The sequence below is a fragment of the Lutra lutra genome, chromosome 2, assembly GCF_902655055.1.
Source record: "Lutra lutra chromosome 2, mLutLut1.2, whole genome shotgun sequence".
NCBI lineage: Eukaryota > Metazoa > Chordata > Mammalia > Carnivora > Mustelidae > Lutra > Lutra lutra.
This window is the reverse complement of record NC_062279.1, coordinates 96,166,066-96,409,858: the sequence shown is the minus strand read 5'-3', so window position 1 is coordinate 96,409,858 and position 243,793 is coordinate 96,166,066. Positions and strand designations below refer to the sequence as shown.

Sequence of the window (243,793 nt, the reverse complement as noted above, 5' to 3'; positions counted from 1 at the left end):
CATGGAATAAAGAATAAAAGTTCAGCAACATCATGCCACAGACAAATGGTTTGTTCTAAACTCTCCTCATAAAATGAACAGTTGAGTGAATCAGACACTTGCCACATTAAAAATACCTTTGCCTATCTCCTTGGTATAATACATATACAAGCTACTTTTAACTTTCACAAACTTTTGGGCTCGGTGCTTCCCGAGTTAAATGCTCTCATTCATGAGTACAACACAAAACTGTACCAGTCTGAGATTTCTGTTGGGTAGCCATGCGTCCTACCCCCTTTCCTCTTTTAAATTTTAAATACTGCAAAGGAACCATTTTCCCTTTGCGGCTCCCACACTCGGGATGAAACCTTCTCTGCGGAATTTTGGCACCCTATTAATTAGTGGTTATGAGTGGGAGCTGCTCTCTCTCAGCAACTCCTATTCTGCCATCAGTCAAGTGTGATTCTGTAATAAATTCCCACGAAGCAAACTATTTCTGGTAATTCTCCCTAATTAACACCAGGCCCGCTAATAATACATCAGTACCTATGTGTTTCTGATATAACCAAGATCTTGTCTGAGAGTACTCAAAAAGGGAAACCGCCAACCTAAATTAAGCTTTTGCTGGCAAAAAGGATTTTATATGTAGTTCTGTAAGAAAACCTTTGATAATCTTATATTGGGGGCATTTTGACCAGAAAACACTGAACGACAGGGAGGCTCATTTCTGGTTTGAGCACTGAATGGGGATTTATTGTGAACACACACTGTTGAGTCTTAAGCCTATAAATCTTGCACTGGATTACTGTTTCTTAACGAAGGAATGACAGATCTCTTATTTTGTTGGTGCATTTTAATGTGCAATGACGTGATTGATAGAAACCAAACAGCAGCTATTAAAATGTCAAATGCAGACTTGATGCCCTTGTAAGTTTGGCTTCTGGAGTTTAATATACTATGAGCAAATAGACTTGAATTTGTCTTTTATTTCCAATATATAGCCTGCGACAGAAACATTGCTCTTAACTTTATACAGTAGGAAAAAAAGAATCTTATTCAAACCAATAAACAAATGAGGAATAGATGAGCTTTCCGAGTTATAGAAAAGTTAACTAATGAGATCGGGATGAGTTAACCATGAAGTATTGTACCCTGGTGGGTTAAAGCGTGAAAATGGACTTGAGGACTTACGCTGTTTCAGTAAGATATATGATACAATACAGTGCTTGGTATGACAGGTTATTCCAATAAACAGTTTCAGCAATAAATATTTTCTACAACAATGAGGCTTGTTTATGTATTAACTTACAAATACGTATTGTCTACATGCTACATGCAGAGCATAAAAATGGATTAAAATAGAACAAATGTGACAATCTGTTCAAATGTTTGGTTTCTGGGACATTTTGATAGGCGAAAATCATAAAAGAGAGATTCTCCTGAGAATCATTACTTCTTTTCCTCTCCTGTGAACACTATTTTATTCCCATGATGGAATTCCAATGGAAACCACTTGCTACCCAAAAAAGAAAGACCAGGAGAGCTTGTTTATATCACTGCAGCCGTTTATTTATTCAGCATGTGCACATCAAGGTATTACTACACTGATTATATTTCTCATGTGGTTTTTAATTAGAAAATGTATCCAAAAGCAAAACAGTACAGATGTATACAAATGTAAAAATGTAAAGAGACAGAAAATAGAGATTAACAGATAAGGCAAACGATACTTTGAGAATCCAAACCCAATACCTTAAAATATCTGGAGAAGAAAGATGACAAACTGAAACTGCACTAGATTTGGGTCGTTTTTCATTGTTTTCCCTTCCCTGATGTCTGAAAAGCCTCTCCTTTCAATAGAGATGATGAAAAAAGCTCTAAACCTCACAAAACTGTGACTATAACACTAGATTCATACTTGAACAAGGGAGAGGAAGGAATTATGTAAATAATATACGACCCCTTAAAAATGGCACCACGAAAACAATTTTGTTGTAGATAATTTTAACGATGGGCTACGCTAAATTTTGAAGATTTAAACTCTTATTTCTGTTTGTCTTCCTACTGTGACCAAATCACTAGGCTTTAGTTTTAGACTCTAACTGTAGCCTCAATCAACAAGAAATATGTACGCTACTATAAGCACAAGCGGCAGGGATCCTCTCTAGGCTGCCACTCTAGCGGGCAAAATGCAGCCCTTGTAAGTCTAGAAAAAAGTTTTAAACTGGAATCTATTGCTAGTATTTTCAATCTGGGAAATACAAGTAAAGATGTTTAAGAGTCATGTACTGTAATTTAAATCTGTATTATACTAAGTACAGCATTCCAAAATATACATCAAGAAATACTAAAAGTAAATGCTCTACAGTAAAGAGGTAATAATTAAAAAAATGCTACTGACATGGAATATTTATAATCAGAAAAATAAATATTCAGGGAGCTCACCAGAAGAATAAAGTGCTCTGCCAGTTATTAAAAGATTAACGCTGGTGTATTAAATATAGCATTCATTCCCCACTGGAAAATACAGAGATTCTTCTGGGTTATAGTCAATACTTCTTTCACAGGATTAACTGATTTAGAATAGATACAAAGCTTTGTCACAAAGGAGAAGAACAAAGCACAAAGACAAAATGATAAATTAAGAAGCAATGTTATCTTTTTAGGGATAAAATTTAGAGGAATGCAACATTAAGCTCCATGAAATAATGTGCACAATGAGAAGTCTAATAAAAATGACATCCTTAATGTCAGATAACTTAATAAGAAATCCAGGTCAAATAAAATTCTGGAAAGGAAATACCCAAATGTCACTGACTTTTCAAATACTATCTTGGCATAGAATCTATAAAGGCAAAACTAAACAACACCAAAAAAAAAAAAAAATCATCTCTACTAACATACAAACAGAACCACCAATTTCTTTTATGTTGTGTGAAGCAAGAGACTGACACGAAGTTACGTGATTACGCACATCAGCCAGCATGGACTCTACAGGTGGTTTCAGCAGCAATGAGAAATAATGCACAATTCAGTTCCAGCACTTTATTTACAAAGTAAAACTTCCTGCCTCCCTACAGATGCAGTGTGAGAAGGCAGTTCAGGGTTGCTACTGGTGAAACCACTTCATGTCACCCTTCTCGTGCTCTGATTCTCAGTTAATTATTATCTTCATATAATATAAATCTGCTAGACCATAAATGAACAACTTTCAGGACAGATGCCTTGAAAAGTTCTTAGGGAGGTTAAACAAATATCAGAGCCTAAAACCTCCCTCTGTAACAAATATGCATACAATGGAAATGAAGTCCTTTGTGAGTTATGGGGCAGGGAGGACTTGGGCTCTGTCTCAACTTTAAAAGCACTTTGCCCCAGACACATTAGTATTTTTTAGCGGGATGATGGGCTTTCATCCATTCTGGAAACAAAGAGAAAAACTATCAAATGTCATAATTTGTTTTCCCACTGGGCAAATACCAATAGGATTCACAATTTCACAACTGTTGTTCTGTCTTCATGGGCTACATAATTTTTTTCCCCAAATAAAGAAAACAAATAATGAGCCAGTATGAGTAACTGATCATGTTCCCCTCCTATACTACCAGTCTCTTGGAATAAAAGCTTTCCAAACATTGTGATCACACTTGGAAGTGATTTATATATTACTGAGAGAGAACTACTAAAAGAAAAGAAAGAAAGAAAGAAAGAAATAAAGAAAGAAAGAAAGAAAGAAAGAAAGAAAGACAGACCTTAGATTTTTATCACATCCTCAAGCCAATACTTTACTTTTCTAATGTAGAACTAAGAAAAAATTATTCTTCAAAGACAGTTCTCAAACCTTTATCAGTCAGTAGTACAAACCTGAAACTGATGTAATGGATTCACTGTCTGAAAAGGGGAGAATTTTAAAAAGAATTTTTGAATGCAGTCCTCTGACTTCCTGTAATTCCTAACCTCACTCTATTCTACTCACACTCTCGACCTCAGCATGAGGGAAGGAGAAAAAATGGGAGTTTCACTAATATAGGTGATAAAACATACACAATGAATAGAAATGGTCATATTTTAATAATAGGCAAAAATTTGAAATTTATAAGCAATGTGGTGGCTTTTGGGGGGCTGGATGAGAGAAACAGATAACATCTCTTATTGGCATGGCACATTTTGATGAAAATCTTACTAGTTTTCCCACTGGAATGATCAGTAAGATTAAAAAAAGTACATAGCAGTTTTTTTTTTAAAAACTGATACCTACTACTGATAAAATTCTGTTTAAACTCCTATTTCCTCTTTTAAAGATAAGCACTATTTTTTAAAAAAATACATTTAATGATAGAGTGTAAGGCAATTTTCATTGCCTTTTACAGATTTACTCAGAACTACCTAACAAGGCAAGAAAGTATCATTAATTCAGCATAGATGTTAGAGGTTTTATTCTAAAACTTAATTATCCACTAATTTATTCTATGATGAATTTAATAGTCAACCAGGAAATTGGGTTTTTATAAAAATTTTATGGACAGAAAATACAGGAAAAAAGTAACCATAATGCCAAACTGTCCCTTTACTTTATGAAGCCAAATATTTCCTCATAGACTTGGTTTTTAAAGCTGGAATTTATCCCTCCAGGGCCACTATTATTTTTCAAAATTCCCATAAATATTAAATCTAAAAATTAATTGGTAATTCCAATTCTCCTCTTTCTCTTCAAATTTCTTCTCTATCCCTGAACTGTTGACTTTCAAAAATTCACAGAATGAGCATGTTTCTTGCAAAGCGGCTTGTCCTTCTTGGAGAAAAAGGTCTGACCTTCCAAACTTTCACAACATACCTGAAAAAGAAGCATTATTTAAAAGAATATCATTATTTTATCAAATATGCCTAAAAGGGAAAAACGGCTTTTCACTTGGTGGGTAAGACAAAGCACTTTCATTGGCTATACTAGATGCTCTGACATTTATTTATTTTTTATTTTTTAATTTTTTTAAAGATTTTATTTATTTATTTGAGAGAGAGAGAGAGAATGAGAAAGGGGAGGGTCAGAGGGAGAAGCAGACTCCCTGCCAAGCAGGGAGCCCGATGTGGGACTTGATCCCAGGACTCCAGGATCATGACCTGAGCTGAAGGCAGAGGCTTTAACCCACTGAGCCACCCAGGCGCCCGACACTCTGACATTTAATGATTACTATGGTATTTCATATAATTTTTCAAAAGCAATAAAGAATGACCTTTTCCTAGAATGCATTCTAATTTATTTAAATCACTGATCATTATTTTTCTTTACTAGGCCCTAATAAGAAAACACATAAAGAGATCACATTAATTGTAATTTCTCTTCCCAAATGCTCATCAATGCTTTAAACTTGCTTCCTGTTGCAGGGAACCACAGCACTCAAAATGAAAACACAATACAATTGCTTAGCCAAATATTCCCAAGACCCCAAACACACAGGCACATAATACCTGAGAATTCTTTTTAATTCATTTTCTTGGTTTCTTATAGTAAAAACATCTGGTTTTTACTGGTCAACATCTGGCTACTGGATGATTATACAGTTCACTTACTATCTGCATTTATGTGATCCTGTCTTTCCTATTGCCTTTCTTAAATATGATAGTATAATAGAGCAGCTCTACCAGAGAACAGGGGAAGAAGGCAAGTCTTCTAAGTTGTTGCATTTTAAAGATCTCATGAAGTCTAAGAGAAGGAAGAAGTACACAAGATGAATTTAATAGTCAACCAGGTAATACTTGGGGACATCATTTGACTTCAATTAATATTACTTTTTCCCCTTCATACAATGGGTATTGAAAACTATTAGATATATTAAATCTAATTTTTAAAAAATCAAACATCTGAACAGAGTATCTTTATTGGATATTTACTTTCTAAATTAAAAAGAGTCTTAAGGGGGCACCTAGATGCCTGGGTGGCTCAGTCAGTTAAGCGTCTGCCTTCAGCTCAGGTCATGATCTCAGAGTCCTGGGATCAAGCCGTGTGTTGGGCTCCCTGATCAGCAGGAAGTCTGCTTCTCCCTCTACCCCTTTCCCCTGCTCATGCATGTTCTTGTTCTCTCTCTCTCTCTCTCTCAAATAAATAAATAAATAAAACTTTTTTTTTTTTTAAGTCTTAGGGTAAATGTCTCTACAGCTATTCTCATCATTAAAAATAAAACCAAAAATATTAGAATATCAAAACAAAATAGGTAAATATATCACTAAATGTTTATTACAGTCCTAAAAGGAAAAAAAATATTCATGGACTATTGCTATGGAAGGAAGTAAATCAACATACAGTTTGCTTCCACTTTTAATTCAACAACAGATCTTTAGAATTGTTTGTTTCTATTTCAGGTACCCATGTTTCCAAAAATTACTAAAAACACTTCAATAAAACAGAATTTAAAAAAAAAAAGTAAAGGCCTCTTACTGTTTTAAGATAAATATGTGGTTTCTCCTTATAAACACAAACTTATTAAAAATAAGATTTTCTCTAAAGGAGTAAACACCTTGTTCTGTGCCAAATAATTCAAAAAATGCCAAAACTTTCAATGAACAACTTTTAAAATCACTGTAAAAATACTTTCATGTGTGAAGGATTGAATGATACAAGAACTGTTATTTCCATTTAGTGCTTAGGCTAAAACTGGCCATACTGTGCTCCTCTAATTTGGAAATAAGATGTTTACTTACTGAGCATACAAAGCAAGTGTCATGCCAGGTATAGCCCAGGGCTTCCAGGAACATGTCGCCAGCTTCTATGGGAAATTCACAGCCATGGCATATGGTACCAAAAAGGGCGTAATAATCTGTACAGGGGCAGGGTGGGGGTGGAGAGACATAATTGAAACATGACAAAGCTTTAGAATAATAGTTTCTAGAAAGCAGCAACAAAACTGGAATTAAATGAGAAGATGAAGATAGAGTTACTAGTAACTGGAAAATGTTCAGAAGACATGTTTGGCTTGAGAAATAAAGTGTAGCATGTTTCAGGGTAACTTTGGGGTGTTTAATTCAGGGTAATTACCTTTGGGGTAAATGTTATTTACATAATTAACGTTTTTTATTCCATTTTCCCACATAATACTTCTCACATATCTCCAGTTACTTAAGTGTCCAAATACATATGAAGAACAACTCTGATCCCTGGTAAGTTATCAACAGACAGGACTGTTTTAACAAAAGACAAGGGAACCTCCAAAAACTAGCAACAATAAGACTACAGAACATAAAATCAGAAGAAATATCTGATATCAGCACATTTCGTAGAGTATCTGACTTGGTAGGAAGAAAAAAAAAGTCACAAGAAACTTCCATGAATTAAGTGCTGTGACTGAGTTTCTAGCTGGACTGTATCATAACTGTATTAGCCCCTAGTCTTTTGCTGTGATTTCCTTTCAAATTTATGACTTAATGCTGAAAATCCTTAGCCAGAGAATACCATTTACTTGACAGAGATTATAGTTATAAAATGCTAATAGGATTTCCTTCTGAAGAGAGCAGTATTGATGAGATGTTTCTTTATTATTACTAAATTAGAACTTACTGGCAATTTTCTTTTAAATGCAGCTGGAGTAGAAAGTAGACTTTCATTTCTAACTTGATTTACCTCTCTTAACAATTTTCAATATTTCTTAGCAGCATTTGCTCATCACATATTCAGAGTCCTACTATGTGCCTAGCATTGATGAGGGTTATAGTGGTGAAGACAGAAGTAGCTGTTCTCTTTATGTTGCTTATAATCTCACTAGGAATAGGATGTCATCATTTATTATATTTTTAAAATAAGTGATAATAAATTCAGACTGTGACAAGAACCATGAAAAAAAAAAACAGTCACGTGATACAGAATAGTTGGGGGGAGTACGTAACACTCATTAACTAGGTGGGCTTGGAAAAAGCTTCTCTGCGGAGGTAACAGTTGTGCCAAGACTTGACCAAAAAAGGAAAAATCACCACAGAAAATCTGAGGAAGAACAGGTAAGTTAGAAGAAATAGCAAGTACAAAAGCCCTGATGCAGGAAGAATCTTAGCATGATCAGGAAAGCAAAGGGGATAGGTTTGCGTAGAACTCAAGTGACAGAAAATAACATGGTAGAAGATAAGGTTGGCCTAATAAGGAGTGCAGTGATTCCTCAAGGGGAAGCCAAAAGGTATCAAGTATAATCTAATTCACACTGAAACAAAATATTATCATAGCTGCTATTTGAGGGTCGGGGGGAAGAAGATACACCATTTTAGTTGGTAATTAGAGTGTCCACGCAAAGAGAATGGGCTGGATTCAGTTCTGACTGTTGAGGTAGAGAGACATGAATGAATCAATATACACTGGGGGTAGAACTGCCAGATTTTACTAATTAGATTAGACATGGCAAGAGCAGAATCTTATGGTTTGGGATACTAGACAGTGGACCATTTACTGAGATGAGAAAATCTCGATAGTAACAAATGCGGGAGGTTAAAGAAATACAACAAAATAGATCAAGCTGATTAGAAGTGACATTAAAACAAATCTTCAATAATGCTGTTTGCTTTCTGTAAGCAATTTTTGGGTTTCAAAAATCGAACTTCTTAGACTACATTAAATATGATACTAAGGCTAGTTTTGTATGTGTTTGGCTAGACAGGGACTATCTGCCAGTTAGTCCAATGTCTCACAAAGCTTAATTAAAAAAAAATAATAATAAAGCTCTTTTTTCAGAAGAACTAGGTGAAATTACAAAATATATTGAAATATTCTGATTGAATCAGGGTAGGCAGCTCGTAGCCATCCTGTCCCAAAATAGACCATAGATGGGCTAGATCACTGGAATTCCCAGAGAGCTTCCTGGTGGACAGTATGGCATAGATCTAGACTGGTCCCAACTAGGAACTAAAAGGAACTGAATGAGCAAAAAAGGGTCCAAGTGATGTCCAATTTGACTAGTCTCAAATCAGAAGCTGACTGCTCCTTTAACTTAACTAGTGTGCAATATTCCCTTCCTCCAGCACCACACTTTGAGTTTCAAGGCAGATCAACAATAAAACTCAATAGTGGAAATGCAGTGGTAGTGAATATAGACATGATAAAGGGAAAATAGTTTATTTTTGGAAACATATGTATAGTACTAATACCTAGGAAAGAGTAATATTAATAAATAAGTGTTATGAAAGTTTACTTCCAGTCTCTGGAAAAGAAAAGACGTGTTCAGAGCTCAGGTAATAAGAAATGTAGTAGATAGGTCCTTGGAGCCTATTTATTAAAAATAATTTTACTAAGGGAACCATCCAAGCCAAGATTACCTTTCCATTCAGGAAGAGTAAAAAAAGACTTCCAATTTATTGTCAAGACCATTGCCTTGAAGAGCAAATCAGTATCATGTTCAGAAGGTGATCATTTCTCATGTTTAAAACCACTCAAAATTCACTATTAGCGTGTAAGAGGTGGCTTTAAGCTACACAAGTTGGTAGAATTCATATCCATAAACTATTAGGGATTCAAGCAAAATATTTTCCTACTAGGTAATGCTTATATGCTCATTTCTCTTAATGAAAAATTGGGAATATCTGTTTAACAAAGTCATAAAAATTTTACATAGTTTTTTGCTATGTATTTAGCGTAGCTTTAAATGCCCTGAAAACAGGAAATCTACTTTGCCCAATATTTCTTTCCAACTTTATAGTAATATAAGGGTTAATGTTTTATCCTTATTCAAAACTCAAGAAACAAACGGCTTTAGGATCTTACCAGTCTCACAGTAGGGTTCACCATCCTCCAAATGAAAAACATTATTACGAATGGGTTTTCCACAGGCCACACACACAAAACAGGAAACGTGCCAAGTTTGTTTCAGAGCATTGATGACTTCCTGTTATAGAAAGGTAATTGGTTGTAAAGAAAGATGACAATACACAAATGCTTATTTTACTAGTTGTACCAACATAGCCCTTTTAAACTGACTCAAAGTAGACACACGCTTTGTCTTTACCATGAGCTTTTCCTCTAAGTAACAGATGATACTTTAGGACCGACTCACAAATCATCTAAACTGATACACTATATAATAAGTGTGTTTCCCATAAATACACATCAATAAACTTATTTAAAGAATGATTGTTTTTTAAACAGTATACATGTGGTGAATAAAGTAAGCGCTTCGTAAGTGCTTGCTACAAAACCTTCTGCTTTCTCTCAAAAGGGTGTCAGGGAACATTCACTTACGAAGGTTTCACAGTATTATCTTGAAAATGTCATGCAGGAGAAACAAGAAAATGTCACGGAGGAAGGGCAAAACATTTGAAAACTGAAACAAACCTGTGCTTTGGTGCATTATGGAAGCAATAACATAATCAGTGTAATCCAATCAGTTTAACACATGTTTAGGATTCTGGAAATCAGCTGTGACCACACTAAGCACACACTCAAACGAGTGTCTAAAGTTTGAACCATCAAGTATGGATTCTAATCAACAATGGCCCTGTGGTTAAAAACAGCAGTATCAAAGACTTGGGCCAGATTTTAATTAGTAAAAGAAGTCTTGAGAAGCTAGTTTTGTAAGGAATCATTTCTTTAGATTGAGAGAGATGGAGCCATTAAACATTATCTTTGAAGAATAGTTAATAATATGGGGATTCACTCTTTCCATAATATTTATCACAAAAAAAGAGGATGCTACACCTAGAGTATGGTCATAATTTTGTAAATGAATTACTTATAAAGAGAAAACTGGAAGAAGATACATCCTAAGGTTAATAGGAATTATCTAGGGTTGGTAAAATATATAGTTCACTTTAATTTTCTTCTTAACATTTTTGGGTATTTTTAAATTGCTGTAGAGTGAAATTTTTTTTGGAAATATTTTTAATAATAAAAATTGCTGAAATAAAATAAAATGACAGAGTAAATTATTAGCCTTAGAAAATGTCACAGTTCACTACTGAAGGATACTGAGGAGAAATGGCAGTTGTTTAGATCCAAAAAGATTACTATGAACATGTACAACAAATGTATATTGAACCAAGTTGTTTTTCAAGGCTCTTGGCATTTACTTCCCTTTCAATCCTTGAGACAGATTACTATTCCTTCTTTAACAGGAAATCAAACAACTAAAACACATACCAGAGAATCTGTCTCTGTAGTGAAGTTATGGTCCATCTCTAAGGCAACGAGGGTAAGATTTCCATTTCCTAGAACCTCATTTGGTTCTAAGATTATCACCTGACTCTGTATTATTAATTATTCTAGAATTTATAGAATATATTTATATATTGAAAGGGTCTTATTATTTATCCTTTAGGAAGTTATAGCCTATATAATTCTACTCATTTGTTCCCAACATATTGTACAAATTAATAATATAGAAATATTTTATGTGGCATAGTTACAATTTAAGTGTCCTCAAAGTTTTAGAACCATTTAAAGACATAATCTGAAATTCAAAGTACTCAATAATTCATATTAGCTTTTCTCTCAACTGATATGAATTAAAGTTTCATTTTTATATTTTTATAAAGAGAATATTAGAATTCAGCAATGCCATTCCCCTCTTCTGTATTAGTTGTATGAGTTTCGTGTGAGACCAGGCACCTTGGATGCTTCTAAAATAAAATTCCAACTCCTAGTCACCCATAAGAAATGACTGACCCTTTCTTTGTAAACTGCAACCTGGATATCCCGGAGGAGAAATTCATTCATTCATCATTATTTATTATATATCTGACTCCTAAATTACTCCCTTTTTGAAAACAAAAAAAAAAAAGGTGCCTCGATTATTTTTCTATCACATGTATATGCTCATAAAATAAGTTATATTTTTAAACACTCCATGTGTTTAAGAAAAATATATCATTTATAAGTCTCATGTTTTATATATTTCATGAGATCTGTGCCCTGTGCTTGAACCCTGACAAATGGGGAAATGCTGCTCTTATAAAAGCTATGGAATTTAATTTAAAACAGTGAAGGTGTCAGTTCTGAGAACTCTGATGTGTGTGGTCCTGTGCGACCTCTTCATTCCTGAGCAAACAAGGTCCTGTTGAGGTAGCACACCCACAGTAAATTATTTTTCCCCCACAGTGGCTAGACTTTCACCAGACAAGCAAGCACTCAGTAAGACAAAACCAAAGACAACTTAACCCCACGAGTCCGATATACTTCTACAGAGGTCTATTTAGTTTTGCTTTACAATAATAAACAGTGATGAAAACAGAGAGGGGATCAAGTAAGAAGAAAATAAAAAGGAAAACTGCTGGAAGGGTTTCATAACAACAACAACAAAAAATCATTGTGCTTTAAAGCTCAATCAGAATAAACAGGTTTTCTGACACTTACTCCGAGGATCTTCCTTTGGCATCGCCCACATTCAGGAGCAAAGAATTTCTCATAGCACAGCTCACAATATAGGGCTCCCTTCTCCTCTACAAACCCAATGTAGGCCATTGTATTTTTGCAGTGAGCACAGTTAAATTCTTCTGGATGCCAAGATTTCCCCAGTGCCACTAGGAATGGTCCCCTGCCAGAAGAAAAGAGATCAAATTGGCTGGGGAATAAAAGTTTCTGAATTTAGCTTGGACAGAACCTCTTTTGTGCAATGTCAAAACAATTAAATTCTTGCTCGATTATCCTTCTCAAGGGCTGAAAACAAGGGTGCTGTAGATTCACATAGGAACTCTGAGCATTTACGTGAAGAGAGAAAAAGGGAAGAGTAAAGAGCGGGATTCTTTCAAGGAGGGGATTCTTTCGAGGAAGGCTATTTCCCCCATTTTTTTTCCATCTTCAAGAGACCTGGTTATGTTTTTCGAGCTTCAACGAGCGACTCTGTATCATGATTATGACCGAAAATGAGGATGTTAACTCCAGTGGAAAATGAAGTAACCAGAAAATATTACATGGCTTAGGCAGAGATGAGAATTTGACATTTCTATAAATAAAATAAACAAGAGAAATCTTAATTTGGTAATGTCAGACTCTTAAAATTCATAGCAATTACGACCCGAGGAAATACTGCGGTCCACTTCTGTTCCCCACACATTGTTTCATTCCTTATTTCTCAACTTTATTAAGCATATCAGATGTTTATGACCCCTCCAAATAGACGATGGAAACTGTCAACTGGCTATCAGAGACTGTTTTGAAGCTACTTAGGAAGGTTTTATTTAATTGAAACATGAGTGATTTTTAATGCACATTTGTATCAAGGTAACAAATGCTTGTAAAGAGATTTTTTCCCATTAAATACTATACAGTCATGAACTGATAAGATGGGTTTGGTTTGCTTGACAGGAATCCATTATGAAGCTTTATCTAGTCATGAAGCCTGCAGAAATGAACCATTCTAGCCTCTGCAACACACTTCTCAGTAGCTCCATCATACTAATCTTTATTCGCAGAGTGGCTTTACCTCCAAGGCACTTTTACACTTATCCAATTTGTCCAGGCAACATTCCTGTGAGACAGACCAGGGCAGTTACTTCAAACTCAGTTTAACTGATGGAGAAGCTGAGATACAAAATGTTCAAAAGATATGACAAATATCATAAAATCACTGACTGAGTGAAGGCCAGAAGCTGAATTTCCTCATTTCTAGCACACTGTGTAGTCAGCTGATACTCTGCTTTTCATCTCATTACCAGCAATTATCATCACTGAGTGACCACAGGGTAATTGTCAGTAAGCATGGATACCTGACTTCTAGGCAGATTATTAACAGGAAAAGTCACAGTAATGAGCATCACATAATTGGAGCTTTTTTTTTTTTTTTTTTTTTTTTTGCCTTTGACAATAACATAAACCTTAGTATTCAGTAACTGTTTCCCATTGGGAAATTCTTTGCAAATACATTGATGTTTACTCAGAACTCAGAACTAGCACCTAACTCTGCTGGAGTCAAAAAAGTAAAAAGGCTCTTGATGAATGATAAAAATGTGTTCTGTGAGGTATAAGAGGGTATTTTCTCATTTTTTTTTGTTAACTTCTTTTAAAATTAATAACACAATGCCAACTTTTGTCAGCTACAGCATGCAGTTCTCTTAGCATTTGAGACAAGTAGTTTATTATGATTTTTAAGCTTTAGGGTGCCATAAATTTTGCTATCACTAATAAGGAACATCTTTGTCAACTAACACCTGACAGGAAAAAAAGGGCTATAGATCATTTATTTTGTAACCAAATGTTCCTTTGGGTAAGTTGTCCCTGAATTTTTAACTAGAGTGTAAATAATAGTCCTACTCAACAAGTTCCTTCCTCTCATTTTCTCAATATGTATTTGACAAGTAGTTTACCTTCAAAGATAAACCAAGGAGTCACTATGCTCAAAGCCAGAAAAAATCTTATGAGTGTGCAGAGCTTTTATACCAAGTGGGTATCTGGTTTGAAAAATCTGTCGGGTTAAATTTACTGTGACCACAACACAGGGATGGTAGAACTTTGTTACCATTTGTTTGGGTGCCAAGGCAGATTCCAAGAATTGTTAGGCTGAAAAAATTTTTTTTCTTTTTTCTTAGGGCACATCTTTAGCAGCTCCATAGGCTGGATTGCCCCTAGAGGCCAGCATCCTTCTTTAGCCATCCAGATTGCAAAAGCCAATCCAACCTCAAACTCGCATTCTATCAAAGTGTCGTATACACTCGGAGAAGAAAGAACTTTACTCCTGGAACACAGCTATCAGTGACACCAAATAGTTAACAAAATTCATCTGAGGAAAAAAAAAAACAAGATATTTAAGAACAGATTCAGGAACACATGACCCATTTTCTAGGTTTAATAAAAGATGTGTTGAAATCAAGTCAGGGGGCTCCTGGGTGGCTCAGTGGGTTGAAGCCTCTGCCATCGCCTCAGGTCATGATCTCTGGGTCCTGGGATCGAGTCCCACATTGGGCTCTCTGCTCAGCGGGGAGCCTGCTTCTCCCCTCTCTCTCTGCCTACTTGTGATCTCTGTCAAATAAGTAAATAAAATCTTAAAAAAAAAAAAGAAAGAAAGAAATCAAGTCAGACCAGCAGATAAGGAGGTTCTGCAGCTCAGAGCATACTGGTCCTGACCCACTCCACAGAATTATTCCCTTAATGACTGGTGCTCAGCATGATACCATCAGTCTGTACTGACACTTGTCATAGGACATAGCTCTGTAACAGTCACCCTTGCTTTTCCTCTAAATTACTGTTGGGAGTGTTATTTGTTAGATCACACAGGGGCACTTTCACGTAGACTCCTTGGAGAAAGTCCTTTCAGGTTTCTGTAACAAGAACAGTTTGCTTCTTCTGAGCAATAGGTTTGTTTTTGTACTCATTGTATAGTAAATTTAAAAATTAACTTTTTTCTTTTGTTGACCACGAGGAGGCTTAAAGCCAAATCCATTCTAACCTAGGCAAGTATGTAGGTCATCATTATAGGTTCTGTCCAATCTCAATGGCAAATTTTTGTCCGATCATTATTTTTAATGGTCCCATTCATGATTTTCATTCTTTTGCTCCTTTCTATAATTTAGAAGACTTTCTTATATTTCATGTATTCTTTTTTTTTAAATTTTTTTATTTTTTCAGCATAACAGTATTCATTATTTTTGCACCACACCCAGTGCTCCATGCAATCCGTGCCCTCTACAATACCCACCACCTGGTGCCCCCAACCTCCCACCCCCCACCCCTTCAAAATTCTCAGATCGTTTTTCAGAGTCCATAGTCTCTCATGGTTCACCTCCCCTTCCAACTTCCCTCAACTCCCTTCTCCTCTCCATCTCCCCTTGTCCTCCATGCTATTTGTTATGCTCCACAAATAAGTGAAACCATATGATAATTGACTCTCTCTGCTTGACTTATTTCACTCAGCATCATCTCTTCCAGTCCCGTCCATGTTGCTACAAAACTTGGGTATTCATCCTTTCTTTTTTCTTTTCTTTTCTTTTTTTTTTTTACAGCTTTATAAACATATATTTTTATCCCCAGGGGTACAGGTCTGCGAATCGCCAGGTTTACACACTTCACAGCACTCACCATAGCACATACCCTCCCCAATATCCATAACCCCACCCCCCTCCCCCCATCAACCCTGTTTGTTTTGTGAGATTAAGAGTCACCTATAGTTTGTCTCCCTCCCAATCCCATCTTGTTTCATTTACTCTTCTCCTACCCCCTCAACCCCCCATGTTGCATCTCCTCTCCCTCATATCAGGGAGATCATATGATAGTTGTCTTTCTCCGATTGACTTATTTCGCTAAGCATGATACCCTCTAGTTCCATCCACGTCGTCGCAAATGGCAAGATTTCATTTCTTTTGATGGCTGCATAGTATTCCATTGTGTATATATACCACATCTTCTTTATTCATTCGTCTGTAGATGCTCAGTGCAGGCCATTACCTGCACTGAGCATGTTTAAGAAAGGAGAACTGGCAGGAGCAAGGGTCATTTTCATTTCATTTTTTAAAGGTGCAGAGGGAGTTTCTTTATTGTTGTTAAGACATTTCACTATTCAGATTTGGTAAGGAACTAAGGAAATATCTTAAAGTTATTATTTTAATGGATGATTTAATTAAATTAAATTTATTTGTAGTAGAAACTATTCTAGAAATCTTTTTAAAACACTTTTAAGAATACATGAAATATTTAGCTGATATTTCAAATTTGTTCTTTGTTGTTCTATTGTTTTTTGGTTTCTATTTCATTGATTTCTGCTCTGATCTTTTTGATTTCTCTTCTCCTGCTGGGTTTAGGGTTTCTTTCTTGTTCTTTCTCCAGTTCCTTTAGGTGTAGGATTAGGTTGTGTACCTGAGACCTTTCTTGTTTCTTGAGAAAGGCTTGTACCACTATATATTTTCCTCTCAGGACTGCCTTTGTTGTGTCCCACAGATTCTGAACCATTGTGTTTTCATTATCATTTGTTTCCATGAATTTTTTCAATTCTTCTTTAATTTCCTGGTTGACGCATTCATTCTTTAGAAGGATGCTGTTTAGTCTCCATGTATTTGGGTTCTTTCCAAATTTCCTCTTGTGATTGAGTTCTAGCTTCAGAGCATTGTGGTCTGAAAATATGCAGGGAATGATCCCAATCTTTTGATACCGGTTGAGACCTGATTTAGGACCCAGGATGTGATCTATTCTGGAGAATGTTCCATGTGCACTAGAGAAGAATGTGTATTCTGTTGCTTTGGGATGAAATGTTCTGAATATATCTGTGATGTCCATCTGGTCCAGTGTGTCATTTAAGGCCTTTATTTCCTTGTTGATCTATTGCTTGGATGATCTGTCCATTTCAGTGAGGGGAGTGTTAAAGTCCCCTACTATTATTGTATTATTGTTGATGTGTTTCTTTGATTTTGTTATTAATTGGTTTATATAGTTGGCTGCTCCCACGTTAGGGGCATAGCTATTTAAAATTGTTAGATCTTCTTGTTGGACAGTTCCTTTGAGTATGATATAGTGTCCTTCCTCATCTCTTATTATAGTCTTTGGCTTAAAATCTAATTGATCTGATATAAAGATTGCCACTCCTGCTTTCTTCTGATGTCCATTAGCATAGTAAATTCTTTTCCACCCCCTCACTTTAAATCTGGAGGTGTCTTCAGGTCTAAAATGAGTTTCTTGTAGGCAACATATATATGGATTTTGCTTTTTATCCATTCTGATACCCCGTGTCTTTTGATTGGAGCATTTAGCCCATTAACATTCAGGGTAACTATTGAGAGATATGAATTTAGTGCCATTGTATTGCCTGTAAGGTGACTGTTATTGTATATTGTCTCTATTCCTTTCTGATCTACTACTTTTAGGGTCTCTCTTTGCTTAGAGGACCCCTTTCAATATTTCCTGTAGAGCTGGTTTGGTGTTTGCAAATTCTTTTAGTTTTTGTTTGTCCTGGAAGCTTTTAATCTCTCCTTCTATTTTCAATGATAGCCTAGCTGGATATAGTATTCTTGGCTGCATGTTTTTCTCGTTTAGTGCTCTGAATATATCATGTCAGCTCTTTCTGGCCTGCCAGGTCTCTGTGGATAAGTCTGCTGCCAATCTAATATTTTTACCATTGTATGTTACAGACTTCTTTTCCCGGGCTGCTTTCAGGTTTTTCTCTTTGTCACTAAGACTCGTAAATTTTACTATTAGGTGAAGGGGTGTAGACCTATTCTTATTGATTTTGAGGGGGGTTCTCTGAAACTCCTGGATTTTGATGCTTGTTCCCTTTGCCATATTGGGGAAATTCTCTCCAATAATTCTCTCCAATATGCCTTCTGCTCCCCTCTCTCTTTCTTCTTCTTCTGGAATCCCAATTATTCTAATGTTGTTTCATCATATGGTGTCATTTATCTCTCGAATTCTCCCCTCATGGTCCAGTAGCTGTTTGTCCCTCTTTTGCTCAGCTTCTTTATTCTCTGTCATTTGGTCTTCTATATCACTAATTCTTTCTTCTGCCTCATTTATCCTAGAAGTGAGAGCCTCCATTTTTGATTGCACCTCATTAATAGCTTTTTAAATTTCAACTTGGTTAGTTTTTACTTCTTTTATTTCTCCAGAAAGGGCTTTTATATCTCCCGAGATGGTTTCTCTAATATCTTCCACGCCTTTTTCAAGCCCGGCTAGAACCTTGAGAATCGTCATTCTGAACTCTAGATATGACATATTACCAATGTCTGTATTGATTAGGTCCCTAGCCTTTGGTACTGCCTCTTGTTCTTTTTTTTTGTGGTGAATTTTTCCGCCTTGTCATTTTGTCCAGATAAGAGTATATGAAGGAGCAAGTAAAATACTAAAAGGGTGGCAACAACCCCAGGAAAATATGCTTTAGCCAAATCAGAAGAGGTCCCAAATCGTGAGGGGGTAGAAAGGGGATAAAAATAGGTTCAGGAAAAAAAAAAAAAAAGAAACAATTAAAAAAAGAAAACGAATAAAGAAAACATATAAAAAAATATATATATATTAGATAAACTAGTTAAAAAACGTTAAAAAAGAAAAGGGTAAAATTTTTTAAAAATTTGACAGAAGAAGAGAAAAAAAATTGAAAAAGAACAAAAAATTAAATTAACTGCAAGGCTAAAGAATCATTGGGAGAAAGCCATGAGTTCCGTGCTTTGCTTTCTCCTCCTCTGGAATTCCGCTGCTCTCCTTGGTATTGAAACTGCACTCCTTGGTAGGTGAACTTGGTCCTGGCTGGGTTTCTTGTTGATCTTCTTGGGGAGGGGCCTGCTGTAGTGATTCTCAAGTGTCTTTGCCCCAGGCGGAATTGCACCGCCCTTACCAGGGGCCGGGCTGAGTAATCCATTTGGGTTTGCTTTCAGGAGCTTTTGTTCCCTGAGCGCTTTCTGTAGAGTTCTGGAGGACAGGAATGAAGATGATGGCCTCCCAATCTCTGGCCGGGAGGAGCCGAAGGCCCGGGGTCCCACTCCTCAGTGCGCCCTCAGAGAATAGCACCCAATTACTCCCGTCACCCTGGCCTCCGGCCACACTCCGAGCTGACCGAGCCTGCGACTGGTTCAAGGTAACCCTGAGCTTAGAGCTCACTCCTCGGCTCTGTCTCTGTAGCCGGCTTCCCCGTTCTAATACCTGTGAGCTCTGCGACACTCAGACACCCCCGATCCTTCTGTGACCCTGCGGGACCTGAGGGCCACTGACCCCGCGTGGGCTTCACCCCAGTTAAGCCTCTGGAGCGATGTCCCTCAGCAGAACAGCCTTTTAAAAGTCCTGATTTTGTGTTCCGTTGCTCCGCCGCTTGCCGGGAGCCGGCCCCTCCCGCCGCGGTCTATCTTCACGTCGCTTTGGATTCACTTCTCCGCCAGTCCTACCTTTCAGAAAGTGGTTGATTTTCTGTTTCTAGAATTGCTGCTCTTCTTCTCTTCGATCTCCCGTTGGATTTGTAGGTGTTTGCAATCTTTAGATAAGCTATCTAGCTGATCTCCCGCTACCTGAAGTAGTCTCAGTCGGCTACTTCTCCGTCATCTTGACTCCTCCTCCTATTTCTGTACAATTTTATTTTCAATCTACTTGTGTCATTTAACCTGAAGTGTCTGTTTAGGCAGCATATAGCCAAATCATGATTTTATCTACTCTACAATTCTTTTAATTTGAGTGTTTAATCTATTTACATTTAATGTAATTGCTGATAAGTTAGGAATTATGAGTACCATTTTGTTACTTTTTCTTTCTCTATGTCCTACATTTCTGTTGTCTTTCCTACATAAAAGAATGAAAAAAAATCAAGGTCACCAGCTGACAGTGAAAATGGGAAACAAGTTATCAGAGGCTTAAGGAGAAAAAAGAAGATATAAAGTGGTTTTCTGGGAGAGTGGAAAAGTAAACATACTAGAGAAATACAGCAGATTTTTGTCACTATTAAGAACACACCTGAGATTAACAGTCATGAATTTGAAGTGACACTGGTTAATATGGCTGTGGTTTTCCTTCCAGTCATATCCACTTTCAGGTGTGGGCACAAATAAACCAAGAGTAGATTTTATCCAGTCTAGTGGTTTCAGTTAAGTGAATATGATGAAATGAGAGATGGGCAACCGAATTAAGGAGATAAAATGGATACTGACTACTGACTGACTATGGAACTCAGACTAGATAAGAATGGAAGTGAGGATACAGGGACCAAAGAGATAGTGAAGAGGTATTTGGATCAATGAATTTGAGGTTCTGGGAGGCAGGGAGTGGTCAAAGGATTGCTGGAGTTCAGATAATAGGAAGAGAGTGGAGATATAAACAGTGGTTCTTGAAGTGGAGTGATGTGCTTAGAAATGAGATTATGAAGGAAATGGAGTTAATGGTAAAGACAAGATCTGGGATTCAGATGAAAATTGGTAGCTGAAGTTAACTGGAGCGATCACTAAAGTAGAAGATGTCAGAGAATTGAGAGACCTGGATATTAGAAGGATCATATAATGAAAGCACCAACATGGATTTCCATTATTAATATATTTTCCTGAGATACGATTAATTTTTCAAATTTACAACTGTGACAAATTTAGAACCCTATAGGTATCTCATGATTTTTCTAAGCACCATGATTACGAACTCCTTATTACGGATATAAGGGCATTACATATAGGTTTCTTATTATACTGTGAGGGTACAATGAACCTCTCACAATGTTTAAATTATTACATCATGGTTATCTGTGCCAGGACTTTGGCTTTTCTATCAGATGACAAAATATATGAAAACAGGAATTGTCTCTTAATTTTTATATACTGTAGTACCAGTATGGTAACTTGCACATGAGTTTTTCCTTTTTTTAAATTTTTTAAAAATTGAGATATAAATGACATATAACATTGTGTAAGCTTAAGATGTACAATGTGGTGGCTTGGTATTTATATATTCTAATACAATTACCACCCTAACACTTCATAAGTTTCAATGGGTATTTGTTGTATAAAACTATTGATTTTATAAGTAGACTATTCAACTTACTGCTTGTCATTCCTTTCAAATAAAAGAAAGTCATTTGTTGAAGCTAATTAATCCTCACCTCTCCTCTGTACCAGGATTCCAGATGTATTCCTGTTAGACTTATTACTACACTAATATTATTGCTGATTTGCTTGTTTGTATTATTTACTAAAGTATAACTGTGCTATTTTGCTAGGGCTGCCTTAACAAAGTTCTACAAGTTGGGTGATTTAAACAACAGGAATTTATTTTTTCACAATTTGGGAGGCTAGAAGTCACACAGATAATAAATGGTGGAACCTAAATTTGAGCCCAGTTTAACTAGTGTTAGACAGAAAAACAATGAAGGTGTTGACAGGGTTCCTCTGTTCTAAGGTTTTTCTCCTTGGCTTATAAATGCCCATCTTATCCATGTGTCTTCACATGGTCTTCCCCCCCATATATCTCTGTGTCCAAATCTTTTCTTATAGGAACACCACATTCTGAGGTACTGGGGGTCATGACTTCAACATACGGCCGGGACACAATCCAGTCTGCAATAGTAACTTCCTTAAGGGAAGGAAATATGTCTTTGATTTCTGTCTCACTCGTGCTTAAAGTTGGTGGTATACAAAATACTTAATGAGTGTTACTTATAGAATGACTACATTTCTACATTAGATGAGAAAATGGAAAAGGGAACCCTGGGTCATCTATGAGTCTAAGAATGCATGTATGTGGTACAAAGTCATTTTGGTGGGGAGGTAACAATTTTTAATTATTCAATCTATTATTTACTCCCTTCTCTCTCACTTTTATACTCAAATATTATGAAGAAAAGTACATTGCTGCACTCAAGTTATGGCAGGTATACTTAAGCTGTTTTTCTCCTGACTTAATACAGTAATATAAATGACCATGTGTATGTGTATTCATAACAGTTCTGTATTCACATATATGAATATATCTTGATGTATATTTTCTTTACACAAAATTAGAATCATACTTAAAATAAAAAATATTTCTTTTTTCATATTAATAAAATATTATAAATATTTTCCTAAGTAGCAGTTAGAATATGAATAAAATTTAAAGTTAAATCTGGGCTCAAATTCAGATTCTACCATTTATCAACTATATGACTTCGGGCAAACGTGTAACTTCTCTGTGCCTCAGTTTTCTCATCTCACAAGCTTATGAAGAATTTAATGGGAATTCAGGTAAAATTCTTAGCGTAACATTTGACATATGCTAAGAACACATTAAACAACTATTATTATTATCCAAAACCAGGATCTTAATGGTACCATAATATTAGTTGAACATCTGTGTTCTTTCCAATTTTTCACTACAGTAAATCTGAATTCTTGGTCTATATGTCTTGCTCATAAAACTTGGTCTAGGTCTTTGATTGTTTCCTTGAATTCCGGTGCTAACGCAATTCACTAAGAAACTTTTTATTTTCAAGTGAAATTTTGACCAAAAGGGAGAATAAATAAAACCTATTAATAAGGGAATGTTCAGAGACTGAAATGCACGGTGAAACTGGCAAAAACCCCTGGTGGCCTCAACCTGGAGAAACGGAGATGGCCCAGCATGAGGAAAGTTTGAAAATCACTGACCAAGAAAAAGACCAGTAATGTTAAAAATCTCTCTTTCACTGGAGTAAACAATGGGTAGCCTCAATGTGATTGTTTTGGTGCTACATACTGCAGGCAGATACAGAACAATAGCACTATGGCTATTTCTTTCAAACATTCCATAGCTAATAAGAAATTCAAACACTATAAATCCTGTACTTCTTTCACAGAGATGCTAAGCTAAAAGTGAATTATTGTTTATGCACCACACCCAGTGCTCCATGCAATACATGCCCTCCATAATAAAATGAATTTTGGAACACTGAAAAGAAATAAAATAAAATAAAATAAAATGGAAAAGAAATAAAATAAAAAAAAAATAAAAGTGAATGATTTAGTCAGCTCCAGGTAATGTAAGTGTTGAATCGATTTTAATGCCACTAGATATGACAGTCAAGAAAAACTAGAATTTTCATAAACTCACTCTATCAGGGAGACTAAAATGTGGTTTTGGCTACATTAACCTGATTTTCTATTTCCCTATTATACCAGCACCCATCTGTCAATCAATTCTTGAGTATAAGAGTCAAAAAAATCAAAAAAATCAATCATAAATGGATTAAGAAATGTTCCAGAGCAAACTTAACCAAACCCTCAGGAGAATTTCTTACGTATCCATAAAAGGCCACTAACTATTCAAAATGATGTCTATTTAGGCACAACATTCATAACTCTTTTCTAGGTTCAAACAGGCCAAAAAATGTTAAGCATTAATAAATAAATAAAATAAATAAAATGTCCTATGGAGTTTTAGGTTAGTTATAAGCAAAAACTAGTTCAGTACTAACATTCAGTGATGAAGTTTTCTGAGATTTTCCAAAAACAATTAACTTTGCTAAAAAAAAAAATTTAAAACAAAATTTGCTTTAGTTTGCTTTTACTTAAAATTTTTTGAAAATTTGAGATGCTTAATAATATAAATTAAATAATACAAATTATAAATAAATAATATAAATTATACTGGAGAAAATAAGAAATATAAAATTATAAAATGATAATAAACTTCCCAGAGTTTGGCAGGTTACAATATTCTGTATTCAAAGTATCAAGTCTGCAACTGCAGAGTGTTTTTGAAACAGGTGTCCAAGAGAATGTCACTTGATCTAACGTGTCCTTGCTTTGGTAAGTGATACTGACACTGAGGCCAAGAACAAGAATTATGCTTTGACTAGGTCTCTAAACTGACTACAGTCTATTCAAGCTAATTTAGCATTTGAGCACCAAGCAAATGTGCTGCGTTAATTACTGTTATATGATCTTGACATGAACTAATCCCTGTTCCTATTAACTTCCTTAATAAATGAAGCTTTAATGCTTAACTGATAACAGTGATCCAGAGCAATATAAAATTTAACAGATGAAGGAACAGTAAGTGATGGCCATTCATCTTATTAACATAATATATATTTATTTCAGATGGCAGAAAGACTGTGGATTAAAATTACATCCTGGCCTACCATTATAACTGAAACCAAGGCAGGTAGGAAGGAGTGGGAATGCAGTTCCTATTTAGATCTTTGTATTTTCTCCATACTAAGTTTTTCACATACATTGGTATTGATAATTATAGGATGTCACAGAAGTTGATAATCAGACAATATGAATCAACAAGTGATGGGATCTGTTGGCCTATCCAGTAACTGCTTACAACAGCATACAAATAGCAGTGACTCCCATCCCCATAAAGACTGCTTTTATCTACAATACTGCATCCCTAACTACCAATCTACATAACCAAAACAGCATAACTTATAGAAATAGTAAGTCAGAACTTGTTTTTATTTTATTAACATTAATCCTAAAAATACAGTAACTAAATACAGTTAGTAATTAGAAACATACTTTTATTTATTGGAAAAAAGCAGTACCACTTTAGAGTCTATTAGTGTACAGATTCTGTAAAGTAGTAACCCTACAGTCCCACTGTTAGGAAAGTGACTCTACAAATAGGTATTATGGCTTGAGCAAGTGACTCGAGTCATGCATGACCTGCTCAGTTAAAATATTCACAAATCCTTCTGCGTATTGGTTACTGTCTAGACTTGGGAAACCTCTACTGATTTTCTCCTTTTCCCCATAGCCATTATTACTACTAACACTGCTACTGGCTAATTCTTATTAAGTGGATACTTAATGTGGAAAACATATTTAAGTGAAAAATAACAGCTTACAAAATACTGTTATTATAATTCCATTTCTGTAAAATAACACCTGTCCTTATTATATGTGTATGTTTTAAAAGTGCAAACTCAAATATTCTTGGTACTTATCTTGGAAGGTAGAATTATGTATGAATTTTTATTTTTGCTTTCTGTTTCACTGTATTTTTGAAATGTTATAAATGAACGTTTAAAATTTAAAAAGTTTTTATTTTTTATTTATTTTTTTTTAAAGATTTTATTTATTTATTTGACAGAGAGAGATCACAAGTAGGCAGAGAGGCAGGCAGAGAGAGAGGAAGGGAAGCAGGCTCCCCGCTGAGCAGCGAGCCCGATGCGGGACTCGATCCCAGGACCCTGGGATCATGACCTGAGCCGAAGGCAGCGGCCCAACCCACTGAGCCACCCAGGCGCCCAAAAAGTTTTTATTTTTAATCATGTACTGCATGTTGTGTCCTTGACACATTTATTATTTAATAGTGGATTAAGAAAAAGAGTATTTATATTTGGTTTTTAAATAAAGTATTGAGGTTTCTTGGGCTCCATTTTAAGTTTTAACCAGAAACATTATCCTAAGCAATAACTATGTAACAGAGTAGAGGAAATACAGGTAAATCCTAACCTTATTCAACTTTAGAGAAGCCATTGTTTCAACTATTTTAGAACAGGATAAATTAAAAACAAGGGAGAGAGCCTGAGCAGTCATTTCAACCAAACACTTGTTACTGCCAACAAAAGGAACTCACAGAGGCAACAAGGTCCTGCTGGTGGGATCCCTGCAATCAACATTCTTATCTATACTTCCAAACATTTTAAAAACCACTTGTTAAGAAATGCTCAGAGGTTGGGGCGCCTGGGTGGCTCAGTGGGTTAAAGTCTCTGCCTTCGGCTCAGGTCATGATCCCAGGGTCCTGGAATGGAGCCCCGCATCTGGATCTCTGCGCAGCGGGGAGCCTGCTTCTCCCCTCCCCTCTCTCTGCCTGCCTCTCTGCCTACTTGTAATCTCTGTCTGTCAAGTAAATAAATAAATAAAATCTTAAAAAAAAAAAAAAAGAAATGCTCAGAGGTTTTAATAAGTGTCAATATAGAGCATTCACTTAAGATCTCTGGGCCTTTTATTCCTCTTGGAATTTAAGAAACAATAAAACAGATTTGGATAAAAAATATTTTTAAAAAGGAGGTTATGACCTAATCTAAAATTGAAAGCATTTATGAATAGATCTGAGGTAATTATATCTTCCAGGGCTTGGGTATTCAAAAATCCAATCTTCTTTTCTCTAGGGCTCAAAGTTCTTTATTTTATGTCACTAGTTATTTTTCATCTAAATGAAGAATGAAGTTCAGATAAATGATCTTCAGGGTCCCTTTGAGTCTTAAAATTTTATTAATCTCTGGAAGGCCACATTAATTGTTATTTTTTCTTAGTTCTGATAGGAATTAGTAACAGAGAAAACTGGTATTTTTAGTTTTATTTTCAGAGAGTCCAGAAATACTTTTCATTATAATAGGTTCTAACAAATATATGTATTCAAATTTATCTACTTCAATAACTATTACATAGAATGTAATATAAAATAGAATATTTTTCACTAATAAAATGTCAAATCTTCAGAATATATATAAAAAAATCAACTCTGATATTAAGTACTTTAAGGAACATTTCAAAAATGAATAACCCACCTGATGACCTGGTTACAGTGGGCACACATTGGAGTTCGTTTCCCTGCTGGAATGTGCTCAGCTCTTTGCACTAAAGTGTCCTGGTCACCTGGCTGGGGCTGTCCCCCCGCTGAGTTGGCTGGTGCCACTGCTCCAGACGAAGTTGCACTGTTCGAGATTCTTCCAGTGGAAAGTGCTAGGAGTTAAGACACAGAAGGATTAGCTTGAGAATATGCAAATATAAACTTTTTCTAGTAATTAAATAATAATATTACTTTTTAAAATAATCTGTTGATTTGTTTATTCACTCACACTTATGGAGAGGTTATGTAGCAAACATTGGACAGTGACTACAGAAATGAACAGGAAAGAAAATCAAGGATTACAGCACAGTGTAAGAGTTAAATGACAAGATGAATGCATTCAAACAGTTATGAATGCATAAGGTATGGACGGAAAAGAAGAATCACCTCTGCTTCCAAGAGGAGATACAGTTAAGGTGAATATTGACAGCTAGATAGTTCTAGTCATCTCTGCTAACCATAAAACAGATTTAACTCCCAATACATCAGAGGTGCATTAAAAATCTCAATGTGCTGAGGATAACAATGAACTCCCTGTATTATCTCTCTTCCTCTATTCTCTAAGTAGACTGTGAAATCGGTCACCCAGTCATATGAGGTAGCTATGTAAGAACCACCATAGGACTTTCCCTTCCTCCTCTGTGGTTATAATGGGTCCTGCTGATTTTATAGCACAACTACTTCTTGATTTTGCCCACTCATCTCGTTCCTACAATATTGTCCTAGTTTGGGTCCTAACTATCTCCCACCTTGCTAGTCACCAAAAGTCTTGTCTTTTTGTTTGTTTGCTTGTTTTTTATGTCTTGTCCTTTTCAAATGCACCCTCCCAACTGCTACCTACAACTAAAATCCTATCAGATCACAACTCTGCGGAAGCCACTTCAAGGATCTCCCTCTTCTCTGACCAGCAAATGTTTTCCATGCTTTTCTGAGCACTGCATCCAGGTCCCTCCAGGGCTCTCTGCCTGCCCACAGCCTCACCTCTCATCACTCTCTCTGCTTCTGTCTTCATGCTGCAGCAATACCAAATGTCTCACATTTTCCTGTGAATTTATGCATAGGTTGTCTTCACTGTGTTCTCCCCCCTTTTTTCTGTGTACCTAGTAACCACCATGTATCATTTAAGACTCAGCCCAGAAGTCAAGTGTTCCAAAAATCTTCCCTGAAGTACCTCTCCCCACTGTCCATGCTGCATAATCAGATTGAATGTTTCTCTTCCACGTTCCCATAATTTTCTGTGAATGACTTTATTACTGTTTCTACTTCATATATCTGTGTCTTTTCTCCCCCAACTGAATAGTTAAGCTCCTTGAGGGCAGGAACTGTGCCTCAGTCTTCATCTTAGCAACTAATACAGTGTCTGGAATGAATGAACAAAAGAATAATTTAATGAACTAGAATCAATACATAAATGAGTGAATGCAAAATCTGTAAGGGACTGAAACCAACATGAGGCCTGCTCCTTACCCACCAGCAATGACAATGTAGTAGAAAAGAAAAGGCATATATTAAAAAGAGATTTAAAAGGAACAACTTTGGGGCGCCTGGGTGGCTCAGTGGGTTAAGCCGCTGCCTTCGGCTCAGGTCATGATCTCGGAGTCCTGGGATCGAGCCCCGCATCGGGCTCTCTGCTCAGCGGGGAGCCTGCTTCCTTCTCTCTCTCTGCCTGCCTCTCTGCCTGCTTGTGATCTCTCTGTCAAATAAATAAATAAAATCTTTAAAAAAAAAAAAAGGAACAACTTTTGTTTATAATAAATCATAATAACACAAATAAACTACATGTGTGTGTATTGACAGGATTCATACTTTAGGTGTGGTTAGAATTGGATAAGATTAATTAGGATAATTGAAAGGATGATTCTTGTTACCAGAATAAAGCCTGTTTGCAATGATGTGCAACTGCAGATCCAGAAACCCAGCATTTACTAACCTTCAGCACATCTACAGTGCTTGCTCTGGCACTTGAGCTGTGAAATGGCACTTTATTGGCCAGCGAGCTTTACTACTGCCCTTGTTTCAAGTGACTCGGCTGGGCTAGGAACATGTTTTCATCCCCTTATAGTCACACTTTATCTTACAGAAATGGGAGAGAAAATCACTGTATACGTTCTCTTCCCTGTCACCTTATTTATAGTATAACTTGCTCCTCTGTGGGTCTTCCATTTCTATATCCAAACCTGACTTCCCTTAGAGCAAACGATATGCGTTTTCAAAGCCAAATTCTGGTCTTGACTTTCAACTCAAGACATGCAAAATGGACTTCATCTTCTTGCACACATTCCCAGCTCTTCCTAAGAAGTCCTCCCTGTATGTTTGAATTCTCCCACTTACCCAGGCACAACCCTCTGTCTCCTAGTGCCTGACAGTCCCCAGACCTTAACAACTGTTCTGCTGTAAACATCCCCAAGGCCTTCTTTTTAATCCAAACCCATGGGTTATCATGTGAGTCCCAGTCTTAAACCTCTCAGGTGTAGACAATTACAAGTCTCCTAACCAGTCTCTGTGCCCCCCAAATACACTACTTTCATCATGGTTTCCTGTTTATCCAGTCTTGAGAGTCCGTCCCTCAAGGAGCTCACTCCGGTCTTCACAACCTCGTCTTTTATGCTCACTCACACCCTGGTCATCATCATCCTCTATTATACTTAATATTTAACTTGAGCTATCACTATTTGAAGGCACTCTTGTCAAAGCCTTGTCAAAGCTCTATGATTCAGGCAAGATTAGCAACATTTTTTAATTCTATCTGTGGCAAAGAATGGTTAAGAAACTGGCCCAAGGCCACGAGGCAAATAAAGGACAATCCAGAACCCAGGCAGTCCGGCTCCAGAGCCTAGTCTCTTGAGCACTACACTATCGTTTACTCACTGTCCCTTCAAATTGCCAGGCCAGGGGTGCCTGGGTGGCTCAGTGGGTTAAAGCCTCTGCCTTCAGCTCGGGTCATGATCCCGGGGTCCTGGGATCGAGCCCCGCATCGGGCTCTCTGCTCAGGAGGGAGCCTGCTTCCCTTCCTCTCTCTGCCTGCTTCTCTGTCTACTTGTGATCTCTGTCAAATAAATAAATAAATAAAATCTTTAAAAAAAAAAAACAAACAAAAAACAAAACAACAAATTGCCAGGCCAGACACTGCTTCTATGGCCATCAGCCAGTGAAATGTCGCCTTTCCAGGGCTACTCATAGTTTTCTCCTTCTATAAGGCTCATGCAAGTTCCATTTCCTGAGCCCCCCACCAACCCCGCCGCCCCATATTCCGACAGTCCGAGCTAGAAATGTTCTCTTGTTCCTCTTAACATTCGCAACACCGCTGCCTATCTAATTTATCAATATCTTATAACATCTTTTCCTTCCCAAGCCAATTGATAAACTCTTAAACAAAGAGGAAAAACTGTATAATTCTTTCTATTCACTATCATAAAACTGCCTCATAAATAGAAGGCAATAAAGCAAATGAATAAATAATAAAGCAAAATAAAAATGGGAAGGTTCCAATTCATTCTCATTTTGCCTTTCTAGAGTACAATATTGAGATAGATATTTTTAAAATGTGGATTAGGTTTGGGATTTCAAACAGTGGGAAAGTTACCAATTGAAAAATCTGAAAATCAGACCTCAAAGAGAGTGAAACCCTTTCATCTACCATATGCCTTTATTTTATCACATTATCTATGCATAAGCCCTAAAGTACTGAGTCACTGAGACATTTTTAGCAATAAAAGAGTGTAGTAATTCTCCATCAGTCATTGTAAAATGGGACATAATCCATCTGGTCCATGCCTCGAGGAGAAGGTACATGGGGAACTAACTTATTTAACATGAGAAGTCATTCTTAAACATGAAACATGTGGCTGTGTCTTTAACACATATAGTAAAGCTCTAAGCTTTCTGCTATTCCTTGGTTGCAAAGAGAAGCCTTGTTTTCTGTTACTGCCCCATTTTAACCACTTTGGATAAGACAGAAATTCTCACACCTCTGTTTTGTTGCTGTGCTACTAGTACATTGGCCCACACACAAAGCTACACAAACCCTGTTATAATTACCAAGCTCTGAACATTTCCAAGGCATAGTTATTTCCCATATGAATAAAGTGATGTTTCATTTCTTCAGACTGAATTTCTCACTACTTTAGCCTAGGAATGGGCAACTTTTGAGCCATCAAGTGCCAAGCCCCTGGCCTCTGCTCACTTGGCTGAATGGGGAGAGGGAGGTGTAAGAAGGTGAGGTCTTGCGACAGGGAAGGCACCACAAAATGAGCCCCTTTTCCTTAATAATTCTGTAGAGAACTGCACGACCATGCAGAGAAAAACAATCTTCCACGGGTGGTGCAGAGAATGAAACACTTCACATTTATCGAACCTGTCATAAAAACCATTTTTATGTAGAAAAAAATGTATACATCTCTTTAGAAATAGTAGTTTAAAGATGACAATCTACTTATTCGTAATAAAAATAACTATTTCTTTTAAGTTCTAATAGAGCTATTAAATAGGACCATTAAATTAGCCTCATTTCATAATCTATGAATCTAAGTCACAAAAAATTTAAGTGACTTACTCAAACTGAATAATGAATGAGTCAGTAGTGCTACAATGAGAACATTGGGAAGAAGTTAGTTCTTGACTCAAGTTTTCCTTTTACACTTTAATCTTGAGCAACTTCCATTAAATCTGGCGTCTTTTGTGGCTTACCTCTACGCCACGGGGACCATGTTGGAAAATCAATTTTTATTCTTTTGTACAAAACACAGCACCACAAAATGCATCTAGAAATTTAAAGCCACTAGCTACTCTCTAAACCAATAGTGTTGGTGAGAATATCTTATTAACTTAAGAATGGTTATTTGTGAGTCATCTAGAGGTTTAGAATGATATACATTCATACCTTTTTCATGTTTTTGTTTTTCAGCATTATGATAGTCAAACTGAAGATTACAAAGACTATTATTAAATAAACATAAATTAGTATAAAAACCTAGCAACATACTTTCTTCCTCAGTATATAATATGGAAAGTTGTCAAATTAATGAAGCCACAATATTCTGAGTTGCTAGTTTTTCAAATAGTTGTCATAGTGATATACCGGCGAATCCTAAGAAGTAATACAATTTTAAAAAGCAAACAGAGCCCTGACTTACTAAACATGAAATTTAACTTACAACAAAGGAATAATGTCATTTCTTTTGGATTACAGACTATAAATTGGAAAAAGGATTTTAAAAAATTATTTTTATGCTTATAGTTTTTAAAAAACTATGTGCATTAATTTAAGGAGGACACCTACCTCCTGCTGTTAGGAAAATCTTTGTGATATATTGTTTAGAAAGATAAGGTGAAAATTCTTCACTCTAGAAAGATCTTAACTGCATTATTTCCCAAGCAGGTGATTCAGGTTTGCACTATTCCATAAAATAGTTAACACAGGTTTTAGACAATTTTATATAATTATAATAATATATGTAATATATATTATATATAATATTATAGTAACTATATATTATGTAATATTATAAATTACTATAAGGAATTCAAAATTATCTAATTATTTACTGTGTGCTTCAAAAATAGCTCAGCTCACTAAAGGGCACTTGTTTATATAAATAGTTTTAAGAGAGAAAACAGAGATTAAGACCAATAGAATCCCTGGTAGTACAATGTGTGAATTCTCTGAAATCAGATATTTTCTAACTATATTAAGAATAAAGTGAGTTAGGGGTGCCTGGGTGGCTCAGTCAGTTAAGCATCTGCTTTCAGCTCAGGTCATAATCCCAGGGTCCTGGGATCCAGCCCTGCATCAGGCTCTTTGCTCAGTGAAAAACAGTCTGCTTCTCTCTCTCCCTCTGGTACTGCTCCCCTTGCTTGTGCTCTCTCTCTCTCTGTCTCTTGCTCTGTCAAATAAAATCTTAATAAATAAATAAATAAATAAAGTGGGTTATTTATTGCTTCTATCCCTGCTCCAAAAAGGCTATTAACTCTAACCCAATACATTAAAAAACAAAACAAAACAAAACAATAAAAAACCCAGCAGTGAAGATTATAATGTATACATTAAACACCTGGCCAGACTGTACTTGAATAGGCATGAAACTCATCAGTTAATTTTTTAGGTTCAAGTCAAATTATTCAACTACCAATAAACTATTCTTATTATTGATATGTAATAGATTTTAAAAAAATACTACATTAGGTCAAACCTTTCTTGAAAACTTAACGTAAGTCAATTGGGAATGGGAGGGATGATATCCGAAAAGACAAACTAAAGTGACAATAGATGTAACGAGCTAATATCTTCTAAGGTAGGTTAAGATGTAGTGCTTTTGAATTGCTGAACAAATCATTCAGTAAAAGAGCAAGTCTGGTGTTATAAGATGAACTGCTCACAACAACATGAGGAATACATAACGTGATCATTTCTTACCACCTCCATAGTACATCCATCCTTGGTCCAAGCCACCAACATCTCTTACTTGACTTACAGTGACTGCCTAGAGATTTTGCTTCCACCCTTCCCAACAATATAGAGGCCAGAAAAACCTAAGTCAGACCTAGGCTCAAAACCCGCCAATAGCTCCCTGGTAACCAATGGTCCTACAGAATCTGATTCCTGCTACGTCTCTGACCTGATCTGCCACTCTCCCTTCCTTTGCTCATTACATGCAAGGCACACTGGCTTCCTTACTGTTTCTCTAAATGGCCAGTACGCTTCTTATCCAGCACCTCTGTACTGTCTCTTCCCTCCTCCTGGAAATGTTTTCCCTGGCTGTTTGCATGGCTTGCTCCCTCGTTTCCTTCAGGTTCTCTGCTCAACTTAAAAATAACCAATTTTATTAATGTGGCTTTCTCTCACCATCCTATATGAAATAGCAAATCCCTACTACAAACCAGCACTCCCTATCCTCCTTAACTGGTTTATCTTTCTCCACAGTACTATCCCCATCTAACAAATTTTATATTCTTTTTATTTTATTTTTTTTTTTAAATTCTCTATCTTCCCACACCTTGAGGCCAAGGACACTGACTGTCTGTTTTGTTCACTGAAATATCTCCAGCACCTAGAACAGTCCCTGGCATATGCTTAATAAATCTTTATTTAGAGAATGAATGACTCCAGTACCAAAATTATCATCTTCCCATTAAAAGGAACCAGACTCCTTAAAGAAACTGCTAATTCGAGGATTGGGACAGAAAAAATAAACAGGGGAAGTCTAGAATATCTTGACATATTAGAACAGGAAGGAAGCTATCAAAGACTACTGGAGTTGTATCAAATGGACTTCGAAGAAGCAGATGAGACAGTCTGAGCATTAATAAGGATGATAACCATGGACTAAAATACTTCAAATATGTTTAACCCTACAAGCTTACTATGAGTCTGAAATTTAAAAACAAAAAGTCATTAGCATTAATCATCTTTAGAGGATGCTACGGAAACAATTATTTTAAAAAACAGTAAAACTCAATAAAGAAAAAGAACCAAGCTTTAATAATTTATCAGTTTATAACTGATCTGTTCATTTATATCCCTTTCACTCCCCTGCCATTTCTGAACTATTCTGAAGCAAATTCAAGATCTATTACTTAGTATTTCAATATAACCTGCAAAAGAACATTCTTTTTAAAAACCTACCCAGAATTCCATTATCACACCTAAAATAAAACAAAATTTTCCTTAATACCATCAAGTAACCAATTTTCAATTAGTATTCTATTGTTGCTTATTGGCTTAAAAACAACACAAGTGTATTGCTTTACGGTTCTCCTACACAGATATTACTGAGCCTAAATCAAGGTGTTGGCAGGGCTGTTTCTTTCTGGAGGCTCTAGGGAAGATTCATTTCCTTGCCTTTTCCAGCTTCTAGAGGCTACCCAAATTCCGTGGTTCATGGCCTTTTTCTGCCGCCTCAAAGCCAGCAACAAGCTCTCATACTGCATTACTTATCCCCCATCTTCTTCCCTCTTTCAGTTCTAAGGTCCTTGTGATTATGCTGGACTCCCCAGGATAGTATCCCCATTTTTAAAGTCAGCTGACGGCATTCGTAGTTCCATCTTCATCCCTAGCTCACACCTGTGACATGTAATATAACATATTCATTGGTTCTGGGTATAAGGACATGACCATCTTTGGTGGTGGGGCATTATTCTGCCTACTACACACACCCCAATCCAGTACTAATCAGGATCCACAGAAGGTCCACTTGTTAGGTTTAGTTATATGCCTCTGAAATCGCTGTAGTTTATAATCCCTTTCATCTCCCCACCCTTTTCAATATACATGTAGAAGAAACCAAGTCTCTAGTTACACATGTGTGTATATTGGAACTTTTTCTATAGTAAAAACTTAGAAATTTTACACATGCTAACCTGAACCGTTCAATCTTTACATTATAAGGCATTAATATTACTATTTAATAGATCAAGAATATAAGGCTCAGAAAGGATAAATGACCAAGGACATGCAGAGCTATAAAATGAGGCAAATGTTTTTTGAACAACTACTATGTACCAAATAATTTGGTAGGCTTTACCACCCTGAATCGGAGAGACATAATTTCTGCCCTCATGAAGATTAAAGAAAGTTATAGACCAGCAAACAGTCAATTATATCATAGTGGGATTAAGTGGCGGAATGATGGAAAGATAATGAGTATAATTGTAGATCTTCATTCGGTCAAGTATATACTGAGCCTAACAATGTGACAGGCACTATCTTATGTATGGGTACACAAAACATGAATAATCCTTGTCCTCAGAGCTCCCAGCTTTTCTTGACTTTTTTTTTTTTTTTTTTGAGTTGGAGGTGCTTGTAGTTCATCTAAGTACAGGTAGTCTATTGAATATATGAACTCAGGAAAAAGATCTGAGCTAGAAGAATTGATTCAAGAGTCATTAGCATATTGATGATATTTGAGGCTATTGGGAGTTAATGAGATTGTTCAGAGAAAGTGAGAATGAAAACAGAAGAGCTCCTAAGGGTGAGGCAAGTAATATAAATACTTTGGGAACAGAGAGAGGGGTAGGAAAAAAAACCCAGGGAGTGCATGATGTAAGCCAAAGGAGGAGAGTGGAGAATTTGGGATTCAAAACCATTTCTGTCTGACTCTAAAGCCTATGTCCCTAAGCATTCATTCATCAAATACTTATCATTTGCGTAGGGTGTAAAAAACTGCCAGTCACTGCAATAACCTATGAAAATATAAAGGCAGATCTCAAATGTAGTCTAAACCTGGAAGTTCTAATCTCTGGATCAGTTTAGAAGGAGGTGATAGTGATAACTGAGGTATTAATTTCTGCTGCTTTAATTTCCTTAATGAGCCTGCCAGGATAAATTCAGGAATAATTATGAAAGCGCTGTTTTTTATTTGCCCTGGTATGACTAACAGCTTAGATTATCACTTTTAAGCCCTTTATGTATTCTATAAAAGATGAGTTTCCTACAGAGATCTAACTTTCTTTCCCTAAATCTAGCTGCCCATACTTTTAATGGCTGCAAAGTTCCTGAAATAAAACATATGAATAAAAGGTCAGATTCTGGGGCGCCTGGGTGGCTCAGTGGGTTAAGTCTCTGCCTTCGGCTCAGGTCATGATCCCAGAGTCTTGGGATCGAGCCCCGCATCGGGCTCTCTGCTCCGCAGGGAACCTGCTTCTTCCTCTCTCTCTGCCTGCCTCTCTGCCTACTTGTGATCTCTGTCTGTCAAATAAATAAATAAAATCTTAAAAAAAAAAAAAAAGGTCAGATTCTTCATGTTTTGAGAAAGAGACAGACATTTAGGAAGATGTACATAACTGTTTCAGAAAGGAAAATAAAATTATAGATGTAGCTTTTGCTAATGACAAAGAGTCTTGAGCATCTGAACGTTAAATTCATTTTTTGTTGTACAAACTCTACATCGGTGTGGAATATTTCAACTAGTAAATTTGAATTAAGATAAAGCAACGAGAAAGTTATGCCAATAAATCTAGGAATAACCATAAAATATTCCTCTAAATCCTGTAGTATTTTTTTCTTACTAGGTCAGAAATAAGGCTGATATCAAGAATACTAATGCTCCCTCCCTGAAAGGAAAAAGACAAATGTTTACAGCCTCAACAAGACAGAAGTCATATGTGAGGGTTTATGGTGTGAAAAACAACTGGCTCAAATGCAAAGGGTATTCCAGTTATAAACACTGAAGCTAATGTTGTACTCATATAAATAACTAGGCTACATCAAAGTGACATTCTGGCACTCCTAGGGAGATAAAGGACTGTAATTCAACATCTCAGAGAATTTGTTCACAAAGGTATGGTAGAAATTTTACACATACTAAATCGGGTAGCAATGATGGCAACACACTTGCATATTATCCCTGTGCAGCAAGTGCTTTCTTCTCTGCCCCTTCACCAACCGTCTCAAACAGATGGTGGCCAAGAGAAGCACAGAATCCGTGCATTTTGTCTGTCAGGCTCCTTATGTTGAAAGCACAAGCAAGTCTACTCCTCATTATCCAGGCATGAAATCATATCCAGTACAAATTAGGAAAGGTTTAAAGTTAAGCCAAGATCTAGGATCAGAGGAAAGTACATTCTAGAGAGGTTTGTGCAAGTTTTATTAAATGGAATCAAGGATCTTTTTTTATTCAATGATTAAAAGCAACACTGACAGATTAAACTATGATCAGTTCTCTAAGCAGCAGAGAATGCTGGTATGTATGCCATAAAGAATTGGAACAGGTGTGCCTAAGGCTAAGTATCAAATATTTCCGCAACTTCAGGAGGTTTGTCTCTTCCATTAGCAACCAGCCTTTCAACTCTAAGAACCCAGATTAAACTGGATCTAGAGTGTCTTAATTAAAGTGAGCATGGGGACTTGGGTTAGGTTCAGTTCTCTTCTTAATTTGTTGCATCACGTGTCGGTAAATTTGGGATATATGCACTTGCCTTTTTCTCCCAACAGGCTGACCTTACACAGAAAACTTCTTATTTGATCAGAGTTACAAGCAAAAGAAACCCAGTATGTACCCTGCAGATAAAGATATGAGATCTTAAAATATCTGGTTTTGCCCTCATTCAATTAGAAATCAACACATTATTTATCAGTTATATAGAGAATTTTCTAAATAATCTCAATATCACTGTTACAATTTCTAATTTTACAGTGTGAAGACAAATTCTGCTCTAACTGTGGGTGCTCAATGTGTTTCATGTTAAAGAAAAGGCAGGGGGGTGGGGAGGGAGAGAGGAGAAGTAATAATAAGGAAAAAGAAACAAAAAATAATAGTGCAGATAAATTATTAGGAAAAACAAAAAAACAAATCTGAGGCATCATTTACAACCTTGAGAATACTAAAAAAAGATCACTGGTGATCTCATACAGAATCTAAGCTAAGAATTTATTTAAAATACTAAATTTGTAAAATTTTGCTCATATTTGGATGGGAAAACTGTGAAGGACATATATTAAAATTAGTTATACTCACAATATAACATATCTTATTTCCAAAGTAACATGAAACCCAAATGGGCTTGGCTTTTACCATTTTCCCACACACTTTTATCTATTTATGTAAGTGAGAAAGCAGACTAGTCTCAGAAATAAAGGAGAAAGATAACTCAGGTTTGAGTCACTCATATAAATACATTTCTTTTAATGTAGGAGAAAAAAAAAACAACAACCCTGAAGCAGAAAGGGGAATAAAATTTAAGGAGCATTCCCTGTGTCAAACAGTATCAACAATGTCTTTCAAGATGATACATGTTACCGGAAAATTGAAAATCTGGGATACTCCTTATGTTTCTCTTACTACTACCCCTAATTCTCTAAGATACTTCTCTCAATTAAAGCCATTAGATCTCTGAAAAAATGACACTTTATTATCATTATCCAAAGTTATGTTTGAATTTCACATGTTTTAAAAGCAGAGAACACTGCTCAGCTATTTTATGCCAGAGAAGCAATAGAGCTACCATAATGATAACGTTAAGATAACATTCGGGCTCCTCGTTCTGCTAATTTCTAGCTCCACGAGTGCAGGAATGTATTACATTTCCTCACGTGTAAAACAGCAACTACCTCAAAATGTGGGAGCCTAAGTGAGGTGGTATAAGTAAAATGTTTATGTACGTTTTCTTGAATGTGTAAGAAATGCTTCATAAATGTCAATTATTATCATACAATGACATATGATTTTGTGTGGTTAAAAAAATAAAGTATCAACTCATTCAATAACTACTTAGAAAATACATACAATGTTTTAGATCTAGGAACTCTTGGTATGAAAGATACACCCAAGAATAAGATTTCTACCCCAAAGAATTTATCTTCTTACATACAGGTGTTGTTCACAAAGAGACAACAGAGTGCCTTCAGATTAGTGTTGTCAAGGGTGCTCGTGACTCCAAGAAAAGTTTGCATATACTATACAGAATTATCAAGCATAATTTTTCTTATTCCTATGGTTTATACCTAGGTTTGGCAATTTTTTTCTGTAAATGTTCAGAGAATAAATATTTTTGGTTTTGTGGGACATATAGTTTATATTGCAACTATTCAACTCTTGCCCTAGGAATGGAGCCACAGACATCATGTAACAAGTATAAATAAATGAGCATGTCAGTGCTCCAATAAAACTTTATTTATAAAAACAGGTGGTGGGCCATATGTGACCAAAGACCATAGTTTGCCAACCCGTGGTTTAAACCATAGGCATCAATTAATAAGAAAGCATCATTCTTTATGAAAATCACATACGAATAAATCCTGGTATCTTCCCTTAAGATTTAATATCTTAATTTTAGGATGAAAGAAAAATGGGGAGAAAGAAGAGTTCTCACAACTGTGCTCTTGCATCAGCACTGGAAAGCTTCCAACACAGAAATAAATTCCAGTTTAGGGGAAAAAGAAGAAGAAGACAATCAATGGTTGTTAGGTTTATTTTTTCCTGAGAATCATGATTCTAAACCAAAATCTACTTATTATACAAAAAGACAAAGCATATTTACGTGCTTCACACCACAGTTTTAAGAGTGGAGAGCTCCAGTCCAGCCTTTATGGCAAGTGGACTGTTTAGTTTAATGATGTCAAAATGCAGGGGAGCAGATGGCAGTAAAACATTATTAGAAGAGATGAAACATACGCAACTGGTAGCAGTTTACTTATTCATATAAAAATTTTAAAATGGAACCAATAAATCTATCCATCTTAGCTAAGCAAATCTAGTTATCTCGATTTATTACTGTAACGTAAGGCCTACAATGAAATTTGGGATGGTTGTAGAAACTATAATTTCCTTTCTCACCCCTATCTTCTTTAGACTTCAAATAAAAGATAGAATTTATATCCACTTAAAACTGAGATGCACATCATTCAATCTTTGATCTAATCAGATCTTAAATACATCTGAGTCTTCCTTGGGAAAAAAAAAAAAAAGAATACATCAGATCTCTCTAAAGCTCTGTCCATAATGAATAAATAACTTTTCTTTATTGCTAAAATGCAGAACACAGCAGAGGCAGGGTATAGTAAGGGTCATGTTGACTAGAATCTTAGCTAAATTTTAAAAATGGAGTTTAGATGCAAAGAAAATGTTACTTAAAGCAGACCTTAATAGCTGCAGTCACCTGGTTTATGCAAAGCAAGGCTCCTTTCTGCAGAGAGGATTTAGTCCTCTTTAAATGTAGTCATTGATATTATCTTTTGACACAAGAAAATGCACTATTTCGTCAAAATAACAGAATTCAACTTAGTTGGTTTTTTTTTTTTTAAGATTTTATTTATTTATTTGTGTGTGTGAGAGAGACAAAGAGACAGAGAATGCACAAGCAGGGGGAGCAGCAGGCAGAGGGAAGAGCAGAGTCCCTGCTGAGTAAGGAGCCCAATGCGGGACTTGATCCCAGGACCCTGGGATCATGACTTGAGCTGAAGGCAGATGCCTAACTGACTGAGCCACCCAGGTGCCCCAAGTTCAACTTAGTTCTCAACAACTCTGACTTCTCTCAGACTCTGCTGCCTCACTAGTAAAATGATGCCCACTTGAAATTTTAATGACATTGTCTTATTGCACACTGAATAAAAATATATTGAAAAACTTAAAATATTATAAAAAATAATTACCATTAATCAATGATACCCACAATTTTACTGTTAAGTAAGAATTTTTTGCTTCCTACAAGACTACCCATTATACTCCCAAGTTCTAGATGCCCAAATGGGGATGGTGAGTATTCCCTAAGACTGGAAGCAATAGAAGCTAAAATTAACTAAATATTAATTTTGAAAAGGTTGTGACTTTTTCCCTTTCTCAGTTGACCAAAAGAAATCTACTGTCCCTAAAAGACTTTCAAATGATCCTAACTTTTCTATTTACAGCTTACTTGCACTGTGTTCTTCAAAGCATAATTCATGTTTTTAAGAAAAATCAGCAATTCGGGCGCCTGGGTGGCTCAGTGGGTTAAGCCGCTGCCTTAGGCTCAGGTCATGATCCCAGGTCCTGGGTTCGAGCCCCACATTGGGCTCTCTGCTCAGCAGGGAGCCTGCTTCCTCCTCTCTCTCTGCCTGCCTCTCTGCCTACTTGTGATTTCTCTCTGTCAAATAAATAAATAAAATCTTTAAAAAAAAAGAAAAATCAGCAATTCTTATAAATCTTATCATAAATTAAGAGTCCTTGCGTTTACTACATATAATGAAAACTGTTTCAAAAAGAAAAAAATAAAAGAATCTATGTATATATACATATAATCTGTTACATTTGTTCCTAGGAGTATTAAAGATTACAGATGGTGAATATTAAATAAGATAGTGCTAGTGTGCTGAGTATGTCACCATCAATTAAATGCCTTTTCTTTCATCAACAGAGTATCTCCCTCCATGGATATATTTAACAATAAAAGTAAAAAAAGAAATCTATTAATTTTTTGCCAACATCAGAGACATAAGAATAAACAAGGCATTGTGTATACATCCAATAAACGATAGCACCAAGGTGTTATTATTCTAACAAGCTATAAAAGATGCTAATGAAAACAGCAAAAGGACAAATTTTAGCACACCTAGACAATACTAACTACTGTAAAAGAACACACAACAGAGCCTTTTATTTTCAGTGGATTTATGAAATAGCTTTCTACAGAAAATAGTGATTACAATATTAGCCAATATTATGTAGCTTAATGATTTTGAGTAAGAAATTATAAGTTATTTATTAAATACTTAATATAATGTTATTACAATTTAAGTATCATCATAAATGCTCTTGAAAGCATTTCTGGGATGCTTTCCCATCTAAAGTGGGAAAGAAGAAAAAATCCTATAATTAATGAAAAAAAATTTTAAGCATATCTATTTACTTAAAGCTTTCTGAATTATACATGCATATGTGTATATATATATACATTTGTACATACATATATATACATATATACATACATATACAACATGATTAATTTAATTTTTAATTTTTGACTGGTAAGGTTCTACAGAATTTTTCTTCTTTTGTCTTGTAAGAAACCCCTTTTCCATCTCCTAATGTTTATTTCCATGTCGACATGTAACACAAGTCCTTCCTGCAAAGGCAAAGAATGCAATGCCAGAGCTACTTACCTCATAATTCTAACTATAAAGAATTGGAAAAGAATAAACATTTAGAAAATGATGATTTAGGGGTAATTAATGTACTTGCCTATGGAAATGCTGCACAAATAGACTATAAAAGTATGTTATAAAAGTAAACTTTAACTTATTTCTCAAGTATAATACAAGATGCAACCTACTCATACTTATATTTTCTAACTAGACATATTACATCAAAAAAACTTAGACATATTCAACCAATTTTCTGTTCCATAATCTGACCTACTCAAAACCAAGTATAGTTTCTCCAAGTCAAATACAATCCCCACCAGTGTTTTAGTGGAGGTTAAATAAATGCTCTCTACAGAACAAAGCTCCTTGGAAGAGCAATGTTAGAACTTGCCTCCCAGTCAGGTTAAAATGTGAAGCTGCATTCTCTTGCCCTTAGAATTCTCTCCATTTCCATGGCCATTGCCTAGGGTAACATTATCATTGTCACTGTCCTGGATTTCCTCAACCACCTCTTAATTTAATGTCCAGGACTCCAATCTTAATGCCTACACTGAGGTCATAATGAGGTTTTAAATACATAAACACTATAATGATCTAATAATGCAAACCTGATTGTCACTTTCCAGTTTATAGATCTGTTAAGGGCATCAATCGATTGACTTTCTTACTGACTTTCAAAGCCCTTTTCTGACCAGGTCCCCATTAATCCATCCAACTTTCTTTCTGGCCACTATATAGTCCTGAACATACTGAACAACTTGCTCTTCCTCCAAGAAGCCAAGTTCTCTGAGAGCTTTTGCGTATGTTGTTCCCTTTCCAACTTGGCCTCTTTCTAAAAATATTCAAGGGGCATCGGCTACATATGATTTTACTATAGACATAAATATTCACACTTTATTCCTGCATAAAATAGGACTCCATTATAAACTCTAATATAAACAAATATTCTTCTCAAGATTGTATCATTGGAACTTTACTGGTCTCTTTCCATCGATCTAGACTTCCCTGCCTTCTGACCTGGCCCCTGTAATCTAACTTAACTCTGTACCTTTTTTTGCTGATTTCTGTTATTTACTGTTGCTTTAATTTGCTTCCATGTTAATTTTGCCACATTGACAAAATGAGTGGCTATCCCTAATATTTCTTCTGCATTCCACTGTTTGGTTCCTTACAAGCCATATATTCCCATATTTTTTAAGAAAAAAATTCCTACCTTAAGGCTTCAGATCTGTTACTACTTTTTTAATTGATAGAAATAAATAATACAGTACTAGTTAGAATACTGTTGATGTTCACAACTTGTAAGTCTTATGGCAGTTTAATGCTTCAAGGACAGTGGAGTCCTCTGCTCCCTAAGCAGTATGTGTAGTTTTTAATGGCAGCCTTTGGCAGACAGCACGTCCATGTTTGTTCAGTGACTGTTGTGGGAATTTCAAGTCCGGTAGGAGGAAAGTACAATGTGTTTTGAGTCCCTCAAATCATATGAAGAATATGTCCAAAATATAACAAACTGACCTATCCATCCACTCATTTACTTAGCCACTGTCATTGACTGAAGGCCTCTAAACCGGGCCAGGTATTGTTCAGGTAGTGCAAAACAAAGATTAGTAAGACTTGGTCCCTGTCCTTAAGAGGATCTAAAAACAGTGACAAAGGACACATATGTAAATTACAATGAATATGATGAATGCTATAATAAAGCAATTGTCAACATTTTGTAGGAACACAGAGAAAGAACAGCCAATTATTCAGAGGACTCAAGAAAGGTTCACAAAGGAGATAACATCTGATCTTGAAGAATGAATGGAAATTTTTCAGGGGTAGAAGGGTGGAAAAGTATTTCAAATAAGAGCAGCAGCTTACAAAGCACAGAGGTGTGTGCGCAAGTTATGGTGTGAACTCCTGAACTTTAGTGCGACGGGAGTGCAGAGAACATGAAGAACTATATTACAAAACAGGCTACAGAAGGAGGTTGGCACAAGGTAATAAAGGGCACATAAGCTCTATTAAGAAGCCGAACATTTCATGTGTGGGAAGCAGAAAGCTCAAAACATTTTCAAGATGAGAAGTACATGAGAACTGTTCTGCCGGATGTTAACAGTGTGAGCTACTAATGCCATCACTAAAAGGCAGAGAGGTAAAAACTTAACCTTTCCTGAGTACCATCTATGTATCATCTACACAGCACTTCAACATATGTTACATCATTTGTGTGTATGCATACACGCTTATTCACATACATACGAAACAACAATGTTATAGGGAACTTTTTTTAGACTCTTATTAACAGATAAAGAAACTGAAGGCTCAAATGCTCCCTGTAGGGAACAGCTCTGGCCTTCTGAAATTCACGCCTATTCTTCAGAGCCGCCACCTGTCAGCAAAGATGGTTAGATAAACAATACGCCTGGTCCAGCAAAGCACTGATTATATACTAATGAATTGGTCACTCTCATTTTGTGTGAAATTAAACTCAAGTTAGAAAACTGATGTTCTTCCAACATCTAATGGCTCTTCATGACTTTTTTTTTTTAATTTATTTATTTGACAGACAGAGATCACAAGTAGAGAGAGGCAGGCAGAGAGAGAGGAAGGGAAGCAGGCTCCCCCCTGAGCAGAGAGCCCAATGCGGGGCTCGACCCCAGGACCCTGGGATCAGGACCTGAGCCAGAGGCAGAGGCTTTAACCCACTGAGCCACCCAGGTGCCCCTCTTCATGACTTTTAAGACTGAATTTGTGAGGAACATCTGACTATATTTGGTAAAACAGAAATATTTTATATTTGCATCAAATGAACTGAACTTATACAATCTGGAATCTGTAACCTAAAGAGAATCTAAGGAAAACATTACACAGCAAATTAGATCACCTACATAAACACAGGAACATATTTAACTTATACCATAAAATTTATGAATGTTTTGGTAACATCCCTCTAACTACTCATTAGTTGTATACAATATGAAGACTTTAATCATTAATATATCTACTAGACATACAAATACAGTGAATGAAAATATAAGTTTAAAAAAGTACAAATCCCCAATTCTGAAAACTAACAAGAAGAATGTCACCTTTTACCTATCTTTCTAGATCAAGTTAACATTTCTGAAGGGACTACTACATCTGAATTATTAAAGTTTTAAAGGCGCAGGGCAAGTAGAAAGTAGTATTACTAAATTACATAAAACTCAAGCTTGGATTCTTAATTCTATTGTATCTTAATACTTTCATGCAGACTATGAACTTTTCAACATCTTACATCATAAAATAGGTCTTTGCCAGTCACTGACAAGCTTGTGCATGCATGTGTGGTGGTGTATGTTAAACTCCATGCATGAGAAAAATATGATCCAACTTAAACTTTAATGCTGTTAACATATACCCCTTCTTCTTCTTTATTGACTTCTATAGCATTACTATATTTTTGAAAGACTTTGGGTAACACAAGCTATGTAACACCACAAATGAAATGATCTAAGATTCAAAGTCAGAACTTTAGTGGTGATAATGGAAACCCTAACAGATTCTGAACACACTAGAAGGTCTTAAAATTTCAGTCTTTTCAATGCAGTATTTTTTTGGGGGGGGGGGAGCGCCTATCATTCCAAAACCATATTAGTCATCCCAATAGACAAAAGTATGTCTAAAATACTTAAATAAACAATTTCCAAATTTTTCCTTAACTACTAAGACATAGTAAGAAATACTGTGATCCAAAATATACATGTTTACTTGCTGACCCCAAATATATGTGTTTGTACTTACATACACATACAAACTAAAACCACATTTTCATAACATGATACCTCCCTACTCTTACTATGTTAAAATATTTAACATATTAAAATATTCTTATATATTTCATTTTTTTAAATGAAAATACTGGCTACGATCCATTAAACTGATTTCAGGATCAACCAAGTGGGTTACAGACTGCAACTCAGTAATTTTTATCTCATCCTCCTCACTCAACTCTAGAACTTATTTTAAAATGACATCACTGGTAACAGTCACTCTTTAATGATGATGGTGGGGAGGGGTTCTTTTTTCACCTACATTAGAACACAGCTGTGAAGTATCAAAAGAAAGAAGCCTGAAGTTTTCTGTGTGAGAGAACTCCATACTTTATCAGGGAGCAACTGGCCTTTCTAACTTTTGCCTCCCCTTTGCCAGCACTATAGTTTTCACAGGTGAACTGTGAAGAACCTAAGAACCCATAATGAGACAGCTATCCCCTTCTAAATCAAAAGAACCTTTTCATTTGCATTAGGAAGCTCTTAAAACTAGTTACCAAATAGTAAGAGTAGATTCTGAGATGGTTTTGTTTTGTTTTGTTTTTAAATATGGCGGGGATTTTGTATTTATTTTACAATTTTTATAAAATAGTGTAAAATAAGTAAATTTTACATCATATAATATGCATTAAATGCCAATTTGTAGCACCTAGAGCAAAATAGACAGCAGGAGTTCTGCAAATATTTTCTAATTTGAGCTAAGCATCATGATGTAATTTAACTTATGATCACAAGGTACATACATTTTATGATACTAATGCTTTATAATGTCATATAATGTTTATACTCTTATAATTTTGCTGAAATTATGTTTTCTGTAAAAAGTATAATCTTTTAAATACTGACCATATGAATCATGTTTATAGTTGTGTTATTTGACTGCTTTGATAATTATAACAAATTACACTCAAAGAAGACAGGATTCTGTTGCCCTCTTGTGGTAATTTTGTTGTAGTATCTTCTCCAGGAATTTCACCTCAATTTTTTTCTTTTCCCTTAATGGTCAGTCCCTTTAACAGACCCATAAACAGCCAGACCATAGTTTCTGAATTTATAAAAGCAGTATATATATTCTTTGCCCTCTCCAGTGCACATACTTAATGCCCTCCCTTCAGTTTCTACATCAGATAGTGGTTCCCTCACTTTCTTAAGAAATGTTCCCTTCCAATTCTAAACCAAGGAGATTTTTCTTAAAGTTATTTTCTATAGTCTAATGCACATACAAAATAATTAGACAAATCTCCACCTCGTAGATAAGCTTCAAGTAAATGGAAAATAACTAAAAATGTAGGAGGTTGAGCTGTTGGCATTTTCTCCCATGAGAATGGGTCTTGCTAAATCAATTAACAGTCCAGAAATTTCAGAAGCTGAGGATATTGGTCTAAATATTTTAAGTTTTTGAAAGTGATAAAACGGTCTTTAAAATAGCCTAGCTCATATGCAATGGCTTATCTCTTGGCCCCCCAACAAAAAAATTTTAGCTTCTTCGCAAAATGAGTAACACATAACAGTAATTCAAAACTATTCAAAATGATACTATGAAATAATTTTAACTATAAATAATTAGTACTTTCCTAAAAAATAATTTATTAATCATAAAATTATTTAGTGTCTAATATAATTTAAACACTATGGAAAATGCAAAGCAAAAGATGGATTCTTAAATTAACTAAAAATCTACTCTTACAACTGTAAAAATTATTCTTAAATATTGATAAATGATAAATCCTTAAAGCAATTCTTAAAAGATATATATCTCATATATATTTAAAAGCAGTCCCTCGTGTATTCAATCAATTCTTTTCCCAACACTAATGAGGAAAGACTAGAAGAACATTCTATGAAGAAGGACCAGAACATTCTAAAGCAAGGTAACACGGTATGTCTCAGTAACTTAAGATGCTTTAGTAAGGCTATGGCACAGATTATAATTTGGAAGCAGTGGGAGATGACATTGAGAAGTTAGTGGTAGCCAGATTGAAAACGGACTTCAATGCTAAGTTAAGGAATGGGGAAATACAGTAAAGTATCTGCAACAGGAGAGCAGAGTGGGAAAATCAGAGTTTTAGAAAGATTCTTGCTGCAGTATGAAGGACAGATTGATGAGTGGGTCAGAAGAAGACAAGGAAACTACTTAGAAGTTGTTTGCAATGACAAAGGCCTGAACCAAGGCAATGGCTCTGACCATAGAGAGGAGAAAAGAAACTTGAGAAATACTCAGAAGTGAAATCATTAGGTGTTAGTTGCTATGAAAACGTGGGAATAGAGGTGGGAGGTTCTCAAGCTCAAGCTGGACCTCTCGTGACAGGGTGAATGTACCATTCCCAGAGCCAGGTAGTAATACTTTTGGACATGCTGCATTTGAGATGCCACCTGGGAACAGCAAGTAGATCAACAATTTTAAAGATACGGAATTCAGGACACAGAGAACTCTAAACTATCAGTGGCTAGGTTGTAAAAGGAATCTGGATGACAGATCATTTAGAGAGTATAAAGAATACAAAGAGATTAAGGTTGAGGATGGGACTGGAAGCCCTTAAGTACATAGTTCTGTCTTCTTGTTAAGAGAAGTCCTTTAATCCGATAGCCATTATCTTTATTCATGTTGGGAGAAACAGGAGATTATTTAGTCTTTATTCTGCAAATCAGAAAACGGAGGGTCAAAGAGTTTAAGTGACTTTACTTAAAGCTATTTATCTGTGGACATGAATGAAAACTCAGATTTCCAGATTGAGACCAAGTTGTTTTACCTTACTATTCAAATGTTCTCTTTCTATAACAAAATGAGGGATAAAAACTATAGGATCATCTCATTAGATGCAGAAAAAGCATTTGACAAAATGCAACATCTATTCATGATAAAAACTCTCAACAAAGTAGGTTTATACGGAACATATAACATAAAAAAGGCTATGTATGAGAAATCCACAGCTAACGTCATATTCAGTGATGAAAAGCTGACAGCTCTTTTCCTAAGATCAAGAACAACACAAGAATGTCCACACTCGCCACTTTGATTCAACCTAGTACACAGTCCTAGTAGCAGCAATTAGACAAGAAAAAGAGATAAAAAGGAATCCAAATTGGTAAGGAAAAAGTAAAACTGTCACTATTTGAAGATGACATGATAATATATTTAGAAACCCCTATAGAATCTACCAAAAAGCTCTTAGAAATAACAAAAAAATTAGTTAAGCTGCAGGGTACAAAATCAATGCACAAAAATCTGTTGCATTTTTATATACTAATGAACTACCAGAAAGAGAAATAAAGAAAGTAATCCCATTTGTAATTGCACCAAAAATAATAAAATACCTAAGAATAAACTTAACCAAGGTGGTAAAAGACCTGCTACTCTGAAAACTTATAAACCACTGAGGAAAAAAATGGAAGAGAACACAAACAAATGGAAAGGCATTCCATGCTCCTGGATCAGAATAATTAATACTATTAAAATATCCATACAATCCGAAGCAATTAACAGATTCAATGCAATCCCTAAAATACCAACAGCATTTTTCACAAAACGAAAACAAACAATCCTAAAATATGTATGGAACCACAAAAGACCCTGAATAGACAGAACAATCTTGAGAAAAAAGAACAAAGCTGGAGATATCACAGTCCCAGATTTCAAACTATACTACAAAGCTATAGTAACCAAAACAGTATGGTATTGGCACAAACACAGAAAAACCGAACAACAGACCAGGATACAGAGCCCAGAAATAAACCCATGCTTATATTGTCAATTTCTCTGTGACAGAGGAGGCAAGAACATCACAACAGGGGGAAAGACAGTCTCTTCAATACATGTTCCTGGGAAAACTGGACAATTAAATGCAAAAGAATGAAATGGGGCCACTTTCTTATACCATACACAAAAATAAACTAAAAATGAATTAAAGGCCTAAATTTGAGAGCTAAAACCATAATAAAACTCCTTAAAAAACATAGGCAGTAATCACTTTGACATTGACCTTAGCACCATTTTTCTAAATATGTCTTCCCAGGCAAGGAAAACAAAGCAAAAATAAACTATTGGGATGACAGCAAAATCAAGGAAGGAAATCATTAACAAAATGAAAAGGCAACCTACTGAATTGAATGTGAGAAGATACTTGGAAATGATATACCCAATAAGGGGTTAATGTCCAAAATATAAAGGACTTATAAAGGGCAACACCAAAAAACCTAAAATAATCTAATTAAAAATGGGCAAAGGACCTGAATAAACATTTCTTCAAGGAAGACATACAGATGCCAAAACACACATGAAAAGATGCTCAACATCATGAATCATCAGGCAAATGCAAATGAAAACCACAATTCTTCTACCTGTCAGAACGGCTAAAATAAAAAAGACAAGAAATAACAAGGGCTGTCAAGGATGTGGAGAAAAGAGAACTCTTGCACACTATTTGTAGGAATAGAATTTGCTGCAACTGTTCTGGAACAGTATGGAAATTGCTCAAAAACTTAAAAACAGAAATATCATAGGATCTAGTAATTACACTATTGGGTATTTACCCAAAGAAAACAGACATGTTAAGTCAACAAAATGTATGCAATTCCTATATTTATTATAGCATTATTTACAACAGCCAAGATAGGGAATCAATCCAAGTGTCCACTGACAGATGAATGGATAAAGATGTGGTATAAATATATAATGGACTATTACTCATCTATAACAAAGGATGAGATCATGCCTTTGGTGACAATATGGATGGACCTAGAGGGTATTATGCTATGTAAAATAAATCAGAGAAAGACAAATACCATATGATTTTATTTATATGTGGAATCTAAAAACCAAACAAATAAATAAACAAACCAACAAAACAGAGTCATAAATATAGAGAACTAAGTGGTGGCTGGCAGAAGGTAAGGGGCTGGCAGGACGGGTAAAATAGTTCAAAGGGATTAAGAGGTACAAACTTCCACCTACAAATTAAATAGGTCACAGGGATGAAAACTACAGCATAGGGAATATATAGTCAATAATATTATAATAATGTTGTATGGTGACAAATGGTAACTACATTCATTACGGTGAGCATAGCAGAATGTACAGAATTGTCAAGACAGTATTTTGTACCTCTGGAACTAATATTATGTCAACTAATCTCAAATAAAATAGAACAATTAAAATAAAATGAAGTATGTTTTCTTTCTGGCACTGTAAACTTCTTCCACTTCCGTCTCATAAATCTTCAGAGGACAACAAGTAAAAGATTCTTTTTTCAGTAACTGATGACAATAAATGCTTCTGTTGTTGTTATTTTGTATATATCATCAAAACAAAAATGTCGTCTTTCCAAGGTTAACCTTCCAATGATACAGTTCATTAAAAAGACCCCAAGTTTATAATTCATACATGCTTTTTGAGTAATTTGGGAAACAAAGAAATTCCCAATTCTATAATTATGAAAAGCAAAGGGCAACTATATCAAATGCACACAGTATGTTTATGAAATACTTCAGAGGAAAATAGCTATGGCTATTCCTTGCAGATCTTTTTAAAGCTTAGATGGTTGAGAATGAGTTTCACCAGTGAATTCTATCAAATATCCTGGAAGACATTTTCATAATTACACTTTAGAAAAACAAAAAGCAAGAGATTTCTTTGGCATACCTGCTTGGTTGGGGTGTGGCCAGCTTGGTGACTTGACAATGTTAGCAGGTCCTGGAGGCTTGAAGGCAGCAGCAGTTGTGAGACCGGCCACCCCTGGTCTGGTGGAGGCTGGGCTCTCCCGCCTCTCAGGCATGCTCCGTGCTGAAGCTACTGATGGAGACAACTGCTGAGAAGTCTCCTGGGTGTTGCTAGAAAGAAAATAAGGAAACATTTTTGGTGAAGTCATACCAAATTAACTTAGCAATGATCCTTTCTTTTCTCAATCTGTCAAATCTGTAAGGAAAACAAAAATATTAACTAACCAATATTTTAAAAAAGAAAAACTCGAAAACTATGACTGAGGGACTGTCTCTCTTTGAAATGAACAATCAACAAAAACAAAAGAAAGGGAAGAAGTCAGACTACATTTGTTCAGTACTTTGGAAATTTTCTTTCTTTCTTTCTTCTTTAGATTTTATTTATTCATTTGAAAGAGAGAGAATGAGAGAAAACACGAGATGTGGAAGGGTCAGAGGGAGAAACAGACTCCCTGCTGAGCAGGGAGCCTGATGCGGGACTTGATCCTGGTACTCCAGGACCATGACCTGAGTCGAAGGCAGTTGCTTAACCAACCAAGCCACCCAGGCACTCTGGAAAAATTTCCTTTAAAAGGTCTATTGTGAGAAATTAGGCAACTGAAACACTGTTACAGCCAATCCTTTCAAATAATATGGTAACTTTACCTTCCTATTCTTCTCTATCTCAATCTTTTAGAAAATCACCTACATTAAAACAACTAATGATTAGAGAATTCCTTGTGATCTCTCTGAAATGGCAGATGTTTTTTCCCTTCTTTCTCACATTCTTCTGGTATTTTATGAACTAAGTTACCCTGACATCTTACCACTCTTTTTACTCAATACTTAGTCACTCACTCACTGAACAAGTATTTAAGCACCTACGACATGCCAGACAGTGTGCTATGCACTGGCCACAGAATGGTAAACAAGAGACAACATCCCCAGCTTAACAGAACATCCAGTGTTCTGTATTCACAATACAGGAAAACAGGAGACAAGACGGCCATTGTCCTCACTCAGTCAGAGTTACTCTACTTGCTTAACAGGAGGCCTTATCTGTGCTGGTTCCAGTCTGATTTAGAAGATCTTTTTATTACCCAGTCACTTGTTACTTATAATTATACATTGTCACTTCAAAAAAATAATCTTAGGTAGCTCAAATTATAAATGTGTACTTTGAAATGATATAATATTATAGAAGTTTCTCTCAGGTGAAGTATAACAGTAATTATTATAACAACAATAAGAAGAATACATCCTACTAACTTCTGAACAGAAATCAAGGTACTGCTTGCTTAAATACCTCCATGCACAGAAACTCAAGTCCTTCAATAACTGAAAATAACAGCTGGAAGAGTAGATCAATAAAGACAGAATACTAATTAATGACCAGTAAAATAAATGTCCCTTAATCGTACTATTTAAGTTGAGATTATTTCAACGAAAAGAGATTTCAAATTCAGTCATGTCCTAAGAATACCGAATTTCTCCAATGCTCTTGAATCTGGGATAAATACCTAACAAAGGAGGCCTGAGGTTGCCTAGTCTTAGGAAGGCCTGCTTGCAAGGTTGGCCTCTAACTGGCATTTGAGAACTTGGCTGGTGAACAGTTCCCTACAGTCATATAAAACTTTCTCTAAAATGTAAGAGTAGCTCACTGTACCTAAGCTAAATAAACAATGTGGTTTATGCTAAATACCTACTTTCCTTCTGTGAGTTGGGACATACGGTATGAACTAAGCACCGCATGACAATATAAGGAGCCCCAATAAAAACCTTAAGTACTTTGTATCTAATGAGTTTCTCTGGTAGACAACACTTGGCATGTTTTATCATAACTCACTGTTGTAGGAATCAACATATCCTATGTTGAGAAAGGACTTTTGGAAACTTGAGCCTCTATTCCTCTGGACTTGATCCATGTACCCTCTCCCTTGCTGATTTTGCTTTGTATTCTCACACTATAATAAATCTTAGTCATGAGTACAACTATATGCCCAGTTCTATAAGTCTTCTACTGAGTGGGTGGTCCTAGAGCACTTCTGAAACTAAACAGTTTTGAAAAATCATACTAGAGCTTTTTTAACTTTCTTGAAATACTGCTTTTTATTATTGTTCTCTCAAATTCAAATGTAAAAAGCTATAACCTTCTTTTATCATTTCTAATCAGTTTCATGAAAAACTAAAGTCCACTTGAGATGTTAGAACATACCATACAATGAAAAATTTAAGCACTTTAGTAACTGTTATAAATAAAAAGTAAAAGACTACTTACTTCATGGCAATGCTAAACACAATTATCAATAAAGATGACAGAATAAATAAAATTAATGGAAACAGAGTTTAAGCTTTATAGTAGAATGGTTATAACTTTGAAAAGCTTTGTGATGAACTAATTATTTTACCTCTCTTAAGTCTCATTTACCTAAACTTTAAATGGGGATAATACTTTGCTCATAAGAGTTCCATGAGACTTAAGTAAGATAATTGTGTACAAAATACTTAGCATACTCTAAGGCACAGAATATGAGCCTAATCAGATGAAAAGGATAATTAATATATTCCAAAAATAAAACTTATTTTCAATATTCTTGTATACTACAAATACATGATTTTTTAAAAATAATACAGAAGTACAGGTCATTTTAATTCTAAGGTTAATTCTAGGGCTCAGTGGATTAGAAAAAAATAACTAATAACCCATATATTCAGAGTTCTGAGAAGAAAATTTATGACCAAGGAACACTAGAAGTTACAAATGAAACAAAAATATAACCTGGAAATAACAAAGCCCTAATCAACATTTAATGTTTAACAACCTGAATAAGTTAAAATTTATCTCCAGGAGAGCTGGCAGATAGACTTACTTAAAAGAAAATGACTAGAATGATAGAAAATTAATGCCAAGTCCAGTCAAGTTTGGTTGAAGGAACTGGTAACATTGACCTAAGGTATGAAAAAAACTCAGGAGAAGCATTGGAGCAATCCTCAAATACGTGACATGTGGATTCACTCTATATGGCTACATTCTGTTTGCCTAATGTAGTGTCAAATCTATGGTGAGACAGATTTGGTTCAATAAAAGGAGGTACTTCCTAATATGAAAAATTGTACAAAGGAAATATTCTGTTTCCTAACAATACCTTTGGTGACAGGCCTGATTCCAGAAGGTATTCAAGCAAATGAAGGAAAGGCTACAGACTGGATTTAACCATTCGAGGGTAGAGGGCTAAGATATAAGTCACACTTCAGCATGACATTCAAAGCCTTCTAAGATGCAGCTACAATCTACCTGTCCAATCATTATCTCCTGCCACTTTGTGATACAAATTATGTGCTGGCCACACCTCTTCTCTGTCCACAATTCTCCATTTTTTCCAGGCTCTAAATAGAAGACACCTCCCCCACTCTCCCTCTGAACACATCCAAATATCATCTACAGTTAACAGTAGTAGTAAAAAATAATATCTATCATGCACTGTGTACCATACTAAACAATTAATATATTTTACTTAATCAATCATCTACCAGTAGAAACACTACTTCCTTCAGTTCATGACACAAATTAACTACATCACATACAGTTACATTTCAATTTGTAATAGCCAGGGTTTAAAAAAAAAAAAACAATAACTTCCTTATGTATCTTGTCTCCTGCACTACATTAATAAACTGAGACTGGGGACTCTACTGTGACTTTGGGTAGGTTACTTGAAGTTGATAACATTTCTTCATCTGTAAAATCAGATGAAAATACTACTTTTATTCCAAAGTTATTGTTAGGATTAAATGAAACACAATGAGATAATACATGCAATATAAGTAAAGTACTTGGCTCTATGCTAAGCCAGAGAGAAAAAAAAAAAAGAAAAATCTGTCCACAGAACTTTGAAAGGTTTCGTATTCTCCCAAACAATGGAGTCTCTTCTTACACTTCAATTTTTACCTATACATATGAACATTTTATTTTATCCTTTGTATAGTCTTTATATTATAAATTCTCTCCCAAAAGGCCTAAGATGTTTAAATCTTAAACAGTACTCTTTAGATACAAAGTGTGCGCAGTAGGTTACAACGACCTTATAAAATTCTAAATTATTAGCAAGAAAGTTGTTCCATTTATATTTAAATTCAGGACTGATGAGCAGAGTTCAACATTCTCAGAAGTAAATCTCTATTTACTTAAAACATTTAATGTAGGAATGGAAGAATATTTGGTTTTACGGAGACAACCATATATCTAAATATGTAATGCCTAGGTCTCTAAAAGAGCTAACGTCTTTTTGCCTAATTTCTAGCATTAGCTACTATTTAAAGAAAATACATAAGCAACAGATATCATGTACTGAAGATTTAAGAATTAATGACATCATTGGCTATATTATTTTATATTTGGGAATAAAATATTCTAATAACCATTAACAGCAAAAATATTTTGAATTAATGACAAATTTACTAATATAGCATGGCATGATTACTTAAATTGGTATCTTATTTCTGAAATCATGCTTCATATATTTTTTCTATATTTAAAATTTAAAAGGTTTCCTCAGGAAACCCAGCGTTCCTGCTTTCCGGAATGCCAACTCGCTTACTACCTTGTCGAAAATCATTTCCACTTCCCAAATACTGAAATATATTTAGTTTGTGCCTACTGCTCTTAATAAAAAGTGATGATAATGGCTACTAATACCTGTTCTATAACCGGGTCCATGGAGAGCATCAATCAGGCCGTAACTACATGTACACTTTTTTTTTTACACAAGAAGTTTATTTAAACAACAAAATGTTTGATTGGAAGGGAAAACTCAACTCATTTCTTTTTTCTTTTTTTAAAGATTTTGTTTATTTATTTGACAGACAGAGATCACAAGTAGGCAGAGAGGCAGAGAGAGAGGAGGAAGCAGGCTCCCTGCTGAGCAGAAAGTCTGATGCGGGGTTCGATCCCAGCACCCTGAGATCATGACCTGAGCCAAAGGCAAAGGCTTAACCCACTGAGTCACCCAGGCGCCCCAAAACTCGACTCTTTCAGAGGAATTTATCTCTACTTAAAGACAGATTGCTCCGCGTCTAAGAGTTATGTACAAAAATGTTATAAAATTGTCCTTGGTTTCCCAATAATAAATGAAAAACTTTAAGATTCTCCACTCAAGCAAGGTTTGCAAGAATTTTAATGTTACTCTTTTTTTATTAAACAGTGAGTGAAAAGTAACTTACTAGAATATAAAGGTAAGAGTTTAATGAGCATGCCACTAATGGAGATGGGGTATTCTCACACAACTGGTATTTTTCTCCATCCTATCTCCATTTTTCCCTATCCCATCTCCATTTGATATCCATCAAAACATACCACTGGCCATTTAGTTTTTTAAAAAATGCAATAGGTACTTTTCTGGAGAGATGTGAGCATTCCATTAGGTCCTCAAAATTAGATCTTTTATTCCAAGTGTGGTCAGTAACCTGTCTCTGTACAGACTTAGCCTGGACGCTGAAAGATTTCTGCTCAATTAACACAATTCCACAAATGTAAAATAATGTCGAGTATCTTTTTTTCTTAGAGAAAAATGTACAATGATCTCTCTCTCCCTGTTTAAACATCTGCCTTATAAGTTACTCAGAATTTTAATTAAGTATATTGAAAACCTCCATGACAGTGAATGAATACAAACACATAATCAGTAGACAGTCTATGTTATATCAGGCTTTTACCAATTATAGCCATAGTTGTACACTCCACCATTAATTTTATGTTCCATCAGAGATGATTTTAAACAGTTATTTCATTAAGATTATACCTTCCATGAACACTTGGGATATTTTTATTTTTTATATATACCTAATAATTTTTGGCATAATTGTTAAGTTTAGGAGAAAAATTAATTTTGTGTTTCAGAATTTCCCAGATACAGTAAAAATTAAGTTATCTGTCCAAGTAAAACCCTCATCTATAAGAACAATAAGTAGTAGCCAATCAAAATGAATTATTTTATTATTCTTTTTCATTTTTTCAAAAGATACAAAGGTATGTCTTACTAAACATTTCCCTATTCTAGTATAGCTACCATCCATGCAATGAAATGGTTATACTGTAATTTAAATACTTGCGCAATTACTCATAATTTCATACTAAACATCAAGTATGGTAATAAAACATGTCACAAGGGGTTAAGAGGGGAGTCAATGATCATTTAAAATAACATGCTTGTCCATTAGTATTGTACTGAATTTATAGCTAGTTTAAAAACGGAACACAAATCCACTCTAGGACTTTCACATCTGGCTGGTTAATATAGTGGTTAGGTGTTACAGAAAGCAGTGTCTTTTAGAGCAAACCACCACTGAGATACCTGCTCCACAGTACCTTGTTTTCTTAACATGGATAGAGCCCGTTGACTTCCTCGAGGACTGGAGGTACGAAAAAGCTAAAGGCTTAGAAACAGGGCTGATGCAAAGTGCATCCAGGAGTGAGTGATATTTATCAGGACTGGAGAGCCTGGTGAACATTTAGAAAGATTCTTAAGTTGAAAAAAATCACCCAATCAACAGCAGAAAGTAGTCTTGACAGTCTATGATTTGAAACATTTCCAGAAAAAGCTAGAGAGAGATATTTTACAGACAGGCAGAAAGAACAAAGCATAGAAAAAGGAGGAAAAGAAGGTCCAAGTACTCTATTACTTTACTCATTAATATAGAATTGACTAAATTTTCGCTAAAACTAGCCAAGACAATCTTTTAGAAAGCATAAAACTTTATAAAGACTACTGGAAATTATATTTTAAAAATCTCATAAAAATAAAAAATTATTATTCTTTTTTTCGGGCGGAGGGATGTAGTTAGACTTGAGAACACCCTTAAATACAATCAGTTTGTGAGAGAAGAGAATATCAATAAGAACTTAAAATATCTACTGATAGTTGATTCTGTTCCAGATATAAAAACTAAAAATTATAAAGGCCCCAATTCAATAAGCACATAACATGCAATAATCCATGCAACTGAAAAGCATCAAAGATAAATGGTAGTCATGGCAACAGATGAAAGGAAGATTTAAAGAAAAACTAGTAATAAACACTGAGAGATATGTCTACAACCCAGGTAAAATGTCCACAACACAACCAAGATCTCATATTGGGCTGTGACTGTTTCAAATGGTTATGTATGCTTTAAGGGGACTTTTAAGACCGTGGAAAGTGTTGGAATCACACAAGACACACGTTGTACAGACAGCTCTACCTGGTTTTTGTGGCAAGAGCAGCAGACACAGTAGCAGCCGCACTGCTAAGAACTGCAGCACTATATCTAGCAGGAGAAGAGAAGGTGGAAAAGTTTCGAAAACCTTCCGAAGACCTTGTCACCACATTTCTTGTGGCGCTTCTTACACTGATACATAGGGAAAGGAAAAAAAAAAAAGAGGAGAGGAACAAAAAAGAAAAGTGAGAAAACGGAGCATAATAAAGATAAGATAGTAACTATCTTATATTCATATTTAGACATTAAAAGGTATGATACAGAAGCGTAATAAGAGGGCAGGTCATTTATTTACTGTTGCTATGATTTCTCTCAGAAATTAAAATCTGATATATAATGCTCCATAAAACTGATTTTTGAGATATAAATGCTTTTGGATGTATTTAACTTCAGTCTCTAATCCCATTTAAAGTTAAATCAATATTATATAACACACATGTGAAGATTGATTTGTCAGCATCTAAGTAGAAAATAAATCTAAACATGAAGTCTGAATTTCCGTATTCAGAGAAAGGAGGGTTATGTCGATTTTTCTAAAAAGACTCTACATAAAGAGCTTTACCTTAGGGATGATATACACCCAGAGCCTGACATTTTAACGAGACTTGTGCTTTCAGGAGAAGCAGGTACAACCGACTGCCTATTCAGAAGCAGCAATACATACTAAAAGGAACAAGAGGTAACTTAAAAATACTGAGAATAAACCTACTTGGGGAAGGAAAGCACCTTTGTAAAATAAACAGTAGTTAAAGTGAATAAGACTAAAACATCACCCTCTCTGTTGATGTTCTACACCTCCACTTTCAGTTAGCTCTGTAAAGACTCAATGCTGGTATGAAATTTCATTCTCAGAACCCTTATGACTTAAAATAATAAATATTTTATCTTTTAGAAAAGGTCAAACACCTGCACAGAAATGAACATTCCATCATTAGTTATCAGCTTGAAATTGAGAAATTTTTTTATTAAGTTGAAAGTCTAAAATGCAGAGCATGAAACCTATATAGTCTTTCCTCCTCATTTCTGCATGCAAGTCATTAATGAACATCCTCATCCTTCTATGACCACTTTTTTCACAATTTGTGACAGTGACCACCTCCAGCACAAAGTAATTATGTGCCAAACTCAAGCCAGGTTAATGAGAGCTCAGACGTCTGAAACTGTGCGTAGGGACATAAGTCTTTTCTCCCCTTCTCAGAAGAATATAATTCATTATTCCTAGTTCCACTGGCTATAGCTTTATAAACCATTAGAAAGTATATTAAAGAAACAGTGGTAAGCCATTTTTTAAAATTATACAGAATTAAGTATAGTTTTTCTGCAAACCTATAATTGAATTGAACTGTATGGCTATGTTTTAGCAACTGTTGTGAATGGGTAGAAAAGAAAGAATGGGTCTGGAAAGAGAAAAGAAAGATGCTATCAGTGGCAGAGCAGGGTAATATGAGTGGCAAGCAATGTGGAAGAAAAAGTTACCAAGTGATTCAACTTTGAATTCTTCAATTACTCTGCATCTTTCAAGCAATGGCTACTATTTGGGGGAAGTGATGGCAAGTAACAACTAGAAACAATTTTATAAAAAATGTCAGCTCAAAGAAATGCAACTAAAAAATAAATCAGTTAAATTGTCTTTCTCTCTTTAAAAGGAAATTGTAATGAACGTCCTTCCTTGTATTGGATCACAAATAACAACATTGTATAGTATCAGCAGAGATCTGTAAAATCTTCTAAGTAACCTGAATACCTTTAGAATATGTGTAGGCACTTGGAACATATGATCTCTATCACTCTTTTTTTAGAGGAAAATACTCTAACTCAGTAAAGCAGACTTAAAACAAACTCAAGAAAGTTGACTTTCCCATTCACAGTGAATAAATAGAAGGCATAGATTTCCTGACTCTACATTAGAATTTTGAATCTGAACAAAAAAAGAGAGAGAGACAGATATAAAAGCAGTGTAAAGCAGTGTTTCCCAGATGAGTGCCAAAGTTTCTTGTCTATATATTAATGATGTCAGTTCTGTAATCTATGATCACTTGTTTCTTTTTAGTCAAAGAGTTTAAGTATTTAATTTCACCACCATCATTAAAATTTCAACATTCCACAAGGGAAAAAACTCTACCTAGAACACGCAGTTACTTTAGAAAGTGTGGCTACTTGGCTACCAATGTGTAAAACCTGAGGAGTTGCAGGTGGGTGAGGTCCACTCTGAGGTAGGTCTTCCAGAGAACTGTCAAACCTAAGTTTTCAGAAGCAAAATAAACAAGGCAAAGGAAATATTAATGAAAAATACATTTATCATCTATACCACCTTTTAAGTGCATACTGGTTCCTTTTGGGCAATACTCTAGTTCTGTGTTGTTGTTTTTTTAACTTCATATCTGCAGTAAGGTTAAAACCCAAACCAACACCTTCACCACCACCAAATATAAGCTCTTCCCTCCACCAATTTTTTTTTAACATGGCTACCTTCATGTGAAGGAAGAAAGGTGGATGGGAATTCTCACACACAGAGTCCCAATACAAAAGACTATGTATTTTGCATGCTTTGGGGAAGTTAAGCTCCAAGAAATTAATTCAGTTGTTCAATATTATATACCTTGTAAGAGTCAGATGGAATTTGAACCAGGCCTGTCTGTACTATTTCCACTACATAATGCTTTCCAGCATCTTGTGGGGTAGCTAGCTGCCTGAAATGTGCACTGCAAGAAAGCACTAAAAACCTCCTTCCAAGTCAGAATGCTGTGTTTGTAGATCTGAAATAATATGGATGTTGTTTATCTCCATGTAACAAAGTAGTTTATCCAGTCCCACGACAAATGTTTGCATACAACTGTGTTGCTCTACTTTTTACTTTGTTTTTCCGATGTCTGTACCATTTTTTCTTCTGAATGACAGAATTAAATTTTAGAGCCATCACCAAGTTAGAAAAAAAAAAAAAAGGATGAAAAATTCAGTGTGAAGTTTGAAAAAAGAAAGCACCAAGTATAATATTTAGAAATACAAAATTGCCCATTGTTTAAAAAGAAAGCTGTGGGGGCGCCTGGGTGGCTCAGTGGGTTAAGCCACTGCCTTCGGCTCAGGTCATGATCTCAGGGTCCTGGGATCGAGTCCCGCATCGGGCTCTCTGCTCAGCAGGGAGCCTGCTTCCCTCTCTCTCTCTGCCTGCTTCTCTGTCTACTTGTGATCTCTCTCTGTCAAATAAATAAATAAAATCTTTAAAAAAAAAAAAAAGAAAGCTGTGGATTAAAAAAAAATAGAATATATTAGTCACGTTATACTGATTTTCAGAAAAGAAAATGTAACACTAAGATGAAAAAACAGAAAAGGAAAGGTTATATTCCCATTTTTTATTTAGCACTGGTCACATCTTTACCACAGAGTGTTGGGAAAATAAAAAAAAAAAGGACAGACAACTTAAGAAAAATGTCATGTTAGAATTAAAGTATTATTCAAGAGATAGAGTTGAAAATGTTAAAAGAATAAGAACTGTAAGTCCTATAGCAGGGGTCAGCAAACCATGACTATCAGGCCAATTTTGCACACCACTTGGTTTTGTACGGCTGATGAACTAAGAGTGGTTTTAAATGTTTTTTTTTTTTTTTAATGAAAAGAATAGTATTTCTTAATACACGAAGATTCTATGAAATTCAAATTTCAGTCACAAAGTTTTAATAAACTTTAAATAAAGTTTAATGGAACCCAGCCAGGTTTCTTCATTTACATATGTCCATGGCTATTTTCACACACTACACACAGAGGTCAGTAGCTGTGACAGGCCATATGGCTCACAAAACCTAACATATTTACTATCATAAACATATTTACGATCTTTACAAAAAAAGTTTACTGACCCCTGTCTAGAGGAAAACCTCTCTACAGAGCTACCAGAGTTCACTTTTGACAATACAAATCTGATCCTGTCTGCTGGATTTGCAGCACTGCTTTAGAGGTAACTGTGGTCCTGGGATCCCTATTCTCCAGCTTTATCTTATAGAGCTTTTCCTTTTTTCCCTGTGGCTTGCTGCAGTCCAACTGATTTTCCATCTCTTTCTGAAACAGGCTAAGCTTCTTCCCATCTCAAGACCTCTGCATAGTCTCACTTTTTATGCCTACCTCTCTACCATACTTTCACTGGGCTAATTCCTAAGTGTTCTTCTGCCCTCAGTTTAAATGTCACTTCCTCAGGGAGGACCACCCAATTCCCCACATCACCCTAGGCTGCCCATGTCACATGCTTTCAAAGTACCCTGTACCTTTTCGTCACAGAACTTACTTGTTATTAATGTAATCGTATAGTTTGTGTGGTGATTTGTTTAATTCCAGACTCCCTCACTAAATGAGAAGCTCTGCGAGGTCAGAGACCATATGTTTAATGGTACAAATGAAGTGTAATAAAGTACTTAACCACAAAATAAACAGTAAATATTTGTTGAATGAATGCATGAAAGAAACTTATTGTTTTCAAATACAGAAATCACTCACAATATACATATATTTCTTAGAAAATATCTGTACATTCTAGAGACTGGAGACTGTCTAGCAATTCAGGTTAAACAGGTACTATCTTACTACCTAAGCAAGAAGGGGCATATGATCAACCTCTAAGAAATTACTGACTTCCAAAAATACCTCTAAAAATGTCCTTCACAACATAAAGAATTATCAATATTCTAGAAAAAAGAAAATATAGTTATAAAGAATTATCAATGTCTACATACTACTATATAATGAGGAGAGGTAAGAAAAGGGAGTAAGCTGGAGTTCAGTCTTCCAAAACCTCCATGTACTATGTTGATTGGAAAAATGAGTGCCACTTGAGAATAAAGTTCACACAACTCATGAAATACCTTCTAAAGCCAGATTTCCAAGTTTCCAAACAAACGCACTTGGCAGGTTTCCCATGTCTCACACACACTCATTACCTATCCCTTTGCTTAACCAACCTCTAAAAATACCAGACCTAAGAAAATCTTAAACTACCTCATTTAATATGGAACAGAGATCAATATCTGCTCTAATTCTGTCATTCTCTAATATTTATTCCTTTTAGGATTGGAAGAAGCTCTAATTAATAGCACCTCTACAGCAGCTAAACTCTGCTTTGTCTGTTACTTAAGTGAGTTTTCATTTCTTACCAGAGAGAGGTATGAAGACTTTATCCTTCCCAGATATGTCTGGAGAGCTGAGCTTGCAGCCTTTTGGCCTGTTTTTCTCAGAAAAATGAACAAAGAACTATTGTGCATTATCTTTCTCGGCAATTGTGTCTTTCCGTGCTTTCCAAAGGGGACCCATGCTAGCAATCTGTCCAGGCAAACAGGCATGATGCTGTTCATCTTACATTCACCATCCTACAGAACAGGGAATGGAACTCTTTTTCTATGCCCCAGGAATGACAACTGTCAAAAAGCAAGATCCTTATGCTGTGGACTCTATCTCCTCCCTTTTTCTCAGGTGCCTCAACTAACCTATCTCCTTTGCATTTTCTATTCTCCTTCTCCACTGCATGCTTTGAGTCCCCATTCAAAAATACTGTAGGATAGGTTCTCTTAAAAAAAAATTACAAAAAAAAATTACAAAACAAAACAAAAAACCATACTACCACCAACAAAACTGTCTTCCCCTTCTATTTTCCTATCCCCATTAACAGCCAAAGGGAATAATAGTTTTACTCTAGAAACACTATCAGTCTTCAACCAACTCAAGTGGGCTTCATCCTCCAGCCCTGATAAAACTGTATTCTTGCAAAGGTCACTAATGATCTCTTTGTGGCTAAATTCAATTGACAATTTGCATTCCTCATTTTCTTTTTATTGTGGTAAAAAAGACAATATAACAATGATGTGGATGGAACTAGAGGGTATTGTGCTTAGCGAAATAAGTCAATCGGAGAAACACAATTATCATATGATCTCCCTGTTGTGAGGAAGTTAAGAGGCAACGTGGGGGGTTCCGGGGGTAGGAAAAGAAAAAATGAAACAAGATGGGATTGGGAGGGAGACAAACCATAAGACACTCTTAACCTCACAAAACAAACTGAGGGTTGCCGGGGTGAGGGGGGTATGGATAACGTGGTTGGGTTATAGACATTGGGGAGGGTATGTGCTATGGTGAGTGCCCTGAAGTGTGTAAACGTGGCTATTCACAGACCTGTACCCTGGGGCTAATAATACATTATATGTTAATAAAAAAAATTTTAAATTAAAAAAATAATAATGAAATGAGAGGAAAAGTTAAAAAAAAAGACAACATAAAACTTACCATCTTAACCATTTTTAAGTATACAGTTCAGTAGTATTAAGTATACTCATTGTGGTGAAACAGACCTCCAGAATTTTTTTACCTTGCAAATCTTAAACTACACCCATTCAGCAACAACTCTCTTTCCCCACTGCCTACCCTCTGGTGACCACTACTTTCTGTCCCATGAATTTAACTTCTTTAATACCACATACAGGTGGAATCATACAGTTTATCTTTTTGAGTGCAATCCTCATTTTAATCTTGGTGTAAGACCCAGCTGACCACTCCTCTCCTCCTGTCTTCAGTGCCTGTTTTTAGCACTATTTTACTGGCTATTCCTGATTGCAGGATAGGAAAGTTAAAGTTCTCCATCAGTAAGACAATTTCAAAATGCTAATCTGGCTCATCTATTTTGGAGTTATATGTAAACTATGTAAGAATAAACTTGTCACAAAGGCTAACCTTTAAAATATGTGAAAAAGAATGCAGAAACTTTCTTTTGCAGCATAAAAACTTCAAATTTCCAACTAAAAACTTCAAAGCCTCCTCACTCTCTTTATAAATATCACAAAATAACCAAATAGAGTGACTGATTTATTACATTCCCATATGGCAATGAGAGGAGAAATCCAATACCTTAAAATGTGTCTTTTATACCAGGTAAAGGAGGAAAATGACAACTGTCCTTTGTATTTTCACTCTTCCACAAGCAAACATTCATACAATAACACTGCTCAACAGAAAATGGAATATACAAGGATCACACCTGATTTCCGTACTTTCAGGGTTCACTGGCACAGCAAAGCTATTTATTTTACCCAAGGAAATGGCTAGTTGTCTGGAAAATGGAGTCTCTTCCACTGGCTTACTGACAATAAAAACTGTCAGTGTTTTCACTTGTAACTAGGATTTCCCTTCTGCAAAATTAAATCAACTGAACTTCAGCTGGAAATTTCTGTCACTCTTAATCACAGGCCAAATGAATTAATTGATTTCAATAGCCTTTGTTTCTGTAGCAGCCTAAAAACATTATTTAAGCCTGCTAATTCTACATTACAGATGGCACCTTACAGAGAACTTAAAAATCAGCAAGTAGGGGCCTCCTTGCTTTTTACACATGGGGAAGCAAAAAGGACTGAATGTTAGATGTAAAAAGAAGATTATGAAATAAATGATCAAACATGAAAATAACACTCAAAATGAAATTTACTTTTTTTGTGAGAACAAAGATAAAGGACTGACTTGGAGGTTTCCACTTTACTGAAGCAAGGAAAAGTGGGAAAGAATAAGGGAGATCTCTGAAGCAAATAGAACTTACTATTTGTGTTGGGGAGAGAGTTTGCTCTTTATTGATATACATATATTCCATTTTATTCACAACTTTCAAATTCTGCTTTAACTCTTACATATTTCTCTACTGTTGCTTTCCCTGATGGGTTATTATTGAATAATGCCCTGTCTTAACATTATGTGAACTCTTTAGGTCAGTTAACTCTATGGTATTCCTTGATCTTTTCAGAAAATTTTTATTTTTTTTTTTATTTATTTGAGACAGGGAGAGAGAGCATGAGCCGGGTATAAGGGCAGAGAGAGAAGCAGACTCCCCACTGAGCAGGGAGCCCAACTCGGGGCTCAATCCCAGGACCTATAGATCATAACCTCAGCCAAGGCAGACAGGTAACCAACTCAGCCACCCGCGCACCCCTAGAGAAATTTTCCTATAGGATCTCAAGATAAGATAGGTAAATATTAAGCATATATTATACTACATTCTAAAACCCCAATATAATGTAAAGATCTTAAGGGATAACACCAACTTTAAAATTACTTGGAACAGGGGCACCTGGGTGGCTCAGTGGGTTGAGCCCCTGCCTTCGGCTCAGGTCATGATCCCAGGTCCTGGGTTCGAGCCCCACATCGGGCTTTCTGCTCAGCGGGGAGCCTGCTTCCTCCTCTCTCTCTGCCTGCCTCTCTGCCTACTTGTGATTTCTCTCTGTCAAATAAATAAATAAAATCTTTAAAAATAAATAAATAAATAAATAAATAATTACTTGGAACAATCCCCCGATAAAAGCCTATATTCCTCAGTAGCAGTAAGGTACTAACCACTAACCATAGCCTCTCTCACTCTGCATCATCAATTTCTTCTTGATTGCTCCTTTTATTGATTTCAACTAGCTAGAAACAGCTTCCCCAATGGGGCAGAAACCTGCCATTCTGTAGTATTAACGTAATCCTAATACTATAAAAAGAATTTATAAATGATAAAGGTATTATTTCAGATTCAGAATAAAAAGATATATTATTTAATAAGTACCACTGCATCAGTCGGTTACCTGTTTGAAAATATATGTGAATCTGTCCAAATGCCTATGCAACAGCCACAAACCATGAGTCCTTGGAGAAGCCAGGTATCTTGAGAATGCCACCAAAGCACCTCATGCTTCAATGAGTATCCCACTAGCATTACATAACAAAAGCTAGGGGTCATACACTCTCTAGCTAAATCTTCTGGATCACACATCCTGAGCTCTCCCATTAATCACTGTATCTAACTCGTTCATTCGACGATGACATCTGGATTCCACTTCATGCCAGGCATCCTCACATATTCTACTGCCCACTTTAGTTTCCTGCTCTCATGGAGCTTACATTCTCCTGCCCACTTTCTCTCCTCTAACAGACCATGAGGATCAATCCCATCACACTCTCCCTCCATCCATTTACTTGCCACAATCAGAAGTGCAAACCCCTCGGGTCATCCATCATCTCCTGGATTCTTGCGACTTTACTGTTTTATGTATCTTCTAATCTGATCAAATTCCCATCCCTCTCAACCCTCCCAAATCCTGTGTTACTCCACTGAACTCTATTGTTCTGTGCAGTCCCTTCAAAAAGAGGATCCTCTTCTCTCACACCTTGTATGTTTATAAACTTGGAGATAATGCCTTCCTCAATATTGTTTCGAACATCAGTCATCTTAGATCCTCCAAATTCCCAAGTCCTCCAAGGCTCATGTCATCAATTATACCACTCACTTGCTACTCATCTCATTTTCTTGCTTCTACCTCATCCACTATTTGCCTCAGGCCCTGACTCACTGTCTTCCTCTTTACCCATTTCAACAATCATTCTTGATGACTTCAGTGTTGTCATGTTGAATCACTGAATAAGCTGACTGCTAAGTTCTTTGACTTTTTCACTTCAGTGATAATTCCTCCAAGGCAGTAAGTCTTAGGCCTGGAACATCTGAGCCATGCACTCCAAAATTCTTAACTTTTACTTTTCATATGTAAGAAAAATACCTCTAAAATCTGAATGTTAAGTACCTCCTTTTTTTGTAATTCACTCACCCCTCTACATCATGACTCTATTAGTTTTACTGAACTGAACTGACCGTTCCCAATTTCACTGACTCTTACCAACTCAATTAATTCTTACCAAATTCACTGGTTCTTATATTTCATTATTCATCAACCCCTGCCCCCTCCATTGTCAGTACTTCCTCTAAAATGCAAACCCATTGTCCGCACTTCTTCTAAATACAAACTAAATACAAATTCTAAAATACAAACCTATCCAATTTCCTTCTCCTTGGCCTAACTTCATAACATCTCTTGCCTGAACTAAGGGAATACACATAATTAGTCCCCTGTGTTCATTTCTTCTCCCTCACAATCAATTTTACATAGTATTCAGAGGATTGGATCTTTTAAAAATACACATCAGATATTACTCCCATGATTAAAATCCTATACTGGGCTCTCCAATTAATTGGGTTAAAAATCTAAATCCCTTAACACAACTTACAAGGCAAAAAATGATCTGGCTCCTGACTACTTCAATCTCTTATCACTCTCTCCTTTATTTACTATGCTCCAGTAATAGTGGACTTCTTTCAGATCCTTAAACACACCAGGCTGAATCCTATCTCAGGGCCTTTGCACTTGCTGTTCCCTCTGCCTAGAAAGCCTATCTTCTGTATATGTGCATGGTTAACTCCTTCAGATCATTCAGCTCACATGTTTTCTTTTCCCTAACCAGTGTCTAATGACTTCATTCCTCCCCTCCCCTTATTATACTCATATTGTCCTATATTATTTCTTTATAAAACATCACAACATAAAACTGTATTATTTGCTTTTTTATTGCATGTCTGCTCCACTAGATGATAAATCCATGACAGAGCCTTGCCTCTGTTATAAACCAACCATCTACAATATTGAGTAGCAGATGATAAGTGTTTCACAAGCACTTGCTGGATTTATTATATCCATATATAATAAACATGAGCAGGGATCACTAAAGGAGAATGTTTGAGGAAGAAGAAGACATAGCCGTAGATTTAGGTCAAGGAACTAGCCCCTATTATCAATGAAATCAATTATTCATATAAATACTTCTGACCCAAACAGCTTAACTATCCCATGATTTTTCGGTTGATTTTCTTGGGATTACCTACATAATTATCAGACATTAATACCAAGAATTAATCATAATTTGCCAGGTGAGATTTTGTAAGTGTAAAATCAAACTATTGCTTGCCTCATAATTTTGAGAGTCATAGGACATGACTAACTTACACTGGGTTTACTTTTTTCTAAAATTCCTAAAATTTTTTACATTTATTTTTGTTAATTTTATCCATCCCTACCACCAACTATGTCCCAGAAGAGAAAAATTATTTGACCCAAACTACAAATAACTATATTAATTTTTTTTTCTTTTTCCTACAACATTGGGTCTTAGACTCCTAAGACATGTTCAAAGGATGATCTGGTTATGGAATTTGTGTGCCATCCCTCCCCACTTCGGGATAGCCACAAATTTAGGAAGTAAGCTATAGAAGCCCTCATCCAAGTCATGAATTGATCCTTTAAAACAATATCCTTTGTTCAACGCCTTCAACTTATCATGAATCTAAAAATTTGATAATCATTAACCTCATTTTCATTATTAAATTCAATGGGATCTTAAGAGCCTTTCTTTGATGACTTGTTAAAACTAACATTTCCCCCAATCTACCAAAAATGTGTTGAATTTGGTGTGATGTGTTTCTTGAGAACTTAATTCTGGGTCTTGGCAATTCTGTCCTTTTCTCGGTGCTCACTGGCAAGGCTTTAAAAATGTCTTCTAGATTTTTTTCCAGGTGACCTCAAGTTCAAACTAGTTTACAGTTTAGAAGTTTTTTTCTTCTTTGAAACTTAATACTACATTTACCTGTTCCAAGTCTTCTACTTTCTTTCCCATCCTCCAGGATTTTTTTTTTTTTAATGCATATAGTGTTACTTACCAAATCCCTTCTGTAAGTTCTTTAAATGTTGGGTTATAAACCATTGAGAAAAAAAGACCACTGGGAGCTCATCTAGAATCCCTTTCTATTTGGGACTTTAATTCCCTCCAGAATGTAAACTAACTAACCAGAACTTTTTCAGTATTTATCTCTGGGTTTGGGTGACTTTTGTTTGCTTGTTTATATCCTTCAACAATGAGCATTTGTTAATTTACAGTAACCCCTGACAACACCACTTTTTTACTCTCTTAAATTAATGTTGTCTGGTCATTTCATTTTTCATATTTAAATATTCTTGTGTGTGTGAATGTACATTTTCTTCTTTTTTTTTTTAAGATTATTTATTTATTTATTTGACACAGAGAGAGAGAGATCACAGGTATGCAGAGAGGCAGGCAGAGAGAGGAGGAAGCAGGCTCCCCGCCGAGCAGAGAGCCCGATGTGGGGCTTGATCCCAGGACCCTGGGATCATGACCTGAGCTGAAGGCAGAGGCTTTAACCCACTGAGCCACCCAGGCACCCTGAATGTACATTTTCTTAACATGCATGTGGTACTGTTTCAGTATCTTTGATAAGAGATTTGCTCATTTAATAACAGACACTTGATGCCATTATAGTAAGCAAAGGATAAATTTGAGTCCACCAAGTTTGTTTAAAACTGTTATTTCTTATTAATTAAAATCTTTCAGAAACTTATTCTCAAATTTTTTTCTCATGAATTACTAGGATATTGGGACAAAGAATAAAGTATGTGAAAGGACAATATAAATATGTACCTCTAACCCAAAAATTGCATAGATTTCATCCTAGCTTTAACAAACTCTATTCAATTCAAAGAAATAAATGCAGACTCTTCAGGAATAATCAATTAGGTACAACTTGGAGGTGAACACCTCTCACAAAACTGGACAAAGAAGCAGCATTCAACATATACTGTCATAAAAATAAAGAAAAACAAAAGGAGAGACATAAACAGTTGAGCCTGCTTTTAAGATTAATTTAATTTGAAAGGACTTCTTCAATTTGACTAAGAAATGGAAAACTGAAATGCCTAAATATCCATATCTGTCATATGTTTTATACATTATGTAATATATTTCTTCAATTTTCTTTTATAAAATCATACTATCATAATCAATACACCTTTACATAACATAAAGGTAGAAAAACCTGGTCTCCTGAAACTTTCAATGTGACTAAAATATGTAAAATTGAATAGTGACAAAGGATAGAAAATTAAGCCTTCCATCATGGATGAAGACTGCCTATTACCAATGTTCTTTAAGTTGTGACATCTTTTGAAATTAAAAAGTTCATTACATGGGCACCTGGGCGGCTCAGTGGGTTAAAGCCTCTGCCTTCGGCTCAGGTCATGATCCCAGGGTCCTGGGATCAGGCCTTGCATCGGGCTCTCTGCTCAGTGGGGAGCCTGCTTCCCCCTCTCTCTCTGCCTGCCTCTCTGCCTACCTGTGACCTCTGTCAAATAAGTAAATAAAAAACCTTAAAAAAAAAAAAAGTTCATTACAGGAGGAGCCTTCAACAGTAGTGACTTTTTTTTTTTTTAAAGATTTTTTTTATTTATTTGTCAGAGAGAGAGAGAGCACAGGCAGACAGAGTGTCAGAGGGAAAGCAGGATCCCCGCAGAGCAAGGAGCCCGATGCGGGACTCAATCCCAAGACGCTGGGATCATGACCTGAGCCGAAGGCAGCCGCCCAACCAACTGAGCCACCCAGGCGTCCCAACAGTAGTGACTTTTAATCAAGAAGGTAAGTTCCTTTTACTTTCTGGTTTAATTCAATAAAATAATTTCAATGTAATTTACCTCCATACAGGTGAAGCAGAAAGAATTTATCCGAATAGTATTGGTGGTCTGATCAAACTTCTAAGGAACTTAGTGTATTCAAGTATCTCCAGAATGTAAATAAACCAAAATTTTTTCCATATTTACCTCTGGATTTGGATGATTTTTGTTTATTTATATCTTTCAACAATGAGCATTGGGACCATGAAAGTCAATTTCTGCTATCACAAATAATGATTTTTATTTTTAAAAAATACTTATAAGTGGTAGTCTTCCCAGATTAATTTAGGAAAGTAAACAAGTATTTCCAGAGTTAAACAGAGTAATGAAAAATTTTTGTGTGAAAATACAGAGTGGATAGAAACCATGTTATTCCTTCAATGATTCTAAAGTACTTCTCCTAAGTAACTGAAGTGTAGTAACCACTTATATTCAATAGATGGCGATCTTTACATTATACAGGGGTCACCGAACCAGCATTTGCATAGGGCAGTATAACCCACCAGTAGAAAATGAAATGAGATAAATTCAAATACTCTACATTTTGCAATAGACAAAAATTAGTGCTTGGTAACATACCCATTTTTTGGACCTATGGACTTTTTTCTAGGTTGACGAATGTACTCTGCACTAAGAGATTCTATCTGTCTCTTACTATTTTTATTTTTTAAAATTAGGAGACTCAATCTTATGAAACAAACTGAGGGTTGCTGGGGGTGGGGATACGATGGTTGGCTTATGGACACTGGGGAGGGTATGTGCTATGGTGAGTGCTGTGAAATGTGCAGGCCTGATGATTCACAGACCTGTACCCCTGGAGCAAATAATACATTATATGTTAATAAAAATAAGTAAAAAAAAAAAAATAGACTCTGTTATGGATGCCTTTGTGTTATATATTTTTGAGCAAATCCACTTGTTCCTACACTTTGTAAAAATATATGGGAGGGGCGCCTGGGTGGCTCAGTGGGTTAAAGCCTCTGCCTTCGGCTCAGGTCACGATCCCAGGTTTCTGGGATGGACCCCACATGGGGCTCTCTGCTCAGCAGGGAGACTGCTTCCCCCTCTCTCTCTGCCTGCTCTCTGCCTACTTGTGATCTCTGTCAAATAAATAAATAAAATCTTTTAAAAAATATATAAATATGGGAATATGAGACTAGGGAGTGATCCCTGATTTCTTTGCATGGCTTATGAAGAATAAGTTTCAGGTAATTTACTCAAGTGACATGTGTCTTAAAAAGGATAAACAACGGGAGCCCAGTATATTTGTGAAACAGCAACTGAAGGAAGACCTGGCTCAGGTCAGCCAACTGTTTCTTCACGAAACTATTTTATGTGGGGTACCAGAACATCTGTGAACAAACTAAAATTATTTTAAAATCCTGCTATAAAAAGAGTATGTTTGGAAATCTTTATGAAATTTCTGCATTCTAAAGTTTTGATGAATGTACAAAAATGATAGGTTTCTATTCAGGAAGTAACTTAAAATCTGTTTTGACAGCCTTCAGCTAGAAAGCATGTAGACATTAACTTAGTGCTACAGGACGGCCCATACACAGAGGATTTTTCCCCCTAGTACTATTTCATTGCTTTGTGTAATATAACTAGTGACTAGAGTTTGAACTATTTTCCTACCAAAGAGAGAGGCAGTTACTACTCCCTTGAAGGATATTTTAAGTCTTTGAAAATTAAAAACTCCTATCATACATTATTCTTACCATAATATATGAAAAATCAGAACCTACCATTACTTGAGCAAGAGAAGTAAAAGACTGATAAAATATGTTTTGATCATAATTTTATACATCTTTTTTGCTAATCAAAATGCTATTTTTTACTTATTCATATAAGCCTCTATAAGTATAAAAATTTAAAAACTGCTTATTAAATAAATATTTTACTTTATAATAGAAACTGAAAAGATGGTGAGATCAAGAAAATCACCCTTTAACTTAAGATAAATTGTATGGTGTTGACACAATGATGTATTTTAGGTATAAATATAAATTTTTTTAAAGTTATCTTTCAATGAAATTTCCTTTTTTAAAAAATTTATTTGAGAGAGAGAATGAGAACAAGTGGGGGGGGGGGGGTGAGAAGCCAGCTCCCCACTGAGCAGGCAGCCCAAAACCTGGGGATCATGACCTGAGCTGAAGGCATACTCTTAACTGACTGAGCCACCCAGGTGCCCCTCAGTGAAATCTCCTATAGCCCCCCTTAATTCTCTACTGTGGTAAATCACATATTATTATTAGCTTTCCACAATTAATATGCTGTTTATAATATAGCTGTTGCTTCTTTTCAGTCAATGTTGCAGATTAAACTCTTTAACCTCAAACTTCATTTCCTTAGGAATGAAAAAACTCTGGGTTTTTCAGAGTACTAGGCATTTCATACACCCATTTCTAAAATTAATCAGGTATTGTCATATCACACGAGTCACTAAGCTAGTCATGCTGAAAAAGATAAAAAACACAAAGGAAGATGGATTAAGAAACAAATTTTTCATTTAATTTTAGAAAGTATCTCCCATAACCATTTAACCAAGTGATAACAGCAGAGAGAAAGCATCAACACTTTTGCCAATCAGGTTGCCAATGCACAACAATTCTCCTTTGAAGCAACTAAGGTATGGTTCCACTTTACCTAGAATGCAAATATTAATGCCTTGATTTTTATAAAAACTTGACTTACACTGAATTTATATTCAATTAAAAGTTATGTTTACCATGCTGCTAAAAATTTCCCTAATATTTAACAACTAAGAAATTGGAGAAATATGCATTTATATGCAATTAGAAACCATTAGTTAATTAATGCTAACTAGTGTCACGTATGGTAAGGATACACAAACACTTGTGTTCAAAGAGCTTATACTCTAGTTAGACATATAGGGCAGGGAGACAAATACCTGTAATCCAAAACAGAAAAAGAGGCACCACAACAGAGATAACAACAATCCTTCTGAGTCCAAGTCAGTGAGTCTACTTAAGAATAACTTTTTTTAGATACTAACCTGCCAAATTGATATTAGTACCAAAAGGACACTGGTATATATTATGGACTGAATGCTTTCCCCCCAAAATTTCTATGTTAGAGCCCCAACCCTCCAGTGTGACAGTATTTTGATATAAGGCCTACAAGATGGTAATTCAAGTTAAATGAGGTCATAAGAGTGAGTCCCTGATATGAGAAGATTAGTATTCTTATAGAAAGAGGAGACACCAGAGCTCTCTGTGTGTCCACAGAGGAAATGTCATGTGAGGACACATGAAGAAGGTGGTAATCTGCAAGCCAGACAGAATAGACTTCCCAGAAATCCACCCGCATAGCACCTTGGTCTTGGACTTCTAACTTCTAGAACTGTTAGAAAATACATTTCTGTCATTTAAGTTACCTAGTCTGTGGTATCTAGGTGGCAGCCTGAGCTGACTAATACAGTATATTTCTAATTTAAGAATTAGTTCACCAGAGATGAATCTTACAGTCCTAACATCTTCTTTCAAATTATATTTTTGTATTTTTTATATTTGTACTACTTATGTATTTATTGTATTTTTATATATTTATATTAAATGTCCATTTATATATTGAATGTATAAAGCTTTACTTAGACAGTTACAGTTCTATTTAGAAAGAAATACTATGCCTGTTAGGATGCCTTTTCCTGGGGTGCCTGGGTGGCTCAATGGGTTAAGCCCCTGCCTTCAGCTCAGGTCATGATCTCAGGGTCCTGGGATCAAGCCCTGCATTAGGCTCTTTGCTCAGCAGGGAACCTGCTTCCCCCCTCTCTCTCTGCCTGCCTTTCTGTCTACTTGTGATCTCTATCCATCAAATTAAATAAAATCTTTAAAAAAAAAGAATGCCTTTTCCTTCCAATTTATATTATTATACTAACACTCTTAGCTTCAAAGAGCTCATACTCTAGTTGAAGATTTATGACATATAGACTAAGATCTACAATACAAATTAGGAAAGAAGTGGTAGAAATTACACAGTATATTACTTCAGAAAATTATTGCCACTATGGAGGATGGAGATGGCACACTGTGGGTGAGTCTGTGTGGCTGGAACTGTAGGAAGGAATAAGAATATCTTGGAAGAGGGAGGATTTGCCCTCAGCCCAGTCATTCTCACTAGCACACCACGGGCATTTGGGGCAGGATCACGCTTCATTCTGTGAAATTATTCAGAGCATTACAAGACGTTTAGCATCCTTAGCCCCCACTATCATCCTCCTGGCCCTGTAAGATTTGTATTATCCCCCTACACATTTCCTACTATGCTGCTACTCAGCAGCATCTCCCCCAAGAGAAAACAGAAAGTGAACTTTTATGGATGTGAAGAAAACAGCAGATGTGTTCAAATAAAATGTATTAAGTGACTGAGTAAATGGCTAATACAGTTTATTCTAAAATACTGCATATGGAAAATTTGTAACATACAAAATCATAATAATATTTTGTTAAGTGCTGCTTAGTTTGTTACATTTACTCAGAGTTCATCCCAATTTTCCACTTTGAAGCTTTTCATTGATTCATTCATATAGCCTTGACTACATCTGATTTCTAAAATGCTTTACCAACTCATTACTCCCAGAATGCTTCTGATGCAATTACCTAAAAAACATCCTTTACTCAAGGCAAAGAAAAGTAATGTGACCTCTTTTTGGCTTCCATATACCTTGCAGGCTGCACGAACCTGATCTTTCATTTCAAGGGTTTCCCTAAATGCTGTTTGTGATCTGGGCTGAAAATTCAAGAAGGGATCAGAAGTGACAAAGACGGAGAAAATGATGGGGAGATGAAGAAATGAGAAGAATCCACACAACTGAGGACCAAGCTGGGATCTACAAGAGCCAGGTTATCTCTACCGAGGCTGAAATGGTCAGGGGCTTTTCACTTCAGCCTCATACCCCTCCAGTCAGCTCACGAGCTGTGGCTTTGGAGGAAGGGCATCTGCTGCTGAGGTGACATGTGAAGGGGCTGACCCCTGAAGGCTATCTGCCCCCTACACACACACACACACACACACACACACACACACACACACACACACCCCAACAGTGGTATCAAGTCCTCCACTGAGGTGATATCTGGAAGGGCTTCACAGTGTCCATCACTGAAAAACTTTCTTATTTTAAAGAAGTGGGAAACTCGGGGGCAGAAACTTATGAGTTGCGAATCTGAGTCTCAAACTCAGAATTTATCATTCCTTGATTATTATTCTGTAGTAATGACATCTATTTTGGAAAGAATGAACAAGGAAATATTTACTTGGTTTAAGTAATTTTCTTGAATAGGACAAACAAGGAATGAGTTCAAACAATTCTTGATATATTTTTATAGACAGAACTGAACTTTCAAAGTCATCCCTAAATTATGAATTAAGGTACTTTATGTATAATTTCTACACATTAGAGGTGTTGTTTTTTAATGTCTTTATGTGTGTTTTACAGGGCATTTTGATCTCTACTAATGCATTACCAACATATACTATAATAATGCCTCCTTTTCATAAGTCTTCATTGGGTATAATGGGAAAAGCATAAAAATGATAACTATGCCCAGAGCAACACTAAGTAAATGAATGTACTTTATTTAGCTTTGATAAAATTTTAATAAACCTCCTTAGTTCTTCATTTTTAAATTTTTCTTGGAAGTGGTTAGATATAAGACAACTTCCCATTCAAAATGCTGTGGATAATATGGGAAATTTAAGATACAAATATACATATTACATCTTTAAATCATGCTTCCTATCACATACTGTATTTTGGCTATACTGGCCCTTCTGTTCTGTTCTGTATACTTGCCATGCTCCTTTTCACCTCAAGGTTTCCACACTCACTTCATCTGCCTTGAACAGAGACCCAAAGTCATCGCATGGCTGACTCTTTTTCCTCTCTCAGGTGATGGCATTAAGGTTATCTCCTCAGAGGTCCACACAACCTAGGGAATCCCTTCATGTGTAGGCCACATTTCCTTTATACTAATTATTTACCTCAGATCACCTTGTTTATGTATTTATCTGCTACTCATTATTTAACCCCTAGTACATATCTGTGCCTGGCATTTAAGTAATTATTTCACATGGAAGAATAACTCAGACAACAAATGGATATTTGTGACTTACAGGATTTTAAATATGAATCAGAGATGCAAAAAATTATGAGATTTTTAATCTGGGGAAATCAATTCAGTCAAATTTCTGAATAAATCTGAATAAAACATGGGACAGTTACTCTCTATCTTAATATCATAATTTTTATTAAGTTCTATACAATATTTTTATCTGAGTCTTCCTAACAGGCATCTTAAACAGCATAAGATTGTATAAAATGAGTGTTTCTGTTTCCATAAATAATAAATTTTTCAAGGTAACAAAAATATTCACTTTGCAGGAGACATTCCATTTTCTAATTGGTAAAACCTTGCAAAAACGTTGAAAATTCTTAACTTTCAAATTCTACATTAAAAACAAGCCTATAATAAAGAAAGTCTGTATAAGAGAGACAAACAAAAACAAACTATAAATCAGGTCACTAGATTTAGAATAATATTTTTGCAAGGAGCTTTTACAATATTTGGCTAGCTTTTAAACTAGGAATATAAGATGTCCCAGAAGATTAATTGAACACAGGAATTCAACCTCTGACGGGGTCAAATGGAATGTCTTTTGTGATCCAGGCTGAACATTTATACTCATATGCAGATATAGATCACTCTACTTACCTAAGTAAATGCTTTCAATGAGATATTAGGTACTTTATTTTTAATCAGGGCGGTACTAAATTCTTATTTTCTTTTTTTTTTTATTTTTTTTAAAGGTTTTTGTTTTTTTTTAAAAGATTTTATTTATTTATTTGAGAGAGAGACAGTGAGAGAGAGCATAAGCGAGAAGGTCAGAGGGAGAAGCAGACTCCCCATGGAGCTGGGAGCCCGATGCGGGACTCGATCCCGGGACTCCAGGATCATGACCTGAGCCGAAGGCAGTCGTCCAACCAACTGAGCCACCCAGGCGTCCCTAAATTCTTATTTTCAACTGTACTTATTTCATGTTATGAAGTTCTATACATGTTCACTTGTCTTTACTAGGGAGAAAGTCTTTTATTTACCTAAAATCCTCAGTCTAGTAGCTTTCTCTCTCAACTACATAGTTACTCTAGAAATTTGGTGCTTGGTGGGAAATACCTTGTTTACTCTACCCTACCACTTATTTTCATGAGAATTTGATTCCATCTACTTTCAAATATCATCTTTTGAGATGAATGAAAATTATTAGGTATAGGAAAGCCTGGTATAAGAAAGAATATTTTCTTATAGAGGCCATAAACACAATAATAATGGATTGATGTCAGGATCATAAAGCCACAAGCAGTATCTGATACAGTAGAAGAGGGACACCTTACTAAATTATGAAGTACAGTGGAAATCAGCATAGATAAATCCTAGATCTTTAAATACATTTTATGTACAAAATTTTAGATAATAATCAAACATTAACTGAAATTAATGTTAGTTTCTCCAAATTACCAGGTAGTTGTTCTAGTCTATAGTGACATCAAAGTGAAAAAAAAAATTGCAGAAAAATAAAAATGTCTTGAACGGGAGCACCTGGCTGGCCCAGTCAGTAGAGTATGCAACACTTGATCTCAGGGTTGTGAGTTTGAACCCCACACTGGGTGTAGTAGACCTCATTTATAAAAAATAATAGTAATAATAATATAAGTTAATTTTTAAATGCCTTGCATGCAGGCAAAATCCCCCAGTAATCATTTTCCACAAAGACTAATGCTATGTTGTGCCACCATCTAATTTTCTATGATACTCACATACGGTATTATGTCAAATAACATGACAACTCAGAAAAAAAAAATATGGGCCTTTGTCACACTCCACACTCATTCTAGCAGCCTCCAAAATTAAAAATGTTTTGCAAATGAAATGTCGAGAGAATTATTTATTTTATCCAAGTGATAGTGTAACAAGTCCTGGATGGCACTGTTACTGGTTCCAGAGAAACAGAAAACAATTACAAAGCTAAGTTAAAGGCAACTTTATTACAGTACTTTTCCAAACTTCAAAATGCATTTATTATTGAATTTAGAACTAAGGTATAATACATTATATTACAAAACAGAAAGCATATCTGGTCGGATATTAGCTTGCATGTATTGCCCAAAATATAGTTTCCTAAGAACAGCAGCAACACACAATAGTTTATATCACTAGTAAAATATTTCTGATGTCACATAAAGAATCATTTATAATTTATTTTATGTTCATTTAAAAACAAAACAAAGTTATCTTTTATATTTCTTACTAGTAAATGCCTTGAAGTTGTTTATACCCTAAGAACATCCACCAGTTTGGAAATATTTCCTTTGGTAGAAAATGGGATTTTTGAAGCTAACCAGACTAAAAGAACACTCAATTTCCCCACTGCAAATAGGGGCAGAATTCTCTTCTTTCCTTTTTTAGGAGCCAAATCTGGGCCTCCTTCTCTTAATAGCCATCCTGAAATCATATTTGCTTTAAAAAATACCCAAAAATACAATAAACTCTTCTAATAAAGTCTTCTCTGTTTTATCTTGCCTCCTCCTATTTGCTTATTTAGGATAATTTACAACCCACTTTGAACATTATGTAATAATGAATTTAAAAGTAATCTTGGGAAAGGTAATAATATTAAGGGTGTATTTTCAAAATTAGATGAGAATATTATTTGCTCATCTGCCTCTGCTTTACACAACCAACCAAATTCAACTTACAAATAGAGTTCCTCTTCCAACATTTCTACCCTAACAACAATGGAAACAGATATAAGACCACTGAACAGATCAGAGTCCCTTACTTTGCTCTCTTGGTTTAATATTTGTGAGCTACCAACTAGCACAAAACAAGTTAATCTTCCTCTTTTTTACAACTGCAGGAAATGGTTAGAAAACTATAGAAAAGACTCATTTTTTTTGTAAGGCAAATTTAATACAGATTTTGCTGTGAGGTTGGAAAAAAAAGAAAAAGTGAATGAAAAGGTATGTGCTGGTTGCTTGGGGGGGCAAGACTCAAAATCACTGTACGTTAAGAGCACGTGCTGAAACTTCATGGTGCCAGTCACGTAATTTTGTGTATTTAGGACTAAAGACGTGAAGGGGTATCTTTTCCCTGTGGAAAAAAAAAGAAAAGAAAAGAAAAGAAAAGAAAAGAAAAGAAAAGAAAAGTGATAGAAGAGTCATAAGAAAGAGAAAGAAAAAGTTTCTACACTTAGTTCATCATGCAGAAAACATGCTTTATAAAAGTTTAATTTTACATAACTATTTTATTTAATAGCAAAGATTTTAAGGGTAGAGCATTTTTATAAACACAGAAATTAATACATAGAGCCCTCTTGGAAACCCATTTTTATGCCCAAAACAAAATTTCTACAAGACAACACCAACTCATTCATGAAGATCCATAGCGTTAGCAAAGCAAGCCCAAATATACTCTTCTGCCCACTTTTTTCAATACGAAAGGAAATTAACCTTGCATGAAATGCAGACAGCATCTACTAATTCAAAAATCTCTAAGTTTTTTAATCCCACAGTTAAGTCCCACCAAAGATACCAAAGTTAAATGCTTAGCTTCTAGTTACAAAGACAAAAAGCCATACCACTATGCTTGAAAATGTGAAAAAATAAAGCGAGGTCATTCATGAAAAGGAAAGCATTCCAATCGACCAAAAAAATGGACAACTTACTTTGCTTTCTTCGTATTTTCAGTGTCCGATTCTTTCACTGAAATATAGTAAGTAATATCCAACATTAGTTGACTTTTTTTAACTTGAAAAATCATTTGAGCAATTACGTGTACCAGTCAATATCAAATGGTCAAGCTGTGCAGAGACACTAAAAAACATCCCGCATCATGCTGTCATTGGCTGTATACTACGGTCAGCATTACTACTGCTGCTACTACTGCTCCACTTTTCAATGCAACTCTCCTGGGCTAGCTTCTTATGTACGTGAACCATATTATGCACGGCATAATTTAAAAGCAAACTGCCTCAGGAAAATTACTGTTTTCCAATAATTACCCATCTGTCTAAATGCTTTTCTCTATGCCAAAGAACATTTGTATATTACAATCCCTAGGTATTCACTTACGATGCTCAGTTCCAGTGATCTGGGCAAGGATTCGGAAAGAACGAGACTGAGTCGTTCCAGTCCGTGGACGCCAATCTTCAGTGTCCTCAATCAGTCTCTTCTTGCTGGCATCACTATGAGTTGGTATGTGATAAAACTCCGTATTGCGCTCAACAATGTGTTTTCTTGGTGGGCTAGGAAGGAAAGAATTACAAATTTTTAAATCATGTTAAGGATAAAATATCCTCTACCAAATTAATTATAATTTACACATTTAATATCAATGCTTTTTTTTATATATATCTTTTGCTTTTCCTAGTGAACTCAGCCTCAATTTTCTTAAAAAGATTCCCGGCTATAATAGACTTTTTCTGAAACTAGTTAAAAAAAAAAAAAGATATTTATATGCTAATATAAAATAATATAAGTATCCAAAAGAAAGTTTACCGTTTAGGTGGGGTTTTCCTTTTAATGGACAGAAGAAGGCAGCAGAAGAGAGAGTCCAGCATAAAGAAAAGGAAAAGAATAAGAAAAGAAGGAAAATAATGAGAACTGCAAAGTCCACAGTTTAAAAATTTTTTTTTGTAATTACGTGTATTGTTCTTCTACCTACCTTATGCTTCACTAAACACAGCTATGGACTATATTTGCAACCACCATTAAATATCAACATATTCCCAAAATGTATTGGCTTTCACAAAATTAAAGGAACATATCTTCACTACTCCCGGGAACTGGTTTAGTACAGGCTGTCAGTTAATTCCCGGGAATGGTTTAGTACAGGCGAAGTCAGTAATTCCAAACATAATTTTGAAAAGGGTCAGAACTGTTACTTTCTATGGCTTTCTCATTCATGTGTAGATATCCATCATCCTAAATAAAGTTATGTGCAGGGTCAGTGTAGGGAATAAGAGCTGTGGTATATGGGAAACCAATAAATTTATCAAAACACCAAGATGTAAATCTTGGCTCTATGACTTTACAGATGTGTGACTTTTGGACAAGCCAACCTCACTGAGCCTTTTTCTTTTCATTTATAGATGAGTATATCAAATACAAAGTGGCACTGTTCTAAGCATTAAATGAAATAATATGTGTGAAAGGGATTGTAAACTATAGAATTCAAGAACTTTGAGTTTGCTAAGAACATTCATTTTTCTATTAACAAAGCATAAACATTAAGGAATTTATTAAATACATTAATACTTTGGTCTAAGATCTACTAACATAATAAATACTCCATTCTCTTCCCCCTCCCCATCAAAACAGGACAGACTCAAACTTTTGGAAGCTATAAGTCTAATTCCAGGAGAGATAAAGGAGCCTAAGTCTGGACTAGCAGACTATTGCCATAAAATCCAAGCAGTGAAAGTGCTCAAAGAATATCAGATGTGAGTGTCAACACCTCCTGGGTGTAACTCCTTGCTACAAAATCACAGTACTATCAGAATGCCACTGGACTGCCGTCATTTTAAGTGAATTTTTTTTTTAAGTGAATTTTTTTTTAAAGATTTTTATTTATTTATTTGACAGAGAGAGATCACAAGTAGACGGAGAGGAAGGCAGAGAGAGAGAGAAGGAAGCAGGCTTCCCGCTGAGCAGAGAGCCCGATGTGGGACTCGATCCCAGGACCCTGAGATCATGACCCGAGCCGAAGGCAGCAGCTTAACCCACTGAGCCACCCAGGCGCCCCGGACTGCCATCATTTTAATAGTTACACTACTAAAACTGTTTTGGTATACTAGAAGTGTTCTTGCCCAATGAACAATATGATAGGATTAACATTAACACTGGCTTTAAAAACAGACAAGTAATAGTTTCAAGCGTAACATCCTTCACTTAGTGCTTGTTCTGTGCAAGTCATTTAACTTCTCCAAATCTCAGTTCTACCCATCTGAGTAAAGGGGATTGCATCTACCTTAAAGAGTTGTTTTGAGTAATAAGTAAGATCAATAATATATGTAAAGTGTTCTCTAAAGTACCTAATGCACAGTAATGATTATATAATGGCTTCTTTTATGATCACTATAAACATTATTTGAAATGCATGTTTTAAGGCTATGGGTCATCAGGGGTGCCTGGGTGGCTCAGTGGGGTAAGCCTCTGCCTTCGGCTCAGGTCATGGTCTCAGGGTCTCAGGGTCCTGGAATCGAGTCTGGCATCAGGCACTCTGCTTGGCAGGGAGCCTGCTTCCTCCTCTCTCTCTCTGCCTGCCTCTCTACCTACTTGTGATCTCTGTCTGTCAAATAAATAAATAAAATATTTTTTAAAAAGACTATGGATCATCAGAATATATATACAGAACAGAAGAGGGGTGCCTCAGTTGGCTCAGCGGTTAAGTGTCCCACCCTTGGTTTCCACTTGGGTTCAGGTCACAATATCATGGGTCATGAGAATGAGCCATGTTGGGGCTCTGTGCTCAGTGGGAATCTGCTTGAGATTCTCTCCCTCTGCCCCATCCCTATGAGCTCTCTTTTCCTCAAATAAATAAATCTTGAAAAATAAATAACAGAATAAATAATATTTACACACAAAATATTTATAGCTTATGGTAAAATTTTAAAATTCCAAAAGTGAAATATCTGATATTAATTACTTCACTAAAAACCCAATCTTTTTTAAAAGAGGATTTTAGGGGGCGCCTAGATGGCTCAGTGGGTTAAGCCTCTGCCTTAAGCTCAGGTCATGATCCCGGGATCCCGGGATTGAGGCGGGTATCAGGCTCTCTGCTCAGTGGGGAGCCTGCTTCCCCACTCTCTCTGCCTGCCTCTCTGTCTACTTGAGATCTCTGTCAAATAAATAAATGAAACCTTAAAAAAAGAGAGAGAGAATTTTTTAAAAATCAGAATACACAGAGTACTTCATAAACACACTACATTTAGAAGATATAATTTCCTAAACTGACAACAAACAGACATAAGGTAAAGACCTTATGCAATTACTTGAAAAACTTATTTAGCTACTAAACTTAAAGTTTAAATTTCTCTATAATTACTGAATGCAGTTTACTCTTAAATGGTGCCAATTTCAACTAAAGACTATTTTATTTTCTACAAAAAGTTTGGTCTGTAAAAATACAAAACAGTGGTGTCAAGCTAAGAATAAGTACACTGAGAATAATAAAATGACACTCCATTTAGGAATACGTTTTAGCCACAACATACTTGGAAAAAGCATGGTACACCTCTGAATCTCTGATATTCACCACAGCTTAAGGCCCTGTGTTAAGTGATATGAAGTTTCTAAACATTTACTTAGCTTTTCTGGCTCTGACATTCTAAACTCTGATGGCTGTGATTAAAGAAGAGAGTCATCTCAATGATTTTATTTTTCAAAAATATATTTGAGATAGAACATAAATTTAACTATCAAAAGCAAATAATTTATTTCAAAATACAGATATTCACAATTAGCAACTTTATTCATATTTTAAAAAAATACTAAGCAAGAGAGACCCAAACTATGTCTCTAACTCCAGTATACACGGTCTACAATACTTATCTCTTTGAAGGTGCAGCTTACTGATTTTTTCCACCGCCAAAGTGGAAAACACACCCACTGATTTAAATGAAGTTCTTTAGTATGAAAAACATGTTTCCTAGGTTCCTTAACAAATTTGAAAATTCTTGCATGGAGAAGACATTAACCAAGTTTGCTGGTGGTATTAAATTGAAAGTAAGATGGAAAGTTAAAGAGAGACAATGATGAAAATTACAAAAGGAACCACTGATTAGGTACTTACACAGTGCCAGGGTTACTGAAGGAAGAATAATACACACAAGAAATACGTAATAGAGTAGAGAAGACATTGATGTTCCCAGGATAATGGAAAATGGACAAATATGAGGCAAAAAAAAGGGGGGGAGAGAAAAAAGAAAAGAGAAAGAAAAAAGAAAATAAAAAATGAAATAATGAAATTCAAAACAATGAATTTACATGAAGATGTTACACATAAACATCATGCTTCAAAATAAACATGTAAACACAAACAAAAATGAACAAATATTAGTCAAAATTCTGTTATATGTTAACAGAGAAAGATTCACTATTTAAAAAGATCTCTAGGTTTATTTATTTCATTTTAGCATGAATCCAAATTTCTATTATGTTCCTAACAAAAGGGAGAGAATAAAATAATTACTGGATGTAAGATGTAGAAACAGAACATTTTAGAAACACTTAAAATCAGAGAAAGTCTTTCACTCACATAACATGTGAAGTATGTTTAATAGCAAATGCAATCTCACAAAAATTATCCTGAATCATTAAAATAAAAACTTAACCCCCTACCAAATCACTATATTGTACACCTGAAACTGTATGTTAACTGGGAGTAAGATAAAAACATAAAAAGCCAAAAAAATTATCCTGAAACAGATACTACAAAGAAATAACATGCTATTTGATTTTTCTCTTATTTTTAAAAAATGTGATTATGACGGAAAATATAGGAAGCATACTGGATCAAAAATAATGGGCTACCACTTAATTTTCATACTCTCCTCTGTCTGTCATTACCACACTTATTCACAAGCAAATCCCAGTAAGTCTGATATTGATTCAGAGGAACTCATGCTTTCATTTTCTATTATTTTTTATTATTACTCAAAAAGGCATGCCTGATATGATATAGTAAAGGGACTACACTAATAACATTTGAAGAAGGAAGATCTCAAAACATAATTCATTCACACACAGCCTATTAATTGTAAATCATTAAAGACAAATATATTTATACACCATTATGGACAGAGAAGACTGAAGTATAAACTCTACATAGTTTGTCAATACACTGCTGAATCAATCCTGAAATGAAGTTTAGTCAGAGTAACTAGCAATTCATTATGAACCTAGTGACAGTTTTAATATTAACAATGCTCAGTGTAGCTGTATTTCCTGGATATATATCAAAGTCAGTTTCATAAACTCTACAGAGGGCTGAGTTTCACTGAAGGGGGATGGGATGCAGGAGTATGTTGATCTCAGCATTTATTGATATGAACTCTGCTGTAGCCACGACGCAAAGCATACTCTCCTCTGCCTTATGATTTTAAATAGCAGGGAAATAGTTTTTCAAAATAACCTCCCCTGAACAGAATTTTAGATACATATTTAAACATTTTTAAGTTTAGGGGGGAAAGTTTTATATCAACATGAAGTTGGGAGGGAACCGTTCAATTGTGTAGTAAGTGGCAACAAATGGAAACTAGATTGGTTTCAACCTAAAGATGCTAACTTGTATATATCGAACAAATATTTCCAAGCATTTCAGAAAATGTGCCCAGGTGGAATGGAGCATCATACACTGCAATGGCATTTGTGCTAACGCATCAATGAGAAGACCTGTCTCCACACCCTGACTATGCTGCCACGTGCCCTCTGCCCTGGACAAGGTGAAATCTACAGAAGCTCTTTCTTACTGAACAGTGAAATGGTTATAATTTCTTTTTCTTTCAGCATTCTTGTAAGGGCATAAGTTTAATTTATGTAAAGACACTCTGAAAACCACACAAACGCAGATTCGTTGTTAGGGTAGATCCCCTAACTGATATTAAAAACAAAAAAAGTACTATCAAACCCAACTGTGGTTTATGCACATTATTCAACCCATTTAAAAACAAATACTAGTTCAAAGTAACAGAAATAAGCCAGGATCACAGTCAGGTAATGCAGAGGAAGGCATGTCAAACTGGCTTCAAAAAAACCTAAGCTTGAATCTAATCACTTACAAGATGCATGACTTGAGAAAATTAAGTAACCTCTCAGTGTTCAAAGTCTGAAAAAGAATTAAATCACATAATCCACTCATAAACACCTAGCACAATGGACAGTAATACCTAATAAATTAATGAATCTGAATCCTGAATTTAAAAATACATATATTTAACCTACATGCTTATATTTATTTTTCCAAGGCACAATTTTTCCCCTTTATAAGTGAAATTGTTTATTATGGACTCTAGAAACTAGTCAAAATCTTTGTGTATAAGAATTTAAATAATAAATTAGGGCTTGGAGATCTTTCACTAGTACAATGGTGTACTATATTCCTATGGGTATGGAACATGGAACTATTCAATTAGTGAGACCACAGCCACACTGGAATAAAGTTGTTCTAATAATTTGATCATTAATTCTCTGGTATGCCTAAAATAGTTAAATATTATATATTTTCAATTCTAATCTACATTGTAATGATACATTTCAGCACATGCTCAGACTAATCATAATACAAAATTAATTTATTATCTAATGTGATTTTTATCTATTTTTAAGGCTATTAATCACCAGCCAGTGTACCATCAAGACAAACAGACACAAAAGTTTTAAGGGTATTCCACAGTGATTCCCAATGTCTATGCCAACTACCTATGTCATTTAATAAGCCAGTAACTATCTCTCTTAGCTAATGTCAAAAGGTATGCATAAACTTTGTATCTAGAGTCACACAACTGTACATGTAGAGGTCTAAAACTTCCAGCAACATTGCTGAAAAAATCAAAAACGTTCTTAAGGAAGTTTACCTGGGAACGCTGGTTTGTTATGTGAATTTGGAAAACAATTCAGTTTTGTACATGTTATTTGCTAGCGGTTCGTATGTTTATGCTTTCTCTTGTATCTTTCTCTTTGTCTTTTAACAGTCTTGACTGACACAAATTACATTCCCCCAAGCATTATGTCTTATAAACCACTACACAGCAAACCCCACATATATTTTATGGCAAAAGTTAAATACTATATTATTTATTACCAAAAAGCAATTCACTACAACATAGCAATGCAAACCAAACTTATTGAAAACACTAAATGTGTTTTTTTTAATGACAGCGGTTTTGCAAAATGTTACTTTTGCAAAAATCAGACACATTCATGCTCTTTACTCATATATAAATCACCATATTTCCTCTCCAGTAATGTGGATACTAACTTTGTCACTTGTGTTTTCTGTAAAAAGAAAAGCATTTTAAAATATTACTATGATATCATACTTTGTATCTTCCAAGGCCACCAGTTTCTTCAAAATAACATATTGGAACTGTTAGAAGAAATTGCAGTCCAACAAAATTGAAATTAATAAAGGATACATGACGCACTTACCTCTTGAAAGCAGTGGCACATTATAATGCAAGGGCATATGGAAAGGGAAAAGGTAAATTACTTAAACTACTTGATGCAAAATAGCTTCCCTTTCAGTTTGGAATACAAAGTCCCATTTTGGTCTAAGTAGAGTAAAGAGGGAGAGGAGTAAGGAAAATAGCAAGTCAAGACCAATAATTTGTATATGTAGAAGAAAGATTAAAAATTTCACAAAGTGCCTTGTTCAGTATTATTTATAAGAAGGAACAAAATGGTTAGCACTCTGGACTCTGAAGAAGGAACAAGAGCACTTACATAGCATTATTAAGAAACCTTCCAAAACTATCAATATAATTATAGATTTTATACTTTATGATGAGTAACAATTTCTCAGTAGTAATGCATAACAAATAAACACTTATTTGTGTCTTATGTTAATTAATCCCACATTAATTTGGGTGAGACACCTATCAATTTGGCAAACTGGCCAATGACTTTAAATCACTTAAATACTAATAATCTTTCTGCTTTGAGGAAAAAGACAACTTAAGAACTTAGCTTTATGCCCTTCTGAACTCTTAAATTTTTGGTTACTGGCATGTATTATTTTTAAAATAAAAAGTAATTTAATAAAAAGTCACAACTCTCAATGTTGCAAATCTTTTGTAACATTACAAAAATATGAAAAATGTACTAATCACATAATTAGTAAATACTCTGACAATTATTTCAGACAAAGTTTGCTACCTGATGAGGGAAACATATTCATCAATACCACAAAACACCTATCCTTCAAAATGACAGATCATTGACTAGTAAAAAGCATGATTTATCTTTGATTTCTCTAATCTGAATGCAGTAAGAGGAATGTCAACTGCAAATCTTAGAATTTCACAGACACCACACTTTGTTTTCAGACTAATCAAGTTTTCATTGTCCATCACCTGGACAACACCTGAAATCAACCTATTTTTAAATATACCCAGTTTGCCAGTGTGAAGCAATACCTTGCTTGTTCATGATGCAAAATATGTAATAACCCCCCTTTCCTTGAATTCTTGCACAGTGCTAGACAAAGGCACATGCTCAGTAATCACATGTCCACTGATTAAAAAGCCATCATCAAGGCCTTATTACTATACCACTGCCTACGGTTTCAGTTTGAAAATAATAAGCTTTAAATCATTTTATGTTTAAGGGTCAAAGTTGTTTTTATAAAGCAAATACTTAAGCTTCTTATTCATATTTTCACGTTGTAAATATAGTACTTTTCCATACCTCAATTTACTTTTACCTGTACAAGTTTCCACTAAGAAGACTATCTTATATGAATCAGTAAAGTTGGATTTTTTCCTTAAAAAAAAAAAAAGAAAAAGAAAAAGAAGACCATTTTATAACATTTCAAGAAATGTAAGGAGAAATATTTTTGTTCAGACACTTCTTCCAGTGGACTTTTTTACACTGAAATGGTAATTTAATTAACATAGTAAATTTCTGCTTTTAGTTTTCTATGGGGCCAATAATTTGACAGGCAGCATCTTTCTTCTAAGAATATCCACTTTGATCACTCTAAATTCTATTGTCTTGAAATGGACATACAAAAAAACACAACCAAACACACAACACTACATATTATTTCTCTTTCTCAAATAAAAGAAGAAATAACGTTCTTTGAAGGACACTAATTTTCCCCAATATATGCGTCAAAACTTTAAAAAGCCACCCACAACCACAAAAACTGTATGTTCGAAGCAGTAGCTGTTCTTCCAGACCTCCTGCTCTTTCTCTCAGCAGCAGCCTGGAACCCTGCCACCTTCTTTTCAAAGCTCCACGTTGCCATGGCAGCAGTGCTACAGAAAGCACAGCCCCTTCATTACGTGAATTAACATTCGGAAGGGATTATCTCAGAAAGGACCTATGCACGCAATTATTTTAATTATATTTTCCTGGGAACTGGCATTGGTTTAAAAAAAAATCATGCATGCAGATGATTTTCCTTTGTTTTTCTTTTAAAGCACATTTTTGTCAAAATCAATGTGATCAAAATGATTTTACAAAAATGACTTTGGCTTCAAGTATAGTCACAGAATTCCAAAAAGAGTAAGATGACCATCTATAAAGGAAGCTGCTGAAAATGCCATGTCAATCAATGTTTTTAAATGCCTCAAAAAGGAAAAAAATAATAAGGAACAGATTTTCAAAACTTCCACTGACATTAAACATCTAGTGTCCACTTCCATAAACCTATTCACATTTTAGAAAAACCTTTACAATGAAAACATCCTCTAATTTGTTTCTGATGTTTGTGAAGTATCCTTCGATGCTATTGTTCTGTCATTACTGTTTGCTTTTACAGACTAAATTCTAGCTTAAGCTTATCTGAAAAGAATGTTGCTGGCTATCTGACCTAAGCTAATGCATCATACATAGACATGAGTCAAAACTAAATTTGTTTTCTGTCTTAAGACTACTTCCTAGAAAAAAAGCTTCTTACAAGCTCCTCACTTCCTCTCTCCTTAGGATGAGATACATAAGCTGACACAACTGTAACCACTCTGTTTAAACTTTCAGTGACTAATTAAAGGATGGAAAAAATGAGAAAGAAAGACTCAAAATCTGTCTTGCATTATAAGTGCCAGCTGCTCCATGTTATACCAGGACTTGGAGAAAGAGTTAGAGTAGTATGTTACATGGTTCATAACATGTCAAAATGCAGTACTTAGGTTTTGATTAACCTATAATTGCCTTGCAGAAAGTGCTACATGTATATAATATAAAGCTACATGTTAATGAAGCAAATAAAATTTCATTTTCTTTCCTTCAAAGAACTGCTGATGGGGGATGGGGGGGTGGGGGGTGGGGGTAAATTATCTCCGGGAAATTGCCTGAAAGAAGAGTTTTGATAAGAGCAGAAAGCACCCTTAGCCACCTACCCATTTTGCTGTTTAATGTCACCCTGGGATCCTCTTCTCTGCCCCTCTGCTAGCTCCTGAGCAGTCTCGGAACACACGGTGGTGACTGTGGGCTGCCGTGGGACATTAACTGCAGGTTTACCAGCGCTCAGTGCAGATGAATGCTGGTCAGCACTAAGACTGGCATTAGCATGCAGTCCAGATGCAACAAATGAGGGAGGAGTGACAGCAGCCACGGGTGGAGGGGAAGCATGTGATGAAGTGGTCGCATGGGCTGGGGTGAAGGCAGACGATGGTGATGGGATGGATGTGACTTTTGGTGAAGACACAGAACCAAAGGGTCGTGGTGCCTTATTGTAGGCCATGTTGGTTGTGGAAGTGACTTTGGACACAGCAGGAGATGTAATGGGCACAGGTTTAACTACTTCTTTAGGTTCTCCCTATGTAAAATAAAAATAAACATACACAAAAACACACCAAATACATGCAAAATAGATTCACTGAAAAGAACACACAGCTAGTTTTTAAAAAGACAAACACAATCATGTTAGCAGCCCCGACTTTACTTGTTTCTACATAAAAACAATGAGCATTACATGCATGCCAACTGATCCCAACATGCACAACACAGATGCACACGATGAGTTTTTTTTTTTATAAAAATGAAAGAAGTTTCAAAATATCTAGGAACTAGAGTAGGAAAACTACCAAAAAGCCTAAATGTCATCATGTCAACAGACACTTTAATTTCCCAAAAGGAAAAAAATTTTAAATACCCCAACAATAAACAAAATATTGCTAACCAAAACATTTATTTTAGAATATCCAGAGTTGGCTTATAATTTCGTCTTTCAAACATGTTTAATTACTCCCCAGAGTACAATTATTTGATTCACGCAGAAAAAAACAGCATATTTCTAAGTCTTCTAATAAAAAAATATTTTTAAAACAGAAGGAAAAGATCATTTTCTCATCTAAATCAAAAATGTGCACATTCTAATGATTATTTTGAATAAAGATATTGCTTAAAAGAAAAATCTCAAAAATCCACCTGTTTTTCCTCTCTGGAATGTTTTGAGATATTCTTTGGAGGTGGAATAAAAATTCTTTCCCTCTTCCAAAATAGTTAATAGTTACATTTTAAAAAATGATCTTAGATGTTTCTTTATTGCTGTTTATCAAAGAAAAATTAATTACTAAGAAGAAAGATCAATTCCTCCTAAAATTAACATAGTTTGTGTTTGCAAATCCTTATCCCAAAGAAAGTGTGAAGTTTAAAACAAAACAAAACAAAAGGTTAAGCTTCTGTCACATTCAAGAATAAATTCCTACTCACCCTACCATCCCAAAAGAAAAACAATCAAATTCTTTTAAAAACCTACAAAGGTGGCCCTATTATGTTTCATTTTAAGAAAAAAATAAGTAATCTAAATTAATCTTGTAGAAATAATAAAGCTAACTGGGGGGACGGAAGTAACTTATGTCTCAGCAAATCAATATAAGTAATTCAGTGGAAAGGCACAAATAAAATTAAGGAGAAAACCCCCCAAAATATAAGCCAGTTGTGTATGAAAAATGGTTTGGGACAATTTGAAGATATATATGAGAGAAAAAAGGTACTTGCCAATAACCTAATCTAGAATACTCTGAAAATGTAATTAAAAACCTATTAATATTACTATTAAAATGTTATCAAAGACTTGTGATATTCATTTTCTGGAACCACTTTTTTACTCTCTTTAAAACATGTGAATAAACATAGACAAATTAAAAGTGAATGTGAATGTAAGAAATATGGATATAAGTTAGATAATATATGGCGAAAGAAAGCATGTTTTAATAATACGGGTATAATTACAGATGTCAATTAGGAATGTGTTGATTTCCATCCCTCACCCCCCACAATCCTTAAAGGGAAAGAACCGTAAGGAAAACTGTATTGAAACTATAAATTGTCAGTATGGCCTAAGACAAAGAATGGAAATGACAGTGATTCAGGAGGGACAATCAAAAGGTACCTAGTGATACCAGATGAGAAACACACCTTCTGCACCGCAACTGGCTCAGGCTTGGGTGTAGCAGATGCCCTGAAGGGGAAAAAAAAAAAAAAAGAAAGAAAGAAAGAAAGAAAAAAGGGGAAAAAACCATAAGTTTTTGCAAATAACTTATTAATATAATTTTATTAGTATATACCTTAGTATGTTAAATAATTATAGTTTCATAATTCATAGTCTTGACTATTCGTCTCCACTAATTAACTCCTGTAACTCAAATGCTGCAAGTACCGATACCCTTACACACTGGGTATTCATTAGTTTTCTACACACTCAAATTAAGAAAGACAAACACCAATTGTGCTTCCCATGCACCCGTGTTTAAGCTTTCAGTTACGGTTATTCTCCACCCAAAACTGAAAAGTATAATAAACATGACTTTCTCATCCTTTAGTGGTTCCTGAAATCTAATCTGAACCTCTATCTCCACTGGTATCTCTGCCTTTTCTTCTAACGTCCAGGAATATGACCACAGGATACTGGGTCTCTGTGAAGATAGTAAGTTCTGGTTGAACAGAGTCACCGAATGAGTATTTATTTTGTGTTTATATTCTTAAGTGCTTGTACAAGGTAGTATATTTGTTATGCTAAAACTAAACTTTAAGTTCTTCTATTAGGCTATAATTTCAGTGAAGGAAATGACCATATCCCATTTGTGTCTCTATACCAACACTGTGCCTGGCATGTAATATGTCATCAGTAATAAGAGTGGAAAGGAGAGACCAAGGAAAGAAGGGCAAAACTCCATGCATAGAACGTATTTCCAATTCAAATTAGGTATATTCGATATATGCTTTTTTGTATTATTACTCTCTCTTTAGTTAGCATGGACTAACAGTAACAATAATTGATTTGGAGCAACTATTGCATATAATCATGACAAATAACCGAAGTAGCAACTACCCTTATCCCCATTTTTCAAATGAGGTATCTCAAAGTTTAGAGTAAGTAAATTACATAGGATATACAGCTGGCTGACAATTCTTACATATTACAATATACTACCTGCAGTCAAAGATAGTAACTAAATGATTGGGAAAGCTTCTAATAACTTACCCAGTATTAAGGTACATATTATGTTTAATAATGCAAGAAGCAATGTGACTTCTCTTATAATACAGACTGCGATATCAAGTGCAAGATTCAAGAAATGTGACTATAGTAAGTAAATAAGTGATAACAATTTTAAGCTACAAACCATGAGATTATTTTACTTACAGAGAGAACAGATCGCCAACAAAAGAAACTACCATAGGATATTTGATCTCTATAATAATGAACTCTGATCATTTTTAATAGCAACTGAATTTTCCAATAACAATTAAATTGGTTAGTTAGGGCAAGCACCAACTGAATAATTGGCTGACCTAATGAGAGGCTACAATGGATGCTAACATTCGGTTACCACAATATAGAATTATACTCTGAAGTTGCATAACTTTCCATGTGTACTCTCAAATAGACAATTTCTCTTTTAGCTTATAGGGTTATTATAATAAGCAAAGGAAACAAGTTCAAGTACAGAACAGTGGAATCTTCCTTTCATTGAAATTTCACAATGAGATGTAATCACAAAGGATCTACTTATTAAAATCTCCCAAGACATTATTGGAAGTTTGCCATAATAGGGTGGTTTTCTTTTTCATCTGGACACACTTAAAGGTACATGGAACTCTTCTAGCAACATAAAAATAATTTATAAAAAAGAACTTGATATTTAAGTCACCAAGTTTCCAAACAGAATAAAATGCATATATCCCTATGTCCATGAAAACAAACCCCTTAGCTTTTCCTAGGTGTTAGTTCTTAACCAATGTTAGCAACAATAACAACAAGAAGCTCAGAATGGTTACTTTACTTAATTTTGGAATCCAACCTCTTACTTTGTTGAGAAAGCACAGAATAATAGTCCTAAAATACTTTATGCATTGGAAGCTCAACAAAAATACTGTACTGCTTGAAATCTTGAATTAACAGAAGAACTTAAAATCTGAAATTTGAATCTATTTGCCCTGCTTACCTTCTGATACAGTCTCAAAAGTGCAACTACCTGAACTAAGAGAAGCAGTCAGAAAAAAAAAAAAAAAATGGGGCGCCTGGGTGGCTCAGTGGGTTAAAGCCTCTGCCTTCGGCTCAGGTCATGATCCCAGGGTCCTCGGATTGAGGACAGCATCCACTCTCTGCTCAGCAGGGAGCCTGCTTCCCTTCCTCTCTCTCTGCCTGCCTCTCTGCCTACTTGTGATCTCTGTCTGTCAAATAAATAAATAAATAATCTTTTTAAAAAATGGATAACCCACCCTCAAAATCCCAGAATTAAGTCCATTAAACTTTAAAAACAAAACATCATTTTGTAGGGGAAAAACAGACTTACTTAAAAAGAAATGTCAAAGTAGTTGGCACTCAGTGCAATAAAAATTAGTTCCTTGGGTTTAAATATTTAAATAACCACCAAATGAGTCATAAAATCATTGAAACTTAGATTTCCTTAAAGTTACTTTGTTACGACATGCAAGTATTCATCTGACCTCTGAAAATTTATAGGCGTTCATAATTTAAGCCATATAATTTTTTTAAAAAAGATTTTTTTTATTCATTTGACAGAGATCACAAGTAAGCAGAGAGGCAGGCAGAGGGAGAGGGGGAAGCAGGCTCCCTGCCGAGCAGAGAGCCTATTGTGGGGCTCGATCCCAGGATCCTGGGATCATGACCTGAGTTGAAGGCAGAGGCTTTAACCCATTGAGCCACCGAGGTGCCCCAAAGCCACATAATTTTTTTAACTCTTCTATTTAAAATGGCCCTCATTTTATTTTTAATTTAAATTTTTTTTTAATTTGACTTTTTAAAAATTTTTTATTTATTTGTTTATTTGACAGAGACAGAGAGAGTACAAGCAGAGGGAGCGGAAAAGGGAGAAGCAAGCTCCCCACTGAGCAAGGAGCCCTATGCGGGGCTCAAGTCTAGGACCCCAGGATCATGACCCAAGCTGAAGGCAGACCTTCAACCAACTTCGCCACCCAGGCTCACCTAAAATGGCCCCCATTTTAGAGTGTGGTTTTGCTTTTTCTAGTAGAGAAGTCAAACTGTCCACATTAAAAATATTTGGAAAAATTTTCCAAATTTTTTTTAACACACAGTATGTGTACCTATAACATGCATTAATTACATTTTTATAAGATCAGTATTTAAGTGTATTTATCTTATATTTAAGTGTATTTTAACTTACATGTATATTTAAGTAAAATTACATGCTCTTATGACACAAACTACTGTGCTTTGAGAAATTAAAATACATGACCAATGAAATTTGCAAAATTAATGAACAGCATTGGTACTAGGTTTTTAAAAAGTCAAACTTCATTAATTATTATAAAATAACAAAATAAGATATACCACCTTTTGCTCTCAAGTGTGTAGAGTTTTTTTAAATGTTAATACATGTTTGTGACAACTGCATGTTGCTGGAAAAACTATGTATTAATATAGCTCTCTTGAAAAATAATTTGGCATTTATTTATACAAAGCCTTGAAGAGGGGCAGCTGGGTGGCTCAATGGGTTAAGCTCTGCCTTTGGCTCAGGTCATGGTCTCAGGGTCCTGGAATGGAGCCCCAGCATCAGGCCCTCTGCTCAGCAGGGGGCCTGCTTCCCCCTTTCTCTGCCTGCCTCTCTGCCTACTTGTGCTCTCTCTGTCAAATAAATAAATTAAGTAAATAAATAAATAAGTAAGCCTTGAAGAAAGCTCCTACCCTTTGACATAATAATCAGCTGCTGGGAATCTATCATAAGGAAACAACCTGGAATAAGGAAAGGGTTTTATGTATAAAGATATTCATTCCCTACAATGTAACTTATATAGTGAAAAACTGGAAACGACAGTTTAAATAAACAACAATGAGGAAATGGTTAATTGCAATAAAACCACAATAGGAAAATGCAATGATTAAAACCATTCTTTGAAAGAATCCTAAATTGCATGAGAACATGCCTACTTTATGATATTAAGTGAAAAAAGGAAGATATAAAATAGCATATCCAGTATGGTCAGTGCATGGAAAAAGTAGATGGAAACAGACTAACATTTTAGTAAAGGCTCTCTATGAATATTTGTTTTTTCTCTTTTGTGTTTTCTCTTTTATAAAACATACATGTGTTCTTTTTACGGCAAGTAAAACTATTTCTCAAAGTATGTTTCACGGAAAGCGACTTTCAAAACACAAAACAAATAAAGAGATTCTGTTACCAAAGATAGCTGTAATACTTAATTTACATAAATATGCTAGGCACAGAAATTCTCAGAGCCTTTAATGCCTAAAGAAAAAAATATTACAGACTGTTGTCCATATCCCTTTGAAGTATGGCATACTAATGTATTTAGAATGCTTATTTATTTAGGATACCTTTCTCAAGACTGGAGTTAGAGAAGGAAAAAACCCTCTGGGAAATGCTATTTTAAAGAAACAGTAAAGAAAGTAAATCTTTGTAAATCTGAAATGTTTACTTAAGCCTCCTGCAAGTGGCTAAAATAAAGGAAAAGAAATATTATAATCCATATAATCCTCAAAACCTTTTGTCATACCGAATATATTCTTTATCAAACTAGTTATTCTTCAACTGTGTTTAAATAAGCTACCCAAAGGTTATTAGAATAATTTAATCACTGTTTAAGGGAGGAAAATCCTATTTTCTTCACCAAATTGAAAAATGTATTTCCTATATTCCGAGGAGAAAACCCTAATATGTGAATAAGAAAAACTATTTCTCAAAAAATTGAGATTTTTACAGTTGTCTTTCTTTAAAAAAAAAAAACATTATACTGATCATCTGCTCCTTTAATTTAGAAATATCAGAGATTACTTCAAAGTGAATCATTTTTAAAAGACGTTTAAATAGATAAGCAGTTTTAAAAACTGAGGTATAATTATTAAAAATTATTCCCACATTTTTCTCTCCAAATCCTGGGAAATACACAACAGGGTAATATATCTCCATTTCAACCACAGTGATCATCACAAGTCACTTTTGTGTAGTGTGTGTTTCAAACCAGCAGAGATCCTGGAAATGGCTTAGTGCCATGGACTCAACAATTTGCTTATTGTTCTCTCTTCTCATAGTGTGAAGCCACTGTACAGGACTAAGCCATGATGGTGAGAGACTAGTGCCCTGGCCCAGTACTCTCCTCAGCTCATGGAATTCAAAGAACAAAGCCATCAGTGTGGCTAGAACAATTTTCTTTGAAAGTTGATTGATTTTTGGGAGAGCAGCATCCAAAATAACAATCCCTGGTGCACTGTAACCAGTTTGAGAACTTCTGGCTACACAGCTGAACTATTTCTATGTTATAATGGATTTTATTAGAAACTAGAATTATGATGCCCTGGTTAGAATAATGTATAGGAAAAATAATGCCATAAATAAGCAATAGCTCTATCAGGGATTAGGTTCAAAGGAATCAAATAAAACTGCATCTTATGGACACCCTATGAATGGTGTTATATTTAAGTTATAAACTGAATTAATGCATTTTTCTAATATGCTTTATAAAATAATGTGCTCTTTAGTTTAAAAAAAAAAGTAGCCAATAAATATTCACACTGGTGTTTAAGAATGAGGAACTAAGCAACAGAACTAGACTGATAAAGATTATTCACATTACTCATTATGTCTTGGTGATTCCTTCGACCATATCTAATATGCTTAACTCATAAACAATCATACAGAAAACAGGAGGATTTTTAAGTTCCTCTTCTGTGAGATGAGCTCTATCTAAGTTTCCCACAGCATGGCCATCTTTGGGCTCACTGACCTCAAGACCCATAAACACTAGGGTACATCATTAATCACTTTAATTGCAAAGTTGTCAATTTGCAATAACAAAGCAACTCCAGAGGGAAAAAGCGAGCGCTCAAGTGTGTAGAGGGATGTCTCCTTAAACAATTTCCCCATATTTTATTGTACTTCCAGTCGGTCTACTCTACTGCAAACTCAAACTTTAAACATTTCAATCACTTATGGCAATGTATTCGTGCTTTTTTCTAAACAATTCGAGAATATCTGTAAGGATTAAATATTCTCTAAATAAAGTACAAAAAACTTATAATACCTTTTAGCTATTAAAAGACAGTGCTCACCACATACACATAGTCTCACTTTTGATTTCTCTCTCACTCTTTTCTATCTTACCTTTGGGGACTGTTAATACAGTACTTTTTCTTCCTTCCAAAAGGGAGAAAGAACCCAAAGCTGGACAGATTCTGAACAGTGAGAGAAAGAAGGGAAGAACACAGAAGCAAGGGAACTGCTCTAGCCCATCTGAGTACCTGAGACTCCTTCTGCATGGGCTTGGCTTGAAACAGGGTGGGGGGGGGGGGTCTGGTAAATCCAGAAAAAAGAGATGCCACTTGATAATTACTTCCATACATAAGGATGAGGGCCTTTTGTTTTAAGATCCTTCTTAGATGGTCATAGCAGTTGATGGGGTTTGAGAAGAAACTGTCATCAACCAATTCTAAATCAAGCCAGAGACGGACAGAAGAGGGAGGGTGGGAGGAAAAGTGGAAGGAAAGAAGGAAAGGACTTCTACTGAGCTTGCCTGACCTGCATGGGACACTTGTAGGGGCAGAGTGGAGGTTTGGAGGTGGGGGGAGAATAGAGAACATTGGGCAAATTTAGAATGATCAAGTATCTCCCATTATATAAAAAATGACAGTATGAGCATCAGCATCATGCTACATTACCATTTACTGGGGCCTTACCAGGAACTCGACACTGAATTAAAGGCCTTATATACAATACATTGCTTAATTTCAAAAATAAAGTCCAGAAATATTAAATAATTTGGACTGCTAATGCCAAGTTTAATGCCAGTGTCCACATTTTCCTCCCTCTAATATAGCCAACTCACCCAGAAGGAGCCAAGAGATTAACAAATATTTCTTCTCATGGTATGTGGCTTTCTATCTTATGGTTGAAGTTCACAAATTCAATGCTTATTAAGATCTTCAGAAATGCAGGGGCGCCTGGGTGGCTCAGTGGGTTAGGCCGCTGCCTTCAGCTCAGGTCATGATCCCAGGGTCCTGGGATCGAGCCCCGCATCGGGCTCTCTGCTCTGCAGGGAGCCTGCCTCCACCTCTCTCTCTCTGCCTGCCTCTCTGCCTACTTGTGATCTCTGTCTGTCAAATAAATAAATAAAATCTTAAAAAAAAAAAAAGATCTTCAGAAATGCAAACTGTATACTGATCAATTTGAATAACTAGTTTTAGTGACAGGTTTATATGTTACTTGACATCTTTCACTTGAGATCACCCTTTCCTCTGTCCAGTCATCAGTATTTATTGAACCGCAGGCACTGTTCCAGCTAGAGGGAATACAGTAATAAACAAGGCAAAGTTCCCTGCATGGAATCTACATTCTAATGAAGGAGGCTGATAATAAGTCAATAAATAAGATAGTTTCATACAGTGATGAATGCAAAATTTCACATTTTTCTACTTGATTCTAGATGAAAGAAGTTTTGTTGTTGTTGTTTTACTCAACGTTTATTTCCACAACAACATTTTTAACAGGGAATATTAGGTCTGTCCATTCTGCCTCATGTCCACACTCAAAATAACCTCAGAACCACTGAAGGAAAAAAGAAATGCATTTTTCTAACTAGTATTTATAAAAGAACTTCTACCAAGAAGAATGTTAAAGAAATTGTGTAATATTTTAGATATGCTCAAGTTTAAATAAAAGGAACTTCAAAGTTCAGGATAATGCATTCTTATTATTGGTAAAATTCTTTTTCAGTAGACGTTTTAAATACGGAATCTATTTTATAAACCCCATTGTTAAGGAATGGCAAAATTTACTATAAGGGCTAGTCACTACTTTAGGTTTTGTGGGTCATGGGATCTCAATTTAACTATTTAAAGGTCTGTCATTAGAACAAGAAGGATGATACAAATGTAAGCGAGTGAGCCTGCCTATGTTCCAATAAAACTTTATTCATATAAACAGGTAGGGGGCTAAATGTGGCCAACATCTGGTGTCGATCATTTTACGGTTTTGATTATAACAAACCTTCTAGGAAATAATCCTATATGAGCATGGCTCTTTTGGACTCTAAGCCTCACAATTATTCTGCATAATAAAAAAATCCTAATTACAATTTGTTAGACACCGGCAGGTATAAGAAATCAGAGTTTAGCTTCTCATCATTCTTTCTGTGGTTGCTGGGCACGATTTGTCAATTCCTTTTAATCCCTCTACTGGTAACTGAGTGACCCATCTAAACTTCCATATTACCCATTCAAATAAAATTCACACCACATGAAACTGATCCTGAAGCTTGGTGAAGAGACAGAGATAATGTTATTGGATTAAAAATGACATTTTTTTAAATGATTTTATTTATTTATTTGAGAGAGAGAGAGAGAGCATGAGAGGAGAGAGAGATCAGCAGGAGAAGCAGACTCCCCGCCGAGCAGGGAGTCCGATGTGGGACTTGATCCCAGGACTCCAGGATCATGACCTGAGCCGAAGGCAGTCGCCTAAAAATGACATTTTAAGCACTATTTTTAACTCCACTACTCAACACCTCAGATCATTTGCTAATACACAATAAAGGCTACTAAAAACCTCTCTCATCTTCTTCTACATATTGTAAATGGAACTATTAGTAATACAACTAAAGAAAAAATTCTAAAGGAGCAACTAAAAAGGATGCACCACACATTTCTGTAAGGGAAGCTGAAAAGTATAATTTCCTTCTTTCCCACTCTTCTCCACAAAACTCTATATTTTATTTCACATCAGGCATGGATGGTAATACTTTCAGGACCTATATAAACAAACAACTGATAACAGAGTTGCATTGTCTGAAAACCTACCAGGTCTGTATCTTTCTTTGGGCACAGTGCACATCACTTCTATTTAATATAGCTTCTTGGGGTGCCTGAGTGGCTCAGTTGGTTAAGTGTCTGCCTTTGGCTCAGGTCACAATCTCATGGTCCTGGGGCCCAGCCCTTTGTGGAATCCCCTGCTTGGCGGGGAATCTGCTTCTCCCTCTGCCTCTCCCCCTTCTCCTGCTCTCTCTTGCTCACTCTCTCAAATAAAATTTTTTTTTAAAAAATACTATCTATCTATCTATATATCTATCTCTATATCTATATCTATCTATCTATATATATATATGGCTTCTCTCCCAGCTCCAATGAGGTAGAAAAAAAAATTTCTTTTTATCAACATAATCCTTCACTGCTAATACAAAAATGACAGGATTTGCAAAGTAAATAATCTACCTGTGAAAATTCAGGAGTTCCATTTATACATCTACATTTTTCTGGCTCTTTCAGTGATACTATTAAAATACCCTTAGGGGTGCCTGGGTGGCTCAGTGGGTTAAAGCTTCTGCCTTCAGCTCAGGTCATGATCCCAGGGTCCTGGGATCGAGCCCCGCATCGGGCTCTCTGCTCCGCAGGGAGCCCGCTTCTTCCCCCCTCTCTCTCTGCCTGCCTCTCTGCCTACTTGTGATCTCTCTCTCTGTCAAATAAATAAAATCTTTAAAATAAATAAATAAATAAAATACCCTTAAATAACAAATGTGGATAACATTCGTATTAGGAAAGTAGGCATCAATAACAAACTATATGCATAACTAAATTTTTACAAGACTCCTAGCAATGCATATAAAAATCACTGCTTCAGGAAAACCCTGATAAGCATCAGATGCTAGAGAGTAGGATTAAAAGTAGTACAAAAGCAAGCACAATTCATAAGCTTAATCTTTACTTACTTTTTTTTTTCTTCCTTTTAAGAAAAGCTTAAAGCCCAAAAAAGACAGAGTGAGAGCCTCCCTTTCATATTCAGGCTTTCTCTTATCAAAATCTTCATTGATAGAGGAATTCTTTGAGAAATAGGAGAAATAGCTAAATGAAGGTTGCAAGTCTAGGTTACCAAAAAATAAATCAGCTACTCTGTAGTTTCTTTGTTGATACAACAAGGATGATAGTCCTTCCCTTGAGGAATTGTTTCCAGGATAAAATGGGGTCACAAATACACAGCTTTGCAATTGACACAAAGTCAGCAGTAATAGATACTACTTTCCTACTCCTTATACTGAAGGTTTGACCCTTGAGTTCTAGAAATTATTTTGTCTTTTATTATATACTGTTATAATCAAACTGAATTATCTACCAGGATACGTTTCAAGAGAAAACAACAAAAAATTAGAAATGGATGAAAAAATACCACTTGCTGAGTATCAACAAATGCCAAAAATTTCAATTGGCCCATTACATAAATTAGCTCACCTATTCTTCCTAAGAGAGTAATACTATTTTCATTTTAAATACAGGAAACAGAAGATTAAATGAGTTAAAGAATTTGGCCACAATTTAGAATTTGGAAATGGGAGAACCAAGATTTGAGCATAAGAACACAAGTTCTCCACAGGCTTTATAAACAGCTCTAACTCTCTGCCTTTTTAGATTATAGAGCCTCCAATCTATTCTTCCATATTTTTCCAGAGAAGAAGCATATTTTTCCCCATAGTAATAAGAATTCTCTAATTACTTTATTTTCCAGCAAGATGGAGCTAGAAGCTCCTTAATGAACATCATCTATGATGACAAACTGAGTATTGTACTCAAAATTGCAACCAGCTTTTGAAGTTATTGGCAGTGTGGATTCCAAAATACCACATCACAAGATCTTCCTGTGCATATGTCAAGAACTACATGTTTCTATTTTGTCTTCTTCACAATATTGGGAAAATATAGGAACATGCATCATAGTCTTCCCATTACAACTATCATGATATGCTACCAATAATCCAGAACGAATCAGACTACAGGTCTGACCTATCCCTGTGATAGAGTGGTGTATTCTGAGCATCTAAGATTACAGAAATAACCATGATGGTATCTTTTCAATGAGGTTTTGGCTACATATTCATATATACACCAGGGCACTGAATATATATACCTACGTACATGAATATACCCACATACATACTTAGTCATTGACTAATACATTTTTGATAGTATTCAATTCTTTTTGAGTCAGCTCTTAGTTTTTTAATAAACAAGCAAATACACACATACATACACACATACCATTATGTTATGGTCAGAGTCTAGTTCCTGTTAACCACCAGATTTGTTATTAGTATGGCTTTCTATATTACCACAGGTTATTTTAACCAAATACCTTCTCATTCCTGACCAATATGTCCTATACCCAATGTCACTTCAAGTTCATGGACAATACCTGTGTTACAACTTCCTTAATTTATTTCATTAATTTATTAATTAATTCCACAAATATTCATTGGAGCCCCTAACACACCAAGCTGTTGCAGGCAGCAGGGCAACAGTAATAAATGAAAACACACTATCTACTTTGAGAGAGCTTACATTCTATTTGGGAGAGGCAAATTAAAAACAAGTATATCATATGGTAACAAGTGAAACAGAGTCTAGCAAAGCAAGACAGGGACAGGTATATATTATTCTATGTAAAGGAGTCAGAGAAGGCCTCCCTAACTGAGATGAAATCTGAGCAGGGACTTGAAGTAGGGAACTCCACACCAACAAAATGACAAGTGTCAAGTGTCTGAGGCATGAATGTGCCAGTGGGGCTAGACTGAGGCTAGGACAATGAGGGTACAGCCAGAGAAAGCACTGGGAGCCAGAGTACATGAACTACTTTTTGCCAATAAAAGAACCTGGTCTTCTACTCCTCTAAGTGAGCAGGACACAGCACTTCATTTTGTAAGAAAGTTAAATCCACATCGGAAATGAAAGAAGATTAAATCTAAACACAGTGTTGAGCAATAAATTAGCCTGTATATATGCTTGAACAGTATAAGCCTACTTATTAACCATAAAAGAAGGGGAAGAAAGGGAGACTGAAACTTGCCCCAAATCTTAAATATATCGAGACAAACAAAATAAAAATGGAAGATAGCAAAATACCTAATGTGTTCTTCATACATCCCAACTGTAAGATAATGCTCTTTGAAGTTCACACTTATACGTTCTCTGTCCTATACTAATACTGGAGGCATAATTTTGTCACTAACTTTTTCCAGATATAGCTCTTTTTTCTATTTCTGTCTAGGCTAAACACATGAAACTACAAACTTTTTTTTTTTATAATGTGGGTATTTTTAGGTATTTCAATAAAATTCAAGAGGACAAGCATTCCAGTATTTAGCACAGCCTTATTAGGAAAACAAAGTCAGTCTGCTGTCTTGTGGAGAGCACAGGAATGAAAACTTTTCATTCTTTATAATCTCAACTTAGGTTTTTCCATTTATTTAACCCTCAAAAAATAATCTGGAGTGTGGTTAGGTCTTTTAAAAATCTGGAAGTAGTTACTCAGAGTCCAGGAACTTAAAAATTAATGATCAAAAGTGGTTATTTTAGTCATAGGTAGGTCAGGATTATTCTTAATTAATTACTTTAAGATGAGACCCCGATTCCATATTTATCAGTTCACTGTAGAATCTTGTCCAATATCCTCATCACTGAATCTCATTAAATTAGTTCCAAATATTTAATATGATAATAATATCCAAATCTAAAAAGGGAAAATTTTAAGCCAGCAAACATTTAAACATTTGTTGATTTGGGGGCACTTAGGTGGCTCAGTCAGTTAAATGTCTGTCTCTTGATCTCAGCTCAGGTCTTGATCTCAAAGTCATGAGTTTAAGCCCACACTGGGCTCCGTGCTAGGCATGTAGCCTACTTTAAAATAAAATGAAATCAAAATTAATAAATAAATGTGTTCATTAAGTTATTTTATTATTTGTAATTAACACATAATTATCACAATGTACCATCACATAGAAAGGACCAAAATGCATTCAATTTTTCCTTTATTAAGAAACTTTATTTATAGACACTAAATTTTCTTTGTAAAGTAAAACAGTATTGCTTATATTTCTGATTAATAATTTAATAGATTTTGTGAAATTTAGGACACATTAGAATTCCAAAGCTTCCCAATGTTAACAAAGTGTTACTTTTTTTTAAACAAAGAGATGACATAAAACCTTATAAATTATATTCTCCACCCTAAGACCTCTGGTATGAAAGGAAGAAAATCTGAAACTGTAGCAAATTAGCAACACAGTCTACCTATTTTACCAAAAGGTAAGCTTATTGTCCTGAGAGAATTAATTCCCTCCACAACTGGTCAAATCTAATACATCAGGAAATGATCCTTGAATACTGCTTCAAAACAGCACACAACTCACAACATACATTGACTCATCGTGTCAGTTCAGTAACACCCAAACTGGTCTATACCTTTCCATGGGACAAATCCACTGATCAAATGTTAAACTGCTTCAAAAATTTCTAAATGCTTATTCTCAATTTCAGTACTTATTTCGTTGTAGACCAGGAACAAACAGTTAAAACTGGCACCAGTGTCCGGGCACTGCCAAGAGTGTATAAAGTAGTGTAGACCATCAGTGTAAAACATTTTATCACAATATAGAGTCAGAAATATATTTTATATCATGACCTACCTGGTCCAAATATGAACCAATAAAACACATACTTTTATGTGTGATTCATTAAAATATATTCTGTTCTTAGAGCATTTCATTTACAAAACAAAGAAGGGAGGGCAAGGAGATGCTGGTCCTGACTCAAAAAACTAAATGCATTAAATAAGCCTTTGTTTGAGAAACACTAATCTTTCCTCAAAGGCAGAGAACAAAGGTCTGCAAGTTTGACAGGTTATATAATAAACACAATAGTTAGTTAATAGTGGTCACGCAAATAGTGGCTCACTGAATTGAAGCAACTCATTCATAAAACAATATTAAACTAGTTTTAACTTCTGAAAAACACTGCATTCGATAATATGCTCAAAGGAGCAAAATAAACAAACAAAATAATAACAATAATTAACATGGGGCTTTAGCCAGGGCATATCTGTAAAGTTCAATCTCACTAAATTCACATTTGACAGAATTATAATCACTGAGAAGAACAGAAATGCTGACCCTAGGTTACTATATGTATTGTTCCAACAATGACATTCTCTAGCAAGTACTAACTCTTAACACAAATAATCTGAACTATATTAGGCTCCTTAATGAGAGAAAAACACATTCTCGAATCTGCTATCTCCCTCTCCTTGGTGCTAAGCACTCCCTAAAAGATCTCTAGAGAACAGGAATCGATGATTCCTATCATATTTACTTTCTCTTTTTATTAGATTCACAGAGACCTCTGAGAATCTCTGAGACCTCTGAGATCTCACAAAGGATCAGAATCAGTCCACAGAAAAACACACAATGTGCTCTATACTGTGATCTTAAGAAAAATACAAAACAAAACTATTTACCATAAGTGTAAAAGTACTTGTATAGCTTTGGCATCAAAGTTCCTGATTCCGTTTAAATTAACAATGATTCTCTTCTTCCATAATTATTCTGATATTTAACTCTTTTGGCCGCTTTTCTAAAAATGTTCTTGCTGAATACCAACAGAAAGATTTTAATTAAAAGGACTTTCACTTAATTAGAGTTGTCTAACTGGAATGGGCTGTCTGGTGGTGATGTTCATACAAGAGCTTTATCATTCATTGTTACAGGGTTCTTTCCTAGAAGAAGCCTAGACTAACTGGTCCACAAGGTCCCTTCAAGCTCAGGCGAACACAAAAAGCTCTCTAACACAGTCTGTATAATACAGTGACCTTCTTCATAGATATTATGAATATCTATCTATATTAGCTAATTATTTTATCCCTCTAGGAATGTATAATTACCTATGACAAGGTAGAAGAGACTGAGAACAGACTAAATCCAACACTAACATTGACCTTAAAGACAAGTAAACCATTGGTAAATCTTTAAAATTCATCTGAATTAGTCTACGCACTTTGGTAAGTAGTAGAGTACCTAGAATGGCCACTACTTCACAGAGTTAAAAGCAGATTGCCCAGATTCTAATCCTAGCTCCTAATTTAATAGCTGTCTAACAAAGTGCGTATGTTACTTAAGCTCTCCACTTCCTCACTTCTAAGATTTAGTAAAAATATTTATCTATCTTATAGGGGGTTACTGTGAAAAATAAATGACAAGATAAATGTCTGTAAGGTGCTCAGAATAGTACTTGCCAAATAAACAGACACTATTATAGTGTCAGCTATGATATTTATTACCCCCCATGACAGGAAACAGAACATAAATGACAACTATAATCTTCTTCCAGGATCCAGGCTTTTAGGAGAGAACAATCTAACATTAAACACAACATAGTTTTGTGAAAGACAACTCATCAGTCGAATTTCAGAAAATGTCAGTTCTTGGCTACCATAAAGAAAGAGGGAGTACTGGGGATAATGGGAAATGGGAAAGATAACTGTGTTCCAAATCACTCACAATATATGGAATCATCCCTAAATCCCCGGAGTGAAAATGAAGACAAGTCTACTTGTCTTCTGAACAGTTCTTTCACCTAGCAACAATCCCAGGCGAGGGGAAGGCTACCTTTGTTTCTGAAAAGCTAGATGAAGGAGAAAGTATTGAATTACTGAGTTAAAGTCAATGACTCTCCTTTTCTAAATTCCCCTTCAGGCACTTTACAGAACCCAAGGTACAAGGACAACATCTAGGCTCACCACAGCATGCAATTATGTGTACCTGCCCTCAGAGGTAACGTTTGGGGGATAGTGTGTGCTTCAGATGCCTCTGAAACCGTCACAGTCACTGGCAAGGGAGCCTACATAGATAAGAAACTATTGCAGACTGTCCAGAGAACACACTCTGTTTCCAATCCCCAAGAAGAAATCCAGCACAATAAAACTTTCTCCAAAAGTACTGCCAAGTACTAAAGTTCTGTAAGCAGCAACAACAAAAAAGTTATGATGCAAATAGCCAAAGCCAAAAACAGGTAAGTTATGGTATGGCCAATGTGTTTCCTTCTCTCTCATTTACATCAGTGGTTACAACCCAAAAACCCAGTCATACATGGCAATAAAATATAAAAATTATAGATCAGAGTTAGCAGCTATGTTCATGGGCCACACCCAAGGCTGTGGGTGAGCTGCATACCTCAATTAATGTTGAGATCCACATTTAAGGAAATTAAACTTGCACTGTAATTTTTGTTCCCGTTTTGACGTGCACAACATCTAAGAGTTTGGCTGCTTTCACACATGGCCTTGTTTTCAGCTGTCTGTCACATAAAATTGCAATGTAGCATCTCACTGATCTCCTGTTTTCTAGGGAAACCTACCCCAAAGCAAACACTGACATATGCTTATGCTTTGGTGTTCCTATGAAAACAAGATGTGGCATGACTCACTACTCTACTTGTTGAATTATGTGTCTTCTGAAGAAAGAGACCAGCAGTTAAATGTGCTGGAATACTGATGAGTATGGCTATAAGAAACCAGTTATTTAGAAGGAACATTTGTAGAGGTAGAGCAGCCTTGTAAAAATAGCACTAATAGAAGGTCCGGTTCAGATAATTACAATTTTCCATTTCAGAGTCACCAAAAATGTTTGCTGCAACCTAAATATCTGCTGTAGTCTATGCCTGATAAAATCGGATACTAAGAAAACTAGGCCAGTGTCTGAAATTTGACATCCTTAGTAAAGTCTTGAGAAATCAAAGAATTCCACAGATCTTAATAGGTCATCTAAACTGGCTTTATATCATATCAAAATTAAAATCATTAGTAAAGTCTTTCATTTTTCAGGTTTCCTGATAGACAAATAATAACTTGGTCTATGTCAAACTACCAAAATTTCCTACTAGTCTAAAAACAATCCCTCATTGTATAATATAAATTTATTTTCTTTAGTTTACCAAAAATGCCAAGCATGAGTATCTACACATAGAATCAAATACTGTTACAGCTGAAATGCTTTAGACAAAAAATTTCATCATAACCACTTACAGAAACCAAACACATGGTTTTATTAAGAACACTCTTCAAGATCAATATATACTTACATAACTTAATTCTCATTACATTATTATTACCAGAAAAAAGGGACCCTGACACTCCATTTTGCAGAAAAATATAATAGAGCAGTGATTTATGATCTCACCTAGAATAAAAGTAAAGCAAAATCCCAAATTCTTATTCCCCAAAGTAGGTCAGTATTATAACTCTTGGCTATACTTGAATGCATTTCATTCAAAGCAGAACTTCTCCAGTTGAAGTCCAAGTACAGGCAGAAAATTCAGAATGCACTCCACTGGCCATGTTATACTACCACCGTAGGACATTTCAGGATAGAATTTGATACAGATGAATCTTTTTTATACATAGACAAGAAAAATGAAGTTCAGAAAGAAAAGGTTAACAACTCCTTCATTTTCCTTTCTACTGCACTTGAAATCTTAGCCTTTTCTACACCTCCATTTTCTCATTTAAGAAATGGGTATATTTCCCACTCCTACCTCCCACTCATACCTCCTATACAAAGACAGAGCATAATACCAGGAAAATTAAAAGCATGAATTTTATTTGGAACCAAGCCTTACATCTCAATACTATCTTCACAACAGTAACTCAATACAAGTTAATTAAGTTCTCTGAATTAATTTCTTCATCTGTAAATTATCGGGCACTATACCTACAACTTGTGTTAATAATTAAAACAGCCTAGAATATGAAAAGTATTTCCATGCATTTGTAAAATAAATCTACTTAACATTGTAATCATCATATGGTACTGTCAGGGGCAAATTCATTATAAGCAGTTTATGTCACTAATTTAGCACTTCAGTAGTAGCTGAAGTGAAAGATTCAGATGAAAACATTCAGATGAAAACATATACATACTAAAGTTAAAAGCAGAAGAATTCTTCACATTAGTAGTCAATTCTACTAAACCACAATTCTGTATCACCTAAGGAGAAATAGCATTTGACAAACTTACACACGTTGGAGACTAGGTTTTGGTATAGACATAGCATATTACAGAGGCATTTTATTATACACTATGTCAGTATTTTTTTTTAAAGTGATGAAATCTGCTCACAAATTTGACAATGCTACTCCCTTCCTTAAAACTGTGCTCTTATACCATAAGCATTTGTCAAAATTATAATTAAATAATTATTTAATTATATTATTATGCTGACTATCTTCTTGGTTAACTAGTGTAACAGTTTCATGATGGCAGGTACCATGTCCACCTAGTTCAACTCTGTATTCCTGTAGTGTATGTTGGAAGGAGGCATAATCTGTGCACATATACACAGTCAGACCAGAAGAATATATATGAGAATGTCTGTTTTCCCTAGACATCATGAGTTTCTTATTTTCTGTATCTTCCAAATGGTCTTCATTATATGTGTAATTGTTTTACAAAGAGACAGTAGTCACTAAATATTTTCTTATGGAGAAAAGTGCCCGAAATAAAGGCAAACAGACAAAAAGGAAAACAACAGTGTTAATTTGAAAGCCACTTAAATTCAAATGAGTTTGTAATCTCTTGATGGAAGATGGCCTCTAAAAGGGATTACAGCATGTATTCAGTAAAAGGGACACAAAGAAAAACAATTAACCGGTCTTCAATAATAAAATGATGAAAACTGTATAAAGATGATAGAAAGATAATAAGGCCAATAACAAAGGGATGCTGAGTGTCTCATTCCTAGCAAAGACTTTTATAGCAAAGTGATTACAAAGACATTATCTGTACAGATTATCTGTACTGTGGCACAGTATAAACAAATATCTGAAGAATGTGAAAGAAGAGATTTTTACAAACTGTATTTTCAGAAAATATTTTCACATTTCCCACAAGCTTACTTAGGCCATTCATCCTCCAATGCTATGTCTATGTATATTTTGAAATGCTAAACTTCTTTCTACATAGAAGAACTGGATTTCAAACACACAGATAAAAACACAACACACAGAGAGCTGTGTAATGTGGTGAGGAGAGAAGTGCTCCAGGGTCCCTGACTCAGTGCGCTAAGGGAATCCATGCAGAGACAGGGCCCTTCAGGGCCCGTGTTACCAGTAAGTGCTCTCGATGGGACACTCTCTTACTGACTCCCAATACACAGAATTCTTCCAAACTTTGACTCAGCACATAATATTTATATTGCTCTAAGAATAAAAAGACTGAAAATGGATTTTAAAAATTTTTTGTTAAGTAATCTTCCCCAAGTGATGATACTGACAAGCGGGCAAGGGCAGTAGAGCTATAAAGTAAATTTCTCACCTACCATAACAGGAAGTCAGTAAATAAACTAAGACTGAAGTTTCAAGAGTTAGCAGATGATTATTATTTAGAAATACAAAGGTAAATACAATGAGAAATAAGCCTTGCCTCTGATGAAAGACACGAGGTAAGGGGAGGGGCAAAAAAGGAACTGCTCAGTTTTCTGTATAAGCCTTTAAATTTCCTTTGTTATTTGCATAAAATATTTTGATAAAGTTATATGTAAGAAGTACATTTGGTGATTCAAAATAAGGTAGTAACATTAGTGATACATACATATTAAAAGAATGCATGACTAATAATTTCAAATATCACATAAGAAACTGATTTACTGAAAAACAAACCAAGGGCACCTGGCTGGCTCAGTGGTTGGCGCATACAACCCTTGATCTTGGGGCTGTGAGTTCCAGCCCCAAGGTGGGTGTGGAGATTACTTAAAAAAACTCTTTCCAAAAAACAAAACTAAGGAAGCCCACCAAAGTGTACCTATCTACCAACATACATACACTCACTACATTTCTTTCCACCTACTCCAAATATACTAATCAAAGTAGGAGACCTAAAGTCACCCAATCTTGCACTGCTCTTTCCAAGCCCTTAAGACCACGTCATAGATGTGGTCTGATGTTCCACTGATGTGCCTTCTTCCCCATTTCTGTAGTATGATACCAGATCAATCGTTTCTTAGCCAAATCTCACTATTTTATAAAGCAAAATTTAAGGGAAAAATATCTTTTCTTTCCCTATGATTCTAGTCTTTCTTTTGTTTTTCCTTATGGAAAATTTCATATTCTGACTTTTATATATTTATATAATTTATATAGTATTATACATTAAAATGAGATTTTTACCTAGAGTGAACTTTCCTATATTTAAGAGTTTTTTAAAATATTTTATTTTATTTTTTAAGGATTTTATTTATTTATTTGAAAGAGATAGAGGGATCACAAGCAGGCAGAGAGAGAGGGGTAAGCAGGCTCCCCACTGAGCAGAGAGCCTGATGCGAGGCTCAATCCCAGGACCCTAAGATCATGACCTGAGCTGAAGGCAGAGGCTTAACCCACTGAGACACCCAGGCACCCCTATTTAAGAGAAATCTATTTTCATTCAATTAGTCTACAAATGCTCTATTGAGGTCACAGAATGCATAATCATAAGTCAATTTTAATATTGTCTCTTGTGACTCCTACAGAGACAATATTTAGTTAGAATTTAGTCTGTTCTTATTCTGATTTAAAAAGAAAAAAAAAAAGACTCCAAGTCTCAGATATAATCCATTTCATAATACAAGCTTTTAAAACATCTTTCACACAATATTTTCTTTTTCTCCCTATTTTGTCCAACCACAAGAATGTTGCCCACATTCTTTAAGCAAATCTCTCAGGTACTCAACCTGACAACTTGTGGGTGTTTTAAAATTATACTAGAGTACGTATTACACTGTCAAGAAATGGTTGTCACTAAATGAAATATATGACTTATAAAGGAGATTAGACTCCTCAATTCTGAAAATAGGTAACTGTGATGATACAAAAAATAATAGTAATAATAATAATCACCTAAGTGTCTGTTTTACAACTGCAATAAAACACATGTCCATATCCACAGGTCATCCCTGCTAGAGAAGCACACTTACTGGGCATTAGGTAGCTCCTCAGAACAGTGATTAGACTGGCTTTACAATCATTAGGCAGAGTCAAAATCTGACCCCAACTATGCAAATTCTATTACGCAATATCTTTGCCTATTTAACGCATAAGAGATAATCAGTTCATATTATGGGGGAAAAGTCAACCAGTCCTTCTGTAGGAATGAATGACATATTTCCTAAAGCAAAAATAAAGGAAACTTTTCCTACTCCTTTAATTTCCTCTGAGAAAACAATTTATATGAAGCAACACAGGAGCTTTTCTTTCCATGCTGACATCAGTTGTTATCACTTATTTCTTTATGGGCTGTATACAGGACAGAATGGCTAGTTCAGTAACTATTCATGTTGCCTGGATTTAACTCCTCATGTTCATGCATATTTTAGCATCCCTTGTGTGGTAAGACTCTGTAGGAGATACCGCATAGCCGAATAAGATTTCTTATCATTTACCTGGAGTGATGAAATAAACAAGCACTTAGGGCCAGTGATTAGACTGTACTGGGGATGGAACTGTACAGTGAAACTCTCTGGGGATGAAACCTGTAATCTGCTTCAAGCTTCTTAAATTCAATGCAGTTTCAGGGCCTTGATTTTAGAGAACCTAAGGGATGTCGCCCTCTGAGTGACTATACATTCATAAATTCATTAGGATCTGCCTTTAGAACAAGTCACTTACAAAGCTCCTTGCAAACAGTAATTTCAGCAGTCTTCATTCAGATTACTAATTTTTTGATCCTTGGCATTTGGCAGAAGAGTTGGTATAAAACAGGGACATAGTAAGCTTACTAAATAAACATGAATAAATTAAATAGCTTCACTGGAAAACAAAAAAATACTGCGTTAAGCTGAGCAAGAGACAGATTAGATAGAAAACTCTGAGATGAGAATGATCTTTTCTACCAGAAAAACTAAAATGATTTTTCATTTTAGTCTCAAACCACCCATTCTGCCCTGTCCTTAACTATACACTGTGAATATGATAAGGTGATCTACTTGCTTTATTCTTCAAAATTTTCTAAACTCTTTTGGAGTGTTCACTCTTTCATTTGAATTTCTAAATTGGCACATTAGGTTCAAGTTTTTACTTTTTTTCTTTGTTTTTTGGCATTTCTCATTCAGTTCTTTCTGTATCTATTTAATTTTACTTCAATAAGAACATTAACCTCATAGGTAGGTAGAGTGTATTTCCAAGAAAAGTTACACACTACTTTTCTAGATTTCTTTCTAACAATGTCTGTGCAAATAAGAAGCCAAAATATTATGAATAATTTTTAATAAAAGAAATAAATATTATTAATTACAAGTATCAGAACTATTCTCATTTACCCCTCAAGAATAGAGAACTGCTATTGAATACTGGTAGAATTTAAAATTAGAGTTTTTAGAATTCCAAACTTTCAGAGTTCCAAAATTAGACAATTATGGAACTGCAAGTCATCAAAGTTTAAGTCAATCTGTGGTATCTCTGTGATGGATATTTTGAAGTGGGCCAACTAGCCTAAAATGTCACTAAAGATAATATACCAAAGTTATTCTGAGAAGTGATAAGCTCTAGCCAAAGCCACATTGTTTCCTTGCATCTTTCAGTGTGTGACAGCAGACAGAGCTTAAAATAATTTTGCAAGGACAATAGCACATGTTAAAGGCTTGTTAACAAGTCTTTTAAATTTCTCTTCCGTGATTCAGAGTTTTCACATATTAGAAAATAATTGAAATATTTCTACTAAGTAAATAATGCATACGTCCTTCTGAAATGTCTTAACATTGAATCCAAAAAATGAAAATATAATGTATTTTATACAGAAAAATAATTCATATCCAATCATAGCTTAGGATAAGAATGATATTTAAGATCACAAAGATGTCTTGAATCAAATCTTCTGAAATAAACTAAGAAACTGCATTCAGGTAACAATTCTACTGAATTTTTATACAATTATGTAATATTACATTGTATAATTTTCATATAATTAGTATGTGTATATTGTGTGTATGGTGGATATTTTACCATTGACTTCAGCAAGGAAGCATATGAAAGGAAACTTTATACTCTGCAAACCCTTATACAAGTATGATGTGTTTGTATCATTACACTTCACTGAAGACATATGTACCTGAAGATTTACTGAAGAGTTTTAGATTCATGATATGTATAAGACTTCCACAGACTCCAAACCTTCTGATCATGCTACAATTTACTAATCTCAGTTTTCCTAGGAGTTGTATAGAACTTGGCCCAGGGATGCTTAATAAATGTTTAAGAATATATGAGTAAAGTAGCTTGCAAAAACCTCTTCTTCAGTAATAAAGAAGCCACCTCTAACAACCAGAACAAATAAACACGGTTGAGAAAAGTGACTCTCAATTCATTGTGCCAAAAGAGAAGCATGCTCTAATAGCTTTACAGCCCCTATGCAATGCTGATAAGTAACAGGTGACAAGGAGGAGAAAGATTCCAAGATGAAGTAGAACAATACTAGAGGGTAACAAGCTCTCTTGGCAGTGACAAAAGAGACAGGGCAAGGTGGCAAAAAACAGGCACTGACTTCAGAGAAAAGAACCAGAAGACAGAAAAGCGAGTCAAAGCACAATCTAAATTTAGTAACTACAACAACGTTTGACCATGGGGCATTTATGCAGGGTGTGTGTGGATGTGTTGGTATGGTGTGAAGGAAGGAGCAGGCAGAAATAGGCAGTAGAAGGGAACTAAGCTGACAGTCATTTAGATTTCAATAGTCCCTAAGAGCAGCAAAATATCACACTACAGACTTCATGTGTCAAATAAGGGGACTGTATACCATAGAGAGTACGGACTCTAGAGCCAGGCCAGGTCCATAGCACAGAGCTGTTACTAAAGGAGTGACTTCGGGCAATATCCTCCTGTGTTTTACTTTGCTGTATAAATGATTAACATTATCATTTACCTTACAGGGAAGATGCTATGAGTAGTATATGAGTTGATACATATAAATCATAACAATGATTTACCTATTACTTTTTTTAAAGATTTGAGAGTGAGCAGGGGGTAGGGCAGAGGGAAAGAATCTCAAGCAGATGCCTCACTAGGCACAGAGCCCAAAGTGGGGCTTTGAACTTGGGACCCCGAGATCGTGACCTGAGACGAAAACAAGAGCTGGAGGTTTAACCGACTGAACCGCCCAGGGGCCCGATTTAGCTGTTATTAATTATGTGACAGGTGTTGTAGTACATGGCTCTCGCCCTTATGCATCTTCCCCATGCACCCTGTAGCAAAGTTCACCTCAGATAATGAATGTTATTATTCAAGAACTAATCTACCATAGAGGTAAAATACAAAACTCTCAAAATTAGTATAAATGTCAATGTGCCTAAATACTCAAAATTCAGTTCAAACTAAAAAAAAATTTTAAATAAAAACTCTCATGGTTTTTCAGATATGGTCATATGTCAAAAATAAAAGAAGGTCAATCTTCTGAAGCCCAAGGAAAACTTATAAACACTGGAATAAATAATGGTCTGCTTAAATTCTTATGCTCAACAAGGACTCTCTCTCACAGCCCATGAAAACTCACACTGTTAAGTGAGACAGAAGAGTAGAGTGACAAGAAAGTGCCTGCTCTCCACTGTGCTAGTGATTAAAAAAAAAAATGAAAGATAGCGTTTTCAATCTTGGCATAACATATGTCAAAGACATAAAGTAATTGTGAGGAATTAGACTTTTAAAAAAAATAATTATTTATTTATTTGTCAGAGAGAGACAGAGAAAGAGCATGAGGAGGGGGAGGGGCAGAGGGAGAAGCAGGCTCCCTGAGCAGGGAGCCCAATGCGGGACTCCATCCCAGGACCCTGGGATCATGACTTGAGCCGAAGGCAGACACATAACCAACTGAGTCACCCAGGCGTCCCAAGAATTAGACTTTCTGAAGAAAAGAAAAGCTATTTTGGAAAAATTTGCTTCTGTTTCTAAAACACAAACTACCTCTGGAGAAGGGTAGACACGTAACAATGTCCAAAGGGCTCATTCTATCTTTATGGGCACAGACAAATTCAAAGCAACAAAAACAATGCTGACATTCATGACATCTCAAAAGCTAGAGTCGAGTTGCATTCCACTGACCCATGCCCTCCAATATCCATATGTGCTACAGGTGGAACAAAAGAGAAGCAATGTTAATTGAGAACATAGAACACTTTCTCCAAACAGCCCTCTGACATCTTTTTTCTTTTTTTTAATCTAATTTATTTGTTAGAGAGAGAGAGCACAGAGGGAGAATAAAGGGGAGAAGCAGGGTCCCGACCAAGGAGAGAGCCCACCATAGGACTCCACCCCAGGACCCTAGGATCATGACCCAAGTAGTCAGTGAGTCAGGCTCACCAACCGAGCCAGCCAGGCACCCCAGCCCTCTGACATCTTTAAGGTCTGCTCCCTTCGGAAGATGAAGAACAGACAGACCCTCTGACCTACCAATTCCATTTTTAGATATTTATCCCACAGACCTACTCACACATGTATAAAATGACTATATTTAAAGTAAACCGTTACGGCATTGTTAAGAATGCACTAAATGACCATCCGTAGGAAATGAGTTCAATGTATTTTGACATATTCATATAATGGAACATTATGTACCTATTTTTAAAATCAGCAAGTTTTTATTACTGATATAGAAAGATCCCCAACATAAGCTGAAGTTTGAAATACTAAGTTTAAAAAGAAAGATGTAAGACAATATGCATTATAATCTACCATTTATAGGAAAAAGAGACAAAAGTACATATATCTTGCTCTTACATGCATAAAAATACCTCTGTAAACATACAGCTGCATAATATTTCAATATATGGGAGAGAATTAGGTGACTGAGAAACAGCAGGAAGGAGAAAGAATTTTCACTGCAAAAACTTTAGATTTTGAACAATATGAATATATGACTCATTCAAAAAAGATAATTAACAAAATTTTATTTTAAAAAAAGGAAGAAAAAAATTTTCCAAAGGTCCTCCCCAGGGCTGGTAAGTAGAACAGATAACCTAAATCTTGGACTAACACCCAAATCAAAAATTTTTTCACTATACCATGCTGCCAATTACAACTGTATTTTTGGTACTTTATAATAAATGTTACTTAGCCCCCCAAAAAAGATTCTGAATTCTCAGAAATGTTAAATCATGGACATTCTAATACAGAAATAAAGTAAATGTTACCAGGATAGAAGGTCAGTTCCATCTGACACTGAAGCTAAAGAGAAGAATTCATGTATCCAGGAGATTCAGACACTAATCATTTGCTAGAGCGAAGAATTTTCTCAGGTGTTTTTTTTTTTAAACATTTTATTTATTTATTTGACAGAGAGAGATCACAAGTAAGCAGAACAGCAGGCAGAGAGAGAGAGGAAAGCAGGCTCCCTGTTGAGCAGAGAGCCCGATGCGGGGCTCGATCCCAGGACCCTGAGATCACGACCTGAGCCGAAGGCAGAGGCTTAACCCACTGAGCCACCCAGGCGCCCCGAATTTTCTCAGGTTTTAACTGCAGTTCTCAGCTCCAAATATTATACACACAGACACACACTCTCTCTCTCTCTCTCTCTCTCTCATATAAATGTGTGTGTGTGTGTGTGTGTGTGTGTGTGTGTGTGTGTGTGTGTGTGTGTATCCATTTGGAAAGCGCTTTTCCTTCATTTAAATATTTTAGACTATTTAGATATGCTAAACCTCTTTAAGTAACTCTAATCTTCTTTATGATTTAAGTAATGAGGTATAAAAGATTTCTAAATCTTTATGAAAACTTTGACAACAGAGACGAAGAGTGTGAATCCTTGTTTCTAGAAGAGTCTCCAAATATGAATCCTGATTTCTAGAGAATATTTTTTATGCATTCTTCTCCACGAAAAGAAAAATTCAAAACTAAAGAAATGGAAGTACATTAAGATGTAAGTTCCTATTGTCAGAGCTCATGTCTATCCATGGACTTTCATGGAAATGCTTACAGACATTCTAACTAGAAAATGAGAACGCATATATTAAAAAAGACTTAAAAGAAACAAAAGTCATTTAGTAACTGATGATACACTCTGTATAAAATCTCCTCATTGTACAGAAGAATATAAAGCTTGCAGGTATTATACTGTCCCAAAGTACCACCATGCAAATGAAGGTCAATTGTATACATCGCATATAATGTCCTAAACTTTAGGTTGGGGAGCAAATATGCATAAAATGGATCTTTTCTACAAATAATCATTTGTGGAAACCAAGAATGGAGCGAACTAAGAACACAGAATTAAAGCAAAACCATGAACTAAAAAGTGACCATCATTATGTACTTAGCGCCTTAGAGGTCTTTTTCAAGTCACGAAATATTATCGAGGAAAGAAAAAGTTTAGGATTAGGTAAGATATTTGTTAGTCAGGTACTCATTTATATAAGGAAGAAAGTGAGATAGAATAAGAAGAGTCTAGCCAGCTACAGAACATCAAATCACCCCTGGCAAGGGGACTGCACAGCTAAAGTGGTGAGCTGAGAAACACCAATTTATCTGTGAACTATACCAGGCTTAGAGGGAAGTGGGTGTGCCCTGAGGAAGATTAGATGAATTCCTAACATGTTTTTAAAACAGAATAATGTGACTCACAGAGAGTAAACAGCCACTTTATATCTGATGTCTTTCAGTTCACCCCTTTCTTTCCTCTCTTATCTTCCCTTAAAAGAATGTCACAAAAACAGCCCAGTTCCTTACTCCTCCTAAATTAAAAAGTGGGTGTATACAAACCTTTCCTACCCACTCCACTAAAACATAGCATTATCCTTCAGATTCCCTGTTTTTGCCTTCCAAAAGGTAAGGCAGAGTGAAAGTATCATTCCATCTTACTCCTATCTTCCCAGTACTAAATAAATTTATGTTCAATGTAAGGTTCTCCTTTATTGTTGCAAAGACCTCTTTATTAAATTTCGTGACAAATGGATTTTGAAAGAAAAGTTTCAGGGTTTAGATGAATGTTTGATAGCAATTCAGTCAAATGGTAAACATGGCTCATGGCTCTCCTGATATATATAACCTGGGTTCAAACAGTGAATCAGCCATTGATGCTCAGGCTTGTCCAAGTTACTCAACTTCGGAAGGAAGGAAAGAAGGGAGGAAGGATGGGAGACAGAAAGACAAGTAAGACAGAAAGACAGAAAGAAAGAGAAAGGAAGAAAGAGAGAGAAAGGGAGACAAAAACAGAAAGAAAGAGAAAGGAAGAAAGAGAAAGGGAGGAAGGGGGGAAGGAAGGAAGGAAGGAAGGAAAGAAAAGAAGGAAGGAAGGAAGAAAAACTCTTGTACACACATACATTGCAAAAGAACAAATGGAACAGCAGATAGCAAAAAGACCAGGGCACAACTAGAATCTGACAAAAATCAGACATCTTAAAAAAATGGCACTCTAAAGGGCCAGAAGTTAGACATACATGTGTGGCAATGGTGAGAAACAGAATGATAAGGATGGGAATAGACCTTTTTTGGTAATGAAGAGAGTGAACAACTAAAAAATTATTGAATAGCAATGTACTTCCCAGGAGTCAGAAGGGGTGTAAAACACTGATTTAAATCCTCCCAACAGTGGTCCTCAATGACTCTGGTACAGAAATTTTTCCTGTCTGTAGAAGTACAGTCACCTACAAAAAGTACTAGTGAACCACAAAGAAGACCTACCAACCAAACTGAAGTAAAGCCTGAAAGAGAGGCTAAAGTCACTCCTGGGCAATTGATGATGATAAAATAAATCATTCAGGCTTCCTAGTTCATGCAATCCTCACAGTTAGAGTCAATTAGATATACATAATTTAACAGTTTAGGAAGGCAAAATGGTAGGCAGAATAATGGCTTCCCAAAAATGTCCCTGTCCTAATCTTGAGAACCTGTAAATAATGTTACAGTGGAGAATTAAAGTTTCTGTAAAATGGATTAAAACTGCTAGTCAGAAGACTTTAAAATAGGAAGATTATCCTAGATTACTAAGTAGGCCCAATGTAACAACAAGGGTCCTTAAATGTGGAAGAGGGAAGTCAAAGAGTCAGTGTTAAAATGATGTGATGTGAGACACTCCGTAACGTTGCCGCCTTTGAAGATGGAAAGAATGGAAGCCAAAGAAAGCAGACAGCCTCTAGAAGCTGGGAAAGGCAAAAGAACAGATTCTCTCCTAGTGCTTCCAGAAAAGAAAACAGCCTGCCAACACCTTAATTTTAGCACAGTGAGACCCATTTTGGACTTCTGACATAAAAATTGTAAGATAATAAATCTGTGGGGTTTCTTCCTGCCACTGAGTTTGTGGTAATTTGTTACATAGCAAGGGGAAACTGATACACAAAGAAATACATTTTCTAAGATGTTTATGAAAATATTATGGTGTTTATTTTAAAGAATTGAGATATTTAATGTCAATTTATCTAGAAAATCCAGTAATTCAGGATTATCTATCAGAGGTTTCGGGGATAGCTGAAGTTTTACCACTAACTTCAGATAAATGCTTTTTTCTCCCTTAAGTCTAAAATCACTGACAGTTAACTATAAACCTAGATGTTACGATGCTAATTGAAATAGAACCACAACATAAACCAGATGCAATTTCTAATACTTTAAATTCATTAAATATTTAGATCTGAAAAAGGAATGGCCAGTTGCCAAAAGGAATGTTAGCACTGAATATATTAAGTAAAAATTGTAAGCATAATATATACTAAAACATTAAAGTTTAAATTTCTGACATCCCTGTTTTCAATGCCTATTGAAGACTAAATTTACCTTTATATTTTAAAAGCTACTTCAAAGTTTGGGTGGGGTGTTATAAAAATCAGCAAAACCTACATGTTTCAAAACATCTTCTGATAACAGAAAATTTTATTTATAATATCAGATTAATAATTAAACACCTTAATGCAGTTCCTTAAAAAGAGCATCAGCAAACTGCACATGTCTAGAACCTCCTCAGAGTAAATTTCAAAGACTTTCAAATGCTTTTGTATAGTATGAATTAAAAAAATAAACGCAAGGATGAAAAACCCTATTTACATATATTTCTCCCAGTGAAGTATAACTTCTTTTTCTATATGGTTACTGCCGATATGAAATGATTCTGCTTTGAATAGAAAAGTGGGGGTGTGCACATGGATATGTATAAAGGTGGGTGTTTAGATGGGTATGGTAGAAACCAACCATTTTCTACTTCATCAATAGCAAGGGCAGTATTAGTAATATGGTATCATTTGGGTCAAGATATTTTTAAAAATCCATCACTAGATTCAGTTCTACAACAATACACTCCTCCTGAAGCAAGAATAATAAATGCTAATGGTCAAAATAAATTTGGCCTCCATCATCCATATTGTCTACACAGAAATGGAAAACAAATATTTATGACTCAGTTGGGCTCACAACTTCCCAGGTTTTGGCATTACATAATCAACAGTTCCATTTAAGAGATTACATTCAGACTACAGTCTAAGAGTTTTTACAAAATTCCAAGAAATAAGACATATTTCAAAAAATACTGTTATCTAAAACACACACTTCTGAAAATTTCTCACTTGTCAGTAATTTAATAGGATAAGAGAAGACAATATTGAAAACAAATTCTATCCTTTCATCAGAAAATAGATGAAAAATACATCTATTTGACCACTAAGACCTTATCAAATAGGATTGCACAACTGTGGAAAAATAAACAATAATAAGAAAGAACGACTGGGGCAATTTGTCTTATCCAGCACCTAGTATTCTCAACAAACATCTACTAAAAAGGACAATGAAATGAAAGATGGTCATGTTTCCTGTCTAGAAAATATTATTCAGAATTGGAACACAGTGCTCTTAAAAAGAAACAGTGACCTCCAACCTTAACAAGAATGTCCCCTTAGGAAGGAGCCATCACATTTCAAAATGCTGAAAGTGTAATAATTGGATGATGTGATCTGACCAGCATTCTTTCTTACAATTTTTCCCTTTTTGGTATGTGTGTCAGACACTGGGTAAGAAGAATGATTCTTTAAAAAAAATACACAAACAACAAAACCAAACTGTGCTGCAGAAGATACCACAAACAGGCAAAGCAACTATTATTTGAGTTTTTTAAAAGACACCATATATGTACACGGATAACAAAAGATACTGACATATTAAAATTTTTTTAATTTAAAGGAGGAAGCCCCATTATTTGTGATATAAACAACTTTAAAAAGAGAAAAATGATTTTCTCTTTAATGATTTTTCACACTCAGTTCACTATTTTAGGCTAAAGCTAAATTTACAAAAGAGGCCTAAGTAAGCCTGAAGAATTTCATAGATACTGGAATTATATATTCTAAAATACTTACATGCTTAATTTGGGCAAACTGCTTATTAAATGCTCAGGTTTAACTTTTTCAACTAAGCTAACTACTCTACAAAACAGGGATTCCTAATTTATGGATAAATAAACTGAAGTTCTAAGAACTAAAGTAACTTGCTAGTAGCCTAGAGCTAGTAAGTGATGAAGTCAGGATGAGAACTCTGATGTTTCTGACTGGTCTCACTAAACCAGAAAAACAAGTCTATGCTGCTGTCAAGTACTGAGCTGCCTCTTCTCCTGCTGGAGTTAACCATGACAAGTTAACTCCAGTCTTTGCATCGAGAAAATACTTCAGTGAGTCTCACGCATGCATTTCCAAAACCAGACACTAAGAAACAAGTAGAAAAAACTTGCCAGATATGAATTCATTCCTAATTAAATAAAGGACAAGATATCATACAGGCAATGCTTCAAAACAGATCATCTACAAATAGAGCAGAATAGATCAGCATGGCGCCACAGTGTGATGACGGGGAGGACAGCTCAGAGTCAAAACAAATTGACCACTCACAAACTATCTCCCTGAGAAATGGTGATACGAAAAGTACGTACCTGCAGTCGTTTGAGTGGTAGTCCCCAAAAGATATGTCCAGGACCTAATACCAAGACCCTGTGAATGTTACCTATTTGGAAAGGGGGTCTTTAAAATATAATTAAGTTAAAGATCTTGAGAGGAAATCATCTTAAATTACCTTAACAAACTCTAAATCCAGTGAAATCTCCTTATAAGAGGCAAAAGAGGAAAAGACACAGACACACAACAAGGAGGCGGAAAAGTGATCATGAAGGCAGAGACTGGAGTGAGGCAGCCACTTGAAGATAAAAGAGACAAGGAAGAATTCTCCCTGAGAGCTTCCAAACAGTGTAGCCCGTCCACCACCTCAATTTCAGACTTCTAGCCTCCAAAACCGGGAGAGAATAAATACCTGTTGTTTTAAGCTACCCAGTTTGTGTTAATTTGTCATATCAACCATAAGAAACTAATACAGTACCAGAAAAGAGTGCTGAAAGGACACCTGAGTGACAGTCGGTTAAGCATCTGCCTTCAGCTCAGGTCATGATCCCAGGGTCCTGGGATGGAGTCTCGAGCAGGGAGCCTGCTTCTCCCTCTGCCTGCTGCTCCCCTTGGTTGTGCACGCTCTCTCTCTCTCTAGCAAATAATAAGTAAATAAAATCTCTTTTAAAAAGTGCTTAAAAGATTTGATGAGATGGTGTATTCAAAGCACCCCTGATCTCTAAGTATACAATAAACATTAACAATTATTATTAATGAATTAATATATATGAGGAGCAGCCATTCCACATGCAAATATCGGCTTCTGCATTTTGCCAGGGTTGAAAATGTCACACGGTTCTTGCCTCACTGTGAAATTAATTACTAAAATATATTTGGTACCCTACTAAATGTATCTTAAAAATTAGCAACTATAACCATTAAACTCTGTTTCTAGGAAAGACAAATGATTTTCTCTTTAATGATTTTTCTCACTTCACTATTTTAGGCTAAAGCTAAATTTACTAGTAGCCTTGGGAAAAGTATCATTCACTCCTAACCTATTAAATAGGTTAAATAAAAGGTATCTGAGATCACTGGAAGTAGTTCGAATTATAAAAAGAGGGTGAATGGTTTAACAAAAAAAAAAAAAAAAAAGGAAAAAGATTCATTAATCAGCACTGCTTTGGTCAGGGTGTAGCTACGAAGCACGAAGAATTCTTCTAATGCAAAGAATTAGCCACTTAAACAGTTCATGAAGTATACTGACCAGTTGGGGCCCCCAAACCTCCTCTCACCCAGAAGGTTAGATGTACTTCCGAAACCTCCTTCCTCCTTTTCTGCAGGACTACTGCCTATCAAATACTGGTAGGAAAATGAGAAGTAAATGTAAACCCTTTCTAAATACAAGCCCTCTTTAAGGCCCAGAAGGCAAAGCTTCTGATTTGTGTTCAAGCAAAGAGGAGACTCTCATTTTAAATTCCATCTCTGACTCTATCCACTTACCAAAACAGTAGATAAAAAAGGAACAGGAAGTAAGAGAACAGCAGTCCTCTCCCCTGACCAGGGCACCTGCCACATGTGAGGAGAGAAGGTGAAGAAGTGGAACTTGGAGACCATGACACTGTTACGGCACAATTTATTAGTAACATGGCTGAATGAGTATCAAATTAGAGCAACCAGGCACCAACTCTACCTCCCAGGAGAGGAATTGAGCCAAATGGACAGAAGTATCTTCCAACAGCCCCCATTCCAGGTGGGCAGAAAAGATGTGTATGTAAGTTCTATTCTCACCATGGGCAGAGGCCGTAGAAAGGAGAATGAATTAAATCTATCCCTAGTTGGTAGTGGACTAAAGAAGGGGCTGGGTTTATAATCAAGATCTAAAAGTGTAAACATTAAAGTTATAGCTCCCCAGAAAGGGATATACCATGTGGGGCTGCCACATAAAACCGTTCTTGCCATTTTGTGGCTACAGTTTAGTGTAGTTTCATTTAGCATCACAAACTTGTACTCATTCGTCTCACTCATTTCTGCCCTATTGTTTGCTTTCATTCCCTAATTCTCAGTAAAAATATTTTTAGGAAATTTTCACCCTCAGTTGCAGTATTCAACAAATATTCTAGCATAAACCATGAGCAAGTCTGTGAGAAAGATCAGAACGTACTACTGTAAACAAGACAGGCATGGCCTTTACCCTTGGGAATTTACAGTCCAGTAGCGGATGTGAATGAGGTTTTACATTCACTAATGAGACTTTTTTCCTCTTAAAACCAAAATGTTGGAAAATCTGGAAGGGCAACATGTGTGTATGTGTTAGAGGACACTAGGTTTTCTATACCTCTATATCTAGAATATGCATTGGCTCTATGAGGGGCCCAGCTTTGCTAGTTAAACCAGGGAGCTGTAGACCTTACCAGCTCAAATAAATGTATCTCAAATGGCTTTCGAACTACAAATGGGGGGACGCCTGGATGGCTCAGTCGGTTAAGCTGTTGCTTCCAACTCAGGTCATGATTCCAGGGTCCTGGGATCCAGTCCCGCATCAGGCTTCTTGCTCAGCCAGGAGCCTGCTTCTCTCTCTGCCTCTGCCTGCCACTCTGCCTGCTTGTGTGCCCGCTCGCGCTCTCTCTCTCTCTCTGACAAATAAATAAAATCTTTTCTAAAAAGAACTACAAATGGAAGATGAAGTATACAGTCAAATGAACATGGCTCTCCCAGAAGTCTGTATCATTCTTGATCTGTTGATCAACTTGAATTACAGGTTCTGTACTTATCTTACCTGTCACACAATATCAAACACCCCTTTTATAGAAGGAACTATGTCTTTTTTTTTCTTCTGTAACTATACAGGAATTAATGAAGACTTACTCCAACTAAAGACCTAACACATAGTCATTAAAAGAGTGAATAAATCAGTGTCAATGACTGAAGAGGCGAAGAGAGAAAAACTAAGCAAAAGGAACAAAGTTTCAAATGGGAGATAAACAATAGAAAGGAGACAGTGAGACAGCTGTTCCTCAGAAATTTCCTCAACGAGTTCCTCAACCAGAGGAACTTCCAGGCCTCACCATCAGGGAGGACTCTCTCTCTTCCCCCCAAATCTGTCCTCACCAAGGCCTCCATTTGTTCCCACCCACACTTGTGAAATCGTCTCCCAACTGGTCTCTCTCCTTCCCCACCCTACACAATTACACATAGCCAGAATAGTTGGATTTAAAATCCTGGAAGGTGAGCCTAGGTATTGTTTTCCTCCATTTCCTTATCTTTAACAGGAGAACAATGATAGCATCCATACCTCACAAAGTTCTCCATAGGAATAAATGAGTTATAGGTGAAGCATTTAAAAGAATGCCTAACATAGAGTACCAGCTCAATAATAGTATTATTATTATTAAATTTCTTTATTATTGTATTTCAAAATAATTCTTCAATAATTTCCCATTAACAAAGAACCAAAATTTAAAATTTTACATATGGCAGCTGAGATCTCTTAAAATAATCTGAACGCTTTAATCTTCTAATCCTCTCCTATTCTTCCTGTTCTCTCAAAAACTACATTTTAGCCACAGTGAACTACTGACAAGTTCTCAGAAAGGAGCATAGCTTTCCTCAAGCTGTTTTCTCTGCCCTGAATGCCTTCTTTCTTCCTACTATTGACCAATGGCAAGTTCCTATTCTATACTCAAGCTTCAGCTCATGCATTATCTGGTAGGACATTTTCTTTGCCACCTTCAGACTCTTCCTCTGTGCTCTAGATGCTCCCTGTACATATCCACATTCTGACAATCATCAACCTGTGTATAAAAATTTCTTTCCCTTAGGGGTTTCTTGAACTGAGAGATACATTAGTTTCTCTACCTATTCCCTGATCCTAGTATTGTTACTAGTATACCATACTGGTATAACTGCTTGCAGAAGAGAGGGAGGAGAACAGGGTGTTTGTTTTCTCTTTTGTACATTGGCCCGAGTGGCCCCAAACTTACCTATATTTCTCCATTGTTCATGTAAGTCCTCTTAAGCCAACAAATTCAGTCAGCAGCCTAAAGCACATACACAGTTTTCTAACTTCGAAGGAAGTAGGGGGTGTGAATTATATATTATACGTAGACAGACATGCCTAAGTCTAAGTCACAGAAATCTCAGTTCAACTTGTCACTCATTCACATATTTGCTAAGTTTTTACAATCCTTTCAAGCTTCTTAATTCATGCTTGATCCCAACCTCTACCATAGCTCATCGCATCTAATTCCTGGTAAAATGGAGTACTTTTTGGCCCTAACCTATAACTTGCCCTGTATGTTAATCATGGAATTACTCTCAACTAAGATCTCTCTTCTCTAGGATCCCAGCAAACTTTCTCACTGCCCTTCGTCTAAAAATTTCTTTTTTTTTCAGAACTTTAAACTTCAGGTGACTGAACAATGCTACTCTGTTCCTTCCTGCCATCATCATTCATGTGTGTGTGTGCGTGTGCATGTGTGTGTGTGTGTGTGTGTGTGTGTGTGTGTGTGTGTGTGTGTTGGGGATGAAGGGGACTGTACTTCAGTATTTTTAAGATCTCTATGTCCACTGAAACTAACAAAGTTTCTTCCTATTTCTGTAATTGAATTACATACATTTCATACAACCTCCAGACATGTAGTTAGTGAAGGACATTTTGACACCTTAGAGACAAGTGGAGGGATTTTAAGGCTTTAAAGAAAGAAAGAAATGCAGGAAAATGAACAACTTAAAGAAAGTAGGAGAAAAGGTTAGAGAAAACAGGAAACATGTTGGCTACTAGAGCAGTGACGGTATTTGGTAAAACCAATTTACTAAATGCAGCATATTTCCCACGCTCAGCATAAGATACTGATCAGACACCATCAAGAACACTGTAAACAAAGCACCAAATAGACGAAGAACAGAGTAGAGCAGGGTAAACAGGCACAGGGGTTGATCAAGTTGAGCTCATGGGCTAGCACCTATTGGTCCCTCTGTTCTTCGTCTGCTACACAATTCCAATCCCAGTGTCACCACTGTCACAGAGTTGTCACTGCAGGTATTTTGTAAAACAGATCAAAAAGAAACTCTGAAGCATTCATAGAGATAAATGGTGAGGGTGGACTAAGAGTTCTACTGGTTGACAGCTGGAGCTGCGTCACTCTAAAACGCTACAAATCTAGGAAGTCTGTTCTCTATACTTGAACTTAGCAGTGCATTTTATTTCAACCGAAAAACTATTTTACAGATGAAGATATTACTAAAGCTTTTTTTAATAAATCCAGAGAATACATATGTTGGAGCCGTTAAAGGAATGAATGAGGTAATATTACAGCCAGAATATTTTGTGAGCTTCTAAAAACGCCAATTTTTCAAAGATCACTGGCTTCTTGCTAATATTTTCCATGGAATCTGAAATTACTGGAATATTAAGCAAAAGTCTCCATAAACCCCTCTTTCTCCGCCTTCTATGGAACAAATTTAATGGCAAAAATTCATATTGAGTGTATTTGGAAGTGTAAAATGCACATTTAGACAATAGGCATTATGATGACTATACAATAAGAAAATTTTCTTAATTCCTTTTTTTAAAGGGACTGTGTGATGTTGTAGAACAATCATTCTATTAGGAGGGAAACAGACCTGAGCTTTAATTCTGGCTTATTTACATACAAGTTGTGTGAATTTGCAGTATGGTACTTACCTTCTCTATAAAGTACGGTGATAATATCTATCACAATAATTGCTATGAAGATTAAATGACTTAAGTATATTAAGATCCTAGGTCAGTAATTTGTTAAAAGTAAAAATTTAAAGTTCTAGCTTCTTTAGGGGTGCCAGGGTGGCTCAGTCAGTTAAATGTCTGACTTCAGCTCAGGTCATAATCTTAGGGTCCTGGACTGAGAAACTCACATCAGGCTCCCTGCTAGGTGGGGCATCCACTTCTCCCTCTTCCTCTGCCCCTTCCCCTCCTCCTCCCCTTGCTCTTACTCTCCCTCTCCCTCTCCCTCAAATAAATAAAAATCTTTAAAAATAAATAAACAAAGTAAAATGTTAGCTTCTTTTTCTTTAATATGCTTTACTTACCAAATCCCTACTGTGCACTAAGAAACAAGACTAAAGCTGCTTCCCTAGTAACCTTAACTTTTTATATCAGATATCTCAGAACAAAATTATTTAAAGTTCTTGGAAACACAAATATTGTTATAACCTATTAAGCTTCTTTAAAGGCACAAATAAAAAAGAAACTTTTTTCTGCATAATACTAAAATAATTTCAACTGTAAATATTATACAGCAATAGAAATTACATGCAAACAAATAAAAAAACAGCACAACCAAGTTTCAATAAAGGAGCAATTTGCTTTGATCCCCTGGAGATAATTCTTTGGCTCACTAAGAGCAAACAGGCTTCTTATAAGAAAATGAAATCTACACGAATATTATAGAATCTATAAAATCTGGGGAAGAGATATTTATTTCAGTGTGTCAAAGAGATTAAAATTCTACTTTGAAAGAGGCAGTTAGCTAGCTTATCTTTCAAATACAAAAATACTTTTATTAGTTTTAAGAATAATTTGGTAACCAGACATATTCTCAGGATAACAAAAACATTCTAGAATAATAAATAATCCACTATTTCAAAGCAGAGTCTATAAAATGTAATTCCAGTAAAACAAAAGAATCTGGAAAGTCCCTCATATTCATTGTTAACAGGATGAATTACACAGGAAAACAGTGCTATTAAACTGCAGCCAAAACAGTCAAATAAAGGCAGACTCAATTGTAAAAGAGGTCACTGAATTCAGGATTATCATCTATGGATTTTTATTGTAATACAGAAATAAACTCTTGCTGTATTACTTGAGAAATCAAAATTCATACACACACAAAAATAGATGAATGAAAGATTCTTCTTCTTATGCATTTAAACTGCAGAGAAAGACTGTTAATAAGGGATCCTGCCTGGTTAAAAAAATTTACTAAAACTAGTAACATTTAGAAACCTGTAGACAGGGGCACCTGGGTGGCTCAGTCAGTTAAGTGTCTGACTCTTGATTTCAGCCCAGGACATGATCTCAGGGTTGTGAGATCAAGCTCCGAGGTAGGCTCTGCTGGAGCCTGCTTAAGATTCTCTCCTACTCTCTGGGGCGCCTGGGTGGCTCAGTGGGTTAAGCCGCTGCCTTCGGCTCAGGTCATGATCCCAGGTCCTGGGTTCAAGACCCACATCGGGCTTTCTGCTCAGCAGGGAGTCTGCTTCCTCTTCTCTCTCTGCCTGCCTCTCTGCCTACCTGTGATTTCTCTCTGTCAAATAAATAAATAAAATCTTTAAAAAAAAAAAAAAAAAGATTCTCTCCTACTCTCAAAAAAAAAAAACCAAAAAAAAAAAACCTGTGTATAAAGCTGATTTACTGTGAAAACGCAGGCTTTAAGACACATTAAAGAAAAAGTACGCTGTGAAGTTTGACAGTATAAATAATCTGCCACATCAGTGTTTTGCACAGCCAATCACTCCAGTTTACTTTTCAACTCACATACAGCCTAAACTATTCCAATCTTTTAAGATGTTAATAGCAACAGGGGCGCCTGGGTGGCTCAGTGGATTAAGCCGCTGCCTTCGGCTCAGGTCATGATCTCAGGGTCCTGGGATCGAGCCCCACATCGGGCTCTCTGCTCAGCAGGGAGTCTGCTTCCTCCTCTCTCTCTCTGCCTGCATCTCTGCCTACTTGTGATCTCTCTCTCAGTCAAATAAATAAATAAAATCTTTAAAAAAAAAAAAGAGTTAAAAAAAAAAAGATGTTAATAGCAACAATAGCCACTGCAAATAGTAGGGAATGACTTGAATTTCAACCCTTTCAAAACCTCTTCATCTATGGACAAAAATGTTTATTAACCCCAAGGAGAATACTGTCATTAAATACAAAAGAATGACCAGACTGTCATGCTAGCTCACTAATAACTTAAGAATTATTTCTAAATTCATCAGGTAAAAGTAGCAAAAATTACTATAACTTTAAAGGCAGCATTCTCTACAATGAAAGGCAATAAATATTTTTTGAGAATCTTCCAAGTCCAAGTCACAGTGGTAGGCACTGGAGTATGTAATAAACAGAATATTACTTCTGTTCTTCAAGAGTTGGGTGTGATCTTCTTGCCACTTAATCAGTGTGCACATTACATCTTACCCGGGGACTGCTTTTCACACAAAGAAATACTGTGCGTTTCTCATTTAAAAACTCTGAAATTAAGCTTAATTTTCTTTCTTAAAATGATAATGAAGCTTAATCTGGTTAATCTGAAGCTTAAGCCAAATCATCATCTTTCTTATCTAGTAATAAGTCCATGTGACCAGGAGAATCTTCTCCAACGACAGTGCTCCATCAACTGTCCTACCTTGTCTGTCTTTCTGTCTCTGTTTCCCTCCCCATCCTCATGCTATCTCTCCTTAGACTCACCTTCTCTGGATGTCTCTGCTTAGGACTCTGTCTCTCTACTTTCAGATAGCTTAAAATTTCTTTGGCCAGTGTTTCCCAGTCTATGAACCAACTTGAAGCAGCTAGGGGCGACTGGCACAAGATTTAAGTTCTCACATGTAAGCCATGGATTCATATGTGTACTAAGCACGAAAAGCTTAAAGTCTGCTTAAATCATGTATATATTTTGATTCTTTTGGAGGGGAAAGGGGTGGGGGGTTGGGTGAGCCTGGTGGTGGGTATTATGGAGGGCATGTACTGCATGGAGCACTGGGTGTGGTGCACAAACAATGAATTTTGGAACACAGAAAAGAAATAAAATAAAATGAAAAAAATTAAATAAATACATGTGGATTCTTGTACATAAATGTAAAAAATCTTCCTCTTCATTTAAAACTGCAATACAGGGCGCCTGGGTGGCTCAGTGGGTTAAAGCCTCTGCCTTCTGCTCAGGTCATGATCTCAGGGTCCTGGGATTGAGTCCCCCATCAGGCTCTCTGCTCAGCAGGGAGCCTGCTTCCTCTTCTCTCTCTGCCTGCCTCTCTCCCCACTTGTGATCTTTCTCTGTCAAATAACTAAATAAAATCTTTAAAAAAAAATTAAAACTGCAATACAATATAAAATCTGCAATTACTAAAAATACAACTATTAACTTAATGTGACAGGGGAAAGGTTGCCCGTAAAGTATTTGACATTAAAAAAAAAAAAAAAAGTCCTGGGGCGCCTGGGTGGCTCAGTGGGTTAAAGCCTCTGCCTTCGGCTCAGGTCGTGATCCCAGGGTCCTGGGATCGAGCCCCACATCGGGCTCTCTGCTCAGCGGAGAGTCTGCTTCCTCCTATCTCTCTCTGCCTGCTTCTCTGCCTACTTGTGATCTCTGTCAAATAAATAAATAAAATCTTTTAAAAAAAATATGCTTTTAAAAAAAAAAAGTCCTTATTTAAGGTCAGAAACCAGCTTGAAGGCAGGTGTGAGGACTTCCTTTTTATCCTCAGTGATCAGCACAGCAAGTGTTCCATTAGTACATGCTAAACAAATGGCTCTAAAAACATTTCCTTTTAAGTCCCAGGCCTTCTGACTAGGTGCTGTGCCTCAGCCACCACCATGCCTTAAGGCTATGCTAATTTATTCTACTCTATTCATAGTCTGACTGGAGATGTATGCAAATGTGACTCAACAGGTGGTTAGGAACGAATGTGGGAGGTTCAGGCAAGGAATGAGTCTTTCTGATCTGGGTAACAGGGTGGGTGGTGGGCCATCCACCAAGATCAGTGCAGCAGGCAACACAAATGAGTGAGATAAGGCGCACCCTCAGTCCTGACCTTGTTAACATGATTGAAGTACCCAGGTGTGCAGCACTTTCAGTGAATGACAGGACAGGAGCACATCCAGTAAGCAGACAGAGCAGGGGGAAGGTAAAAGGAGAACAAAGCATGGCTCCAGCAGGCTAACTATCTCTTCCCTCTTTCCTCGTATCACCCCACTACTGTGACTTTTAGAACTATTCTTCAAGCTCTGATTTCTCTCATTTATCCTGTTTTACATTTCAAGCCCTCCTGTAGCCAAGTTACTGCAATACTTGCCTAACTAGTCTCCCTGTCTCTATGTCTCTCCAACTTCTTCCAAGCAGTCTCACTAAGTATTATTCTGAATTGTCACTTTTCGGGTCAAAACTTTTAATAATACCTCAGTGTCTAGGACCTGCAAAGCACTATTCTCATCTACCTTTCCTTTTATTCTTATCTCTAGTTCCAACTGGTCAACACACCCATCCCCACCTATACCTGGGGAGTGGCTGCCTTCAAACTGCCTCAGAGGGTATTCCTCCAGCTGACACACCCTCCTCACTCTGAAAGCCTAGCCCAAGTTTCAGCTTTCAGTGGGATCCCTGCAGCCCGGAAGCACTGCCTGTCTCTTCTTAGCCCAATGAATAGATACAAATTCCTTAACAGCAGAAATCATAAATCACTCTCTTTTTATCTATCTGCCCCTATGACTACTAGTCATAATGTAAACTGGAGGAAAAGTCCAGTTTTTAAAAATTTGGAACATGGTGAGATTTTTCGACTGACCTTAAGTAATTAATGTTTGTGTTGACAAAAGGTTATAAAAAATATTTCTAAAAGTATCATAAAAACACGATCCAAAAGTTAGCGATTTAAATTGATTTTAACGTTACTCAGGAAATTACAGGGAGTATGCATGAATGTGCATGGGCAAGAGAGATTTAAAAAAAACTCATTTTTTTTGTTTATCTTTCTCACTGAAGCCACAGTGAAAAGGAATTGTATCTACATTGTTCCTCTAAGGACAACAGGAGGAATGAGCAGAATAAAGAAGACTAGGTGTGTACTGGTTTCTCTCTGCTGCCATAAATTACCGGTGAAGGCAATAATTTTGAACCAAAGCAGGTGTCAGCTGGCAGTAAGCATGGTTGTATTCACTCCACTGTTTTTAAAAAGCTTTAATTACAAATGTATGATCAAAATTCACTCACCTGACTAAAAAAATGTTTTCTTCTAACTTACAAGATTATCTTTCTGACTTTCTCACATAACTACCTACCATATTATAATCCCTCTCATTTTCTCCGTTTCCTTCCAGTCACACCCATTCGGTTGCTAAGAAACAAAATAAATATGATCTCTAAGAAGTATCTTTAAAATAGATACTATATTAATACTTACCTTGAGGAAAGAAGGAAGAAGAGAGAAAATAACTTACGTCTACTGTGCCTGTGGTTCTTTACATAGGCTAATTTGTCTAACCTTTATAAGAGCCCTAGAAGGCAGTTCTTACTATGCCCAACAACAAATGGCTAACTGAAATTCAGTCACATAACTTGCCTAAGGTTACACAACCAGAAAGTGGTAGAACCAAGGTTTGCCCCAAGTTTGCCTAATTTTAAAGCCAGTGTTATTACCATTCCCATTTCATGGCCTTTTAAAAAAATTCTGCATACACAATTCTTCGTATTAAAACTTTTCAATAAAGCTTTATAATTAAACAAGTCTTTAAATATATTATTTCAGGGCGCCTGGGTGGCTCAGTGGGTTAGGCCGCTGCCTTCGGCTCGGGTCATGATCTCAGGGTCCTGGGATCGAGGCCCGCATCGGGCTCTCTGCTCAGCAGGGAGCCTGCTTCCCTCTCTCTCTCTCTGCCTGCCTCTCCGTCTACTTGTGATCTCTCTCTGTCAAATAAATAAATAAAATCTTTTAAAAATATATATATATATATATTATTTCAGGGCACCTGGGTGGCTCAGTGGGTTAAACCTCTGCCTTCGGCTCAGGTCATGATCTCAGGGTCCTGGGATCGAGTCCCACATCGGGCTCTCTGCTCAGCAGGGAGCCTATTTCCCCCTCTCTCTCTGCCTGCCTCTCTGCCTACTTGTGATCTCTCTCTCTCTCTGTGTCAAATAAATAAATAAAATCTTAAAAAATAAATAAATAAATAATTTCTTAGGATTATTTTCCCAAAGGATTACAGACTAAAATAATTTTTCCTTCACAGGAATAAAGAATATTTTTATTGTTAAGAAAAACCACACATTTTTAAGATACAAAGTTCAAAGGAAGGAATTTCAAAATGCAAAATACACTCTGATTAACCTATATTTACCAAATCTGTTCTCAAATTGCTACAGAATATAAAAAAAAAAAATGAATCAACGCTCTTGAGCCTTCAAGTTCAGTTTCAACTATCTTTATCTCTATTGAGCTGAAGAAAACGGGATATAATAAATGCTTCTCTTCCATGCCTGCTGATTTGCTGACTGACAGTTTTTCCAGTGAGTATCATAATGAGCCCTAAAAAGCTCTAAAAATATTTTTTTAAGTCCTAAATCCTTAGTTACTCATCGAATACAAAGGTAGAAGAACTGTCTTCAAACTTTAATAAAGAAATAAATAAGCAAATACAGTCAACAGGGTTATAAATTTAGGAGGGAAAATCGAAAGATCACATTCTGAATTAGGACCAACAACCATATACACAAGTCAGTATCCAAATGAATGCTTCCATCTAATGGTACACCGATCTACTTAGCCTTCTTTTTTTTTCTTTCTTTTCATTCTAATATATAGGGTCTATGAAACACATAGAAAATAATTTAGGTATAATATTACTTATAGAACATGACAGGTGAGAGTGCAAATGAAAAGTACATCTTGGACAGAGAGTTGTGATTGCTTACAAGCGAAAGAGTCAAAAAGTTATGCCTCCTGCATTACTATCCGGTCTTACCTAATTTTATTAGGATACTGGAGTCATTAAGTCAATGCTACAAGAAAGAAGGTGGGGAGGGGCTTAGGCTTTGAACTGACCTGGGTTTATTATGCATATCACATAAACTCTTGAAGCCATAATGTACTCATCTGAAAAATGGGTATGTTAACTCCTTCTTAAATTTGTGAAAAGCACTGCACAATTGAGATGTCCCTGCATGCTTGTCTTCTTCCCCTTTCCTAAGCAGCACTGCTACTTTTTTTTTTTTTTTTTAAGATTTTATTTATTTATTTGACAGAGAGAAATCACAAGTAGGCAGAGAGGCAGGCAGAGAGAGAGGAGGAAGCAAGCTCCCTGCTGAGCAGAAAGCCTGATGTGGGGCTCGAACCCAGGACCTGGGATCATGACCTGAGCCAAAGGCAGCGGCTTAACCCACTGAGCCACCCAGGCGCCCCAGCACTGCTACTTTTAATGATGGGGGCAGGGATGATGTGATCAGACCCAGTCCTTCTGAAAAAGAGTCATCCTCCCATTTAAGAATTAAAAACTAAACTAAAACTAACACAAACAAGCAAACAAAAAAACAGTAAAAGCTAAACTGCGGAAAAGAAATTAGAAAAGCACGTGAATATCGGTGTGCAACTCCAATTAAAAGATAATCAACCTAAATGTCTTCTAAATTCACACAAATTCAAAATTCCAAACAGAGAACTGAAAATTTTGATTAAAAAAAGAATACTTTCTAAAATCCTGCCTCTATGCTATTAGTGAAAGAGCAGAGTGGAATCCATAAAGCTAACAGTAATAAAATAGTAAGCAATCTGTTAAAATGAAACAAAAGACAGCTAATAGCTTCTGTCTGGTAAAACAGCTACTTTTTTTCTTTTTTCTCATAATTAAGTGAGCCTATTAAATTAGTCCAATCTGTCATTCATTAGTAGTAGTTACTGAACATCTGACAATTTTTTTTGTTGCTGTTGTTTGAAGGATGAGGAAGAAGGGGGAGGCAGAAAGAGAGTATATCAATATTTTTCAAAACTCAATCCTTCTAGAACTTTCACTTCCAATCATAATACATTATACACTAAATGAAGCCTATGGAACAAAAAACAAATCACAGACTTGTTACTATCAGTAATGTAAAAAAAAAAAAAAAGGAAGATTAGAAAAGTGATACGTATATATTTTTTCTCTGTGATTCTGAGAGGATTAATTAAAAAATATAAAATGACAAATATGTAAAATACTTTTTATGATTAAATGCTGTTTGACTATCCATCTGACCTACATTTCACCTTAAAGTCAGCAGAATAGTACAAGTCACTTTGCTAACCTGGCACAGTTTAAGATAACTCCAATGAAGAAAGTCCAATTTCCTGATTCTCTCAGCCAAAATAAGCAAACCTAAGTTAGTTTGATCTAACAGCAAGCTCTAGGGAACTTAGCCATTTACAGCTGAAAAATCAGAACAAGAACCAGAATTTAAGGGAACTTAGAAAATCACCCATGACCTCATTTTATAGTCAAGAAAATTAAATACCACAAGTTCAGTGACTTGCCTCAATTTATACAGTAAGTTAGCAGCAAGTTTATCTGTGTTACGCAGAAAACTACTGAAATGAAACAGTTAAAATCTTAGAATCTAATTCTAATATAATTAGTTAATAGTTATTCAACATCAAAGCTTTAGAAAGTAATTTTCTTCTTTTGTTAACTGAAATATAACTTTAAAAATGATCCATTTTGACTTGGGTAAAATTATAGGCAAAATGCAGTTGATATTTAAAAATAAGGATGCTGCTATTTGCCTAATTTCACCAAGAGGAAAAATAATTTCAAATAGAATTTTTCATTGTCCAGTTGTACTCAGAATCAGTTGCAGTTGCAGGAGGAAAAAAAGAAGAAGAAGAAGAGGAGGAAGAAAAAGAAGAAGGAGAAAAAACAACTTCCAATCCTATTCCAAGGATAAAAGACATATTAAAAAGAAATCTTCCACACCTCCATATTCATTAGATACCCAGAACATAGTGAATCAAGTCTTATCTTTTCAGGATATCATAGAGAGATAATATGTTTGCTTTATTAAATACCCTCATACTAGACTAGATAGGAAAAAAACAGTTACAAAACAACCTTTAACCCACCGAGCCACCCAGGCGCCCCCAAAACAACCTTAATCATAAGCAAGTATCTGGGGGCTCCTGGGTGGCTCAGTGGGTTAAAGCCTCTGCCTTCGGCTCAGGTCTTGATCCCAGGGTCCTGGGATCAAGCCCCCCATCAGTCTCTCTGCTCAGCAGGGAGCCTGCTCCCCACCCCCTGCCCCGGCCTCTCTGTCTACTTGTGATCTCTGTCAAATAAATAAATAAAATCTTTTTTAAAAAAAATCATAAGCAAGTATCTTTATCTTACTTTTCTTATCTAAATCCTATTTTCAGATATTGAGGTTAGGCCTAAAGAAGAAATCAATTAAGTGTATATACTATATATTTAATGAATTGATACATATCAATAATACTTTGGGCAAAAAATATTCACAAAATAAAATTTCTGGTAACTTTCATTTCAAAAACAAAAATGGCTTTTCTCTTATCTTCTCCCTCTGGGGATTCTTGGGTGGAGGTAAACAGAACTCCACAAGAGTGGCAACCATCCCTTGTTTCTGACAGCCTTAGGAGGAAAAGGCAGTGAGTGCCACCACTCTGAAGACTTGAGGAGAAACTTGGTCTGCTCCTCCTTCTAGCCCCTCCTTCCAATAATGACATCATTTCTCTCCCAGACCTTGCTGTAGATAGAACTGGCCAGGCAGCTGTAACTTTTCAAGGCTTTCTCACAACTTTTTTTTTAGGTCCAGGAAAACTTAAATTTGATTACAATATCACAGTGACCCACAAGACTACATGCTCTATACCATCCCATGCCACCTCTCTGACCTCACCTCTTACCTGCGCTCACTCAGGCTTCACTCTCTCTGTTCCAAGCATACTGGACTCCCTGACAGGGCCACTGTACCACTTCTTCCCTCTGCCTAGGACACGCATGACCCACATAGCCAATAACCTTCTCACTGAAGCTTTCCTGACCACTCTATTTTAACTTGCAATTCCCTACCCCTGCACCCCCTAGCTCTCTTACATGCTCTATTTTTCCCCAGAACACTTACCTATTTCTGCTTACTAAAAGGTAAGCACTGTGAAGCAGAGATTTTTGTCTCTTCTGCTCACTGCATGTCCCCAGCATCTATAACAATGTTTGGCATATACTAAAAGCTTAAAAACTACTTGTGGAACAAATAAATGATGCCAAGTTTGGGAATTAGTGCTGGTATTCATCAAATATTAATTAGACATTAAGAACATAAAACTATACAAGATGTTGTTAAACAGATTGTATAAAAAACATGGTCTTTGCTTTCAAGGAGTCCAGCTGGAGAAGCAGAACTAATATACATGGAGTAATTATTTAAATATGTTGTCAGTATTAGGTATGACTATTAACTACGTTTATTTGTATGCCTCATGGAATCTGCCTTGTTATTCCTGGTTATACCTAGCACATAATTAAATTCTGAATCAAATGGTAAAAGCTTGTCATAGGAGATCAGACAGGGAAAAAATGAACTGAGTTGCAAAAGTAAGAGAAGACAACAGGTGGCTGATGAGGTTCAACATGGGCTTTGTCGATGTAGAAGCTTGTGTTGGCAGTGAAGAGGTGAGTAGGCATCTTAGATGAGGTGAATTTCATGAAAGGACAGACAGGCAGGTGAGGGCCAGTAAGAAACACCTGAAATAAAATGATAGAACTCACTGATCAGTAGGGATGATCTGGGGAGGACAATTTCAGTCTAGATCACAGAGAACCTAATCCTCTGAGCAAGTAGACTCAAGTCCAGATGGAATCTCAGCACATGCTGTACCCAGCCTGGGGTCCCTGGAACCCTTCTACCAGTTTGGTACAGCCACTCATGAAAAACTAATGGTGCTCACCAGCAACTTTCTGTGTAAGCAACAGAAGATACCTCCTTACCTCCACCCTGCATGCGCGCGTGCGTACACACACACACACACACACACACACACACACACACATCCACACACATATATTTCCAGGAAAACTGGTGGCCAGTGACTAACAAATCCAAGAGAGGGGGGACAAAAGCCCTGTTCCCTCGCCTCAAGGCAAGACAGCCTCTATGGTACGATTTTATCCCGAAGTTACCTCCTGGATCAAGCTGAGGCTACATATCCCCTGAAACCACATCCTTGTTCATCTCAGTTTCTTCCTCTTCCCAATCCTGCTTCACTCACTTTGCTATAACATTTCAAAGACCTCTACTGATATATTACTTTTACATGAATTCTATCTCTGGTTCTGCTTCCAGGGAAACTGGAGTACTACGACAAGTCTGTAAAGGGAAGTACTACATGTTCACAAAGAAAAGAACATGTTTAAGAAGAAAAGAGTTACACGGCACAAGCACTGTTGTAGGTCATTTTGGAAGAAGACTACAAAACAGTCTGGTTGGTAATAGATGGAATAAAGAGGGTAAGGTGACAGGAGGCAAATTACGGATGCTGTTGTCAAATTCAGAAATAAGTGGAAGAGAAAACATTTGCTTCAGTATGAGACAGAACTTAGGAAGGGACACAACTTACTATAGGGAAAGATTGAAACTAACTCTTCAAAGTTTTATTTTTTCCTTGAAAGGCAAAAATATTTCTTCACTAGTACTGTTAATGTTTTGCTTTTTTTTTTTTTTTTGAGACAGAGCGCGCGTGTGCGCACGCGCACATTCAGGCAAGTATGGGGAGGGATGGGGCAGAGGAAGTAGGGCAGAGAGAGAGAGAGAATCTCAGGCAGGTTCCATACACAGCGTGCAGCACAATGCAGGGCTCAATCTCATGACCCTGAGATTATGACCTGAGTTGACCTGAGCTAAAATCAAGAATCAAATGCTTAACCGATGAAGCCACCCAGGTGGCCCCAGTAGTATTGACAATGTTATATCATAAATTCTTTCAAATGCAAATCTCTTTTCAGGTTGACACTACTTAACACAAGAAGTGTTAAAAAACTTGAGAATTACAATAAGTAACAACAGGACTCTCAAATTCTCTCTCATGTTTTGGGCCCTGAATGTCTATATTCAGAAATATGAAGACAAAATTAAGCAGTATCTCCAAATGTTTAGAATAACTTGGCTTGTTAAATTTCATATTTAAGTGGCTTAAAAGAATCTTTGTTAACGGTCAGTAACAGATTACTTAAATTGGAAATGCATACAAACAAAGTAACATCTGGTTTTCATCTATTCTTATGGGACCCTGAAGTATTTTCAAAAGAAAGTAACATATAGCTAAGCTTCTAATCTAATATCTAAGTTTACTGACTTCGTGGTACCCTTTCAAAATTCGTATTTAGTAAAATGAGTATAAATAAAAATGACTACTTTTCGGGGCACCTGGGTGGCTCAGTCATTAAGCATCTACCTTCTGCTCAGGTCATGATCCCAGGGTCCTGGGATCAAGCCCTGCATCCGGCTCCCTGCTCAGAGGGAAGCCTGCTTCTCTCTCTCCCATTGCCCCTGCTTGTGTTCCCTCTCTCATCCTGTCTCGCTCTCAAATAAATAAATAAAATCTTTTTTAAAAAATTACTACTTTTCATTTATTTTTTTATTTTTATTTTTTTTAAAGATTTTATTTATTTATTTGACAGAGAGAGCTCACAAGTAGGCAGAGAGGCAGGCAGAGAGAGAGAGGAGGAAGCAGGCTCCCCGCCGAGCAGAGAGCCCGATGTGGGGCTCGATCCCAGGACCCTGGGATCATGACCCGAGCCGAAGGCAGAGGCTTTAATCCACTGAGCCACCCAGGCGCCCCTGCTTTTCATTTAATTAGTAACAATAATTGTGTGTTACAGATCTCAGTACATAGAACAGAAAAAAAAAACACTACAAAAATAGAAATTTTTAGCAGGTTATTTTTTTCTCATTGACTCCTTTATATGCATTAAAACATATACCTAACAGCTATCAAAATTTAAATACAAATAACCTTTGACCTAACAGTCCCACTGACAGGAATTTCTCACACACACACAAAAGAGGAGGGTTGGGGGGGCTGGTTATATCAAAGTAAATCCCTAAGTCTAAGTTCATAAAAATTTCTCCTATTCAGTTTTAAGACCAAATTGATACACTTCCAGAAAAGTACATACCTTACCTTGTATATATCCTTTAAATAGTCCCAGGAGAGCCTCCAAGAAAAAAAGGTTCCATAGGCAAATATGTTTGGTACCACATGTTTTTTCCCTCTTAAAAATTAACAATATACACAATAATTTATAGAAGGCTCTGAGATGTTCTGGGGGGAAAATGGTGTCTTCCAAATTTTATAGAAATAGAGAACACTTTTTGTACTCATCAAAAACAAGACTTATTTAAAACTTTCCATACTCAGCTGATAAATGATAGCTATTTTCCCTATAAACCTTAAAGGCTGAAAGCTATCATTCAGTCACCTTCTCCCCACTCCCTTTTACCTCCCTTCCTCTGGGCCCAAGATACTGCAGTGCTTTTAACTTTATAATTCATAATAATTATAGGGATCTTACTAAAATATACTTCTTGGCCCTTTCAGATAATTCTGATTCCTATCAGTATTTTTAGCAAGCAATCCACATGATTCAAAGTAGGTCAAATGCTCAAAATGCCTGATACATTATAATCAATGAGATGACTAGCTATGCTATGCTAGTCATCTGAGGCCAGAGTATCTTTAAAAAACAAAATAGTAAGTTCTGAAAAATCTGCATTTCTTTTTTTTTTTTTTTTTTTTTTTTTTTTTTGAAAAATCTGCATTTCAAATGTAAAAATATTTTCTTCCACTCAGGAAAAAAGGGCAAAAAAGACATACTAGGAAAAGCCTATTTATTTTAAAAGAATACCTTCTAATACACTACCCAGAATATTAAAGCCAAGAGTTTTACCCGATAATAAGAATTTTACCCTAGATATAATAAGAATAAGAATTTACCCTATAATAGGGCGCCTGGGTGGCCCAGTGGGTTAAGCCTCTGCCTTCGGCTCAGATCATGATCTCGGGGTCCTGAGATTGAGTCCTGCATTGGGCTCCCTGCTCAGCGGGGAGCCTGCTTCCCTCCCTCTCTCTCTCTCTGCCTGCCTCTCTACCTACTTGTGATCTCTCTCTGTCGAATAAATAAATAAAATCTTTAAAAAAAAAATTTACCCAATAACAAGAATTTTTAGCCTACACTCTATTGAGAAATTTCAGGAATTCTTAGATTTTCTAAAACCATACACAAATTTTATCAGTACATGATGCATGTCTTTTTATGGGGAAATAATCCAAAGCTTTCACCAATTTTTCACACTGCTCAATTACTCAATTTAAAAGCCATTATATTTTGAAATTTATCTACCTGAAAAATGGTAGGAGAAACTTCTTAGTTAACACCTCAAATGAGATACACAAAAACACACTCCTCAGTATTGTTTTCTCCCTCAGAGGCAAACAAAATGCAAATTACCTTTGCAGAGTCATGTTCAAAGAGCCTGTACAACCCTTAATCTTGTTCTGGGCTTCAAGATGAGTCATTCCATGTGCACTTATTCCATCAATGCTGAGAACCACATCGCCTATTCTTACATTTGCCTGGGATGCTTTGCCGCCATCTTTGAGCTGTAATAAATATATTTCATTAGGAGTGTCACTCTTTACAACACAGAATAATCAACACAGATGAAAATTATACTTTCGCTTGCATCAAAAGTATACTAATATACTTTTAGACAATGTAATAAAAAGTTATCTTTATTAACAGGTAAAGTTAAAATTCAAATGACTTTTGTGTTTATCTTCTTAAATTCTTATTTGCTTTCTAAAAACTGAAAGCGTTTTCTGAAAAAGGTTCCTGATAAGTTCTCTATTTCTTTATTGTGTAACAAGAGCAGTGTGTGCTTGTCATGAATGAAGAAGAGAAACAGCCAAGAAAACTACATTTAACATCTGTAATATGAATAGGCTATTTCAACTCTTAGAAATAATGCTTAAATCTCTAAACAGCTGTATTTTTGTTTGAGCACAAAGAGTAACACAGACAGAGGATCTACTGAACAATGCTTCCTGTTGAGTCCAATTCCTACCCAGTGTTTGGGGTACTGAATTCTTTTAGCTCATAGGCCCAAAGATCTTTTACACTAGATGTGCTTCCTACTCTGGGCATTTAGTAGGAGGGGAAGGAAACCAGTTGTGTCTGAGACTGTCAGACGTTTTTGTGTACCACAGTCTTCAATCCCCAAATCTTTCTTCCCTTCTCTAAACAATTTTCTCTGTGTTCACATAACTTAGTTTGACCTCCTTCAAAGTTCATATATATCTATTTCACTGCTCCAAAAGAAGAAAATATAAAATTGCAGTAAAATGAAACACGATGCAATTTTAATACATACCTAGAAACATGGAACAAGTACAAATCAAAAGAAACCATTCTAATTTAAATGGCAAGCTTAGAATTCAGTAAGTACAAGTAGATCATACTGAATATTGGGTTGTTGGAAGATAAGACTTTACCAACCCCCCCCCCCCGCCAAAAAAGAAAGAAACTAACCAATCTGCCTCAAATATTTAAAACTAAAGTATTTTATAAGTTTCTCTTTGGACTATACAATACTGTAACTTTAATAATGCAAGTGAATTGAATTGTACACTTAAAAATAGTTAAAATGGTTAACTTTTTTTTTAAAGATTTTATTTATTTGACAGACAGAGATCACAAGTAGGCAGAGAGGTAGGCAGGGGGTGGGGGAAGCAGGCTCCCTGCTGAGCAGAGAGCCCGATGTGGGGCTCGATCCCCGGACCCTGGGATCATGACCTGAGCCAAAGGCAGAGGCTTTAACCCATTGAGGCACCCAGGCACCTCTAAAATGGTTAACTTTTATGATTACTGCAATTTTTTAAAAAAATGAAAAAAAAAACCACTAAATATTTTACAGAACATTTTACTAAAATTACATCTTGATTAAAAAATATATCCCAGGAACACCTGGGTGGCTTAGTCAGTTGTCTGCCTTTGGCTCAGGTTGATGATCCCAGGGTCCTAGGATCAAGTCCGGCATTGGGCTCCTTCCTTAGTGGGGAGCCTACTTCTCCTTCAACCTGCCGCCCCCCGAACCCCCAGCTTGTGCTAGCTCTCTCTTTGATGACTAAAAATAAAAAAACACACACCTCCCTTCAAAAAAAATAATTGATCGATTAATTTTAATATAAACAAATATATAAATATATAAACAAATATATAAAAAATAATTCAGGGTCGTGAGTTCAAGCCCCATGCTGTATGCGAAACCTACTTAATTTAAAAAATAAAATAAAATAGTGAAATTAAGAAAAACTAAAGTTTTATATAATCAGAAAATTTTTTTAAAATAAAAGATTTTATTTATTTATTTGACAGAGAGACAGATCACAAGTAGGCAGACGGCAGGCAGAGAGAGAGGGGGAAGCAAGCTCCCTGTTGAGCAGAGAGCCCGATGCAGGCCTCGATCCCAGGATCCTGAGATCATGACCTGAGCCGAAAGCAGAGACTTAACCCACTGAGCCACCCAGGCGCACCCATAATTAGAAATTTGTTTCATTTTAAAATATGACATCAAGTGACCAAAATAATTCTTGAAATTAGTAAAAACAAAACAAAACAAAAAAAAAACCCTATTTGATCAAAGGTATATAAAATCTCACAAAGTATAAAAAAAGATTTCAAAACTTTGAAACTGAAATATTCTCTATCACATACATAGTATAGCACATAAACAGTATATCATGATTTTGTTTTCACAATTTATCACATACATAGTATATCATGATTTTGTTTTCATCTTTACACTAATAGAAACGATCCTCTCAGCTGCCAAGATATTTAAGGGAAAGAAAAATTGGTAGTATGTTGACACTAAAGAAAAAAACTTCCAGAGTAACAAAGCAGATCAAAATTTAACTCACAGCACATTTATCAACATAACTATATTACATTTATGTATGCACACATATACACAGCTTTTATTATACATGACTGACAAAGTAGTTCCAAAATTCAATAAAAATTAAATGGACCAGTTTTCAGAATCACAGAATCAAGAAAAAAATAATTAAGATTGAACTTTCTTAAGTATATTTTAAAATACTATAAAGGCAGGCATATTTATTAAAATATGATAGCTTTGTAGGGTAGGGAAAAATCTTTAAAAACAGCAGTAATTGCATTAAAAGATACAGTTTTACAACATTAAATAACAGGCATAACTATCTTTTAATAATTACTATTTCTTTTTATGAATTTAAATATAAAGAAATCACTTAATTTAATAACAATTTATGAACTATTCCCAAATGCACAGAACTAAATTGTTTAAATTGTGAGGGGCACTGACAAAGGAAACAAAAAGCCAGCAATGCCACTGCTTTCTATGGGACTTATTTATAGAGTTGTTCTAATGAATTGATGAAGTAAGAGCTCAATAGATGTTAGCTATTAATACTATTTCCTTGACTTCAGATTACTAACCTCAGAAATGTAGGGGTTGTATTAAATGATCTCAAAGAGCCCTTCCAGTTTTAAAAGTTTATCTATCTGAGGTATCTGGGTGGCTCAGTCGGTTGAGCATCTGACTCTTAATTCTGGCTCAGGTCATGATCTCAGGGTCCTGAAACAGAGCCCCGCATCAGGCTCCATGCTCAGTGGGGAGTCTGCTTGAGATTCTCCCTCTCCCTCTGTCCCTCCACCTGTGCTCGCTCGCTCTCTCAAATAAATAAATGAACTTTTAAAAAATAAATAAAATAAAAGTATATTTGTGAGCTGTCTGCACAAAGGTATAGATCTAATCCTTAAAAAAGAGTTAAATCTGAAAGACTTCATTGGTAGAGCAAAGGAAAATCTATTCCCTTCCAAGCTGAGCAAATGAATTGAAATTTGAATTCTGATAATGTGACAAGTATCAAATAATTTACCCCAGATTTTATTTCAGCCAATGCTTGACCTTCCTTTTAGGTCAAGCATTAAAATAGATTAGATAGGTAAGGAGATAGATAAATAGAAGACATAACCAGAAACAGAACACATCTATACTATTTGACCATTTCTCATATTAATGTAGCCTTAAAATAGAAACTGAAATCTATGGACATTTTCTCTAAATGTACCCAACTTGAAGAATTTAAATACTCTCATCCAGTAGTAACATAAAGGTAATGAACAATGTAGAAAGAAAATAATCTAACCAAACCCAATGTCATAACTAGTAAAACTTTTCTTGCTCCTTTGTTCCAGCTGCCTACTAGATTCTAAGATCCCATGATCTCAGGATGTTCAAATCCAACTACTTAAAATATCTATCCTTTGAGGATTGCTTTTACTCTGCCACTCTTATTTTTAGGCGGTAGAGCACAGAAATCCTATAGCCCCTGTGAGTTCTGCCTCTTCCACAGATACCAACATCTAGGGAAATTACTAAATTGTGTCTATCCTTCCATTACTCCTCCATGCTAGTCCATACTCTGAACATGTCACCCTGACCTTGCCTACTAACTACTATAAGAATTTTCTAAAGACCTCATACCATCAAACTCTCCATATTACCCCCACTTCCCTCCATCTTCACATTTCCATAATGGTGGCCCTATTACCACTTCATACTGGATAGTTCCAGTCATGTCAACTATTTAGAAAAAGAGGGTGAAAAAACTTCAAATATCTGCTTGCTTCCTACAATTTAGAATAACACTAAAGCCTGAATTATGAGCCATCTATAATTTGTCACCAACCTGTTTCCAACTTTAAACAAGCTCTATAAAGTCAGAGATCATGTTTTAGAATTTGCTCTTCTCTAAGAACTTTGAATATTGTAGGTATTAGAAAAACATCTAATTAAACCATAGTAAAGAGGAAATCAACAAATTGGAACATCAGTTTTATATGCTAAATTCTGGTAGAAATATACTTAGTTCACCAAAGAGAGAAGATTGGGATCTAATCTGAAAATGAGAATCTTTGATTAATCATTAGGCCTAACTGGTCTAAGTAAGGTCAACACTCAAACCACATTTCTAATAAAACAAAGTAAATTCATTTGGGATAGTTAATGATATATTTTCCCTAGGACCTTCCAAGAGGTATCACAACTCCTCTTGTTAATCTTTATCTAACAAGCATTAGGAAGACCTTAATTATGGGGCACCTGAGTGGCTTAGTTAAGCATCAGACTCTTGATTTCAGCTCAGATTATGATTCAGGGCTCCCTGTCAGGCTCAGCGTTGAGCATGGAGTGTGTTTAAGATTGTCTCTCTCTCCCTCTTCCCCTCTCTGCCCCCAGTTCTTGCTGTCTCTTCTCTCTCTTTCTCATAGATAGATAGATAATAGATAGACACACAGATAGGACCAGCTTCACTATTTAACCACAACCTTTTCTCAATCAATGATCAGAAATGGAAACAAATGCCCATCACCATCTATCCAATCTTTCATATTATTTAAACTGTCAAACAAATTCCTTTTTGTCTATAGTGTTCTGAAGCCAGTAATATTAATCATTTTGGGTTTTGATATTAACATCTTTTCTAAATCACCAGCCATCTTTAGTATTAGATATTCAGGTTTTCTATTCACACAATTTAAATTAAAAATCATGAAGAACTTGAACTAATGCTGTATATATAGTGGGAAAGGCCCAATGCATAGAAACAAATTTAAGACTTGTTACAGATGGCATCTCACTGACTACTCCTATGAGCTTCATTTAGTCCCACTTCCTCAAGCCATTCACCCACTAGAAAGACATTGTTTTTTTCCCCTTAAATTGGGTAGGATGTAGCACTATTATGAATTGTTAGAAACTAAGGAAAAACTACAAGGTCACTCATTATTTTCATAGTTCATTTTTTCTTTGTTTTTCAAAGTCCAAATAACTTGCATTCATCTAAAACAGTAATAACCTTCTGTCATCAGTAAATCTTGTACATATTATATGACAGCCTTAAGTGTATGCATATTTCATAAATGTACAGTGTGTAGTAAAGAAACAATAGTAGTGGGAGGCTCCTGGGTCAAGCTCAGCATAAATCAAACTAATCACAAGCAAATGCTTCTCCTTTGATCTTGAGAAGCATTTTTATTACTGTTGTCCAATTTTCCATAAACTTAATTGTAGCTCTATGTTTCTCTAAAAAACACTGCTTTGTGATCTCACTTAAGTCGCAAGCACACGTGGCTGCACATACTGGAACTACCTCTGAGCTTCTGTTTACTGATGCAGAAATGAAGGTACACCAAAACAACCATATGCTCATGAAGAGAATGGTATCTCTACTGAGCCTCCCCATTAACCTAGATGAGAAAGGCTCTAATATCAATCACCTGCACTTGGACTAAAACCTCTAGGGATTCATTTTAACCCTTTTATCCTGCAATTATGTATGACAAGAAGTTTTCTCTTGAAAAGGAAATCCAGTCTTCAATAAGCAGATGGGCAGACTCTGTGTGTGTGTGTCTGTGTGTATGAAAGGATGAAAGGTACCACAGACATGAGCTTCCCCCATCTGACTTTGACCAGGAAATACCCAAAGGCAAATTTTCTTAGTTATTTTAAAGGAGTAGTTCTTCTCACATAATATTTTTTTATTCTGAGTAAGAAATGATCCAGAAAAGGTAATGGACTATTTACTGAGCAACAACAGTAAGTAAGCAACTTTGAGAGACCCTTTATCTTTCTTTGGCATTTATCATAGTTTTACTCTGTGTTGCAGATGGAAAAAGAGAGCTTCAAAGGGATTGCTGATATCCATATAGCAAATAAGAACATAGTTCAGAGCATAAGCTTTGAAATCAGGCGAACATGAGTTCATATTCATGTTCTGCCATTTCTTGATTACATGACATTAATTTACTAGACCTAAGTTTCATCCAGCCCCCCTTAAAATGTGGACTACAATTCCACCTGTTTCACAGAGCCCTCCAGCAGATAAATAAAACACCAACATAGCATATATCACACAATGCAAAAATAAATGTTCACTATTATTATTATGCCATGCCACCAATTCACATAGGCAGGATGCCTGTTTCAAGGACATACAGGGCAGAGAAAACAGCTTTTCAAACTGACCAGTCAGACCTTCTGGCTTCCCCTTCCCTCCATAAATAAAAACAAAATATCCCTTCTTTATTCACTCCATTCCTTTGTCTTCTCTAAGCCTTATGTTTTCCTTTATTTAGCAACAGAGCTCCATATGCCACAGGATCAGAACCAGCTCTCCATGTCCTCTTTCTCTGCTTACTACTCTCCAATTCTGAATTTCCCAAACTCCATTCTCATAGGATAGTGACCTCATATTACCACTTCTCAGGTCAGTTAGGTGTTGCCACTGTACCAAAAGGCCAAAGAATAAAAATCAATAAGATAATATTGGTGAAGAAGGCTTGAAATGGGACAGAAAGTGAAGAAAACAAGAAAGGAGGGTATTGGTACAGAGGCTAAAATAGGGAAGCAAGACTATGAGAAAAGAAAGGGTCATGAGGTATTTCCAGATCTAGATTCAAGGTTTGGTAAACTAGATCCTTGTCTCTGGGTCTGTTGTACCTCCATGTGCACATGCATAAAATATTTAAACTGAACAAAACATCAAAGTAATAATTAATTATAGGAGATTTTCTACTTTCATTTGAATAACTAAAAGAACCTAAATGACTCTTCTTAATAACAATGATTTAAAGCCAATCAACTCACAGTAATACCAATGTGTGTCATTAAGCATGTCATTAACTTTATTATACTCAAATAAAATTTATAACTAAACTTTCCCCAAATGCTTAGCCTCCATGCAAATGTGTGGCTCCAGCAGCATTTCTTCTTAAAACTTAAAAAAAAAAGATACACATACACACACATATATAAAGATTTTATTCCTTTATTTGAGAGAGGGAGAGCGCGCGCTCACGGGCGCATGAGCAGGGGGAGGGGCAGAGGGACAAGCAGAGGTAGCCAAGTAGGAAGCCTGACCCAGGACCCTGAGATCATGACCTGAGTTAACGTCAGATGCTTAATCAACTAAGCCATCCAGGAGCCTCTCTTCCTAAAACTTTTCAATGAGAGAGAAAAATAGCACTACATCTTTATAAAATTGCATTAAAAATACCAGCATCTCAAGAGAGCATGCCACTTAAATAAAAATCTCAAAAATGCACCAAATAGAACATTAATCTTATCCACGAGAAGTATGCTATTTGGGATTCATAAGGAGTTAGAGATATACCTGTTAGACTAACCCTTCCCCATAGCTATTACCTCTTGAAAGCAAACACATCACAGAAACAAAACAATTAGAGAACTCATAGCAAAAAACAAAATCAGTGAAAACATTATAGAGCTCTCACTTTTAAAAGTTAGACCCCAATATGGCAGATATTATTTATTTAAACAAATTTAACTGCCTGAGATCGCTCCTTAAAATGATCATTTAGGGGCACCTGGGTGGCTCAGTTAGTTATGCCGTCTGCCTTCAGCTCAGGTCATGTTTCCAGAGTCCTGAGATGGAGCCCCACATCAGGTTCTCTGCTCAGCAGGGAGCCTGCTTCTCCCTCTACCTGTTCCTTCCCCTGCTTGTGCTCGCTCTCTCTCAGTTAAATAAATAAAATATTTAAAGTAAAATAAGCATTTAAGATACCTAGGTCGCTTAGTCGGTTAACCATGTGACTCTTGATTTCAGTTAGGTCATGATCTCAAGGTTGTGAGACTGAACCCCCACTTTCTGCCTCGCACTGGGCATGGAGCCTGCTTGGAATTCTCTCTCTCCCTCTCTTAAAAAAAAAAAAAATGAGCTATTTAATATAGCTGCTATATTGCCCTAAGCTTTTTCAAAAAGAAGCACAATGTTTAGCTACAACAGTGACTGCAACACTTAGAATTCTCTAATGAAATGTATCCTTCCAAATCATAGGGAATCTCAGTATGCACACAAAACCTCTTATGCCTTCCTTCGGAAATAAGCCAGCAGTTACAAACCTCACGAAATAGATGTCAGCAATAGAAATTATTTACCGATGACATATATACCCAAATATATTACAGAGATTTTATAATATAAATAACACCATTTTAATAGATGTTTACTAAGAACAATTTCTGCTGGTTCACAAAATTACTTTGGTAATTATCCTATTGTATTCTATGGGTAACAAGCAGAAGACAGGTACCTATATAAAGAGCCACAACCAACATGCAAGTTTTCAACCTCTGCATATTTTCAACAAATATGGAATGCTCGGAAATGTATGACCCTAACACCATGGGTATGACAAGAATGCCCTCAGACTTAATAAATGTAAAAAAGGAATATATAAATATGACAGCTATAGAAAGAAACACTACCAGAAATTTCCCATGTCCGAAAACCATGGGAACTAAACCATGGGAAAATAAAGATGCCATTTTTCTAACAGTGCTGTTACCAAAATTTGGATAAATACACCGATAAAATTATATCAGTCTAACCAACAGGATTTTCTTGAGGTAGAGAAAAGCACTTAGGAACGTCTTATTTTGAAAAACTCCTAAGTAATGGGCAATCTTTAATTTTGTTTTAAAATGTACTTTCTAGTACCTTCTATAGGAGAAAACATTTGAATCCAGACTTAGGAGGCTCTGGTTGAAAATCTCTAGGTGTTTATCTCCCACATACATCCCAGTATACCATGGTTGTGACTTTCACACTGCTACCCCTCAAAAAACACACAAGAAGGTATGAGCACTACCCCAAAATAGGGAACTCACAGAACTTGTTTTCTTGATGAACAGTGAGTATTACTCAGTCATCAACCAATGTCACAAATAAACAAAAGTGGTAGAGTTTTTAAGCACTAAAGTAAGAAGTAAAGAACATTTGAGAAGTACTGCATTTTTTTAAACATATCCCTTAAGCTTTTTTTCAAATCCCAATGTGTTCACTGTCACTCCAGTACTTATTAATCTGCCCTACAATATTACACTTAGCACTTAAAATTGTTCTGTCGTGCATTGTCTACTGCCATATAGTATTGACATCCCAGCCAGCCTGTAAATGCAACTCAACAACACATAAAAAGCTAATCTCTCCCTTGGATGTCTAACGTAAACATGCCCCTTTAAAATTTGAGGCTATTCTGGATTCATTTTAATACTCTTTTCTGTAAAATAAAATCATTTGGCTTTCTGTATGTTAGAATGGCGAGAAAAAACAATCACTGATGTCTCTCTGTGAGTAACTTTGTAAACTCCTGACCCATGTGAGCAGTGGTTACTTTAACTACACGCCTTCTCTTTTGGCTTATGAGTCAAACTATAATCAGTTTTACCCAAAAGTCTGAGAATACACCTTATATGGTAGCAGTGAGGAGAATACCTCAAAGTACATGTCATTATGCCTCACAAAACCAAGGGAAATAAGAGGGTGATTATGCCTTTTCTTTCCTTATGTAGCCACTGAACTACCTAGTTCAAACACTGGGCTGCTGTTAATACTGTTTGTTCTAGTACTCTAAATCTCTTTTCCATGATGAGTCCTCCTTTACTGAAGTAGTATCTTTATTCTTCTCTACTAGCATCCCAATGAAATAGAAATGTGCCTTTTTAAACCATAATTCACTATTAGGACACCACACGACACTTTCATTCTATAGCTAATCCATGTGTTTAAGCCCAGAGATTTAATGTGCTTTGTAGTTAACGTGTGAATATAATTCTGGCAGAAATGTGAAAAGTATGATGGTTTATTAAAAGAAAAAAAAAGGAGGGGCACCTGGGTGGCTCAGTGGATTAAGCCTCTGCCTTCGGTTCAGGTCATGATCTCAGGGTTCTGGGATCGAGCCCCGCATCAGGCTCTCTGCTCAGCAGGGAGCCTGCTTCCTCCTCTCTCTCTGCCTGCCTGTCTGCCTACTTGTGATCTCTGTCAAATAAATGAATAAAATCTTAAAAAAAAAAAAAAGAAAAGAAAAAAAAAGAACACATTTACAAATATCTCTAAGTCAAACAAGTTTGTTAATTATACAGAAATTTGTGTTTCCATGTAGTCCACTTTATAATAATAAAGAAAATGGTAACAAATGCCATAGATAAATATAAAGGTTAGAAATGAGTAAGTCAACTCTAGTTTACCTGAGAACAGTTTAACACTGAAATTTACACATTTCAACCCTCCCTCCTCACTAGGTTCCGTTCAAGGATGAGATGAAACCTCTAAAATTGTATGCAAATTGTGTACAACTTTGCACGCATTTTTCCACTGAGTCAGTCCATAGCTTTCCCCAAATTCTCAAAGGCATCTATGACCCCAAAAAATGTTAAGAACGAATGATTTAATGAAACCTTAGAACAGTGTTTCTCAAAGTGTGGTTCCTAAACTACCAGCAGCAGCATACTTTCATGATGTGGGAAAAAAATCACAAGCCCTTCAAAACCCACAAGCTAAAAATGTTTCAAAACAAAACAAAACAAAACAAAAAAATCCATTAGCATCAAGAAAATTTAAGCATTCAAAGCAGAGTTTATATTTATTTAATGTGTTACAAAATCATGACTTCATAAGTTAATGGCAGGTAAGTATTTAAAAAAAAACCAAAACAGGGATTTACTTTTTAAAAAAATCCTAAAATCTTCACAGTGTATATTACTAATATTTAATAAGGGTCTAGTCCATTTGATACCAAATTCAGAGAAAGGGTGTAAGAACTGGCATAGCCCTCTCCCTCATCTACTTACTATTTAACTTTTCAAATGTGTATGTAACTCTCTATCAAGCAATGCTCCTCAAGCTATCTGTGGTGAACACTATATCTGCCTTATACCAATTCTTCTGTAATCTATAATAAAGACAAGTTACTGAAAAATAAAATTTAAAGAAACCATACAAAATATAAGACCAAATTTCTTATCATCAGATTCAACAGACATAAAATTATTCTGTCAAACTACAGAAGTTTCTAGATACTGACTCTTCATTTCTGTCCTTACTTCATCTCAAACTATAACCAACATTCTGCTGGTCTGCAGACCAGAAGGATTTTCTTTTATGCAATGACTATATCCTTTATGTCTCTTTAGGTCTATTATACACAGACTTAAAAATAACACACAATAAATGTTTAATGAATTCCCATACTAGAAATCAATGGTATTTAGTCCACCAGGCTATTGTTTAGTAATTTATTTCCAATTTTCTTTGCTCTTATGTTAAACATAAAGTGATAAATAATAATATCCATTTACTTTGGTATACTGATCTGACTTTCTCTTTAGGAATTGTTCCTAAAAATGTATACATATTTAAATTTTTGATCCATGATACTAGAATGCCAGCAAGAATATTTGCAACCATTTTTAATTCTGCAAACGGTACACAAAAGTGTTTGTTATCCACACTCTTACAACTCTTAATATTACAAAAGAAACCTGATGGCAATTTTAATTCTACCACTAACAAATCCTGTGACCTTGGGCAAATCATTCGCATCTCCCATCTCATTCTGCTCAGCTGTACGAGACAGTTGAACCAAATGTTCTAAGGTCTCTTTCAACGCTAAACCATAATAAATATTTATAGACTACTATATCTCATTATTCCAAACAGGCATTACAATTAGTATCCATTACTCACTTTGGCATTAAAATAACTTTTATACTATTCTCTAATTACTTCATATGTACATATATATACATAAATCTTATTTCTCTATTATAATACATTAAAATGGCAAACATGACTACTTTTCAAAAACCTAAAACTATATCAACATTAGAAATCCAAAAGGTGGGACGCCTGGGTGGCTCAGTGGATTAAGCCTCTGCCTTCAGCTCAGGTCATGATCTCAGGGTCCTGGGATCGAGTCCCGCATCAGGCTCTCTGCTTGGCAGGGAGCCTACTTCCTCCTCTCTGTCTCTCTGCCTGCCTCTCTGCCTGCTTGTGATCTCTGTCAAATAAATAAATAAAATCTTAAAAAAAAAAAAATCCCAAAGGCTAGGTTTCAGAGCTAACTAGATGAGAATCTAGCTTATCTTCATTTTCAGATCCCAAGTGATTTTTTTCTTTTAGAATGAATATTAATTCTATTATATATTTAATTCTAGAATATTTTATTTTAAAAGACAAGAATCTTTTTTTCTACTGGTAGTAGCTAAGCCCTCTGGCATTTAATGCTGAATTATGCATTCATCTGTTCATCATACATTTACTGAGTGATTACATACGAACTAAATGCCAACGACTATAAGAATGAATTAGAAGGCAAATGGGGAAAGCAAATATTCATTTATTCCATCACTTAACAAATACCTGCCAAGTGTCTAGTTTGTGTTGGGTTGTTCAAGGCCTGATGATACAACAATGAACAAAATGAAGTCCTTGCCCTCACAGAGCTCCATTCAGTCAGGGGGAAAGGGACAATCATCAAATAAACATGCAAGTAAATAAAATGTCAAAAATAAGTATTACATTAGAAAAATAAGACAGAGAAAGGGGACAGAAAGTGGAGATCTCTTTTACAATAAGGTAGTCAGAGAAGACTTCTGGTGGTGGGGGTGGTGACATATGAACAGAAACAAGAATGGATTAAGAGAAAGCGCCATGCACATATCCAGAGGGAATGCATTCTAGTCAGAGGTACAATTAAAAGTAAGGGATACTTTGGGACACTACCGACTAATAAAGAAATGTATAAAAGCTATCAACATAGAGGCGCCTGGGTGGCTCAGTTAAATGTCTGACTCTTGACTCTTGATTTCAGCTCAGGTCATGATCTCAGGGTTGTGAGATCAAGCCCTGTGTTGGGTTCTGTGCTGGACATGATTAATATTCTCTTTCTCTATCTGCCCCTACTCCTCCCTCTCTCTCTCTTTCTTTAAAAAAAAAAAAAAAAAGTTTATCAACATAAATACTGGAATGACTAATATATTGAGGAGCATGCAACTCTTGATCTCTCAGAAATAATCACAATTATCCTGGATGTTAAAATAGGAGTTGGAATTTGCAGTCACAAAATGGGAGAGATGTACTCTCAGCAAAAACAAAAAGCACACGAAGGACTTGATTATATGAAAGTACTACCATTTCCAGGGAGGGACAGGTAGTTAGGGCATCTACATTCTAAGCGGAAAGTGACAGGGAAACTAAGAGCCCAAGCTGGCTAGGTTGCCAAAAGCCATAAAATAACAGGCACAATATGTGACAATAAATAACTGGTAAGGAATCTAATTTACAAGTTACTTCCACATCAACTAGTGTGGTCTCCTTAAAAATGTCATTGCTCAGAACAGATTGCTCATGCAACTGTCACTCCTGGATGCCATACTGTTTCCAGGAAATCCAGGCTTGTTAACTCCTGGTTCCTTTCAGTGCGCCTCTACTGTGCACTTTCTCTCATCCTGTAAAGAAGCTGGGAAAGTCTTCATTCCATTCCTGTGTCAGGAAGTGTGACCTCAGCTTCTTTTGTACCATGCAGCCTTCCAGAACCAAGACCCATCAACATTTAGACAAAAGGAGTTAATGTTTCCATATATGGGATTATTTTATTCATTCTGCTTGAAATTTGTTGAGGGGGGAAAAAAATTCCTAAGGATCCTTTTCCTTCCAGCCCTCTTTAAGTCAGAACTACCACTAATACCCCTACTAGGTCTCCCATGCCTTCCTTAGTCCCAGGTTTATTTTTCTAGCCCAGTAAGCTGGCCTGTCCAGTTGATTTTTTAATCAAGATAGCACCAAATATTGGTAGATCACATCTAGCACTCTGGTCTCTAGTCATAAAACACTGATTTACTCTAGATGTTTTGCCTCCTCCACAGAAAGCAAACACACAATCACAAAGACCAGCTAGAAATGGAAAGGAAATGTCCTTACGTCAATGCCACTATTTTTTTTTTCCTTTTTTAAACTAAGAGTAGAACAGACCGGAGCAACACTGAATGATTATCATTCTGGTACAGTATGGCACAACCATATGGTTCTGAGCTTTGGGTAACACAGGATTTGGCAGAGGACAGGCTGCTGACAGCACTTAGGGAAAGTTTATTGAGCAATGTCACGGCTCCCAGTTGTGTAGTCTGCAGAGGTGGGAGTGAGGGAATGGAGGGGCCAAGCAAGATGTTGGTTTGCCTGGTAGCATATGCCTGAAGCATATTTGTCTGCTGTTTCATGTTCATCTTGTTTCCCACTCTGATAAATCAAACCACCTCTTGCATTCAGAGTAAGGGCCCAGAATCACTCAAATACAGGGATAAGGCTAAAGCCATTATTGTTCGAGAACAAATTCCTTAGCAGACATTACAGGTAAATCTAGGCTCTACACAGAGCTTTCCTTGTATAAATCAAACATTATCACTACCAAATGTTGGTCATTATTGAATCAGAGACTAATGTATTTAAACATTTTTTGGTTATGTTAGAGTAGTTGACACGGGTTCAATTCTTTCAGCAAATGGTTAATGAGTACACGATATACACCAGTGGGTGGGGGCAGAGAATGTGTGTGTTTGTGTGTGTTTGTGTGTGTATGTGGTATGGCAGGAAGGGTGAGGTAACAGAGTTCTATTTCTTAATTGTTGAAAGTATATGTAATTAGCAGATAACATTTATAACACTACTGTCTTTGTACAAAACCTTCCATTTTTACATGTAAAATAACACAGATCAGATAACAAATAACAAAGGTTAACATTTTGCCTTAACATTACTTCAAAATATGCAAATGTCTATTCAAAAAGTTAAACATTAAGAACACATTTCCAAGTAAATCTATCTGGCAACCACCTGGCTAGCTTAGTTATCATTACTATTATTAACTATGTTAGCTTAGTTATTATTCTCTGCTGGCAATTATTATAAGCCATTTCCTCAACTTCCAAGCAGTATTAGAATATTATATCAGTTAGAAAACTTTTATTCAAGGAACAAAGCCTCTAACTAGCTCATGAATTCTCCAGTTGTTCAACACAAACATAAACCAGACACCAGTGTGCTCACATGTAATATCTAGTAGGTCAGAAACACTGAGGTAAGAAACAGTCCTTGCAACAGATTCTTTAAACACAGGAACACGCCATGAACTAAAAATTGTTCTGGCACAAAACCAATAGAATAGAAACAATTTTTTACTGAGATTTCTCAGAAGAGTTAAAGCAAGCTTCAGGAACAAAGGTTTTTTCAGGGGTGCCTGGTGGCTCAGTCAGTTAATCCTCTGACTCTTGGTCTCGCCTCAGGTCACGATCTTCTGGTGGTGAGATGGAGCTCAACGTTGGACTCTGCACTCAGTGCAATCAGCTCAGAAGCAGTTTCTTCCTCCCGTTCCCTCTGCCCTTCCCTGCTCACCCTCTCTCTCTAATACATAAATAAAATCTTGAAAAGAAACAAGACAGGAAAGAAGGACAGTAGGCATATTGCTCTACCAAAGTGATTTGCAAACCAAAAACTTTTCTCCTTAAAGCAATGTAAAAGACAAAAAAACAAAAAATCAGCAGACATTATGCAGCCCTAATTAGGATGGATTTTTCAGTATATTTATTTTCTTCACTTCCAAATCTAAAACTGTATTTAGGCATTTCAGGAAATGTATGAAATCTCTTAATTTTCACTTGATAATTACTCCACAATTACAAAAAAATCATTAACACAAGCTCCATTTCTTTTTTCTTTCTTTTTTTTTTAAGATTTTATTTATTTATTTGACAGACAGAGATCACAAGTAGGCAGAGAGGCAGGCAGAGAGAGAGGAGGAAGCAGGCTCCCTGCAGAGCAGAGAGCCCGACGCGGGGGCTCGATCCCAGGACCCTAGGACCACGACCTGAGCCTAAGGCAGAGGCTTTAACCCACTGAGCCACCCAGGAGCCCCATAAGCTCCATTTCTTGAAGCCGATTCAATATTTGTTTTCAGCAACTTTTTACAGACTTAGGAGGTATGTATATCAAAAAAACAGTGTGTAAAGAGAGTAGTATGTTGGGCAGTGGGAAAAGGATTTAAAAGTTCTTTATTGATTTGAAGATACACAAAATATACAGGGATAAATCTACAAGCCAGTGTTTAGATTCAAAAGCAAAAAATTCAAAGAGAAATTCAAATTCAATAGAATTTAGAAGACTTGACAAGGAGTCCACAAAAATAAAATCAGGGTAGAACACCTGGCTGGTTTAGTCAAAGGAGCATGCAACTCTTGATCTCAGGGTTATGATTTCCAGCCCCACACTGGATGTAGAAATTACTAAATAAAACTTTAAAAATTGGGACGCCTGGGTGGCTCAGTTGGTTGAGCAGCTGCCTTCGGCCCAGGTCATGATCCCAGCATCCTGGGATCGAGTCCCACATCACATCAGACTCCTTGCTTGGCAGGGAGCCTGCTTCTCCCTTTTGCCTCTGCCTGCCATTCTGTCTGCCTGTGCTCGCTCTCTCTCCCTCTCTCGCTCTGACAAATAAATAAATAAAATCTTTAAAAAAAATAATAAATAAAAACTTTAAAAATTTTTTTAAATTAAATTAAATTTTTAAAATAAAATCATGGAGATTTTAGAAGGAGATGTCATCCTTATAAGTCAATAGTGTGACAGTCTATTCAGTTTTTAAATTATTTTTAAGTAGTAATACGGTCGTGGGCTGCATTAAAAAAAAATAATAAAAACCATCATCCATATTAGGGGAAGTGTTAGTTCCACTGTATTCTGTATGTTTAGACTATATCAGGAATACTATGTGTAATTCAGTACCAGGAAAACAACCATAGTTAGAATAGTAAAAGACCCAGAAGTTATATCATGCAAGGAATCACCAATTAAAAATGGACACTGCTGAAAAGTTGAATATATAATATAATAATGGACTAGAATTACTGTTTTTCACTAGCACTGATTCCCACACTTGCCTGATCAAAAAGGGCACTCTTTGTAAGTACAGACTATGGACACTCATTACAAGAGAATCTGATTTAGAAAGTCTTAGTGAGGACCCAGGAATCTAATAATCCTCTGGTCAGGAACTAGGGTCCATGGGTACAAGTTCCAGAAAGAAAAATTTCTTTTCTCAGCAAAGTTAAGGACTTGAAAACATTCAGAACATTCCAGAAACAAAATGGTTTCCTTGCAAAGTAATGAGATTCCTATTTCTGGGTATATGTTAAGCATAAGGCAGCCAGCCAGCCACATGCCATGGATACTATACAGAATATATGAAATGAACACTATACAGAATATCTGAAAATAAAAAAGAGTATTTAATGAAAATAAAAAAGAGTATTTACTGGTGAGTAAACAACCAGACACAAGAATACCATTATGCTATTTTAGCCACATATAGTAAATGCTCTTTCTCAGTGAAAATAACACGACCATGAAGTTCTGATTCCCATTACATATCACAGTCATCTCAACCAGACCGTAAACATTTTTGCTTTACTGAGGCAAATGCCACAAAATGAAATATAAGTTTCAATCTAGCCAGAGTTCAGAGAGTCTAGATTTTTATTGTTAAATAAATAATAAATACAGCTTTTTTTTTTTTTAAAGATTTTATTTATTTATTTGACAGAGAGAGATCACAAGTAGGCAGACAGGCAGGCAGAGAGAGAGGAAGGGAAGCAGGCTCCCCGCTGAGCAGAGAGACCGATGTGGGACTCAATCCCAGGACCCTGAGATCATGACCTGAGCCGAAGGCAGCGGCTTAACCCACTGAGCCACCCAGGCACCCATAAATATAGCTTTAAAAACAGCACTAAACTTTCTGTTAAACTGTGATGACACTGGTAAATGGAAGAGACAGAAGGAGGACTCTTAGGCCGGACAGAATTCTGATCATTCATGGTACTGTAAATCACCTCTCCATAGGATATTCAAATTGTCCCATAAAGCTGTAATAATAATTACTCCAAACAGGAGTAACAAGATACCGTGTGAACTAAATAAACACAGTCAATTTCCCCATCATTCTGCATTTGTTATATAAAACTTTCATGTTAAGTAACATGATATATCAAGTTATCACAACCAGCTATTTAAGAGTAACAGAAACAAGCAAAACAGAGTGAGAATATAAATGGTGTAGAACTCCATTTGGTCTAGAGTTGGAGTGGATGCTCAAATGACTTTTCTTATGAGTTTGATAGATAAAAAGCTAGTCTCAGATATCCAAGTTGGTACAGGTAATCAGGTATTTGGGCCTTTTAAAACAGGACTATCATCAAAGATTGGTGATTTAATTGGTAATAAAAGAATTCCTTCTGGTGGCCAAAAGACGGGTACAAAACCTATGAGAAAACACCTGGATATCTCTAAAATAAATTCACATATGACCTGGACAATGCTACTGCTATTCTTATACCAATGTAAAGGTACACAATCAAAAACATCTTCGTGGGGCGCCTGGGTGGATCAGTGGGTTAAAGCCTCTGCCTTCCACTCAGGTCATGATCCCAGGGTCCTGGGATGGAGCCCCACATTGTGCACATCCATCTCTCTGCTCAGTGGGGAGCCTGCTTCCTCCTCTCTCTCTGCCTGCCTCTCTGCCTACTTGTGATCTGTCAAATAAATAAATAAATAAAATCTTAAAAAACAAAACAAAACACACATCTTCTTCCTATATAATCTACATAATGAAAGGCTAATCTAGAACTATTATTTTGGGAGAGGTCAGTGAAAAATACCCATATTACCCAACTTAAACTTCTACTGGCCTAAGAGAGGTTAAGGACTCCAGTTAAGGAATTTTCATGCTAATAATTTAAATACTGAATTAACATTAAAGAATGTTATTTGCCGGTGCCTGGGTGGCTCAGTGGATTAAGCCACTGCCTTCAGCTCAGGTCATGATCTCGGGGTCCTAGGATCGAGTCCCGCATTGGGCTCTCTGCTCAGCGGGGAGCCTGCTTCCCTCTCTCTCTCTCTGCCTACTTGTGATCTCTATCTGTCAAATAAATAAATAAAAAATCTTAAAAAAAAAAAAAAGACTTAAAAAAAAAAAAAAAGAATGTTATTTGCAAAACTAAGTATACCCATCACCGAACTCATCTGTTTTGAGCTCCTATAAGCTGTTTAAGAAAAAAAGTGGTGCGGGCAGGAAGTAGTTTGGACTATATAATCTAAGATGTCCTGCCACTCCAACATTTACCTTTTCATGCCTGTTTTATGACTACTGTTCCACGGAGATATGGGACATCATTTAAGAAATATCCAACATCTACAATTTCCAATCTTAAAAACAAAAGGATAGTCACTGTTACAAACTTTTGTTTACTTTCAAAATAGCAAACTAGAAAGGAAGAAACCTCACCATGTGTCTAGCCAACAAATTATCTGGTCAGTACCTACACCAATGGCAACATCCACAGATTTCAACCTGCTACCAGTATAGATTTGATGCTAAAAACAGAAAAGAGGCACAAGAAGCAAAAAACATTGGAATTAGATGTTTTATCTATATTAACTCATTTAACCTCACGGAAATGCCAGAGTTAAGCACTGGCATTCCCAACTTATCAGTGAAAAAACTAAGGCACAGACAGCTTCAGTTACTAGTCTAAGGTCACAGTTAGGAGGTCATAACACTGAGATGAAAACATAGGTAGTATGATTCCAAAATCCACCTTATGACCCCACACTGGGCTGTCCTCCCACCAACACATCATCTACCACTCTCCCTCCTGAGATAATACACAGCACTCTGCAGCCAAATGCACATGTTTTATTCCTGAAAAGTTTATTCCCTAAATCCCATCTATCTGTTTCTGCTACTTAGACAAACAAGACTGGATAAAGCACGAGGGAAATCACTCTCCTCTAAAACTTGACTCTACATGGCTACCCTAATTAACTCTCTAAGCCTCACCCACCTTCCAGGAGAAAAAGATATCCAAGTATCATATTAATTTTTAAAAATTCCTCAAATTTTCTAACCATCCAGACTAAAAAGAAAGAGACAGAGGAAACAGAAAGAGAAGAGGGAGGAGAAAAAGGGAAAAGGAAGGAGGAGAGGCAAGGTGGCAGAGAAGAAAAGAACCCCCAAATCTCCCTTCTTCATTTTAAAATCCCTGAATTAGTCTTGTTTTTGTTGTTATTAAAGATTTTATTTGTTTATTTAACAGAGAGAGCACAAGCAGGTGGGAGCAGCAGGCCAAGGAGGGAGCTTGATGCAAGGCTCAATCTCAGGACCCTGGGATCATAACCTGAGCCGAAGGCAGATGCTTAACCAACCAAACCACTCAGTCGCCCCTTGTACTGAATTAGTCTTATTACAAAATCCAACTCTGAGGCTCATCTGGGTAGGAAAGAAGGTCACCCTCCCCAGTTTCTACTTTCTAAGATGGGGTATTAACCTCTTTCCTCCCAACATTTTTACTTTGGTAGGAGAATCTTCTCTGGTACAAACTTTTTTTTTTTTTTTTAGCTTTTATTTATTTATTTGACAGACAGAGATCACAAGCAGGCAGAGAGGAAGGCAGAGAAAGAGGAGGAAGCAGGCTCCCTGCTGAGCAGAGAGCCCGATGCAGGGCTCGATTCCAGGACCCTGAGATCATGACCTGAGCCAAAGGCAGGGGCCTTAACCCACTGAGCCACCCAGGCGCCCCTCTCTGGTACATCCTTGATTGAGGATGGAAACCCCTGCTCTGGGGAGACTGGTGACAGAAGAATAAGAGCAGCTCAAATAGGACCAATCAATGAAACAACAAAGAGCACAGCTTCTCAAAGGATCTGTGAAGAATTAGTCTTTTTAAATCTCCAATCTGTTTCAGAATAATGCTTTTAACAAAAATACAACAAAATATTATCAGAAAAATTAATTTTAAAACTATATAAAATGCAAGCACCCAATTTTTTTTATTAATGTCAACAGACTTGAAATTATCGGCTCAAACTTATTTAAGAATTTCTAAAAACTTACTCTCAATTTCTACCTTACAGTATCACAAACTCACAACCCCATGGATAATACTTTGCATAACACTATATTAGAAGATCAAAGACCAGTTTCTGTGTCCTAAATATCGTGTTTAAAAGAGCTAAAAAAATCTTGTAGAAATTTAGATAAATAGGTGTGCCTGGGTGGCTCAGTCAGTTAAGCCTCCGATCCATGATTTTGGCTCAGGTCATGATCTCATGGGTTCTGGGAGTGAGGCCCACATTTGGCTTCCCCCTCAGCAGGGAGTCAGCTTGGGATCCTCCTTCTCCCTCCAAATATATATATATATATATATTTGTGTGTGTGTGTGTGTGTGTGTGTGTGTGTGTGTATATATATATATATATATATACGTATATGTATATTTATTTTACAATATACTAAAGACACCATCAAAAAAGTCTTAGAATACAAGAATTCTGTAAAGTTGTAGGATACAAAGTTAATGCACAAATATCTGATGCACTTCTATACACAAATAATTAACCAGGAAGAGATATAAAGAAAATAATCCCATTTACAACTATATGAAAAAGAATAAAATATCTAGGAAGAAATTTAACCAAGTATTGGTGAAAGACCTGTATATTGACACTGATGAAGGAAACTGAAAAAAGAAGACAAATAGAAGGAAGGATACTCTGGTATCTACAGGTATCAATTCAATGCAATCCCTACCAAAATTCTGAAGACCCTTTTCAAAGAAATAACCCTATTAAAAAACTAATCCTAAAATTTGTACAGAACCACAAAAATGAATAACCAAAATCTTAAGAAAGAAGAATAAAGTTAGAGGCATCACACTTCCTGATTTCAAACAATATTACAAAGCTACAGTAATTAAAACAGTATGGTTACTGGCATTAAAAACAGACATATAGGGGCGCCTGGGTGGCTCAGTGGATTAAAGCCTCTGCCTTCGGCTCAGGTCATGGTCTCAGGGTCCTGGGATCGAGCCCCACATCAGGCTCTCTGCTCGGCAGGGGGCCTGCTTCCTCCTCCCTCTCTCTCTGCCTGCCTCTCTGACCACTTGTGATCTCTGCCTATCAAATAAATAAATAAAATCTTTCAAAAAAAAAAAACCAGACATATAAATTAATGGAACATAAGAAAGCCCAGAAATAAACCCACACATATATGGTCAATTAAGTTATGATAAAGGAGCCAAGAATATACAATGGGGAGAGGACAGTCTCTTTATGGTATTGAAAAAACTGGACAACCACATACAAAAGAATAAAACACAGAGCATACACAAAAATTAACTCAAAATAGATCAAAGACTTGAATATAGGACTTAAAACCATAAAACTCCTAGAGGAAAACACAGACAATTAGCTCCTTGACTTAGGCCTTGGTGATAATTTTGTTTACAATACTATACAATAAAAAAGCCACATATAAATGGACCTGTGCACTTCAAGCCTTTCTTGTTCAAGGATCAATTGTATAATGTAATATTATTCAGCCATAATAAAGAATGAAATCTTGCCATTTGCAAGAACAAGATGGACCTCAAGGGCATTATATTAAGTGAAATAAAAATAAGCCAGACAGCGAAAAATAAATACCATATGAGAGCTCTCTTGTATGTGGAATCTAAAAAAACAAAACAAAAAAGCAAACAAGCTCATATATACAGAGGATAGTTTGGTGATTGCCAGAGTGGGAGTAGGGTTGGAGAAATGGATGAACTATTTTCTTTTCTTTTTTTTTTTTTTTTTTGGTTCGATAAATTGTTAAAAAAAAAACCTATGGGAAAGTTTCTTCTCCCCATATTTATACCATTAATGGCTTATACCTATCATTTGAGCTGTCTCCTAAATGAGAATAAAATATCAGACAGTTATAATTATGAAGTCACATAATGAAGTGAAAACAGCTTTAATAAAAAAAATAATTACTTCGTGAAGAGGCACATATTGGAATTGAAAAATTTATTTCCAAACATAGCTGAAAGAAGGAAAAAAAAAAAAACACTCAAAATGTTACATATTACTCAGGTATCCTCCCACCTACTTCAATTTCCCCTTCCTCTTATAGTGGATGCATGCATATACTCATTCATCCTGTACCACTCTATTAAATGCCAAGAAAGCAATGAGAAATAGGCAAAAAACAGTAAATAAGAAAAATGAAGATTGGGCTTTTGTTAAGTTAGTATAGAAAGTGAACTAAATAATTAGCAAAATTACAGTACTTAAATACAATTCTTATAAATGTACTAGCTTTTTTTAAAGCAAGGTATAATGTGTAAAAAAAAAAAAAGAAAAAAAAAATTGGTTATCTCACCCAGTCTAGGAGTCAAGCAGGTGACTCAGAAACTCCAAGTGTTAATATGTCAAGCAAATATATGAAAACACAAAAGCACCTGTTACATATATTAAATTTTCATTTTTAGCCATGAGCAAAAGACTTCTGGGGGTACCCAAATTTTAAATTTAGCCACTGAATTTGAGTAAGAAATAAATCTGATTTGAGTAAGAAATAACACTAATGTCTTTCTGCAGGTACAATCCAATGAGTCTGCTTTTTAAAGCACACACATTTGGTTTTTCAGTGTTTAGCCCTGACTTCAAAGCCCAGAGCACTCCTCATTTGGATTACTGGCTGAACATCAAGGTTTAGCTATGTAATAGCAAAATAACTCTTAGAAACCCAAGAAGGATCCTCTAATAACAGATATAACAATGTAACTTTTCCTCTCGGGCTAACTAACCAAGTTATATCTCCTCATAGCATGAAGCTAAACTTCAAACTGACTGGTAATCTCAAAGTGAAAAGTGTTGGTAGCTAACAGTGGTCCAAAATCTTGTGATATGAAACTAGAGAATGGTACATTAGATATACATTCTTTTAATGTTGCAACAGTTAATACAAAACAGATTCCCATTTTATTAAATTAAGCTTTCATGATCTCTACATAAATCTTCGTTATAGTATACAGACGGGCCATACTACAAATAAGATTTAAGCCTCAACTTCAGAATAATTCATTGAGATATTTCCGAATAGGAACGTTAGAGTAAGCACAATTTACCTTTCCAAAATGAATTTTGCTTCATACAACTGATAACCATATTTCTATCATTATCATATCATGTTGTACACAGCTCACTGGGTATAAGAGGTTCCTCTACTTTTTTTTTTTTTTTTTTTTTTTTACTTCTTAAAATACAGATATTAACTGTCTGGGTTGTTATTTTCACATCTTTAAATAAAAGGCAGTCATTACTACTAGGATAAAAAAATAAATTATCTTCTCAATTTAAAAATACTAATGAAAAAGATTTTATTGATAGTAAATAAATCATTTTTAATACATGCCCCCATAATCCTCAGCAATATCACTAGAAACACAAAAACATCACAAGAAAGTGCTGATTCATTTAATTCATTGACAATGCCTTCCTTTGAGAGAAATAATACATATGATAAAGAATCATATATAAAATAGTCTTAAAAAAAAAAAGAAACCAAAACCAGAGTACAATCTCAAGCAAATCTTAAATCACAATTCACTCACTTGGTGTGAGCTTGAAAGTCACACCTGCTGGACATAAATCTTCTGAAATCAGAAACTAAAACTCAATGTCTTTTTATTTACTATCATCAATGAAAATTTACTGAGGAACTACATTGTAATGAGACATATAATTTTAGCTAAATCTGATTTTTCTGGAGTTGGATTTGTAGGCTGATACCTATTTTTGCTCTTGTTTTAGGACTAAATCAAATGGAACCTGAAATTGGCAATGAGGGGCCAGTTGGTTTCTCCTTCATAAGGTCAAGTGTGCATCTGGCAAGCTATCAGTTCAGACATGTTCTTGTTATCAGTGTGCTGGCCAAAGCAGTCCCTAAATAATTCAACTTGCTGCATTAGCACTGTTCAAGTTGCAAAAAATAAAACGTTCCCCCAGACTTTACTTGGAAAACAGCTTGTACTGATCTTCATAGAAATGCCTTCTTACATATTCACCAATTCAATAACACTTCCATAAGAATTCAATTACTGGCAATAGAATAGTCATTCCCATTTTTACCTATAAAGCACATAGTATATTTACTTAATAATTTCAATTTAACATTCAAAAGATTCTAATTTTTTAAACTTCCTAGACAGTCAGTTATATGGAAATTATGCTTTCACTGTTTGATGAACAAATCTGTAAAATTAGAAAAAAATGGATAAATAAATACAATACTAAATCTTTTCTTAAAAAATAACCAAGCTCCATTTTAATTTTTGCACACTGCCTAACAGAAGATGTTGCTGAGTCAATTTATAACACAACCTTACTTAAATCATATTTACAGCTCACTATAACTTAATAGAAAATCTTAAGAAAAATCTTCAGCTAAAGCTTAACTGATTATTTTACCCTGTAATCCTATACAATAAAACAAGACCGTGCTTATACAGTTATGTCATTGGAAATAACTAAATTCTGAAACAAACAAATTATCTTAATATGTGTTATTTCAAACACAAGTAGGATCTTTAATGTAATCCTAGTAGTTAGGGATATATCACATCAATAAGCTTTTCTAGCTGAATATACGATCAGACAAGAAACCTGGTTTGATCCAAGCATAATTTAGCTAGTCAATATTGAGGAAAACCACCTATATATGCCAGGCACAGTGGTAGGTCCTGGAATTCAAAGGTGAATATATAAAATGAAGTATATACTTAGAATAAACTTATATTCCCGGGTTGAAGTTGAGAAAGATTTCACGGAAGAGGGCCACACTGGTTTCAGACTTAGAAGATCTATGGGAATTTCCAGGTATACAGAACAGAAAAGCACAAAGAAACGTAGCTATAAAAGCCTTAACAATATATAATAAGGAACATATATCAAAGGGAGAAAAAAGCTACAAAGACCTGGAGACGTGAAAGTTAGTCAAGAAATAATGTGACCTAATTAAGATCCTCTGTAGAATGAGAAGGCAAATTACAATATTCTGTGGAAAATGCATACTTCTAAAGGTTTTTCCGACCCTCTCAAATGGTCCCACTGTGGGGCATAATCTTTCTTGATGGCATTTTGGCTATAATTATCAAAAAACTTAAAAATACACAAACTAAAAAAAAAAAATACATAAACTTTTGGGGTGTCTGGGTGGCTCAGTCAGTTAAGCATCTGCCTTCCTTCCGCTCATGTCATGATCCCAGGGTCCTGGAATCAAGAGCCACATCGGGCTCCTTGCTCAGTGGGGAGCCTGCTTCTCTCTCTGCCTCTCCCTGCTACTCTGCCTGCTTGTGCTCTCTCTGACAAATAAATAAATAGAATCTTTAAAAAAAAAATACATAAACTCTTGGAACCAGTAATTAGACCTCTACGTACCCACTCTTAACAAGTAAGAATATTAGATGTTTAGAGCAGCAGTTGTATAACAGTAAAATGATGGTATGGAGTTTTAAAAATTGTCATACATTCATGAAATTAAATGGTATTCAGTGATTAAAAGGATCATGAAATTAGATCTCTTTCTACATCAATAAATATATGACCTAGTACTCAAATTTGAGTCCACGAAATATTAAGTGAAAAAGTAAAAGACACACCACTAAGAAAAAAATACACAGATAGCAAAATGGCAAGTGAAAAATGCTCAATCCAATTATAAGATGATCAGGTTCTAGAGATCTAAATACACCATAATAATTATAGTTAACAATACCATATGATATACTTGAAATCTACTAAGAAAGTAGATCTTAAATGTTTGTACTACACATACACACACAAACTCTTATGTGGAGTGATGTTAACTAATTTTATTGTAGTAATCTCTTCACAATATAGACATGTATACTTAACATATGTTGCACACCTTATACAATTTCATATCAATTATTTCTCAGTAAAGCTGGGAAAAAAACTGAAAAAGAAAAAGAGAAAGATGCTCAACATCATTAGGCATTAGGGAAATTAAAAGCAGAAGGGGGTCTTCTACTACTGAATATCCACATGAATAAGAATGAAACTAGACCTCTTCCTCACACCATGCACAAAAATTAATTGAAATGAATCAATTTAATTGTATTAGATACAACTATAAAGCTCCCACAAGAAAGTGTAGGAGTAAATCTTCAAGACTTTGAGTTTGGCAAAACCTTTTTAGATATGACACCTAAAGCACAAGCAACAAAGGAAAAAAAGATAAACTGAATTTCATCAAAATTTAAAACTTTCATGCTTCAAATGATAAGTGAAAAGACAACCCACAGAATGGGAAAAAGATTTGTAAATCATGTACGAGATAAGGGACTTGTCTCCAGAATGAATGTTTTTTTTTAAAATCTTACTATTCAATAATAAAAAGGTAAATATCCCACTTTCAAAATGAATAAAAGATCTGAGCAGACATTTCTCCAAAGAAGACATACAAATATCCAATAAGCACATAAAATGATGTTCAATATGAGTAGCCGTCAGGAAAATACAACAATGATACCACTTCATATTCACTAAGATGACCACAGACAATAACAACTGATGGAAAGAATGTTGAGGAAAGCAGAACTCTCCTAACACTACTGATGGGAATTAAAATGGTATAGCCACTTTGGAAAACAGTCTTGCAAGCTCCTCAAATGTTTAACGTACAATTACCATATGACCCAGTAATTCTACTCACAGATACTTACCCAAAGCAATAAAAACATACTTACATGCAAAAACTTGTACCTGAATGTCTGCAGCATTGATTTAACTGGCATCTAGCATTTGTACTTGAGACAAGAAATTTTACCCTCTTCCAAGCTCTTGAGCTATTCAGGTATCCAATTGAACAATTTTCCTTGCATAACTTCTGAACTCTGACATTATTTTTAATAATAAATCATATTTTCAAGCTAGAAGATACATATAGAAGATTCTGCTTCATAAATTTAATTTGGCTCTATTATCTCTTAACCATTGTAAAATGGGAAAAAAACTAAGTAGCTCTTCTGGAATTAGTTCAGGATCTTAGCTGAAAAAGAAGTACATCAATACTGACAATTACGTAATTATTTTAACAGGACCATTTTTAAAGGTAGGTTAAAGATCTCTATCTTATTATGAAATTGATATTCCTTCCTTTATCGGATTCTGGCACAAGAAACCTCTAACTTAAATGAGATTAAGAAGATAAAACAGACATTCATCTTATTGATGCTATGAAAAAATAGGGCACAGTTTACATGACTTGGTTGTAAAGGTTATGAACCTTAGTTGTCACTGAAAACTTCTGAAGGTATAAAGAAAAGCAATATAATATGCAAGTGATGTATTCAGCAAGTCAGCCAGACACCGAAGATACATTCCAAAGAGATTATTCAATATTTGATTTGTTCTCAGTCCAAAAAGAAAAGGAAATTATTCCAAGATTTAAATATGAATTAGCAATAGTAAAAGTTTCTATAAAATAATAATATTAACTCTAAAATACCAGATAAAAATAATCAATGTCAGAGTTCAGAAATCATGCACGGAAAATTATTTAATCAAATACCCAAATAGGTCAAGATCCTGGAAAAGGGTAAAGTTTCTTGCCTTAAGTGCAAATGCTAGATGCCAGTTAAATCAATCCTGTCACAGCCAGAATCAATTTCTGGTTTTTGTTCTTAAATAGATGATGATCACTGCATTATTTTCCCCAACAATAAAGTGGCCACACCCTTAAATCAATGTATCAAGTATCTCTGTTAGTGAACACAAACAAGGTTCACACTAGCATGTAAAAATTCCCACTGTGAACAGACAAATAGTATTTTATAACAGAAATGGAGAATAAAAAACTTCTGACAGATAAAGTTGTATAAAAAGCAATGGCATATGGGGAGGGTATGTGCTATGGTGAGTGCTATGAAGAGTATAAGCCTGAAGATTCATAGACCTGTACCCCTGGGGCAAATGATACATCATATGTTAATAAAAATAATTTATAAAAAGCAATGGCACATTGTCATTTAGTATTATGATAAAAAATTCATATTCACATATAGTACAAAAAGAATCAGTCATGAACTAAAAGGTATATTAATAACCCACTCCTACCTTCTAATCCAAAATAGTTTATTGAATTATTTAACACGGCAACATTGCTGTTTATTAAAACAGTAGTCTAAAGAATCATTTACCTTCTTGAATCATAATTAGCTAACTAGCCACATTTTTTTTTTTAAGATTTTATTTATTTATTTGACAGAGAGAAATCACAAGTAGGCAGAGAGGCAGGCAGAGAGAGAGGAGGAAGCAGGCTCCCTGCTGAGCAGAAAGCCCGATGTGGGGCTCGAACCCAGGACCTGGGATCATGACCTGAGCCAAAGGCAGCGGCTTAACCCACTGAGCCACCCAGGCGCCCCCATTTTTTTAATCCTAAATTAGTTTCTCCTGCCACTTGCACAATTATTAGAAACGTGCACTTATTTTGATATCAGCCTACATAAAATTATAAATATCAAATTAAAGTGGAATGTTATAAAGAGTAATACATGCAATATCCAAAATAAATTAATTTTGACCATTTACTCCTTTAAGTTATCTCACTAATTCTTCATCCACTGTTGTATGATAGGATGTAATCAAGAATTTTAAAGGGGCACCTGGGTGGCTCAGTGGGCTAATTATATGACTCCTGATTTCGGCTCAGGTCATGATCTCAGGGTAGTGAGATGGAGCCTCGTGTTGGCTCCGTGATAGGTGTGGAGCCTGCCTAAGATTCTCTCTCTCTCACTGTCCCTATCCCCTCCAAAAAAAACCTTTTAAGTACTATGAATAAATAAATACAGCCTAAGGGATTATAATTGTATCTACTTTACTTATAAATCTTTAAATAAACATTTTTTGTTGAGGTTAAATTGTGAGAAAAACTGAATTTGAAGCATATTTGCAAATGCCAGATTTTCAAAGATTTAAAATATACTCTAAAATCACTCAAATATTATTTTACACAGAATCAAGTATGTAGAAAAATATTCATAAAGAGTATTTATAATATTTAAGTCACTGTTACTAGATGTTTAGATAATTTTCAAATTGTTTATTAATTTTAGTTAAAAAATGTGCATATAACTCACTATAACACTCTTTAATAAGATTACTAACACTTTGTATTTCATATTTTTGTTGTTAATTAACATCCACATAAAGATATATATTGGTCAAAAAAATAAATAATCAGACATTCATTTTTTAAAAACCCTTTTACCAAGATAAAAAGAGTACTTACAAAGTCAATAACATAAATTATATATACTGCTGATAAATGCCCCTATATACTGACCTGGAAAGATAACCATGATATATGTATAAGGAAGGAAAGGAAAATTCAGAACAACATGTATTTGTGAGGGACAGTGGTATATATCAGAGCATAGAAATGATGAGTAAATAGCTGGAAAGATTACATATGACAAGGGAAGCTGGAAGAGGCTAAGGAAATTTTAGTTTAAATTTTACATACTTGTATATTATTTGAATATTTTACAAGCATTAAATTTTAATTTTTAGATAAAAATATATGTTTTAAAAGAGTTACCAGATACAAGTCAATATTCTTGACATTCTACATCTAATTCATAAGGTTTATATTATGACCAAAACCGCAAAAGCAACAAATTTTAACTACCTGATAGTCAAACTGTAGAATAACTTCCTCACTTATATGCTATTTATCACCCACATACAAGAATCTATCTGAAGTATGTTCGATATACATGCGTATGCATTCATAGGAGCTGCATGTAGTAATTTAAGATGATCAAATATTCCCAATCAGACCGTAAAGTTCTAGAACCAGGGACAGAGTGTCCCAGACTGACTTACGCCTGCTTCACAGCTGCTAGGATAACTTGTCTCAATCATCTATTCTATTCCCTCCTGACTAAAAAAGAGCCCACATACTGAGCCTGAAGGACTGCCAAATCTTTTAGGGCTATGTGTATTTCATCAACAGAAGAAAACACACCTTAAGGATCATTCCAAAAGGGACAACTGAAATGCCTCTCAGTGGGTGGTATACAAAGTAATTCTTCTGGAAAAATTACTTTTCCATAAAAGGAGATGAGCTGCACTCACTGTTCACTTCCTTCGTACTCTTACTCCACCTTAACACATGGAGAAATAATGCCCTTAAGGCAAATGCTTTATGGCATTTGCTTTAGTAAAGGGCAAAGCATTTTATGACGATTAGAACAGCCCAATAAAGGAAGTGTGAGGGGGAATGCAAAACACATGCTCAACTAGCAGGCCTCAAAAACAAGTACTAACTAAATTGACATTGGCATTGCTGAAAAACTGACTCAAAAATAAGAATACTTTAAAATGTGTTAAGTGTTCTATTTCAACGATGTATAGATTAGGGTCATAAAAAGGATTGTTTGCTTTTGTATTTCACTTGGAAGTGAAATTTTTGTACCAAAGAATAACAAGAGATATTTCTTTTAAGACTGCTGGTAGTGTGCACATAATGGCAAAGATATGATTTAGAAATGACACATTTTTCAAAACTATTTAAAGGTAAAAGCAAGCTATTTTTAGGATAGTACTGAATTTGTTTTCTATTTTTAAAAAATTATATTAACAGTGTTTTGAAGGCAGAATAAACATCTCTTCCTCTAAGGCAGGGGGAGAAATTATATTTCCATTTCTAAAGAACTTTGGGAAAGGATGACTAAAAAATCAACATCTATGAAAGGAAAGAAAAAAAGTTTTCCCCAATAAAATGAAAGTAATAGGAATCTCTGAAAAACCTGAATATAAATCTTGCAAGTTAGATAAGCACCATTAATGGAAAAACAGCTCCCTGACTATTTGAAGGATAAAAAAATTTTTTTTCAAGAATAATATCAATTACTCCAAGGCAAAGTACTTTTATCAAGCATTAAACAATCTAAAAGTTGATTTCACACACAGAACCACTATTTGGCAAGCTAAAAATGTATTTTTATAAAATGTATTTGTTGTTTTTAAAAATGTATTTGTTGTGGATGTATCAGCATCCACAACAAATGCCTGTCATGAAAGATGCATTCAATAAAAGGAACAGGTTAATTCAGTATCTTCACACAAACAAACACCCAACTTGAGGAACCCGGGTAGAAGGGTGGGGGAAGAAGGACGAAGTTTTATCTCTCAAGTATTTGTGTCCTTGAGTCACTTGCAACACTTGTTAAAAACACAGACTCCCACTTTCTACCACAGAGATTCTAACTCAGTAAGTCTTGTGTGAGGCAAAGGAATGTGTATTTTTATTCAGAGCACTAAGTAATTCTGATACAGGTAGGCCAAGAAACACCATCCCAGAGACTCCTCTACACCACATGAAGTTTCTTAGGGAAGCACACACAGCCCATCCGCAAAGCAACCCAAGGAAAGCCTAATACTCCCACCCCACCGCAGCAATGACCGCAGCATTATGCACAGTCAATAAAGCAATTCTTGAACATCTGCAGCATGGGACCAGTAAACACAATGGAGTCTCCATTCTTAATGAATCTTTTAAGAGAGCACAGGCAGGCTAAAATCAGCAAGGAGAAACAGCGACTTTTTGAGTATGTGCCATGTGCCATATGTTTTAGCGGCTCTATCTCTTAAGGAATGAATGGCCAGGCTGCAAGAGCGGCAAACACCACACAGAAAACCAACTACAGGAATTTATCTGGATCCAAAGTTTTCTTCAATTTACTGTTCGGGAAGGGAACCACACGATTCTTGGTGATATATCTATTCATATTCAAATGATACTGAAAGTATGCTGTTTTCTGATAACCTCTCCATCCCAGCTGGTCAAGTCCTACAATGGCTGAAATTCACTGACAAATGTATATCTGGGAGGTACTAACAGCTTTTAGTAACAAAGACTGGTGTGAAATGAAATGTTTCCTATGTAGTGAAGTCAGGATTATAATCAGCTGCACATAGCAGAAAATCCTTCTACTCTGGTTTTTATTTTATTTCTTAAAGATTTTATTTATTTGAGACACAGAGCGAGCACAGGAAAGAGTACAGAAGGGGGGTGGGGGCAGGGAGAAGCAGGTTGCCCACTGGGCAGGGAGCCCACCCAGAGCTCTATCCTCGGTTCCTGGGATCATGAGCTGAGCCAAAGGCTGACACTTAACTGACTGAGCCACCCAAGTGCCCCTCTACAGTAGTTTTAATAAAAAATGAATTATTTTTTTCAGCAAAGGGAAGGGCAAAGGTGGACAGTCCAAGGAAGCTCTGCAATGACCTCACTGCCCCTGGGTTCTTTCATTCTTTCTCCTCAGTCACCCATATACATAGATTTCATCTACTTTTTAATTGTCACAAATGGTAGAAAGTCCAAGCACTAAGTTCACTTCCCTGACAAAGAGAAGAAGGACTCGACTCAGGGAAACAGAAATATAACCTAGCAGACATTCTCTTAAGACTGTATAGCAATGAGTCTACAAAGGCAAATCTCCTAGCTGGGCACACTGCCACCCTAAAGAAAACCAAGTACTTGTAGTAAGGAAAGAGGGGATGAAAAATACTGGAGGGGCAAACTGCAGTGTGTACCACCCCAAAATTCCTTATAATAAAAGGCATCACAGCATTTTAGTCTAGAGTGAGATTTTGGTTTAGAAAGCTTACCATGAGGTCTAACATATCAACATATCCTACTCATCAAAGATCTTTCTCTTATCTCCTAGAGCCTTAACATTATATGTAAGTATAGCGTTCTTATCTAGAGGCCACATATGCAACCTTACCTAATTTATCAAAAGCTAAATGATTCTTATCTAATAGTATTCTTTATTACTTGGTTATATTTCCAAATATTTAAAAAACCCACAATAACATAAGACTATTTTAAGAAAAGAAATGCTAAGCGTACTAAGCTACGTGTTTACAGATAGTAACCCACAGTTCTGTACTAAGTGACTGAAATATAAGAAATATAGTACCATGGTGGTAGAAGTGAGATGTTAGAGTATTTATCTGAGAGGTGAATCTAAGGGATCTCAAAGAAGCATACTGATCCCCAGTCCTGCTTTCCTGAGCTTGAAGAGGCCTATAACACCTCCTATTGATCCTTAGTCCAGATTCATAATCTATTGGCCTTTCACCACACAGATATGACATAATTTATGTTTTTTTAAGAGACAGAAAAGCCATTAGAGGTGATACTATTCCTTAAACATAAGGTGTATACACTAGATCACTCACTTCAACCTTTAATTTCCTAATTTTATATATATAAATATAAAAATAACTAAATATAAAATTTTATATATATATCGTTCTGGGGATGGTCTATACATATTACATTAGCCATGCACTGTGTTTAACAAATGTTTTTATTTATTGAATACTTTATCACATCACTTGATGACATAGCTCTAGCACAATAATAATACATAACCAAAAAGATACCATACTCAGAATCCTAGAATGCTAACATGACTAAGTGTGCAAACCTAAGAGAAATAAACGTGGAAACTAGCAACGACAGATGAATAGGAGAGAACAATTTGGCTAGCCATCAAACAGACAAGAATAGAAATTTGTACTTTCTTCTGGTTCTTCTATTAAATAACTAATGCCCGTTAGGCAGGTATTCACCCTTGTGAGTCTGTTCTGAAAACAGTAGCTTCTTTTCACTTCCACTCCTTCCTTTCATGACACCTCCCTCCTATTAAGAGTAGAGATAACACCTGGTAGGGGAATGACTCTTTGCCCTCAGTTAAACTTCCTTTATCTAGCCATCTGACGAATCACATGAGGCTTCAACAAAGCCACTCATGACAACTTACTGTCCAACAGCCTCATATGCCTAGACAAATATTAGGAATGTGAGTCTTCTCCTAAATAACATCATACAATTATAACTGATCTCTCCCCAAAACTTTTGTTCTTCCATCCTCTAATAAAACATCTCCATGCTCTGCTGACATTCGCTTGTTTTTAAGTCTATTTTCCTCACATGACTGTGATCTCTTCAAGGAATAAAGTGTATCTTATTCATTTTTGTATCATCAGAGCCTATGAAAATCACCAAGTGAATGAAATGTATATTGAATTTCCCAATTAGAGAAAAAGAAACTCTATATAAATCAAACTGTGTTAAAAACATATAGGAAAGACTTCTAGCTAATGTCTTATTACTTAGACTTCTACAAAAACTTTTTTTAGTGGTAATGAATACTTATTTCTAAGTATTTATTAAGCACTTATTACAAAGATTGATAAAACAACATTAATATGAACTTACAAAAAATTTATTTTGTATTTTTTTTCAAATTTTCTATTGCTTTCACTTACAGATTACCTCATTCTATTCTCAAGGAAGTTCTGTAGCAATTCATCCCAATTTACAATGAGGATGACTCTCACTCAGTGATTTGAAATAAATTACTAAGTGTATACAACCTATGTAATAAATAGCACCAGATCCAGAACATCTGATTTCAAATACAGTGCCTTTTCACCATGCTGTAAGATACATCTCTACATGGTTCTCCTGAGCTATTTCTTCTGACCAGTATATGTCTCTGGGCAAGTCCCATGATTTCGCTGGCCTCCCTCAGCTTCCCAGTTTGTAAAATGAAGGCAGTAACTCCTTGTAGAACATGAAATACAATGAAGAACATATGTGAACAAGCTTTGTAAGTTATTCTCAGCATATTTATTTTGATATATAAATAAGGATAATCCTTATATATAAAACCTAGTTAAATATATTAATCCACACAAAGTAATGACTTCTACTTTCCCCAAAGTTCATATATTCAAACTAATTATTTTGTTGAAATGCCTTCTCCACAAATTTTTAGAAACTAAAAAAAATTATCACTGTTTTCTTCATTAAAATCTTCAAATTAAACTCTCCCTAGAGTTAAATCCTATTCAACAAAAAGAAAAATGTTTTCAGCCATCCACTTAACTCTATACATCAACAAGAAACTGAAGATTTTAGTACAATCCAGAAGCAGTTTCCTGGTTTTTTTCCTTCTTCTGTAAAATTACATGTCACACGTAATGGAGTTTGAACCTGGAAGATAGAAATACTGAGCTGGCTAGACCATGATCTCAGATTGGTAACACACCTCACTACCAGTGTGCTAGTAAAACCATATTTTGCACAGAATGTACCTTGTTTTGCAAACCATGCAGGAAATATATCTAAGGTTTTAAGTTGGTCCCTCTTGGGGTCACTGATTAGATTTCAAAACAGGAGGTGAGTATAGGGAATAAGGCGCAGAGGCATTAATATTAAAGCACTGTTCCTTAATGTGTGGGGTTCAAGATGATTTTAGATGGTACATGGATTAAGTGTTTTAATAGTAACATTCATCTTTACAGGTATTTTAAAATATAATGAAGAAATCAAAATGATGATTCCATAAATGTGGATAACCAGAATGAGAATAAAGCATGAATTTTGGTTTTAAAACAGGGTATGAGTCATAAAAACAGTAGTAACAAATTAAGAATATGACAAAAATCACGAACATAATACACAAGACAAATCCGAAAACCACTTATTTGACACAGCACTATTTTTCTACAATAAAATTATCCCTCAAAAAAATGTTTATATGACACAAATGGCCCACTTATTTCAACAAAGAAAAACTGTAAAAAGAAAAAAAATATCATAGAAGTTATAGATTAAAATAGATTTAAGAAGTTTCAAAACCAATCCTAAACCTAAAATATGGATCTTACCTGGATCCTGATTCAAAAGATCATTAAAAATAATTATTCTTATGACATAAATATATACTTATGTAGGACAATCAGGAAAATGAGAATTTTGAATAGCTGACATTGTGAACTTGTCTTTACTTTTCAAGGGTGATAAAGGTACTGTAATTATGTTTTAATTTTTTTTAAGATTTTATTTATTTATTTGACAGAGAGATAGAGATAGGGAGAGAGAAAAGTAGAGGAGCATGCTTGAGCACATGAGCACACAAGCAGAGGGAGGAGCAGATAGAGGGAGAGGGAGAAGCAGGCTCCTCACTGAGCAGGGAGCCCAACACAATGCTCAATCCCAGGACCCCAGGATCACCACCTGAGCTGAAGGCAGATGCTTAATTGACTGAGCCACCCAGGCACTCCTGTAATTATGTTTTAAAGAGAATTTTTACTGGGGTACCTGGGTTGGTGGAACATGGACTCTTGATCTTGGGTTTGTGAGTTTGAGCCCCAAGTTGGGTATACAATTACTTTAAAAAAAATTTTTTTTTTAGTTCATAAAAAAAAATTCTCATATTTTGAGATACATTCTAAAATATTTGGATGAAATAATACGATAGCTACAATTTGCTTCAAAAGAATTCAGAAGTGAAGATAGAAGTTTATGAAAGTATAGGTAAAATTAAAATGACTACATGGTTGAACCTCAGTGATCAATACATTGGGCTCATTATCTTATTCCAAATCTATAATGTTGAAAACTTCTACATTAAAAAGTTTAAATTTATATAAATGTTTTAAATTATTACCAGCTACACTAAAATTTAAAATTGTGACCAGGAAGGTACTGAAAACTGAAAACAAGTCTCTTACTCCAAAACTAAAAGTGAGGGCCTAGTTCTTGAATCTTTTCTGATAAATAATGCATTTTAAATACATCTTTCCTCAACCACCCTCCCTCACAACCCATTTTTTTAAAAAATGCTAAGTTACCATTCTGTTACTACACAAATATAATAACATACACTTCATAAGCAAATAAAAAAGTGACGCTCTCTCTACTCATTTTCAGAATTCTAACATCTTCATCACAAGTCGATAAGCTCATCAAGAAAAAAGGTAAAGAGTTAATAAGTAATGAGCCTTTCCTTTCTTTTGATACTCTTTTACTTCCCTACTAAATTTAAACAATGTTCCACACCACAATTAGCAGATTAATATAATTACAATTGATTTTAAAAGGCCAAATTCAGGGGCACCTGGATGGCTCAGTGGTTTAGGCCTCTGCCTTGGGCTCAGGTCATGATCCAGGGGTCCTGGGATCCAGCCCCGCATCGGGCTCTCTGCTCAGCAGGGAGCCTGTTTCCCTTCCTCTCTCTCTGCCTGCCTCTCTGCCTGCTTGTGATCTCTCTCTGTCAAATAAATAAATAAAAATCTTAAAAAAAAAAAAAAAGCCAAAGTCAAAACACATTAGACACTCATTACTCAACACATTCTACTACTCCCCCACAATTAAACTAAAAAATAAAATGACATAAAATAAAAAATCATGACAGTCATTTATGGACCTGCACATAAAAAAGCAAATAATAGAGGTGCATGCATCAATATTAAACTTGCAGCTGTTAGTTAATATAAGTCTTAAAATTAACCTAAATCACAACATGTCATCCAAGAATTTTTAATTAAAAAAAAAAAAGGTGTGGTGTGCCTGGTTGGCTCAATCCATAGAGCATGTGATACTTGATATCAGGGGTTATTCAAGACTCACATTCAATGTACAGATTACTTAAAAATAAAATCTTAAATAAATAAAAGGAGGTGAAATGTCTTTAGACAGTCACTTCAAACATGTTTAAAAATAGAAGTACATTTTAGTCAATAAATTAAGGAATTAGCAAGGACAATAATTCAAACAAAATTTAGAATATTTCTATAGGTCAAAATCCACAAAATTTAAAGAAATCTAGCATAGATGAGGCAATTTAAAGAGAAAAGATCAACATTCTCAAAGCACAGATAATCTTTAAAAAGGAATAAACTACCAGGATACCTGGGTGGCTCAGTGGGTTAAGGATCCAATTCTTGGTTTTGGCTCAGGTCAAGATCTCAAGGTCGTGAAACTGAGCCCGCATCTGGCTCTGTGTTCAGCAAGGTGTCAGCTTAGGATTCTCTCCCTGTCTCTCAGTTCCTCTCTCTGGAACCACCCCCACTCTCTCTCTCTCTCATAAACAAATCTTTTTCTAAAAAGGAATAAACTACTTTAATTGACATTAAAATAATATATCTCTCCATACCAAAAATAATTCCAGATAGATTACAGAGTTTAAAAACGTTGAAAACCTAGAAAAAGCAAATGATAGTATAGTTATTAAGTATCTCAAGGGAACTGACTCTCCAATCTTTGAAGACACACACACACAAAATTTTAAAAATAAGAACAAATGAAATGATAAACTTCTGTGTGTCAAAAATATATAAATAACAAAAACGGAGAAACTGACAGAAATATATGCAGCAAATGTAGTTATAGTTTAATGCCACTAAATATAAAGGGTTCCTGAAAAACAAAACCATAAATATTGTAATTATTTCCACCTTATAGAAGGATCCTGAGCCACAGGAGAAGGAATGTCTTAGATTATGAAAGCACTGATATTAGCAGTTTCCAAGGGAAAATTTTTTGTATTGTCTATGCTGGTCATTTGTCTATTTGTCCTCAGAACAATACCCTCCCCTTCTTTGCACCTCTTTCTAAGGCAACAAACTACATTTCCCAGGCTCCCTTGCTCTGGCTTCTGGATGGGTCCCACCAATAAGAGAGGCAACATCAGAGGCCTGGGGTTTAGGAGACAAGCCTTGATATTTCCCTCCTTTCTACACCTTCTCTGTGGTTCTACCTGGAGAATTAGTCAGCCCATGGCTTCATGGTCCCAACTCTGGATCATGCCCTCTCTTGCGTCTTTAGCTCCTGCCGCACAACACCCATACCCCAGCCCTGGTAACACTACACCTTTGCATTATTTCTCTTGGTCCTTAAAGATGGCAATCTCCTGCTGTTGCTCATTTCTAAACTACTCTGCCATACTCTGCTGGACTTGACTTCTCAACTAAAACCTGTTTACAAATTCCTTGTATTAAAATTTCCTATTTAAAATACTCTAGGTGTCTTCCTTACTGGGCCCTGGTTTATTTAGTTCCTCAAATCAAGGAGTTAATGGGAGATTTCAATAGAAAACGCTGGTATTTCAAAGCAATGTTTATTAAACCTTACATGTGGGGGGGAGAGGGGAGGGCATCAAAACAGAAAATTTGGCATAAGAATTAACCATGATCCAGAATCACTTAGCACTACTATATATGTTCTATGGCCCACATTTATCTAAAAAGTCATCATTGTAATAAAATAGTGTTTTTAAAAGTCTTAAAGACAAATAAATAAGAAGTTTTTTAAAGAAATCAATAAAAACACGACTGCTACTTTAGTAACCTACTATTAAATGAGCTTTAGCTTTAGCCTCCTCCCAAACTGTTAACTTTTTCCTTTCTTCCCCCTCCTCCTAGTGGCATTTTCTCCAGAAACAAGAAAAATTCAAAAGTTGATGAAAAGCAGTGGAAAGTTTTATTCAGAAGCTTAAAAATTAGCTCCTTACTACAACTTCTGCCAGAATATTTCTGCCAAGATTAAAAAATCACAATCAAAACAAGGACAAATACCATAAAATGATGACAATATGAGCGAGAATAGGTAAAAAGGTTGGATGTGAAAAACATCACAAGATATGATAGAATGTCTTATCTACATGTATCTGTATCTTAATGTAAGATGGAAAAAGAATGGTTGAGCTTCTCATCATAGTTTGTCTTAAAAACAATCCCATATACAAAGATTGCCCCCCTTAAAGGACCATTCTGACCAGCCAATAATGAGAAAGAAACTGAGTAAGAAAAATGTAAAAAAAGAAAAAAAAAAAAGAGGAAGAAGAAGAAAGCAAAGCAAAGCAAAGTATACTGAAATAGTTAGCGGTTTGGGTGTGTTTTACAAAATGAAAGTCACCACTGACTCTAGAAATCACTGATACTCATAAATTTCAACCAGTGGCCTCATGTTCCTGCTCATAGCCTAACACTTTCAGCCAGACTGAGTCCACTGTGACCTGGTATAGTTGTAATACTACACTAAACCATGTGCACTGGGCACAGTAATCTTCTTTAAATTTTTATTTGTTGACTTGTTATCAAAAGTTAAATAATGTATACTTACCACAAAAATAAAGCCATGACAAGATAGCTTCATTTAACTGATAACATTTCATTGATTTTAAGGAGGTTCGTAGGCAACTAAAGTAAAATTTTACAAATACTTATGTAACCACAAGCCAAATTTTCTTAAATTTTCTGTTCACTATATTTCATCTATTCCAGGCCACTTTTGAAAAATGTTTTAAAATGAAAAGCTAAAAGTCATAGTTTCACTCTTTTCCCTCAAAGTTCAATTTTAAAAATCCCTATAAACATGACAAAGTCAAAAAGGCCAATTACAAAAAGGAAGTGTCTCTCAAATAACACAGGCCACTTTTAATGCTTTAAGAATGTTTAAACACACAAATCAATAAAATGTTCAGGGGTTGGTGGGGGATGGGGTAACTGGATGATGGACATTGGGGAGGGTATGTGTTATGAGCATTGGGTATTATGTAAGACTGATGAATCACAGACCTGTACGCCTGAAACAAATACTACATTATACGTTAATTAATTGAATTTAAATAATAAAATAATTAAAAAGGAAATGTTCGGTAAGGTTACAGAGTGCATCTCTAGGCCAGACTGCATCCAAAATTCACTTACTTGTATTAAAAAGAAGTGGGAAGACAGAATTGGGTTACCTGAAAAAAGTGACACTCTTAACTACTGCAAGGTAAAATATTCAAAATACTGGAATTGCAAACACCATCCAATTAGAAATAATGTGTTCCAAGATTATAAAGGAAACAAGGAAGCTGATTCCAGATGGCCAGAAGTAAAACACAACACAGGCTTCTTCATGTATGTGTATGCTGGGTACACATGTTGACCACCATTATGTTAACCAGTTAATACTACACTGACAAGTACATCCATACTTCATACAAAGAAATATGTAGGCATATTTATGACATTTTGCTTTTAGTTTAGATACAGGTATAACTTTAAGAGTTACCTAACATTGTAAAAGAGCTGGGAGCTATTTATCAAGTTTTTGTGGGATATATGTGTATTTAAAGAGAAGGCACATTATAATGTATTAGAATTACTGAACTACGATGTAGTTTGCCAATTCTGACAATGTTCCATTGTCTTTAAGTGTAGAGGTTATTTCCTGGTAAATCCTTCAATTTAGTTAAGAAATCATGTTACCGTAACTACACCAATACCTTAAGTTAAATTTTAGTTTCCACAATTTCAAGGAAAAGTCTAATAATCGGCTGTCTACTCATTCCCATCTAAATGCTATTAAAATTTCTCTGGCAACTTCAAGGGGAAAAAGTCTTTTTTTTTTTTAAATGTGTATTTGTAATAACTATAAAGAAATAACTTTATAAAGGGTTTATAAACAAATCCTTTTCTGTCTATCAAATAAAAGTCACATCAATTTCTGCAGTCATGTAGATGCTATTTACATAATGAATTTTTTTTTAAATCCAGCAGTTCAATATATTGCTATTTTTCCCATTTTTTAAAATTGTCTTAATCATTTTTAAGTGATAGTTCCGTAGTGGTAAATACATTCAAACTGTTATGCAACAGAGTTCCAGAATATTTTCAAATTGCAAAACTGAAACTTTATACCTATTAAACAACTCCCCATTTCCCTCTCCCCCCAACCCTGGTTACCACCATTCTAATTTCACCTAATGGCTTTTATTTTTTATTTTCCTTTTTAAAAGACTATGACTTTGTAAGATTAAGAAAATTAAAACCCAATGCAAATAATCATCATCATTTCTGGTGGAAACCAAATTTGACCATGAAACTCAAGTATACTGCATTTACTAAAACCTACATCACATAAAATGAAACAAGCACAAAACCTTTAAACAGCCTGATAAATCAACTTCCAAGTTCTACTGAAGAAAATACTTGCTTCACAAAATCATTGAAAAATAAGTTTTAAAATTGTTACCAACTGTAGAAAAATGAAATCATCTGTAATACATTTGGAGCCTTACTATTAGATTGAATTTATAAAGTAATTCTTCATTAGAATAAATTTGTCCTTTACAGTTTCCTTTCATGAGAAAATTTTTGTTTCTAATGTTTCTTGCCCCTCCTTCAGACAAAAAAAGGGGTGGAGTTTCACTGATGCAAAAGATCATACAGCTGATTATGAAACTTTTTTTTTATTATGAAACTTAATTGGGATAACTTAGATAACTGTCTAGTGATAATAAAACTTAAATCTTAAAAAGAATGAAAATTTAATGATGATAATAAAATGAAAAACTCTTTGGGAAAACTGCCCTTCCCAAAGAAAATATTTAACTACTTTTATTTAAAATTACAATCTAGTGACTAGTTCAAAAGCCAAAATAACTGGACAATGGTGACCAGTTCACCTGATAAGTTAGCAGACTAAAAAGGTTATTCCTGCCAGATATAAATGAAACATTTCAATGATCATCCCTCATTTTGTTTGTTTGTTTTTAAGTATGCTCCCCACCCAATGTGGGACTTAAACTCATGACCCTGAGATCAAGAATTGCATGCTCTACCCATTGAGCCAGCCAGGTACTCCTCATGGTCAGTCACTGTAATGAGACCACCACTTGCCAGGAAATGTTTCTGAAAGTAAAACTTAAAGGACAACTTCAAATATTTTTTTGAAAATTCCCAAAATAGACTGAGTCATTTTCCATATGAATATGCCTTTAATAATCTTCATGTTACTTTAATGATTACCCAAAAGATACTAAAATTTCTCAATGTCCATTATGAAGTTGAAAAATAAGGGTAAAGAGTAAAGACAAAAATAATTCATGTTTCACCTTACCTTTCAAAGTGATTATTATTTTAAGGGTGATAGCAATTAGTCACCACCCCATAGAAGTTATTATCACTGAGCTACATGTATATAATCTGACCCCACCTCTCGCTTATAATCAGTTACCTTTGCTACAATACTAAACAACAATACTAAGAATGCAAATCTCAACATTTACAACCTTTCAAACCTCAAATACTATTAAAACTTAACATCAGGCCTGGGGGCCTGGGTGGCTCAGTCATTAAACATTTGCCTTCCGCTCAGGTCATAATCCCAGGGTCCTGGGACCGAGCCCCACATTGGGCCCTCTCTTCTGCAGGAAGCCTGCTTCTTCCTCTCCCATTCCCCCTGCTTGTGTTCCCTATCTTGCTTGTGTGTCTCTCTCTGTCGAATAATAAACAAAATCTTTAAAAATAAATAAATAAATATTTTTTTAAAAAAAGACTTAACATCAGGCCTGAATAAAATAATATTGCAATCAGAAGACTTTTCAGACCAAAAAAAAAAAAAAAAAAAATTACTGTGTACCACAGTACTGTGTACTGAGTTCCAAAAACAAAAACTCTCGCTATATTAACAAGGTCTTATTTAATCTAAAGGCAAAATGCTTCTGTCCTATCAACTAAACTGCTATAGATTTTAATACAATTAATACAATTGATCTTGGGAAATAACTACCCTCAATTCTCTAAAATCATCTTCTAGCACTCTCCCTGTTTAAGTCTCTTCCAGCCACTCAGATCTTGCTGTTACTCAAACACACCCAGCAAACACTCATCACGGTGTCTTTACTCTTTGCCCAAAATGCTCTTCCCCAAGAGCACTTCATCCAAGTCTCCATTCAAATGTCATCTTATCTAGGAGGCCTTACTTTTTCACCTTCTATAAATTAGTGACCCCCATTCAACAACCACTCCCTTTCCCTAACTCCTTTATTTTGCTCCAAACCTTTTATCACCAACTATTTCTATTTGTTTATTGTCTTTTTCTCTCCGCTATTCTCTCAGCTAAAATACAGGTCTGAGAGAGCATAGAGTTTATTTTTTTCCTTTTCCACACTGCTGTATTCTCAGTGCCTAGCACAGTACCTGGCACATAAGAGATGTTCAATAAATATTTATGGAATAAGCAAATAAACCAATGAGCAGCAATGATTTACACTTATTTGTCCAGCTGAAACTCAGAGTGGTTAGATCTTATATTTCATAAAATGCATAGAGCTTGTAAATAGTATGATCACACACAGATCTCCCAACTTTGTCTGCAGACCTTAGAGACACCCACCCCAGGTCCAGCTGGCTCTGGCCAGAAAAGTAAGATGGCAAGATAAGCAGCGCAGACCCCTATTCATAAAGGCTGCTGAATTATAAAAACTCCTGGAAAGAGATACTACAAACAGCAAACAAATCTCCTGTGTCTTGTGAAGTCTACATTTCACCTTACATTCTCTAATAATCAAATTTATCCCTCACTGGAGAAAAAAACTGTCCCCAGTAGCAACGGCCTCTCACCAGCAATACAAGTATCATGTCACTTAATAAGAATTTTAAAAAAAGAGGGGCGCCTGGTGGCTCAGTCCCTTAAGTGTCTGCCTTTGGCTTGGGTCATGATAGGGTCCTGGAATGAAGCTATGCATCAGGCTCTGGGCTTCTGCTTGGCGGGTGGGTGGGGAATCTGCTTCTCCCTCTCCCTTTGCCCACACCCCCAGTTATGCACACACTCATGCCCACTAATAAAATCCTTTTTAAAAAGCTAATTTAGGGGCGCCTGGGTGGCTCAGTGGGTTGAAGCCTCTGCCTTCGGCTCAGGTCATGATCCCAGGATCTTGGGATCCAGCCCAGCATCGGGCTCTCTGCTGAGTGGGGAGCCTGTTTCCTCCTCTCTCTCTGCCTGCTGCTCTGCCTACTTGTGATCTCTCTCTGTCAAATAAATAAATAAAATCTTTAAAAAAAAAAAAAAAAGCTAATTTAACTAAATAAATAGTAACTTTTAAAAAATAATTTTTAAAAAAGATTTTATTTATTTATTTCACAGAGATCACAAGTAGGCAGAGAAGCAGGCGGAGAGAGGGGAGGAAGCAGGCTCCCCGCTGAGCAGAGAGCCTGATGCGGGGCTCCATCCCAGGACCCTGAGATCATGACCTGAGCTGAAGGCAGAGGCTTAACCCACTGAGCCACCCAGATGCCCCCAAAATAAAAAGAATTTAAAAAAGAAAAAGCCATAGTGAATGGTAATCAGTGTAGAAAGAATGTCTAATTGGAGGTATTACTAGTATCCACCCTCCTTTAGATCTCTTTGAGATTTATGCAAGATCTGACAGATGGAAGAAGTTCAACATTCAACAAATATTTATTATGCACATTTTATAAGATACTTCAAGAAATAATTCAAACCACAGGGTGGGTAAGTGGGTTTGTGGGTGTTATGTATGAAGGGGGCGTCTAAAAAATTCAATATAAAAACTTTAAAAATATAAAAGTTCAGGAAAAAAAGCAAAATTGAATTTTGAAGATGACATTATCGAAGTGATGGATCTAGAAATATTATTTCAAAAATGGTGTTAAAACTGCTTTAACAAAAAAACTGCTTTAATGAGATAATATTTCGAAGCACTTATTACTATAAGGTTAACTTTTTTATTAAAAATTTTATTTTTTGTTCTTTTTTTCATTTATTTATTTTTTTTAATGCTTCCAGGTTTTTTAAAATTCTGTTAGTTAACATCTATTGTAATATTAGTTTCAGGACTAGAATTTAGTGATTCATCACTTACGTATAACACCCTCATCACCACAAGTACCCTCCTTAATACCCATCACTCATTTAGCCCATCCCCCCATCCACCTCCCCTCAGCTTGCTCTCTATAGTTAAGAGTCTTTTCTGGTTTGCCTCCCTCTATTTTTTCCCAAAGATTCTATTTATTTATTAGAGAAAAAGAGCTAGAGTGAGAGTGAAAGAGCACACACAAGCAGGCAGACGGGCAGAGGGAGGGGGAGAAGCAGACTCCCCGCTGAGCAAAGAGCCCACTACGGGGCTCGATCCCAGGACCCTGCAATCATGACCTAAGGCCAACGCACATACTTAACCGACTGAGCCACCCAGGTGCCCCTGTCTCCCTCTCTTTAAAGACTTTATTATTTTTAAGTAATCTCCATACCCAATGTGGGGCTTAAACATAACCCCAAGATCAAAAGTCCCATGCTCCACCAATTCAGCCAGTCAGGCACCCTATTATAAGAGAACTCTTGTTATTACTAGGTTACTCTCACTAAGTACTGCCTATGTGCCAGGCACATTACATGTATTAATTTATTCAATTTAATGCTATGATGAAAATATTTTACCCCCATTTTACAGATGAAAAACCTAGGGTACAGTTAAGTAATCTGTCCAAATATATACATATATGTGTGTGTGTGTACACACACACACATACACACATACACACACACACACACACATATATATATATATATATATATATATATATCTGGTAAATTTCAGAGCCAGTACTCATATATAGGCACTGTGCTTCACAGCTTATACTTAACAGTAACCACAATAAATAGCACGTAGAATACTAAACACTAAAAATATAATCTTAAAATCATATGTTGGGAGAAAATATAAACCCTAAAAAAAATCACTGTACATTAAAAAATACAATACTAGTATATTAGCTATAGAGTATACTAGTATACTAGTATATATTAGCTTTGGTAATAAAATATTCACATATGTCTGACCATTCATTATTATATAATCATAATCACCTAAAGTATTTTTTTGAAGCTAGAAATTAATTACTATTAGGTTACTTTAAATGTTAAGATAAAATCAACAAAGCTATATTTAGGGGCACCTGGGTGGCTCAGTGGGTTAAGCCTCTGCCTTCGGCTCAGGTCATGATCTCAGGGTCCTGGGATGGAGCCCCGCATCGGGCCCTCTGTTCACAAGGGAGCCTCTCTCCGCCTGCTGCTCTGCCCCTCTCTCTCTCCGCCTGCTGCTCCACCTACTTGTGATCTCTCTCTGTCAAATAAATAAATAAAATCTTTAAAAAAAAAAAAAGCTATATCTAAAACTTGTTTTAAGGGTAACTAGGTGGCTCAGTTGGTTAAGTGTCCAACTCTTGGTTTCAGCTCAGGTCATGATCTCAGAGTCATGCAATCAAGTCCCACGTTGGGCTTGCATTCAGCGTGGAGTCGGCTTGGGATTCTCCCTTTCTCTCCCTCTGCCCCTCCTCCCTCCATGTATACACTCTCTATATATAATATAAATAAATCTTTGGGGCGCCTGGGTGGCCCAGTCGGTTAAGCGTCTGCCTTCAGCTTAGGTCACTCTGGGATCAAGTCCCACATCAGGCTCCCTGCTCAGTGGAGAGCCTACTTCTCCCTCTTCCTCTGCCTACTGCTCTCCCAGCTTGTGCCCTCTCTCTGCCTCACTCTCTAGCAAATAAACAAATAAAATATTTTAAAATAAAATAAATAAATCTTTAAAAATATATATAAAGAAAATTTGTTTTATACTAGGGTATTATTTTATCATATTAATGTACTATAGATAATTTCCTAAGTTGGTTGTAAAGCATTATTTTGTAAATGTAACTCAAAACTCACATGAAAACTCATTCTTGCTCTGAATTTGCAAAAAGCTGACCTAAATATGAAGTCTGAGGTTTCATCATTTACCAAGGCATTATGATTTATTACAGCAGACTTATATCTATATAATAGTGATGACACTTTTATGCATTATCAATGTTTTTAAGGCATGAAAATGTGAATTTACTAATGTATCAATGGGCAGCTTCTCCTATTAGATGTTAACTCTACCCAAGGGACCTCTCTGAAAGATTAAGAAATGAAAAACATTAAATCTTATAAACTCCCTCCAGTTAAGATAATAAAAAGGTCATAAAACATAACTTTCGGCATTGGGTGCACTAACCAACCAACAGGCTAAAGCATTCTTTTTAAAAATAGACACATTTTAAAACCTTTTTCAGCTCAACATATCAGATCTAGAATAAACATCCTAACACTCACTTTATCTTTGAGGCATACTCTAACAAAAGTGTTACCAACATAATTTGTAAACAAGTCCTCAGCGTGTATGCAACATTCCTTTATTAAAGTCGAAGAGGTCATAATATCACAAGGAAATGAAAACAGAAGCCATCTGGGCAACAAGCTGCTTCTTAACAGTTACAAAGAAAATTTGAAAGAACACAAAACAACAAAAAAAATGTAATCAGAGTGCAAATAACAATGAAAAAATAATAACATATATTTTGTAACTACAAATAACTTTCAAAACATATATTAAAATGAGTATTTTACTTCCAAATAGCCACTTTGGACAGTTAGTTACTCCTTTGCTCAAAAACTGTTTTGGATTCTTTCCCAGAAACTTTGACCAAAACCAATTTACAAAACACATCAGTTTGTAGATATGGTAAGATCACAGTAATAGTAACCTACACCCTAATCAATCAGCTCTAATCCAAAGGATTCAGAATCCCTCTTAACTCCCCAGGAGTTGCCCATGATTATTCCCACTGTTACCCTCCTCAGTACTGTGAACCTCGTCTCTCATTCTGACACTAGACCTACCTTATCCCACTGTTTTCCTCCTTGCTCACAGCATCGTTGCACACTGGCCACCTTTCTATTCCTTGAACACACCACGCTCTTTCCTGTCTCAAGGCAGAGAGATCACAAGTAGACAGAGAGGCAGGCAGAGAGAGGGAGAAGCAGGCTCCCTGCTGAGCAGAGAGCCCGATGGATGCAATGGGATGCGAGGCTCAATCCCAGGACCCTGAGATCACGACCTGAGCCAAAAGCAGAGGCTTAACCTACCCAGACACCCAGGAGCCCCTGGCTTCTTAGTCATAAATCAATGCTGCCTTCTCAGTCATAAGGGCTTTTCTTGACCACCCAATTTAAAGGTGAAGACCTTACCACCAGACACTCGTCCTCTTCTCCCAATTACTCCCTAGCACATTACCTTATTAAAATTACACTGCTTATTTATTTATATATTTGAACTATCAGTCCCATTTACTAGGATATAAGGTCCAAAACACAAAGGACTTTGTTTTGCTTATCTCTGTATTTTCAGTACCTAGGCCAATACTGAGCACACCCTAGGTGCTCAATAATGAAAATGAACAAATGACTCCATGCCCAGAGGTAGATATCATAAATTCTGCCTGCCATTGCCACTTTCGCGTCTTCTCCATGGATTCTACAGATCTTAGTCTAGAGGTTCCCTGCTATCCTGACACAGGCTATATGGTCAATGCACATTCTGTGCTCTCTTCCTAGATCTGATTATATATACGTCCTCTCCTACTTCTAAACTCCTTCATATATTTCATATCATTCTCCATATGCCTTTATGTCAGAAAATAGAGAATAACTCAATATACCCAAGGGCCAGTACACAGTAAGAGATCAATAAATATGTGCTGACTCACACCTTGTTGTCTCAGGGCTCTGGCACAAGTCATTCAGAAGAAGGGCAGTGCCAGAAGATGATACCAAGAGGATATACCCTGCTCTACCAAGAATCTACCCATGTCTCAAAAAGATAACAATCAAAAGTAATAATAAAATCTATGGACTATGCTTGAATACACTCAATTATGTTTCCTGGGACTATGCTTGAATACACTCAATTATGTTTCCTGAATTCCTACCCATGAGGTTTCTTGATCTTTCGTGCAAAGAGCACACACCCATACTTGAACACTTGCCCCTCTTAGGCTCACCTAACTTCCATATATGTCCAAACAAGCCTGAATTTGCACATTTACAAAGCATAGACCAGCTTTAGTTTTCTCTTTTTAAACAAAAGATACACATATTGTAAAAATTTCAAACTGTACAAAGGAGTACAGAGAAAAGTGACAGTTCCATCAAGCCCACTGCCCAGTGCAGTGTCTAAACCCTGCATCATCCAGTCCCACAAAAATCAGTTTCCTGACTTAATAATTGTAATTTTGCATTGTTCTTAATATATCTGAGGTGTTAGGTGTTATATTCAGTTCTGAGAGTCATACAGAGACATTTAAAAACTTTTAAAAGCATATGCCCAAGGTTGTAATGAGAGGCAAACTCATGAAACATTAGAAGAAATGGCTTCCTACGTAATTTCCAGCAGACTCAAAGGGAAATACTACTCAATCACTTATCTGAAAGGCTGTTAAGTAAGAAAGGGTTAGCCTCTGTTGTACCTGAAACTAAAAGACAGAAACAGAACCGCTGGGTCAAACTTACAGAAAATAAATTCTGACTGACACAGAGAAAGACCTTGGGAGGCAGGTGGTTATTGTATGATGTAACCTCTGGGACATTTCCCAGAAACGTAAACCCTGCCTAGAATTAAAAACAAAGAAAGCCAAAATATTTCATCAGCTAATTCTATCAATCATGTACATTAACAAAACAAATCTAAGGAAAATTGATTGCGATTGCAACCCAGCTTCCCACTTGTCCTCTATTATCATTATGATCATCAGCCAATAGCTACTGAACACAAACTGGGAATTCTAGCATGATCCCATCGCACCCATGCTGTAGAGGTTTTTTCGTAGTTCACCATTAACAAAGTATATGACCTATATAAATGTACTTAACTATACTGCTGTGAAACCTAATAGGAGGACCAAAAATTTGTACTGTTCTCTGGTTCATGGGATTAAAAAAACTGTACCTAGTTCTTTTTAAACATATTACCATTTGGTTTAGTAATGAGGTGTAAAATAAAACCAAGTATAGTCAAAGATTCCTGAAGTCTTTGATAAGTTCAACATTATTAAATTTTATAGTATTAAAATTTTATAAGTAGTATGGCAACTTCAGCCCTCTAAATCTTTGTCACAAAGATACTTAAAACACTGTAAAGAGAACCAAACACTGACTGTCATTTATTTACAAAAAGGATTTGACTTATGGTGACTGAACTCTGAAAAATGGGAAAAGCCTGGTGGTTGGGGAAAAGTAGATCTGTCACATTATTTAGTCAGTGACAATCCCCATGTAACTTAGCCTTTTCTTTTTGCTGAAATGATCTAAGTAGCAAAAGATCCATAATAAAAAAAATTTTTTTTAAAAAGCAAAGTCATATATGGTTCCCAAATATTTATGTACACAATGGAATGTCAATGGTAAATGAGAAACATCCAGACAGCATGTGAGAATCCCTTAACAACCTGAATTCAATTTCTAGGGCCTGGAGTCGACATTTTTAAAATCTCTTAGATGATTTTAATAATTGCTTTGGAAACCAGTCATATCTTTTCCTAATAATCTCAGTCATTCCCATCTATACAAGTCTTTTATTCTATAGCATGTATACACACACAAGGGTGGCTGGCTGGCTGTCAGTAGAGCATGCAATTCTTGATCTCAGGGTTGTGAAGGCAAGCCCCAGGTTGGGTGCAGACATTACTTAAAATGTTTTAAAGAAAGAAAGAAAAGAAGAAATACAGAAACTTGATTGTCAGGAGTGAAAACTGTCATCTATTCCCAGAAAATCGAGCATACTAGCTAAAAGCATTATTACTACTCAATTTGACTGGTTTCAAATCCTAAGCCTAATCAATTACTGGCTGTTTAACTCTGGGCATGTAATGTAACTTTTCTTCCTTTTAAAATCGTACTTTCTCAGAGGATCGTTAATGAGAATTAAATAATGGAACATGTGCAAAACAATTAGAGTAGGGCCTAGACAATAACAAGAGCTCAATAAATGTGAGCTTATTTACATCATTATTTTTATTGTTTAATATAGGAAAGAAAGGAGACCCAAGCAAGTTGGAGTAGTCAAAAATTTAAAAGAGCACTTGGTACATGAATGTGCCTTGAAGGATGGTTAGAGGATTAAAGGTTAGAAGAAACAAAGGTAGTAAGCACAAAAAATTAAGAGACCAAGGACTTTACGGTTCAAAATGGGCATTTTGGACCATAAGCTCAATTGTTTTAAGTGGACCCATTTATATGTAGCCAGAATGCCAGACAGAGGAGTCAAGCAATAATTCAACAGATAACAGGAAGCCCTTAACTGTTCTTAAATAGGACAGTAATGTGTTAAATGCAGCATTTTAGAATTTCTACCTGGGCAAACTGCCAGCCTGAGTATAAAGAACCAAACTACAAGGGGATAAGCCAATGATAAAGTTTGGAAACACCTGTGTCTACTAAAATATCAATTATCACTCTGAGAATTGAATACCAATAACCAGAATCTTCCAGAATGGAGAGGTTCATATAAACAGAAATGCCTACTATGAAAAGATCAGAAGAACTATTTGTAGACAATTTAGAAGTTAGTAGCATAGAGTTATGTCAAGAAAATGTCCAAAATCATGAAAATTACATGTGTAATAATACTTGTACATATGTATGAACTTCTTTCTCCAGAACATCTTTAAAGATTCCTAGTTAAGGGACAGAGCATTTGTTTTCTAAAGGACATTTATCCCCCACTACCTTTTCTCAAGAAGAAAAATACTTTCAGAACATATCCACAACCTCCTCTGGCTACTAAATTTTTAAATTTTATTATCTATAAAAGTTAAAATCTCAGAAATCATTTATGAAATACATAGGCTAATTATTGCATCCTCAACAGAACCAAATCATAACCCTTAAATCCCTGATAGAACAAATGGTAAATGGCATTCAACAGTCAATGTCATTAAAATAAAATTTTAGTAAACCAAAATTTAACCAAAACAATTATGAAGAACAACGGCCATTGTTAAATCAATTTTTGGATCCTGGAACAAAAAAAAATGTTTAATAAATCATAGAATTCAAATAACAAATGGTGCAAATTCTTAGCAAGTTCCAAACTCTTCTCATCATATATTTTTTTAAGGTTTTAAAACCTTCTGGGTGTCTCAGTCAGTTAAGCTTCTGCCATCAGCTCAGGTCATGACCCCAGGGTCCTGAGGCAGAGCCCCACATCTAGTTCCCGGCTCAGCAGGGAGTCTGCTTCTCCCTCTGTCCTCCCGGCAACCATATTCACGCGTACGCGCGCGCGCTCGCACGCTCGCTCTCTCTCTCTCTCTCTCTCATAAATAAATAAATAAAATCTTTTAAAAAAATATTTTATTTTTAAGTAATCTCTACACCCAACTTGTGGCTCAAACCCCCAAACCCCATCAGGAGTTGCATGCTCCAACTGAGCCAGCTAGGCGCCCCACTTCCCATATTTAAAAATTTAAGGGACACCTGGGTGGCTCAGTCTGTTAGGCATCTGCCTTTGGCTCAGGTCATGATCTCTTCTTGCGGGGAACCTGCTTCTCCCTCTCAACCCTGCTAGTGCTCTCTCAAATAAATAAAATCTTAAAAAAAAAAAAAAATTACAGCAACACATGAAAGGGAAATTCCACATCCCCTTTAACCACATAAACACAAACATCCCTGGCATCCTTACTCTTTTTGTCACCAAGGTTACTAACACACATACTCTGCTGCTCAAACCAGGGTAAAATGAAGAAATACATTATGCCTCATGCTAGTATGCCTTCACAATGTCTGATTTACTATGTTATTGAAAACGTAACACTTCAGTTAAGCTCCACTGGCTAATAAAAGGTTGATAATGAAAACAGTGAGTTTTCTAGGGGTGAATTTTACTATGTCCCAGGGCCACAGTGAACAGCTCATAATGGTCTCCTTGTCACATCATTTAAAGTGAGCTAGAGAATATTTGAAATCCCACAATGTATCAGGCTCCAGGAGAAACTCCAAAAGTAACAACCATGACTCTATTAAATGTGATTTGCTTAAATTTTTCAGAAAGTCTAAGACGAGGCAATATGCCAAAAACTGTTCAACAAAAAACAAACAAAATCTTTCATATGTAACTGGAAGTAATATGTTAACACTGAAAGGAAATCTACTTAAAAATAGGAAATACATTTTTTAAAAAAGAATTAGGAAATAAATGATAGAGGGTAACTATTAATCAAAACTCCTTATGAAAAAATTCAAAGAACATCATCCCTGGAAATTAATGGTATCATTTATAGAAGAGCAGCACATTTTTATTTCATATGTTCTCATGCAAAATGAAAAATAATGATCCACTTAAAAACAGAAAATCCTTGGTAGACTACTTGTGATTAAGAGCTATAAAAAGTAGAAAAGTAGAAATAGGCCCATCTGATCAGAAAAGATCAAAGTCTGTTGAAATGTGTGCTAGCACAGGTATGAGGAAACCAGTATTCTTATACTGTGGGTAGGAGTGTCTTATAGAGATAGTTGGCAATATCAATCAAAATTATAAATATATCTACCCCTTTGACTCAGCAATTCCATTTCTAGGAATTTATCTGACAGATACATTCATATATATGCCATATATATAAATGCAAGAAATACACTGCAGTGTCAGTAAAACCAGTTGAATAAATTATGATAAATCCAATCAATGCAGCTATACAAAAAGAATGAAGATGTATTTACTGATTAGGGGTTAAGTGAAGAAAACAAAATGCCCCCAAAAAGTATAGTTTTTAAGGATGCTGTTTGAGTTGAAAAGGAGGGTGATAAGGATATATATATATATGTATATACATGTATCTGTACAGATCATCTCTGAAATTATACACAAGAAACTGCTAACTGGTTGCTTCCAGGAAAACTAAATGAAAGGCAGGACAACAGGAGACTCTCCTTTATATGCTGTTGTACCTCTGGAATTTCAAACTATATGAATGTATTACCTAAAAAGAAATATAAATTAACCAAACTTTAAAAGTGGGAAGGGTGAAAGGTTAAGAAGACTGAGTAACAAATGTGACCCAGTAAATAAGTGCTCCCATTGTGGCCTTTTTAAAATTGCCTCTTTTCTCCTTCCATCTAATGTGCTCCTTTCCATTCCTTCCTGTTAACTTTCCCAGTCCATTTTAATCTCCTCCATGTAGGCCTATCAGGGTCACATGTTATAACTATCTAGATTGGCTTCAAGTACTAAATGCCAAAGAGGTTGATGGACTTTGTTCCAGTAATCATCACACAAAATGGGCACAACATCAGATGTTTAAAAAAAAAAAAAAAAGAGTTATTTACAGTAGGGTAGATAACTATACTTACATAAAACAAGAAAAAAAAAATAAGGTGGGGAATGACAGGGAAGTGAACATATGATTTCATAATATTGTAAAAAATTCTTCCAGTGGCACCTGGGTGGCTCAGTGGGTTAAAGCCTCTGCCTTCCACTCAGGTCATGATCTCAGGGTCCTGGGATCGAGCCCCACATCAGGCTCTCTGCTCAGCAGGGAGCCTGCCTCCCCCTCTCTCTCTCTGCCTGCCTCCCTGCCTACCTGTGCTCTCTGTCTGTAAATAAAATCTTAAAAAAAAAAAAAATTCTTCCAAACCTAACTACCTAACTTTAAACACTCATTCAATACTGTCTCTTGTGTCTTTTCATAAATATCTTATTACCAAAAACAAAACAAAACAAAAAAACAAACCCACTGAATAAAAACAGAATATCTGTGAAAAAAAAGTGATTTTCCCACTTCATAATTTAAAAACCAAACCTGAATTCCCAACAGGGCTATGGAGTGGCTCTGCACCTAGAATACCTAAGTTAATGGTCACCATGGTCACTGCTCCTTAACTGCTTAAGCTAATTGCTTTTTTCATTCCCTTATGTCCTTTATTTGCAAATGTATGCATATATTAGTATTTCACATGCTAGGGTCTTATTCTTTCACATTTTATATTATAGAGTCAATATTTCTGTATCCCAAAATTTAAATAAAGGCCTAGAGTCTCACCTACTAAAACTGAAACAGAATTAACCCTTACAAGACACCAAAGAAACAACACCTTCTTCGTCCAGAGCAATGTTTGTTTCTAGAAGAACTAACTCCTATCAGATATTTTCCCCCGTGTAGTCAATGGGAGAAAAGGCCACAACTGATCTTATGTTATCTGGGACTCTGGGTAGGAACTACTGCAAAGAGGGTATTTTGGACAAAGACAACTGGTTAACTGTATATTCACACTGCAACCTGACCAACAACCATCATAAAGAAAAGCTCTTCCTGAAAGTTGTCAAAAATAACTGAAGTCCACAGTCTTCAATATTCTCAGTTTGAGTAGATATTATACTAATTGTAAGTAGGTGAACAAGTTATGTAAAAATATCCTTTATGTGGGTTTAAAATGTTATTCTTGGAACACCTGGGTGGCTCAGTCCGATAAGCACCCAACTCTTGATTTTGGCTCAGGTTGTGATCTCAGGGTTATGAGATCAACCCTAGCATCTGGCTCCACAGCGGGCTGGGCATGGAGCCTGCTTAAGATTCTCTCTCCCTCTGCTCTTTCCACACCCTACCCCCATCCCCACACATGCATACTCTTTCTCTCTCACTAAACAAATAAAGCAAAATAATGTGTTATTCTTACGTCACCCAATCTCCCTATTATTTTCTCCATCACATACAGAAGGCCCACAGACAGTAAAATTTCTCTTATTTTAACAGATAACTTTCCAAAATGCCCAACATTCATTAAAATCTGAAAATCAAGCTCCCCTTTTCTAGAACTACTAATTTACAACAAAACACACTGATAAGATTTTTCATTTATTTACAAATAACAATCCAGAAAAACATCTTCCGAATTATCTTGAGATTCTTTACCTTGTAACCACAATGACAGAAAACCACTTACAAAAAAAAGCAGGTCTCTGTGCCCCACAAAAAAGGTAATTAATATTTTAAAAGCAGAAGATGAACATACATGTGAAATATACATTATGTAGTTATACAAACTAAATCCTTAACTTTCCAACTTGGCATAATGACAGAGTAGTTGGAAGGGACTGTAAAAGAAAATACTCAACAGCTTAAAATTAACAATGGGCCCATTTATTCAAGGTAGGATGGTTCTCCCATTTCAGCTTGAGAGGACTGAAAGTCTCTTTCTATCCTCCTCTAGGAGGGAAACTCTGCAGCTGGCCTGTCTGGAGAATCACTCAAATATATTCACAGCTTTGCTCAAAGTCAAGCAATGGCAAGAAAAGTCTTCATCTTCACTTTCCACTGGAAACCAACACAGAGAAATGTTGACTTTGAGGTATTAAAATTTCATCCTTCAAGGATCATTTCAATTAATTTCTCCTGCAGGAAGCCAACCCCACAAAAAAGCCCACTGAAACTGAGAAACACTTATCTGTATCTTGTAATTTCACCAAATACTGTCTTGTGATAGGTCTTATAACAATGTCTAGTACGACACTTAATTCTTTTCTCCCCAACCTTTTTACCCCCCAATATTTTATACCTTCTTTAATGGTTTCTAGGAAGTATTCCTATAATTCTGAATAAATGAATTCTTGGCAAAATGTTTCACAGCTGTCTTTTCTCCGTTCTGTCTTATACTCCCAAGCCGAGCTCCATACTCCAGAAAGTAGTAAATTTCCTTTGCTTTTAAAATCCAACTAAAATCTTGTCTGAGTTGGTAACAACTAATCCTCTCCTAACTCTTGAAAATCAAAATCATTATTTGTATTAATATTAATTTGTATTAAAATATTTGACCTCATTCTTATCTGCTAAAGAAACAATGTAGATGTTTTATGGAGAATTGGGAGCTCATCTTCAGGAAATTCAAATACTACATTTAAGGAAAAAAACTCTAATATCATAAATCAGAAAACACAAAACAGAGTATTGCAACCTTAAGATGCCATACTTAAAAGATGTTATTCACAAATATATCATCCTTCCTGTAATTCCATCGTGAGGAACATCAACTTGCCAAAATATGGCCTTGAATTGTGCAAGAAATCTCCTATTTCTTCTTATAAAATATACTGGCAAAGACCAATAACCCACACTGCTACAAAGAAACCCATCCCCACATTCCATGGCTTCAAGGCAATTCCATAAATACAGGGTCATAAAAAGGCAGCCTACAAACTGTTGTAGCCGGCACTCCATTTTAAGAATAGGAAACTGAAGACAATGACATGTGATTATATAGTCACAGTAATGTGAGGATGCTTTTAAAAGGATCTAAGACAATCTTGTCTTAGAAACCCACCTACTAAAAAAGAAGGCAAAACTTGTACACTATAGATAATGGGAAAATCTATGTGAAATGTTAAATATTGTATAGTTGGCAAGAAAAAAAGTATAGTTTGCATTCTTTAATACACAAAGTCACACCCAGCACATTCACATGCTAAAAACAACAAAATCTCAGGAAAACAGAATGTTCAGGTCCCAGCCAATGGTCTACTTATCACAAATACATTTGCTATCAGAGGGTTCCAATGTTATAAGGGAATGTAAATAGCCCTATGGAGCTGGACATAGCAACAAATGAACAGAGGAAAAACTGTATGCTTTTGGACTCTAAACATAAATATGCAGCTTCCCAGCTAAGCACAAACTTGTGATTTTTTTTTTTTCAATTCCAGTAGACTCTAAGTAAAAAAAATAACTCCTACGTTACCCATAATTACAGGGCATTTGATATTGCAAGTCTCAAAATATTTTTTCTTCTTAATATTATAATATCATTGTTGTAAAAAATAAGAGCTAAGAGAATACAATGTACCCGACCTTGCTAAGAATTTCATACCTATCATTAATATGAGAAGCACTAAATTAATGTCTTAAGGCATGCTGTCAAGTTTTAATTACTTTTTGACACAATTAATTAAATAATTTAGTGACCACAGAAATATCTCCCAATAATTTTACATAATTAAGGCGGAATAAATATAACTAGAGAACTAAGTAAGATGAGGTGTAACATTACTAATCTTATTACAACAATATAAATTAGTTATTAGGCACACATCTTTATTAGGCAATGTTATAGGCATGTTTGAACTAAACCACACAAGGGGTTAAAAGTAACTACAATGAAAGCCAACAGCCTAGCAGCACAGTTGAGCCAACATTCCCTTCTCTCCTCCCCTCCCCTTCCCATCCTCTCCAGTCCAGAATGAATTGCATGCCCCACTGCACAAGGCCCAAAAAGGTCACAGGAGATGGCAGAGACTTTTGTAAGAGAACAGAAATAACTCAGCAGCTTTGTTACCATAGTCTCTTTTAATCAGTATGTTCAAAATCCTTTAATTAGCACTCTGTCTACACAAGGAAAGTATTTCTTCTGTGCCAAGGGAGGGCACATATGTATGTACACAGTGTTCTGTTTTATCAGCATCACAACATGGAGCTAGGCCTCAAATTGTCTGCCAGGAAACTAAAGCACAGAAAACTCTTTTAAAGGCATGTTACCACAAAACTTACACATCACATTTGCATTTCTACTACCAAACCACACAGTGATGATTTAGTTTGTTTCATTAGGTGTCAATTTGTTTCTGGACTTCTTCCCTACCAAAACTGGATGCATTTTAAACTAAACAATAGCTTCTATAGTCCATTATTTATAAAGTAAGATATTCAAACTTAACATAAATAATGTTAACAGAACATAAAAACAAGACAATAGTAAGGTATCATTCTTTTCCTCATAAGAGATCTTCAGGAAAAGAAAAAAATTGCCTTGCTCAAACAGGAATAAATCATAAGACACATTTTCACATGGATGCTTTCCATTTAAAATTTCATCCAACCATGAAGTCTTAAAACTTAAAGGCTGGATTACATATATGTATTTCCTTGTAAAATCTGATTAACTGGAATCAAGACAAAAATTGGTGGTAAATTAAAGTTAACTGTTTAAAAAATAAAATAAAATAAACTGTTTAAAAAATCCACAGACAAGAAACAAGGAAAACTCCATTAGTAAATTGGGATTAGCTGTATTTTAGCTATTTTCACACGTTACAAACTTAATCTTTCAAAATCAAGTTGTGTGTATATATATTATAAGAAGTAGTGTATGTGTATACACACACACACACACACACACATATAATTAAAAGAACAGCCTCCGAAACTCCTGATTAGAGAAACCACCTAATTAAAGAAACAATATATAGATAAAATTTATCATTAGGGAAGCAGCATAACATAAATCCTTGAAAGCCAGCTCTTCCACACCAGCCATGCGAGCTCATAGCACAGTTTTGTACAATGGGTACGGTACCACTATTTCACAGATTGACAGGAGAATTAAATGAGATGATGCACTTAAACACTTGGCAAAAATCCAAAAGTTTGCTCGCAAGGCTGTTGGGGGTGGGGAGTAATATGTATTCTTAATATATATAATGTATATAATGTAATATGTATTCTTGTGCATTGCACAAAAGTATAAATTGACACAGCCTATCGAAATTATATATATATATATATATATGTGTGTGTGTGTGTGTGTCCATATATATGTGTGTGTATACACACAAACATAAACAGTTGACTCTTAAACACCATGGGGTTGGGGTACTGACTGCACTATACAGTCAAAAATCTACATATAACTTTTGACTCCCTCCAAAATTTAACTATACTAATAGCCTACTGTTCACTGAAAACTTTACCGATAACAAAGAATCTATTAACACATATTTTCATATTATATATACTTTACTTTTATAATACAGTAAGCTAGAAAAAAAATATTAAGAAAATCATAAGGGAGTGCTTGGGTGGTTTGGTTAAGCATCTGACCCTTGAATTTGGCTCAGGTCATGATGTCAGGGTCTTGAGATCAAGCCCTGCAGCAGGCTCCGCACTCAAGTGTGCTTGAGATTCTCTCCCTTTCCCTCTGCCCCTCCCCAAGCCTGCCTGTGCTCTCTCTCTCTCACTCTCTCTAAAATAAAAAAATCAATATTAAAAAGAAAAATGAAAATCAGAAGGAAGAGAAAATACATTTACAGAATTGTATATATATTTATTGGAAAAGAAATCCCTGTGTAAGTGGACCTACACAGTTCAAATCTGTGTTGTTCAAGAGTCAACTGTGTTATACATACACATAAAAAATTATGCATAGATGGTATCCACCACAGCACTCTTTGAAATAACAATACTAGAAACAATATAAATGCCTTTCCATAGGGGACTGGTTAAATGTATGTTACTTCCCTACAAGAGAATTCTACATAGTTGTTTAAAACAAAAACAAAAACCTTTAGGGAAAGTTCTCCATGATAAACTATTGTGAAAAAAAGACATGGAGCAGTGTGTATAACAAGCTACCATATAAGTAAAAGGGGAGTGGATATTCCTATTTATTTGACTACAAAAAAAAAAAGCCCTCTGGAACATTATACAAGCAATTAGTAGCAAGCAGAAATGGTACTTGACATATGTCATGCCTCAAAAAAACACCATCATCATCATGAAAATAAATCCTTAAATTGTATACACAGAATACATTCAAACTAAATCAATAATATAGTAAACAACAAAATCTCAATTATTTATAAGCTGACTATCTAGGAGATCCAAGCCCTCAATCCCTCTTCAAATACAAGTAGTCTCTGGCAATTCTACTGTTGACTATCACCTTCACCAGAAAGTGAGTGGAGGAAGTAACACCCAAAACAGTCATTTTATTTGATATTGATCAACAGTTTTTAATTAACAGCTTCTGGAGCTGAAAGAAACAATGAAAATCCCATTGTGCAGCCTTCTAATATTACATATAAAGAAACTAAGGTTAAGATTCCCCATATTAGTGACAGTTCAAATATTTGAAGTCTACCCCCTAGTTAAATGCTTTCCATTTCCTTATTAATAAGATGGGGGAGACTGAAAATAAGCTCAACTGAAATCAATTATCCTTGCTAAATTACCTCCCCTCCACATCTTTTATTATACATAACTAAGTTTTCCGAGATTAAATCCCATAAGCAATTGTAATGAGTACAGGTTATCCAGAGAATTCAACAACTCAGCTGAAGTTTCCAGGACTAAGCATTGAATGAACATCTGTAATAAAATCTGTGAAGTTTGCTTACACTAGAGATTGTCAGAGGCATGTTGAAATCCTTGCCACCTTGCAGCCGGAAACCCCAAGGAGCTGGGCCAACCAAGGACACACTGTAGTTGCTCATGGCTCTGATAGCTCAAAGTCCAATCTCAGAAAATGAAAGAAACTGTGAAAGAAAATTAGATGGTTAACAAAATGTTTATTTGAAGCCCCATTACCTATTTAATTGTACTTAATATAAACTCAACTAAATTATGTTCAGTATTTTGTTTCAGGGGTATGAGAAGATACTGAGGAGAAGTCTACATTAAGTTCTCATTACAGTCTTTTCAGGAATAGGAATCTATGAGCTAATACACAATTTCTAAACTGATGCCAACTTCCATGGTCTAAAAATTCCGCATCAGAATCTATTTCTAGACATTTGATCAGTTCTATAACTTGCGACGGTATAATTTGTGGCTTCTTGCATACAGACTTTAACTCAAAGTACTTTACAACACTTCATTACACATAGGAGAAAGAATAAGATTTTATTTCAGGTTTAATTCAAAATGATTTTCCCCTCCCCTCTACCGCATGCATTCTTTAGCCTGCAGTTAGTAAGAGTCCTTAAATTCAAAGCTACTCTCTGATATGAAAAGGACTGCAAATCTGTAGACTCTCACTCATGCTTTCCACATGCAAAATTCTTTAAAGTGTTTTTTAATGCACAAAACTATTCTCTCCAATCATAAACAATTTGTATTTCCTCTTATAAGGACATGGTATTTTCAACACTTAGAGCAATATTTACTTTTCCTTTAGACAGACAATGATAGGCAATACTCTAGCAGCACAGTGATATTTCAGTGAGAACTTGCTTCTTATTTTATACACACATCACATAAAGCAAAGTAAAGAATGAGCATTAACCACACAGTGAACGAGACTGACTAAATGGGGTAGAAATAGAAGGTCAATGCATGAAAGGGAACTGGAGCTTTAGAAAGGCAGCAGCACTTCAGTGCTCTTTTTTGTTTTGCTCTAAGTGCACTCATAATGACTCTCATGGTTTTACTTCTATAGGATTTTTAAAAAAAGTGTGACTTTGAGTTTGGTGTTGGTTGGTATGATGGTTATGTGTAGTGGGCGAAATTGGGAGAAATTGATATTTTTTAAAATGTAATACTAAGAAACAATATTATTTTGCCGTTTAAAATGTTAAAAATATAGTGGATGTATAATTTAATCATTTTAAATCACATTTTTTAAAAAACTGTTGAAGACACACTTCCTTGGAAAATCTGTGCTGTTAGACTAAATCACCACCTTGTATTACCAGTCTTAAAATATTTTTCCATTTTTTTAACCATTCAAAACTTTGATCCCATTACACCAAATTAATATTGATACATGTAGGTATGTGAACCATTGGGAATATTAAAAACAAACAGATTACATCTTCTCATAAGGGGAAAATGAGGCAAAACTTTCAAGTCTGGTCCTTAAAGAAAAATTAAACCAGTGAAAAATCTGTACAGTACCTACCCAGAAATGAAATGAGCTTTCCACAGGCATGGCTAATACATTCAGTACTGATATAATACACACAGCGCACTAAAAAGACCCAATGGCCATGCCAGAAGTCAAACTGTTAGATACACATGAACAACACATAATAAGATAATTAAGAGTCACACATAATTTAACTGCTTTCCCGCTGTAATAAAAGATTTTCATAGAACTAGTAAAGAAAGACTGTTTTGACGTTGGCATTTATAATACAAATCAGAAGAGTGTAAAGCCAACAGATATTTCACAGGAAGCCTGCCCCCTCCTTTTTTAATCTTTAACTTGTATCAAGAGAACAATGTGAAAGTTAGGCTCAACTTCTTCTGGACCCACTGTTTCCTACAAGAAAATGTATGCAATTTATATATCAAACCATGTACATACAACTTCCCTTTACTTGGGAATTCCCTTCATAACTTGACTTCATTTATTAAAATTTACTGGCAAGGTCACAGCCACACTACAGAACCAGTGTCGTTTCTAGTATTCTCTCTGTTAGCTTCATTTGCCTTAAAACATTCTGATCCCTATGGAATGTGTAATACTATTATTGGCTTTTTCCAGGTCTCCCCCATCTGGTTATTAGTGCCCAAGCTCCTCCTAAAATACTAAGCAGGGAGGAAATAGTGAGCAGCCTATTCTGCTTTCAAACACGAAGAAAATGTTGGACTTTCCCGTACAGTTTGGGGTTTTCTCTTAGGGAAAGTCTAAACAATGTCTTCGCTTTAATATTTGAGAAGGAAGCTTGGTATTTCCCACGCTTCTATGCCGGCTTCTTCGGTGAATGAGAAGGGGAAAAGGAGAACCCAAAGTGACAAGAAGGGCCTGAAATTAACGAGCAGTATCTTTAGATTCTCTTTTTCCCCAAATTCAGAGATAATGGGGATAGAGCTGAGGAACTAAAGCCACAGGCACATGATGAAAGCAGTCGACAAGAAATTTTCCAGCAGAGGTTTACGCCTAGCCCTGTTTGCCAAATAAGGCTCCGGAGCCGGCTATTTCCGTGGCTGGCAGGTCCGACGTCCTCACCGTCAGGAAGGCGGACTTGGGATAGGATCTGGCGATCACACCCTAGACCTACCCTGCCGACGCAGCCACGAATTTTCTTTCCTAGCTCTGCCCTGTCCAGACGCCCTTCCTTTTTCCACTTACTGTCAAATGCACTGAACGCACAGTCTTACAAAAGCCCCAACAAGTACTCAAGTATTAATAAATCTGGCGATTATGACAGATTTTTTTTTTAAACAAGCTTTATTTCTGGTCGCCCGGCTGTTTCCCCAAACAGGTACGCAATTTTAAGTACCTGGAAGGAAATAAACACTTCTCAGCGCGAAAGCAAACAAAAAACAGCAACAAGCCTTTCCCGTTTAGTCTCACTCCCTACACCCCTGCAGGAGGTGGGTGTACCCAGACGCCAAAGTAGGTGCCCAGCGACGCCCGGCGACTCTCGGTAGCTGGCTGGCCGGCGGGTCGCTGCGGGGGTGCGCCAGAGATCTACGACCCTGCCTCCGCCACACTCGTCCCGGCCGACCCGAGCTCCAGGAACTTCCAGCGCTCGCCCTCTGGCCTTGTGCCCACTCCCGCGCCGCCCTTTCCCGGGAGCTCCTCTTCCCACGCGGCACTCTCACCTCAGCCGCTCCGAAAAGCACCTGAGGAGCCGTCCCCGCGCTAAGCGCGCCCCCTCCTGCTCCCAGCTGGGCTTCCCTCCGCGCACCGGGCGCAGGGAGACCGCTTCCCCCTCTCTTCCCTTCGGGATAGAGGAGCTGCGCATCCCCGACCGGCGGTCACTCACCTCCACTGCGGCGCGGCACTGCCTCCGCCTCCGACTAGCGCTGACAAGTGATTCGAGATGCGTGCGCCGTCCCCACCGCCCGGGGAACTTCCGCCTCCTTGCACTCTCCGACCCCGCCCCCAGGCGGAGACACGCTCCCCCCTCCGCCCCCGCTCCGCTCCCGGCCACGCCCCCGGCCCGGCCGGGCTGCCCCAGACGGGCGGAGTAGGGTACGCTAGAGTCTGGCGCGCGGGCTTGCTTAGGCGAGCTGAAGCCAGTGCTGGAAAACAATGGAGCTACCGAGTTTCGGTGGGGGTAGTCAGGGGATTTCGAGCAGTACCTGGCAGAGGTACGCTCCGCGTGTCTGTTTTGTAATGGACGCATTTCTCTCTCCAGAAACTTTGAATTGGCAAGCAGTTGTTCTGGCTAAAAATAGAAGAGGGCTTTGGATAAATCCCTAGCTATGCAAGTTCAGCGACTACTGCCTGTGTTTTGGAGAGAGCTTTCCGTGCCCAAAGAAGTGCAGACCCTGAAGTTTGCTTGTCAGGAAGGTGAAAATCGGTAACCCTAATAACTAGAAGTTAAGCTCTGTGATCATTCCAGAAGACAGGGATAGAGAGCAAGGGCCAAAAGCCGTTCAACCAGTATATCCTCTTTATTTTGTAAGTCCAACAAATCAGTAGCACACTTTTCAGTTTCTGTAAAGTTGCTGGATTTAGCCAGAGGATTTTACTCATAAACAAACTTAAACGATGTGCAGTGAATATATGGAAAGTAATTTGTTGACTTTTTAAAACTGTGAATTAGGTTATAAGAAGTGAAAAGGACAATTTTTAACCAAAGGGCATATAAAGCAAGGATGAACTTCACGGGGTCCATGAATTCCCTTGATGTACAACAACCTTCTAGAGGAGAAGGTCCAATACTGCTCCAACCAAAACGGTAGCCACTAAGCCACGTGTGGGAATTGAACATTTGAAATATGGCTACATGACAAAGGCCTGAATTTTCTGTTTTATATAATTTTAATTGACATTTTAAAACTGAAGCAGGGTAAGATTTGTGTTAAAGACAACACTGTGTTAAACAAAACTTAATTATACCTAAGACAAATTTAACGTATGACATTTCCCTTCACCATTGAAAAGTTAATACCTAAATTGAGATGGCATAGAAGTTCAAAAAGCCTTCTAACTTGCAGTCTTGATATGAAAATTTTGATTAAAATACATCATTAATAATTTTATATTGATTACATGTTGGAATGATAAAATTTTTATATCTGAATAAAATATATTCTTAAAATTGATTTCATCCGTTTTCTTTTGCATGTGCATAATCAGATATTTAAAATTACCATTTGACTAGTACCATATTTTCTTTTTTTTTTTTTTTAATTTATTTATTTGTCAGAGAGAGAGGGAGAGAGAGCAAGCACAGGCAGACAGAATGGCAGGCAGAGGCAGAGGGAGAAGCAGGCTCCCCGCCAAGCAAGGAGCCCGATGCAGGACTCGATCCCAGGACGCCGGGATCATGACCTGAGCCGAAGGCAGCTGCTTAACCAACTGAGCCACCCAGGTGTCCCTACTAGTACCATATTTTCATTGGATGGCTCTGCTCCATAGCATGCATCACATTCTCTGAAAGATTATGTTGGAAGGAAAAGTTTCCTAGTGTGAAAGCTGGTTTGGGGGAGTACTTTTTTTTTTTTTTTTTTAAGATTTTATTTTTTTAAGTAATCTCGGCACTCACCGTGGGGCAGGAACCCACAGCCTTGAGATCAAGATTCCTGTGTTCCACCAACAGAGCCAGCCAGGTGCCCTTGGAACAGTTTAATTATCATGTTTGACACCTCACCTCAAAATTGAATAAATAATAACAGTGACATTTATAAGTACCTACCAAGTGCCAGGCAGTGGGGCCATCCTTACAAAAACTTTGTAAGACGAATGTCATCCCTATTTGTAGTTAAGAAAATGGAGGTTGCAAGAGATCAGTTTGTGACGGTTCTGCAGGGCAATGGCTAGAGTTACCCTGTAAGGATCCCATCTCTACTCCCCTTCATGTTTGCTGCTGATACAGTTAAAAAGAACCCAGTTAAACAGGGTTAATAAAGACATCAAGAATTGCAGGTAGTGGGGCGCCTGGGTGGCTCAGTGGATTAGGCTGCTGCCTTCGGCTCAGGTCATGATCTCAGGGTCCTGGGATCGAGCCCCGCATCGGGCTCTCTGCTTGTCAGGGAGCCTGCTTCCCCCTCTCTCTCTGCCTGACTCTCTGCCTACTTGTGATCTCTCTCTCTGTGTCAAATAAATAAATAAAATCTTTAAAAAAAAAAAAAAAAAAAAAGAATTGCAGGTAGTATATAGAGATTTCACCAGAGGGTAAGCACCTTGAAGAGTTGAGAGTAAGAGGAGTGTTGCTTACTTAGCATATTCAAATTTTAGTCCATATATGCTAGCTTGCCTTTGAATTCTCCTTCTCCTCTTGCAGTTTAAAGGGAAGTGAAAATTTAAAAAGCCAAATTAAAGTATGATCCAGATACATTTATCCAAGAGTCCTCCAAAAAACCCAGCTACATCAAAGTCACATAGGCAGCTTGTTAAAATTGCATTTTTCTGGGACTTACCCAGACCCAGGATCCTTGCAGGGGGGTCCCAGGAAACTGCCTTTTTAAAAAACACTCTCTCCCCTACTCTAGGTAATTATTAAACTACAATGCTTAAAAACCTCTTACCTAGAAATATTCCTGCATCCCCAACGTACTGTATAATGTGCTTAGGTGAGAACCATGCATCTCAGACAACAGTAACTTATCTCAGTTCCCTCATCCTTGGAAAATAATTATGAATAACTTTTTGAGGTTATTGTGAAGAATAGGGATAATATATATAAAGCACCTGGCAGCATGCTTGACACCAAGTAGATGTTGAATCAATGGTAGCCATATGAAGCTTTCCAAATCTGATTACATTTTTTTATGTATCACAAAGACAAGTAGAGAACTTGAGCATTCACTGTGTACTATGTTCTTGGTGACTTATGTATATAATCTTTTTAAATTCTTACAACCATATAAAGTAGGTATTTTTTTTTTCCAGAAGAAACAGAAACGTGGAGATTAAGATATTTAACCAAGAGCACACAACTAATGAGTGACAGAGTAAATCACAAGATGTGATTCCAAAACCAAGTTCTTTTCATCTCAACACCCTGCTTCTGGTAAATTCAATTAAGCCATCCAGCTTAAAGACTAGAGAAAGAAGATGAAAAACTATAGCCCCTAACACTGTTGGGAACCAGAGAGAAGCAATATGCAACAAATTATGGAGATTAAATACTTGTATATTATTATGAATATGTATGTAACTTGTATAAGAAATGACAAAAATCCTGAACCATTTCTGGTGAAAGACGTGCCTTAACTTGTTTCAGAATGACTTGCTCCCAAGACATTCTGACTCCTTTTCTCTGTGTTGTCCATGAATAACATTTATGAAATGGTTGGCCATGACTTGAAGGACAGTCTGCAACTACAGACTACTAGCAGGATGATAACTGATCCAATGGGAAATCAGACCAGTGTCCTTAGCCTTGTTAACTCTACAGACTAAGCAAAAGAACTCACCGCAAAGGAAACTACATTTAAAGTTGCACTTTATCATAACTAGTGCACAAGAGAAAAAAAAGTAGATCAAAAAATTAATTGAGCGGGAAGAGTTTTTAAGAAAATTCCATCTAAACACAGTAGTTACCCAAGTGAATAAATGTTTGCTCTAACATTTTATTATCCAGTGTATGACTCAGAATCCTCTTGCGGTACTTCAAAAATAACAGAAATTTTTAATTACAAGATGGCTTGGCTATGACGAGTTCTTACGGTTGCACCCAATAAACTGTAAAGTACTGGTCTTTAAAAAGTTCCTTCATTACTCTAAGTCAATTTATTTTGTAAGTCCTAATCCTGAAAGACAAACAAACCACTCATAGGTATAAATATTTAATGTTTAAAATCCAGAATGGTCGGAGCACCTTGGTGGCTCAGTTGGTAAAGCACTAGACTCTTGATTTAGGCTCCGGTCATGATTTCAGGCTCCTAAGATGGAGCCTCAGTGAGATTGAGCCTCAAGTCAGGTTCTGCTCAGGGGATTTAAGATTCTCTCTCGGAGCACCTGGGTGGTTCAGTGGGTTAAGCCTCTCAGATCATGATCTCCCCAGGGTCCTGGGATCAAGTTCTGCAGAAGGCTGTCTGCTCCGCAGGGAGCCTGCTTCCCCCTCTCTTCTCTGCCTGCTTCTGCCTACTTGTGACCTCTCTCTCTCAGTCAAATAAATAAGATCTTAAAAAAAAAAAAAATATTCTATCTCTGTATCTCTCTGCCCCTCCCCAACTATAAAAGTAAAAATAAAATAAAATCTAGAATGGAGATTTTTCTTCCCAGAGGGACAAGCACTAAAGAAGCAGAGAGAGAGAGTAGAAAGAAGTAAGTGGATGGGAAAGGCTCTCAGAGCAGATCCATGAAGATACCTAATTAAGTAAATAAATAGGATCAAGGAACAAGTTAAAAAGTTTAAACTTTTTAAAACTGCTTAAAGATTTCAAGTCTGGTTTGGGGAGTGGTATTAATAACTAATATTGAAGAGAGAGGAGACATTTTTGAAGGGACAATGCATTTTCCTGACAATTTCTAGTTAGGAAAAAAAAGGCCAATTTAGTAAGTGAGGGTATATGAGTAAAAAGGGTAGATAGTAAGGGAACTGAAAAAACTACCAGAGAGCTCCAAGTTTCAGCTTTCAGAAGGGGAGGAATATTCCTCATGATAAGATCAGGGTTTAGCCAGTCTGACATTTTACTCAATGTCATTTCTTTGAGGCATCTGGCTCTTCATGGGAAAGGACAGAGAATATGGGATTTTGGAGAGGAGATAGGAACAGAATATAATTTTTAAAAGCTTGGTATATAAAGAAAAATGTTATTTGAGGAAAGCCAAGAAAATGAGAATGGGCCTAACGCACAACTTCCCAATTAGTTGGTTATGCCAAGAAATTAATCTTCTCAGCCTGAGGGGTAGTGCAGACTGAGAAGAAGTCTTATCCATTTTCCTTGGGTTCTAAGTTTGCCTTGATATAAAAAGAGTGGAGAACCAGTGGGGGAGGAAAACAAGAAAAGACAAATGAAAAAAAAAAAAAAAAAAAAAAAAAAAACCTTCGGGTTTCAATCAGGATAATCAGGAAGTCTGAGCTAAATGAACTTAGGAAATTGTGAACAGAGAAGATCTAGAATGTACACAGTGAGAGCTCATTAAAAGATCTACGCACACCTCTGTGCAGTGTCCCTTTATTAAAACATTTTCAATATTAGTCCCTTTGTTAGCCACCTGATACTAATAGGTTATTGTATGTCAATTATACACCATCAGTTTCCTCTCAAAACTCTGACTGATACATTATTGGTAATTCTTTTTATCATCAATAACTTCACATAAATCATTAGAATGTCATGCACACTTATTTATCAAGCATCTTTCATGCCCTAAGCTCTGTTGATATGTGGTTTTAAAATAAAGTCACTCTGTAAAAATATTATGATTTTTGCTTTTGTGATTTTTTTTAAAAATTGATGACTATTTAGTCATTTTAGGATTTCTAGAACCACTTCCATTAGATTACAGTGTGGTATGACCCACCATCACTTAAAATCTAGAAGTAAGTGCTTTCTTTCCACATTGTCAACTTTTAATCAATTTTTAAAAGAGCTAGCGAAGGTTATTATTCTGAATCACAAATAAAATAAACTTAAATCTAGACCTTGTCTATGCATATAGGGTAAACAATTAACCAGAGTTATCTTTGGGAGGTAGGATTATGAAACTGTCCTTTTTTGCTTTATAATTTTCTATATTTCAAATTGTAGAGAATATTTATGCGGCGGCTAGGTGACTCAGACGGTTAAGTGTCTACCTTCGACTCTAGTCATGATCCCAGGGTTCTAGGATGGAATCCCACATCTGGCTCCTGCTTTGTGGAGAGCCTGCTTCTCCCTCTCCCTCTGCCTACTGCTCCCCCTGCTTGTGCTTTCTCTCTCCCTGTCAAATACATAAATAAAATCTTTAAAATATATATATACATATATATTACACCTAAAATGAGAATAAAACAACACAGATTTGTTTTTAAAAACCACATTAATTGACTAACTTCATGATAATATAAATTTTATATTATATATAAGATAATATAAATTTTTAATTGCCCAAAATTAATTTTAAATTTGTTTTAAATATTAATTTCTTTAATTTATAGTTTTGTCCCAAACTAATGACGTAATCTCTTCTGATCCTTTAGGTAGTCTTTCCCATTGTCTGGGTTTAGAATTTCTTGTGCTTTTCCTTGTATCTCTCCAGCAATGGTGGAGCTAGGAAGACATAATTATTAACAAGGCTAGTGTACAAATAAGGGCATTTAAACAAGTGGTATTTGGGATTGGAAAGATCCTTGGGGAAATCTAATCTTAACATGCTTTATTTACAGTAAAATCTCTCCACCCAAAAGACAGTACCTCTACTAAGTGTTTTTAAAATCCGTTTACATACTCTGGGAAAAGCATGTAAACTAATATTTTCATTGGAAGGTATCCACATGTGTAGTCACAGTGGAATGCAGTAAAGCGTGCCATTCCTAGCCAAAATGTAACGGGATGTAGTACAAAGAATGATGAATCCACTCATCAAAAATCTAATTAAAGCATAGACTTGTTTTAGGATAAGGAATAATACAGAGGAATGAATATGGATCAATAACATATACAAAAACTAAACTGAATTCTATTAATAATATCCAATTTACACATCATATCAAATTCTGCCAATCTCTGTAATATGCATAGACCTATTGGCATTTAATTTCAGAATAAAATTATTCTGGGAAATTCCTCAAAGCCACTTTCTGCCAGCTGCGCAGAGGTTAACTGAAGAAGAAAGTAAGAAAGACATTTTTTTAAATCTATGAGATATGAACCTGGAATCTTTCAATATTTTCATAATCTGATTATTTCACATGACAAAATATTTTTAAACTCTACTTTAGCCAAAAGTTTGATGCCTGCTTCTTCTCAGAATTCAAAAGCTTTAACAAAATAACTGCTGTGTGCTGTGTATAAATAACGAATCCACCCCTTTCCACTTGAATATTATTTAGACACTAAAACATCTCAAAATTCATGGAAAAACTGTAGTTACAGATATTATCAATAGTTGCCTCTGGATGGTGAAACTTGGTAAAATTTTATTACACTTCTATTTGTTTTCTGTACTTCTTAAATTTTCTATGAAAACATTTTACTTTTATTATGAAGTGAAAATCAGGAGTAGCATTTTTAGCACATGCTAATATACATAACACTTATATACACTTATATTGTTATGGAAATTCTCATATACACATAAAAAATACTTTGGAACAAGTCAAAATTTTGACTAGCTAGATAGTCTTCTGAATTTTTTACACATATGGATTTATTTCATTCTCCTAGCAACCATAGGAGCTAGGTACTCTTATTTTCAGGTAAGGAAATGAAAGAACACAGTTAATATAACTTACGCTTGTACAGCTGACTAGTATAGATAGAACCAGGTTTTGAATCCTAACAATTTGACTATAGAGTACATGTACATAACTGAAATGTGGCTGCTTTTACAGAGTATATTATGGAAGCTTATATCTCTGAAATTTTCTTTTCATGCAAGTCGGATTCGGGCCAATGTGGTTCTAATTCAAGATGTAAACTTCCTTGACTATTTTTATGTTTTTGCTTAACTGACAAGGAATATTAGGGCAGTGACAATAAAGTAAAAAGATTGATCATAATATAAGTAATTTCAGGATTAAGAGATAAATCTCTACACCTGATAGTAAAGAATATTTTCTTTAAATACTTTAAACTGAAACCATTATTTCTATTAAGATTCATACCCTTCCCTACAGAATGAGACCTTTTGATAATAGTAACTTATTTTTTTAATATGTGGAAAAATCAAATTTTAATCTCCACAAAATATTTGGTTTTCTCTATGAATTTCATCTAGAAAACATATATATGGTTGTTCCATCAATACAAAGTCAAATATCCAAATTCTATCCGAAAAATACAGTATTCAAATTTGTCCTAGATTTTATTTTATTTTTTAATTTAACCCAGGTACTTGATACAGATACACCTTAATCAGTCTGAATAGAATGGTCTTAATCAAGGTTGTAGTAAACATTGAAAGATAATTTTGATAAATTTTTAAACACACATTCAACACAAGAGCTAAAGTAATGTAACAAAAGCACTGTGATAAAATGGGCAAAATGAATTTGCCCATTAAATGAACCACATTGAAGTAAATGAAACACATTTCCCATATTAACATCAATTGAACATTTCATTTAATGACGTTTATTAAGCCAGTAAGTCTTTCTATGTAGGATTTAATCTTTAGGAGGAAAAAGATGAAGACATTTCTTGTTTTCTTTGTATCTACCTATATCTTTATAGGTATATAAAGATATCTATATCTTTATAGAATCCTATATAGGATCATTTATAGGATCCTATATCTATCAGATTCCTTGACAAAATTCTGATAGACCTTTTTTCTATTTAATAAAACTTTATATTGTTTGTGTTATACTATTTATTAAATTTATAATATTTTAAATTTTGTATTATTAAGCATATACTTATGTTTATATAATATAACAGTTAAATCAATGTGATGTCATTTCAGAAGTTAGTCTCTATAACCCTAAAGTGTTTCTGACCCAAAGACAGAAGCATATAAAAATTTTGACCAAGAAATCCTATCTTATACAAGGGGACAGGGTCCTTAGAGTATAAGGAGAACTTTTAGTAGGTTTTTATCAAGAGGGCAGAAATATCTCTATGAAAATCAAAATCTTATCTATTTCATAGATATTTCAATATGATTAGCAGGGACAAACGTGTTTCAACCCCTCCTGGAAAAGAAATGAGTTGATTCTTACAACTTGAGCCAAAGTATCAACTGTTACACATAGATCCAAATATAGTGCCTCCTGGCAAAGAAATAGGCCACAGCAAGAGGCAGAGCTGGTGGACACCTGATAGCATTGCCTGAGTAACTTGAGCTAAAGTTTTGCTTGTTGTGGAGACAAATAACACTGAAAATCCGGGGAGAGAACAAATCACATTACCTCAATTTTAGAATGTCCTTTGAAGATGGACTTGACATCTCTTGATATTTTTTTTTTGCTTTACTTTTTATTAAGAAATTTCAAACATACACTTTTTAAAAAGATCTTATTTATTTGAGAGAGAGAGGGCAAAAGAGAGAGAGAGCAAAAGGAGCGGGGAGGGGCAGAGGGAGAAGCAGACTCCCTACTGAGCAGGGAACCCAACATGGGGCTTGATCCGAGGACCCTAGGATCATGACCTGAGTAAAAGGCAGACACTTAACTAACTGAGCCATTCAGGGTCCCCAAACATATTTTTTACTACAGAAAGAATATTATAATGAACTCCCAATATATCAATTATTAAGCCTCAACTATTACCACCATTAATATATAATCTTAAAGTTTTATACATGGCTTTAAACAAAGATAAATTTTATACATGACAAGATTTCACAAACTATTATTTAGGATAAATGAAGGACTGTGGTTTTTAGTTCAGTCATGTTGCACTTGAAGAGCTGGTTGGAAAGAGAACACTAGGCAGGTTTTTTTCAGACTGAAACTCTCAGGACAAATAAGACTTTATGAAGTCTCTATCAATTAAAACCAAGCATATTCAGAAATTCACTTTTATTGATACAAATACAGAATAAGCAGACTCTCAGGGATTCATTCACGCTAAAAATAAAGCTCACTAGAAGTTGATGAGAAACCCAGAAGTTTATTGTAAATTCAAAAAAAAAAAAAAATGTTCCAGATTGCTTGTGAAGCAATCTGGAATATTCAGTTTGTTTTACTTCTGGGAAAGTCCAATTGGAAAATAAAATTTAGGTTAGAAGTTTGCTTATCTGGAGTAGAATCGGAGTGAAAAGAGGTAGAAGCAGGGGCACCTGGATGGTTCAGTGGGTTAAAGCCTCTGCCTTCGGCTTAGGTCATGATCCCGGGGTCCTGGGATCGAGCCCCACGTCGGGCTCTCTGCTCAGCATGGAGCCTGCTTCCTCCTCTCTCTCTGCCTGCCTCTCTGCCTACTTGTGATCTCTGTCTGTTCAATAAATAAATAAAATCTTAAAAAAAAAAAAAGAGGTAGAAGCAATTAAGGAGAACCTCATTCAGTTGGGATGATGGTTAATCATTGGGTGGTCGCTCCAGTAGGTGATGGAGGGTGCTCCTAACACAGTGTTCTCAGGCCACAGCTGGAGAACACTAACAAGAGCTTAGTTTCACACTCTTCCTTGTTAAAGCTCCCAATTTCCTTTTTTTTTCTCGTATTACTAAAACACTCCACTATAAAGATATCCAATGTCTAATATTATAGTTTACCTACCTAAGTAGGTAAGTAGGTAATGTCTTCCTTTTTGAGGGAAACTCCCTGTTCCCTGGCTGATGTTTAGGAAGAAACCTACTTGGAAGTCATGGACTCCTGGGCATGCTATCTACCATCCCTCATATCATTTAGATTGGAATACTGGCAAAACACAAAATACAATTTTTGTTCCTGTTTTTGTAGATTTCAGGGAAAGGACTCTTGATTTTTTTTTTCTTTTTTTCTGGGCTTGCTAAAAGAAAGACTAGATTATTAACCAAACTCTAGGGAATGCCTTCCTAAAGAATCAAAGTTTTTGCTTAGATTTCCAACATGAACACCAGGAAAAAAATTTTTTTAGCCTTTTCCAAGCTTGTTGATTCTATTGTTTATAAAAATAACAAAATAGACTTGTTTCTCTTCTGTGCATGTATGTGCTACCAATTTATTGCTATATCATCTTTTCTTTATCAAAGAATTGAGAAGTGAAACAATTTCAAGAGTTCTCAGATTACATGATTAGAATTTCTGTTTCATTAGCTCTCTTGCATATGAGGTTACAAAAGAGTAGTGAGAAAAATTTATCAACAGAACAGAGGTTTCATGACTTCATTTATTCTGAGTGACTTCTTTTCTAACCCAACCAAATCCAGAATAATTTGACTTGATCAACCAGCCTGCTAATTATCTGAATTCTTAAAAATAAACTTCAGCCAAAAGGATAAAGTTGGAGAGTATTTCATTGTATCCTCATGAATTGCCAACACATTCTGATTCGGCATTTGTGAAGAGCAGTTTCCTTCTCTGCTTGTCTGTTTCAAGACAGCTGGCTAGTAGAGCATATAGTAACAAAATAGTGGGGATGCTGAGGAATTTCCTGCTGTAGCATTTAAGTGTCAGAAACATCTCAGAAATAATGTCGTTTGGACACCTGGGTGGCTCAGTTGGTTAAGCATCTGCCTTCAGCTCAGGTCAGGATCCCAGGGTCCTGGGATCGAGCCCTGTGTTGGGTTGGGCTCCCTGCTCAGCAGAGTCTGTTTCTCCCCCTGCCCCTCCACCCAACTCATGCTCGCTCACTTGCTTACTCACACTCTCAAATAAATAAATAAAAATCTAAAAAAAAAAAAGAAAAGAAAGAATGTTTGCTTATCTTTTATACAAATAGAAGATAATGTTGGGCACAAATAATTTCACCAAAAACAATTCACTTTTTAGTTTTCAAGTTAAAAAATTCCCTGGCTAGTTACACAAAATCCAAGGCAATCTTCTATTATTTTCCTCAGATTTATTTACCTGTGTTTATTTTCTTATCTATATATTTACAACTATTATAGATTGACAAATAATTTCTTAGAAGAGCCCACCTACAAAATGACAATGAGATCATCTGACAATATCAGAGCATGATATTTTTAGCTCAGTAGCATGCACACAGAGTATACATACAATGCTTCCTATTCTTCACATTTTTTCCCTTAAAACCTTGTAAGTACCACCATATGAGTGGTAGGATACTACTTTATTGCAAATGGAAATCTTGCAGATAGGACTGGGTGACACGAGCAGTGACATTTGGATGTTATTTGTTGACAAATTGGCTTTGTACTATGTAGTCATAACAACGGATTATAATCTTTAAGGCTTTTATTAAAAGACATTTAAAAAAAAATACTATATTTTTAAGTAATCTCCACAGCCAATGTGGGGCCTGAACTTACAACCCTGAGATCAGGAGTTTTGTACTCCACCAACTGAACCAGCCAGATGCCCCTTACACTATATTTTTTGCCTCAGTTATTAAGGTTTTAATTAATGATTGTGTTGTTGTGGGGTAAAGCAATAAAAAGGGGAAAGTGAAAGGGTCAGGGAAAAAGAGTGGCAGGGAAAACAAATGAAAAGAGAGGAGGAAGCCAAAAAAGAAAGGAGAATGGGTTGGGAGAAGGCAGAAAGTCCCTTAGGAAGAGAAGCAAGAAGGAAAAATTCTGAGCGAATAAGGAACAGTCTGCTTGATTCTCGCAGTAGTGTTATTATTTCCAGCAACAGGACCCCAAGCACCACCCAGAAGATAAAACACTCACAAAAGTGAGGTGATAAATACTCAATTCCCATATTGTCCTCTTAACTCTCAAGTTAACTTTTGTTCCTATCAGTTTTTTATTCCACGACTGTTACCAAAACCCACTGATCTTTTCTCTCTTTCTCTCCTTTCAGTCTGAAGGTAATGAGATGCTTAGCCGTGTACTGTCATAAAGCCAGAACAGAGGAGCAAACAGATGTTTAGATGAAAGAAGAAAAGTTTCAGGAATCTTCTGACCCCAATCCATACCATCAGGCCACCTCCTGAGCTAACAGAGCTACCCTGCTACGGTTCTGTAATGCGGGGCTTTTGTAAGCAGCACCCCCTTTACAGAAGAGGAAGCTGTAGCTTAAAGGCCTTGCTTATGGCTGCCCAGTGAGTGAATAACAGTCAGCAATAGAACTCAGACCTCATGACGTCAGATTCAATGTTCTTTCCACTTAACGATGCCTAAAAATACAAACAAATAAAAAACTCCCCAAAGCAACTGAAACCTTATCCACTTGCCTTATGCCTCAGAAGCCTGGAGTTTAGTGAACCTGATTTTGTAATTCTAGCTTTTTATACACACAACACCTGAGTTTGTAACAGATGGGTCCATTTAAGGGTATTTTGCTAAGTAACCTTTTCTTAATTTTCATGTTGAGACAAATAATCAAGTAATACCCTATAATAATAGTTTCAAACTATAAGGACCTTTAGAAAATGTTCTATTATTTTAAAGGAAAAACGTTTTTGGCTGAAATGAGATCTTTTTTGAGGTTTTATTTACTTTACTGTGTTCTATCAACACGACCTCTACAAATTTGTCTTGTTGACTCTAGATCTCTGCTTAAATGCCATTTCCTTGGGGCAGCCTTCTCTGACTATTTAGACTAAATTATCCTCTCCCCCCAACCATTCTGTATTTAGACTTTTTTTTTATAGCACTTGCACTTTTCCTTCATAGCTCTTGTTATGACAGCAATTACAGAGCATTTGAGTAATTATTGTTTAATGTCATTGTTGCCTTCTAGACCATAAGCATCAGGAAAGCAGAATTTGTCTTGTTCACCAATATATTCCTAGCACTTACCACAGTGATTGGCACACAATAAGGGTTCATTAAATATTTAATAAGTGAGTAGATGTGTTTCTTAGTGTAACCACATACATTTTTGCATTTCATGTTTAAGGCCTTATTGCACAGCCTGCAATAAGATCTATGGCTTTTATATCAGTCACCTCTTTTTGTTTCTGAGTCTGTTTTAAGGCATTTAAGAGGAAAAATAATAATGGCCCCTTTATTGTGTGTCTACTGTGTGCCATGCATTAGGTTAGGTGGTTTTTTTTTTTAAGATTTTATTTATTTACCCGACAGACAAAGATCACAAGTAGGCAGAGAGACAGGCAGAGAGAGAGAGAGAGGAGGAAGCAGGCTCCCTGCTGAGCAGAGAGCCGGATGCGGGGCTCAATTCCAGGACCCTGGGATCATGACCCGAGCCAAAGGCAGAGGTTTTAACCCACTGAGCCACCCAGGTGCCCCAGGTTAGGTGTTTTTGACGCATATTCTCATAACAACCCTATGAGGTAGCTACAGTTTTTAATCACACTTACAGATGGGACTACTGTTGTTCAGAAGGTTTAGAAATGTTATCTGCCACATAGTAAGTGCTCAATAAAAATGTATTGATTTAATTTAAAAATCTCTATGTTGAATCATGATTTAAAGTGATGATTTTTTTTCAAAGCTCAATAGTGACTGGTTTATAAAATTAATACATAGTACAACTACATTTACTCACATAGAGGAAGAAGTCATTTTCATATTTGCCCATATGTCATTTAATAAACAGCAAACAAATACAGTCATAGATCAACTAACCCAAACTTTCCTTTTTCCTTCAGACCTATTCCTGATTCCTTCTTTTGAGGCATACCCTAGAATTTCAAGTGTCCTGACTACTTGATCTCTATAAACTGTGAGATGAGAAGAACAATAGAACCTTGTTGAAAGAGAGATAGTATGCCAAATGGTGGAAAACAGCTATTTATGTGGCCAAATTTGAAGAGTTTTTAGTATGGAATTATTTCCATTCTTCAAAATAACATTGCCAAGAATCTTTTCATTGTAACTCTACCACTCCTGTACTCATGGAATAATTTTTCTTTTTATTTCCTTCAAAAGTTACAAACAAGTTCTTTTTTTTTTCTCTTTCTTTTTTTTTTTTTTTTAATAGGCTCCACACCCAACATGGGGCTCAATCTCACAACCCTGAGATCAAGAGTCACATGCTCTACCAACTGAGCCAGCCAGGCACTCCATAAAGTTCTTAAGAAAAGCTATACATGTGGTAACAGCGATTCTCAAGGATAAAAGCTTTTCTGTATGTTCTGTTTATTTCATGGCTCTTTCTAGCAACTACGAGACCATGTGATGTAGAATCCAAACTTGAATGCATACATCATTTCAGAAATTAAACAGCGTAGCATATATGAAGGAATGATGGGACTTATGGAGTGCCTATCATGGGCCCAGCTCAGGGGAAGCCCCTAGTTATCTTACACAGTTCCATCAAAATCCCAGAACATGTTCCAGTTAAAGGAACAGTCTGCCTCAGCCAGTACCATGAGAAGGAGCTGGCCTCCCACCAAATGAGAGGAATAAGTAGAAGAGAATCTAGCTCCAGTAAGACCTAATATTACATGAATTTTTATGTGAATTAATTGACAATTCTACAAACAAAAAGACGGTATCCAGAAAATAGTCCTCTTAAGAAAGCAACTTTAAAGCTTATGCTGAGTAATCCCCACAGGTTCTCCTCTGCATTGATTTGCTTCCCACCGGTACCATTCCCATTGCTACTTTAGACAGATTATATGGCCAACATAAGACAAAAGTTTACGACCCAGCTTTTAGTAAGTCCATTCTTCCTATCCTAGTCCCTTCATATCCAAGCATGTCAAAATATTATAGATCATATCAATATCTAATTACTAGATTAAATTACCAGCATACTTGAGATTTATATTATTTTCCTTTAAGTAAGGACCACTTGAGTGTGTGAAACCTGCAGGCAACATCTAGTGAAGACATCTTTTCATTAATGCAGGCTTAGAGATATTTTGGACTGAAGTCCTAGATTTACTTTAAAGCATCTGTATTTTGGGGCAACTGGGTGGTTCAGTCAATTAAATATCCGACTCTTGACTTTGGCTCAGGTCATGATCTCAGGGTCATGACCTCAGGATTGTGAGATAGAGCCCTATGTCTACCTCTGCACTGGGTGTGGAGCCTGCCTAGGATTCTCTCTCCCCTTGCTCCCTGCCACCCCCTCCATCCCCAATCGTCTAATTTCACTAGCAACAATGAACGGAGTAAAACTCTTCCCTTTACTGGTTGTTTCACTTGATAACTAGATATCATCTTGTCAAGTGAATCACAGAGCCAGAGTAATGGATTAAACTATTACATGTCCTGGGAGAAGGGAAAGATATCTTGGGAGTGCTTTTGAATTTCGTATCTCATTTATTTAAATTGGGGGACGCAAAAAATGATTAAAGTTTTCCTATCTTAGTTCTATCATGTATTCTTGCTGATATAAATAGATGAAACTGTCTATTACCAGTGTTGTCCAAAGTTTAGAAAGCTCATCATCTACATCATGAAGACAAACAAACTCTCAAAACACAGTTCCGCCCAGCAATTTTAAAAAGGCCTTTGAAGATGTCCATGGCTTTGGCAGTGTTCCAGAACCAGCTGGATCAGAGCAATGCAGCTTAATATAGAACACGGCAATCCTGGAGAGTTGTGAAAGCCAGTGTAGCGTCTGGAGCCAATGAATGTGTGATTGACACTGATGGACCTAACCCGCCACAGCGAGATATTTGTCACGATTTCCTGAGAAATGAGATTGTATATCTAAAAAGAATAGAATAAATAGTTTTTGAAGTACACAAACACCAACACTATTTTCTTTATTTTTTGTCTTTATCTACATGGAGGCAAAGATTCTAACACATAATCACCCTGTTTAGTGTATTACATTATGGATAATACGTTAAAAACCAGTACTGGACGGGGCGCCTGGGTGGCTCAGTGGGTTAAAGCCTCTGCCTTCGGCTCGGGTCGTGATCCCAGGGTCCTGGGATCGAGCCCCACATCGGGCTCTCTGCTCAGCAGGGAGCCTGCTTCCTCTTCTCTCTCTCTGCCTGCTTCTCTGCTTACTTGTGATCTCTGTCAAATAAATAAATAAAATCTTTAAAAAAAAAAAAAAACCAGTACTGGACTTAGTTCACTTATTTTTGGTTAGCTCTGCCCTAGTCTCAAAGAGAAAAACAACAGATATCTCCAATTGATCTGTGCCTGGTAATCACTGTAGTGGTAACGGTTCCATGAAGTGGAAAGCTCTCTGTTAAACTATCTAAATAGTTATAGAGGCTGAAGTTTCGTTCATTCATTCATTCATTCATTCAAAAAATATTTAGTGCTTATTCTATAACAGGCACTCTGTAAGGGAATGAGTATTATAATTAATAAACTAAGTCTATGCCTTCATGGAGTAAACATTTGTGAGTCTGATAGGAAATAAAAAGGTATATACATTATTTTCATGTGGTGGTAAATGCTAGAAAGACCAAGAAGTAGGATAAGGGGATTAATGTTATGAGGGGATGGGGTGATATTTTAGGGCAAGAACTTTTTGAGGAGGTGACATTTAAGTAGATTGCTGAGTGATATAAAAAAGTGAGCCACACAAAGTTCTGAGGAAAAGCATTTCAGAAAGAATGAAAAGCAAAAAACAGTCAAACAAAAAGATCTTCAGTAGGAAACACATTGAATTTATTTTAGAACAGCAAGGAGGAAACTAGAGGGAGAGAAGTCCAAGATGAGATCAGAGAAGTAGCCAAAGGCCAAACATTGGGCTTTGTAGGCCATGTAGAAGTCTGGATTTCAGTCCAGTGTCCAGAAAGTCATTGGAGGTTTTTAGCAGGGGTAGGACATAATTCCACAAAGACATACTTTAAAAGGTAGAAGTGGAATCAGAGAGATGAGAGTTAGAAGAGAGATGGTGGCTTCACTCCAGGTGTGATGGTAGTAGATGGATAAGAAGTCATGGAGCACTGCGAATACTTTGGGAGTGGGTCTGAAGATATTTGCTGATGGCTTATAGAGTGTTGTTTTGCAAAGCAGGAATCAAGAATGATCCTAACGTTTTGCCTTGTGCCTACACATGTATGGTATGCCTCTTATTGAGATATGGAGAGTGGTCAAAGCAAATGGGAAAGCAAAGTTTTAAAGAAAAATTATCAGTGATGCTAGATGCTATATAAACATGCATAAGAATTAGAAATAAATCTTGGGGAGCCTGGGTGGCTCAGTTGGTTGAGTGTCTAATTCTTCATTTTGGCTCAGGTCATGATCTCAAGGCAGTGGGACTGAGCCCCCATATCGGACTCCGCACTCAGCAAGGAATCTGCTTGTCTTTCTCCCTCCCTCTGCTTACATGTGAGCTCTCTCTCATCCATAAATAAATAAAATCTTTAAAAAAAAAAAAAGAAATCTCAAAATCTTAGGTGTTACAGTATAAAGATCACATTTATACAAAAATCAAGACATTACACCATTAATTATGTTTCTAGAGGACAATAGGCATGAGCATTGGGGAAAGATGTTTTCAACTTTCTTTTTTATACATCTCTGTGCTTGCTCAAATTTTCCTAAAAATCTCGCTCATATATTACTTTTGTTTTTTTTTTAATTTTAATATACCAATAATATAGTAATAAAAATCAAGTTAAATGAGAGATTACAGAGTAAACAGAAAGAAAAATCAACCGCATTTACCTGCTCAGAGAGGTTTGAAAACTCTCCAGATTCTGCACTCATTAGTGAGCCTTGGAAGTGGACAGGTGCATCTCCCACTCCCTCTTCTAACTTTACATTTGTCATTAACATCAGCTTGTTCCTTAGTTTAAAGTTTGCTTTCTTTCCCTAGTTATCTATGCCCTATGCTGCTCCACTTGTAGTATGATATGCTCTGCCTCAGGCTCTAAAATGGTTTATACACGGCTATCTCAAAAGCATTTGCCATCTGTTCTAATCCAGTGACTGCTTAAGGCCCAAACCAGTTGGCTTCAATTAGCTAAATGAAGCCTGTTTGTTTGCTCTTTGGAGCTGGGTAGCAAACACAAGGGTATTCCAACTTGCCATATTACCTGATGCCTTCACTATGAAATCAGTTAGTGTACTAGCTGTCATAAAGTCACTTTTTCTGTTTAGAGAAGAAAGTAGCCAAAACTCTCAGGGACATTTTAAAAGACTCCTATAGAAGGCGGATTAGGGCCTCTATTAACATGCTTAGTCCCAGGATTCCTGGAACATGGGTTATTCTACTGATCTTCTCCCCTCACATTCTCCCAATGAGTTACCCTCCTCCCCATGCTGCGTCTTACTTCATGGGTATTCACTAGCAGGGTGCCTGGGTGGCTCAGTTCGTTAAGCATCCGCCTTTAGCTGCAGTCATGATCCCAGGGTCCTGGTTTCAAGTCCCAAATAGGGCTCCCTGCCCAATGGGGAGTCTGCTGCTCACTCTCCCTCTGCCCCTCCCCCCACTCATGCTCGGTCTCTCTCTCTCTCTCTCAAATAAATAAATAAAATCCTAAAGAAAAAAGGGTATTCACTAGCTCACTTATAATGTCAATTTGATGTTTTTAAAGATGTGATTGTCAGATTATTAATTCATTTTAATGTCAGCTTTATTGAGGGACAGTTTTAAATGCACAATTCAATGAGCCTTGACAAATGTATATGGTTTTGTAACCATACACACAATCAAGGTATTGAACAATTCCATCACTCCCCAAAAGTTCCTTTATTATCTCTTTGTAGTCAATTCTCTTCCTGCCCCTGCAGCTTCTGACAACCACTGATCTTTCTATTGCTGCTGTTTTGCTTTATCTAGAGCTGTATGTAAATGGAATCATGTAGTATGTAGTTTTTTGTGGATGGCTTCTTTCCCCATTCAAAAATGAATGTTTGAAATTCATTCATGTCTTTGCATGTTTAAGTTGGCTGTTCCTTATGGCTGTATTTTATTGTATGGATTTACTATATTTTATTCATCCATTCACAAATTAATGGATATTTGAGTTTTTTATAACTCACATAAACTTACAAAAAATTTGCAAACTTGCTTACCAGTTTTTCTGTGGATATAGTATTTTACTTCATTTGAGGAAATATCAAGAAATAGGATTGCTGAGTTGGGTTTAAATCTACCATCTTACTATGTGTACTATTTATTTATTTCACCTTCATTTTTAAAAAAGACTTATTTATTTGAGAGAGAGCAATCACACGTGGGGGGGAGGGGCAGAGGAAGAGAAATCCTGAAGCAGACTCCCCGTTGAGCGCAGAGCCCCATGTGGGCAGGATCCCAGGACCCTGAGATCATGACCTGAGCCAAAATCCAGACTCAGACACTCGACTGACTGAGCCACCGATATGCCCTGACTTCACCTTCATTTTTTAAAAATTTAATTTATTTATTTGACAGACAGAGATCACAAGTAGGCAGAGAGGCAGGCAGAGAGAGAGAGGAGGAAGCAGGCTCCCTGCTGAGCAGAGAGCCCGAGACCATGACCCCAGCCTCCAAAGGCAGAGGCCCAACCCACTGAGCCAACCAGGTGCCCCTTCACCTTCATTTTTGAGAGAGATTTTCACCAAGTATCAACCCCAGGTTGGCAGGTTGTTTTCTGTTATTTTTAAGTTGCTGTTCAGGCTCCCTCTCAAACCTAAAAACAAAAATTAAAGGCCCGAAAAGAGGGAAGCATTAACAAGAGTTAAGTAGAAAAAAGAGACTTAAAGGTAATGCTGGCTTAACTCTACAAGGGGCCAACAGTTTCTCTTTATTATTACCAGATTACGGGGCATCTTTCTGTGCTGCTCAAGTCCTGAAAAAACAAGCCATAGCACCAAACTTGGTCTCTCTCTCTCTCTCTTTTTTTTTTTTTTTCAGATCACATTCCTAGACCATCTCTCGGCCTGCCTTGGAGTTATGTGTGTAATAGTGTGACTGAATTTTTGCTGGTGGAATATGAGCCGAGACGAATGGCACTCCTAGGCCTGGACCATAGAAACCTCCAGTTCCCAACCTACTACGGTTTTCCATCTGCTGCAGAGCCCTGACAAGTCACTTATTGAAAGTGGCAAAGCCATGAGAAGGAAGGAACTGAATTATTGCTTACAGGAAATGTTACAGGAAGCTCTCTGTTTATCAGGAATCCCTATTTTGACTTCATGTGAGCAAGAAAATAAAAGCAAAAACTATTATGCTAAAGGCACTGACTTGAGTACTTTGGGCTGGTACTTAGCCCAGTGTTTCCTTAATACATTGTCCTTCCCTCCTCTCTCGTTCTCTTCTGGCCACTCACTAACAAACGAGCTATATTTCAAACCACACAAACGTTTGTGTTCTTTCTGCTATTTATATGTCTTTGTAAGACTGATACTGAGAACAGTTAGTGTGTTTAAGCTGTGCAGGGTGACATTACAGACATGGGCCTGAAGTTAATCATACCTTGGCCTGAGTCCCTGATCAACCACATACTAACTCTGTGACCAAGTTACAGTTTTCTCATCTGTACGATTAGAATATTAACTCTTCCTTTAGAGGTTTTTATAAAGCTTATGTAAGATACTATATACAAAATGCTTTGCTCAGTGCCTGACACAGTTAAGAATGAAGAGTAGCAAACATGATTATTATACTATTATTCCTTCTCTTACTTGTTGGTGTAATCTGTTTAATAGTTAAAAAAGTCTTCTGTTATAACCCAGATGTGCCATCACTGAAAAGTAACTACAGTTTCAAAGTGTTCATTAATTCGTTCTTCCTGAAGAAATACCAGAATATTCTCTATACAGATTATAACAGGGTTAATTTTAGATGAATCAATAACAAGGAAATAAAATTCTGCTTTCCGTAAAAATGCCTAGGTATTATCAGTTTGGAAATAAAAAGGAGAGTTCAGATGTATTCATCATCCTGCGGTTTGGAATCTGACTCGTGGTTCAATGCATAGGATTATTTAGGCCCCAAAGGCCCACCTAATCTTGTCAGAAAGGAGATAACCCAAGTGAAGAAGCATTTTCTGTGCCTTCACCTTTAAATTATAACACTGCTAATGGCTCTTATCTTACAAATTGTCTGCCAAAGTGCCTAGTTTTTAAGATTAAAGTCCTAGAGAATGTTTGAAAACTAGATTACAGTTTAACTATATTTCCCCAACTATCTCTCCAGTTGAGTTCAACATTTCTCTGAGTCTGGGCCTCTTTTCCTACATTAGAAAAACAAAAAACAAAAAACAACAACGAACTTTTTAAAAATAATTAAGCATATCATCTGCTCGTATTCATCACACAGTAAAATGCTAGTTTCATTTTCAATACTGGGTCCATTCCTCTGTGGCTTGAGGAGGCATCCAATTCCAAGGTGATAGACTAGGATAATTGAAATTGCTCTCTTATTTATACTAAATAGCCCACAAAGCAACTTAGAAGAAAAATTATGCTGTATCCTTAGCACAATCATGCATGCCCAGAAGTGTTTAAAAATGTTGCTATAAAGTTTTTATCTAGGGTACCTGGGTGGCTCAGTTGGTTAAGCATCTGCCTTTGGTTCAAGTCATGATCTTAGGGCTCCCTGCTCAGCGAGAGTCTGTTTTTCCTTCTAACCCTTCTCCCTTGTTCGTGACCTTTCTCTCTCAAATAAATAAATAAAATCTTTAAAAAAGATAAAGTTATTATCTAGCTATTACTTGGGATTTGCAAATGAAAAACAATTTAGTTACATAGGTTATAAAGTAAACAAATCACACGAGAAAGAAAATGTTAATTTGAAAAGATTTGCTCTCATGAAAAGGGAAAGTTCAGGATGTAGCTTTTTTTTTTTGCTGGAGGGGTAGGGAGGGTGGGGAGCGGGTTGGTGCATTAGGGGAGGCTGGGGAAGAAGAGGAGAGGGAGAATATGAATGAATTATAAAAGAATCACATTTTGAGGAATGCCTGGGTTGCTCAGTCAGAAAAGCATCTGCCTTCAGCTCAGGTCATGATCCCAGGGTCCTGGGATCAAGTCTCACATCGGACTCCCTGCTCATTGTGGAGCCGCTTCTTCCTCCCTTTCCCCTGCTCATGCTCTCCCTTTCTCCACCCTCTCTTTGACAAATAAATAAATAAAATCTTAAAAAAAAAAAAAAGAATCACAAAAATTTATAACTGAAAGAACATTGGAACACAATGAAGATTGTATCCACAGTATTGAACAGTAATTTCCTATAATTCCCATATGGAGAGACTAAAATACTACAGTAAATGAACTAGTAACAGTAGAAAATTATGTCATTTGTCTACGGCCATACCACCCTGAACGCTCCCGATCTCGTCTGACCTCGGAAGCTAAGCAGGGTTGGGCCTGGTTAGTACTTGGATGGGAGAAAATTATGTAATTTGGATTCTTTTGCAGTACACAAAAATTAGCAAGGTTAAATAAGCATCTAATCTAATTTATGTAGATATCCATCCCTCCAAATAAGTGGGGAATCATTCAGATAACTCATCAGTTAAACAGGAGACATTTTAATTTTAATAATTATGTTTTTATTTTATTTATTTTTTTTTAAGATTTTATTTATTTATTTGACAGACAGAGACCACAAGTAGGCAGAGAGGCAGAGAGAGAGGGGGAAGCAGGCTCCCTGCCTAGCAGAGAGCCTGATGCGGGGCTCAATCCCAGGACCCTGAGATCATGACCTGAGCCAAAGGCAGAGGCCTAACCCACTGAGCCACCCAGGTACCCCAATAATTATGTTTTTAGAAGCTAGATCTCATCTGTATTCAACTATCAGATAATCAGTTATATATGTTTGTAATTTTATAAGGTAGTTTGGAAAGGTGTATGTAAGATTTAAAAACACATAAATCCAGGGTGGTCCAACCAACTGTTCAGAATGTTGCTGCTTAGTATAGAAACAGGATTTTTTTCTTTCTCCCTTTTAAGACATTAAGATGATTAAGGTGATTAAAATCCCGACTCACTCCAGGATTAACATCCACTTTATACTGTCAAGCAATCCCTCTGCTTTGAGCTCCTTGTGTTATGAGGGAAGGTTTCAAAATCCAAGAAGACAAGGCTTTACTTTGATTTAATTTAAGAAACACAAAGACGAGAGTAATCAGAGCTAATGAGGCTTCCAGTTTATAAATATTACTGTATTAGAGAAATAAAAACTTCAGAAAACCATAAACAGTTTATATTCCTGGGGAGTTCCATTTTAATTTTTTGATTAAGATTTATCTAGTCTTCATGTTCCAAGCAGCAATTTTTAAGAAGCCATAAAATAAAGGAAATAACTGGTCTCTTATCTAATTTAACTTTAGTATGCTAACCATGAAAAAAACAAGTTTCATGTCAAAACATGTTTATCAGTTGGAGGAACTGATTATCTTGCAGTAAGTGTTTAAAGAACTAAATCACAGGTTGTTGAAATTGGAGATGCCATTTCAATGTGAGATTATATATTTGATTGATTATCTGCATGAATGCGCATCTCCCAAGTGGAAGATTTTTAATTTGAAAAATAAGCTACAAAAGCTCATGTGACAACCAAACCTACAAATAAAAACTACAAAGTATGTGGGAGTCGTTGAGACTTGCTTATGAAGGAAAAACGGAGTGCAATATGTCCATTTGAGACTAAAAGCATAGTCAAGGAACAGGTAAGTAGACTGAATATTTTGGAGAAAGAACATCGAGAGTGAAAAAATAACTTTTTCTCTGAAAATGGACTACTATAAATTGACAGCTAAAAATCCTAAATTATTTCATATTTTACTAGACTTAAGTTGCAACAGATAAGTACTAAAATTGGATATCTGGTGTGTTCATTATATGACTAAATTGAGATATGAATATCTGTTTCTGAGCTTCTAAGTATTTGTTCTCTCTTGAAAATTAACATTCAAAGTTATTATTCACGTGAACATCTAAGAATTTTCATCTCAAGCACCAAGTTACAATATAAAATAATGTAAATAACATCTTTACATGTTAAAGGAATAATAATGAAACCATTTCCTCACTTTCCTCATGAGAAAATCCAAAGATCTCAAAAAGTAACCTCAGTAACAAATAGAAGCATATAGATGAAGTATTGTATTAGTCAATATTCTCCAGAGAAAGAGAACCAATAGGAGGGGGTTGTGTGTGTGTGTGTGTGTGTGTGTATAGTGTGTGTCCATATATATCTGTAAGAGTAAGACACACACACACACACACACACATAAATAAATAATTATAAATTTATTTATTATAAGGAATTTTCTCACACTATTATGGAGACTTAAGTCCCAAGATCTGTAGGTGAGTTGGTAAGCTAGGAACTCAGAAGACCAGATGGTGTTCTAGTCTGGAGTCTAGTGGATGGGAGATGCTGAAAGAGATGATGTTCTAGTCAGGCAGGAGAAATTTTATTATTGGGGGGGGGGGTCAGCTTTTTTTTCTATTCAGCTATTCAAATGATTAGATGAGGCCTATGAGGGTACTCTGCTTTATTCTGTCCATTTAAATGTTAACCTTATCCAAAAATATCCTCACAGAAATACCTAGAGTAATGTTTGAGCAAATATCTGGGCAGCACTTGGCCCAGTCAAGTTGACATATAAAATCAACCATCCCAAGTATGCTGACTGGAGTTGGTGGTTACACTTTCTCCATTCAAATGTCCCTTGCATTGAAATGGTAACAGAATGGGGAAGTTATGACTAGGGTTAAGTGTTAAAATGCCTGTATTAGAATCCTGTCTCCATAACTTATTCCCTGGGTGACTTTAGACAAGCTATAACTATGTGCTTCTGATTCTGATTAGTAAGTAAATTAGGGATAATAACAGTCCTTATTCCACACTACTATTATTGTTGTGAAGAGTAAATGAGATATTCCATGTAAAGTACCTAGAAGAAAAACTGGCACATAGTTGGAATGCCCCCCAAATGCACTATATTATACACAATTTATTGAAATGAAATTCTTTTTAAAAATCATTGCTTTATGTATTTTGTTTTACACTTGATTTTTTAAGTTTCACATATAAACCCATAATTTTTCACTTGCTCCAATAGTTTTTCCTCCTAAGTATTCAGTAGCACATATAATAAAACTCTTCTAAAACATGTTGACGTATTCGTAACACTAACATATTTTATGTTTACTCTGATTAGCAAACACTGAGTGGATATTTGCCAACAACAGACTACAAAGAATAGTAAGAAGAGGAAGACATGTTCCTTTTTCTCAAAAAATCTGTAGTCCAACTGAGGAAACAATATACAAGACTTGAGAAAATTAGGAAAGAATTCAAGACCTTATTAAAGTACAATGAGGACAAGAATTCCCACTGTGCTCTAGGGGAGCAAGGATTCCCAGTCTTCTCCCTCCCCTCCATCTAAGAAGAGTTACAGATATGCCAAGCTGGATTTTGGATTTTGTCAGGAGGATGGGTAAAGCAAATAAAAAGCTTTAAAAAACAAACAAACAAACAAAACAGACTATGGGGCACCTGAGTGCCTCAGTTGGTTAAGCGTCTGCCTTTGGTTCCCGTCATGATCCCACAGTTCCCAGGGTGGAGTCCCCCATCAGGCTCCCCGCTCAGCGCTCAGCGGAGAGTCTACTTCTCCCTCCGACCCTCCCTCCTCTGGTGCTTTCTCTCTCTCATTCTCTCTTGCAAATAAATAAGAAAATAAAATCTTAAAAACAAAAACAAAACCCCAGACAAGGTGGTGGATCAACCTAATGAAGAGGAGGGAAAGGGAGAAAGGAGATGGGAGAAACAAAATTCTTGGATTTAAGTGTCCAGGACGAGTGGGTGTGGTGGAACAAGAGTCTGGAGGATCTATGAAGTAGAGAGTCTCAGCGTGGCCGGGCTGGTTGTGTTCTCTCCCACAACATCCCATCTTTCCCTGGGCTACAGTTTAACTTTCCCTGCAGCCCGAGCACGGATTTTGATGTCCTGCTCAATGTGTGTTTGTTGCTTCTTCTTTTGGGGGGGTGGGTGGGGGGGAGCAGACTCATGACTGGACTCCCTCCTGGCTCTCCCTCTAGTGCTATCACTGATCTGTGTAAAGGAGTGTATCATCTCAGACCCCAGAAATGTCTTTCTGCTGCGGCTGTGTGCCCAAACTTCAGCTTATAAGCCCTGCCCCCAGGTGCATTGGGTGTTAGGGAATAAGAACAAAGGTGGGTTGATGTTAATTACTAAATAAGATTGTACAATAATGACACCTTACATTTATTGTTAACTGTGGCTCCAGTTATAATTGTTTTATGTGTATATAAATATATGTATTTATATATAAAAAAATATCTGTATATTACTATAAAACAAATAGTAGTTAAGATGATTAAAGGAGAGAGAAGCCCAAAAAGCAAATGATCATAATAGTCAAGTGGTAAATGACAAAGGCTTGTAAAAGGCACTGCTCTGAATGGAAATTGGTATACATCAAGGAGCTGCCTGCAAAGAGAAACAGCAAACTCTGGTAACCACAAAGGGAGGGGAGGCAAAGTGTAACTGAGGGCAGTCAATGGTCACCTTGTGGTTTTATAATGGCTAATGGCAGGACCCTGACAGACCTGTCAAATGTGATGGCAGAAGTGGAAGAATTGGTAGGGTCCAAAACTGATAGAACAAAGTTTGTGCTTGCCATGGTCAGCTTGATGCAGTGATGGCTGTATCTTGCAGAACTGGGGTGGTTGAAGATAGAAAACGAGACAGGATTTAATTGACTATCTTTCTAAATGTTTGCTGAAACCACAGGATGAGAATTGCTTCCTCAGTGGAGGGAAAATGAAAAAAATTTAATTGCATTATTGCCATGCCTCTAAAAAGACATTCAAACAATTCTTAATTTATGAAGAGCTACATGAAGACCTTTTCGAAAAGATAAGATGGTTTCTAAAATTCCCACAATGGGAAGAAACTACAACTAACTCTACGTCAACTTTTGGCAGGTACTGTTGCTTAAAGATGTTTCTGGGCTTCTTAGGCGAGAGCAGTTTGTTGACATAAGGGAAATGACCACAAATCATCACCTCCTGTGCTTATTTTTTAATTCAGGCTTCAGAAAGTCTGAATAGTATTTTATATCCAGACTTCAAACTTTTGTTGATACCTAGTAATGTCTCTTCAAGGTTCAATATTCAAGGGGAGAAGCAATTTCACAAACTAAGAAAAATCAAAGGTTCTGCCAAATCAGGACCAACCTTTCTGAAATGCTGACACTGATTCAGTGCATTAGCGACTGAATAACATACTTGTGAAATGAGGTAAATCTCAGAGTTTCCATCTTGTGCTCAGCCTCCAGTGCTCCCTGACACAGGCGCTTCCGTGGCAGACAGTCAGTGGCTGGGTTTAGCTTCGAGTTCTTTCTTTTCACGAGCTATGAAATCCAAAGGGATATCGATGTTAAAAGATTTTCAAAACGGCATTTATGACATGTCCCTGGGTGCCAGGCTCTCTGTCGGGGACTTTCGCTCAGGGGTAAGGTTTTTAAAATACCATTCTTTTACAGTGTAAACAGGAAAGATTTGGAGTGGGTGGATTAGTCAGAGGATGGAACAGGGGCAAGGGTTTGGGGATGGAGACTTGTTATGGAAGCATGAAGTGAGAGAAATGACATTTCTTGGCTCAGTTCCCAGCATTGTTTGCTGGAAACATTTTGTGTGTGAAACAGGCAGCATTCACACCCGACAATACCATTTTCTAATCAACCAGTAGAGCATTTCGGTTTATATGTGACAGTGTTTGGGAAATTAAAATTCCAAAGGGCTTTATTAACCTTCGGTATACTTGCCAAAGGCAAATATAAAGAACCTAGGCCACACGGAAGAACCTCACTATTTTCCCTCTTGTCATCTGTATAAAAAGAATACACTTTGCCAAAAGCAAACCAGTAACTTTTCCTTACTTGTTTTGAAGACTAATATAGCTCACTCTTAGTTATCAAATGTGTTCCAGAATCATTGGCAGTGAGTCGTGAAAGAAGCATCTTCTTCAACTGAGTAGATGTTAGTTGAGCAGTGTTTTCAAATCCTAAGCCGAATTTTCCTTGTCCCTGAACCTCAATCTTGTTAAGTTAAGCAAAAAGAAAAGGGGGGGGGAGATAAATTAAATCCAGCTGTGATCATTCTGCATACCTCTACATAACCCTAGAGATGTTTATGAGGCTCAGAGGTTTCAAGGAACATGTTATGAAGAGTCACTGCAAACTCTTCCTTGTTTACGCTGAAATTCCCAGTAAGAATTTGAAATGGCAGTCGCTGTGAGGAAAACAGGAAAAGGAGGTTTCTGTGACCCTTAACCTCTTTTGTAGCCTTCAGGGGCAGAGTTATCAGAAGAAATGACATGGGTCCTTTATTGGAAGAATCTGGAGAGGGACGATTTTACATTGAAATGCTAGCTAAGATGACCCCTGTTGTGGAAACCGGTGAGGAACCGTGAGTGCGGAGGCACATCCCAAGTGAAGACACTTGGAATGTAAGAGAGAGCTGGCACGTTGCATAGATGACACATTCTGTTAGTGAGGACAAGAACGTACACATTAATATTGTCTGTGTCTAAGGAAAATACAGTGAGGTAGCTTCCCAAACTCAGAAAACACAAGGAATATGATTCCAGCTGAGACCTGGTTCTGCTTCTGAACTGTGGTTCTGTTCCTCGCTTCCTTTCCGTATCAGGCAGAAATGAAGGGCTAAAGTGATTCACCTAAAATCAGCAGAGGAGGAAGTTGAGCCACGTCAGATTTTAATGAAGAAGCTTTTCAGTTTAAAAAATTATAACAAGTTGAGTGACTGCCTGATGAATTGGTTTTTCCCAGACCCAAATATTTATCTTTTTTAATAAGTTAGAAGTCACCATGAAGCCAGTGGTCATTCTGAAATGTCAGCTGACGTCTTAGTTTCTTTTTAGCTCTTTCTCAATCTAATGTGGGGGAAGGTGATCAGAGACAGCCTCCTCCTCCCTACCACGGTAGCTATTTTATTAGGAAGAGGTGTCATGGCTAAGTACCACATTCCTTATATAGACTTTAGTAGAGCGCTCTTCAAAGATCTGGGCTTGGTGGGATTGTGCCAGCTCAGCACTGGCTGTTCTCAAGGGAAAAAATTGTGAAACTTTGCAAACCTAGTTAGGATTAGAGAGCCTAGCTGCCAAGTCATAGTTCATGGTCGAGTGCCGACAGTTGGCACTCAAGGAAGCCTATATCAGAATGCAAAACATCTTACTGATGTGGATTGCTGGTGTCAGAAAGGTGAAGGGCTCCCTCCCAACCCACCAAATTCCATTTAAATATTTTTTCCTTAAAAAGAAATTGACTAGCAGTGAAGATTTGAAACACAGAAGGGAACGTTTCTGGAATAAAGTTAAAAACAAATTCCATACTTTGGAATAGAAAAGAAAGAAAACATTTAGATCAACAATGAAAAAAAAATCGGGGATGAAGAAAATCATAAATTATGAAAATAGTGTAAGAAACAATGTAAATTTAGAAAATACACAATTAAACAGACAAAAATAATTCTACAAACTTAAATATTGTGAGAATTCAATTTCTTCCTATTTTTGCCTTTTATGTGTTGACTAAATTTGAAATATTTCTAATGATGGTCAATTTAATATTTTTACTGGCAGCTTATGTTTTTGGCCAAATTTCCTGCAGCTATTTACGGACATTTTCCCTTGCCTGCCCATAAAAATACATCACTGGAGTATTTTTAACAGCAAAGTCTGTATGAGATTGTCTACTTTCTTGACCTGTCAGATACTTGTGGCTGCTTTTAAGTAGCCTCATTTGTAAGCCCTTGCTTGTGGTTTTTCTTCCCCCAGTTGGTGTCATTTTATTAAAAAAAAAAAATGTAGTAGTGTGGTCATTAAGGATATACCACATATGGCTAAAATTTCACTTTACATAATTTCATGCCACTTCAGGCATTATGGTTACTTCCAGATTTTTAGATCAAAGTGATCCTGAAGGAGGATCTGCTTTCTCTTTGTCTCTTTGGTACAAACTAAAGTGGCTGCTATTTTTTTTTTCTTTAAGCTTCAGCATGGTTTATAAGTAACAGTGAAAGAAAAGGAAGAAAAAGAAAAAAAGAAAGAAAGAAAGAAAGAAAGAAAGAAAGAAAGAAAGAGGACCTTTACTTTTTAACGAGTTAAACTATGGGGGAAGAGTGTTTTTGTGAGGCTATGGAATGTCACCCTCTACCTCCAAATAGGAATACCCTCATTATATAGATCAAAGATGGCAAGTAAGTTTCCTT

At 36.0% G+C, this 243,793-nt stretch overlaps 1 protein-coding gene across 10 annotated transcripts; it reads right to left on the bottom strand.

Moving 5' to 3' along the window:
* Positions 1 to 4,028: 4,028 nt before the first annotated feature.
* On the bottom strand, positions 4,029 to 213,026 carry PDLIM5 (PDZ and LIM domain 5). Of its 10 annotated transcripts, XM_047718016.1 has the most exons (17): positions 212,891 to 213,026; positions 209,573 to 209,710; positions 146,554 to 146,705; positions 94,643 to 94,685; positions 92,620 to 93,038; positions 83,057 to 83,074; positions 82,631 to 82,803; positions 82,225 to 82,261; positions 61,269 to 61,385; positions 59,132 to 59,278; positions 58,260 to 58,391; positions 51,840 to 52,027; positions 26,793 to 26,967; positions 12,290 to 12,470; positions 9,707 to 9,827; positions 6,673 to 6,788; positions 4,029 to 4,810 (listed from the first exon to the last, which is right to left on the bottom strand). In XM_047718016.1, the coding sequence occupies exons 2-17, from the start codon at positions 209,666 to 209,668 to the stop codon at positions 4,721 to 4,723; spliced, it is 2,205 nt and encodes a 734-aa protein (XP_047573972.1). In that variant the 5' UTR covers positions 209,669 to 209,710; positions 212,891 to 213,026; the 3' UTR covers positions 4,029 to 4,720. The 10 variants fall into 10 exon arrangements, with proteins under 10 accessions (XP_047573972.1, XP_047573968.1, XP_047573962.1 ...); XM_047718012.1 differs by lacking the exons at positions 58,260 to 58,391; positions 59,132 to 59,278; positions 61,269 to 61,385; positions 92,620 to 93,038 and adding exons at positions 86,352 to 86,366; positions 89,538 to 89,554 and having other exon boundaries at positions 212,891 to 213,023; XM_047718006.1 differs by lacking the exons at positions 58,260 to 58,391; positions 59,132 to 59,278; positions 61,269 to 61,385 and having other exon boundaries at positions 212,891 to 213,025.
* Positions 213,027 to 243,793: the final 30,767 nt, after the last annotated feature.

Excerpts from the sequence above, each read along its gene's own strand:
- PDLIM5 (XM_047718016.1), bottom strand. The coding sequence starts at position 209,668 with ATGAGCAACTACAGTGTGTCCTTGGTTGGCCCAGCTCCTTGGGGTTTC. Across the intron at positions 82,262-82,630 it reads GATCACTGGAACTGAGCATC|TGAAAGAATCGGACACTGAA; the intron begins GTAAGTGAATAC and ends ACTATATTTCAG. Across the intron at positions 4,811-6,672 it reads ACACTTGCTTTGTATGCTCA|GTATGTTGTGAAAGTTTGGA; the intron begins GTAAGTAAACAT and ends CTTCTTTTTCAG.